Here is a 239,719-nt window from a genome sequence, read left to right on the forward strand (position 1 = left end):
TCAACATGATTAAACTAATCAAAAATTATAAAGTTTCAAAACTTTATTCTTTTACCATTGTTATGAAAGCTTGAAAAAAAATTGTTTTTATCCGAAAACATGGTTTCAAAAATCAGTCTTTTTTGTCCAAAATTTTTAAAATTTTGCAGTTATTAAGCAGGTCAAAAGTTAAAAAGTCTTCAAATTTCAATGATGTAGTCTTAAAACTACCAAAGCTATAGAATTTAATCGAAATTTCAAATTTTTTGCTTTGTTCTATAGATTCAAATTTTTAAAATTTGTTTTCATTGTTTAAAAATTTGATAATTAGTCATAGAGAATAACATTGAAGAAGATAATAAAAAACTTTTATTTTATCTAAAAATATTGTAATTTTACAGAATTATTAAGCATAAAAAATATAATAAAATCCCCAAATTTTATTATTTTAGTATTAAAATTATTATTTTAGTATTAAAATTGTCAAACTTCTGGAATTCAACCGAAATTTTTATTTTTTTGTTTTGGTCTAAATATTAAAATTTCTGAATTTCTTTTTTAAATTGTTTAAAAATTGTTATTTTTTATCATAGTTAATAATCATGTCAAAAAAAATAAATTCTCAAAATTTCATTGTTATAGAGTCAAAACTCTCAGAGTTATAAAAATTTAAAACGTTTAGAAAGTTTTTATCTTCGAAAACAAAAAATTTGTAAAATTGGATTCTCTGCCCCAAATAATTTGCAATTTTGCAGAACCATTAAACCCGTCAATAATTGCAATTTCCTCAAATTTCATCGATGTTGTCTTAAAACTATCGGAGTTTTAAAATTTAACAGAAAAATTTTCATCACTTTTGTGTTTTTGGGTACGTCTCCTACCTTTTGCACCAGCGTTGAAATCTCCAAAATTAAAACAACTTGAAAAAAACTATTTTTTCCAAATTTATTAAAAAATCAAAAATCTAACAATTATCTCCTCGTGCAAAGCTCTTAGATCTGCCTAAAATTAAAAATTAACTAAAATGTCTCCACTAACAATCAAATCTACCTCTTGGACGACAACAACATTCAGTACGCAATTCAGAATCTACCAAGAAAACTTTTTAGAAAAAAAAATTATAGTACCAAGTCGTACCTAAAAGCTCCTCGTTCATCCCAACTCTATAAACAAGAGGTACCGAGCAGTCATAACACCGACAAAATCTCAACTTGGTCGAAGTACCAAACTTCGATTTTGCAGATTCGGACGTTCGAGGTTTCGAAGTTGTCGACAAGCATTTGCAGCAAGAGCACATTTTTGGTCTTTCAGCAGTACTTGGAGTTATGTTCGAGTTGTCTGATGTTGTTTTGGTTTCGATAACTTCTTCTTCTTCTTTACTGGAAGAAGAGCTTTTTCTTGAGTTGTTGTCTTGTGTTAGTTTCTCATTTATTTCCTCTTTCTGGTATACATTGTTTGTACCCAAATCCTCCTCATTCAAACTCTTTCTTTTCGAGTCCAAACTTGAGTTTTTGGTCTCCTCGTTGGTCAAACTTGGTTTTCTGGAGTCGTTTTTGTTCAAACTTGGCCTTTTGGAGTCGTCTTTGTTCAAACTTGGCCTTTTGGAGTCGTCGTTGCTCAAACTTGGCTTCCTGGAGTCGTTGTTAGTCAAACTTGACTTTATGGAGTCGTCCACAGTCATAATTCTTCTATTGAGGTCTACTTTATTCAGACTTTCCTCATTTAAACTCTTCTGGTTTGAGTCTTCCTCGTTGTAACTTCTTCTTCTTGCTTCCTCTTCAATTACAATATCGTTAATTCTTTGATCCAATGGTTCGGACGTCGAAGCTAACTAAAACGATAAAATTACTAACAGAAAAGACTTTTGGAAACGTACGCTAAGTCTTCTGTTCGCTTCTTGTTGAGTTGATTTCATCTAGAAAAAGAAGTAGAAGCTACAAGAAAAAACCTGCAAACTTACGCTGATTCTATCCTGTAAAAAAATTAGTTTTGATTAGTACCACTTAAAGAAGGTACTTACAAGGTCTGAAGACATAGTTTGGATAACTTCCGACACCATCTAGAAGAAAAATTAGAGTTTGTGGTCACATTACCATGGTAGTACCTCTGGTTCCAATCCCATCGTCTGCAAGATCTCTGACACCATCTGGAAACCAGCTTAAGCTTCTCGAAATTAGTACCAAAACTTACATTAATAGCTGAGGTTTGCTCCATTTTGCTAGCAAGCTGAAACTTGGTGTAAGATCAAAGACCACACCCAGAATACTCACCGAAGGATCTTTGTTTAGTAGCTAAATTAACTATTTTAATGAAGAAAACGGAAGGTCGTACTTACCATCTCCATGGACTTCTCGACGACTTGGTTCGCCATCTAAAAAATCAAATTTTGGTCTTATTATCAAACAAACGCACCTTTTCCGGAAGTCCCATGTTTTCCAACGCCTTCGTCACCACCTGAAATGGTACCATGAGAAACCAACTCAAAACGAAGATAGTACTTTCTGAGCCGACTTCATTTCAACCGGTTCCGGCTCTTTTCCATAATCATCTTCATTACCGCACGTCGAAAATTTCCCGAAGATGTCAAAAATCGTGTGGATTCCCCGAAGAAAAGCCTCATCTGCAGTAGGGCCAAGCACTCGGTTGTAGAAGTCAGGGGCGCACTCACAGTTAAATGTCCGTTGCATCAAAGAATTTTTCATTTTCGTGGCGGAAAGTAGATCTGCGATCTAAAATCGACACGTCATTTAAGTTTAATTTTTGGTGGCTCTTACAGTATTTATTGAGGTTGGTGGCGGGTCTTGGAGAGTGACAGATTTGACGGTGTTGCTCGAATCGATGCTGCGTCTGAGCGCCATTGTGGGTTACACATTTAATTTTAAAGGGGTGAATTTTAAAGACGGGAAGTTTGGACGTCAAGATTTGGCAGAGAGTGACTTGATTTGAGTTAGAAATTGAATTTGTCGAGTTTAGTTCAGGTAAAATCGAGGAGTGGAGGACAAGGTTTTAGAATGTGTTCGTTTGCTTGTCTAGTGGAGGTACTAAACAGTTTTCTTAAAGTAGTGAGGGTTTTTTCATCCCTTCTAGTAAGTAAAATGTGCGAGGCGTTCCAAGCGCGTTTTTTACTTTTGTTTGTTCCGGCGAGGCATGCCGAGCGGCGCAATTTTACTTGCATTATGCAGCGAAGCGTGCCGAGCGCTTAGTGCATTGTACATTTGAATACTCTAGCGAGGCGAGGCGAACGTTTATTGCATTATACATTTGAATACTCTAGTGAGGCGAGCCGAGCGTTTTATAGCACTGTACATTTCAATATTCTAACAAGGCGTGCCGAGCGTTTTATGGCTTTAGATATTCTAGAAAGACGTGGCAAATATTTTTTGTCTTATTTTAAGTTTGAATATTCTGTTTATCGCATTTTCTATTTGAATATTCCAGCGAGGCATTCTGAGCGTTTTTTTTATTTTACGTTTGAATAATCTGCTTATCGCTTGTTCTAATTGAATATTCCTGCGAGGCGTGCCGAGCCATAATTGCTTTTCATCTTTAAATATTTTAGTGAGACGTGCCAAACGTTAATCACATTTTCGATTTAAATATTCTAGCGAGGCGTGCCGAGCTGTTAATCGCAATATACTTTTAAATATTCAAGCGAGGCGTGCCGGGCAATTATCGCATTTTAGATTTGAATATTCCTGACAGGTGTGCCGAGTGTTAATTTTTTTTACGTTTGAATATTCTGTCTATTGCATTTCCCATTTGAATATTCCTGCGAGGCGTGCCGAGCTATAATTGCTTTTCATTTTTAAATATTTTAGTGAATCGTGCCGAACGTTAATTACATTAATTAATTAATTAATTACATTTTAGATTTGAATATTTCAGCGAGGCGTGCTGACGTTTATCTAATTTTACGTTTGAATATTCTGTTTATCGCATTTTTCGTTTGAATATTTCTGCGAGGCGTGCTGAACTATAATTGCTTTTCATTTTTAAATATTTTAGTGAATCGTGCCAAACGTTAATCATATTTTAGATTTAAATATTCTAGCGAGGCGTGCCGAGCTGTTAATCGCAATATACTTTTGAATATTCTAGCGAAGCGTGCTGAGCATTTATCGCATTTTAGATTTGAATATTTCTGACACGTGTGCCGAGTGTTAATTTTTTTTACGTTTGAATATTCTGTTTATTGCATTTCCCATTTGAATATTTCTGCGAGGCGTGCCGAGCTATAATTGCTTTTCATTTTTGAATATTTTAGTAAAACGTGCCGAACGTTAATTACATTAATTAATTAATTAACTACATTTTAGATTTGAATATTTCAGCGAGGCGAGCCGAGCTGTTAGTCGCAATATACGTTTGGATATTCTAGCGAGGCGTGCCGAGAGGTTATCGCATTTTAAATTTGAATATTTCAGCGAGGCGAGCCGAACGTTTATCTTATTTCACGTTTGAATATTCTGCTTATCGCATTTTCCATTTGAATATTCCTGCGAGACGTGCCGAGCTGTAATTGCTTTTCATCTTTAAATATTTTAGTGAGACATGCCGAACATTAATCCCATTTTAAATTTGAATATTCTAGCGAGGCGTGCCGAACTTTGGAAATTCTAGTGAAGCATGCCGAGCTATTGCTTTTCATTTTTGAATATTTTAGTGAGAGCCAAACATTAATCGCATTTTGGATTTAAATATTTCAGCGAGGCGTGCCGAGCTGTTAATCGCAATATACGTTTGGATATTCTAGCGAGGCGAAACGAGCGTTTATCTCATTTTACGTTTAAATATTCTGTTTATTGCATTTTTCATTTGAATATTCCTGCGAGGCGTGCCAAGCTATAATTGCGTTTCATTTGAATATTTTAGTGAGACGTGCCGAAGGTTAATCGCATTTTAGATCTGTTAATCGCAATGTACTTTTGCATATTCTAGCGAGGCGTGCCGAGCGTTTATCACATTTTGCTTCATCGAAATATTTGTCATTGAATGCATTAAAATTCAATAATCGCTTGGCACGCCTCGTTAGTACAAAGATAAAATTCGATAAACGCTCGCCATGCCTCGCCAGTTCTAAAGTAAAATGCGATCAACGCTCGGCGTGCCTCGCAAGCTTTTTTTTGTCGGAAAAAGAGTGCAGCACTCGCAACTGCCAGGAAAACTTTACAGTACTTTTTTTAGAAAAGTAAACGAACGCAAATTCCCACCTTTTTTAATATAGAAATAAAACTAAAGAGCTTTCTAGTTCACCTTGTTGAAAGCGCATTTAGCTACAACTTGGCATAAGAATGTGTCAAAGCACAATTTATGAAAATCCTTCTTCTAATTAATAAAACTACAGACTTCTTAAACAGGCGATTTAATATAATACAAGCAAGTTTTAATCAAACGCAATTTACTGTCAAGCTTTATTTCCGAGTTTAATGGATCATTTTGTCTAAGCGAAACACGTAATTGTTGAAAGCTGCCAACTCCTTTTCCCTGTTACGGAATATTGTTGGCGCTTATGTAATGGAGATTACTAGGGAGTTTGTGTTTTATATGCATTTCGGCATGAACACATTTTACACTGAGGAAATACAATTGTAACGTGACGTGCACCAAAATCGGGTGTTATATCGGCGTTTTGTCTTTTATGCGGTCTTTTAAAGACACGCGTTGCTAAAAACCAACGACACAAAAAAAAATGTACAGCACTTCCATCGAAACGTCACAGCGCAAGTCCCACTAATTCGACGCTTGAAGTGAAAATAACTATTTCTCTGCCTCGGAACCAATCAAAATCATAGCCGATGAAAATAAATCGATGTAAACAATGAAGAAAATTGTTAGTGAAAGAAATAAACAGACGCAAGTGTAGGTAATAAAGTCGGTATAAATTATTCACGATTTTATGTTGGCAGTAAAGTTGAACACTGTTGCTTCCGGATAGATTTAGACTCCAGTGGGTGCACAGACTGGAACCGAAGAAAAAAACCAGCGAAGACCACAAATCATTGTCAGAATCCGTCATTTATTTACTCCAAGATGCAAACTCCCGGACTTTTCTCCGCCCCCGTAAATATCCAGTATTCGGCGCTGTTTACTTCAATTTCCTCGATTATCAGCAAAGTTCGTTTAGCAAATCGACACGTTCTCACTTTATATACCGCATTGCGCCTGCATGTCGCGCTTCAGCCTCTCTAGTTTACATGCAGCGGGTGTTTACTGCCGCCAGGTGGCCACAAATGCTGCATATATCCGAGAACTCGCTGGCAATTTAGCTTTGACACAGCCAGTAATATAGTACGTATAACACTGCTTTTGTCATTTTTTTTTCCTTTGCACACACCTTTTTGGACGCGAAGTCAAGAGCGATAATCCAGCCAACAATTAAATGAGGAAAACATGTTTACTACGAAACTGCTTCTTTTGTGCGGATTTTGCGATAGGTGGAGGCGAGCCGTTAAGAAAACAAAGGAAGTTTTTAGAAGGAAACTTGCGATTCACATAAATGCTTTTTTATCTCGACAAGCCACACATAAAACGAAATTATAGAATTTGATAGCGTCGAACTGAGCTGAGCCGAGCCGATCTGGGCAAAACAGGTGTTAATTAAAAGTTTCTAATTCTGCCAATTACCTTAATTAAACATTTTCTGAACTTCTTTTAACCCGTTGATGTAAAACGATGGGGACAAACTTATTTACATTTTAGCAACTGTCGATTTTAAGGCTCTTGCTTGTTACATTTTTCACACAATTTACAGTAAAAGACAGTATATGAAAAAGAGCTTTTGCTGGTCCAGAATAAGAAGAAGAGATGTAAAAGCAAATTTGATGCAAAAGACAATTGGAAAGGTTCTTAAAAACGCATTTGTTAGAAAAATAGTCAGAGGAGTTATTGCCTATACAAGACTTGTTGCAAAAAACTGCATGATTGTTTGTGACAACTTGTAGCTAAAGACAGTAAGAAGAGACAATAAAACGCAAATTTGTTGCAAAAGACAGTTGAAGAAGCATTGCAACAGCTATATTTGTGGCAAAAGACAGTCAAAAGAGATGAGAGGAACACGAATTTGTTGCAAAAGGCAAGAAAGATTCTTAAAAAAGTAGAAATTGTTGTTACAAACGGTCAGAAAACACAATAAGACACAAATTTGTTGCAAAAACATCTTTTGCAAAAAAGACTTGTAGAAGTTGTTGCCTTTGCAAGATTTGTTGCAAAAGAAAGACATATAGTTCTCGACAGTCTAGAAGTTCTTGCTAAAGACAGTTAGAAGAGACAATAAATAGCAAATTTGTTGTAAAAGACAGTTGGGACAGTTCTTGGTGGCGATGAATTGGTCTCCAAAGACAGTCAGAAAGGATGCTTTTGCAAGTGTACATGATTTGTTGCAAAAGACAGTTAAAAATGATGAGGGAAACGCCACTTTGCTGCAAATGACAATTGGAAAGATTCTTAAAAATGTAGAAATTGTTGATAAAGTCAGTCAGAAATAACAATAAAAAAGAAATTTGTTGCAAAAGACAATTGGAAAGATTCTTAAAAACGTAAAAAATTGTTGCTACACACGGTCAGAAAAGACAATTAGACGCAAATTTGTTGCAAATGACAATAAGAGAAAAACATCATTTGCAAAAGAGACTTGTAGAAGTTGTTGCATTTGCAGAATTTGTTGCAAAAGAAAGACAAGTAGTTCTTGACAGTTCTTACTAAAGACAGTCAGAAGAGACAGTAAATAGCAAATTGGTTGCAAATGACAGTCGGGACAGTTCTTGGTGGCGATAAATTGGTTGCCAAAGACAGTCAGAAAAGATGCGTTTGTAAGTGCATGATTTGTGGCAAAAGACAGTCAAAAGAGACGAGGGAAACGCCACTTTGTTGCAAATGACAATCGAAAAGATTCTAAAAAACGTAAAAATTGTTGCTAAATTCAGTCAGAAATAACAATAAAAGAGAAATTTGTTGCAAAAGACAATTGGAAAGATTCTTAAAAACGTAAAAAATTGTTGTTACACACGGTCAGAAAAGACAATTAGACGCAAATTTGTTGCAAATGACAATAAGAGAAAAACATCATTTGCAAAAGAGACTTGTAGAAGTTGTTGCATTTGCAGAATTTGTTGCAAAAGAAAGACAAGTAGTTCTTGACAGTTCTTACTAAAGACAGTCAGAAGAGACAGTAAATAGCAAATTGGTTGCAAATGACAGTCGGGACAGTTCTTGGTGGCGATAAATTGGTTGCCAAAGACAGTCAGAAAAGATGCGTTTGTAAGTGCATGATTTGTGGCAAAAGACAGTCAAAAGAGACGAGGGAAACGCCACTTTGTTGCAAATGACAATCGAAAAGATTCTAAAAAACGTAAAAATTGTTGCTAAATTCAGTCAGAAATAACAATAAAAGAGAAATTTGTTGCAAAAGACAATTGGAAAGATTCTTAAAAACGTAAAAAATTGTTGTTACACACGGTCAGAAAAAACAATTAGACGCAAATTTGTTGCAAATGACAATAAGAGAAAAACATCATTTGCAAAAGAGACTTGTAGAAGTTGTTGCATTTGCAGAATTTGTTGCAAAAGAAAGACAAGTAGTTCTTGACAGTTCTTACTAAAGACAGTCAGAAGAGACAGTAAATAGCAAATTGGTTGCAAATGACAGTCGGGACAGTTCTTGGTGGCGATAAATTGGTTGCCAAAGACAGTCAGAAAAGATGCGTTTGTAAGTGCATGATTTGTGGCAAAAGACAGTCAAAAGAGACGAGGGAAACGCCACTTTGTTGCAAATGACAATCGAAAAGATTCTAAAAAACGTAAAAATTGTTGCTAAATTCAGTCAGAAATAACAATAAAAGAGAAATTTGTTGCAAAAGACAATTGGAAAGATTCTTAAAAACGTAAAAAATTGTTGTTACACACGGTCAGAAAAGACAATTAGACGCAAATTTGTTGCAAATGACAATAAGAGAAAAACATCATTTGCAAAAGAGACTTGTAGAAGTTGTTGCATTTGCAGAATTTGTTGCAAAAGAAAGACAAGTAGTTCTTGACAGTTCTTACTAAAGACAGTCAGAAGAGACAGTAAATAGCAAATTGGTTGCAAATGACAGTCGGGACAGTTCTTGGTGGCGATAAATTGGTTGCCAAAGACAGTCAGAAAAGATGCGTTTGTAAGTGCATGATTTGTGGCAAAAGACAGTCAAAAGAGACGAGGGAAACGCCACTTTGTTGCAAATGACAATCGAAAAGATTCTAAAAAACGTAAAAATTGTTGCTAAATTCAGTCAGAAATAACAATAAAAGAGAAATTTGTTGCAAAAGACAATTGGAAAGATTCTTAAAAACGTAAAAAATTGTTGTTACACACGGTCAGAAAAGACAATTAGACGCAAATTTGTTGCAAATGACAATAAGAGAAAAACATCATTTGCAAAAGAGACTTGTAGAAGTTGTTGCATTTGCAGAATTTGTTGCAAAAGAAAGACAAGTAGTTCTTGACAGTTCTTACTAAAGACAGTCAGAAGAGACAGTAAATAGCAAATTGGTTGCAAATGACAGTCGGGACAGTTCTTGGTGGCGATAAATTGGTTGCCCAAGACAGTCAGAAAAGATGCGTTTGTAAGTGCATGATTTGTGGCAAAAGACAGTCAAAAGAGACGAGGGAAACGCCACTTTGTTGCAAATGACAATCGAAAAGATTCTAAAAAACGTAAAAATTGTTGCTAAATTCAGTCAGAAATAACAATAAAAGAGAAATTTGTTGCAAAAGACAATTGGAAAGATTCTTAAAAACGTAAAAAATTGTTGTTACACACGGTCAGAAAAGACAATTAGACGCAAATTTGTTGCAAATGACAATAAGAGAAAAACATCATTTGCAAAAGAGACTTGTAGAAGTTGTTGCATTTGCAGAATTTGTTGCAAAAGAAAGACAAGTAGTTCTTGACAGTTCTTACTAAAGACAGTCAGAAGAGACAGTAAATAGCAAATTGGTTGCAAATGACAGTCGGGACAGTTCTTGGTGGCGATAAATTGGTTGCCAAAGACAGTCAGAAAAGATGCGTTTGTAAGTGCATGATTTGTGGCAAAAGACAGTCAAAAGAGACGAGGGAAACGCCACTTTGTTGCAAATGACAATCGAAAAGATTCTAAAAAACGTAAAAATTGTTGCTAAAGTCAGTCAGAAATAACAATAAAAGGCAAGTTTGTTGCAAAAGAAAACAATTGGAAAGGTTCTTAGAAACGCATTTGCTAAAAAATAGTCAGAGGAGTTATTGCCCAAACAAGGCTTGTTGCAAAAGACTGCATTATTGTTTGTGACAACTTGTAACTAAAGACAGTTAGAAAAGACAATACAACGCAAATTTGTTGCAAAGGACAGTTGATGAAGCTATTGCAACAGCTATATTTGTGGCAAAAGACAGTCAAAAGAGATGAGAGAAACACGAATTTGTTGCAAAAGACAAGAAAGATTCTCAAAAAAGTAGAAATTGTTGTTACAGACGGTCAGAAAAGACAATAAGACGCAAATTTGTTGCAAAAACATCGTTTGAAAAAGCGACTTGTAGAAGTTGTTGCCTTTGCAGGATTTGTTGCAAAAGAAAGACAAGTAGTTCTTCACAGTCTAGAAGTTCTTGTTAAAGACAGTCAGGAGAGACAATAAATAGCAAATTTGTTGCAAAAGGCAGTCAAAAGAGATGTGGAAAACGCCAATTTGTTGCAAATGACAATCGGAAACATTCTAAAAAAGTAGAAATTGTTGCTAAGGACAGTCAGAAATTGCAATAAACGGCAAAATTGTTGCAAAGACAATAGGAGAAAAGGAGCGTTAGCAAAAGAGACTTGTAGGAGTAGTTGCGTTTGCAGAACTTGTTGTAAAAACTAAACAAATAGTGTTGATAGTCCTGAAGTTTTTGCTAAAAACAGTCAAAAGAGACAATAAATAACAAATTTGTTACTAAAGTCTAAAGTCTAAAGACTAAACAGTCGGAAGAGTTTTTGGTGGTGCCGAATTGGTTGCCTAAGGCAATCAGAAGAAAAGAGACTTTATAAGCACAAAATTAGCTGCAAAAGACAGTTGACGGTTTTGTTGGGGGGCCAAATTTGTTGCAAAAGACAGTCAAAGCAGAGATGTTTTTGTAAGTGCAGGAGTTGTCGCAATTAACAGTTGGAAAGTTTCTTCAAAACGTAGAAATTTTTGCTAAAGACAGTCAGACTCAAATTTGTTACTAAAGACAATAGGAGATTAAGAAATTTTGCAAAAACTTGTTGTAGAAGTTGTTGCAAACAATACAAAAATAGTTTTTAACAGACTAGATTTTGTTGGTAAACACAGTTGGAAGAGACAATGGATAGCAAATTTGTTGCAAAAGACAGTCGGAATGGTTCTTGATGGCGCAGAATTAGTTGCAAAAGACAGTTCGAAGGGAAGAGGTTTCGAAAGCACAAAAGTATTTGCAAAAACAAACAACAAATTTGTTACTAAACACAGTCAGAAAAAGCGATGGAACGCAAAATTATTGCAAAAGACAATTAGAAAATTTTTTAAAAACGCAGAATTTGTTGTAAAAGACAGTGGGAGGAGAATAACTTTTGTAATTGCAAAGTAAATTGCAAAAGACACTCGGAGGAGCATTTGCACGAGCAAGATTTATTTGCAAATGACAGTCGGAATAGTTTTTAGTAGCGCTGAATTGAATGCAAAAGAAAGTCAGAAGCTTGCTTTTGCAGCACAAGATTAGTTACAAAAGACAAACAACAAACGACAAAGAAAGGAGATTTTGCAAGAACAGGATTTGCCATCAGAAGAGATGGGTGATATAGAAACGCAAATTTGTTTAATAATACAATTGAAAAATTTCGTAAAAACAGAATTTGTTGCAAAACAGTCAAATGAGTCGTTTCAGGTGCAAAAAGTTTGTGGCAAAAGACAGCTATGATTGCCCTTGACAGTTCAGAATTTGTTGCTGAAGACAGTCAGAAGAGACAATAGTAGAAACGCAAATTTGTTGCAAAAGACTCTTAAACACTCGTAAAAGCGCAGAATTTGTTGGAAAAACGTGCAAAGGAGTTGTTACAGGGACAAGATTTGTTGCAAAAGGTAGTCATGATAATTATTGACGTCGCAGAAGTCAAGCTAAAGACAGTCAGAAGAGACAATGGATCGCGAATTTGTTGCAAAGACAGTTGGAGAAAAAGAGCGTTTGCTAAAACAGGATGAGGAGTTGTTGCAGTCGCAAAATTTGTTACAAAAGACAATCGAGAAGATTCTTAGTAGCGCAAATTGGTTGCAAAAACCAATCAGAAAAAAGAAACTTTTGCAAGCGCAAGGCAAAACTTGTTGCAAAAGACAGTTAAGATATTTCTTAGTGGCACAGAATTTCATGCAGAAGACAGTCGGCTGAGGATAAAAAATTGCAAATTTGTTGCAAAAGACAATTTAAAAGACATTAAGAAACGCAGAATTTGTTGTAAAAAACAGTCGGAGAAGAAGAACTTTTGTAAGCGCAAGGTTCTTTGCAAAAGTTGAAGAAGTGAAGACAAATGCATTTGCCTCAGGAGGCATTTGCTAAGGAGCTCACACTGCGAAATTTGTAAAAAGGGTAAGAAATTAATATTTATACGATAAATATGAAAACGAAAATTCAAAGGATCGTATTTCAATGTTTTTTGTTTCAACATAAAACTCAAATATAGCTCATCCAAGCTTGCTCCCTGGATACCTCTCTGTTCTTTTTCCACCTTTAGCATTCATTTTCTTCCCGATTACAAGCGGTAGATAACAATTTCTCATGTGTCGAGTTGTCGGTATCAAATTGCTTCGACAAGCCCTCAACTCTCATAAATAATCCTCCCTGAAACAATAACTGCCATCTCCAGTATTGGATTTTCATAATTCGCCTGGTTCTCTAAAGCTGCGACGCTATCGCAAACACAAAGAAACAACAAAATAAACCCTTGCTTTTATCTCCGTGCATTTGATAATGTGAATGCAAGCGGAGGTCGAGCTTTCGCCGAGAAAATCTACCCCTACTTCTTTAACTCGAGAAAATCTCTTTTTTTGTCTCGAACCAAAGTGTAATTAATTATTTGCAGGTTCGTATCGTTCCATTTTTGAGTACGACTTGTTGAACTTTAATTGAAACGAAACATTTGTGTTAAAATAAGCCTCGCTCGCGTTGGCGGTGGTAAATATTTGATGCTCTGTACAACAAGAATCAATTACTGAGGGAAATGGTAACTGCCGAAAAGCTTCTGAATTATTTCAGAGACTTGCTTTAATGTGTTACGCGAAGCAGAAGGAGCTATTAATTATTTGGAAAAACATTCTATTCTTTGTAATTTTATTTATAAACGCACCGTAATTAAATACCGCAAAGTTGCTCTGATTAAAATGTTTTGTTGGATTCCCATCATCCTACGAACAAGAACAGACAGAAATTAGTTGGTTTTAATGGATTTTAGTCGGATATTTTTCTTCCGCGTGGGAAGATACAAGAAAAAGAGACAAGAGACGTGACGTCCACTTTAACATTGGTGCATTCGTTCGGAAAATTTACGAGCATCTGGTATCTGACAAGGTTTAGCCGATTGTTGTGACGTTAAGAGAAAAACAGTTAATTAATCCGGGCAGGGAAATTGTTAAGAAGACGAAAAATTTGAATGCAATTATTAAAACATGTCAAAAAGTTTTTAAAAAATCCTGCGCTTGCTACAACTTCTTCAAATTAGCTAAAGCTGTTTTGCTAGTTTTATTATTATTACAACTGTTTTTAGCAACAAATTTGTTTTCCAATGTTTTTTAACTCTTTTTTGTTTTTAAGCACTGTCTTTTTGTTTGGACTGTCTTTTGCAAAAGTTTGTCCGACTGTCTCTTGCAAACTAATCTTATGCTTGCAAAAGCTAAAAACGAGACTAATCTTGCGCTTGTAAAAGCTCTTTTTATCCGATTGTCTTTTGCAAACAATCTAAAGCTTGCAAAAACTTTTTTCTTTTGACTGTTTAATTTACAAATTTTTCTGACTTTTTTTGCAACTAATTTTACACCACCAAAAACTGTCCCGACTGTCATTTGCAACTAATAATAAATTATGCGTTTTCAACAACTCATGCGAATCTTAAAAACGTAGAAATTCTAGTTAAAGACAGTCAGAAAAGACAATAAAACGCAAACTTGTTGCAAAAGACAATAGGAAAAAAAATTGCAAAAGAGACTTGTAGAAGTTGTTGCGTTTGCAGGATTTGTTGCAAAAGAAACACAAGTAGTTCTTGACAGTCTAGAAGTTCTTGCTAGAGACAATCAGAAGAGACAATAAATAGAAAATTTGTTGCAAAAAGACAGTCGAGACAGTTCTTGGTGGCGAAGAATTGGTTGCCAAAGACGGTCAAAAAAGCTGTTTTTGTAAGTGCATGATTTGTTGCAAAAGACAGTCAAAAGAGATGAGGGAAACGCCACTTTGTTGCAAATGACAATCGAAAAGATTCTAAAAAACGTATAAATTGTTGCTAAAGTCAGTCAGAAATAACAATAAATGGCAAATTTGTTGCAAAAACAATAGGAAAAAAAGTTGTAAGAGTAGTTGCGTTTGGAGAGTTTGTTGCTAAAAATAGACAAATAGCTTCTGACAGACCAAAGTGCTTGCTAATGATAGCCAGAAAATACAATAAATAGCAAATTTGTTGCAAAAGCTAAAAACGTGACTAATCTTGCGCTTGTAAAAGCTCTTTTTATCCGATTGTCTTTTGCAAACAATCTAAAACTGTCTTTTGCAATCAATCTAAAGCTTGCAAAAACTTTTTTCTTTTGACTGTTTATTTTACAATTTTGTCCGACTTTTTTTGCAACTAATTCTGCGCCACCAAAAACTATCCCGACTGTCTTTTGCAACTAATTTTGTTTTTGCACAAGCTTCTTTATTCTGATTGTTTTTTGCAACAGATCTAATGTTTGCAAAAGCTTCTATTTTCTGACTGTATTTTGCAGCAAATTTTAACGCAACTAAGAACCGTTCTGCCTGTCTTTTGCAACAACTCCTTCGAGTCTTACATCTAATTTTGTTCGCCCAAGCAATTCTCATTGTTTATGCAACAAATCTAATGTTTAGACAAGCTCCGATTATCCGACTGTCTTTTGCAACAAATTTTTACCCAACTAAGAATTATTTCGACTGTCTTTTGACTGTCAAATCGTGCAACTTGCAGCAACTCCTCCGTATCTCTTTTGCAACTAATCTAGCACTTGAAAGTTTTGCTTTAATTCTACTGTTTTTCCACCAAAGTTTACGCTATCATGAACTATTCCAACTGTCTTTTCCAACAAATACTGCGTTTTAGGAGTGTTCCCAACTGTCTTTATCCACAAATTTTGTACTACTAATAACTGATCTAACTGTCTTTTGCAACTAATCGTGTGCTTGGAGAAACTTCTCTGCTTCGGCTGTCTTTGGCAATAAACTCTGAACTAAAATATATTCTGCGCTTGCAAAAACCTTTTACCTCCGATTGTCTTTTGCAACAAAATCTGCGCTACAAAAACGATCTTTACTGTCTTTTGAAATAAATAATGCTTATGCAAAAGTTTGTTTGACTGTCTTTTGCAATTAATCTTGCGCTTGCAATAGCTTTTTTTTGTCACTGTCTTTCGCAACCAATTCTGCGCTACCAAGATCTAGATGGACTGTCTTTTGCAAAAATGTGGACGTTACAACAAATTCTCTGAGTGTCTTTTGCTACTAATCTTGCGTTTGCAAAAGCTTCTCTCCTTTGACGGTCTTTTGCAACAAGAACTGAGTCTTTTTAATTGTTTGCAGTGAAAAAATTGCGTGCCTATTATTAATTTGGACTGTCTTTTGCAATTAGCTTAAAAACTACTTGTTTTCTTTGACTGTCTTTTGCAACTAAATAGTGTTTGCACAACCTCTTTTTTCCGACTGTCTTTTGCAACCATTTCTGCGCCAACCAGAACTATCCCGAACTACTGCGTTTTAAGAGTCTTCTCAAATTCTTCAGCAACAAATTTGCTTATCTGTCAGTTTGTACTTCCGACTATTTTTTGCTTTTGCAATTTTTTTTCCGACTGTCATTTACGACAATTTGCCTTCACCGCTTCAAATCTTACCTTCAAAAAACTTCTTTCTTTTCGACTATCTTTTGCGATAAATTCCGCGTCTTTCGTGCATTCGTTCGGAAAATTTACGAGCATCTGGGATCTGACATGGACTAGACGATTATTAAATAATCCCATCCTAAAAATTGTTTAAAAAGGTAACAAAAAAATAATTTGAATTGAATTAAAAGCACGCTGATAATTTACAATTACCCGTTATTTTATTGTTATTCTAAATCAAAATCGATACGGGATTTGTTGATATTTATTGTCATGAAATTAATAAACCAGTACAATCGAATATTTATTAAGCACCTTTGTGATTTGTGTAATGCGACTAAAATTCCACATTTATGTACTTCCAATAAAATAATAAAACCGCGCATTCCAAACATAATTAAAAACCGCGAAGTCCAGCCTCAATTACTATTTAATATTTATCTCCTCTCAAAATAAACACACGAGTAGAGACTTCAGCTGCAGACTTTTCATCTCTGCAAACTTTCATTAAACTTAATATAACAAACTCAATCCATTCATTTTGGTGTAAATACAACCATAACTAATTAGAAGCAAAGGCAAATCTCTGATAAATTTCTCGATGTGGGCACTTTAAGGTCCGACCGAGCACGTTGAGAACTTTGCCTTAAGTACGATTATTAAGCACTGTAATGAAGATGGCGACTAAGGAGAGCTTTTGTGACATCACCGCAAATATTCGAAGAGGTAGTGAGCGGTTGCGTAACATTAGGAGCTCACATAAATTTCACCCAAACCAAACTGTTAATGTTATCTTAATGTAAATTGTGGCCACTTGTTGATGAGATTTATTGGGGAGGGGTGGTGCTAAATAATGCGAATTTTTCACACTTTTATGAGACGGAAGGAACTGGAAACTTCAGAAAATTTGCCTGATTTTTTGGGTTGCATTGGGACTAGGAAGATGATTAAAAGGTCATTGAATGCAGAAATTTATTGGGAAGATTTTTTGTCTCTTGACTTTTTTTGATTTGATAGACGGTTTGGGAGTAAAAGGCAATAAACGCTCGGCGCGCCTCGCTAGTTTGAAAACAGAGTGCGATAAACGCTCGGCGCGCCTCGGTTGTTCGAAAGCAAAATTCGATAAACGCTCAGCACGCCTCGCTACTTTAAAAGCAGAGTGCGATAAACGCTCGCCGCGCCTCGGTTGTTTAAAAGCAAAGTTTTATAAACGCTCGCCACGCCTCGCTTGTTTGAAAACAAAATTCGATAAACGCTCGGCACGCCTCGCTGCTTTAAAATCAGAGTGCGGTAGACGCTCGTCGTGCCTCTTTTGTTTGAAATCAAAATCCGATGAACGCTCACACGCCTCGCTAGAAGATTCAGAGAAACATGTAAAAAACCCTCGGCTCGCCTCGTTGCGTTGTAACCAGAGTACGATAAACGCTCAGCGGGCCTCGGTTGTTCGATAGCAAAATCCGATAAACGCATGGCGGGCCTCGCTTGTTCGAAAATAAACGCCCGGCATGCCACGCTGAAACATTTAGTAAAACATGCGATAAACGCTTGGTACGCCTTGCTTCGTTCTAAGCAAAATGCGATAAACGCTCGGCGCGCCTCGCTTATTTAAAAGATAAATTTAATAAACGCTTGATACGCCTTGCTTGAAGCATCAGAAAAAAATGGCATCAACGCTCGGCACGCCTCGTTACTTTAAAATCAGAGTGCGGTAAACGCTCGACGCGCCTCGTTTGTTTGAAAACAAAATCTGGTAAAAGCTCGACACGCTTCGCTAGAAGATTTAAAAAAACATGCGATAAACGCTCGGCACGCCTCGCTTCGTTCTAAGCATAATGCGATAAACGCTCGGCGCGCCTTGCTTATAGATAAATCTGATAAACGCTTGACACGCCTCGCTAGAAGCATCAGAAAAAAATGGCATCAACGCTCGGCACGCCTCGCTACTTTAAAATCAGAGTGCGGTGAACGCTCAGCGCGCCTCGCTAGAAGATTTAGAAAAAGATACAATAAACGCTCGGCGCGCCTTACTTATTTAAAAGATAAATCTGATAAACGCTTGACAGGTCTCGCTAGAAGCATAAGAAAAAAATTACATCTACGCTCGGCACACGTCGCTGTTTTAAAATCAGAGTGCGGTAAACGCTCGACGAGCCTCGTTTGTTTGAAAACAAAATCTGATAAAAGCTCGACACGCTTCGCTAGAAGATTTAGAAAAACATGCGATAAACGCTCGGCACGCCTCGCTTCGTTCTAAGCAAAATGTGATAAACGCTCGGCGCGCCTTTCATATTTAAAAGATAAATCTGATAAACGCTGGACACGCTTCGCTAGAAACATCAGAAAAAAATGGCATCAACGCTCGGCACGCCTCGCTACTTTAAAATCAGAGTGCAGTAAACGCTCGGCGCGCCTCGCTAGAAGATTCAGAGAAAAATACAATAAACGTTCGGCATGCCTCGCTACGTTGTAAGTAGAGTGCGATAAACGCTCAGCGCGCCTCGCTTATTTAAAAGATAAATCTGATAAACGCTTGACACGCCTCGCAAGAAACATTAAAATAAAATGACATCAACGCTCGGCACGCCTCGCTACTTTAAAATTAAAATGAGGTAAACGCTCGCCGCGCCTCGCCAGAAGATTTAGAGAAAGATACAATAATCGTTTGATATGCCTTATCACGTTGTAAGTAGAGTGCGATAAACGCTCGGCGCGCCTCGCTTATTTAAAAGAAAAATTCGATAAACGCACAGCACGCTCAGAAAAAATTGACTTTAACGCTCGGCACGCCTCGCTACTTGGAAGCTAAAAGACGACAAATGTTCGGCGCGCCTCGCAGCTTTGCACGAAAAGTTTGATAAGCGCTCGGCATGCTTCGCCATTTTTTTTCATAAAAATGGAGAGTAAAATAGTTCCGCACTATCCTTTTTCAATACCAATATAAAAAATTTAAAAAGACGTCAATTAATCGTGGTTATTCGGCGGAACTTCAGCTTCGTTACCACCTTTGAACTTTTGGTGTTTGTCGATTGAAAAGCAAACTTTAATAATTCCATCTGCTGACAAAACGCTAGTTCAGTGCAACTCCGACACAACAGCAATTCCCTCTAGATTATAATAAAATTACATCCACGCAGAATGTGCGATGTTGCACTCGCTGACTCCATCATTTCCATTCTCCAAAGACTTCATTAATTCGCGCATATTTCCCTCTACTCTTTCCTAATTAATTAAAAAAGCTCGTGCTTCGATATAAGCATATTTATGCACAAAAATAGGTTTTCTGAACAGGTAAAGCAACTGAAAATTACCAATTTCTCTAGCGTAGTTGTGGTTTAATTAATGTTGAGGTAAAATTTAACATTTGGTTTTCGAGTATTACGGTGTAATTCAATTAGAAAAAACTTGGACTTGCATTTTTAGCTTGCGTGCGGCTGTGCCTATTTGTTTTAATTAAACATTATGTTAGGTTTGTTAAAAAGGAGATTAATCTTTGTCTCTAGGGCGCAAAACGAGGATGGTTCGTTGTCTATGCTTAATTGCATGTTCCAGACAAGATAAAAGATATTTGCGTGTCGGTTTAATGGAATTAGCCAGATAGCACAAGATATGCTTGCAGGGAATGGTAAACACATTCGTTTCTTTTTATGGAGAGCTACACGTCGGCTTAGTGAATTATTACAAAGGCAACAGCTTTAATCACAATTTGCTAATTAATTATACTTTTCACATTTTGCACAAAAATGCAGAAACTATGTCTTAATGAACAGTACTCTCGCTGAATTCTCATAGCACCGGTCACATATTTTGCAACAAGAAGTTGGATATTTTACAAGAGTGTGACAGTCACAAAGAGTGAAATATTTAATCGACACGTGTTATACACAATACTTTTCCGACGACCACGTCTTTTGCAAATACAATTAAAATACTGCATTTTTATACATCTCGGAGGATCAAAAAGCAAAAATTAAATTAACAAATATTTTCGAATTCAATAATAATTAATTAACCAATATTTACTTCTTTTTGATTAAAGATGAAAGAAACAATCTTCGAATAATTATGACAGTAATTGTAAATCGACTTTCTCGCAAGCCCGTTTGTCTGGAGACGTGTGAGTATTAATTAAAAAAACATAAAAAAAAATAATTTTTATTATCAAAATAATTATTTTTAAATAGAATATGTAAAAACAAAAAGAAACTTAAAACGTAATTTAAAGAAATATCAAATTAGAGATCAGAAAAGAAGACAAAATTTGAGAATATAAAAAATTTAAAATATTTCTGGAATGGAAAATAAATCAACCTCAAAGAACTTAAAAGAAATTGAAAAAAATTTCGTCGCAAATTTAAACTAAACCTAAAATATTTTGAAAATCGGAAATGCACAATAGAAACGAATTCAAAAGATTTAAAGATTCAAAATGAGAAGTTTAAGATTCAGACAATTTCTATACAAATGACGTTAAAAATCCAATTTAAAGATTTTGAAAACTTGAGAATCTGAAAAACTCAATTTTCTCCAAAACTTGAGTAAAGGGAAATCAAAAAAGTTATACAAATCGTGTTAAAACTCACAACTGAAGAATTTTGAAAAATTTGAACTGGAAAACGAAAACTTTTAAATGAACCTAAATAATTTTGAAAGTCTAAAAGATTCAAATAGTAAAAATAAGACGCTTAAAGATTGAAACAATTTCTAAAATCTAATTGATATGAAAAATCTTAAAAATTTGTCAAATTTTGGAAAACTTGATGATTACGAAATTTTTTGAGACTAAAATATTAAAATTTTTCAAAACTTGAGTAATGAAATATAAAAAAATATATAAATGGCTTCAAAATATTCAAACTAAATTAAAATAAGAGTTTTAAGAAATACAAAAAAAATAAAGTTGAACTGTAAAATCCAAAATTTTGAATAAACTGAAAGAATTTTGAATCTGGAGTACTGAAAAATTGAAGTGCATAAAAGGAATAAATTCAAGAAACTCTAAAGAATGCAAAAAATTTTAAAAAAATTAATACAAAATTCTTGAAAATTTAATTCACATTTCTTCAAATTTTGAAAAAAACTAAAAAAATTTATAACTTAAACTGATATAAGGCAAAAAAAAATTCTAAAAAATGTAAAAGGTTACAAAACACTTTGCAATAAATCGAAAAAATTCTGGTAGAGGCTAAAGAAATCAAAGAATTTTGAAACACTTAATCTGAAAAAACTAAAATTTTTGAATAAACTTAGAAAATTTTGAAGCTCTGAAAAAGTGGAATTTTTTAAACGCAGAAAAAGAACGAATTTTACAGATTCCAAGAATCAAAATGAGACTTAAAGATTCAAACAATTGCCAGAAATTCAATTAAATCAAAAATGTTAAAAAATTGACAAATTTTGATGAACTTGAAGAATCTAAAAAAATCAAATTTTTCCTGAACTTGAGTAAAAAAAATAAAAAAATTATATAAATGACTTAAAACCTAACAAACAGAAAAATTGTGAAAAACGAAAACTATAAACTTGAAGAATTTTGAAGATTTAAAAAACTAAAAATTTAGGTTGCACTAAAAACTATTTAAAGAGCTCCAAAGAATCAAAATGAAAGTCTTGAAAATGTCTAGAACATAAATACCTCTGAAAAAAACTGAAGATTTAAAAAATTTAAAAATATTTTTGAATGGAAAAAAATTAGTCAGTGTACAGTGAAAGCTAAAAAAATAAAAAGAGTTTTTAGAAATTTAAACAATTTGGGAAATATAAAAAAAATTAAATTTATCAAAATCAAATCTAAGAAATCTAACAGACTAGAACAGAATTTACAATAAATCAAATCAATAAAACTTTGTAGAGGCTTAGAAAACCGAAAACTTTAAAAACTTAAGAATTTTAAAAATTTGAAATGCAGAAAAATTAAATGAATCGAAATAAAAGACAGAAGCGTTAAGCAATTTCAAAAACCTAAATGAAGCGAATTATAAAAAACTTTGAAAATTTGGGTTTGTAAAAAAATTAAATTTTCCAAAACTTTAGTAATAAAATGTAAAAAAAAAACTTAATTAAAATGAAAGAGTTTGTAAGAACTCAACCAAAAAAATTAAACTGGAATTGTAAAATCTAAAATTTTGAATATACTTTAAGAATTTCAAAAATCTGAACAAACTGAAAAATGTAGGAGCACAAAAGGAATGAATTCAAGAAACTCCAAAAAATGTAATAAATTTAAAAAAATCAATATAATAAACTTGAAAATTCAAACAATTTCTTAGTATTTTGAATAATATCAAAGTTTTTAAAACCTTGGAATAGGAAAAATTTCGGATTGAACCTAAAAAGTTTAAAGATTTGAACAAGTAGAAATTTTTATATGCAGAAAATGAGGGAATTTAAGAGATCCAAAGAATTAAAATATAACTTCAAACAAGCATCAAGCAACTTAATCAAAATGTAAGTAAAAAAATAGAAAAAAATAAATAGCTTAAAGACTTATAAACATAAATTGATCTAAAAGACTTTAATATCCATTCACAAAACATAAAAGTTACTATGGTTGGCGATAAAAAATAACCCTAAACGGAACAGTTGGTGAGATTGGTAACCAAATGGACATTTGACAATTATAATGCCAAAATTTTAAAATAAAATCTTTAATTTCGACTCACTCTGCAAGAAAGCGTACGAAATATTTAATTTCTGCATTGGGAAGTTTCAACAAGACACTAAGAAGTTCTCTAAGGTAAACTAAAATTAAACAAACTAAACTGACATTGACAACAAACTTCAAAGTACAGTCCCATAAAATCATGATTGAAAAGTACACTCTGATTTTACAGAAATCAAAGATAACTTGATTTTTATGTTTTGTGAATGGATATTATAAAAAATTGAAAAAACTGCAAATTTTAATGTTCGGTTTTAGAAAGTCGTACAAATTCTGGAATTTTACATTACAAAGTACAGTTTGGCCTTAAACAGGGTGGAAGTACCGGGGCCTAATTTGTGTAGCTTTACCGTCTCGTCGTCGAAATTAAATTTGAAATTCTTTGAGTAAAAATTCCGGGAGAAAATCCACTTAATCGAATCTACCCGCCGTCGCCCGTGTTTATATTAATTTATGAGGTGAAAAAATCGGAATCTCCTTAATTTAAACTCTCAAAGTTCCGCAATATTCTCACCTTTGAAGTGCACATTTTTAATAAAACCGGGGTCTATTTTATCGAAACTAATGAAAGCCAAACAGTGTTCCATTTTCAGGGCCATTTTGTCACATCGCGTTAACCGTAAAAGACACCCCTTTGTAAAACGGAACGGATACAATAAAAGCCCGTTACTCTGGATTAGTGTTTGATATTTCCTGTCTTCTATATTTTCGGCTTTTATAACCCCATATCACACATACGCGTACCCTGGAACAACAGCCTCCAGAGAATGGAACAAGCTACGTGTCCAGAATCCAGACTCCAGTCCGAGTGTATGAGCTTTGATCTATCAATATCCACCACATCATCATTCATACTTGGAGATTTCACAGAAGATATTTGCAAGCAAAGTACACGGCCACTTTTGCTGGAGGAGCGTGATGTCACGTAACGGAAGGAATTTTATACGAGGGTAGGATTGACGATTTTTATTTTCTACTTGTAAGAGGTCCTTGCAAATACGACAACTACTTTTTTTTATGAAAAGTAAACTGAATCGAAGGGTTTCCATGAAAAATATATTTGCGGGAAGGCTTAAAAATGATGGGGAGGATTCGAATGGCAAACTTGCCAAAGTGTACTGATCAAATACGGAAGACAAGGGAGGAAAATGTAAATAAGTATTTTTGTTTGCTTTGGATCGAATCCGGAAAGTGACGGATAAGACCGCGAATCTATACATCAATAATATCGAAATGTGGGCCGTTGCGATACTAAATAATACTACAAAAAAATATTTATTTTAATTTTCGTTCAATTTTTTTTTTTTTAATTTGACCAATTGTTCGGCACGCCTCGCTAGTTTGAAAATAAACGTAATAAAAACTCGGCACGCTTCTCTAGTTCGAACTTACAATGCGATTAATGCTTGGCACGTATCGGTAGTTCGGAAATACAATTTGACAAACGCTCGGCACGCCTCGCTGGATTGTTCTGAGGCAAAATGTAAAGAAAGCTCAACACGCCTCGCTAGTTCGAATGTATAATCTAAAAAACGCTTGGATCACCTTTCTAGTTCGAATTTATAATGCGATCAACGCTTGGCACGACACGCTAATTCAAAAGTATAATTCAAAAAACTATTGGCACACCACTATAGTTCGAGTTTACTAGACGATCAACGCTCGAAAATTTTGACAGCTCGTAAATACAAGTCGATAAACGCTCGGCACGCCTCGCTGGATAGTTCTGAGGCAAAATATAAAGAAAGTTTGGCACGCCTTGCTAGTTCAAATGTTCATATAATCCAAAAAACCTTCGGCACATTTTTTAGTTTAAACTTACAATGCGATCAACGCTCGGCACGACTCGCTAATACGAAAATTCAATTCTACAAAAGCGCGGCGCGCCTCGCTGGATAGTTTTGAGGAAAAATTTAAAAACATTGCTAGTTCGAATGTATAATCCGAAAACCGGTTGGCACGTCTTTGTACTTCAAATTTACAGTGCGGCACATTGCGATAGTTTAGAAATAGAATTCGATAAACGCTCGGCATGCCTCGCTTGATATTTCTGAGGCAAAACTTACCATGCGATCAACGCTTGACACGCTCCGCTAGATAATTTTGAAGTAAAATGTAAAAAATGCTTGGTACGCTTCGCTAGTTCGGACGTACAATGCGATCAACGCTTCACACGTTTTGCTAGGTTAAAATTACAATTTGATAAACGCTTGGCACGCCTCGCTGGATAGATCCGAGGCAAAATATAAAAACAGCTTGGCACGCCTTGCTAGTTCGAACTTACAATGCGGTGAACGCTTGGAACGACTTGTTAGTTCGGAATTAGAATTCGATAAACGCTCGGCACGCCTCGCTGGATAGTTCTGAGGCAAAATGTAAAGAAAGTTTGGCACGCCTTGCTAGTTCAAATGTTCATATAATCCAAAAAACCTTCGGCACATTTTTTAGTTTAAACTAACAATGCGATCAACGCTCGGCACGACTCGCTAATACGAAAATTCAATTCTACAAAAGCGCGGCGCGCCTCGCTGGATAGTTTTGAGGAAAAATTTAAAAACATTGCTAGTTCGAATGTATAATCCGAAAACCGGTTGGCACGTCTTGTACTTCAAATTTACAGTGCAGCACATTGCGATAGTTTAGAAATAGAATTCGATAAACGCTCGGCATGCCTCGCTTGATATTTCTGAGGCAAAACTTACAATGCGATCAACACTCGACACGCTCCGCTAGATAATTTTGAAGTAAAATGTAAAAAATGCTTGGTACGCCTCGCTAGTTCGGACGTACAAAGCGATCAACGCTTCACACGTTTTGCTAGGTGAAAATTACGATTTGATAGACGCTTGGCACGCCTCGCTGGATAGTTCTGAGACAAAATATAAAGACAGCTTGGCACGCCTTGTTAGTTCGAACTTACAATGCAGTCAACGCTTGGAACGACCCGTTAGTTCGGAATTAGAATTCGATAAACGCTTGGCACGCCTCGCTGGATAGTTCTGAGGCAAAATGTAAAAACAACTCGGCACGCCTCGCTAGTACGAATGTATATACAGGGTGATTTTGAAATAGAGGCGGAAAACAAAAAACATTTCAGCTGATTCTAAATGAAGGAAATTGGCAGATTTCGTTTTTTAAATTGCTGTCTCAGTTTCAAGAAAAAAAATTAAAAATATTGATTCAAATTTTTATGCTACGCCAATGCTTACTAAGGTTACTATGCATAGGTACATTATTAACAAACAAAATTGTTGTTGTTAAGATTGTTTTGTGCATAACAGTGGCGCCGAGTAAGGTCGGGATTTTGGAATTTTTACATTTATCGTTAAATTAATAAAAATCACTGAAAACGTAATATTTTCGTAAAGCCCTTGATTTCAAAATTAACCTGTATATAATCTAAATAACGCTCGACTCGAACATACAATACGATAAACGCTCGACTCACCTCGCTAGAGATTTTCTGATGAAAAATGTGACAAAAGCTCGGTTAATTCGAAAATATAATTCGATAAACGCTATGCCCGCCTCGCTAGTTTGGAAGTCAAATTCGATAAGCGCTCGGCGCGCCTCGCAAGTGTTTTTTGTCGAAAACATCTTAGTACTTATTCTAGGCAAGCAAACGAACATTTTCTATCAATGTTTGTACACCCTATATATAAAAAAAATGTTAAGACGAAATCTTACGATCAATAACTACAAACAATTTAATTCACATTCAGAATTTGTGTGAAATTGTCTGAGCTTCGCCCCGATTTTTAACTTGACGACACAGAATAAACGTCAGTAAGACAGACTTGAAATTAGAGCGAAGCCATTGGATAAATCAAAGGCGTTCGGAAAATGTTTCACCCGGCTGATCACGCCGGTCAACAGAATTTAGGCTTTGTTACGTTTTCTCTTCTTATTTTGCTTCAGATAGAGAATTAACCCGATATTACAAATTAAATAAGAAATTTAAGAATCTGTCTAAAGTCGGAAGTTTCGGTTCTCTTCTTGTTCGGAAACTTTGTAATTTGGGGCAGTTAATCAGCGTGTCGGAAATGGTGACGGCGGCAAATTTGCTGCTCCAAATCTTTTGAAGCTAATTTGTTTGAGATTGTATAAATTGGCGTGCCTCGCTGCCTCGGAACTATACAGTAAGCGCTCGGCGCGCCTCGGGAGCTTTTTTTTGTAAAAAACGGTCGAAAGTAAAACTTCACGCTGCTCAAACAAACAGGTTTGGTAGTACCAACACTTTAATTTATAAATCCGCAGAAATTGTGGCGCGTAAGCCGTTTGGCATGGGGCGAAATAATTTGGCGGTGTACTTTTGATATGAATAACAATTTATTTAAGGTCGCGCATTACTTTAAGTCCATTTTCAGTATACAAAAGCTCAGAGATCCCAGTAAATCTCCCAAGTTGGAACGAAACTCTAAACAAACACAATACGCGCGCCGACCCTTTGGTCCACAATCCTTCCGACCTTTTTAACTCGCTACATATAAAAAAATCGGATAATAAATAACTTTCCTAAGTTCGCCGGGTTTCGTTTCAACCGGTTTTGCTTTCTTATTCCGTAACGATATATTGAATTACAGCAGAAAAACCGTTAAAGTGTCTAATTCCCCTTTCGCATATTTTTTGCTGACTAAATGTTTAAATTTGAGTTTGGGATAAAAAGGAGTTTTATGAAGCGGATAATCGACGACGGTGTCAAGATCTATGACATAAAGAGCGTAAACTGGACATTACATTGTGATCGGCTATCGGATGTCCACTTGAAAAAGACGAGAAAGTGGAGATGGACGAACAAGAGATAAGAGGGAAATTTTTACGCTCTGAATATCGGAGAATCGTTACCTGTTTGAAAATGAAATTAATAGCGCAGGAAGGCACGAAACTCAAACAAATCAATATTCATTTCCGCCTGATACATGCCAAAACAGTCTAAGATTAATGAGATGAAAACAAGGGTGCTACAGATGTCAAGATATGGAAACTTTAAGCCCCATTTGCATGTTAAGCTCTCTTATTATTAGATTCAACAGTAGTTTTAGTTGTCACACTTAATACATTTCTACGGGGACATATTTTCTATTATCGTTTATTAATGGCGGTCATTAATGCACGATTTCATTGTCTTTAATTATATAACCAAACCAATCAATCCTCGAATTTAAACAAATAGTTTATTAATAATATTTGAATCGACAATTATTATCATTAAAATTACGTATGTAATTGTCTAGAAATAATAATAATAATTATGGATACTGTACATAAATATAAATATAAATTCATTGCTAATGTAAAGCGAGCGGCTCTGTAAACTTGAAGAGAGACATAAGGCGCGTAATTCAATTTATTTAGTTGCGGCAACTTGCCAAACGTGGCAAATGGCAATAGCACTGACCTAACTTTTACAGAACAGAAAAAACTTTGCTTGCTTGTACAGTTCACGTAAATTAACATTTCTAGTGTTCTTTCAATTTTTTTCTGACAAAATAAACTTGCGAGGCGTGCCGAGCGTTTATCAAATTTTAATTGCGAGCTTGCGAGGCGTGCCGAGCGTTTATCGAATTTTAATTGCGAGCTTGCGAGGCGTGCCGAGCGTTTATCTAATTTTAATTGCGAGCTTGCGAGGCGTGCCGAGCGTTTATCGCATTTTATTTTAGAATCAGCGAGGCGAAAATCGTCGGAAACATAAATTTTATTATTTAAATGGTGTTGTAGAAATAAAATGCGAATTACGCTCGGCACGGCCTCGCTGATTCTAGGGTAAAATTCGATAAACGCTCGGCATGCCTCGTGTGTTTGTAATTAAAATAGAGACAAATGCCGCCAAATTTAAAACTTGATTTTTAATGTTTAGAAAATTTTAGTTCGTTTTAAAAATGACAATTTGTAAAGGACGTTTCTCATCATAAAATATTGAAATTTGGCACAGTTAATATTTGTGCCTCTAGTAATGCAACCTTTAAATTTCATTATTGCAGCATTAAAACTACGGAGTGATCATTAGCATATAGCAATTTTTATTATCTTAAAAATTTCTAATTTGGCACACTTGATGTGTACATGGAAGATTTCTTCCAAATTTTACGGTTCTAGTGATGAAACTACTAAAGTTACAGAATTAAATTAAATGTGGTTGAAAATTTTAATCTAATCTCAAATCTCTAAAAAAATTTTTGTTCTAAAAATTTGAAATTTGACACAATATATATCTATGTTTTGAGCTATGCGATGTATAAATTCCATTATTACAACATCAAAATTACTAGAGTTGTGAGATTTAATGCATAATTTTGGAAATTTTTACTACGATCCAAAAATTGCATTTCAAAAAACGCATTTTTTATGTATATGTCCACATGATGGACAATATATCCTCGAAATTTTACTCTTTTAGCGATAAAACTAACAAAGTTTCAGAATTAAAAGAAATCTGGACGAAATTTTTATTGAGAGCTAAAAAAGCAAATTAAAACTTGTAATTTTTGTTTAAAAGGTCTGTAATTTGGCACAGTTAATGTCCATGCCTAGAGGAATGTGACTTTTAAATTTCATTATCACAGCATCAAAATTACTAGAATTGCGGAATTTAATGCAAAAATTTTGAAATTTAGTTCCAAAAATCGCAATTAAAAAATAATCTACAAAATTGTAATTACAGAGACATAATGGGCACCTAAATGACAGTATTTTCTCAAAATTTCAGGTTTTTAGCGATAAAACTAACAACGTTACAGAATGAAATGAGAAATAGTCGAAATTTTTATTCAGATCTAAAATAAAAAAAATATAAAATTTATAGTTTTTGTTCAAAAAAATTGGAATTTCGCAAAGTAAATGTTCATGCCTGGAGTAATGCGACCTCCAAATTTTATTGTCACAGCATCAAAATTACTAGAATTGCGAAATTTAATGCAAAAATTTCAAAATTTTTTTTATCGTTCCCTAAATTGCAATTTGAAAAACACATTTTTTATCTAACAAAATAGTAATTTTGAACACTTATGGTATTATGAGGAAGGGCATTTTGTTCACTGCACTCAGGCCGCAATCAACCTATGCTGGTACACCTAATGAGCACATAAAAGACAGTTTTTTCTCCGAATTTTACCCCCTTAGCGATAAAAGTAACAAAGTTGCAGAGTTAAATGAAATATAGTCAAAATTTTCATTCACACATAGAGAAACCAATTTCTAAAATTTGTATTTTTTTTTTTTCAAAAAGCTTGGAATTTGGTACAAAAAATGTCTATGCTTTAATTAATGCGACGTCCAAATTTCGATACATCAAAACTACAAGAGTTATGAAATTAATTACAAAATTTTGGAAATTTTTAGTTTTTGCCAAATATGGCAATTTGAAAAACACATTTTTTATGCTAATGACTTGAAATTTAACACATTTGATAAACACATAGAAGGCAGAATTTACTCCAAATTTCACTATTTTAGCAAGAAAACTAGCAATGTTACAGAATTAAATACAATGTGATCAAAAAAACTTATAAGACCTAATAAGACAAATTTCTAGAAGCTGTAAATTTTGTTTGAAAACTTAATAATTTGGCACAGTTAATGTCCATGGGATTTAATGCAAAAAGTTTGGAAAGTTTTAGATCGTTCTAAAAGTCGCAATTTAAAAAACAATTTTATTTTATTCTACAAAATTGTAATTTGACACACTTAGTGGACAGCATTTCCTCTAAATTTAGCTACTATAGCGATAAAGCTAACAAAGTTGCAAAATTAAATAAATTATGGTTGAAATTTTTATTCAGACCTAAAAAGAAAAAATGCTAAAAATTCTAATTTTTGTTCAAAAAATTTGGAATTTGGCACAGTATATGTTTATGCCTGAAACAATGCGACCTCTAAATCTTATTATCACAGAATTAAAATTACTAGTGTTGTGAGATTGAATGCACAATTTTGTAAATTTTTAGTTTGTTCCAGAAATATCATTTTAAGAAGCGCGTTTTTTATGATATTAACTTGAAATTTGGCACACATGATGGACACATGACGCTCAGTATTTCCTCAAAATTTCACTCTTTTAGCAATAAACCTACAAAAGTTACAGAATTGTATAAAACGGGGCCGAAATTTTTGATCAGACGATAAACGCTCTGCATGCCTCACAAAACCGCAAGTAAAATGCGATAATCGCCTCGGCGGAATATTTGTGTGTAAAATCTCCTAATTTCTCTATATTATTCGATTTTTTGTCTAAATTAAAGCCATTATAAATTTCCTTCCTGATCGATGGCAAACAAAAATGTTTGTTCATTAAATTAGTTTCCACCGCCACCGCCGTTTTCCATTCTCCAAAAAGAAAACCGTTGGCACAGCTGAAATAAACGATTGTGCAGCGGCAATATCGAAAACACTCCTGCAGAAACTCATTACACATTTTTTCGCGGAGTTTATAAATCGTCACGGCGAAGAAAAATGCCTCGGGTCGGCCATAAAAACATCTATTTCCTGCGTTGACCTGCATACATCTGATGATTTAAAGTTCAAGATTTCCGAATCTAAATGCGCGAGTAGAAAGATAAATCTCAGTAACACTATGTTCCGTGTCAAAGTTGTGCTATCTGTTTATGATACGTGTTCTTTCTTTGCAAAATACGGCCAGCATTAGCTTCTGAAGTTATAAGTTGAGCACAAGCAGCACACTTTCTGTAAACTACAACACTCGACCACACATGCGACATAAATCAAGAAAAGTAAAGCACTTGGTGACAACGCCAGATTTCGCCGATACAAACTACCAGTATATTTGATGCGATAAAGCTTGCTGAAAAGGGTGGAATCTGTTTCGATCTATATCTTGTGCCAAATAAGATGAAAAATGGGGATTAGTTCGGGGGCTTAAAAAAGCGCGATAAAAAAGTTTGGGGGGCGGAATAAGTGAACAGATGGGGATTGGAAAAACAAGGATTTACAAAAAAATTCTTTCAATTAGAAGAAGTTAGTAAAATAATTATTTAAAAAAATTAAGTGAAAATGGTGGATGCGCCGGGATAATTTCGCCAAAAATTAAGCCGCATTAAAATTAAAACTTCTTTTTAAAACTATCGGGATAGCTCAGTTGGAAACGGCACAATTTTACAAATTTTAATAAAATAAAAAAATTCTAGAAATTCATCCTAAAGATTTCTGGAAAATCTTGGAAAATTAAACAAAAAATGAAAACGAGTCAAAAGGACTTGATTTGAAAGTTTTGGAGAATCTTAAATAATCCTGCAAAATTTAAAGAAATCTCAGGAAAGTTTTTTAAAAGAGCTTGAAGAAACCTAAAGACTTCAGAAAATTTTATAATGAATAAAAATAATCTTAAAAACCGAATGAATTTTAGCAATTTTAGAGAAATTTGAGTTTTGGAGAATCGTTTTTTGGTGTATGTTGAAAAATGCTCAAGGACTTTAATAACTTTAGTATCCTGAAATTCAAATGGTAGACCTGAAGAGTCCTGGAATATCCTAAATAAATTTGTTGACTGTCTGCCCCAAATCTTAAATTTTTTACAGCAGAGACAGATTTTAGAAATTTTCATTGTCTAGGCGAGCCAAAAAATTCCGATATTTTTAATTCGGACCTGTAACTTTAGTGCTTTTTATACTAACACAATGAAATTCGCGGGTCTAATTTGGCCTAATTTGCTGACTGTCTGCCCTAAATTTCAATTTTTTTTGCAACAGGGACGCACTTTAAAAAATTTATTTTTCAAGATGAACCAAAAATTTCCAATATTTTTAATTCGGATCTGTAACTTTAGTAGTTTTTACACTAGCGCAATAATATTTGAGATAATTACTACCTCTAAACTGTTAACCATCGGCCCTAAATCTCAAATTTTTTTCATAACAAGGACAGATTTTAGAAATTTTCATTTTCTAGAAGAGCCAAAAATTTCCAATATTTTTAATTCGGATCTGTAACTTTAGTAGTTTTTACACTAGCGCAATGAAATTTGGGATGATTACTACCTCTAAGCTGTTGACCATCTGCCTTAAATCTCAGATTTCTTTCACAACAGGGACGGATTTGAGAAAATTTTATTTTTAATACGAGTCAAAAATGTCTAATATTTTTAATTCAGACCTGTAACTCTACTAGTTTGTACACTAGCGCAAAAAAATTTGAGGTAATTACTACCTCTAAACTGTTAACCATTTGCCCTAAATCTCAAATTTCCTTCATAACAAGGACGGATTTGAAAAAAATTCATTTTTAATACGAGTGAAAAATTCCAAATGTTTTAAATTCGGATCTGTAACTTTAGCAGTTTGTACACAAACGCAATGAAATTAGGGGAAGTTGTTTGTTTTGACCTGCCAACTATCAGCCCCAAATCTCAATTTTTTCACAAACGGGACAGATTTTAGAAATTTTCATTGTCTAGGCGAGCCAAAAATTTCCAATATTTTTAAATCGATCTGTAACTTTAGTAGTTTTTACACTAGCGCAATGAAATGTGAGGTGATTACTACCTCTAAACTGTTAACCATCTGCCTTAAATCTCAAATTTCCTTCATAACAAGGACGGATTTGAAAAAAATTCATTTTTAATACGAGTGAAAAATTCCAAATGTTTTAAATTCGGATCTGTAACTTTAGCAGTTTGTACACAAACGCAATGAAATTAGGGGAAGTTACTTGTTTTGACCTGCCAATTATTTACCTCAAATCTCAATTTCTTAACGACAGGGACGGATTTTAGAAATTTTCATTTGCTAGAAGAGCCAAAAATTTCCAATATTTTTAATTCGGATCTGTAACTTTAGTAGTTTTTACTCTAGCGCAATGAAATTTGGAGGTGAATCTTAATTCATGAATTAAATCTCAGATTTTTTTCACAACAGGGACGGATTTTAGAAAATTTTATTTTGAATACGAGTCAAAAATGTCTAATATTTTTAATTCGGACCTGTAACTTTAGTAGTTTTTACACTAGCGCAATAATATTTGAGATAATTACTACCTGTAAACTGTTAACCATCGGCCTTAAATCTCAAATTTTTTTCATAACAGGGACGGATTTGAAAAAAAATCATTTTTAATACCAGTGAAAAATTCCAAATATTTTAAATTTGGATTTGTATCTTTAGCAGTTTGTACACAAACGCAATGAAATTAGGGGAAGTTACTTGTTTTGACCTGCCAATTATTTACCTCAAATCTCAATTTCTTAACAACAGGGACGGATTTTAGAAATTTTCATTTTCTAGAAGAGCCAAAAATTTCCAATATTTTTAATTCGGATCTGTAACTTTAGTAGTTTTTACTCTAGCGCAATGAAATTTGAAGGTGATTACTACCTCTAAACTGTTGAGCATTTGCCTTAAATCTCAGATTTCTTTCACAACAAGGACGGATTTGAGAAAATTTTATTTTTAATACGAGTCAAAAATATCTAATATTTTTAATTCGGACCAGTAACTTTACTATATTTTACACTAGCGCAATAAAATTTGAGGTAATTACTACCTCTAAACTGTTTACCATTTGCCCAAAATCTCAAATTTTTTTCATAACAGGGACAGATTTGAAAAAAAATTGTTTTTAATATGAGTGAAAAATTCCAAATATTTTAAATTCGGATCTGTAGCTTTAGTAGTTTTGATACTGACGCAATAAAACTTGAATTTTTTGATTAGTTGATTGTTTCCCGCAACGCTTACATTTTTTAACAACAGGGACAAATTTTAGAAATTTTCATTTTCAATACGAGTCAAAAATTTCCAATATTTTTAATTAGGATCTGTAACTTTAGTAGTTTTTACACTAGTGCAATAAAATTATGGGAGGTTACTATTTTTGACCTAGTGACTGTTTGCCAAGTTTCAATTTTTTGATGCGGATTTGCGGATGCGGATTTAAAATATATTAAAATATTTTCATTTTTATTACGAGTTTAAAAGTTTTATTTTCTAGACGAGTAAAAAATTTCTGATATTTTTAATTTGGAACTGTAAGTTTAGTAGTTTTGACACCAGCGCAATAAAATTTAGCAAGTTAACTACTTCTAATTTGCTAACACTTTTCCCCAAATTCTGAATTTTCTGAACAACAGGGACGGATTTTAGAAGTTTTTATTTTTAAAACGAGCTGAAAATTTCCAATATCTTCAATTCGGACCTGCAACTTTAATAGTTTTTACACTAGCACAATAAAATTTGGAGGAACTATTATCTCTGACCTGTTAACGGTCTGCCCCAAATTTCAAATTTTTTCCACAACAGAGACAAATTTTACAAATTTTTATTTTCTAGACAAATTTCCGATATTATCAATTCGGGCCTGTAACTTTACCAGTTTTTATACTAGCGCAATAAAATTTGGAGAGTTAATAATTATCCTTGACTTGTTGACCGGTTTTTCCAAATTCAAATCTTTTTGAACAACGGGAATCGATTTTAGAAACTTTCATTTTCTAGACGAGCCAAAAATTTCCGATATTTTTAAGTCGGACCTGTAACTTTAGTAGTTTCAATAATAGCGGAATGAAATTCGATGAGCTAACTATTTCTGACTTGTTGACTGTCTTGTCTAAATATTAAATTTTTTGTAGAACAGGGATAGACTTTAGAAATTCTCATTATTAATTCGACCTAAAAATTTCCAATATATTTAATTCGGACCTGAAACTTTAGTAGCTTTTAGACTAACGCATTGACATTTGGGGACGTTACTACTTCTGATCTGTTGACCTTTTGCCTCAAATTCTAAATTTTTTTCACAGGAGGGACGGGTTTTAGAAATGTTGAAAGTAGAAAAAATTTAAATGAACTAAATTTCAACGAAATATTTCTAGAAATATTTTATTTCTAAAAAATCCTGACAGATTCTTTGAATTATTATTCATCTTTTTTAAACTTATTTATTTATTTGTTTATTTATAGTTCTAGACTTGCTCCAGTTCTGAACATTCTCAAGCTTATTTTGTTAAATTTTTTTTTGAAAAGTGGTGGATGCGCCGGGCGAATTTATTTTTCCTGGAGCATCTCCGCCAGTAAAATCATAAAATAAAAAACTAGAGTAATGCAAACTAGTTGTTAAGTTGTCTAAGTATTCCCATCATGATGTCTGTTTAAATTAGCGGTCGTTCTCCCCTGTTAGTGTTGCTTTGAGAAAATTAACATTCCTAATGTCAGTGAAATAGGCAACATACGTATGTATTAAATTGGTATTGCTCTTTCGCAATGTTCCAATTGAAAGTTTCTTGTTTCTGCTCCGTGCCTGGAATGCGGTATAAGCAATCAAAAGACTGGGCCAACTCCACCAACTCGTATCAACTTCTCTTCAGAGGCGATCTGTTTCTGTATGTTGTGAATAGCGTGAATTGAACTGCTCCACGTTTCATTCTATTTGCGCAGTTTGAGGTATAAACCCACAGAATCACGATATCAACTTTCTTGAAAGGATGTTTGGATCGGTGCCATTGTGAGAGTTTATAAAAGCTCCGGAGGCCGGTCATTTTATTTATTTCGGCCCGGATCCACGCTAAGTGGATTTTTATATATTTGCTCTAATTAAAAAGTTGCGACAATGCCATTTCCGAGTTGAAACTAACTCGAGACTGACGTCATGAATGCGGAGCTTTGAATCTGACCTAATTGATTTTTCATTAAAAAACTTTCGGACTTTCTTACCGATCTATAGAGAATCGCGACGGAAGCTCAGTTCCGAGTTTTATTGCTCTCAAACAGTTACACTCGCTCAGAAGCATTGTGGGTGAAATGAAAAACGTGTTTTTTATACGCTCACAGAGGGAAGTTTACAAATAATTTGATAAATATTATCCTGGGTTCAAGGGAAAGAGATTTTAGGACTAAATAAATCTTCAAACTTCCACATTTTACATCAATTCGTGTTTACAATCAAACAACTTATTAAAACTCCACTTTAGAGGTAATTTCTGCAAATTAGACGATTTTAGAAATGTGCTCCACACTCTAGAGATAATTACATTTATTGTTCTCTGCTCACTGCACTTTAAACTTTTCGAATTTCATGAGAAAATTATGTTGCCAGCATATAAAGAGATCACCTGGCGCGAGCGCAGCGAGCGCGCAAATATAATTATCAAGAAAACAGTTATTTGCAAAAGTTTACCTATGATATACAACAGTTTATCTACGACCGCTTACAACTTAAATATTGCACTTTTATCACTAACTTGTTCTGACTGTAAAATAAGTGGAACACTTAAAAAAAATAGTGATGTAATGAGTATATTATACAACGCTTTTTTTGTATTAAATAACAAGTAGATAATGAGAAATGTTTTTTTTACGAAATATTGTACTTTCGTCTCTTGTAATCAGATTTTAAAGCCGTCCATTACATACACACACAGTAATACCATCGTAACAAAGCAAATAAACTCACCGGTATTAAACCAGATTGTTTTGGTAATAAAACCAAACAGTGTTAAACGTTCACTTGACAAGTTATCCGTCATATGTCTGCTCTCTCTGCCTCTCTACCCCCAATTAGTATGATCCAAAAATGAGAAGAAATTTTCGTTTAATTTAGACTTTTTAGTAGTGACAAAATGAGTGTGAGGTGGACTAAAAAAAGTTTAATTTTTTTATTTTTCTAGGTTTTGTTTTGATTTTTTGAATATTCTCTAAATCTTGTTTATTTTTATTTTTAGAGTGTCTAAATCTTTGGAGTTAGTAGATTTATTTCGTGTATCAAAAAGTAGAAAATATTGAAAAGTTTTTACTCATTTTGAAAATTAAAATTTGTATTAATTATATTTTTAGGCCACTTAAACAGAAAATGGACTTTTTAAGCCGCAAAAGCGGCCTAAAAGTAAGTCTTTTCTGGCCGCAAACATTTTTGGCCGCTCTATAGTGTCGCCATCTATCCATAGTTTTGCATATTACATCAAGATACCGACATTATCTCCAATTTTATAATTATTTGGGTAAAATCAAATCGACAGAGTGCTGTAAAGTGCAACAAAGGAGTGTTGAATTATTGAAAATGAGCTTGTCTAGCAGTGCTGCAGCAACAACATCAAATAGCACATCAAACCTAATTCATACAAATTGTGAAGCTACACATGCCGAAACTGCAAATGTAAATAAAGAAAATATGAACTTTTCTGAAGGATTCATAAATATTTACAATTATTCAGTTGTTATAAATGATTAAATCAATAAATCATAAATAAAAATTAATTAACTTGTATATTTAATAATGTCGCCTAAAAAATCTTGTGTGTATCACGGCCAAAAAGTGCCATTTTGCCCTCGCCTTCTTTCTAGCCTCGGCTATCGCTTCGGCCATTAATAAAAGGCTCGGCCAAAAAAGAAACACTTTTTGACCTTAGTACACAAATAACTATTGTTGTAGACTACTTATAAATTTCTAAAAATTGTTGCTCTAAATTTTTGGAATTTGGGACAGTTAACGAAATTCTCAAAATTAGCAATTTCTTGAAATTTGATTATCTTATTGTAAAACTACTAAAATAACAGACTTAAATAGAAAATTTTGACGTGAAAATTAAAAATTAAGTACTTTGCTTTGAAGTTTTAAGATTTGAGACAGTTAATCAAGTCAAGGTTAGTAATTTCTCAAAATTCTATTGTTTTGCTATCAAAACTAATAAAATTACAGGCTTAAATAGACAATTTTGGAAATTTTTACATTGTCTTGAAAATCAAAATTTCTAAAAATTACTTTTGTTGATCTAAATTTTTGGTTTTTAGGGCGGTCAATAAAAAACTCAAAGTAAGCTTTTTATCCAATTAATTGATCCAAGTATTAAAATCAGTATCAAAACTTCAAAGTTGAATAAATAATTTTGAAAATTTTTCGCTCGTCTTTAAGATGAAATTTTCTAAAAGTTATCTTTGTTGCTCAAATTTTTTGGCTTTTAGAACAGTTAATTAAGAAGACAAAGTTAGCACTCTTTCTAAATTTGATGATCTTAATATTAAAACTATCAAAGTTACAAGTTTGAAAAAGAAATTTTGAAAATTTTCGCTCGTCTTCAAAATATTTTTTTTATTTATTTATGTAGTTCTAAATTTTTAAAATTTGGGACAGTTAATAAACAACCGCAAATTAGCAATCGCTTCAGATTTAAATATCGTACTGAAATTACAAGCTTGAATTAAAAATTTTGAAAAATATTTCTTTGTCTTACAGATACAATTTTCTAAAAGTTATGTTTGTTGCTCTGACTTTTTGGTTTTTAGAAAAATTAACAACTCAAAGTTAGCACTCTCTCTAAATTTGATTATCTTAGTGTTAAAACTACCAACATTACGGGTTTGAATATAAAATTTCGAAAACAGTTTGCTCGTCTTTAAACTTTTTTTTTAATTTAGTTTTTGTTTTTTTAATATTTTTTTTTTGACAATTAGGAACTTATAATAAGCAATCTCTCCAAATTTGATTATTACCTTAAACTGTCAAAATTTCGAAAATTTTTTGCTTAATCTTAATTATTAAATTTTCGAAAAGGCATGTTTATTGCTCAATTTTTGTACAATTTGGAACAATTAATATTAGCAATTTATATAAGTAATCTTTCTAAATTAGGTTATCATAATGTTAACACTAGCAAGATTGCAGGTTTGAACAGAAAATTTCGTAAATTTTTACTTTGTCTTGAAGATAAAAATTTCTATCTTTTTTTATCCCAAATTTTGAGTTTTAAGACATATAATAAACACGTCAAAACTAGTAATCTCTTCAAATTTTATTGGTCTACTATCAAAACTAGCAAAATTACAAGCTTTAATACAATTTTGAAAATTTTTGCTGCCTTTAATAAACAACGCAAAACTAATAACCTCTCTAAATTTCTATGCTGCAGTATTTTTGAAAATTTTTACTTTTTTTTTTACTTTTTTACTTTGTCTGGCAGATAAAACTTCTAAAAAATTAGCTTTTTTTATTTCAATTTTCAATTTTCGAGTCTTCACAGAATTAATAAACAAGTCAAAACTAATTTTGAAGAGATAACTAGTTTTGACTTGTTTATTAATTCTGTGTAATTTCATTGATATAGTATTAAAACTACCAAAATTACAAGCTTGAATAGAAATTTTAATATTTTCAATTTGTCTTAAAGATAAAAATTTCTAAAAATTATTTTATTTGATTTCAATTGTTGAGTTTTAAGACAACTAATTAACAATTTAAAATAAATAATGTCTTCAAATTTTATTGTTATAATATTTTACAGGTTTAATTAAAAAGTTAGATTTTTAGCTTGTCTTAATTATAAAATTTTCTAAAAATTATGTTTATTGCTCTTTTTAATAGCAATTTAGAACAATTGATTGCCAATGTAAAGTTAGCAAACCCTCCAAGTTTGATTATCCTAGTGTTAAAACTAGCAAAATTACAGATTTGAATAGAAAAATTTGAATATTTCTACTTAATTTTGAAGAATTGAAATTTTTAAAAATAATTTTTTTGATTCAAGACAATTAATTGACAAATAAAACTAGTAACCTCTCTAAATTTTATTGGTCTTGTATCAAAACTACGAAAATTACAGGAATAATTAAAAAAAAAAAATTTGCTTGTCTTAAATTAAATTTTCTACAAATTATGTTATTGCTCTGATTTTTTGCAATATTGAATTAATAATTAGCAATCTCTACAAATTTGAGTATTCTAGTGTGAAAACCAACAAAATTACGCTTGAATAGAAAATTTGAAAGAATTTTGTGGTCAAATTATTAATATTTCCAGGATTTGTGAAAACATTTATTAGAGTATTTTGAAACTAAAAAAGGAAACCCTAAGATTTAATTTGAATCGATAATGATCAAAGGACTCAAATTAAATAAAAAAAAATAAAAAAATGATGAAAATTAAAAAAAATTAGCAATTTTTAATGATCCAAATCTAAATATTCAAAAAAATTGATGCTAAGATAATTAATAAAGACTAATTAACTTGATAATGTGCTCACATATCTGTCGAAAGTTTCCCAGTCTTTCAATTAAGCCGTTGCTTTCTATTAGTTCCACGAAATAAAATATCTCCGTCATAAACTTTTATTTCGTCTCGAGTTTAGCTAATCTCGCAATTAATACTTTCCACCATTTCCCGACGCAACAATCGTAATTTGCAGGAACGACAAGCCATCAAATAAAGGGCAGCCTTTAAAAAAGGGCCATTAGAGGAATTTTACGAGACCTTGTTCATTTTAGCGTCAAGACCTCGAAAAAATATGACGGTCTATTAAAACCTCAATTCGACGGCTTATGCTCAATAAATGCAGTAGTAAATCAACACATTCAACTAATCGAGAAAATTTTTGTAAGCTTTCAATTTTTGGATCGATTTATCGTGCGTTTTCCAATAATCGGTTTATCTGGCCAGAGTTGGCCTGATTTACTGAAATTAAAACTTAACTTCGTTACTAGTGCTTTTTTGCAGTAGAAGCGAACTAAATCCGGATTTTAACCCGACTGTCGGATTAGAATAATGCGTTTAAATACGTATATTTAATAGAAACTAAAATCGGATTGCGCGGTACTTGTCTTGTAGCTCTAATCTCTTTAATTATTTCCCAAAAAAATTCATTTTTGGATTAATTAAGCCCGTGATCCTTATCACCGGATTTCCGGGGAATGACCGGATTTTACAACCCATCTGTTCGTAAAAAATGGTGAATGGGGCTTCCACAATAAAAACGAACTGCTCCAAGTTTTAGGTAACAGCTGCGTGAATCACTGAAACTTACATATTGGAAAATTATCTATTACTTTCCAGTCGCCAACTTCGACATATTGTTCTTTCTTTAATTCGTATCTTGTGCCAGAAACTATTTTAATATTATACGAGCAGCATCGATTTCCATTTTTCACGGCGTGTAAATGAGACGTCAAAACTAGTTTAAGACCGCGAAATTCGATAAAGCTCTGTAAAAGCTGACATTTTCGGAAGTTTTTGACCACAAATGTAATAAAAACCTTTTAGCCCAATCCTCAACTTTCGGATCACACATCCCACAGAAGTTTGTAGAGCTGCCTGCAGGAAGTTTACACCGTTCTTTGACTCATTTTAGAGGTGGATTTAAAGTGGGGCTGAGTTGGGGAGCGCTGTCCACAACCACAACTGAAAAACACAAAAATTTATTGGTCATTCACAGTCTCAAATTTTGAAAATTCAAAGCAAAAGAAATATTTTTAAAAACGTTTGTTTTTAAGACTAACTAAAAATTTCAAATATTTGATATTAGGACAATCAAATTTGAGTTTTACCTATACTAAATTTGACTTGTTAATTAACTGTCCCAAATTTCAGAGTTTCAGAGAAACAAATGCAATATATTTGACTAAAATTAATTAGATTTTTTATTTAGGCTTGAAATTTCAGTATTTTTGACTCTAGAGTAATGAAAGTTGGTGAGATTACTATTGTTAAATTGCTAATTAATTGTCTTAATACCTGATCAATTACTTTGCCTTGATCATAATAGATAATTTAAAAAAAAATGTCTTTTAAACAAAGTAAATATTTTCAAAATTTTCTATTTAATCCTGTAAATTAGATAGATTTATTAAATTACTAGCTTTGACTTGTTAATTAATTGTCTTAAATGTTAAAAATTGAGATTAAAAGATATAATTGTCTTCAAGGCAAAATAATAATTTTCAAAAATGTTTGTCAAGACTGTAATCTAGGTAGTTTTAATTCGAAAGCACTGAAATTTGGAGAGATTACTAGTTAATTTACTAAGTCAATTAATTGTCTTAAAACTCAAAAGTTAAAATCAAAAGAAATAATTTTCACAAATTTTTGTCTTCAAGACAAATTAAAATTTTAAAATTCTCTATTTAAGACTGTAATTAAAGCAGTTTTAATACTAGAACAAGAGCAATGAAATTTGGAGAGATTACTAGTTTTACCCTGGTAACTAATAGACCTAAGACTAAAAAATTGAGATCAAAATATATATTTTTTAGAACTTTTAAGTTTTAAGACAAAGAAAAATTTTTTTTTATTGCAGACTGTGATTTTGCTAGTTTTGATACAAGAGTAGTGAAATTTGGAGAGGATACTAGTTTTAATTAGCTAAATTATTGTTTTTAACTCAAAAATTTAAATCAAAAAAATAATTTTTTAGACATTTGTATCTTCAAGACAAAAAAAAATTTGAAAATTATCTGTTCAAGCCTGTAATTTTGGTAGACTTGATACCAAAGCAATAAAATTTTAGGAAATTACATGTTTTGACTTCTTAATTAATGTCATAAAACTCAAAATTTGAGATAAAAAAAGATAAATTTTAGAAATTTTTATCATCAAAACAAAGTAAAAATTTTAAATTTTTATATTCAAGCCTATAAGTTTTGTAGTTTTGATATCACAGCAATCAAATTTGGAGAAATTACAAATTTTGACTTGTTAATTAATTGTCATAAAACTCAAAAGTTAAAATCAAGAGAAATACTTTCTAAAAATTTTTGTTTTCAAGACAAATTAAAATTTTCTATTCAAGACTGTAATTTAAGCAGTTTTGATACTAGAACTAGAGTAATAAAATTTGGAGAGATTACTAGTTTTACCTTGGTAATTAATTGGCATAACACTAAAAAACTGAGTTCATTATTATTCAAGCCTGTGATTTTGCTAGTTTTGATACAAGAGTAATGAAATTTGGAGAGAATACTGCTTTTAATTTGCTAATTTATTGTTTTTAACTCAAAAATTTAGATCCAAAAAAAATATTTTTTAGACATTTGTATCTTTAAGACAAAAAAAAAATTGAAAATTATCTGTTCAAGCCTGCAATTTTGGTAGATTTGATACCAAAGCAATACAATTTTAGGAAATTACATGTTTTGACTTCTTAATTAATGTCATAAAACTCAAAATTTGAGATAAAAAAAGATAAATTTTAGAAATTTTTATCATCAAAACAAAGTAAAAATTTTAAATTTTTATATTCAAGCCTATAATTTTGGTAGTTTTGATATCACAACAATCAAATTTGGAGAAATTACAAATTTTGACTTGTTAATTAATTGTCATAAAACTCAAAAGTTAAAATCAAGAGAAATACTTTCTAAAAATTTTTGTTTTCAAGACAAATTAAAATTTTCTATTCAAGACTGTAATTTAAGCAGTTTTGATACTAGAACTAGAGCAATAAAATTTGGAGAGATTACTAGTTTTACCTTGGTAATTAATTGGCATAACACTAAAAAACTAAGTTCATTATTATTCAAGCCTGTGATTTTGCTAGTTTTGATACAAGAGTAATGAAATTTGGAGAGAATACTGGTTTTAATTTGCTAATTTATTGTTTTTAACTCAAAAATTAAGATTCAAACAAAATATTTTTTAGACATTTGTATCTTTAAGACAAAAAAATTGAAAATTATCTGTTCAAGCCTGTAATTTTGGTAGATTTGATACCAAAGCAATACAATTTTAGGAAATTACATGTTTTAACTTCTTAATTAATGTCATAAAACTTAAAATTTGAGATAAAGAAAGATAAAGACCATTTTCTAGCCTAGTGAAACAAATAACTATTGATGCTACTTGAAAATTTCATAAATTTTCTAATCCGCCTGTAATTCAAGTAGTTTTGACAATTTTTATTTAATATTTTTTAAAAACTTGCTTAAATTTATTTAATTATAATTTTAAGGGACATTAAAAAAACAAAACGAAACACAGTAAAACAATAATAATTTTGAAATTAGGTTGTATTCAATTAGCGCAAAGTTTAAATTTCTAATACGCCATTGTTATCACCATCAACTCTGTTTTAGACATTGTCTAGCCCGAAATGAAATTATACCAAAATAGACTAAACCTAACACTGATGAAAATGGACTAAACTACACCAAATAAATTTTAATTAGTTAGTTCGTTCATTTCAAGCGAATGATTAGTGAAAATGAATAAACAGCCGTCAAGCTTATTGAAATAGTATTCAACGCGTTAAACTGAATGAACATAATTTGCAAACTGCTTAAACTTTGAGGGTGGGCCGCTATTATTTACACAAAATTGACGAAACTTTAAATTTGATTTTTTATACAAAACGAGGTAAAAATCATAAATTCTGTCTGAAGCTTTCAGACTTTTGTAGGTAGAAGTGGAACATTGATTTACTTTTAATTCAATTATCCAATAATTTCAGATTAAAAGGGATTTTTATTGATAGCGCCAAATTAAATTTGCGAATCCAAATGTCTAAAATTGCGTAAAAATTACAAATTCTTCTCACAAGTACCAAAATAAATTTTAATAACCTTCGCGAACATGAAATTAAGTTTTCGATCAGCTCGATAAACTTATCAACGCTCCATCCAGAAAATACGTGTAATAAAAATACATTAACCTCAAAGCACTTTTTGTCAGACAGAATTATTTAAAACCTGAAGATGGAGACTTTATTGAGTTAGAAATTTTCTTTGAAAGCCCATTGAGCTTTTAGCTTTTTGAATTGCACAGACATGACAGTGCGGAAAAGCTCCAGCAGTGCGGCAATAAAGCCAGATTACACTTTACTAAAGTCCGTTTTTTATTAAAAAACCACCAACACCGCACTCTCCCACCACTTTACAACCGGCAACATCGTCGATGGTGACTTTTTGGTGATAAAATCAAATAGGTTAGCTGCCTATTTGAAAATTTGATTACACAAAACGGCCTTTCAGGCTGTGCCGAGTCTTTTCACTATTAAATCATTTGATTTGCAATCCAACAGGCTGTAAAAGAAACGTTTTTAACGGAAACACTGCCTAATTTTCAGAAATGTCAAAAATTTGGCGACTATTTTCTCACCAAAAATCTCCCTAGGCAACGTTGCCGGTTGTAATGCAGGGGAAAATTGCGGTGTTGGTGGTTTTAAAAAAAAAAACGGACTTTACAACAAAATTAATTTCATTGGTGGCGCCATCTGTTGGAAAATTTGAAAAACGCAAATGACGTCGTCAAAGAATTGTCACCTAACTTTCGACTGTCAAAAATTGCAATGTAAACATCAAACCGGCAATTTGGACTTTTTGCGAGATAATTGAGGCTTTAATACTTTTCACTCGAAATCGTGAAAACAAGACGAAAAACTAATAAAATAGGACAGTTTAGTTGAATCTTTGTAGTTAACTGTTCTTGTTGCATTTTTGCATCGTTTTCTCCATGCGCAAAATTCTTCATTTAGCAATTTTATTTTTTTTGATTACATTATTCTGGAAATTTATTTCTTGTTAGTAATTTTTTGTCTCATATCTATTCAAATAAAATTTCTTCTTTCTATGTCACTCTTTCTTTTGCCTTTTTACCACATTTACTGTCCCATTTTTATTAAATTTTCCTCGATTCCATCATTTTATGACATTCCTAATTTTGTAATTTTGTCTATTTCAATTTTTTTTTTATTATTATTCGTCCTATTCTAATTCCACAATTGATTTTGAATGCCGTTTTTTTAGTTATATAGGTGCCTTAACAAATAAACATCTATGACAGTAGGTAATGCACTACAAGTTTTCTTTTGTTTTATGATGACATAAATTCCTTTATGCCGATAAATTGACAAATCGAAGCAATTTTACCATTCTTGAGCTTTCGGGTAGCGAGCGCCCTCTTTCGGGTAGCGAGCGCTCTCTTTCGGCCGCTGCGCCCGAACTCCTAAAACTTCAAGATGGCGCTCTTCCCTCTAACGATCCCTTCGCTTCTCCCTAAAATTTTCCTTCGCAGCACCGAGAGGACGCTCACTTCCCCCTTTCTAGAAAAAAAATTTTCTCTCGTTTAATGACTCTTTTTTCCCCGGAATAATATTAGTATTTTACACCGAAGTTCTGATAGTAAGAAAAAACTTCTCTTTACATTCCCGGATTTATGGTAAGACCAGGTCATAAATTGAGGTATTTGTTGGTCGCAGGAGGCCAAGTTAGCCTGTTATCAGTACGAATTCTGGACTTCCGGAGCGGCAAACTCAGGTGGCACAGCTGCTAATGACGTTGGGTTCGTAGCCACATCCTGTGATAAAATCGCTTGAAATATCTTCAGAAGTGAATGTTTTTATCCGGTTAAACGAGCAATGTTCGCTTAAATCTGTTTAAAGCCGCGTTCGCTTAAATTTGTTGTTTTGGTGTTGACTTATATCAAACAGAAGAGGTCATAGCGAGCGGGGTCTTGGAGTCATTATGCCCGTTTGTAACGCCCGCTAATTTTTACTAATACAGGGTCCGGCAACACTTGTGTCCACCCCAAAATCGTCTTTAATTTTAGAGATAAAATTTTAGAAATTTGCATACGCTCATAGTTGACAAAGCTCTAGAAACTGACGCAAAAGTTTGATTTTTATCACTGATAGTTTTGGCGTCGCGACGCCTTAAAAATGTAATATCAATCCCTAATTTAATTTTTTTTCAATATAAATGTGTTAAAAATTTCTCAGTTGGCATTTTAAATTCAATGCAAATTGTTTTCACAATTTGAGAAAAAAATGTAGTTTCAATTTCATTACGTCAAAATTGGGAACCACGTTTACACCCATCTGTCAACATCTTGTGTCACAAATGACATCTATCCTTTGGCTTGCTTTAGATTGTAACAAAAGTCTTACTTGATAAAATTGTCGTTTTGTCGATGTGAATTAACGATTTCTGGTGTCCATAAAGCGCAACATGCCCGTGTTAACTAAAGTCAACCTTTATAAGAGTGAATAAAGTGGCTTGTGAAATTTTGGTGTAGTTTGTCGCTGCGCTGTCAGGATTTTGAAAACTAACTTGATAAAACAGCGTTTTTTTCGCAAATTTTAAACACAATTTGGATTAGATTTAAAATTAAAACTCAGATATTTGTATCACAGTTATGTTGAAAAAAAATTGAATTCGCGAATATTTCCGCAAAAACTCAAAAATCGCTAAAAATTATACTTCTTAGGCGTCGCGACGCCAACCAAACCGTGGTTAAAAACAAATTTTTGCTTCAGCTTCTAGAGCTTTGTCAACTGTGAGCGTATGCAAATTTTCAAAATTTTATTATTAAAATTAAAAACGATTTTGGGGGTGGACACAAGTGTTGCCGGACACTGTGTGCCATTCTTTATTTTGGACAACTTTTGCATTGTTCTACAACGAGATCTGTTCTATTTACTGGATTTATACGTATTCCAGTTCTATTTAATTTTCCCAATTCATGTTGTCAATTTATTATTGCTTGACCTCAAGACCATTTCTATTGAATAGTCTTTCTTTTCGTGTCGTAAAAATTTGCCTTATGAAACTCGTTGTATTAATATACTAACAAACAAGTTGGGTGATGAAATCGAATATAATACAATAATTCAGATTATTATTGACTCATTAATTATTAGTTATTTTTCAAGCAAAACTTTTTCGTCGAACGTATGTATCTTAAGACAATTAAAGACAACGGAAAATTCGTTTCCTGGCTTTTAGTAAATTCGGAATTTTGAGTTAGATTTTTTTATTCTTTACCAATGGTTTCTTCAAAAAACGTTGTGATGAACCTAGGGTTTTAAAAAGTGTTTTCTTTACGAATAAAACTGAATTGGATTGTCCAATGAAGGCCATTTGATCATTGTTCGTAATAACTTTAGGTAACTTTTTTATTATTTTGTTTCTAATTCAAATTTTAGTTTTATCCACAAAGCGAATCGGAAAAAGTCAAGCGACATAAAGATTGACCCTTCTGATGGCACATTTTATTTAAATTAAATTTAGTTTTCGCCATAAGCAATTTTTTAAAAATATACAGGGTGTTCAAAAAAAAGCAGACCAACTGATAAGAACGTCAAACTCTAAGACACTCTAAGACAAATTTTTTTTTGAAGCTTTGTACGTAAGCAAAATAACTTTAAAAATTGCGAAAAACGGCAACACTGTTTAATTCTTTCGGTAATTATTAAAAGTATAATTTTGTGACCACAGCAACACTTTGGTAGTTACAATTATTAAGAAATTATGTAATTGGTTACTATAGTTTGCATTAACTTTGATAACACCTAACCAGTAAAACTCACAAAGTAGATCAAGAACCACTTGTTTTCGACTGTTTCCTTCACGTGTCGGTATATTCAGCAAAATTATACATCAATAGAGAAATAAACTCCTCTAGTTTGTGACACCCAAAAAATTTTTGACCTTTCTAAAAAAAATGGTTATTGTTAGCTACTAGGCAACAATTAATTACTGAATTCTTGAAGTGAAATGTTGCCAGATTAATTTTGCGCTTTTGAGCTTAATTTTAAATGTACAAAATAACGTTTTGTATCAACATTTAAGGCATTTAAAAACTAAAAAGTATGTAAATGTCACTCAAAACATGAACTGAGTTCATTATAAGGATAAATTTGTGCCATAATTAGGGCCTCTTTAAGTGGCTGTAGATTTCCAACAAAGCACTCAATAATTGAAAAAAAATAATTTAGCTACTAGCTATTATCTGAAGATTTACGTAGTGAATAGTTGGTCCGCAATTTTTTGAACATCCTGTATATTTAAAACCAGTAATTAAGTGAAAGTTAACAAGAGCGAGCGTATTTAGGAAACAGTTTTGTTAATTTCAACGCGTAAGTGTCGAATAACTGTAATCCGAGAGGATTTTGCTTTAATCGAATTTCGATTTTTTTTTCGCAGTATAATTATCTACAATGGGGTTAGAATCATTGCATTTTATTCAGCTATCCCCTGTAAAATTCGCCAATGAAAAAAGAGAAATTTCGGAGGTTTACCGACTTTCCTGGTCCACCTCGCAATAACTCAAATTCCATCGTAAATCAAATTATGTTCTCTCTAGAACGGACCATAGAAATGAGACTTAAGACTTTTGATTACGTCCCCCCATCAATTAATTCCCAAATCTCTGCCTTTAAGGATATAGTCGGCCTTCTTCTCACCACGTGAAGTAGCGACATCTATAAAAACGACGCACAAGCTTTGCACCGAAGTTGCATAGGCAACCAACAATACACTTGCCCATTGTACATGTTACAGTCGAATTTCGATTCGTCGTCTCACATTAGTACTTTTACAAGTTGGACTTTCATCCATAGCTATAATTTTGCACATTTGTTTAAATTTTTGCGCCAAAATAATAACCACAATAAGGCGGGCATAATCCACCAACGAATAAACACGAAGGACAGTTTTTACCGAAGTTTCTTAATGAGTTTATTCCCTCATTTAATCAGTTGAGCGCCGCGACTTGGAAGAGACGGATGTGTTTGTGCATGTGAAGTGAAATAGTGGTGAAATAGAGTTTATTAGTTGATATATAGCTTCACGCGCTAGCTTCTATAGTCTCTTTCATGTTTCTTTTCTTGGCTACGGAATTTAGAAATATTTAATCATATGCAGTGTTCATTCGCTTTTGTGGAATTGAATAGTTGCGAGGTGAGCACTAGCAGCTAGTTTACTTAGAGCTGTTTCAGTTTAGACACTTCGCATTAGTTTCTCTGGATTTTTCGTTTATTAGTTTAAACTTATGGGAAACATTCGTCGCTGTATTCCTTTTAAATTTTCATATTTAGTTTCGGGAATGCAGTGCTCTTGTTTATTTTGCCTGGATTATTTGTTAACATTTGAATTTTAGTTTTCTACTTTCTACTCTGTTATTCTGCCCGAGAGACGACTGTATTAGTTCTTTAGTTTTATCACATTAAAGATCCATAAAAAAGCAATTTTATTTATATATGCACATACAAATATCATTTACGAACAATCTTTTGTATATCCAAATTTGATACAACACAAACTTCATTTAGAGATAAAAACTTTCGAAGAAACATAATTACAAAAAACCGTACGTTTATATCACACATAACAGTTAACAATAAATTAAAGCATTAGCAATTTTCCATACATACAGTATATAAAAAATCAAGTTTTTGAAACTTTGAGGTTAACATATCTCATTTAGAATCATCGTCGAATATTAGTCTATTTAGGCTAATATAAAAATAGTGTGCCTTAGCCACCAGTTGATTTGTAATCGGACGGTCAAAAAAGATGTTTTTGTGTGTCTGCTCACATCAATGCCATCGAAACAAAAGGGAAAAACGAACGAGTACAAAAACCATACAAAATTTACTAATCCAAGTCTTTCCTCGCAGCACAAAGTTACTTAAACGCAACTACTCGAACTTGAGTAAAGTTAAGTAAGGTAAGGGTGGCTCCGAATTTCTATAATGAATAGATTGTACTTGTTAAAATGGAACACTTTGATTATATTTGGTCGGTTTCAAAAATTCAACGATAACGACCGGTTCTAAACCTTACTTGTCTTTACTAATTAAATGGCAAAATTGGCACCTTTGTAATTTCAAAATTTCAAGATATGCGTCGACTAGATATTTTACTTAAGTCTTTGCGTAACGTTAGCTAAAGCCACTGCGAACGCCTGCAGAGCGGAAAATGGATACTGGAAATCTAGAGTGTAGGCGTTGCCGTCAATACGTCCGAATTGCATCACCTAAAACAAAAAAACAGTCACTGAAATATGACATGGAACAATCTCACTTGTTTTCCACGAAACTCGATCTGAAAGTTCTTGGCCGACTCCTGGGTCACCCTTCCTCCGAAATCTAACTGGTAAACTTGGCTGTTTTCGTTCCACATAGGAGCCTTATTGTGCATGACAAACTCTCGTCGTTGAGGTATCGAATGGTTGTTACAGTTGCTACCGTTGGGTTCTATCTTTCCTCTCTTCAACTACAAAAAATTACAATTTTGCCCACACCCTCCAATCCTTACCTTTTGTCTAAGTTGTGCTTTTTGAAACGTCTCCAAGTCTCTATAGTTCGTCCCGTTGAAGACTTCATCACCGGAAGCTGTAACTTCGTCGTCGGAGCTCTCTTGGTGGCGATTCTTCTTATTACGTCGTCCTAAAAGCGGTGACGATAGCAAGTTCTTCCGGATAGGAGACGCGGATTGTGGTCGCTTTCCTTTTTTACTTGGTGCGGGTGACGCAGGCGAGCTTCTCGGAAGTCTTGGTGACGCTGGTGGTGTCGCTTTATCATCTTCACGAAGCCTTGTTATCAACTTTTCCAAGTTCGCCAACGCTTGGGTGTGCAGCGGCATTCCGTTTCTTTGATTTTGATCCACCATCTTCTGCTTGGGGCGCCCGCGCATTTTTTCTTCGTTTTTTTTCCTCCGCATCAGTGGCGACCTGGAGGCGAAGAATCCCAACTTTTCCTTCTTATTAGAATTCTCGTCTACGTTCTCCGGTGATGAACTGCTCGACTTGTTCACTTCGGGGATGACTTCTTCTATAAAGCTCGGCTTGGAAGCAGTCTCCGAAGGGAAGAGATCGCTGGAGTCGAGGCTTTTTGATTTCCCGCAGTTTCGCAGCTTTGGCGACTTATTGCGGTTGTTGTTCTCTTGAAGTCTGTTCTGGCGACTTTGTCGCTTTTTGTGTTTGCGGTTGACGAGGACGAGACGCTTGGGGGCGTCTTTGCGCAACATGAGAAGAGCGACGTCGCTGGGGACGAGTTGGGCGTCGACCATGTCAAGGTAGCCGACGCTGCAACTTCGAACCATGGAGTCGGCGAGACAAAGGGCGGTTGGAGGGCGGACGGGAGTGGAAGGACCAGCAACTGCATCCACATCGTCTATATACGTCATTTTTTTCTTCTCTTCGTCTACTTTCTTCACGATGACGGCTTTCTGGTGATGTTCGTTGAATGAGTTCTTCATTTGTTGGACGTTATTGGCGTAGTCGCTTGAGTAACTGATTAATGTTTGAGCTGGAGGTCTATCGAAGATTATATCACTAGGGGCGACTGCGTTCTTTGGAGACTGTAAAGCGGGAACTGAGCCCTCGCAACAAAGAGGCGAAATCGCGTGTCTCTGCGATCCATTCGTACCACTTCCATTTCTATTAAACTGTCCCACGAAACTGGTACTTTGGCTGCTGCTACCAGTTCGTGACGTCTGTGGACGGATATCACAAAACCCGACATCTCCGCTTTCCACGTCTTCATAGAGCTCAGGTTTGGCTAGCGCTGGTAAGTTTCGTGGTACTTCAGCTAGAGGTTTGGGTCTTCCTAATCTATTCCCTCGGGGTGACATGGGGGCTATGGGCGGACTATTATCAATCGACACCCGCGGGATTCTCTTTCCATCTTGAATCTCTTCTTCATCTTCGGAGAATAAATTCGGGTTAAAATTCGGATCCGGCACGACTGGAAAGTCATCGCGCAGCTCCGTCATTACTAGAGTCATCTGTCGTGGCTGAAGATGCAAAAGCGAAGTCTTATACGTGACCTGTCCCAAATTCGCGGGGACTGAAGTCGCCAAACCGTGGATCTTAAACTTGGTGCCCCAAATATTAGACGTCACCTCGACCAGACGCACGTGCTCGGGAAGAGTATCCACGTAAGCGAGATCCTCAGGTTCTGCATCCCCAGAACTTTGCCCGGACTGTCTGTCATGATTTGGAGCTCTTGTGTGGGACTTGTTTCTTCTTTTTCTTCGTCTTTGCATGCGAGGTGAACTGGTGCAACCTTCTTCACGATCACTGTCTGAAGAATCAGTTAGAAGACCTCCTCCACTGGTGGAGTGGCTAGACGATCCTGAGCTTTTGGATTCCGGGGACCACTGAAGATGAATATCTACAAAAAAAATAGTTAAGAAAGAACGAGTGATAGTGGTGATGATACCTTCAACCTGAGGATCAAAAATAACAAACTCCGGCCGTATCTTACTTGTTCTTTTCCCTTTTAACAGTGGTACCAACCCGCCGAGGTACTCCAAGTATAATGTGTAGCACGTTCCTGATGACAAATTATTGTCTTCGTCGTGTCGGATCATGGTACAATGTAACCGAACAGAGCCGACTGGAGGTCTGGAGACAAACTCTCTCAAGGCGCTGGGTTCGGGGACGCAACACTAAAACGAGAGTACCATCAATGGGCACTTTTAAGATGTGTACTCACTCTGATGGTTTGAGCAAACAAGTTTCCTATCAAATTTCGGATTCTCGCCGGTAGAGGCAGTGCAGGCAGTTGACTTTCTTGTTGAATGCAGTCGTGAATTCTCAAGCGACACAGAAGCTGGAGAGTGGCTATCCGACGGGAGATCCAGGCGATGTGGATTTGGGTGCCCGTGGCCAAAAAGAGCCTCTTGTCGTTGTGTCCCCAGGTTAGAGCGGACACGGGCGACTAAAAATGTAAACAAAATTAATATTTATTAAGCAAACTCAACAAATTTGGGTCTCATTTTACGCAGAATTTCACGCTGAATCCAAAAACATAAAAAAATTTAAATTTTCGTCAACAAATAACTGAGTCATGGCCGTTTGAAATTTTGGATTGTCACCAGAGGGCCAAATTTTTGAAGATTCAAAACAATTTGTGCTCGATATCTCGGAAACTATCTCAGATATTGAGATGCGGTTTGCGCCATCGTTTTTCTCGCGATTTTTTACATAAGAAATAATTCTTTGATTTTTCCACAGTCGAAATTTGCAAATTTTCGCAAAAATTTATGACTAAAAAAACTATGCCAAACTTTTGATATCGATATCTCGCTTATTTTTTAAAGTAAACTTAAGTTATTATACATCAGCGTACGCAGAATTTTCCGCAGATTCCAAATCTGACATTTAAATTTAGATCCGACAACAAATAACTGAGTTATGGCCGATCAAAATTTCGGAAAGTTGATTTTCATTTTTCATAGTTAAATATCTCGGAAACTGTTTGAGATATGAGATGCGGTTTGCGCCATTCTTTTTCTCAGCTCATTTTACGTTAGAAAATGTTCTCAAAAGACCAAAATTCGACAGTCGATTTTTCGCGATAAAAAATTTAGACTCAAACGATTAAAATTTTTAATTTTTTTTGTTTTTGGCTATAACTTGTGAACTATTTGTCCGATAGATTTCAAATTTGGCCAGTAGATAGATTTTGAGCTCCTCTTTCGACTGATGTATAATTCAAAGCTATTAAACGTCGTTTTCATTTTGAAAACATTGATTGAAAATCACCCTAAAATGATGTTTTCAAAACAGTTTTTGGTCAATACCTCGTTTATTTTTCAAGCAAATTCATCAAGTTTTGGTCTCATTTTACGCTGAATCCGAAAACATGACTATTTTTGAATTTTTGTCAACAAATAACTGAGTTATGGCCGTTTGAAATTTTGGGTTGTCGCCAGAAGGCCAAATTTTTGAAGGATCAAAACAATTCGTGCTCGATATCTCGGAAACTATTTCAAATAGTTTTGAATATTTCTTTGATTTTTCTACAGTCGAAATTTGCAAATTTTCGCAAAAATTATAAAAATTTTAGTACCTGGTCCGCAAAACCTAACTTTATAAAATTTTCGCTCAATTTTTGCACTCACCTGGCAGAACGGCACCGTGGCAGCATACAACAGGGCTCCCTTTTCATTGTAAAACTTCAAAAGGTTCGTGTACTCGATGGGCACTCCTGTCATCTTACAATCAAACGCCACCCCCGCCACCGCCAATAGCTCCCTCGAGTTGCTCCATTCCATGCACAAAGGTCCTTGGAGACCCGTGTCAATCTGTATAGGCGACACATCATCGAACGTTTTCAACAAAAAAATAAATCCGTTCTGCAGACAAACCGCCAACACGAATTTTCTCTCTCCCGCATTAGCCACCCCCGGATCGTTATCATCGCCTTCTTCCATCTTGAATTTCTCGCATGACCATGCCATTGAAGTGATACCAACTTCTGAACTAAGTTGAACTTGAGAGACCATGGCGCCATGGACGTCCATGACGATGATTTGACCCGACGTTGTACCGAAGTAGACTTGTTGATCGTCAGGAGTCCAAATTCCGCACGTGATGGTGGCTTCCAAGTTGAGCATCGATGACCAATATCGCTGGCCGGCGACTGAACCAACCAACACGAAGCCATCTTGGTAACAGATGAGGGCCATCCGGCCGTCGTGAGACCACGAGAAATGGGTTACCGGAGTGTTCCGGTCGTTTATTAGTTCGATTGACCAGCGACCCTCGTATTTTATCCAAACGAATATTATGCCGGAGCTGTCGCAAGACGCTAGTTTCTGGTAAGGCTCGTTCCATTTCACGAGAATGACCTGGGGAAAAGGGTAGTTCGAAGTAACGACATTTCGATTCAATGACATTTAAGCTTAAGGCGATCCCACACTGAGAGAAAAGGTAACATTAATAACTAACAAACATAATTTTGAGACAGATTTATTCCAGAGGATTTTAATAAATACAGGGTCCGGCAACACTTGTGTCCACCCCCAAAATCGTCTTTAATTTTATAGAGAAAATTTTGAAAATTTGCATACACTCACAGTTGACAAAGCTCTAGAAGCTGACGCAAAAATTTGTTTTTTAACACTGATAGATTTGGCGTCGCGACGCCTTAAAAATCTAATTTTTAGGTAATTGTGAGGTTTTATGATATCAACCCCTATTTTTTTTTTTTTAATATAAATGTGTTAAAAATATCTCAGTTGTTATTTTAGATTTAATGCAAAATGTCTTCAAAATTTGGGGAAAAGATGCTGTTTTATCAAGTTAGTTTCCAATTTAATTACGTCAAAATTGGGAACCACGTTTACACCCATCTGTCAACATTTTGTGTCACAAATGACATCTATCCTTTGGCTCGCTTTAGATTGTAACAAAAGTTTTACTTGGTGAAATTGTCGCTTTGTCGATGTTAATTAACGATTTGTGGTGTCCATAAAGTGCAACATGCCCGTGTTAATCAAAATTAACCTTTATAAGAGTGAATGAAGTGACTTGTGAAATTTTGGTGTAGACGTAGTTTGCCCCTGCGCTGTCATAATTTTGAAAACTAACTTGATAAAACAACGTTTTTTTCGCAAATTTTAAACACAATTTGCATTTGGTTTAAAATAAAAACTCAGATATTTGTATCACAGTTATGTTGAAAAAAAATTGAATTTGCGAATATTTCCGCAAAAACTCAAAAATCGCTAAAAATTATACTTCTTAGGCGTCGCGACGCCAAAACTATGGTGATAAAAAACAAATTTTTGCGTCAGCTTCTAGAACTTTGTCAACTATGAGCGTATCCAAATTTTTAAAATTGTAACTTTAAAATTAATGACGATTTTGGGGGTGGACACAAGTGTTGCCGGACCCTGTATATTTGGCTGCAATTCGGTTTGTTTCAAATGAGCATCAATTCGAATTTTCTCATTATAATATCTAATAAACGATTACTTAAAAGGAGAATTAGGGGTCAATTTCAAGTCGGTTGCGACGTCGCAAACACCTTTAGCGACGTCGCTAAATAACTTGAAATTGACCCCCATATTGTCTAAAAACAACGCTTGGTAATAATTAAAATATATTTGATGCAATTCACAATGTAAGAGTATATTTTTTACAGAGAAATATTATTTATTAACAGTTAATAAACTTAACTGAACCCCGGAAAAAAGTTTAATCACGTCAAATATAGGTTTGGTATCTTTATGGTATACGTTGGTGTAGCGCAGGCGCATTATAATAATACAGGGTGTCCCAGAACTCGCGCCCCAGAGAGCAAGGGAGGGTGCCAACAGCAATGCAGATGGTAAATTTCAAAACAAAAATTGACTAAGTTTAATAGTATTCGAGAACTGATAAAAAGTTAACAACCAATCCCAAAAGCTTATTCGAGAAGTGGAGTAAATGGCCATCTCAATTTCCTAGGCAACGAGAGTCTAATGCTTAACTGACCAATGGATTATAGTATGTGTCCATAGTTACCAATTTTCAAATTCTGTTCAGCTTCGGGATTGGCTACAGTTGTTTTGTCTTATCTCGGTTATTTTTTGAGTTATAAAATTATGGTTTCAAAATTTTGGTTCAGAATTGTTGCCTCCATAAGCCCTTTCTCTCTGGGGCGCGAGTTCTGGGACACCCTGTATATTTGTGTCGTACTTAAGTCCAGTTGTGGCAACCCGTGGTGCGCGTTATGTTGCGCCATATTATTAATATATAATATTCGAATATTAACTGTTGTATTATAGTGTCATAGTTTTGAGCAAAAAGTTTCCATCGAACGTTATAACCATTCTTAAAGGTAAGTGCAATTCCTCCTTTTCCCAACTGCCTAACTGTAGCTTATACTCTGTAATCTTCTATATCATGGAATAGATATTATATTACATTGTGTGTCTACAGACAGTTTCACATTCTGTGCGTTTTTGATTCTGTATATTACTGTATATTATAGGTACTAATAAAATGAATATTGTATTTGTTTATTAAGTTTTTATGGACTTGATAGCATTTTCAATAAGTTGATTCTAGCTGGTAAAGCTTAACAAAACATTTGCTAACTGTTACCAAATTTTGTTTTGCTGGACTAAATTTAGTTTAATTTTAATAGAATATCAACTAGTTGCTAATAAATGTCAATTATAGTTCATTTTTCAACATAACTATTAATGTAAATATTTTTTAAATAAACATGCGGATGTTAAAATCAAATTTATTTTTTTCTCAGACAAAAAGTATTTATTTTTTTGTGCAGATAACGAACTTTTTAGTCTCGATTTGGTGACTGCTCTCACAGAAGACACCTATGAGTTTAAGGAAATAACCCAAAATTTGGTCACTTCTTTAAACTTATGTGGGTGCCATTAAATTTAACAATTCTTTAGATGTGTCTTATACTTTACATCTTCAATTAGACCTTGCTTTTCAACTATGTGTAGAAGTAATTTAATAATAAATATAAACGTTTTACAAAAGGGTTCATTTTTAAGGAGACTTACTAACGAGGATTTTAAAGAATTATCTATAACTATAGAAAGAACTTTTCCAATGGAAGCCAAAGAAGTCTACTACATAGGACCAGTGAAAAAAAAACTCCCGTGATGGTAAAGCCGGGATTTTAAAAGGGAAACTAGTGGATAAATACAGGAACACGCTTACTTTTATAAAACAAGCGAAAGGAGGAACAGATAATGAAGATCCAGAAGGCCCTAATAGTTCAGAAACGGAGCCTGAATTTACTGAAGGTATAAGGAATTTGAAACAATTGCACGTGTTGGGTCAGGGAGACTAAATATTATTACAATTAATTTCAAATAAAAACTGATCTGATAGTAAGTGCATTCGCGAATGAAAATTCAAAAAAAATAAACTTTTATTTTAGGCACCAAGCGATACATACTACTTGTGTTGATAGTGTCGCTTTTACCAGCGAAAGGATTCAAAAAACGGCCAACACAAGTGGGTGCCAACATTAGCGGAAATACGGGATGGACTTGTCACCTTGACTAAGGTATATACATAGTATTCAAATGTTTCTTGCTCTCTTTAAAATTCAATTACTTTCAGAACGCAGCTTCTGTAGCTATATTAATAGAAAATGGGAAGAAAAGAAATGATAACCATTGTCTCTCCAACTTGCCATTTACTGTTGTGCAGGGTCTAACGTATGAAGAAATAGAAAACATCCATGTGAGTTTTGAAGATATTTTATATCAAGATTTTAAATTTTAGATATAATATATGTTTATTAAATTCTTTTTAATAAATCATGTTAATTTTGAACAATAGTCCTCTCAATTCTACCATACCAATTTCTTATTATTTAATAAATCAAATATTACTATAATTATAAAACGTCTTAAGTAAAAATAAAGGTTTATTTTAATTTACTATATAAGTTATTTATATAAACCAAGTAAAATATTAAATGTTAAAAAACATTTATTTTATGTCTTTTAACAAATGCAATATTTGGATGCATTTTACATTTAATTGGCCATATATCAATAAATAATTTGGTGACATATAACAAATTTCGTTAAATATGAATAAATACTTCTCTCAGTGCAAGTAAAGTATCGTCTAAATATTCTGCTTATTTTTTAATGTATTAGTTTCGTTCTTATTCTCAACTGCTTGTATTCACATTTTCCTCTAAAACTAAGAAACAAACATTGAAATTCGTTAATTTGTGGTAGTTTTACTAATAGAAGTTCAGGTCCGATTTTTGTGAATTTTTAAACTAAATTAGTAATAGAATTAAATCGATATCATTAAAATTGGTTTAGTTATGAGTGAGATAAAATAAAAAAATTTTAATCGAAGCTATGCATTTTTCAGATAATTTACGACTAGGTTGCTTTACAACCGTACCCTCATTTGCGGTTTCTTGATCAGCTTTGGTAGTTGTAAATCAAAAAATTTCGTCTAAAATTTCTACCTGCCTGTTTCGCACAGAGGGCAACTAAATGATTACATTTAGAAGATAATAATTATTAATAATAAATAATAACATTAACACCACAAAGTTTCATAATGCTTGATGTATGAATTTATAGGTACAACTATGAATAAAAATTCATTCAATTTAGTCATGTTTTCAACTAAAGATTTTCAATAACACACAAATTATATACTTTCTCGGCTATTTCACGGTTTCGAACGTAAAATTTAGAAAATGAAATTCAATAATAGTTATTTGTTTCACTAGGCTAGAAAATGGTCTTTTGAAAATGCAAGGAAAGTATTGAAATCCGAGCCCGGAGGGCAAGGATTTCAATTTCCGAGCATTTTCAAAACATTTTTTAGCCGTGTCAAACACGAAATTTTGTGCGCCGACAATTATTAATAGTTATTTATTTTGACTTTTAGTTTGAATCTGAAACGTCATTCCGTCATTTAGGGGAATTTCATCAACTGGAAAATAGGTTGGTAGCACCCCATTCAAATCAAACGATTGCAGATTAATTTAAATTCAAATGTGTTTCAGCAAATTTTTGTGGTGTCTTCACTTAATTAGTTTACCTTTATTATTTTTGGTCATTAGCCTCCAAATCGGCACTCAAATTGACACAATTGACATTTATGCAGCGATGCCAACTTGCAAAATAAAACCAACTATTCGAAATGTCACGTTTGACATTCAAAAGGTGATTTTCTTGCCGCAAATGAGTATCACAAATCTTAAATGAACAATGAAAAGTGACGGAGGCGCACAAAATAAATTAATCAGATATTTTATTAACAAAAAATGGATCAAAATGATTATGCATTGATGCAGGAAGGGTTTACTTTCTGTGTAATTTTCTACGTTTTATGTTTTATTTTTTTCTTATTTCACTCAAATTAAAAGTTTATCAATGAATGAAAAATGTTGAGCGAAAAAATTTGTTTTGATTGGTAAGACTCTATAAAGTAACTGTATATTTGAAGAGAAATATTTATAAATGGCAATAAATTAATTTATAAATTTGAAAGCAAACGGCATTTTAAGGGTTTTCAAAAATAACCAAAGGGCATACAAAAGAAAGAAAGTAGGACAAAAGGCTAACATACAAGATAAAGATTATGGCGTGAGTTGTCTAAAACCGGATATGTAAAAGCAAGTTTTTGAAGAAAAGTCTATAAATTGCTCTGATAAATAACGCTACTAGAAGCAGATAGTACCATTTGGATCAAGGAAAGAAGGAAATTATTAACGGCGTCCAGTTTTGCCACAATTTGTGAACGGAAAAAGAACCCAGACTCACATTATTTTACCCATGAAAAAGTATTTCTACCAGACAGAGGCAAAATAAGCATTTATCATTTTACAATCACTTTACAATAAGGGGTGTTGTAAACAGAGGTACCGCTTGACACCCTTCCCGATCGTGACAGCTCAGCTCGAATTCTGACCAGCGACGAGTCTTTTGATTGGTCCATGCTCGGTAATTCTAAGTACTCGCGACAGACCGCCACACGTGATTGGGTACTTTTTAAAACCAGCGCAAACTGTGCCAAGTACAAAGATTTATAGTATTACTTCGCAGTGCGTGCTTTCGACCATCACGAGTTTAGATTTACATAAAATTCACATAACATTGAGTTTGGATTAAATTCTGCTTTCTGTATCTTTGGAATTCTTTTTGCAGCTTCTGTCCGTAATGTTGCGTAAACTGTTTTAGGGTAATAGACTTGCAAATACAAAATTCAATGAACGTCGCTGTGAGCATATTTGCACCGGTTATAAGAGGCTATAAAATACACTCAAGTAGAACTTTGAGCTGTAGTATAATTGAGAAAAGAGCCAGTGAAAGCTACTTTTTCGATAAAAAATAAAATTTATAGCGAACTTAGCACTTGGTAGATTTTACTACGCCGTAACGAAAAAAAGTGAAAGTGTGTTTGCTGGAGCAGGCGCTTTTGAGAGCACGATATAGCTCGCTTCGCTCGCTCAAAATAAATCAAAGGCGCTCTTAGAAAATTCAAAATTTTTGTGACCATCAAGTTTGGCATTTTGAAAGTTTGTATAGTTTGTATTTTGTGATCCGCAGCCGTAATAAACTTGTTCTTGTTCAGTTATCTGAAATTAGCCAATGAAATTACTTGTCACTTTGGCACGTTGCATGTCGGATCAAACTCTAAAAAAAAATTAAAATCGCATTAGCATTCTACCAGTGCGCTATTATTGCATGTGTGACGTCAAATGTATAAAGTACATGTAAACTTTTGACATAATTTGCATAGCTTGTAAAGAAAATTTTCTTTAATTTTCTACTTTGGTTTGGGAACGATTATAAATGATCCGTCTTTTATTCCTCATCAAAATACAAAACTAGGACTCCCTCGCCCATAAATCATATTTTTAGGTCAAATTATCACTTTCGCATCGATTTTTCGTCCTTAATTTGCATTAGGCTGTATACGACGCCACATCCTCTCTGGAAATGACAGCATGCATGATCTACGATCGCGTGCATAATTCACTCAAACCGATACAAACTATGATTACCATCCGTGCTCTAACTCATTTCGCGAACGTTTGAGGCAACTTTCCAAAAACTCCAACTACTGGGTTTCCGACCCACAAACATACACAAAACCCAACATAACGCGACTGCAGTATACTCATAAATTTGCAATGACGTATTTGGGTCTTCAAGGTTTATGCAGACAAAACAAAGCCAGAACTTTCGTCCAACTACTAAATCATGAGAGATGGGATATTGATGGAGGCTCAGAACAAACGGGATACATTAAATATAATATAAAGGAGAGAAGCGATCAATTTCCTTAATTAAGTACATTGAAAGATGATTTGGCGCCAAAAGCGCGGGTTGTGATTCGTTACGCCCAGCTCTTTTGATGATTGGTTGTGTTTGCGCGCAAAAATTTAAATCTTACGCTTCAAGAGTAACAAAAATGCTTTAAAAAAGGGGAATCATGGAACATCTGAGAGCGATATAGCTCGCTTCGCTCGCTCAACATAGTCGAAAACGCTCATTGTGAATCAAAAGTTGTTCTAAATCGGAGAAAAACAGAAAGACTGTCTAGAGAATTTAAGGCTAAGAGGAAACTGCTCAAAAGGTAAAATAAATCTAAATATAATCAAACTAAAAAAAAATGAGAATACACAAATTTGAATAGAAAGTCTCTGTCTCAGTCTACTGAGACTTATAAGAATTTAAGTTAATCTTATAAGAATCTGAAAAAATCGAAAAAAATAAGATAAATCAAGAAACAGTCTAAAACTTGCCAAAGAAGAAAAAAATTGAGGAAAATCTAAAGAGAATTGAGGTTTATTTGCAGAAACTAAAAAAAGTTTAATTCATTTTAAATGAATCTAAAGAAAATTCAAGAAAAATTTAAAGAAAAGTCGTAAAACAAGCTATGAAATCCAAACAGCACCGAAAGAACAGGTAAAAAAAAAATAAAAATTAATCTAAAAACGACAAAAGTTCGGTAATCTATACAAACTACATAGAAGACATTTACATGATATTTAAATTAAAAAACCCCACAACCTAACAAGAATTCAAAAAAAGTTTTTATACAATTTAAGTGTGTTTAATAAATTTTAAAAAGTCGAGAATCTGGCGGAAATGTATTTTTATTAAGGGGACCTAAAAAAAGTCTAATACACCACTCAACAAATTTTGAAAAAAAATGTACTGGAGGAGAGGATTCTGAATTTAAAGTCCGTTTTGCTCCACATCAGGTAAGGATTCATAGTTATTCTTTAAAAAATATTTTTTTAGATTCAACTGTATAGAAATTAATTTTCTTCACATTTTCTTGGAATCTTGCAAAGTTATGGGATTGCTCGGCAGTGTTTTGAAAAACTAATTTAAAAAACTTTTCAACAAACTAAAAACTTATCGTTGGGTAAGTACTTTCCATGATATTTTTGAAAAAATGTTTTTTATGTCCCAACAAAAAACGCTATTTTTAGTAATTTTTATTTAATTTTGCAAATAAGTAACTCAAAAAATATTACATCGATTTTTTATTGTAATGCATTATTGACGCGCTGTTTATGTTTATGCTGTTTACAAGACAAGTTTATCAGAAAATTTAAACTGGTTTTTATTTTTTGGCAATTTCATTAAAAAATCAACTTTCTTGCTTAAAAAATCCTAAATTTCTAGACACATATTGAGTATTGAAATGACTTTAAGACTAAAACTTTTTGATGATGAAGGGTTCTTAGTTTGCTTATGGACCAAAAAAATTAAAGAGTAAAAATCTTTGAAAAGAAATTTGGAGAATTTTTTTTGGAGAATTCAACTCATATAGATTCGACCAATCAGAGACATTTCTTTTTTCAAATAAACCAATCACAGCAATTTTTTTTGGAAATTTTACGAGTGAAATAACTCATTGAATAACTAACTAAGAAACTCAAATACTCGCCAATCTATTGGAGAGTTTCCACAAAATTTATTATTTGCATCTTTGCTTGATTTTTTTTTCGGGATATCTGGTGACAGTAACCATCAAAATATTATCAATTTTACGAAAATTTTAGAAGAAAAAACAAAAACTAGACCTCGACATTTTAACAGTTGCTGCATGATAACGATTTTCCATTCTGACCAGTCAAATCATTTAGATGCGCAAGGTTTATCGAAAAACTACAATTTTGTGGGTTTCAAATTGAAATTTTTAGAAAATCCTTAAAAGTTATCTTTTGTTTCTGATGGTGTCAAAAAGATTTTAAAAACAGTTGGTTTTACAAAATTTAGAGAAATTAAGATGTATTCAGAAAATTGTTTGCACAATCTAGAGAAAATCAGAAAAAAATCTAATAAATGTATGTGATTCCCTAGAAAATAAAAACAAAATAAAACGAGACTAAAGAGAACCTAAAAGAAATATAGAAAACTTTAGGCAGAAAAGAATCAAAAGATAGTTGAGCAAATATTGAGAATCTAGAGAATTTAAAAAAAATCTAAAGAGTTATAGCAAATATAAAGAGGATCCACATGATTTAAGAACCTAATAAATATCAAAAAATTCAAACTCTACAGAAAAAATAAAAAAGTTTTAAAAACTTTGTAAAAAAATCTGAATTTGAAAATCTGCAGAGAATTTAAGAAAAACGTAAAGTAAATCTAAAAAAGCCAAGAAACATCATATCAAAAGAGAGAATTACCAGTAGAATTTGAAAAAAAGTGAAAAAGGTGAAAAAATAAAAGGATTTTTAGATAATTTAGAGAACTAAAAGAAATTTACGTTTCTAAATATAATTAAGAATTTTAATTAAAAAAATTGAAAATCCGCCAATTTAAAAAAAAAATGTACAATAAAAAAAAACCAAGCCGAATCTAGAAAATGTAAAATAACGAGAATCTGGGAAAAATATACCTACATAAAGAGTATCTAAGAAAGATCTGAATTGAAAGAATTGAATAAAACAAGAAACCAAAAACAAAGGAAAAAAAGGAAACAAAGAAACATAAATAGAATTTACAAAGTTCAAAAAATATAGAGACACTAAATACAATCTAAAAGATATCTAAGAAAATTTAAAGAAGTTTAAATATGGTCAAAAAGATTTTCTATACAATCTAGAGGAAATGAGGAGAAAAACTAAAAAAAAACAAAATATAACGAAACGAACGAGAAGCTAAAGACAATTAAGAAAATTTAGAAAAAAAAAGAAAAGAATGAGAGTTCAGCAAATGTAAAGAATCTAGAACATTTTAACGAAGTTAAAGGACAATTTAAAAGAAATTAAAAAAAATATAGCGTATGTAAAGAAGATCCAAAGGATTTACAAAATCTAACAGTTATTAAAAAAATTGAAACTATACAAACAATATAACAAACATAACAACTTTATAGAATTTTAATAATCAAATAATAATCTGAAGAATAATCTAGAGAATTCAAGAAACATCTAGCCAGCTAAAGAAAATTTAGACAAAAGCCAAAGATAGCCTAGATAGAATATAGAAAATTCAAACACAAACACATCCAAGAAAGTGCTTCAAGAATCTTAAGATATTAGCACACGTACACATCTCTTATTTTTAGGGCTCAATACTTTTACGTTGCCCCGCGGCCTCAATCGACTTTAATTCGTCTTTGCAGTCGTAAGATTTTCCAACCTCCGAAAACTGCTGGATTTGTAACAAAAGAAGGTGATTTATCTAAGCTTAACTGAATCAGATCCAAGGAGGCTTTCACATTTAAAAATGTGTTGGCAAGACTGATGCTTATATGATTCTGTTGACGGATGCATAACAGCTCTGAATTGTGAAATTCAATAAAAACAACAGACTTACCAACAAATAGAAACCAAAGCCTCCTAGATGTCACTTTCTTAAAAAAATTTGCTTTAATTGTGTTACTCTAACGGAATTAGAACCAGAAAATAATATAAAATAACAAACTTCGCGCTAAAACCGCGGACTGTGATTCGTCGGGCCCACCGGCTCCTGTGATTGAGCGTGTTTACGCGCGGAAATTCGAATCTGCGTTTTCCGATTCGTTGATTATAATGTCGCGTCTACTTGAACAAAACACAAAAAGCGCTCTCCAGCCCCGGAAATGAGATCCGATGTCATCCGAATTACTTCCGGCACAATAAATTTTTAAGCTATTTTTACCTCAGATCGATGTCCTCTTAGATTGTAATTCGTTCGCAACGGAAAATCTACATTCTTTTTGCAATGTGAAGTGGTGAATGTCACCCCCACGATGCCCCTAACGTTTCCCGTCGCCAACCAGCCTTCTTGATAGTAATTCGTGCGGTTCAGTTTCCATCCCTCGTCCTGAAAAACGGAGAAAAAAATTGAATAAAATCGATAGGGAAAACAGAGGTTGGATAGATAGACTTATTTATGTTTTATTGTTTAGATATGGGAGATAGATGGCGTGGACGGGGGTTATCTAAAAAACAATTTATTCCAACAATAGAAAATGCAGCAGTCATTCTACTCTATAATGGAAAATAAAAAATCGCATCCGAGTAGGCGATGATAATGAACCATAATTCTAAGCTCGAGCAATTTGTATCGTCACGATGCTTAAAATAGAACAGACGCTTTTTTATTCATACGTCAATTCCAATCATAACATAAATAAAATGGCGGAAACTGATTCAATTAAAATGTCAGTTCGACTACGTAGCAGCAATTATGTGGGTGTGTCTTTTGTTGATTTGTAATTTCCGCAAGTACGTCCCTGCAGTAATGAATTCCGTCACAAATTACTCGCCAATATTAGACACTTCCAGTGAAAAAGTAGTTTTTACTTAGTAAAGGCGACGTGTATCCTTCACTTCGCATCTTGCCAGCAATTTATTAAAGCGGCGTTGAATGTAATAAAGCGAGATGAAAATTTTCTTTGGCACAGTGGGAAAGTTTACTGAAAAGAAACGTTTGATGATAAAAGCAACCTGTTTCTTTTTAGTGGAAAATGGTTTTAAACCACAATTAGAAGAGATATCGGGTGTTGGTTTAATTTTCTCCTTTCGGTATCAATGACAAATATGACAGTTTTGGTTTGACATTTTGCAGGACATTTCTGAATGACCTATCACTGAGCTGCAATACGGTGTCAATTTCATCTTACCAGAGCAACCAGCAATACATTAAGACCGACCCAGATGGTCAGGTCAGATGGTCTGTAATGACCATAATTTAAAATCCCTCATAATGAGAGTCTATGTATGATCTTCCATTGAACTCACATCTTGGAGCTAAACTTTCCCGAAAGTATTCGTTGAAATTGTGGAATTGGCTTTTAATGAGTTTAAAGAGTTCTATTCTAATCCAATTTAGTAATTAATATGGAAGAGTTCTAATGAATACTGAAACGCGTTTGTGCTTCATATGAAGATCGATTGTAGTGGGCATCTGTAATTTTGTATGTGCTATTGTAATGTTTTTTGAAACAATTCCCGCAAAAGAAAATCGAAAAAAAGTTTATCATCAATGTCTAAAATAATGTTAAAAGTGCGCAAATTTCCAAAACGTTGTAAGTCCGTCTACTAATGCGCGTCGAAACATTGTAAGTCCAGCTAAGGTGGACACTTTAAAATCGTCTTTCGACGAAAAATCGAAAAAATATCGAAAAATCGACTTATATTGTGCCCCAGTATTTTTCGACACTTTTTGAAGAGCTTTTCCACACTAGTCTTGGTTTCTAATTCGATTTTTACCTTGATTTTTGCTTGGCTTATATTTAGGACAACGTTTTGACTTTCACACTTGTTTAATTTCAAACGTACAAGATGTTTAGCAAAACCACTTGCAGCAAGACATAGATTTGGCATTATACAACCCAAATCCAAAGAAATTCTGTTTTTGCGTAAATTGGCACTTAAAACGTTTTGGAATGGTAGGTCTCAATTATGTTCTTGCACAAATTAATTTGCAATTTAATGTCCATAATTCCCTTCTCCAGTACAATTTTAACAAAAGTGGAATGAAGTCATGTTATATTTTTACATTATGCTATCAAAACAATTTAAATTATTTGGAAGCTTTGGGAATTACGTAGGTCATTAGGTACCTGCCTAGCAATTTTCAAAACCTTTAATTGACATCCCCCTACATTTGCCCTAATATTATAAATAAGCGAAGGTACGGATTTAGTTCTGTTAAATTTCTGTTTATGACTAGTTCATACTGAATTTACGATTTGCGATTTTTTGTGTTTGGTCAAAATAGCTCTCCATTGCAAAAAAAAATCTGTAGCATTTAATAAATTTTATACCATTTTTAATTTTATTTAAAACTGATTTTTATTCAAATTACAAAAAAATATATCACAACTAAATTTGAATTGATCAGTAATACATATGTAGGTACGCCACAAAAAGTATCTTTTTCAAAGGAAGAAATGTGCTATTCGTCTCAGTAAATTAGGAGTTCATAAAACGATTATAGTTATGGTATTGTGAACCGAAGCAGGTAATATTTTGGAGTCCGCAAACTTCGAAACTTCTCTTGCGCCACCAGCGGTAAAACAGGCGAACTAACAGCTCAAATAACTTTACAAACAATCATTCATAATAAAAAAAGAACAGGTTTATAAGCAAAAAATTTAGGTGGATTCAACGTAGATATTTTTTTTCTATTTATTTACCCAAGATTGCACGCTTTTAGGTATTTCTTTCGAAGATATTATGCATTTTGTAAAATAATTAATATTTAAACTAATGTAAAAAATTACAATGATTTGTCAGGTTAGCGCCCTTTATATTGACATATCAAATATTCATACCAATTTTTGTGACATTCTATGAAGATTTAGAGTATAAATTATGAAAAAAAACAGTTAAAAACCTGTTTTTTTGCTTTAATTGCGATACAAAAAACTGAACCAAGTTATAACATAGCATCCTCCCTACAAAATGAAAAAATACACATTTTGATGTATAACATGTCCTTATTAGTTTAAAATTGATAGCCAAAAAATAAAAAAAAAGCAAAAAACACGTTTTTTTGCTCTTATATTGTTATAAAAAAGTGAATCAAGTTATAACATAGCATCCGCCCTACAAAATGAAAAAATACATAGTTTGATATACATATAAAAAGGATTTTTGTCACTTCCGAGCCACCTTAACGCCTGCACAAAATACACTTTAGAAAAAACAAATTTTAGAAAGGAAATTCTGATGACCACCCGTGATGTAACAATAAATTGTGTCTAATCTTAAATATCCATCAATGTTTCATTTTGAACTTTTCTGTCTATCGATGTCAATGTTTGGAGTCCTGCAATATACTGGAGCTTTATTATGTTCCAAGATTTCATAAACTTTTTTTATTTCCAACTTACAATTTCATAAAAGTCCCTAAATTCAATGCAGATAAGTTCTCAGAGTGAAGCCTATTGAGTTAGTGACACTGCTTTTGTTAGTTATTTTTACATAGTTGGCAGCAATGATGTTGCTATGCAACCAATATCACATGTGCTTGTTTTATACAGTGATGGAGAAAAATAGTGGGACAAAAATTGTAAAACCGGCCGAAGAGAATTCAAGGTTAGATTGAAAAGCAGTAAAGCAGGTTTTAGGTTTTAACTTTAAAGTAGGTACAATTTCAAAGAGAATTCGATTTATGCAGATTGCCAAGTCCACTTCGATTTACTAAAAAACTAAGGTTAGTAATTTGATTTTTATGAGTATTATAGAGAAATGCTAAGTTCTAAGCGAGTGAAATTATTATAGATCACGCATGGCTTTATCTACGACCACCCACGGCTAAAAAATGTTATAATTTGACAAGTGCACTATTTTTTTTGACAATGACATCATATAAGAAAAATTGCGACAAAATAACGTCAAATATTAAGTTTTAATAGTCAAAACTGTTGCTGTTGTTTTTTTTTTTTTTCAAAACCAACTGCAAATAAAACTTTAATGATTCACACGGTATTAAAAACTGAAGTAAATTATTTTAGTTTTTTTATGTTTGCAGTTTGACGATCAATTCTTTCTTTTTGGTTTTCGATTTTATTTTTTTTTTTTAAATTGCATACGTATCTCCAGAATGCCCTCCAAATGTATCAAAGTCTTTAGAATTCGCTTTAATTTTTTAAGACTTAATTTTCGGGAATTATCTAAACGTTAGTTATCCTGCAGAGAATTTTTATAGACGCCAAATTTTTAACACGGCTCTCTGATTGGTGGTTTAGCAAAGCGAGTTACACAGTGCTGATTTTTTAAACTCATCCAATTCCTGCAGAATGTGAAACAAGAACTGTTTCATTTGTCAAATTGTCACCAAATTGCAATAGAGTTTTTTTTGTTATTTTTAGTACATATTAGTACATATTAATATAACTTCATGTTTGTCATTATTATATTTATTATATTTCTTATTATTATTATATTATTTATTATTTTATTATTACTAATTAATCAAAATTGACATAACTACAGGTATCTAACTTATCCCCTTCTCATCAAATTGCTTCTACTTTAAAAATGTACTTAAATTAAACTTTAATCATCGCTCTGATGATGGTAGCCTTGATACCGAAACGAGCGTCCGCATTGTTTGACAACGTTTGGTGTGTGGAGAAAAATTTTTAGTGTTGTGAAGAACACCTAGTATCGATCCAAGAAAATCCTTTAAAATTGATTTTTATAACTTTTGGGACGCGACCAATTATGTTCATTATTATCAATAAAAATTCGTGTCTCTGTAAACTTCTAATAATGTCATAAAAATACTAGTTTTTATCTGAAGATCTGCTAGTTCTTAAATACGATGTATTTAGATTCGTTGCGGGTATTTCTCAAATTGTTTAGATTTCTTTGGTTTTTTTTATTGAATTTTTGAGCTGTTTAGATTATTTGCAATTTTTGGATTTCATTGAGTTTTCGAATGCTTTCCGTACTTTTGAAGCTTTTTGAATTTTCACATTAGATGCTTCAAATTTATCAAATTCCGTTCTTGGATTTTTAAGTTCCGTTCAATCTCGTGAATGATGTTTTTAAAATCGTTTAAAATTTCAAATAATTTTTTAGAAAAATTTTGAGGATGTTTTTTTCAAGTCTTGTGCAACTTTTCGATCTTTTTGGTATTTTGCCTTTATAATAGCTTTCTTTAAGTTTCCTAAAGTGTTTAGTTAAGCATATCTTTTGATTGTTATGATATTATAAATTTTATATGAAAAAACGGGAAAGGAAAATTATTAATAATTTTGAACTGACAAACATGAAATAAAACTGCGAACATTTCGAGAACTTGACAACAGAACAATTAAAAAATCAGAAAAAGAATCAAACGATCTCTGTATCTCAGTATTTTCAGAACTAAAAAAAAATGAGAATTGTGAAAGCGACTGGTTGGCTTAACTATTTCCTAAAAGTTTCCTTTCTTATGATTATTTGAACCTCTGGAATTTGGGGGATTTCATAAAAAAAAGTCTTTTCAATTTTTTTAATTTTGGCTTCAATTAAACTTGTTTACGAAAAGAAACCCTAGTTTATTCTTACGTTCGGAATTTTTCATCTCCTAAATGTCCAATTTTCCAGCGAGAAATTAAACAAGACTTATAAAATAATATTAACAGTATTATTATTATTAAAAAACTTTTCTCTGAAACATTTCTTTTTCAGGTTGCCGCAGAAAATTGACAATAAACAACTTTGAAAGAGTAATAATAAGTATCACGACAGAGGGTACAATACTTTTTTAGTATTTGCTATCAAAAATAGCTATTTTACTTTGCTATAACAACTAATAAAGCATAGTGATTCAACTTTATACGATCTAATATGTACGAGTACGTACACCAATATGAATAAATTATTAGGTTTGTAAGTATGTACAATTTAAATTAATAATAATTGTCTTCGCGTTTTTAGTTTTTTTTTTCAGAATTCAACATTTTATTCAAAAAAAAGGCATTTTATTTTATTATTATTTTTATTATTTATTTAATTTTATATTATTATTATTTTTTGCAATTAATTATACTAAAGTAAGAAGTTTAAATGTATTTTGGGAGTTTTAACTAAAAAATGTTGTTTTTAAAAAATACTTGAAACCAAAATAGCTATAGCAGATTAGATGGAAGCATATTTTTTATTAATGTTAGGTAACATACCGAGTGTTTAAATATGCAAAAAGTCATTAAATAGAGAGCCGATTCTAAAAATAGAATATTATACAATAACGAATGCCACGGTGTGTAAGGGCAAAGTCAAGTCGTAAAAAATGAACAATTTTATCAAAAACGTTTCCCCTAACTTTATTATCTATTTACATTACTTCCACCGTTCCGTTTTCTGTTCATCGAATTAGAAAAATCTGTGGAAACAGAATCGAATTAAGACAGAAGTTTTACAGGCATTTTACACTAAATACCGTTTGAAGTTCACTTTAAATTTGAAGTTGTGGATCCAATTTAGTTGGTTTATCACTTTCAATTGTGCATAGTATAGGTGACAGCGGCGCAAGTGATTTTATTGATTTTTTATTTATTTTCTCCAAAAGAAAAGAACCCCAATATATTTTTAGAAAGCCCTTTCAATTCTCTATGTGAGTACGTTGACATATGGGGAGCTTTTATAGAGAGGTTGTAGTGATTTTTCTAGCTGTTTCTGGATTTCCAAAGAATCTGATTAAATTACACGTCCAGCACTTTCTTTATAGCGGGTGTTCATTTTACGTTGAGGTGAAACTTTGTTTAACGTCATGTTTTTGAAAATATTATTATTTATTAGACTGTTTTAAAAGCTTTAGTTGAATTCAAATGCGTGTTGGAATTTTAGAATTTAAAATTTTGACTCGTTTTCCAGCTGTTAACAAAAAATATGAAGGAAAGAAACTTACGTCAGTTTTCGAATTATTATTTCGAACTAAATGAGTAGTACATTTGAGGCCGGTTTACACAATAATTTAATTGAAATTAAGTTAATCTCGCACCAGATTTGACAATTGCTGACATTTGATTGGCGGAAATGTGATCACATCTCACTTTAACATGATGTTAAGTATTTAATCAAAATTAAAAATTTAATTTAGCTTTTGTAAGCCGGCCCTAGGTATATTATTAAGAGTAGAAATTAAGCGACAAATTCAGCCAAGACGTTTTCTGTTTTTTCTTCAAACATTTTCAATTTGAATTTGGGGCGGCGGTTATGTGGTCCTTATTTAATAAATTCTATTTGAAATACTCTTTGAAAGAGCATTTTTCACTTTTATCAATATTTATACTTAAATTAACACGACACTGATAACTTTAACCACTTTTATTGACATTTAGGTTTGAATTAAAACGACTCTTCATCTTATTGACGGATGAAAATCCCAAATGACGTTAAATAGCTGGCAAATAGGCGGTAACATTATGTTATTAGTAATGTAGGGTCCGGCAACACTTGTGTCCACCCCCAAAATCATCTTTAATTTTAAAGATAAAATTTTGAAAAATTGCATACGCTCACAGTTGACAAAGCTCTAGAAGCTGACGCAAAAAATTGTTTTTTATCACTGGTAGTTTTGGCGTCGCGACGCCTTCAAAATGTTATTTTTAGTTAATTGTGAGAGTTTGTGATATCAACTCCTAATTATTTTTTTTCAATATAAATGTGTTAAAAATATCTCAATTGTCATTTTAGATTCAATGCAAATTGTCTTCAAAATTTGAGAAAAAAATGCTGTTTTATCAAGTTAGTTTCCAATTTCATTACGTCAAAATTGGGAACTACGTTTACACCCATCTGTCAACATCTTGTGTCACAAATGACATCTATCCTTTGGTTAGCTTTAGATTTTAACAAAAGTCTTACTTGGTGAAATTGTCAATTTGTCGATGTTAATTTACGATTTCTGGTGTCCATATAGTGCAACATACCCGTGTTAATCAAAATTAACCTTTATAAGAGAGAATGAAGTGACTTGTGAAATTTTGGTGTAAACGTAGTTTGCCGCTGCGCTGTCATAATTTTGAAAACTAACTTGATAAAACAACGTTTTTTTCGCAAATTTTAAACACAGTTTGCATTAGATTTGAAATAAAAACTCAGATATTTGAATCACAGTTATGTTGAAAAAAATTGAATTCGCGAATATTTCCGCAAAAACTAAAAAATCGCTAAAAATTATACTTTTTAGGCGTCGTGACCCCAACCAAACCGTGATAAAAAAAACAAGTTTTTGCGTCAGCTTCTAGAGCTTTGTCAACTATAAGCGTAGGCAAATTTTCAAAATTGTAACTTTAAAATTAAAGACGATTTTGGGGGTGGACACAAGTGTTGCCGGACCCTATATATCTAAAGTTGTTGCATTCTTGGCTCCGTTTTTGTAGATTTGTTTTATAATAATCTTTTCTTTTTATTTGAATAATAGTCCAATTGTCGAATGTACATATTTACCTTGCAAAAGACAGAGTGGAAGATTCTTTTATGTGACTCATTGATACAGATGAAAAGATTGGAATAACGAGTTTGTCCAAAAGAAAAGTATATTAAACGAATTTTCTGGAGCTTAAAAACTAAGAAATTGTCTTGTATTTTTTTAGTTTTTTGAAATAAGTATTTCATTTCCTAGCTAACAATTTTGTCTAATTTTTATTTGAACGTGCGCAAATTTTCATACAAAAGTCAACCTTCTTCTTCTTCTATTGCCTAACAATAATTCTTTAGTTACTTTTTATTCACAAAAGCTGTGCAATAAACGTTTTTTTTTCAAACGTCATAAAAGTAACACATTATCTAGCTTAATTGTCAGTAAGATTGTAAGTTTCACTTATATGCTTAAGCATAACACAGCACTTTATATGCTTGAGCTCCCCTGTAACCATAGAAATGTTTCCATTGCACTCTGATTCTGCATAAATTTAATTTTTTTTAAACTAAAATAGAGCAATTTTCTATCGTTTGCAAAAAAGTCGTATATGTCATTCAGAACAAAAATGGCTTTTTGTGCTTCGCCTGTTAATGTCTGCCTCACTACGTTTGGCAGACACACGAACAAGCTCAGCACACAAAGCTTCATTTTTACTCATAATGACATAATTATACTATTGTGCTTTGGCTTCTGGGATTGGTTATTTTAAGTAATTTTTCAATTTTAATGCACATCAGGACAAAACAAATTGCATTTTAGGCGTTCTGTATAATTTAACTTCAAATTGATAACATTTCTTAAAAAATCTTAAAATTGGCATTCCTTTTTGCACAAATTTACTCTAAATTGGTGTTATCTTCAAAGATTAAACTTTCCTCTTCCCTTTCACATCTGTAGATAAATTGAAAATAGTAACATTTTTCTCCCTTTTTTCACCCCTCTAGAATCGAACTCAAATACCCGTATCGCGCGACGTTTCGGCTTCAGGGAGTTGAAGCTTCATTAAGGATTAAAGATGATGTCAAACAATATTAGCGAGAGTGTGGGGGTGAAAAGTCACCATCAATACATTTTCACCCCGTCAGTGGATCGTTTGACGCCCTCAATTCCAACTTTAAAGGATTCTGGCATAAATCCGGAATTAAACAAGCGAACTGACGTTGTTTTGTAGTTAGTTTCAAACTACAAGCAGCCCCCAATTTTTCTTAGTATTTCATTTTGAAATCCACAATTAATTCCAATCAATTAACCCCATTTCGCCCGACTTCTTCCCCGGAAACAACCTCATTCGCCCAAGGGCGAAACACAGAAACAAATTCTCGACTAACCCGAAGCAATTATCAGACAAGAAAAGATGTTTCGACCCCCTATTTCCGCAACCACCCTCGATAAATTGATGGTTTATTTTTATCTAACCACGATAAGACCCTTAATCAAACCCTGCTTGCAATCGAAATGGACAAATGCAGGTACCTATTTAGGGGTGAAATTACGTTTTGCGGAACTTGGAAAAGTAAACACGTTACGTTATGCAGCGACAGAGGGTGGAAAATCGATTACCGGAGAGAATGCAGCCCTGTATTAATTAGGGGGTGTATTTAAAGTTTTGTTAGCTTTATGAAAGGCGATGCTGCGTGGGTGCAGACACGTGTTGTTACCTTTTAGAAATTCGAAACATTGTTAGCAAGATTACAAGTTAAAAGCTTAATAATTCAAGAATTTATTTATGTATGAAGACATCCTGAAATTGGAACACTCGCCGGGAATTCAATACAACATGTAAGGGTAACATAGAAAAATTGCGCGTCGCATTTTATTTCCTGATCAAAAATGAATTTTTAAAGGATGCTGAAAATAGATTAGTGACCCAATTTTCACGCTTGATTAATTGGAAACGTTACCTTGGATGATTTGAAAGTACAGTTATTCGAAGGTTGGAGCTTTTAGACATCAAAGAGTGGAAAAACTCTTCATTAAATTAAATGGAAACGGTTTTGTTTAAACTTTTATGTAAGGATAAGAATGCTTCAGACGGCTACAAAATTTCTATTAAATTGAAATTATACGGGGAATAATCTAGCGGTAATTATTTTTATTAGTTTTTCTTGCAAGAGTTTTTATTTTTCATTCAAATAGGAATTTGAACTTTATTTTGCTCTTCCGATTCTTCAAATTAAGTTTGGTTAATGGCGGCTTGTGCTCAAAAGAATTCTTATTATTCTTATCTTTATAACAGGGGTTGGTAAAAATTGTAAAAATATAAAATTTTAAATTTCCCGCTCGAAATTTCTAAGATTGTGTGACGACAAGAGAATTCACTTTTCGAAACATTAAACACCCATATGTTGGGATTTTGAGGCCAGATTTGAAATTTGCGCAAAATTCTGCGTAAAATGAGCCCAAATAACGCAAGTTAACGACCGCAGAAGTTTGAATTTTTTTTTCAAAGAAAATTTTCGACTTTTGGAAAATCTAAAAACGAATTCTCAGCTAAAAAATCGCGAGAAAAACGATGGCGAAAACCGTTTCTTTCCATCTGTCGCAGTTTTTGAAATATTGAGCACCGATACTTTCGAACCAGCCAAAATTTGTCTCTCTAGCGACTATCCACAAATAAGCTATACCTCAATTATTTGTTGACGTACGTTAAAAATTCGCTTGGTTTTGAATTCAGCGTAAAGTTCTGCGTTAAATGAGCACAAATAACTTGAGTTTGTTTCACAAATAAACGAGACATTGACCAAAATTTACTTTCACGGTTTTTTTTTGGGTGATTTTTTTTTCAAGGCGAAAGCGACGTTTAATACCTTTTAGTTTTACATCAATCGAAAGAGCAGCTTAAAAATCTATCAACTGACTATATCTCAGATCGATAATTTACGTGTGGTAACCAAAAAACAAAGAATTTAAAAATTTTCATCGACGAAGTCGGAAATTATTTTCGCGAAAAAATCAACCACTGAATTTTGGGAATTTGAGAACGAATTCTAAAAGAGAAAAGCACGAGAATAACGATGGCGTAAACCATTTCTCTTAATCTGTATAGTAGTTTCAAAGATATCAAACATTAAAAATTTGTAAAATAAAAATCAATTATCCGAAACTTTAAAGGATCATAACTTAGTTATTTGTTGTCGTACATGGATTTTAAGCCCAGATTTGGAACTTGCGTGAAATTAGCCTCAATAATGAAAGCTTGCTCCGAAAATAAGCGATATTTTAAACTTATTTTAAAATTTGAAATTTCACGTTGTTGATTCGATTTTTTGAGAAATGCCGCAATAACATTGAATCCTAAAAATAGCTCTCAAATTAAGAACCTCTTAAAGTATAATCCACATTTCATCCAACTTTATTTGGAGTTATGAGGAGCAGAAAAAATTCAAATTCAAATTCCCCTGTTGTTTCCCTATGTTCAGCAATTCAGGGAACACCCAGTACATTAGTCTACAAACACTAGTCAACAAATTCTGGAGGAAATTTCTACTGAACCAGTGAAAAGATATTCTGATTCTATTACATTATTAATTGTTGACACTTCCTGTATTTTCTACTATACAAGGTGTCCCAGAACTCGTGACCCAGAGAAGACAGGCACATCCAAACAGCCGTACGAAACCAAAATTTGAAAACAAAAAATCTTTAGGGCAAAAGAAAATCGAATTAAGACGAAAATACGGGAGCCAATCACGATCGCTGAACCGACGATGGCCAGAGGTATTGCGATGGGTTTCTTATGATTATTAAGACACCCAAAATAGAGAGTACTGTTGCTGACATTACGGTCCTGTTGCCTAGGAAATTGAAATAGCCTTTTATTTCTCCGCCATTCTACCCATGCAAAAGCTTTCGGGATTGGCAGTTTTTCGTCCTAAGCTAAAGTCCGTTTTTTTATTAAAAAACCACCAACACCGCACTCTCCCACCACTTTACAACCGGCAACGTCGTCGATGGTGACTTTTTGGTTATAAAATCAAATAGGTTAGTTGCCTAATTGACAATTTAGTTACACAAAACGGCCTTTCAGGCCGTGCCGAGTCTTTTCACTATTAAATCATTTGATTTGCAATCCAACAGGCTGTAAAAGAAACGTTTTTAACGGAAACACTGCCTAATTTTCAGAAATGTCAAAAATTTGACAACTATTTTCTCACCAAAAATTACCCTAGGCAACGTTGCCGGTTGTAATGCAGGGGAAAATTGCGGTGTTGGTGGTTTTAAAAAAAAACGGACTTTATTAAGCTTAGACTAATTTGGTTTTTGAATTCGCAGCCTGTATTGATGTCGGCATCTTCTCTTGCCCTCTGGGTCATGAGTTCTGGGACACCTGTAAATATAAGTAATTGGCAAAAAATGGATTTCTCTATAAAATCTAAAACTTATTCTTCCTCCAGAGAGTTATTTGTCGTGTAGTCGCCAATTTTAAAATGCGGCTCTGTGATTGGTTGTTCAGCAGAGCGAGTTATACATACTAATTTTTACGGGGTAAGAATTAAAAAAAACAGGTAGGCAATGATTGACAACTGACGTTTAAACCCATTTAAGATTATGTGTAATCTGCACAAGAAATGTCATAAAAATAGAACGACAATGACATGCCATTCTACTCGTCGATGTCAATTTTCAAATGTTTTTTGAGTGGTACCAAAGTCAAGATTTTTCAACTGACATTTGTAGATAATCTCAGTCATAGAGCAAAGTAAGTTTTGAGAAGAAAACTGTTCTAGTTGTGGTTTGAAACCTGAAAATAAAAATTTGGGCACAAAACCGTAACTGAAAGCCAGAGCCACCCTTGATGCTAGAAACATTTATAAACACTTTGTATAAAGGCAATTTTTCCTGTACTGGTATTGGTCGTTTATCAGAACGAGTTACACAATGCTGACTTGTTCAATATCCTGTAATTTCTGCGGAATGTCAAACAAAACCTGTCACATTTGTCAAATTGTTCCCAAATTGTAAGATCATCAACAATAAACTTATTTTTTATTTTCAGTAAAGATAGCAGATATTTCATTGCAACTTTATGTTTATTATCATTATATTTTGCGATTACTAGAAAACTCAGTTGCTTGTCGGGTCATCTATTAATTAAAATTGACATGTATGCGTTACGGTTATCAAACTCATCTCTTTCAAATCGAGCTAACTTGAAATATTCCTTCTTTTACAATTGGTAAATTCTCTGCAAGAAAAATGACGTATACAGAATTATGAAATAGCTATTTATGTAACAAGAGGCGGAAGTCATTGTTATCCCACGAGACGAAGCCAAAACCGTCGTGGGATAAGAAGAAACGCTGCCTCTCGTTTTATACAAGATATTTGATTATACATGAATTTTCCGTAAAATTATTCATTTTAATCCATTTTTTTTGAAATGCAATGAATAGTTGAAAAACTGTCCCCTTCTACAAGCGGTTAGAAAACTGCTGCAAAATGTTTTTTTTTTACTTTTAGAAAATCGAATTCTAAGCTTCCACAAAAATAAAAAACAACTAGTCAACATTCAACTCCAAAGCCAACTGATGCTGAAATTGAGGTCATGTTTTATTTACTCTTGTCACAGTAAATAATCAATCACTCCCTAAAAGTCCATTTTTATCCATAAAAGGGTTCAAAAAGAAACCACGGATTAAATGAAACCGCAGCGTCAAAATAACAACAACGTCAATGTGATATTAAATTCATAGAATTACCGACGTTCTTCCACCGAGCGTAAAAATTTCATTATACTGAAAGTATCAACTGAGGGAAAAAGGTATTTTTATTCCGAGGAAGTTCGATAAATGCACTTTAAGTAAATGATTTTTCCGAGGTTGTTTATTTATAAGTTTCCATTAATAATTTTACTGTACGATCGAACAAAGGCGGTATTTGGTAGGCTTTGGAATTTAAAATGAGTTGGTAATCCTGACGTTTGACAGATTTAGGTTAAGCTTGAATGTGTCTAAAATGACAGACATGACTGTCAACCCACTTCATACTTTTAATAATAAGAATAACAATAATTGAGGGCTAATTGTTTCACATATTTGTCATCTTTTAAGAAGAAAAAAAAATGGAAAAGACGAACACAAATCAACACTAATTGAAAAAATCCAAAAGTGGATCATTAGAACACGCCCCCTCACTTAACCCCAAACTCCCAAAAATTCTTACCTCTGGCAGCTCATCCGGCACTTTTCCCATCCAAGTGAGTGAAAGAATGGAGCAATCACTTTTGGCATTAACCGTCCTTTCAAAGTGCAGGTGCATGTTCAACCCCTGTTACCCCAACTGGATCCACTCACATGTTTCCCCAAACGAAAAGAAAACTAAAAACTAAAAATCCTCCCTCCCGTGTTTCTCCACCTCCTCACAAACTGCCGTGTTTATGTCCGATTTGCCGATGTAACTCACCGTCTATCGATTTCAGCGTCAATAAACATATGAGTGCAGTCCGTCCACTGAACGTCTACACCTCGACATCTCAAGACTTATATTGATTTGGATTTTCGGGGTAAAATCGCAGGAATAAGCTGCGAGCTTTCAGCGGTGGCGCATTTTACACGAAAACGGGGCGCGTGCGCGAAGTCGCGCTCTCACCATTCGGAGTTTCATCAAAAGGTTATTAAAAACTATTTTCGTGGGAAAATTACTGTTATTAAAGAAAAGAAGTTTTCTTAGTGGGGGTGGTGACGAGGGGGTAAAAGCGGCCATTGTTGTTTCACTGAGTTTTCTAGTTTATCGAAGCGAAATTCGACACCTCGAATAAAATACCTAACATATCACTGAGCTTTTTCGCTTCGTCTACAAATAATCGCCCCCCAAATGCGTATATGATAGCATTAAAGACACTGAGGGACTTCAAAGTGAAGGTCGGTGAATAATAAATGGCGAACTGAGATTATGTAGAATGGAAGAAATCACAGTGAAGAAGCTCAAGGGAGTAATGTTGCCCTTAAAAAAATGTGGATAATCTTTCAGATTGTAATTGAATTACACTTTATATGGTTGGTATGCGTGGTGAATGTCTGAAAACTCACATGTCATCGAACTATCCAATTAAAAATAAACAGAGGGATTTCACCCTTGGTTGTGAATATTTCAGGGGTTTGCAGGCTAAATTTGCTTTGATGTGAGAAATAATAAACGTATATTAACTGTCTGCACATGTGGAAGCAATTACAGGCCGTTTATGGTGGATTTTTGATAGTTCTCTAGAGGTGGGATTTTGGATATGGGGTGGGTAGAAAGCCCTTTATTTTTATACAAATTGGTGGCACTTTCACCTTTATTTTTAGATTTTGCATTCTCCATATTTAAAAATTTTTGCGATTTCAGAATCTAGAATTGGTTGCAAATTGAAATCCTTCAAAATTACCTTTTCTTAAATCTTTGCTTCTATTATATTGTTTTGGTTTTGTCTTTAGTTGTTCTCTGTAAATTTAAATCTTTATTGTACCTACACTCCCAAAAATAGGTATTTTATGGACATATTTAAGTCCCTGAAATGAGTCCCAAAAAGTTGCCATGCTATCTAATAAAGCTTAATAATTCAATACAACAATTAAACAACTTTATTTGATTTAATAAATACATACATCACTATGAATAAATTATTATGCTTACAAGTAAATCTAATACAATTTTTTTTGGCGTTTTCGGTAATTTTTTCAGAATTCTGTATTTTTTACACAAAAAACTGTCAATTTCTGCTCTTAATATAGTGGAATGATATAACTAAAATCCGAAGCGCACTATTCTTGAGAAATAATTAATCATACATACCTACTAAAAGGATTAAGATGTTTTTAGCAGCTTTAACTAAAAAAAAGCTTTTGCGGACCAATCAACAACGATTGGTTTGCAAAAGCTATATTTCAGGTAGATATAAGGTGTTTATAAATGTTTCCAGCATCAAGGGTGGCTATAAAATGCCAAAGAAATTTGATCGTGAATCGTCTAGATATTTGAGACAAAAATTCAGGAGTTACATTTGTATTTGAAAATAACTGTCAATTTTGACAGGTCTGTGCGGATATATTCATATCACACTAGTGACTTTTACTTTCGGAAATGGATGTACGAAAACTTTCGGAGTCATTTAACCGTGTGGAAAATGTCACTTTCATATGGGGTCGTAGGAAAAAAGCTTTTTCAGCTTTTTTTGACCTGACCTGAACTGACCGAAAGTCACAAATTCTAAAATTTTTATCGTGTAATTCGTTCCTGTTGCAAATGTTGCAATGTGATTTAGGTTTTAGGATACAAAAATTTGTTTCTTGCCATTTTTAAACAGCAGTTGTACCTGAGGAAAACTTCACTTTTCTTTTACCATGTTTAATGGTCCTAATTAAAGGCACTAATTAATTACGTAACGTTTATGGACAGCAATTTTTATATCAAAATTGAGAAACGTCAAATTCTGGGGGGACAATGATGTCAGTCTTCTCATTTTAAAATTTTCAAAAAGTTAGGCAAGATGCCAACCAAAAATAAAATAATAACTGTCAATGTGGACACTCGCAACCTAACCGGTTGTCAACCTCAATCTTTCCTGCTGATATTCGACTCTGCCATTGGTCGTGTAGCGGAGCGACTTACAACAATGTTGTTTTTTGCAAACTTCTGCAATTCTATACAGAATATCAAACAGAACTGTTGTATTTGTCTAATTGTGTTGTTTTGTTTTTCATAATGATATTTTTCGAATACTAAAAACTCTTCAGTTGCTTGTGAAGCCATCTAAGTATTAATCAAAATTGGCATGTTTCCACTATAGGTAATGTTTAAAATTGCTTCTTAGTAAATCTGCAGGAAAAATAACCTAAACCTAGAACCTCTTTGTTGCTAAAAAATGTTTTTAATCCATTTAATAATTTTGTTTAATATGTAGCTTTTTCTATACAAGGTGTTATTAAGGTTAGTACGCATTTTTTCACATACTCTTTGGAAAGACGCAAAGATCGGTTTCCAACAAAAAAAATAATTCAGGTAAAATAGATTCTACCCTTTTTTCATCCCAAACTTGACGGCTATGCAATGAAACGGTTGCCGAGTTGAATAGGGAGGCCGCGATAAGAACAGTAAAAAAGATAGTTTTTGTGTATCTAATCCTTGATTTAAAGGTAAACATCCGATGTTGCTTGGGCCCTTTTAAATATCCTTATCTTCTTCGACAATTTGAAAAATCTAGAATTGTCTTTTTGTAGGCTTTCACTCCTTCCGATTTTTTTATCAGAATAGCAATGATTAAAGAACCCACAATCACAAAATGCGATACAAAATTCTTGACGTTCTGGAAACTTTTCATTCTTTTCATCCAGAAAATTACGTGTCCTTCGAATAGCTTCAACATCACAAAACTATCTATGTCGGTGAGAGTCCAACGTTACAGAAAGTCTCCTTATGGAAAGTTAAATGAAAAAGTCTATTGCATCTTCTCTTAAACGTCAAAATTAAAGGCATAGGCCTGAAAATGCTTGTCCTAGATTTTGGATCCTTTATACCGTGCTCTAGTTGTGTAAGAAAGGAACAATGTACAATGTTTGCAATTTCCAAATAAAAACAGCTTGTAATTAATTAATGGTGAAATAAACGTCCTACGGCAACCAATGAGAGAAAGCGGAGAAATTGAAGTAGCCAATAGCGTAACTGAGTTGGATGCAGCACACAGCAGTATTGCTGGTTATCTAATCAAGGGTCTGCAGGGCCAACAAAAAAATTCTTCTATTTGTAATAAAAGCACAATTTGCTATTAATTGCCATAGTTATTTTGCACCTAAACCTTAAAATATTATTCATAAGGTTTACTTTTAAACCAGCTATCCCAAGTATAAGAGTACTTTAAAAGTTCAAGCTTTATGTGACGTCACCACTATTGGATCTTTTTGTAAGGTTGAAAACCTAGAAATCCAAAAATCCAAGAATCTGACAATTTAACAAAGTAAAGATCTAATTGTAAGAATGTAAAAATCTAAGCTATAGAATAAGTGCATGACCTAGAATAAGTGTGGGTACTATAGCTAATTTTTATCATGTTTCTTAAATTTAATCAAATTATTTATCAAGTAGAAAGAAATTATATCACTTAGACCAATGAAATCAAAGAATACAAATTGAAGTTAGTAAACTTACTAATACAAATGCATTTTAACAACTCATTTTTGTTACCTTAAAACATAAAACAATATAAAGTTAATATAAAGCTGTCTACAAACTTTTGTTTTGGAAACGTATGTCGGCTTTTGTTGTCATACCCAATCATATGTGCTTGAATGTTTGATGTCTTCGGCCCTTTGAATTTCTTGTTCTGCCAGAACCATTGCTACGATGCACGCTCCCGATTTCTTCAAATAACTGCACACCAATCCATACCATAATAAAATAATCACCATCCAAAGATGCCATGCCGAGAACTGTCAAATTTTGACGGCTTAGTTTAGACAATCAACGACAAATTCATTTGTTTTTCATGGCCTCCTATTATCTAAAATTTTGTTGCTCATACGGTCAGGATTCTAATTAAAAAATTAGTTGATCAAATGATCTTTTCTTTATAGAACTAACGTTTATTAAAAAACATTTCTTAAATTGTGTTATCTATAGATTATATTTTAATCAGCGCCTGGTTGATAAAAGTGATCTCGTCATGTGTCAAGCAGGCAACAATTTTTACATTTGATGCGTCAGACAAACTCCATATTATATCAATAATGTGCGTTTACCGGTTTTTTAATCATTTATTTGACTTTTCTTTTAAAAGTCCCTTGATTGGAGGGCTTTTTTCCTGCAGAGAATTTTTGTAGGCTCCAAATTCAAAATGTGGCTCCGTGATTGGTCGTTCAGCAAAGCGAGTTATACAATGCTGATTTTTTAAACTGCTGCAATTCCTGCGGGAGGTCAAACATGAACTGTCACATACAGCCGCGGGCACAAAATCTTAGACGTCATTTTTCTGACATTTGAGTGTAGTCTGTGCATTACTGTCATTGTCATTAGTGACGTTTAAAACATCAAAGTATTGACAAGTTGTCAATTCAGAATTGTCACGACTGAAGTATGTAAAGTCGATAAAATTAGAATAATCACTTTAGTACAGAATGGTATGATCTACAGTCAGGTCCTTACAATTTTGGAAATTCTAACCATTTTGAAATAAAAAAATTAAAACTGTCCAAATTGACAATGCAAAAAAGTAAGGTTACAAATTCTAAGTGGGGTTTTACACCATGTGACAATTGGCATATGACAACAGGCTGTATATCAAATTGTCATCAAATTGTAAAGTGTAGCTCATTGTTATCAGTCCACTCTCCTGTGTAAATTTTAGAAAATTTTTGAGTGTAAATCAGGCTTTCAATTCTTTAGGGAGAAAATTGGGGGAAAACTGAATGTAGCGATTTTTGAGGTTAACACGTTGTCAAAGTTGATTGAATTAATCAATAACTAATTAAAAATGTGTTGGAAAAGAAGGATTTTAATAGAGATTTAACAAGTTTTGGCAATGTTGAACAAGACGATTAGCTTCTACGCATGCCATAGTTGCGTCAAGGTCAAACGCTTTTGCTGCCAATTGTTGCTCATAAAAATCGCTAGGGGCTGCTGCCAACTTAACTTTTTAATGAGTGGACTTTGCTTTTGATGATAATCTTTTGCGATTACTAATAAATTTGACATTTGGTTGTGGAGCCATCTATAATCAAAATTAACATGTATCCACCACAGGTATCTATTAATTCTGCTGCTTTCTAAAATTTGTAAATAGTAACGAAGAGTTATCAAGAAAATTATAATTGGAAATACTAACGCACAATTTCTTAATGTCAAACTGTAGTCATTTTCACCCGGTGTGGAGCATCCACCAAAATAAGAAACGATATTTTCTCAAAACCTGGATTAATATAAAAATATTTTAATTAAATGCAGCAAAATTGAACACCAATGAAAAATCAAAAAGAAGTAAATAAAGTCCTTTTTTTTAAAAAAACCACCAACACCGCAATTTTCCCCTGCATTACAACCGGCAACGTTGCCTAGGGAGATTTTTGGTGAGAAAATAGTTGTCAAATTTTTGACATTTCTGAAAATTAGGCAGTGTTTCCGTTAAAAACGTTTCTTTTACAGCCTGTTGGATTGCAAATCAAATGATTTAATAGTGAAAAGACTCGGCACAGCCTGAAAGGCCGTTTTGTGTAATCAAATTGTCAATTAGGCAGCTGACCTATTTGATTTTATCACCAAAAAGTCACCATCGACGACGTTGCCGGTTGTAAAGTGGTGGGAGAGTGCGGTGTTGGTGGTTTTTTAATAAAAAAACGGACTTTAGCTGTTAGGGACACAAAATCCTGGGCAATCTGTTCTTATTATTTTAAAAATGTGTTAACGATTTGTCATTTATAGATTTTAAACATTTTTTTAGTAGTTCTACAGGTTAATTTTTGGCTTAGATTACAATGTCGTTCAAGAACTGTGCCACTTTATTTTGATCGTCTCTGCATATTTTTTTAACCACTTCTTTTCCAAAGCGTCCACCCACAGACGCTCTATGAACTATGCGTACTAAAAAAAAAATGTCCTTAATACACCCTGTATAGATGAAACAGAATCACTCTTTATAGGCGATACAAAGTACAGTTATCTGCAAAAATTACAATTAAAATGTAGCAAACTATAGTAAAATTGTTACAACAACAATACTAAGCTTAAAACAGTGAATAAAATCGATTAGTTTTTAGTAAATTTTCAAAAAATTAAAAAACGCCGCAGGCGCCATCTCTCGTCGTCACCCGTTACTTCGCTTGCTCAACGGCTCTGCATCCGAAGTAGTCCAGCACGCACCGCCTGCCATCACGATTGCGCGTTTGCATTTCTGCCCGAACTGTCACTCCTGCGTACACATTCCAAGTGCCGGGTCACCTCCTCCTCACACTGCTCTGTGGGTACGTCGTCGTATCATTAAGTGAGTAAAAACCCTTGATCATCCGCCCTTCTGTACCTTTGTCAGCCCTAAAAATTGAAATTCTCACAATCAACACACCTTCAGATCACGAAGTTTCTGCTATTTTCTTCATTTGTTTCGTACTTTCCTAGCAACGGCAATTTCATCCCGTCACAAATACCGACATCTTGCGCCATTATTGCAGCAAAGTGTCATTCAGGTTCTAATTATTAGTGTTTTGATTGTTAAATTGCGTTCGGCGCGCTCTTCCCGAAGGTGTGTGCAAAAAAGGGGAGCTAATTATTGTTTAAATTCTGTTTTTTCTCGGTTTTATTTCGATTTGTTGTTACGTAACCATTGCACTCAAGTGACTCCGTAACCTTTGAAGTTTGTGCAGAGAGGAAGATACTAATTGGAATTTGTTTGTTTCAGGTTCTTAAGTCTATTCCAACCGAAAAATTTCTTTCAAAATGTTCGCCTGCGCTAGATTGATTGCCCCCGCCGCCAGGAGCGCGGTAAGTGGATTTTTGAGTTTTGACTTGCAAATGCATACCCAAAAGCTTAAAGAGAAACCCCACAAGGGGGCTATGTGAAAAATCCACAAATATCGCTAGAAAGAACACAAGTTTGGAGATTATGTAACACGACGAACGTCACTGATTTGTGATTTTTTTAGATTTGGGGTTATGTAATTACAGATTATAACACTTACAAATGGGATTTTACATTTTAACGTGAATTACAATGTAGTTAAAGGGTTTAGACAGAAATTTTTTAGTCCAAGATTTGATACGCCCTTTTTTCATTTTTAGATCGAAGTTGTGGCAAAATTAGCTGACAGTTTTTATTCATCTGTTTAGTATTGTTTTATTAAAAAAGATGTCTTTTCTTCTAAAACACAAATGATGAGGTTATGTCATGTCAAAATTGAGTCAAAGGGAACTTGACATATAATTTGACAGTCATTTTAGCTCTCTGTCATGTACTTTAAGGTTATGTAACTTTTAAAAGTTAGACTTTGGTTTTCGTGATCAATACGTTTCTGTTTTCATTTGTTTATCAGGACATTCTGTAATATCTGCTTTATAAAAATGATGAAATTTTTGTGTTTTTTCTCCAAATTCTAACATTGTAATTTGACTTTTTCGCAAGATATAGGCAGCGCCATGACTTTCATTGAGAATTTAGTAGCACCCAATTACTGACGCAACGAAATGCCATTGCCAGTGTTTTTTAATTTTTTTTCCATTGCTACCAAATTACGAAATAAAGTCAGAGCCTTCCTAATCTGTTTTAAAATGATCACATGTTATTGTACAAAATGTTAAAATTGAATTGTCATATCGATTTTTTGTTGTCTAATTTTTGTTTTGGCAGCAAACTCAAAATAAACAAAGTTTCTGTAAGTCTCTTGTACCATGTGACTATAAATAATTGCCGAAAATTTAGTATGTTGGCATTCTAAAACAGTTGCCAGTCTTTAATAATACTTACTGAAAAATAGTATAAACTTGATTTGACAAATGTGGTCATAAATTTTAGCCACTGGTTGCATCGCCTTCTTGTGAAATAAGCAACTGAAAGATCAAATCGGTTATTCTCATTGTGGATTTTTTTTTACATAAGCCCTTTGGGACTGTACGTGATGACAACCTTTGATTCACTGAAATATGTGACGAATTTAACTTCCTTGGATGTCTGAAACTACAACAAATATCTTTAATTTTGCATGTGAGGAGTTCAATTTTAATCGTTTTCGTTGTTTGCAGCTCATTTCAAACTCCAAAGTGTACCTAAGGCCATTGAGCACCGCCCTTAGCCAAAACCAATCGTTAGTACAGAGTCCCGTCGTTCAACAACACAAGCAACCCACACTTCTCCCAGCTGTCAGGAGTTTCCAGACTACTCCAGTCACCAGAGACATTGACTCCGCTGCTAAGTTCATTGGCGCAGGTGCTGCCACAGTCGGAGTAGCTGGATCAGGTGGGCTGATAACAGATAGCTCTAACTTACCCTGCATGTTCTTTTTTGTTTTTTAACACTCAGAGATCCAGAGTCAAAGACTCTAAAAGTGCACGCTTCTAACCTCGAAATTACTTACAGGAATTGGCATTGGCATGGTTTTTGGTTGCTTAATAATCGGATATGCAAGAAACCCGACCTTGAAGCAGCAATTGTTTTCGTACGCCATCTTGGGTTTTGCTTTATCGGAGGCCATGGGACTGTTTTGTCTCATGATTGCATTTTTACTTTTGTTTGCTTTTTAACTAATAAAGTGTTAAGCGTATGGTGTTGGTGGTACGTGTGATGTTCTGTTGGGTTGGTATATCAGGTTTTTACTTTGTTTTTCTGATGTTTAGGAGCCGGTATTGGAACGGTGTTCGGTTCCCTCATCATTGGTTATGCCAGAAACCCCAGCCTCAAACAGCAACTTTTCTCATACGCCATCTTGGGTTTCGCTCTGTCTGAAGCTATGGGTCTCTTCTGTCTTATGATGGCGTTCTTGTTACTGTTCGCCTTCTAAACACTGCCAATGGAGCAAAGAGATTTTACCATCAATTCCAAAATGTTGCATCAACATCATTGTAACTTCACACGTTTTAATTCATTCAGCAATAGGACATTTTTTTATGTAGATGGCTCTTATTAAATATATGACAAAACGTCTGGAAAGTATCCAGTGACTTTGGGCTTACTCGCATTACACTGTTGTCATATGTTTAATAAGTAATATGTAAAGTAAAAGTGACACTATTGCATATTGTACAGCGTTAGAAAATTAATAAATAATTCCTTAGTTGCGATTTTTGTCAATTAAGGCTATATTGGTTCTTTTTTTAAACGACCTTTGTCCTTACAGTCAGTACTATGTTATTAAGTTATTTTAAAATAAATTGTTTTCATTATGTTTTGACTTTTAACGAATCCTTTAGTATTTTTTCTAGAAAAGTTGATGGTATGTCGGTATTTCATGTAAACTTATTTAACGTTAATAAAAAATTGTACTTCGTGTGACTAAATTGAATGACTACACCTCCAGTCAACTAAAAATTTCAGTACTGTCCGCCATTTTGAATTAAGTGGGCTTGGATTTGATAAATTGTGATCCAAACTCGTCTTTAGTCTTGAAATTATGTGCCAACTTGGTAAGCTTTCTTTAAAAGATGTTGGCGGCAACTTAAGAATCTCCATTAAGTTGCCGGCGCCGTTTTCGTAACCACAAAATGTTCATATAAAAATCGATTTTATTTCCATTTTACAGTATTAAATACAAAAACAATCTACAAAATCTAATCGGAGGAACCATCACTGTTGTAATTATTTGGATCAAAGTCTTCATCATCCTCATCATCTAGATCTAGATCATCCAAATCTTGAAACAGCGACTCATCAACTTTAACAGCATCACCGTCGTCAAGAAACTTAAGATCCGATTCATTGAGGGTGTTATCAGTCATGAACAGCTCCCTGCCTGTTAATTTCTTCCCTTCTTTCTCGCTAATTTCGCGTTTTTTCGTGATCCCCGTTTCATCTTCAAATTGAGTTTTCCATTTCATAAAAGTCTCAACGGTGACTCTGGTGCCTTCAAATCGTTTCTAAAACACTAAATTTAGAGAGTGAGCGTGGTGATTAAGTAGTACCATTTCTGCTTCCTCTTCTTCCTTTAGTTTTCGCGCCGTTTCCTCATCCCGTTTCTTCTTCGTTTCTTCAAATGTGACGTTAAGCCACTCTTGCGCCGACGAGACAAGCGTGAATATCATGACCATCCCTAAGTTCTCCTGCACTTGTTCTTTTAGATAATTGAGAAGTTCTGCCTCATATTGCTCCTCAAAGTTCTCACTATTCTCAATGACGATTTCTGGAGGCTCATCTGGGTACTTTGGCGTGTATGTGAAGACAAGATCGCATGATAGGCCGGTGTTTTCAGTTTCAGGGTCGTATTCTTCCGATTTTATAGGAATTGAGAATTTATGCACGGGTTCCACACTTAAAACTGAACAAAAATTAAGTTAAATTAAACAAGTTGGGGGGCACTCACTCTGTAAATCTCCATAGTAAATCGAGTCTAGGGCTTCAATTTCTCCTTTTTGTTCCTCAGCATAGTCCATGTTTTAACAAAATAAATTTGAGTTTGGAGGTTATGGCGCTCACACGTCACCTGTCACTTTTAGTTGTAACCTCACTTTCCTGCAACGATGTCAAAACTTCTCAATAACATCAATTTAGTATTAAAAATCGCCCAAAGATCCGCCAGTAGCCGAAGATACAACTGGCGAGGCGAAGGGATTCAATATCACGGCTTTAAATACTATCCCAAGTAAGTTACACTTTGAGGTTATGTCGCATTGAGTTGTGTTTCCACAGGGACCCCAATTTCAAGGACCCGCCATATGAACCCTCGAAGCTCTTTAAAGTACAGCGAATTAAAGAACTCAAAGGTTGTACTAAACACGAGAAGTTGATTTTGAGACACTTGAATTTGCTTGGAAAAACTCGAGAAGTTGTCATTATTAAAAATATTCCTGAGCTCAATCAGAGGTTGTGGAGGGTGAAGCATTTGGTACAGATACAACCAATTACTTTCCCTGACGGTTTTCCGACTGATACTCGCGGCACTTATCTGAAGGAAAATGGGGAACTGAAAGTGAAGCAGGTGTTGGAAAGTTTTGAAGAAAAACTTAAATTAACTGAAGAATTTGTGAATAAACCAGAGAAATTGGATGGGTCGACGTTGAGGAGGGATTCTAGGATGAAGTGGTTGAGCGGGTGGTTATAGTTGAGTTGTAGAGTAAATAAAGTAAATTGAAATAGATCGAGGATTTTTTATTTTTTATTGTACGCGATGCGTAAAATGCTGCTTTAACGAACGAGTATAGTATGGTGCAAATCAACTTCTCTATGCTAAAATATCCGATAAGAATCCTAATTGCTTCTAATTCTGTTTGGGTAGATTAGCATAAACACTGCAAAGTTTATAAACTTTAAAAACTGATTTTTACTACATATTTGAGGTCTTAAAAGTTTCTTTATCGGACTAGTACCCAATAGCTTCTCGCTTCCCTCGCCTTTATCATAATCAGATTAACGTCGGTTGAGGCTGAAGCGCATGAAAAAGTATTCGGCGCCCTTTAAAAAAGAGAAATAGACACTAATATGTTTAAAATTCATCCTAGTTCCTCTTCATTTAGGGTTTCTAGATGCTTCCTATGTTCTGCTTAAATTTTGTTTTTACATTTATGTACTTTTATTTTTGATTTTACAGTGAAACCTGTGTAAAACGGAAAATTTTGACGGTCCCGGTAGAATTACTTTTTAAAAATACCTGTATATGCCAGAACCTGCTGGAAGCCAAAAAACGGACCATCGAATTTTTAAAACGGAAATTTTTTATTTACTGCTTCAAATTTTCTTAGAAACAATCAGGAATTCTTCGAAAAAATGTCATCCGCGGACTGTTTTGTTTATTTTGTTTACCTCATATTGTATTTCATCTAACATTTTACGTATTTTTTTATGATGACTACCAAGAATTTTGCTTCCGAATAAAAATGTAGATATCGAATACTCAGAGACAATGGACGGATGGGGGAAAAACACATTTAAAAAAATAAAGAGTTAAACCGAGTTCAACAATGTGATAATTTAAGTGTTAAACAATTAATAAATCAATTTAAATATAGAACAACGCAAGTTCATCATCTGTTAAAAATTAAAATCAGATTAACAAAAAATTGGTTAATGGACAGAAAATCTAAGTTGTAAACGAACAATTCGTGTTACCAAGAAGAAAGAAGTAAAGAAACTAGTGTATAAGTATCAGCTTTACTTTTACAATCGCACGCTAAATTTATCGCCGAACATCAAAATTTCAAAGCTTTAAATTGTTGACTGGAAAATTTTCGCGGAAAACATCTCATTTCTTTAAAAAAAAAGTGTGTGGAGAAGACGACAAATAAATAGCATATGATATTAGAATTAAAACTAAAACGGAAACATCGCACGGTCCGTTTTATACAGGTTTCACTGTATTTTCTTGAATTCGCATTTTTTAATTCCGTAAATATGCACTCTAAATATTGTCTCTATAATTATTTTTAGATTTTTCACTTAGAATTCCTTAGTCAACAAAAACTGTGAAATCGACAAAATTACAAAAATTTTGTCAATTGTACAACAAATAAAAACAATAATACGAGTAATAAGTCCCAATTTGCAGCATTTCAAAATTGTAAAACAAAGAATAACAAGACAAAATCCCTGGTTATCTTTAATTTGGTTAAAATTAAGATTTCGAAATTTTCCTGGATGGACTGTGCAATATTATTATTGATTTTTTTTGGATTTCCCAAAATTTTCTTTGAATTTTGTTTGGTTTTTATTCAAATTAATTAAAACAAAATACAGTTTATGTTTAGATCAAGTTTAGATATATCCTAGGATCTCTCTACTTTTTTTAGATTAACTTTAGATTCTTTGTAATGTGTAAATTCTCCGGATTCTCTTTAGATTCAGTCCAAAATTCTTCTTTTCCCCAAATCCTGTTTAAATTTTATTTAATCCTTTTTAGATTTTATATTGATTTTCTATACAGGTGTCCCAGAACTCACGCCCCAGAAAGAAAGGGCTTATGAAGGTAACAATTCTGAACCAAAATTACGAAACTAAAATTTTTAGTTCAAAAAATAATCGAGATAAGACGAAAAAACGGTAGCCAATCCCGAAGCTGAACCGAATTTGAAAATCTGTAATTATGGACACGACATAAGTACCATCATCCGTTGGTCAGATGAACATTACACTCTCGTTGCTTAGGAAATTAAGATGGCTTCTTACTTCACTTATAGAATAAGCTTTCGGGATTTATTGTTAATTTTGTTATCCTTTCTCGAATACTATAAAACTTAGTCAATTTTTGTTTTGTGATTTACCGACTGTTTTGCTGTCGGCACCTTCCCTTGCTCTCTGGGGCTCGAGTTCTGGGACACCTATAGATTGTGCACAAATTTTCTTTGAATTCTTCATAACTTTAGATTGTCTAAAGTTGATTTCAATTTTTTTGTTTATTTTCTATAGATTTTACTTATTGTTATTTTCTGAACTTTGTAGAACCTTTCGATTTTCTTTGAATTGGCCCTCCAATTTTCTTAGCTTCTCTTCATATTTCCTTAAGATTGTCTAGATAATCTCCCGATTCCGTTTGTATTTTCTAGATTCTCCTGGGATTTTATAAATTCTGTTGCTATTTGTGAAGTGTTTTCTTACATCTTCTAGTTCTCTTTAAATTTTGTAGGTCTAATTTAAGCTCGAGATTTTCGATACAAATCTTGGACTCCTTTAATTGCCGGGGTACCGGCGGCATCAAAACAACAAATAGCAATAATAATTATTATTATAAACGTAATACAACGGAGATTAACAAATAAAAACTAGACCGTCATTCCGACTTCCCCTAAAATATCCGATAACCTCTCCAAATGGACCGTGACAGACCCCAAATCTTTATTCGCTTTACTCCTGTTTAACAACTGCAACGCGTTCATATACTCCAACTCCGAAAACTCCGGTCCTTTTTCTACAATCCCATTCAAAATCTCCTCGGGGCTCAAGAAAAACAACTCAAAGTAGTGCCTCGCGTGGTCCAAAGCTAACTCTCTGGTCATAGTGATGTTTGTTAGTGTCTGCTGAAGAGCGAAAATATTGCGACACATTCTTTGAATGCCCGCCTCGTCGATGGTTTGCAAGTATTGGGCTGAACTGATCAAAATTTTTGCGATCAGGTGCCCCAAACCCTCGAAGATATACTGAAAAGTAGAAAGTCAGATAGAAAATACGTCCGTGTCGACTTACTTTGCACTTCCTTGGGTGAAGACTCGACGTCACTGCCTCGTCCACGTTTGCCAAAACTCGACTTAGCTCCAAAACTTTGGGATCCGGCTCATGAGTCTCCTTATTAAAGTGAGTTTGTGCTAACAAGTAGTGGAAACATTGAACTCTGACTTCCAAGTGCAGCAACAAGAGGCACGTGTTGGCTAACTCGTCGAATTCCTGCGCTATGCTCGTCAACTGCTGAAGAATAGCCGCCGAAACCGGAGTCATCACCTCCACGTTCTCAGCATCGGGTTTCGACGGCGACAACGCCGACGGCTCCTGGCGGAACTCGCTCGTATACTGGAGCATTCTCACCGAAAACCATTCCATGCTTTCTTGCAACTGAGCCAACTCCTTCAGAAGCGACATATCTGAAAGAATCTCCGACGCGCTAACGCCGCCTTCGCCAAGATTGCTCGCTAAGATTTCCGCCTCTCTTCTGTTCCGTTGACGGACATCTTCAGGACTTTCTTCTTCGGAAGGTTGGTCGCGGCGGAGGACACGACGGATGCGCTCGGTGCGGGCTTGGTACTCTTGTTGGGCCTTCAAGTTCACCCAGTTTGGTAAGGATCTAGAATGAAAGATGAGAGAAAGAAAAACAAAATGGGTAGTTACTTGAGGAATCTACTGATGTCTTCGTCTTTTAACCACGCGGCGCTGCAGATCCTTCGGTCTTCGGAATGTGGTTGGACGATGCCTTGATAGGCGGCGAAGCAGGTTTCTTTGTACTCTTTCAAGGCTTTGCAGGAATACACTGCGATTTGTTTGCTGTACGATGGGAGGGCTTGGAGGACGGCGCGCCATTCGCGGATGCAGCGTTCAACTGTGACCGTGCTCTAGAAAAGAGTTGCACTTCAAGTATAGCATAAGGAGTGACAGTACAGTTTAACAAACGCTCTAGTGCGGTTATGGCTTTGACTTTTTAAATCGTTTACAGCCACCTTACCGCAAACCCCCATAAACATAACAACGCTCAAATGGTTGGGTCTCATCTAATAAATATATAATAAATATTTTAATAAAATCAACTCCTTACAGGTCTATATTTCGAGGTGATTTTGTTACTCAACTGACCCAAACTTACTCAAGTTGATGATAAACGGAATTATATTAATTGGGGATACTAAAGAAAAAATACGTGTATTGGAACATTTGGAAATTTGTGGAGTTTATAAGTCTTGACTGTCTTATTAATAGTACCAATTTAGAAAAATTTAAACCAAAGAGGAGTATATTTAAAAATTTTTATTTGGACAACTGAAAATGTCAATTTTTTCAACACTGTAATTTCGTTATTTCTAGTGAGAGAGGAACGAAATTTATGCATGTCGTTTCTTTTGTTTGTTTTAGTAATGTCACTAATTTGCAAAAATTTAGATCAAAAAGTCGAATTTTTACAAATTTTCGTTTTAAGACCAAAAAAATGTCACCAATTTTTTTTAATCCTGTAATTTCTTAGTTTTTTAAGTGATTTTAACGAAATTTGTGGAGATTATCACTCTCGACTGTCTTATTAAGTGTGTCGAATTAGAAAAATTTAGACCGAAAGAGAGAATTTTTAGAAATTTTGATTTCGAGAAGTCAAGAAAAATTTTTGTTTTTTGACCAAAAATTTTTAATGACCTGTAAGTTTTTAATGCCACTATAACCAAATTTGTGGAGTTTATAGGTCTTGACTGTCTTATTAAGTGTACCGATTTAGAAAAATTTAGACCAAAACGGAGAATATTTAGAAATTTTTATTTGGACAACACCGTAATTAAATTGCATATTTGAAAAGAGATTGAGAATATTTATTGCGGTTCATTTCAAACCAGATGAGACCCAACCACTTGAGGGTTATTATGTTTATGAGGGTTTGCGGTTAGGTGGCTATAAACGGTTTAAAAAGTCAAAGCCATAACCGCACTAGAGCGTTTGATAAACTGTACAATGGCGGTATTTACAAGAATAAAAACAGTCAATTATATTTACTGAAAATCTACAGAATCTAAGGACAGTATAGCCAAAAATTAAGAGAATCGAGAGGGAAAACCAATAGCATTTGCAAAGGCCAAAGAAAATATTGTCTCTACATACAGGGCGTACCCGAATAAAGTGCAAAGATGTTAACCCCAATATCATACAAAGCAGTTTGACACAATAGCCAAATTTTGCGTTCCGAAACGTCACCGTTTCCGAGAAAAAAATGATTAAAGTTTTCTAGTTTTCTTTCGAGTATTTTTAACATTTTTGGTCGATCTATGGTGGCGTCATCTATCCGTAGTTTTGCATATTACATCAAGATACCGACATTACCCCCGATTTTATAATTATTTAGGTAAAAACAAATCGATAAACTGATGTTAAGTGCAACAAAAACGTGTTCAATTATTGAAAATGAACATGTCTAGCATTGCTGCTGCAACAACATCAAAAAGCACATCAAACCCAATGGGCCCGTTTAGCATATTTCAAATTAATAGAAAAAACTATGTTTCGATAGCAAAAGAGGATCTAAAAACCTCCTGAAATTTTGAAAATCATTCATCAATTAGATCCGGAGTTATACGGGTGGGAATTTTGAAAGTTCTGAATATGTCGTGTGACGTCACACCACGGTTAATTCAGCGCGGGCAGTGGGCAATTCGCATGGTTCTGGGTGAACGAAAATCATAGCACCTAAACGGCTTAAGATAATTGGTTAAAATTTTTAGAGTTAATGTTTTTTAACTTGCTTTATTTAATTATGCAAAAAAAAATTATCTTGAAGTATAAGAACAAAAATAAATAAAAATACAAATACAATTTTTGAAGTTTCTCAATTTGTTATCAAAAATTTTCAAAAAAACATTAAAAAATAGTTTATTTGTATACGGAATGGTTCAACGTGATTTTCTCAAAAACAACAAATGATCGGAATTTGAAATTTTTGGTATAAAAATAAGCCTATAAAACTAATCGAGTGAGAGTATGTATTCATATTTTAGGGATACACGCACAGTAAGGCGGCGGTGGAGCGGAAAAATCTCTTTTCCGAAAGTGACATTTTTGATAGGATGTTCTATGTATTTAACACTTTATGAGTTATAAAATTGCGGTATAATAAATAATAATTTTTGGATTTTCTATGTCTAAAATTGAGAAACTGTAAATCTGTTACTCAATTTTGTCACTCAGGAATTTGTTAATGAAGCACAATAAAGCACAATCCATTCTGCGTCTAATTCACTGGTCATTTGGTAATTTTGAAGATTTTTGTGGGGGGCTGGACGTCAAGTTGGCTCCCAATTCGTGTTTTTTTTTAAATATTTCGGAAGTCGAAAGGGCCTTTAAGCTGTGGAATGAAGCACAATGAAGCCATGCATTCTGCGTCTAATTCATTGGTCACTTGGTAATTTTAAAGATTTTTGTGGGGGGCTGGACGTCAAGTTGGTCCCCCTCAAGAATTTTTCAAATTCGTAAACCGAAAAGGCACAATAAATTTGAGCAGAAGCACAATAAAGCACAATAGAATGGCACTGTTTAAATCAATTTACAAGCCAATGGGGGGCTAACTTGACGTGGGTTTCATCTGGCCACGGCCTTTAAAAAAAAGCTCGGCCAAAAAAGAACACTTTTTGGCCTTGGTACACAAATAACTTTTGTACGTCATCGTCCAATCGGTTGGAATTTCTGTCTTGAGATTACTTTGCATTCTCTATAGGCATCTCGTACTTACAATAAGCAGCGGTTTGTAGTCAGCCGTACAATCCAAAAGCACCGTCGCTTTCCATGCATCCGCAGCTCGCACTGCGCCCTCCATTTGGTCGATAATCTCTTCAGACTTCCGTTTTAGGTATATATCAGATACGTACTTCGTTATAAAGTTGTGCAAAGGGCAGGGACTATACAAAAATCATTATAACCCGCTTTAGAAATCCCCCGAGACACTTACACATTTTGTTCCCCCATTAGATGCTCCACATCTTCAACAAAACACATAAAGGGGATAAACATGACCAGAATATTATTCGAGTGTGGTTTGCAAACCACGATCTTATCTTTCTTCGTCGTTTTTAACGTATTGCTGAGAGTGAGGGCGCTGGAGGAGCTGTCGAACTTGAAGAGCGACTTTTTCTTGGCTTGCGGCTTTCGCCTGCTGAAATACGACGACAAATCGTTCACGTCTGTGGAAGTAATCACTTGGGACTCAGTGGAGTTGTTTTGGACATCCAAATACTCGTTCAAGAAGGCCTCAAACTGTAATTAAATTACATAACTGTGCAGGAACCATCAAAGATACATACGACACATTGAACTTGCGTCCAGTAAAACACCATACTGTAGGGCTCAACTTGAGTTTTGAAAACTTTAGAGGCTTCCTCGACGTTGCGCAGAAACAAAGAGTTCGCTTCTGCGACCTCTTTAAACTGGTCAAAAAGAGTCTGAATTAGTTCCTTCAATGCTTGTTTATAATCCTCGTCAGCTTGAAGGCCGACGAAGTCTTTGATGTGTTGAGTAGTGCGCTGAATGATCCCCAGCAAAAATTTCGGCATTTCTTCTTTGATGCGGTTAACAGCGAAGGGTAGTTTATCCAACAGCGCTAAACATTTTATAAGCACTATGATAAAATGAAAGGAGTTTTCTTCGGGGTTGCTAACGGAAAGATCCTCAATCCCGCTAATGTCGTCAAATCTACAAAAAAAATTCAATTCCTCAAAAAACGAGTCACAATAATTCTACTTTTGCTTCGTGGCCTGGATGTTCCTCCTCACAGCCATCCTATTGCGACTCAGCCTCAACTCGGTGCTCCTCTGCAAAGGCGAGTTACTCGCAAAGTTGTCTCTCCCAGACTCCTGGCGTCTTAGAGCCAGAACCCGCTGAGCCGGTCTTACAAACAAATGTTCTTTTAGCTCCAAGAAGAGTTGGAGGTGTAACTGTTCCTTTTTCTGCTCAAGCTCGCGACTCAGTTCCTTGAGACTTTCAACGCCTTCGAGGGTGTTCTTCCCCAACGTGACGGCTTCCACGAGGAGTTCAGTGGCGTGCAGGTACTGCTTGTGGCTCATATAATTGGATAAGCGGTCAGGCACTTCGCTCATTTTTTCGCTAAAAAAGAAGTTTTTATAATGAAATTAAGTTAAACGCACCTACATTTCCTCGAGGAGTTGGAGCATGTATTTGTACTCTAAACCTTCGAGCCATAGATTGCGGAGTTCGTCGCGGCGGCACCGCAACTTTTTTTTACAGTCGTTCAAGTTCTCTTTAACTTTGGCGATTTTCTGGCGGTTGTCGCTCACGATCTGCGAAATACCCGCAAAAAGTTGCATGACTTTAGATAAGTCGTCTTCATGTTTTGATACTAATTCATCAAGTTTCTTATCACAGTTCTTGTACTCGCTCTCTAGTTTGGATTTCTCTTTATCTCGCTGTTCGTTGGTTTCGCTAGATGAAAGGGTGCGAATTACCGACATTAAAAGACCGCTCTGGAATATTTGGGGTGAATAACAGAATCCGGGGGTTGAAAAACTTACTGTCTCTTTCACTGATTTTACCCCACGGGGAGGCTTTACTGGCGGAGAAACCTCCATGTCTCGGTTTGGGGGTGGACAATTAACGAAATTTGATACTTATTGTTTTTTATCACGTATTTTGATATTTAAAGTTGACATTTAACATAACCTTAAAGGTGACGTTTGACGGGAGTAACAACAAACGTCATCGGGTACAGGCGTAGGCAGAGCTAATGTCGCTGGTACGAGATACGTCACGTTTAATTTTTTTTTTAGGTTGGCCATGTAGAAACTGGCGGACTTCTTTACGAAAAATTGGAAAGGTATGGTAAAGAACAGTATTATAGAATGAAAATTTAACTTTATTCTTGTTATTTTGACAACCAAACGTGAAAACAAGAAGATTTGTGATCACAAGGCAAATTTCACATTTTCACATCGACTTAACCTACGAAAAATTTAGAATGAGCGACGTAGTGTACAGTATTGTACAGGTCATAATAAAATAATTTTTCAAGGCACTACCACTTAGATATATTAGATCTACATACTTTGTATTAATTTCAAGACATACAGAGTGATTCTTTTTAATATTAATCAAAGGCGGCTTTCCATTTTAGGACGTAGGTGTTGGTGAATTTCCGCACTGATTAAAGGATTGACACATGAGCGGAGAATCAAGTAGTATGAGAGGGCATAATTTCATTATCTGTGTGTCGATAACAGGAAACACCAAACGAGTGCCATTTGTTTTTGTCATGAATGAACACTCAAAACAGACAAGCAATATGAATTAAAGCCACATTTTACACAATAAAAACAAATTTGTTTAATAGCAAAATGTTGCTACATGATACGCCAATGCTGTCATGAATCTGTCATTAATCAAATTTAATTTTCATTTCTTATTTGACGGATTGTGTCTATCAGACGAAGTTTTAGCTGTTTTCACAAGAATGATCTTTTATCCTTACGAAAAATGCATTTTCTTCAATTTGTACAATGTAAAAAGAGGCATACCCAAAAATGTCAACGCCGCCTTTGATTAATATAAAAAAAAAACATCCTGTACATAAAATCAAAATTAAATGATGAATCCTAAATATACAAAAAAAACATTCCAAAATAACTAAATTTATAATGTTTTTACAGAGTGCTTTATAAAAACGGCACAAATTACTGCTCTTTAATTTCCTATTTGTTGTAACTGAAGGTCCGTATTTATGTTGCACCCTGTATATAATTATTGAAAATCAAAAAATTATCATAGTTTTGATTGTTCCACGGCTGATTTCAAGTTGACTTCTCCCCTTGCAGATTTAAGTTGCGTTACCAACATGAAATGGGCCCATTAAATACACGCAAAATTACAGTACGAGAGGATGCGAAAGGTTTGAATTCCAATCTCTCTCGAAAACTGCCTGCAGCTCACTTCTCAGAGTCGATTGACTGACATTTCTATCAAAAACCGGATCGTGGAGAACAAAAGCCACGCCTGCAGTATCAATAAAGTAGTCTCCGGACCAATTAGAAGTCCCAATGTAGGCGGTGTTATCTGTCACCATATATTTATTGTGGTTTACTCTTGCGAATGGTATTTTCGCTTGTTCTTGGTCTGCAGGCACTATAAAACGTCGCTAAAACAAAAATTCTTGTTTATAATAACGTAATTAATTAATTAAGGAGGGTTGAAAAAGTATAGTATGTAACACGTGTGATGAATTTTACGCAAATATTTACACAGTATGTTTGCTCCATTAATGCACGATCTCTCAAATAAAATCATGCGTTAATGACTCGAGAACTGATGATAATTCTCCTTACCACTTCCAGCGACACCCTCGGATACGCCAAATTAATGGAAGCAATCGATTTCAAGAAATTATCTTCGGACGGTCGTGAATGGTTCCACCAACTAATCAACATCTTCACTTTAACATTGTGCTCAATCGCCGCTGTTTTTAAAGCATCGTCTATCTTAGGCCAATATTTGATCTTGGGGGTGTATATTGTCAGAGGAAAGTAGTCCATTACGGCGATGTACACATATTTTTCAGCGTGCTGAATTACACTAGTAAGAGCATCTATGTCGTTGGTTCTACCAGAAGGGTTGAAAGACAAAGGTGAACTCTGCAAACTTTTATTATAAAACTGAAAGACTTCAGTTGGAACAGTACCGATATGTACGTCTGGAACGTTTCATTGTTTACGGTTAAGTTCATTGGAGTTTCCATATTGATAGTCGTGGACAAGTTGGAGGCCCAATGATCGGGAACTCTCGCGTTGGGTTCGCCGAGTTTCCAGTACACCTAAAAATTCAAATTTCGCGGTAATTCGTATAATTGTCACGTGGACTCTTTCCGATTGGTGCCTCATTTAAATCATAATATAAAATCGATATTCAATTGGTTATTGTAGAAAAAGCGGCCTTGGCACGAGGAACCACTACGATAATTGATTTTACAATTTTACAACACGAGCAACAGCCAAGAATTTATAAATAGTTTCCGTGTATCAATGTCCAATCATTGTTTATTTATTTTGTTGCATAAATACGCTTAGGCTTTATATACAAGGTGTTTATAAATGTTTCTAGCATCAAGGGTGGCTCTGGAATTCCTGTCATATACTATTTTGCCGCTTTGTTTTCATAGTGAATAAAACTATCCTGAAAATTATTTATTATGTTATTAACGTCAATGACGTTTCAATTACAGTTTTGTGTCCAAGTTTTTGATTTTCAGGTTTTAAACCACAACTAGAACAGTTTATTTCTCAAAACTTACTTTGCGCCATGTTTGAGGTTAACTGCAAATGTCAGTTGAAAAATTGAAACCCACATTTGTAATGAGCGGCAAATTTCTTTGACATTTCATAGCCACCCTTGATGCTAGAAACATTTATAAACACCTTGTATTATTTTATACACTGTAATATATCGGTCAGAGGCATCCCATGCTTTTTGAACGTACGTCGGATTTTTGTTCGAAAACTGTCAAATCTCTAAAACATTTAGTTTTCATACGTCAAAACTACTGCCGTGGTGTTAATTCCAACATTACATTTTTTTTTCCAAAGCTTACTACGAATGTAAATTGAAAGTATCACGATTTTTCTCTTCTCTTAAAGTTTGATGTAGAAAATTGAATCTTGTTCCATAAAAGTCTGTCATTAGAATAATTACAGTCTTTATAAAAACCATAGACGCCGTAATTGCCCCCTTGATTCCCCCAGCAAACACGGCTATTTTCATTATGAATAAAGAATACCCCAAGCGATCGAATAAATTTAGCAAATAAGTTTGACAATCGATAAAAACACGTGACCTCCTGCATTATAAACACTGCACTTACATCGAAAATTTTGCTGAGATCCTCCGCCAAACAACTGCAGTTATTGATCACCAATCCCAGTTCTTTCACCTGCAACAACGACGTATTAGGGCCGGAATATAGGTCGTTATCTTAGAATGCATTTCTGCACAGTTGGTAATACTACTCAGGTCTACCAACAGGTTTGTAAATTTCAAAGCCTACGCTATAGACTGAATGACATAAAATTCGTCCTTGGCCGTGGTACAACCTAAATTTTCCCCAATCCTTGACCTTTCCCCTTCATTACGATTTAACGCGGCCCCACAAACTGTCTCATTATCTTACTTGAGTGAGTGACCTCCAATCCATATTGGCACTTCCAATATAGACATGCTTTTTATCGATGACCCAAAACTTTGTATGTAGGACTCCACCCCCTAGTAACTTGGCAAAGTTCAAACTTCTAACTTGAGCAGCTTTTCTTTTAACTAACAATTCCGTGTCTACGTTCGGGTTATCCTGTGTAGGCGCATTTTGTGCTATTCTTATGGAGATTTTTCGGTCAGTTCCCGCCTTCAGAAGCGACTGAAAAATAATTTCACCCTTGAAAACAAAAAATTAGTACCACCTTTTTCCAATCACTCTATATATACTTTAACGGATGAAGGATCTGGATACACTTCCGATTGTCGCAACGTCCAATAAAAAGAAGCTATATCTATTGTGGTCTCTGCGGAAAGAATCAAATTAAACCACGTTTCAAAAGTTGATTGGTGCGTGACACTGCTGTTAAACACCACGCCTTCGGGAATGCTCTCCACCAATGACAAGCTGTGAAAACCAAAATATACTACCACGTGACTAACAGTGTTACCAACCTGCAAGTGTTAATGCAAGACTGCGGGACCGCATTGTTGATTTCTTCGAAGGCGTGCTCAGTTGCGTGGTCTAACAACGGTAAAAGAACTACAAGGAAGATCAGAAGACAAATTAACGAAATGGGGATGCAGGAAGGCCGACACCATTTGTTTTTCTGGCCCCATCGGCTGCAATAAAAGTGTTGTAATGAAAAAAAATCGTTTTATTACTGTTTACTTTCGGACAGGGCTGCCATCGCACTCGGACTGACTGTACCCGTGGCCCCACAAGTGATTGTCTTCTTCGGGGTTGGCAGCATGGTCTTCAAGGACAGTCTGTTGAAATAAAAAGTACAGTCTTCATACTTTCATGGTTCAGGACAGTTTGTTAATGCAAAACCCACACCACTAGCACTAATTGTCTTACGTTCGCTGGTTTGGATCTGGCTTTCCAAAGACCTAACCTCACTTTCATTTTCTATTGTTTGGGTTCTTATCGCGTACATACGAAATACGTTATTAAGCAGACATTTATAGAAAAAAATGTACGATAAGAATAAAATTATTATCAATTATTATCATTTAACACTGTCTACAAAATCGAGTGATAATGACCTTTGATGAGATTCGTGCCTGTGTGGCACTTTTACTAAAACTTAAATTAAAAAGACAAAGTAAATACAAATTTGCTTTACTTAACAAAAGAATAGACCCCCATCCATTATTGCAGACATATGAAAATCAATTAACTATAAAATAAACGTCAATTTTTGTTGATCGCCGTGTATAATGTGTTGCCTACTAACGTTATATACAGAGTGGTTAAAAAAGAATTCATAAAACCGCGCGTTTTTGCCCACTTCCAATGGTTTGAATTAAAAATTTTGATGTGTTACCTTCATTTTAATGTATGGAATTTCACTTTTACAGCCTAACATTTGCTGAACATAATATTGTAAGTGTAACGCCTCCACTAAACTGGTGTAACACCATCGCCTCACAACACGTGTGGTAAAAGTAATGAATAATGAAATGATCAGATATCTTGTAACAGTTTTTGCTTGTTTGCATATGCACGGAAATGTGCTATGAATACCAAGGGACTTTTTTTCAGGGTTGGAATTAAAATAATTTATAATCGGTTGGGAGATGATTAATTTATAGTTGAAATGTTGGAAATACAGTGGCGGCCAAAATAAAGTAGTACAAGTCTTGAACCACATTTTTTCAAAAATTGAGCTATGTAAAGCTGGCTTTCAAAGTAGGCATAATGATAATTTTTGTAGACTTAACACTGATATTAATAAAACAAAAGAAAGCAATTATATTTATGCACTGGTTTGCTGAAAAAGCTGTACCACTTTATTTTGGCCGTCACTATAAAAACGCGTTCAAAAAAAGTTTGTAATGTCGCGTTGAAGATTTGACCTGAAAATGTTAAATACGTGTAAATTTGTGTTTCTGTGCCACATTTCTTTGTTCTTTGGTGATTAGCGAGTCAAGAAAATGTGTCAGTAGGAGGGGCTTTGAAATTTGAAAACTGTTGGTAGCCCTGCCAGTATCTTTTGATAGTTTGAGGTTAAATACCTATGAATAGACAAGCTAAGTAACAAACCCATTTCAAATTTGATAATTTGCTTCGATGCGGTTTTTCTGATGATATGACATTTCCTGTCTCGCAAATTTACCTATTATAAACTCAACGACGCGTTGCATTAAAGTTCATCAGCAGAACGAGTAGCTTTACGGTTTGTCGATCTGTGCTATTAATACACAATTAATTATGTATTATTAAATTTTTATTACCTAAGTATCCCTACATAATTTAATTAGTTTTCTGAACATCCCTAATTGGAAAGGATTTGTTGTTGCAGGCATTCTACTGGTGACTCGTATTTTCAAATCAATACTAATTATAGGTGGTTGAAATGTTTTGGGAATGTCGTTTCTTATACCACACGATTTTGCTCAACTTTCTATTTATACGGTGCGATCATTTAAACATGCCATTTATTTTAAACCGATAGCTTCAAACTTTTAATTCATCAAAATTTTGGGACTCAGACAGATATGAGAAGATGAAGAAGTATTTTTCTAATTTGCTATGGTAACCGAGCTGTAACGGCACTCGATTTGGGTGCGTTTATAGATTCTAAACGCATTTAAAATCTAGAAACTTTTTTTGGTTGGCAACAAATGTCAATATCAAATCATATCTTTGAAACAAACCGTTAAATTTCTTTCATTTCTGGATTATTTCATAGAATAAGGTTGGCAGCAAATTATGCTACAAAATACACTAAAAACACTAAATTCCTACGCGAACTGAGTTGACAGCACTGGTCGGGTGGTCGGTACTTTATCTCTGACATCCACTGGCTTTGGCTATAATCATAACCTTTTAATTATCAAAATTACAATTTATTCCCAAACACCAAATTTTGTCAAAAAATGCTGACGCGCGTTTCGATAGCAATGCTATCATCATCAGAGCGATGATTAAACTAAAAACTAACAAAGAGCGATGATTAAACTAAAAACTAACAAAGTTTTAGTTGTTAGTTTTTAGTTTTTTAGTTAGCTTTGAGGATAACCTTTTAAGACTATTTTTCCTACAGATAATTTTTTTGTAAGCGCCAACATAGCAAGTAACAAAAAGGAGTACTATTTTTTTTTAATTATCGCTATTTCTGCAGAATGTTAAACAAAAACTGTCATATTTGTCAAATTGTCAATACATCAGCAATATTTCGTATTTCGTTATGCAGTCGGTTTAGGATGCAAATGTCCACTTTGACAGATATTTCTTTATTTGAGGTTGAAAGCTTGATAAATTAACTTTGAAAATTTTAAAATGCCAAGGTTGGCATCATGGTCTCCTCAAAATTTGACGTTTATCCATTTTGACATGAAAGTTGCTGTGTATCAATTTGCTGTGTAGTTAATTAGTGCGAGCTCTTAAAGATATGAAGTGAAGTTAAAATTTCAAAACTGCAATAATGCAATTGAATTTTGACACATTACATTGACAGAATGTTAACGAACGACAACCAAAACCAATTGAAACTTTATGTTTTGCATGATTATATTTTATGATTTATAATAAACTTGATATTTAGTCGTATATATTTATCAAAATTGACATCTGTCCATTACAGGTAACTAATCTCTTTCAAATCCTACTGAGCAAAATTTTATTTCTCTTACATGTTTAAAGACTGGCACTAATTAATTTCGTGACTTTGATACGCAGCAATTGTCATGTCAAAATTCTGAAGAAATGATGCCAACTTTGTCATCTTAAAATTTCAACTTTAAATAAAGAAATAACTGTCAAATCGAGGCCTTACTGTTGTACTGTATGTATCTATGTAATACATAATACCTATGTGTTCTTTGCTTATTTACACTAACTGATGTTAGTTTTATAGTTAATGAAATTACAGAATTCAAAATATATTAAAATACCTATTATTTCATAAGACGTTGCTTGGCGCAACGAATATCAAAGTTAGAAAACGAGTCAAAAACGCGTGTTTTAAACTATTTTTTCTAATTCTATTTTTATCCATTATCCAAAATAATGATGTTCAAAAATGTAGTAACTTTTGTCACAGTTGGTATCATCAGATTGCATGACAAGTGGCGTTGTTGGTGAGTGACATTTCAAATTTTGTAAATTTCCACAATTTTGATTAATACACCGTGATTATTAAGAAAAGCTTCATTACAACAATGTCTGAATCAGATGAAGAAAATATCACTCCCTTGAAATACAGTCAATATGGTTATTAACATTACTGACATTTCAATCCTTGAGTGACCAAACAACCAATCTTGTAACAAAAATTTTTCCAATTCTATTACTATACAACTTGTTTGACTCATTGTCAGCACAATGACAATTATCAAAATTGAGCGGTATTTTTACGTTATTCACTTTTTCACGGCTTCCTTATTTGATTAATGTCATATATTTTGTCAATTTCAACAATGCGATCAATAAAACCACTCAAAGCAATACATTATGTACCAACATTTTGAATATTTATCTATAGGGTGCGGCTACTTGTAGCCACCACCAAAATCGTCGTAAAGCTTTAAAAATTTGTATACGCGTATGGTTGACAAGTCGAAAATCTAACACAAAAATTTGTTTTTTAAACATTTAATTTAAGCGATATGTGATGGTTTGTGGAACAAACCGCAAATTTAATTTTTTTTACAATATACAGTAGAACCTCGATTATCCGGGTGCGGATTATCCGTGCAAGGGTGTGCGTTCGATTATCCGTGCATTACAAAAAGACCAACTACTTCGGAATTTTGCTTCCAAAGTTAGAAAACTTAAAATTTGGAATTTCACGAGTAACAGTTGGTGTAGTTTAATGAGATTTAAGTCAGTGCAGAGAGCAAAATCAAAATTTTTGTCTTTGAATAGTAAGTGTTCGCAAACATTGAGAAAAATGCTTGAAATAAATGATTTTGCAATGACATTCTTCATAATTAAGAAAACTGAAGACTCAAGTGGCAGAGAAAATTTTGGGACCAAAAAAAAAATGAATGTACATATCAGTTTTTTTTACTACAAAATAGTTATTTTTATGTAATATGTCTGATAAGAGTTGATTGTTTCGATTTATTGCAATATTAAAAATTGTTATTGTTAAGATGTTGATAAATTTTGTTGTTGTTTTTTTAATTAAAAAAAACGTTCCAAATAAGTCTGTTGCCTTAAAAAGTATGTTTATTGAATATTTCGATTATCCGTGTTTTTCGATTATTCGTGCAGGCCCCGGTCCCGAGAAGCACGGATAATCGAGGTTGTACTGTAATTGTGTTAAACATAGTTATGCCAGTCGTCATTCTAAATATGCAATTTTTGTCCAAAATTTGAGGAAAATACTGTTTTAGTAAGTTGATTTTCAAATTCAAAACGTCAAAATTGGAGACTACGTTTACACCAAACTGCCAATATTTTGAGTACCAAATTAGTTTGCATAGTTTAGGTTGTAATAAAACTCTTACTTAGTAAAATTGTCACTTTTTTATGTTAATTAACGATTTATAGTGTCCAAAAAGTGAAAATGAAGTGAAAATTTGGTGTAAACGTAGTTTGCAGTCCAGACATAATTTTGAAAACTAATTTGAATTTTTTTGAATTGCGGTTTATTCTCAAATTTTAAACATAATTTATTAAAATAAAATCCGAGATATTTTTATCATAATTATGATAATAAGAATTTGAATTAGCGAGTGTTTCCACAAAAATTCAAAAATCGCTAAAAGACGTAGCGGCGATATTGTGCGTCAGGTCACGTCAGGTCACGTCAGGTCAGTATGAGTGTATGCAAATTTGCAAATTTTAATCTTTGAAATGAAAGGCGATTTTGAGGATGTATGAGTGTTGCCGTACCCTGTATAATTATTATATTATCGGTCAAGTTCAGAGATTAGACTTGAAATACGACTACAATTTGTACGCGTGTCCCGATAAGAAATTTTCTTGATGACCCAATAAAACTTACACAACTCTTAAGATCTAAGAAAAATCGTTAATATACGCACGCTACCTGGAAATTATTGTCGCCAACAAATAATGTCTCCTAGCTCATCAAAACATGTTTATTTAAGCACAATATCGACCACCTCTAACGAGACAAAACCATCGATTGAACATATCAAACAAAGAAAATGCTTTATGAAACCGGATAGGAAAATTTAGCAGGTTTTATCTGGATCTATAAAGTTTGTGAAACTGGCAGTGCTGAATAAAACCAAATAGAAAATCCGAATATGATAAAATTATGGGAATTAATATAACTTTAGTAAACAATACAGGATATTTTACAAATAGACGGGAGTCATTAGGCTTTATAACAAGATTTTAAAGTTAAAGAAAAAAACTAAAAAACTGTATCAGTTACTAAACAAATAACAGTATTTGTAAAATCTGAAGGAAAAGAAAAGAAACATGTCACCAAACTCTTAAGATCTGTAATTCACTATTTTAATGATGAAGGCTTTGATTTGACTTACAATTTGTATACAGACTGACTCACCTAACATGACGACCCTGACGACTACCGAATGCAACCAAAAATACAATTTTCATAAATAACTTGATACCTTTTGTTGACTTTATTTAACATGAAATTTGTACACTCCTGACAGCAATGCCATTATTTGACAAGTTATTTTCGTAAATTTTAAAACCTTTTGCGCACCTTGCAAAATGCTTAATGATGAAAGAGTCGAAAAACATAATAAAAAAAATATAATCTTTTTTCTCAAATTCTAATAAATAATAATTTTTAAAATTTTTTTGAAGAATTGAGTGACTTGATAGATTTGCACGCAAGTGTATGTGCCAATGATATTTGTTATCTGCCCATTAGAATTTGAATTTTATAAATGACTATAGACAATTTTCTATACGGAATTTTCAACCAATAAATAAAATTGTGATTCAAATTCAAATTCGTTCTATAAAACCAGATTGAACCTATAAAACCGTACTGAATTAGATATGGATTCGTATCGATGGGATTTTTATCAGGCATTTTCATTAAAACCCTCATTTAGTACTTTCAAATTACGAATTTCAATCGTTTATAACTTATAAGACATCAATCAAACTCTAAACTTTATACATTATTGGAAAGCCACGTACTCACTCGCATTCATTTTTGAGTAGTAAACACCCTCAACCTTGAACCATTTTACCACCCTCATATACGCTCGCATGCTCTCAATTATATTACCTAGCAAGGTCACGCCATACAACCCATTTCTGCCAACTAAATTAATATTAGAAGTAAAAATTAATACCGATAAACGTTTTCCTAATCCACTGACGTTGAACTTGGACGTCTTATTCCTTGATGGTATTAGAACCAGGAGTTGTTCACTATCCGCCTCATTCTGTAATATGGGTGCTTCAGGCCGCGTGATGGGCACACGGATGTCATTCAAATGGATGTTGGTACTGCCGTTACCATAACTGATATTGTTGGTATTGTTGACTTGGACGAGTAAATTACAAGTTTGGGAAGCTATCTGGAAAAGGCCATCTTGAAGGTTTCGTTGTTTGCAAGGGCTTCTTCCAAAGTAGTCCCAGAAATGCGGCATTTTTCACCCCGGATGCGGCATTTGCACGTGCTCGGTTTACCCGCGCGTGGAGAACTGATGGATTGATTGGGGTTGCTGATGGGGGTAGTTGACTTGCGCCACAATGTGGAGAGATGGACTGGGGGGTAAATGGGGAAGAATTTCTAGAAATTAGAACAATAGTTGGGGGCGTTTTTTGTAAACGGTAAGAAGGGGAACCGGCGCATCCACCATTGTTTCATAAGCAAGCGAACGTTGAGATTTCCGGGCCGATAACGCTTTTCTTCCTTGATTTATAAATAGGTAATTATTACTATCGTTTGATATATGACCTGTTAGACACGAAATCCTTATAGTGGTATAAAGCAAAAACGTATGTCTATATTTGAACATTCTTTGCAAAAAAAGAGAAGGTCATGTTTTTTTCATCTTGTTTTTAGCAGAAAGTTAAAAAAAAACAAAAAGTTCAAAACTTTGGGTAATTTTGAATTGCGGTCGATAATACAGGTCGCTGCTATGTTATGTCACATGTCACCCGTCAAATGTCAGTGCACCGGCCACCTGTCAATGCTCGCGTCAATTTCCAGAATCTCAGGTCAAAAATCGGCAAATTTGTGTAGGTGCAGCGTGGGCAAACAACTCAAAGTCATAAGAAAAGTACTTAAGTATCGAATAATGCTCTAATCTGTGTTTCCACACCATTCACATTCAGGAATCTCGGAAAAACATGAAGCACATTTCAATTTGTCTTCTGGTAAGTGCAAAAAACAGCTTAAAAACTCTTCTCATTTAACTTTTAGATTTTCATCCTCGAATTCAATGTTTATCTCACGAAAGACCCCAAGAATACCATCGTGGACAACGTCTACGACATCAAAGACTTTAAAAAACTGATCAGAACAAAAACTAATGTTTTAGTGTGTTATACCAACTCAATTAAACAAGCGTCTCACGTTATTAAAGTTTTACGTGAGGCTGGAGATGTGATCAAGGGACAGGGCACCATGGTCTTGATGGACTGCTCAGGGTATGTCACCTAACCCTCTACTTTAAATCTTCACGACAATCTTACAGGGAGTCTAAAAAAGTGTGTAAAAAGCTGAAAGTCGCTCCTGACCCGTACATTCTTAAACACTACAAAAACGGCGAGTTTAACCGGGACTATGACCGGAAATTCACCGTGAGTTCCATGGTTAACTTCATGAGAGACCCCACTGGTGACCTGCCATGGGAAGAAGACGTCACAGCTAGTGATGTTGTTCACATACCAGATGCTGAGGTTGGTAGCACTGCCACTTGCACCTGCTTCTAGTGCCTGTTTCAGAGCCTATCCAAATTTATTAAACAAGAGACTAAGCCGCTCATGGTCATGTTTTACGCGCCTTGGTGCGGCTTTTGCAAAAGTCTGAAACCAGAATACGTCGCCGCGGCTAAAGAACTAAAAGGACACTCTATCCTTTCCGCGATTGATGTAAATAAACCCGAAAATGCGATTATACGCACGCAGTATAACATCACAGGATTTCCCACCCTTTTGTATTATAAGTAAGTAGGCTTTGCTTTTTAGTGCTGTCAATTCAACGCGATACCAACTTTATTTAACTAAAAATCTTACAGAAATGGAGCGATGAAATTTCAATACGAAGGCGACAACAAACGCCAAGGTTTGGTAACTTTCATGAAAAACCCCACAAAACCCATCAAAGTTATAGAACAAGAATGGTCAGAAGTCGACAGTGAAGTTGTCCACTTAACCACTACCAACTTCGACCCCGTCGTCAAAGAAGAAGCGTCTCTTCTCGTCATGTTTTACGCCCCGTGGTGTGGACACTGCAAGAAAATTAAACCCGAGTACGAAAAAGCCGCGGCGAAACTAAAAACCGACTCGGTAATTTCCCCATTGAGCCAACTTGTAAAAACTAAAAACCCTGTTTAGATTCCTGGGATGATGGCCGCCGTCGATGCCACCAAAGAAGTAGCAATCGCCGATCGGTTTTCCGTCAAAGGTTACCCGACAATCAAGTACTTCTCGTATGGAGAACACAAGTTCGATATTAATTTACGAGAGGCGGCGAAGATCGTCGAGTTTATGAGGAACCCGAAGGAACCACCGCCGCCGCCGCCACCGGAGAAGCCGTGGGCGGAGGAGGAGAGTCAGGTCGTGCATTTGACTGAAGAAAGTTTTAAAGGGTTCTTAAAGAAGAAGAGGCACGTTTTGGTTATTTTCTACGCGCCGTGTAAGTAAGATGTTGGTTTGTTGGTAGCCTTGAGTTGCTACAGGGATGCCAACGTGAGGAAAATGTAGCGCTGTAGAAATCTAAACGTGGCTTAAAGCCTGTATGTCACTTGTACAATAAATAAATAACAAGTTTCTATATTTCGACAGTAGAAGGACGCTATTGGAAAAATTCGCGAAGGGTGCGACATCTATCGCCCTTCGTCTGAAACGCCGAAACGGTGAACAACAAAAACGGCCTATCTTTGAAAAGTTTTTTTGAACCGTTTTCGTTGTTGAATTTTGCAAATTAACCGTTTGAAATACTTTTACTTTGTGTCTAGGCCCTTTTCTGCGTATGACAAAAGTGATTTGTCGTTTTGTTTAGTATTTCAATGGTCAAATGTGTCACTGTTCAAGAGTAAAATGGCAAGAAATGTTAACATAACTAAACAAATCAGGCACACTGACGCTGTTAAATGTTGGAAGAAGTCTTGTAGTAACAATTTGTTTCATGAGATATTGAAAATTGGCAGAAAACGCAGGCACTAAAAATATAAAATTGAAAAAAGCCAAATACAGCTACGTTGATGTTAGTTTATGGATTTTACTTGCAAAAAAATTGTTGGAAAACATTCAATAGCCACAGGTGTATCATTTCCGTAACTTTCTTTTAAGACCAAAGCCGAATTACAGAATAAAATCGTCAAGAACTATTAATCTGAACCGCAACAGCCTTCTTTTAAATGTCCGAAGAATGCTTGTTTCTTTAAGACAATTATCTGCATCATAGAGCATTTTAAATAAACAAAAATGCAAATTTTTATTGCTTGGTAGATCTGTTCTTCACCGTTAAAACCGCCATTTTGTAGTTTAGTGGCGCCATCTATGGACACCCGAATAGCCGCCAATACTATGTTCAAAAATCATTCTATAGTCAGAATTTTGTAACTTTAGTTTAACTCCGCCTACCTTTTGGGCCAATTGAATTTCAGCTGGAAGTCTGATTCACTCTGCAAAATTTTGATAGTTCGTCGATATTTGCTAAAAGTCGGGGTAGAAATGTCCACACATTAGAAGATGAAACATATCAAAATCGACGAAACTTTCACGATTAATTGAATTCTCGCAAAACCGCAGATCTTCTTGACATGTGTGACACTTGAGCCGTCAAATTTTGGTTATGTTGAGAAAGGATGCTAGCCATTTCTTGATTCGACAAATTGAAGTCGTCATTTGTTCATGTGAGCGGGGTTAAACCAAAGTTATAAAATTCCGACTATAGAATAGCTTAATTTTTAAACGATTTTAGTGACTTTTATGACAACATTAATTGTGCTGGGATGAAAAGTCACTAAAAATCTTTTAAGAATGTTATGTGCCAACTTAGATGCTAGCTTGATTTTTCAAGAAAAGTTCGAAATAAAAGTCTAAATATAGAAAGAAATATCGCCGCAGAGACCAATTCCTTCGTTTGTTCATTTCGAACTCGTGTTGGAACATAAACTGTCTCACAGCTTGTTTTATAATATACCTACTATTCATTCCATTATTGATTGATTAATCTAGCCATTAATGCACGATTTTGTTTGGATATGCATGGAGGCCAAAGTCATACAACAAAACTAAAATGTACTAAAAAACTAAAATCGTAAAATAATACTATGTAACAAGAAAAATAATTGTTATTTTAATAATGTTATTTTTTTTAAATTTGTCGTTAGAGACTAACATGCATTTTGACATTGGTTTTGTCGAAATATCGTTATATTAAGAGAAAAAAAATATATTTTCAAAAATTTCTGTTATCACTGCGAATTAAAAAGTGCCCAAAAAATGACAATGTAAATTATTTGCGGATTTATTTATAATTTATTTATAAAAATTAAATAAGTCAAACTTAAAATAATTTTCGCGCCGAAATTTTGAGAAGCGTATAATAGTTATTTGTGTACCAAGGCCAAAAAGTGTTTCTTTTTTGGCCGATCCTTTTTTTAATGGCCGAAGGCAAAATGGCACTTTTTGGCCGTGATACACACAAAATTTGTTAGGCGACTTCATTAAATTTACAAGTTAATTAATTTTTATTTATGATTTATTGATTTCACCATTTATAACAACTGAATAATTGTAAATATTTCTGCATCCTTCAGAAAAGTTCATATTTTCTTTATTTACATTTGCAGTTTCGGCATGTGTAGCTTCACAATTTGTATGAATTAGATTTGATGTGCTTTTTGATGTTGTTGCAGCAGCATTGCTAGACATGTTCATTTTCAATAATTCAACACGTCTTTGTTTTGCACTTTACAGGAGTTTGTCGATTTGATTTTACCCAAATAATTATAAAATTGGGGGTAATATCGGTATCTTGACGTAATATGCAAAACTATAGATAGATGGCGCCACCATAGATCGACCAAAAATGTTTGCGACCAGAGAAGACTTACTTTTATGCCGCTTTTGAGGCCTAAAAATTCCATTTTCAGTTTAAGTCGCCTAAAAAGTCTATATCGGCATTAAAATCTCCAAATCGGCTATGTCAAGGGTTCAATTTTTTTTCTGGAAATTATTCTTTGTGGAGTCTAATGACATGGTATCGGTGAGTCTTTGAAGTCAATAACATCTACAAATCTTCACTTTCACTAACTGCTATTTTCGGTTGCTGTTATTTTCCATTTGCTAACAAAAAGGAAAAGTACAAAAATTGTATTTTGAATTTTTAACCTAAAACCGCATTTTATTTTCATATTTTATTGGTTTTTTAACACTTTTGACTTATTTTATAAATACAGGGTGGCCCATCTAAGACTTTCGGGCTCAATATCTTTGTTGTTTATGAACGGATTTTTCCAAAATTTAAAATATAATTTCTTGAATAGGCAAGGATGATGTGACATTACCAGCGTCATCCTTGTCTTAAAAATGTTAATTTTACTTGTCTTATTTTAAATTTTAATTAGTTAAAAGTTATGTCATTTTATAAAACAGCAATAATTATACGCGTGTGCCAAAAATCAACCGTCTAGCAAGTCAAGTTGCCGAGAAAAAGACAAAAAAGAACCTCAACATTTCCAAAAGATACTAACTGATAGTCGGCTATGAAACAATTGACTTCTACAGCGAGTTTAGATTTTGGACATCCCTGACTTGTTGATGAATCCGTGACATTCATGACATTTGTGACATTCATTTGAGGTTATGTTTATTTTTGAGCATTATGATGAGGACTATTGATTTAAACATGCACATTCACGATTTTTTATCTCGATCTTTTAGTAACTAATCACAATGCATTGAACCGAGCATCGTTTCTCGACATTTGTGATATTTCTCGTTTGAGGTTATGTTTACTTTTAAGCATGATGATGAATATCATTCATTTAAACTTGCGCAGAACGATTTATCCCGATCTTTTGAAATTGAAAACTAATCACAATGACGTTTTGGTGCAAAAATTTCATAGGCACAAGGAAATGTGAGCGAAAAACTTGTTGAAAGTTGGTCGTCACCAGAAAAATGATTGCAGAATGGTTCGTTATGAGGTGCAACTAGTATTTACGACTTATTTAGCACTGTCACAGGTTTATTGGAAATGGAAATTCAGTGACACGTATGCAGTGAAGCGATTTGACTCATTTATGATTGCATTTGCATTAAAACAGTAGTCTCATTTATGATGAAGACAGAATTAGATGATCACAAGATTTCGTCCTTTTTCAGGAAACTACTTTACTTTGATTAACAAATAATTTGTTACAAGGTATTTTATTGTAAGGTACAAAGTTTTAACAGTGAATAAACTATACCAGTGACAATTATAGCAATGTAACACCATATTTTCTACAATAGTAAAGAACGAATGTACAAAAATTTACAAATGTATCAGATATTTACACTGTTACAACATGTGTCTGTATTTTGAACATTTATAACAAGTGCAAATAATGCTGGAATATTGTAAGCGTTTGGTCACTGTCATTTTGCTTGTTGGCGATGCGATGAGATTTGGCTTTTTTTTACTAGCAACTCATTTCTTGAACTTTCTTGTAACGAAATGGACACAAACAATTAGGGGCAGCATAAGTTTTTGGATATGTTCTGTGATGGCGAAGAATGAATTTGAGGCCCCTTGGTCCGAGCAAATCGCTTGTCGCTTTCAGCTGGAACAATTGCTTCGATGATACTAGTCATTTTTCCTTCGCTGAACACTTACCATGTAATGTTGCGGCGACTCTTCATCGAATTCATCAACAAGCAGGGTTTTGCACTTTTAGCAGCTTGGTTACTGTCCGTCAAACATATCCACCCATGTTAGAAGAATCCAAGTAGCATAGTCGTTCATGGTGGTCAACAACACCGTCCAGAACGTTCTGCAATCGTTCTTAATGCTTACAGCAGGGTACGATAGGGTGTCAATAAGAGTCCTTTACATGTTTGCATCTTTTGGCGGTTCATTGAGAAAAAACAGGTTCAATATTGAAAGTAACAGTCCGTGTTGAAGTACTGCATCATTTTCAGTGTGTTGCTTTCAGTCTTGTTCGTCTTTTTTCACTCGTCCAAGTTATTAATTGGTTGTTTAAAGAATTATCCCATTGAAAGAGTCGACCGACGATACTTTGTTAGAAATATTTTTATCATTTTTTTCTTGCACTACTTCTTTGACTCGTTATTCTTTCTTAGTGAGAAATTGTCTTGATACCGTGTAAGCACATTTTTCATATGATAATAGAGGGGGTTTAGTGGTCCTAGATCGTTAGGTCAGGTCAGGTCAGGGACAAGGTTTGTTGAAGCAACAAATACAACTCGCAACATCATGCACCATATTCGGTTCAAAAGCACAAACCTGAAATATCAGATGTAAACAGTATTTTTCTACAATTTGCAATAACCTTAGAAAATGTAACTCACTATCATGCGTTTTTGGTGATCCAAAACCGCGTAGTTGTAGATAAGTACATGTATCTGATTTCCACATTACTTATACGTCTTGGTATCATTAGTTGGTTTCCTATTCGAAGATTCATTTGCCAATTTGGACTTGAAGAAACTTTCTTGATAACACCTTTTAGCATGGCGGTCTTAAAAGTCTGCAGAATTGAACCTACATTTGTCGATTCAACCTAGTTTCTACAAATCATAATTAAAACATACGAATTTATTAGTTGCATAGCCACTAAATACCATAAAACTCCGTTTTGACATGGGTAAACTTGTCTTTGTCGTTAGTCTTGTAGGTGCTGGGCCACTCAACGATACAGCATTCTTCGTTACTTTTGCATACCAACTTTACCGACATTCACTTGTGAACTAAGTGATTCAAACACTCATGTAGGTACAAGCTAGTGCGCACAAATGGCACATAGCTCAATTCTGCACCAGCATTTTTCGATAGCAGCACTACGTCCTAGATTTCATACGTATTATGAACCAATTTTGACTTCTTGACTACGTCAGTTCACATATTGGAGCTTCGACCTCAAACTACTTTGGATTAATGACATTATAAACAAAAGAAAAATGTTAAAACTATTTAGTACCATACATTTTATAGGCGCAGTAAAGAGGTTTGCTGAAAAAGGATGAAATCATCTAATTCTGTCTCCATCATAACTGAAATAACTGATTTAAAGTAAATGCAATCATAAATGAGTTAAATCGCTTCACTGCATACGTGTCACTGAATTTCCATTTCCAATAAACCAGTGACATTTCTAAAGAAGTCGTGAATTCTAGTGCATAGCGAACCATTCTGCAATCATTTTTCTGGTAATAACCAACTTTCAACAAGTTTTTTACTCACATTTTCTTGTGCCAAGCATTTTTTTGCACCAAAACGTTGCCTGATGCATTGTGATTAGTTTCCAATTTCAAAAGATCGAGATAAATCGTTCTGCGCAAGTTTAAATGAATGATATTCATCATCATGCTCAAAAGTAAACATAACCTCAAATGAGAAATATTACAAATGTCAAGAACGTCACTGACGTCAGCGATTATTGACAGGCCAAACGCAGGGATGTCCAAAATTGGGCGTGGGAAATTATTTTTTTCATAGCCGACTATGATTTTGCATCTTTTGGAAATGTTGAGGGTCTTTTTTCTCTTTTTCTCGGCAACTTGACTAGCTAGACGGTTGAGTTTTGGCACACTCGAATAATTATTGATGTTTTATAAAATGACATAATTCTTAACTAATTAAAAATTAAAATAAGACAAGTAAAATTAACATTTTTAAGACAAGGATGGCGTTGATAATGTCACATCAATCCTTACCTATTCAAGAAATTATATTTTAAATTTTGGAAAAATCCGTTCATAAATGACAAAGATATTGAGCCCGAAAGTCTTAGATGGGCCACCCTGTATAATTTTTAATTTTCCAAAGCGAAAAACAAATGGTGACAACTCACACAAATGATATTTATATTCATTAAAAGAAAGCCAAATTGCAACTATATTAACAAAAAAAAAAACAGATAAATATGACTTTTGTAAAATTTTCTCACACAGTGTAATCGACGCTCGATATCTTAAACCTCGTTATTTCCAATTTGTCTATTGTTTCCGTGGATTTAGAGTTATCGAGAGTCGACTGTAGTATATTCCCCGCCAAGGTTGAGAAGACTATGATTGTAGCTCGAGTGTTAAGATTATGAAGGGTGCGAAGCGGTGGTGAATATACAATTTTTTTCATTATTATTTCCAGGGTGCGGCCACTGCAAGAAGGCGAAACCCGAGTTTACAAAAGCCGCCGACCACTTCAAAGACGACCCCAAAGTGGAATTCGCGGCCGTTGACTGCACTTCTCATCAGTCTCTGTGCTCGGCTCATGAAGTCTCGGGTTACCCCACCATCAAATATTTCAACTACCTCAATAAGAATGTCAAGTCGTATAATTCTGGGCGCACAGTACGTTCTATTTTTTAGGTAAAATTTCGATTACAGACCCCTGTTTTAGGCCAAAGACTTTATCGCGTTTATGTCAGAGATAGAAGGATCAGGTTCCAATCAGCATCAAGTTTCCGATGTCGTCGAATTAACCGACGCGAATTTTAAGAAGGAAATTGCAGCGAAATCGGCGGTTTTGGTGTTTTTCCACGCACCTTGTAAGTATCTAAATACACAGAAGTTTGTATTGGAGAAGTGAGATGGCGCCAAATCCCGATTCTGAAGTCCGTTTTGATCCGAATTCAGACATATTCATATTTGTTGGGGTTCTACTGTACATTTTTACAAATATCTTCAAATCCTGGCTTGATGGAGCTAAACGCTCAATACAAAATGCTTCAATACAAATTTTATTAACAATTTCAAGTCGAGTTGCGTCAACGCAACTTGAAATCTTTTGCCGTTTTTGCGTAATTTTATTCGTTTTTCTTTTCCAAAAGGGTGCAAGCAGTGCCATGAGATAAAGCCAGTATACCAGAACGCCGCCACCCAAATAAAACAAGGAGGATTTGATGTCCAACTGGGGATGATCGACTGCGACAGTCACTATGCAGTCGCCGAGAAGTATAAAGTCTCGAATTTTCCTACTGTCAAATTATTTTTAAACGGACAGTTCTCGGCTGATTACAATGGTCGGTATACTAAAGAAGACATTCAGTTGTTTGTTTCCGAGTCTAAGAAGCGCAAAAAAGACGAATTTTGAATGTGAATTGTGCGTTTTGTACGTGTCATTTATATTTGGAAGTAAAAGAGTTTTTTTTTCTATATTTTATATTCATTTATTAAATACTTTATCTACAGTAGCTAATAAATTAGTTCAAGTGGAAATAATATCAACATCCTACAGTGTTGGCATACATTTAAATTAAATACATCATTAGGCGGTCCTGTAAGAGAACAAAAAGGGGTGAACTTAAATAATTTAAACAACATAAAGCAAAACGCCACAACAAATACTGCAAGACAAAAACGACGTTGGCACTTTATACATACACAATCCTCATGGTGTTGGTGAATCCAGATCCCTGTTTCCAGCCGGTAATGATGATAACTGGATCTCCATTCTTGATAAAACCCTTGGATTTTCCAAATTCCAAGCCAGAAGTAACACGGGCATCAACATCCTTGAGCCAGTCGTCCAACCTGGCGGCTAAAAAACCTATTAGCTATCATTTGATATACAGTGTTACCAACCTTCATAATGCAGAGGCAAAATCGCTCTGTAAATATGAGCCTGTCTGGCCGTCTGCGCATTTCTAGTCACCGCTATAATCGGACAACGAGGTCTATACTTTGAAATCAAATGAGCCGAGCGTCCAGAGGTGGTAACGACAATAATGGCGGCAGCCAGGCACTTGGACGACGCTTCCACGGCTGCTATAGCGACGGTGTGAGCAGCATCCACTGGTGGTACCGCCTTGCTGGCCAAGTCAATAAACAACTGCTTCTGCCAAATAGCAGCCTCGGCCTCCTTACAAATACTGGCCATGGTACGGACACACTCCAATGGGTAGTCTCCTTTCGCTGTTTCTCCAGACAACATGACACAATCAGCGCCATCCAAAACAGCGTTGGCAACATCTGAACTTTCGGCACGGGTGGGACGCGGCTTCTTTACCATGGATTCTAACATTTGGGTCGCGCAGGTTACTGGTTTACCAACTTTGTTGCACTTGGCGATTATGGCTTTTTGAGCGAGGAAGACCTTCTCAGTGGGGATTTCTATGCCGAGATCGCCACGGGCGACCATAATGCCGTCGCTGGCTTCAATGATTTCGTCGAGGTTTTGCATGCCTTGCTGGTTCTCGATTTTCGAGATGATGAGGATGTTTTTGCCTGGAAACGAAGTTTGAAGATCAATTGAAGTTTAAAATAAGTTGGTAGCTCTGCCAGTGACTGGCAGTGACAGTTCTATCGCAACCAACCGTGTAAAGTCCGTTTTTTTTTAAAAACCACCAACACCGCAATTTTCCCCCGCATTACAACCGGCAACGTTGCCTAGGGAGATTTTTGGTGAGAAAAAAGTTGTCAAATTTTTGACATTTCTGAAAATTAGGCAGTGTTTCCGTTAAAAACGTTTCTTTTACAGCCTGTTGGATTGCAAATCAAATGATTTAATAGTGAAAAGACTCGGCACAGCCTGAAAGGCCGTTTTGTGTAATCAAATTGTCAATTAGGCAGCTAAGCTATTTGATTTTATCACCAAAAAGTCACCATCGCCGACGTAGCCAGTTGTAAAGTGGTGGGAGAGTGCGGTGTTGGTGGTTTTTTAATAAAAAAACGAACTTTAGACAAACGCCAATGTTTCTTTTATAAGAAAACTATGAGTTCAAGTACAATTATTCTACAGTTGGTCCAATATGACAAATATTTCTTTATTTAAGGTTGAAATCTTGATGAATTAACTAGCGAAATTTTAAGATGACAAGGTTGGCATCATTGGACCCCCAGAATTTGACATTTGTCAATTTTGACATGAAAATTGCTGTGTATCAAGGTTACGTAAATAATAAGAGCAAGATGTTCCAAGTATAATTCATTCCTGTTGCAAATGTTGCAATGGTAAGTGTTGTTTTGGGGTACAAAAGACGATCGTGTAAATTCTGCCAATGTAATGTGTCGAAATTTAATTTGTTTGTTACCGTTTTAAACATCAATCGCCTTTGATAAAAATTTCACTTCACTTGGAACATGTTCAAGGTTCATAATTAATTACGGAACTTACCATGTATCTTAAAATTTCGAAAATTAATTACTCAAGATTCCAACCTTAAATAAAAAAATTGTAAACTGTAGTGTTGAATACAGTCGGTTTAGGTTGCAAGTGTCCACTTTGACAGTTATTTGTTTATTTAAAATTGGAATCTTGATAAATTAACTTTGGAAATTTTAATATAACAAGGTTTGGCATTGCCCCCAGAATTTGACATTTCTCAATTTTGACATGATAATTGCTGTGTATCAAGCTTACGTAAATAATTAGAGCAAGATGTTCCAAGTCAAGTAAAATTATCATCAGATGTTTAAAAACGGAAACAAATTTAATTCCGACAGATTTACTTAGACAGAATTTACACATTGTCATTTTTACTCCAAAACTCAATTCACTGCAACATTTGCAACAGGAACGTATTACACGATGAAAATTCTAAAATTTGTGACCTTGAATGGACATTTGCAACCTAAACGAACTGCAAATCTGTGATCATCGCCAACTAGATAAACCCAGTTATGAAATCCCTCACACTGGTTATCTCTAGCTCCAATCCAGATAACTTGAAAACCCTCTCAACATTATCACCAATTTACAAGTACCAACCTTCAGGCCCCAAAATGTTCCTGATTTCCGTCAAAGCCCCCCCAGTTCTGATGAAAGATGCGAAGATCATATCCACTCCCTGTTCAACACCGAACCTCAGATCCGATTTGTCCTTCTCAGAAACAGCCGGCAAATCGACGGGGACTCCCGGCAAATTGACTCCTTTACGACTGCCCAACATTCCTCCATTTTCAACAGTACACGTCAACGTGTTACCGGAAATGGAATTACAAACAAGAGACATGAGACCATCGTCCACGTAGACTCTGTTGCCTACTTTGACGACGTTGGTGATATTGTCATAGTCCACGTAAACTGTGTTGGAGTTTCCTTTTTCGGCGAAGGACTTATCGGTGGTCAGTTTGATGGTCTGGCCGCGTTTGAGCTCCACCTCTGCCGAGCCACCCTAAAAATGAAAATGTTTTAAATTTACCGCCAAAAAGGTGTAAACTTCATTTTTCCTGCCGCGGATTTACCGAATAATAAAGGAGATATGTAAAAATGGCATGTGATTATCAAATGTTAACAATCATCAAATGAGTTGCAAGATTAACTTAATCTTAATTAAATTGTTGTGTTAACTGCCTTCATAAAGTTATAATAAAATACCTACTTATCTGACAGAATCAAATTTATTGCTTGCGTTCCTACAATTTGCTAATAATTTGACGAGGATGCATGTTGCAGTTTAAAAAAATATATAAAAATTGACTGCTAAATGACCAATCACAAAGCTTCATTACAAACTGAGGGCCTACTACAAATCCGCTACAGGAAAAATCAAGTCTAGTTGTGTTTTGGACGTTTCAAAGATTCAAGGCTCATTTTTGCCTCGTTTAGTACTTTCTCATTACCAACAGACCGTTTATAATTAACATTTTCATCCAAAGTTTTAATTCAAGGCCTTACATTTCATAAAAAGCGTAAAATTTGCCGTATTTAGCATGATTAGCGAACGCATAATTAAGTCATTCGCGCTGAAGCCTAGTCAGGCAACCACAAAGTGTAAACTCACTCCTTCCAGCAGTCCGGTCCTGATTTCCGGCCCTTTCGTGTCCAGGGCAATAGCCAGAGGGAAGGGCCTGCCAATTTTCTTGCTATAATTCGTCACCGCAATCCTTATATTCACAATGGTCTCTGCGTGATATTCATGTGACCCATGAGAAAAGTTCAATCGTGCGACGTTCATCCCCGTCTCCATCATATTTTCTAATATTGCCGGGTCTCGTGAGGCCGGTCCTGTACAAACCGTTAGAAAAAATTCGTTTTATCAACTTCGTCTCACCAATTGTGCAAATGATGCCAGTTTGGCGTACAAATGGGGCTTTGGACTGGATGTCGAGGGCGCAAATGTGGTCCAAATGCGTGACGGCGGCTGCCGCCTCCATTTGCAGGGGCAGAACTTTGGTGGACGTCATCTAAGGGCAGAAAAATCAGTTAGTGAAGTGCGTGGATTTAAGGAGGAGAAATGTGGTAAAACCTTGCTTTCTTCGTCGTCGTAAATCGTAGTCCAAACCATTTTAATGTCGCGAAATTTCAACGCACAGCTCTCAATCAATATCACGAACGCACTTGATTTGCCCTTGCACACAGTTCTCCCACCACCAAGGAGCAAACTTGGCACTAGCATTTGTAAAAGTGGTGTATTTTTAGACTAACTTAGACAAGGGGGTTTTAGTGGTGGTTTGACGCGAGACAGGAAACCATTCAAGTAATTTTGTCAGAGACAAGTGTAAGGATTTCATGATATTAATAAGATTCCAAAAATAGACCGGTAAACAGACGTAACGGTTAGATAATAGAATGTGAGTTTACACGTGAGCACCCCCTGGATACCTACCTTGGCTTTGGCGGCGGTGGCCCCAGGTTGGCAACAATCCAAAAACTGCTCTTTAAACATTCGAACTGACAGATGTCAAGTCAAGTCTGTTTACATCCGGTCACCTAGCAACGCAACGTCTGTCTTCGTCTAACACGCGGGGTTACCACTTCCTTCTCTTGCCAAGGAACTGTCAGTCAAGTCTACCAACGGTACCAACCGCTAAATTTGACGTTTCATTAATGAATGTCGGCCTTGTGGAAATTAACTGATTCGCGAAATCCCGGTGCAGTAAAATGTGCTGATAACAGCATGTGTACAATTGTGATACAGTATAGTTAATGAAAACAACAGTAACTTACCTTTTAAACGCTTTTTCTACAAGTTGCAGTGACAAATTACGGAGTTTTCACACGGCCGACTAGTCTCCTGCAAATGACAGGTGGAGGTCATGGAAGGTCGTATTATATCAAAATTGGTGGGGGGCTGTCACTGGTCTAGGATCATTGGTACTTTTTTGAATGAAGGTGGAACGTGATTGGACACGGGGAGAAAACGCACTGGAACAAACCGCAGAATTTATTAGAATTCTCATAGACGATAAGAGTGATAAACACGGGATATTATCATGTGGGTGCAAACTGCACACGTGGACGCACGTGACAAGTTATCAATGAAAAAAGATGCAAAAAATCAGCCACCTCAAAACGATGAACAGGAACTTTGGGTTCAGAATCAAAGCCACAGTCGGGGGGCCCAAATTCTCCGCGTATCGTTGAATATTCTTCGCCAGTTTCATTAAAATGTGGAGATAAGAAGAGTGGATGTCTTCTTTGTAGAATCGCTTCCATAAGAGAATAGCAAGGGCTTTGTGGTCGCCCACGGTTTGGTCATATTCGCAAAATCGTTCTTTCATTCCTTGAAGAAACTCTTCGACGTTGATTTCGGCAAGATTTGGATCCTCTTCCTGGAAAAATTGAAAAATTACAAGTCTCTTCTTTGGCGCGACATACTTTTAACTTTTCCATGTTTTTGGTAACGTCTTCCTGGAGAACTTGCGCCATGGAATCCCTCAAAGACTGACCATCGCGGCCTTGCGAACTCGCTCTTGTGGTGTACATCCACACACATAGTAAGAGAGCGTGTTAATAAAGAATCAGAGAGTTGAAGTTCATCTAAAAAATACTGATAATTGACATTCTTAATTACTTCTTGGTAGAGAAGAAATGCCGCGGCTGCAGTGCGCTAAAAATTCGGAATTAGAAAGAGGAAAGTTTGTCTTCAGTCTTACCAATTTGGACTTCAAAGACGAGAATTTTATAAGTTGAAAGTTGTTACCCAGGTTTATATTAATTTGTATGTTGTAAAAAGGTGATTTGAACTCTTTAGTAAACCTTTTTTTCTTTTTCTTTGTTTGTTTGGGGACTTGAACATTGCACATTAATCGCACAGGTTGTGTTGAAGCAAAATTCAGTTTGTTTATGTAGTGACAGTAAAAGGGGGTCTGAAAATAAAGAAAAGTAATTTTAGAGGTAATAAATAAATGTTCACCTTAAAGTTGGTAATCATTAGTTGAAATCCTCCCATTTTGTATTTTTCTGATGTTAATTTGTTGTCAATTCACTGATAAAATGAATGATAAAAACATGTAAACCGTGATTTACCAGATAAGTCTATTTTAAGGGCTCCTTTGTGTGAACTGAAATTAATAGTTTTTCTCATAGCAAAATAAATAGTAAGTTCAAGTTATTTTGTGCTCGATTGAAATCACTGTTTTTATTTTAAAGGTCTGCAAAGATTATTTGTAAACGTACATATTTTTGTAAATGTTTATTTAATTAATTAGGCAACAAACATTACAATTTGCGGTAAATTTGTATAGTATATCCGGTGAGAGAATGGGAGATTTCGACAGATGACATATAGGTTGGCAGCAAATTATGCTACAAAATACACTAAAAACACTAAATTCCTACGAGAAATGGGTTGACAGGGTTGTCAGTAACTGGGGTTATTTTGTGATTTTAAATTTCGCGCGTATGGTACACTTTTTATTGCATAGATTTAGTTACTTTTCTGTCATTCAAACTCACTGTACGAACTATAAAAACTTTGGCGGTGGTTAGATATCCGATAACGGTAAGTAAAATTATTGCCGTGTGTAATTTTTTTCTGCTGGTTTATGTTGTTAATGTCATTGATTCTGCCCTTATTACGAAGGCGAAGTACAATGTGTAAAGCAGGTAGAGCAACAAAAAAAAATAATGAAAAGTTGTAAGCGTGCGGGAATCACATGAAAATTTCAGTTAATTTGTGAAAATTGTGGAGCTCTACGGCAAATTTGAGAAGATTTATCCATTGAATTGAACATAAACGAGTACTGGAACACCCAAAGACCTGTTCGTGATTGTTTTCAATACATAAATCCTCTTAAAGTTGTCGTGGAACTCCACAACTGTCACAAATTATGACCTTGAAATGCGGTATTCAAAATAAATGAGGAGTAGCTACTTGTCACATGTGCATTGAATGTGAGAGAATTAAAAAAAAAGAAACTAAAAATAAATTTAAGATTTTTATCTTCAACTAACACAAAATTTCAGCAGTGTATCTTATGTGTAGTAAATTACATACAACGTTTTAGACCAGGACAAATTTTGTTTTTTGGGACCAAAATATATTTTTATTAAATTTTATATCTAAATATACCAGAGCTCATTACTATTGGTCCACTCATTAAAAAGTTAAGTTGGCAGCAGCCCCTAGCGATTTTTTTCCGCAGCAGTTGACAGCGAAAGCGGTTGACCTTGACGCAACTGTGGATGCGTAGAAGCTAATCGTCTTACGCAAGATTGCCAAAACTTATGAAATCTTGATTGAAACATTTCTTTTGCAGAAAGTTTTTAATTAATTTTTGATTAATACACTCAACTTTGACAACCACCTTCAATTTTCCCCTAATTTTCACCCTAAAGAATTGAAAGCCAGATTTACACCCAAGAATTTTCGAAAATTTACAGGAGAGGGGACTGATAGCAATGAGCTGGACTTTATGTAGTTTTGATAATGAAATAAACCAAACACTATACTTTGCAATGTTTGCTATATTGCAAAATTTGTAAACAAGTCAAAAATAAATTGAATCTTTCTATAAACAAACTAAAAATTCTCGTTGTTTTCTGTCAAAGTCAAAATCTTCGGAAGTTTTACTTCTTAAATAATAAAAAATGTATCAACTTTCAACGATTTTTGAATGAGGTTAGACAATTAGCCACTAAAAATTATTCTTAATTTGTTTGTATTAATGCTACAATACGAACCTTCTTTAATACTTTTATTCCAATTATGTAAAGTTTTTGACAGACGTCAAAATAGGTGATAAATTTACCTACATGTTGGTAACATTTTTTTTGACAGATTAAAGTCAAATTGTTCAAAAATGGAACTCATTGCTATTAGTTCACTCTCCTGGGTAAATTTTCGAAAATTCTTGAATGTAAAATGGGGCTTTCAATTCTTTACGTAGAATATGAGGGGAGTTTAAAATATCAGCATTGTGTAGCTCGCTCTGCTGAACGACCAACCGAAAAAACGCATTTTAAATTTGACATCTAAAGTCCAGCTCATTGCTATCAGTCCACTCCTGTGTAAATCAGGCTTTCAATTCTTAAATTAGGGAAAAAATTAGGAGAAAATTGAAGGTGGCGATTTTTGAGGTTAACACGTTGTCAAAGTCGAGTGTATTAATCAATGATTAATTAAAATTTTGTTTCAATAGAGATTTAACAAGTATTGGTGTTCTTCCGTAAGACGATTAGCTTCTACGCATGCCACAGTTGCGTCAAGGCCAAACGCTTTCGCTGTCAACTGTTACGGATAAAAATCGCTAGGGGCTGCTGCCAACTTAACTTTTTAATGAGTGAACTGATAGTAATGACATAATGGTATACAAAAAATTATTTGTAGAAAAAATGAGTTTTAGATTTAAACTATAATTTAGTGGCTTTTATTATTCTTTAGTTGGCTCATCAAAAATTGTCATGTTGGCAATTGGTATCAAAAGTGTAAATGCAATGCAAAATAAGCGGCGAATCCTTAAAATTATAAAAATCACATTTTGGAATCGTGTTGTAATCGATTCTATTTTTTTTATTATATCAGTCTTACCAACTTAATATCGGAAGCACATATTAGCGATTCACGTTCGGTAGAAGTAACTAACGGATACTTTTGTCTCGCCACATTGGATTTTTTAAATAACTAGGAATTGAACATTGGCATCACTGTCTGTCAAATAAATTTGTCATTCAAATTTGGCAATAAAACGAGATGGAATCAACTATTACAAGACAACCAGTTTCACAAGGTAGAAAACAGAATATTTTCCTGCAGAAATCGGAAGGAAGAAAGTCAGAAATGGTTAAGAAAAAAAGAAAGAAAAAAATGGTTAAAATCAATTTCGCAATGCACATTAAACAACCGGAAAAACTTTGTTTCACACTGCGAAAAATTAATTAGGCAAGACTGGTCAGCATTCATGGGAGACGCAGCTGTAGACAATATTTCCTTCAATCATTGTAACACTATAGTATATCCGGTGAGAGATTGGGAGATTTCGACAGTTGACATATAGGTTGGTAGCAAATTATGCTACAAAATACACTAAAAACACTAAATTCCTACCCGAAATGGGTTGACAGGGTTGTCAGTAACTAGGGTTATTTTGTTATTTTAAATTTCGCGCGTATGGTACACTTTTTATCGCGTAGATTTAGTGACTTTTCTGTCATTCAATCTCTCACCGTACAAACTATAACAGAGTCAAATTCAGAAGATGAAATCGATGAACTAGTTGAATCTGATTCGGAGCTCTGATGATTTTCTTCTTTTTCGTTTGGAAAATAACTAAAGTCCGTTTTTTTATTAAAAAAACCACCAACACCGCACTCTCCCACCACTTTACAACCGGCAACGTCGTCGATGGTGACTTTTTGGTTATAAAATCAAATAGGTTAGTTGCCTAATTGACAATTTGATTACACAAAGCGGCCTTTCAGACTGTGCCGAGTCTTTTCACTATTAAATCCTTTGATTTGCAATCCAACAGGCTGTAAAAGAAACGTTTTTAACGAAAACACTGCCTAATTTTCAGAAATGTCAAAAATTTGACAATTATTTTCTCACCAAAAATCTCCCTAGGCAACGTTGCCGGTTGTAATGCAGGGGAACATTGCGGTGTTGGTGTTTTTTTTTTTTAAAAACGGACTTTATTTACCTTTAATGACAAACTAAAAACTATCATTTTGATGAGATCTGTTCTACAAGGCATTACACTAGAAAAGTTATAACCTTAGTTACACAGCTCAAAAATAAAAGTTACTAAATTTATAGTCAGAATTTTATAACTTTGGTTTAACTCCGCCTACCTTTTGGGCCAATTGAATTTTAGCTGGAAGTCTGATTTACTCTGCAACATTTTGAGAGTTCGTTGATATTTGCCAGAAGCCGGAGTAGAAATGTCTACACATTAGAAGACGAAATAAGATCAAAATCGACGAAGATTCATTAATAATTTTATTATCAAAGTTATTTACAGGGATCATTAAACTATATTTACATCTAGATACGATAATTGCACATTAGTATAGATTTACAGACTACACAAAGTAGTAAATAAAAAAGCACCAACAACTACAAATTAAAAAATGTAAATCACGTTATAAAAGCAGTACGGTCTTAATAAATAGTTAGGAACACATTTAAGAACACAGTTACACGTCTTGTGACTCAATAGTCGTATAATGCACCTTCCTAGTCAAAGCTTCCAAAACAGGCGCAAACCTACTCTTCATTTTATCCTTTTTAACGTAAGCATACGCTGCCAACAGTGTTACCAAAATAAAAGCTGATACCACTACCAAAACAGTAACAGCCTGTGAAATCTTCGCTCGTTTTGCAATGGCTAAGTTTTTCAAATTTAAAATGTACTTGTTTCCATATTTAGCTTGGTGACACTCCAAATGATCCTTGTTTCGAACTTCCACTTTCGTATCAAGCAACCAGTTATACAACTCTCTGATTGCTTGGTCACATCGAAAGGGGTTTCCCCGGATCTCCAGAGTAAACTGTTTTGTTTTCGTGACCAAACTCTCAAAGGAGCTTAAATCGTGTTGGCTTAGTCTGGTGATATTGTTGTTTTCTAGGTCCAAATATCTTAGTTTTTTCAAACAACGCACGTTAAAATTAAGACTGGGGATGTTGTTGTCGCCGAGGTAAATGTCGTGTAAATCGGGGAGATCACAGAAGACGTTCTCGTCTTTAAAATTCTTGATTTCATTCTGTTCCAAGTGGAGTTTATACAGTTTCGTTAGATTACTGTTGACGAAGATGTCATGCAGATCGTTGGCCAGAGCCGCGTCAGTGTTATCAGCAAAAGCGTTCGTTAAATGCAACTCCTTCAGATTATAGAAATTCGAAAAAACTCTCGGATGATGGAAATTCCCTTCATCTTCGTTCGAAATCGAGATGTTATTATGGTTAAGGATCAAACGTTCAACACTTGGAACGTGATGAAACGCCTTCCCTTTAATCTCACGAATTCCATTATTGGTCATATCAATCACCTTCAAGTCACTCAAATAAGCTTCTTCGCCGAAGATATTCATGTCTAGCACCGGGATGTGATTCCCGGTGAAAATCAACATCTGAGTTTGTTCAGGGAGCTGTTGGAGCATGTTGGTATTCTGGAAGGAGAGGTTGGTACAATTGACTGTGAACATTGTCTGGGAGTCGTAGTAGATGTTGCCACAGATGCAGCCTTTGAGGAGTTTGGTGTGGCATTGGTAGACGTTGGCAGCACTGAGGTGGGCGATTGTGAAAAGAACAACTATGGCGGGTAGGGGGCGCATCTGAAACAACGAAAGTTTGGTTAGGTTGAGGCGCCATTTTGAATTTTGACTTGATTGGATTATTATCCAGTAAGCTGGTAGGGCCAGCCCACTAGATTAATATAAACTAACATTCATGACCGTACAATATGTCCTTGCTTGAAAGGTTCGACTGTAACTAACAATAATGACATCATTATAATACAATCAAAGAAACAAAACCAAGTAAGAGATTCTGAATTTCCTAACAATCTTAATTACAAATAAATAAGTAATTAGCTCCACAAGGCCACCTATTCTGTAATTGTTAACAAACAGGTGTCAAATAAGCGCGACCTCAGCAAGAAAATCGTCTCATCGACAATCTTCGTCTTAAAACCACCACAGTCTTCTAAATAAAGTCAATTATCCTCTCCAAAAGCACAATTACCCCACATTACCTTTCTTTGCTTTTCATCCACGCTCTAGCATTGAAATCACCACTGACACTACCAGATCTTATTTCTTCAAAGGGATTTCACGTAAATGGGGAAACCCGTTTCACTCGTCGCGTAATTTCCAAATAAGGCACGTGCAATTATGACTTAATTTAGCAGAATTAATGGGACATGGGCGGAGTTCTTGTGCTCATCAAAGACGAAGAAGTTACTCACCTTTTCGAGGCGAATTGGAGGTGTTTTATGATGTCTGAAGAGTTTGTTTGCTGAGATCACAACAGTTGACAATGCAAAACAAACTACAAAGCATTTTTTGGGCAGGAGACAAGTGGGAGGAAGAGGTAATGTAACAGGTGTGAAGGTTCGCTGGGTTGGTTGTATAACTCGCAAGAGAAAATTCAGTTTTTCGTACCAATGTTGGTAAAATCTTACAATCTAACACAATAGAAACTCGGGCGTTAACTTACGCGGAAAAACTGAGACGCACCAAGAAACGGAAATTCAATTTAATTTGCCAAAGGTGTATTACTGGTTGCATCGTAGGTAGTGAAATGTAACTTCTGGACAGAGATAACATCGAGATCGCCAAGTCTAATGGTAGAATTTGTCCCATTGTAAAGCAATCTTGTGTCTCTGTCTGATGCGCATTTTCTCCACTATATGGTACGCGTTTAGTACCAGCAGATGATAATTACCAATCACTAAACTGTTACAGTGACTTTAATAATAAACCGTTAGAAGTCAGTCAAACAGGAAACTGTCAAATTTTCGCAATTTTCTGGCTTGAATTCGCAAAGAAGAGCTCGAAATCTACAAAACCATCAATTTTTATCAAGAATCATTGGCTGAATTGCAAGGAAACAGCAGAAATCTGCACGAACTCATCAGATTTCTTAAAGAAATTCGCTTATTTCGATGCAAAACGACGATTTTTCGCTGATTTTCGCCGTTTTCTGGCTTGAATTCGCAAAGAAAAGCAAGAAATCTACAAAACCACCAATTTTTATCAAGAATCATTGGCTGAATTGCAAGGAAACAGCAGAAATCTGCACGAATTCATCAGATTTCTTAAAGAAATTTGCTTATTTCGATGCAAAACGACGCTTTTTCGCTGATTTTCGCCGTTTTCTGGCTTGAATTCGCAAAGAAAAGCAAGAAATCTACAAAACCACCAATTTTTATCAAGAATCATTGGCTGAATTGCAAGGAAACAGCAGAAATCTGCACGAATTCATTAGATATTTTAAAGAAATTCGCTTATTTCGATGCAAAACGACGATTTTTCGCTGATTCTCGCCGTTTTCTGGCTTGAAGTTCCAAAGAAGAGCTAGAAATCTACAAAACCATCAATTTTTATCAAGAATCATTGGCTGAATTGCAAGGAAACAGCAGAAATCTGCACGAGCTCATCAGATTTCTTAGAGAAATCCGCTTATTTCGATGTAAAACAATGAGTTCTCGCTGATTTTTGTAGTTTTCTGGCTTGAATTCACAAACAAGAGCTCGAAATCTACAAAACCATCAATTTTTATCAAGAATCATTGGCTGAATTGTAACGAAACAGCAGAAATCTGCACGAATTCATCAAATATCTTAAAGAAATTCGCTTATTTCGATGCAAAACGACGATTTTTTGCTGATTTTCGCCGTTTTCTGGCTTGAATTCGCAAAGAAGAGCTAGAAATCTGCAAAACCACAAATTTTTATCAAGAATCATTGGCTGAATTGCAAGGAAACAGCAGAAATCTGCACGAATTCATCAGATTTCAGAAATTCGCTTATTTCGATGCAAAACGACGATTTTTCGCTGATTCTCGCCGTTTTCTGGCTTGAATTCGCAAAGAAGAGCTAGAAATCTACAAAACCACCAATTTTTATCAAGAATCATTGGCTGAATTGCAAGGAAACAGCAGAAATCTGCACGAATTCATCAGATTTCTTAAAGAAATTCGCTTATTTCGATGCAAAACGACGATTTTTCGCTGATTTTCGCCGTTTTCTGGCTTGAATTCGCAAAGAAGAGGTAGAAATCTACAAAACCATCAATTTTTATCAAGAATCATTGGCTGAATTGCAAGGAAACAGCAGAAATCTGCACGAGCTCATCAGATTTCTTAGAGAAATCCGCTTATTTCGATGTAAAACAATGAGTTCTCGCTGATTTTTGTAGTTTTCTGGCTTGAATTCACAAACAAGAGCTCGAAATCTACAAAACCATCAATTTTTATCAAGAATCATTGGCTGAATTGTAACGAAACAGCAGAAATCTGCACGAATTCATCAGATTTCTTAAAGAAATTCGCTTATTTCGATGCAAAACGACGATTTTTCGCTGATTTTCGCCGTTTTCTGGCTTGAATTCGCAAAGAAGAGCTAGAAATCTACAAAACCACCAATTTTTATCAAGAATCATTGGCTGAATTGCAAGGAAACAGCAGAAATCTGCACGAAATCATCAAAATTCTTAGAGAAATCCGCTTATTTCGATGTAAAACAATGAGTTCTCGCTGATTTTTGTAGTTTTCTGGCTTCAATTCACAAACAAGAGCTCGAAATCTACAAAACCATCAATTTTTATCAAGAATCATTGGCTGAATTGTAACGAAACAGCAGAAATCTGCACGAATTCATCAGATTTCTTAAAGAAATTCGCTTATTTCGATGCAAAACGACGATTTTTCGCTGATTTTCGCCGTTTTCTGGCTTGAATTCGCAAAGAAGAGCTAGAAATCTACAAAACCACCAATTTTTATCAAGAATCATTGGCTGAATTGCAAGGAAACAGCAGAAATCTGCACGAAATCATCAAAATTCTTAGAGAAATCCGCTTATTTCGATGTAAAACAATGAGTTCTCGCTGATTTTTGTAGTTTTCTGGCTTCAATTCACAAACAAGAGCTCGAAATCTACAAAACCATCAATTTTTATCAAGAATCATTGGCTGAATTGTAACGAAACAGCAGAAATCTGCACGAATTCATCAGATTTCTTAAAGAAATTTGCTTATTTCGATGCAAAACGACGATTTTTTGCTGATTTTCGCCGTTTTCTGGCTTGAATTCGCAAAGAAGAGGTAGAAATCTACAAAACCATCAATTTTTATCAAGAATCATTGGCTGAATTGCAAGGAAACAGCAGAAATCTGCACGAATTCATCAAATATCTTAAAGAAATTCGCTTATTTCGATGCAAAACGACGATTTTTTGCTGATTTTCGCCGTTTTCTGGCTTGAATTCGCAAAGAAGAGCTAGAAATCTGCAAAACCACAAATTTTTATCAAGAATCATTGGCTGAATTGCAAGGAAACAGCAGAAATCTGCACGAATTCATCAGATTTCAGAAATTCGCTTATTTCGATGCAAAACGACGATTTTTCGCTGATTCTCGCCGTTTTCTGGCTTGAATTCGCAAAGAAGAGCTAGAAATCTACAAAACCATCAATTTTTATCAAGAATCGTCGGCTGAATTGCAAGGAAACAGCAGAAGTCTGCACGAATTCATCAGATTTCTTAAAGAAATTCGCTTATTTCGATGCAAAACGACGATTTTTCGCTGATTTTCGCCGTTTTCTGGCTTGAATTCGCAAAGAAGAGCTAGAAATCTACAAAACCATCAATTTTTATCAAGAATCGTCGGCTGAATTGCAAGGAAACAGCAGAAATCTGCACGAATTCATCAGATTTCTTAAAGAAATTCGCTTATTTCGATGCAAAACGACGATTTTTCGCTGATTTTCGCCGTTTTCTGGCTTGAATTCGCAAAGAAGAGCTAGAAATCTACAAAACCATCAATTTTTATCAAGAATCGTCGGCTGAATTGCAAGGAAACAGCAGAAATCTGCACGAATTCATCAGATTTCTTAAAGAAATTCGCTTATTTCGATGCAAAACGACGATTTTTCGCTGATTTTCGCCGTTTTCTGGCTTGAATTCGCAAAGACGAGCTAGAAATCTACAAAACCACCAATTTTTATCAAGAATCATTGGCTGAATTGCAAGGAAACAGCAGAAATCTGCACGAAATCATCAAAATTCTTAGAGAAATCCGCTTATTTCGATGTAAAACAATGAGTTCTCGCTGATTTTTGTAGTTTTCTGGCTTCAATTCACAAACAAGAGCTCGAAATCTACAAAACCATCAATTTTTATCAAGAATCATTGGCTGAATTGTAACGAAACAGCAGAAATCTGCACGAATTCATCAGATTTCTTAAAGAAATTTGCTTATTTCGATGCAAAACGACGATTTTTTGCTGATTTTCGCCGTTTTCTGGCTTGAATTCGCAAAGAAGAGGTAGAAATCTACAAAACCATCAATTTTTATCAAGAATCATTGGCTGAATTGCAAGGAAACAGCAGAAATCTGCACGAATTCATCAAATATCTTAAAGAAATTCGCTTATTTCGATGCAAAACGACGATTTTTTGCTGATTTTCGCCGTTTTCTGGCTTGAATTCGCAAAGAAGAGCTAGAAATCTGCAAAACCACAAATTTTTATCAAGAATCATTGGCTGAATTGCAAGGAAACAGCAGAAATCTGCACGAATTCATCAGATTTCAGAAATTCGCTTATTTCGATGCAAAACGACGATTTTTCGCTGATTCTCGCCGTTTTCTGGCTTGAATTCGCAAAGAAGAGCTAGAAATCTACAAAACCATCAATTTTTATCAAGAATCGTCGGCTGAATTGCAAGGAAACAGCAGAAGTCTGCACGAATTCATCAGATTTCTTAAAGAAATTCGCTTATTTCGATGCAAAACGACGATTTTTCGCTGATTTTCGCCGTTTTCTGGCTTGAATTCGCAAAGAAGAGCTAGAAATCTACAAAACCATCAATTTTTATCAAGAATCGTCGGCTGAATTGCAAGGAAACAGCAGAAATCTGCACGAATTCATCAGATTTCTTAAAGAAATTCGCTTATTTCGATGCAAAACGACGATTTTTCGCTGATTTTCGCCGTTTTCTGGCTTGAATTCGCAAAGAAGAGCTAGAAATCTACAAAACCATCAATTTTTATCAAGAATCGTCGGCTGAATTGCAAGGAAACAGCAGAAATCTGCACGAATTCATCAGATTTCTTAAAGAAATTCGCTTATTTCGATGCAAAACGACGATTTTTCGCTGATTTTCGCCGTTTTCTGGCTTGAATTCGCAAAGACGAGCTAGAAATCTACAAAACCACCAATTTTTATCAAGAATCATTGGCTGAATTGCAAGGAAACAGCAGAAATCTGCACGAATTCATCAGATTTCTTAAAGAAATTCGCTTATTTCGATGCAAAACGACGGATTTTCGCTGATTTTCGCCGTTTTCTGGCTTGAATTCGCAAAGAAGAGCTAGAAATCTACAAAACCATCAATTTTTATCAAGAATCATCGGCTGAATTGCAAGGAAACAGCAGAAATCTGCACGAATTCATCAGATTTCTTAAAGAAATTCGCTTATTTCGATGCAAAACGGCGATTTTTCGCTGATTTTCGCCGTTTTCTGGCTTGAATTCGCAAAGAAGAGCTAGAAATCGCTAAAAACTTTGTCCATGATTCACACTTTAAAAAATGTGATTCTCCTAAGTGTTTTCAAGACGTTATGAAAATTCTTATTACATACAAGTGGTTATAAATGTTTCTAGCATCAAGGGTGGCTATGAAATGTCAAAAAAATTTGCCGCTTATCATAAATGTGGGTTTAGATTTTTCAACTGACATTTGTTAACCTCAATCATAGAGCAAAGTCAAACTGAGATGCTGTTGTCTGAATGAAAACGGAGAATGTTTTGCACTTTTTTTTGTTATTAACTCGGGAAATATTGATTTGGTTTTAGATTTTTGGTTTTAGGTTTAGACAAGTTTTAGATAAGTTTTAGATTTTTAGTCGATTCTTATTCATTACACTAAATTGCTTTAGTGCAACTTTGGGTTTTTAATATAGTTTTGAATTTTTTCCTGTTGTTTCATTGCTTTTTTTTGGTTTGTTTTACTATGTTTTTAAAGTGCCTAATTGTACTGGTAATATTAATACTAATATTTTATGTGCCTCGAAAAGCAATAGTAGACCTTAGATCTTTTGAGTTTGCAGCGGTTCCATCCAAGTCCGGACTAAGGGGGGGGGGGGGGGGGGCGGTCTAAGGGTGCTGTAGCACCGGGCCCCACTTTTATAGGGGCCCCTTCTTGATATAGAAATTGAAAAATGTACAGATCTAATACGGAACTTCTTGTAAAGTTCCATAAGTCAGCAAGCATGTTTTCGAAGAAACTACAATAATTAGATTGCCGATTTTATGTTTATGGATTCGATGAAAACGAAAGATAGTTTTCTAGAAATTGTTCGGTCGCTTCGATGAAGTCACATCCGGATTTGCTCTTGAAATAAAAATATCAGATTATGGTCAGATTCATTTTTGCACAGTGCTTGATTGCTTGTGTATTGTAATTTTGTATTGAGCATATTTACTTATTACTGCTAAAAATTTACAATGTCTTTTAGAAAATATGAAAGTGGCGCTGCTAAGCGTAAGGTAAATTCTACTCCTACATAATTTTTATATTTTATTGACCTTTATTACATTTTTCAACAGAAACGACAAGAAAAATTAAAACAAGCCGAAAAAAATCCCAAACTAACCAGTTTCTTTCGTGAATTAGAGAGTCGAGAAACAGCTTTGGAAGAAACATCAAAAAATGCAATGGAATTGACGAATATTTTCAAACCAAAAACTTCCACATCCGAAACCGACAATACTTTTTATAATTTATCTAAAGTTGCTTTACCAATAGATGAAGATAACATGGATAGTTTACCTTGCTCTTCAACAGCTTTGCGATCGTTGGATAACACTGATTTCAAATGCCAAGAAATAAATAAAGATCTAGCTTTATGGCCGTCGGTGATTGACGACGTATTTATCAGTGAATGTGTACAGAAAGGAATAACTTATTTTCATAACCATGGCGACAATTTTGAGAAATCTTTGAGAAAATACAAAACCAAAACAGACTGTTGTCTCTAAAATTATTGTATCATCCCAACGGAGAAGTATTTAAAAGAGACTGGTTGATGTATTCAAGCTCTACCGGAAGTGTGTTCTGTTTTTTGTGCAAACTTTTCAACAACACCAGTGAAAATTCCTTTGTTAAAACAGGATTCTCCAAATGAACATGAAAACAGCTCTGATCATCCGAAATATATGTTAACATGGATTTCCCGACCAAACAATTCGCAACATGTCGATAAAAAAATGGCAAATTTATATAGAACAGAAGTGGAGTATTGGAAAAATGTATTGAAGCGAGTGGTTGAAGTAATTAAACTTCTTTCTGAACGAGGACTAGCTTTTGGAGGTACCAATGAAAAATTTGGATCTCCAGAAAATGGAAACTACTTTGGTATACTCGAGCTCATCGCCAAATTCGACCCATTTCTAAGCAGCCATATTGAAAAATTTTCTGGAAAAGGAACAGGTAATGTTTCCTACTATCTGTGAAGAATTTATCACTGTGTTAAAAAACAAAGTGCTTAATGAAATAATACAACAGTTGCAAACTGCAAAATATTATTCAATAATCGTAGACTCTACTCCTGACATGTCACACGTTGATCAACTGACCGTCATTTTGCGGTATTGCTTTAAAGATACTATTTACGAAAGATTTCTTTGCTTTGTTCCAATTCACAGCCATAAAGGAAAGTCTATTTTTGGTGTGATAAAAAAAGTATTGAAAACAAACAAGATAGAATTATCCAATTGTCGAGGACAGACGTATGACAATGCTAGCAATATGTCAGGCAAATACCATGGTCTACAAGCTGAAATAAAAAAGAAGAATAAGTTAGCACATTATATTCCATGTGCTGCACATTCATTAAACTTGGTCGGCCAATCTAGTGTAGATCAATGCTTAGAAGCAACGAATTTCTTTGGTTTTCTACAAAAAGTATACAGTTTTTTTACTGCGTCAACACACAGATATTATCTGCTAAAACGCAGGATTGAAGCCGTAAAAGGAATATTTGTTGTGAAATCACTTTCAGCAACAAGATGGTCGTCCAGAGAAGATGCCTGTAAATCACTAGCCTTAAATTACAAGGAAATGTATAGTGTACTCTCTTCGATAGCAAGTGACAATGAAGAAAAAAAAGATACTCAAGCGGAAGCAACATCCTTAAAAAAGAAAATGGACAAACTAGAAATTGCCTTTTTGACGATCATCTGGCATACAGTTCTAGAACGTTTTAATGCAACAAGTACATTTTTGCAAAAGCCAACATTAGATGTTGTTGTAGGATGCGAAATGCTCAATTCACTGGTTCAGTTTGTTCAAAGCTTACGTGAACAAATTGATATAATGGAAGAAAAAGCCAAAGAACTTGTAAGAAACTCAACAGGCCAAATTCTTGAATACAGTGATCTCAAAATACGTATGATCATTAGAAAATCTCGTGAAGACGATGGTGGTGAACATACGAAGTTGTGTGGTCGAGATAAATTCCGTATTGAATGTTTTAACGTAATTTTAGACAAACTTACTCAGGAGCTTAGAAGGCGATATGAAGCATACAATTACATTACAGACCTTTTTGGATTTCTCACAAGATTGAGAACTATTTCTGATGAGGAGATTATAGCCTCATCCGAAAAAGTTTTAAAAATTTATCAAAATGATCTTACAGATGGTCTTAAGAATGAATTACTTCATTTTTCAAAATTTTTAAACAGTAGCAAAGATGATCCGCGATCTCCTCAAGACTTTCTCCGACTGGTAGACCTTCACAATTTGGCTCAAGTTTTTCCAAATGTGTTTATTCTTTTGAGAATATACTTATGTATGCCCATAACGAATTGTGAAGGTGAAAGATCTTTTAATAAGTTAGCATATATTAAAAATAAATATCGCTCCTCAATGGGACAAGACAGAATTTTAGCTTTGGCTCTGTTGTCAATTGAGTGTGACTTGGTTCGCTCAATTGATTTTAGCGATGTAATAGATGAATTTGCATCTACTAAATCAAGAAAGAAACCTTTGTAACTTTATCTTATGTAACATTATCCAAAAAAATATACTATGTATGTATCTACAGTTTAGTTTCTTTAACACTATGTTGCTCGGTGGGCGTTTAAAACCTAATCGTCTCTTAAAAGGCTCTGTCCTACCCCGGCCGAAGTGCATAGGAAATAGCGCAAAACGCCATTACTTTTTACGGCCACAAATAAGGAGTTGGAGTTTTGATTTTTTTTGCACCTGTAGATAATATCGAAATGTACACGGGAAACTCTTTGATTTTCAAAATTTTCTTATAAATTTATTTAAAAAAAATAAAAACTGAAAAAACGCCATGTCGTTTTACGGGCACAGTTTTAGGAATTTTTGCTTGAACTACGACTCGATAGATGAGGGATTTTATTCTACATCCGGGAAACTCCTTGGTTTTTTCCCCACATGAATAGTTTCTTTAGAAAAAAATAAAATGTAATGTAAAAATGTTCCCCAATTTTCAAAAAGTCGGCAACCAACACTTCAATGTTGCCATGATTTACAGCCCCTCACAACAGGGGGTCTCTAATCCTAATCACGGTTTGACAATTACAACTCGGCCGGCCGGCGATTGACCATTGGGACGCCAACTTTATACCTACTTCTTACATACCAAGAATTGAAGACTGCCGCATCTGAATATAATAACATTTTAACCCTCATGCAAGATTTCTAAAAATAAATTTTAATACATTTTGTCGACATTTTAATAATTAGATAAACGATTGCAAATGATTTTCAATCGATAGTATAATTAAAAAGTCACTGTTCAGAACCTTTTTTTTTTCTCAGTTGAGTGTAGTATTTTGAGTTTAGATTTAGTGCAATCAAACTCATCTTTGTTGACAAAAAAATCGCTTTTGACTCTTGAAGTAGACTTCAATTAATAACTTGCATTACAACATTGCATTTAAACAATCTATTCTATATAGGACAACGGATTAATTGCATTTCATACATTGATTGTTATGCATTTTATTGCATATTTGGCCATTTGGTCTTTTGCCGCAGGCAGGGTAGAATGTTTTCTCAAGTAGCCATAAGACCAAAAAGGTCAGCACCGAGTTGTCTCTCATACATGACCGTCAGGTTAAAATAAAAAGATTAGACGATTGAAAGCTTTTTAGCGCTCCCGTAACTATTTGATTTTTAGATACCAGCATAGCTCTATATTGTTACTTCTGTGTTATGGTAATTTCCCCAACTTTGTTAAAATAATGATGATAATGATAATGATAATGAAATAAACATGATTTTACATTTTCAATGATTTCTTTATACATATCTCAAATTGTGCTACTGTAGCAACTTTTTAAACTTTTCCAAAATGATGAAAACATTCATTGAGGTGGACATTTGTTCTCAATTTTTGAAATATTTAGTTATGTCAAAATATGTAATTTTTTAATTTTTCGTCATGCGTAGTTTTTTGACGTCCACGTATAAAAAGTAAAAACAAATTAGTGTTAAAATTTAATACACCAGTATTACTTAGAATCCTTCCAGATCAATGGATACCTTTCATAATTTTGAAACTCACGTTAATATAAGTAGCTGATGGCAAAAGTACAACTACACAAATTTTAATAGCTATTTGTGTATTAAGAGCGTAAAAATTTACATTGCCGATTGAAAGAGACAAAAAGTCTAAAGTTGCGCGGCAACCTCTCGAAAACGGCAATTTGAATTTGCGCTCGAAATACACACAATATTTTTTCTACAATCTTGCATTTTCCGCGATTAAAAACAACTTTTACATCTAATTTTTACATTATTAAGACCCCACCGCACACCACCTTCTATGTTGCCATGGTAAAAATACCTTTGACATAAGCGATTTATCGAAAAAAAAAATCGTTATCGAGTGTTTTTCCAATTTTATAAAAAAAATTGTAGCTCTAGAACATATTCTTTACCTACCTGTAATATTTTGTGTTATTCGGAAGTACCCAAATATCCATTTTAAAATTTGGTAGAATTGATTTTATTACATACCCGTGGATTCGTTGAAACACAAGAAATGACAAGATGAACTAATATCTAAATCTAATTTATTTAAATTTATTATCAATTAAAACACTGCGTGACAAAGTTTTAGTAACCAAAAAACTGTTATGTTCTATAGGTAGCCCACCTTTTGATAAAACATATGCCGGTAACAGCAAGTCAACTAAATTTTATATTTAATTTTAAAAGTAAAATTTTATGACTTTGTAAGTTTTAAACATTTTTGTTTCCAAAATAAAAGTCTGTACATTGTCAAATTCGATCAATTTAAAATTATTGTAAAAAAATCGAATTTTGTAATAAAGAGTAAAAAAATTGTATCAAAGTTGGCGGCTAAGCAAGTTATGATTTGCATATATTTTTTTTAATTCTAGTTTTTTATGTGTATTTTAAATATTGATAACCATACATACATTAAAATCATAAGTAAAATAGAAAAAGAATCTATTTTCTATGTTTTTTTTTTTAATTACTTATGTTAATTAATTAATTTGAATTTGTCGCACAGTGTAATTTTGAAAATAAAATTGAGATGATACACATTTTTAACGAAACATTTTTTACTTGAAATATAAAGTTTATTAGATGATGCCATCATTTATTATTTCTCTTTATTATTCATTTATTATTTTCGAGGGACATAATATTTCAAAATCGGGAAAACGTTCGAAACAAACTCCAAGCAAGGCAAATTCATCTGCCTGGTTTATTGCTAAACTGTGGTAGAAAATATGCTAATTTTACAGACGATTTTCACCCTTATGGATGATTGGCATGTGTCAAATGGTTAGTACGTTGGGTTGCATATTTTTCAAAACACGAATTTTAGTTGAGGGGTAGAACAGCCTTAAATCAGCAAAGCGAGTTGTGAATCGACTATATTTTTTTTGAGGGGGCCCCGTTTAACAATTTAGCCCCGGGCCTCAAATTTTCTTAATCCGGGCTTGGTTCCATCTGGCACAGGTGAAATATTCAGCAACAAAACTGTTGACACAGTTTTTTTATTTTACCAGTTATTATCCTAGTCCATCAATGAAAAGCCATTTTAAGGTATCTAAAAATGAGAAATTTTGACTTCTTTTTCAATGATTTTAATACGTTTTGAGACTAATTTCCTTCATTTTTATTGGATTTTTAATGTGCCCAAATGCCATGGCCCAGAAATAAAAAAATCCATCTCGGGTTTGGCAAAATTTCGATAATTTTTAAATGCCCCAATTTGTTTGATTCAGAAATAAAAAGCCATTTTGGGGAATTTAAAAACAAAAACTTTGATCTAATATTTTTACCAGTCGCCATTCCGAGCGGTGAATTTTTTGCATGCGCCAATGGATTGGTCTAGAAGTAAAAATCCAGTTTGGTGTTTCTCAAAACAAGAAATGCTGTAAGGTTTTTTGGGTGCTTTTAACGTAATTATGTTTGGTTTTAGATGATTTTCCACAGTTTTTTTATGTGCCCAAATTCTGATGGGCTATTGATTTATAAACAAGAAAAGAAACTTGCGAGTATTATTTGGTCGCATTAAAAATTATAATTTTTGAAGGATTTTATGTCCTTTTTCGGTTGTTAACTTTTGGGAAAACATAAATTTTTAGGATCCTGCCTTGTTTTGTAAGGCGCCAAATACACCTCTTTGATTTGGTGTTGTTTTTCCTTTTTTTTGCATGCACCAATTGATCTGGTTCAGAAATATAAAGCCATTTTTGGTGAGCAACAGATATTTGGGTACTTTTGGGGTGCATAAAAATTAATGCTCGGTTGTTGACTTTTGGGAAAACAGTTAAATTTGTAAGTTTCTGCCTTGTTTTTCAAGACGCCAAATGTCCTGGTCTTGAAGTAACATTTTACTACCTACTTTGCATAGCTAATAGATGCTCGTGATGATTCTTAAAACAATAAATAATGTATTTGTTGTTCAAGGCTGAGCTGCGGTCATTGGAAAGAAAAACAAAGACACAATGAACCGCCTGCTCGATTTAAAATTGGAGAACCTTTGCGCCCCTTGTGCAATCATCGCGTATTTTCGGGTGACGACGCATCTGACACAATTCTTTCGTAATAACTCGTCGGTTTTACCAACTTTGCCTCTGGCGGTAATGAGGACGAAATGTTTAGTATGCATAGGCGCGCTTCAGGTGAGGAAACAGGTTTTGTAGAGAGGAATTTATTCACCTGCGAGCTAAACGGTTCCGTTACGCCTTTTGCAGAACCATAATAAATGCGTTCGTTAACTGGCAAGGAAAGAGCGGTTTTATCAGGCGGTGTTGCCAGATTCTTGCAGCTTTCAGAGGTTTAAGGGAATTTTGTAAGAGCATAAATTGGATTTTTTTTGTCCATGTAATGTACACTTGAGGCAGTGAATTGTGACAATTCAATGACATTGAAGTCTAAGATTTTTTGTCCGCGGCCGTATATCAATCATAATGATAGTTAGTAAAGTAGGCATTACAGTATTTTTTTGTAGTGTCATACAAATCTTGCCCAAAATTCTGTAACCGTAAGCAAATACAGGTGTTTTTAAAATCCACGTTCAAAAAGAGTGTGCTAATTCCTTGTCACAAGTTGAGCCTATTAAGAGAAAAAAGTTTTATTAAAGCTTTTTGTTTTCGACATAAAATTACACAAGAATTTCAATAAACTTGTTTGTGCGCCACTGGTTTAAAAATTAACAAAGTTTAGTTGTTAGTTGCTTAGGAAACAAGTCGTTTTTTGCCAGTGGTGAAGAAAGTACGTAGATTAGGGTTAATTTTATCTTGGCAGTTTTTAATTTAATTGGTTTTCATACTTCATACTTCTTTTGGAATCGCGCAGAACTGTTTTGTACATGCATTTCAAAAACACTCTGTACACGTAGGTAATACTCGTAAATATTTTACAAATAAAAAACATTAATAAAGGATGAACCCATCATTGATACAGGGTGATTTTTTAAAAACGGCAGGCGTTGTAGAATTTTTATTTATGAACCGATTTCAAAAATTTAAAAAACAAAATAAATGGTTTTTAATTTACTATAAACTAATGATTTTAAAATTTTTCTAAATGTCTTAGTATCTTTAGGCCGATACTCAACTTTCTTATTTTAAATTGGAACCCATATTTTTTTTGTCATAATTTGGAAGATATTAATTTTCTTGATTCAAAAATATGAAATATGTTCTACTTTTACAAAAAATATTTTTAAAAAAATTATCAAAATTGAAAAAAAAGCAATAAAAGTTAATAAAATCTAGGTGCATGGTGTCAAATTAAAGAATGCCGTTATTGTAATGTCAAAAAGCAGCAAATAACAGAAAGGATTGGCATTTTTTTTTAAATTATTATTAACAAAAGACAATAATAATTACAAATCAGAAAAAACATTTACCTAATTTAATTAAAATACTGTTGAAACGCCATCCTGTTTTTTTCATTGCACAATTGAAACCTACGAGAAATGCATTGTGCATTGTAAGGTGTAGCCCCATCTTGTTGAAAGAAAACTTGTTTTTTCTGTTATTTGCTGCTATTTGACATTAGAATAACGGTATTGTGTTATTTGACGCCACGCGCCTAGATTTTATTAACTTTTATTGCCTAAATTTTTTCATTTTTGATATTTTTTTTAAATATTTTTTGTAAAAGTAGAACATATTACACATTTCTGAATCAAGAAAATTAATATCTTCCAAATTATGAAAAAAAATATGGGTGCCAATTTAAAATAAGAAAGTTGAGTATCACCCAAAAGATACTAAGACATTTAGAAAAATTTTAAAATCATCAGTTTATAGGAAATAAAAATCATTTAATTTGCTTTTTAAATTTTTGAATTCGGTTCATAAATAAAAATTCTACAACGCCTGCCGTTTTTAAAAAATCACCCTGTATAAAAAAATAAAGCCCAGAATAGACAAATGTCTAAAGAGACCTTTTCTATCGTTTGTCAATTTACCGAAATTATTTCTCTGAGAAAAAATGAAATTTTCAAAGCGGGAATTCTCCATTACACAATGTCCAAGAAATTTTATGCTAATTAAAAAGTCATTAGTAACTTTTTTCAACTTACATTTGTAGGTGACCTCAAGCCTAAGCTTTATCATCATTTTTCCTGCAGATAATTTTTGTAAGGCGTCAAATTTTCAATTTTTAGTTAAATTATATGGTTTCATCGGCAAAATTCCAGTTTTTATGTGAACATAGTTAGAATCTATAGGCTATTCATTTAAATTTTACTTCTAATTCCGAATGACATAGTTCAGACATTGTTAGTTCTCAAAATCGAGTAGTTTTGCTTTAATTATGTTTCTCGGTTTTCCTAAATGTTTATCATTTTTCCCAACCTTATATTTTATGGATTTTTAATAATTTTAACTGTGACAGCTAGTTTAAACACATTGCGAGCGGCGAAAAAGGAATTGCAACTAATTTGTGTTCATTTTGATTTGTTGTCTAGTCAGCTTTCACTGAAATTGACGTACATCTTTTCTCTACTATAATTTTGAGGTTTGGAACTGCAAATTTTTGTGAATCTGTGGTTTCAATAAACATTCTCGTTGCCGGTTGCTCATTTAAACTTATAGAGCCCTTTAATTAAGTTTTACACTTAAAAAGAAAGTTTCATTATGAGCAAACTGTCATCATGATCATATTTTAATCTCTCAAATCTCAAATCTCTCAAAAAATGACCCAAAATCTCATAGTCTACTAGACAACAATTTGAAAACGGTGTATTAGATCTAGGATAACAAAAAAAAAACGAAAAAATAAAAACAACGTCAGCGCGATTTTATTACAGATGAAGATTTGAATGTTTGGCGCATCCACCATTTTTAATTCAACCTAATCTCTCTAATTTCGTAAACTCGGTGGTTTCTTTGTACAAACAGTTGAATTTTTAGCACCCTCCCTTCACTTGATAAATACCAGTCGAGAGCAAAAAATTCTAGGCACCAGCTAACAAAACGTCTAAAGCGGCTTTAATTTACTTCACATAATCTACATACAGTTGGTAACACAGAATTTTGGGCTGTTTTTCTGCCACATGGAAAAATTTAATGCAATTAAAGCTTTATTGTCATTATAACCGACGTTAGAAATAATAATTTTAATACACTTATGTCTATCTACAGAATGTTTTTGAAATGCATGAACAAAAAGAGTGTGGTAATTCCTTCACAAATTGAGCCTATGAAGAGAAAAAAGTTGTAGTAAAAGTCTTTTGTTTTCGAGATAAAATTACACAAAAATTTCAATAAATTTACTCGTGTGCCACTGATCTAAAGTGAACCAAAAATCGAGTTGCTGGTTGCTTAGGAAACAAGTCATTCCAAGTGCGCTTTTTGCCAGTGGTGTAGAAAGTACGTGGATTGGGGTTAATTATTCCTTGTTAGTTTTGAATTAAACATTAGTTTTTCATACTTCTTTTAGAATTTAGAATGCTAAAGCTTTATAGAAGCTAAATGACTTAAATATTCGAAATTCAGTGTTCGCAACTGTACATACAGGTGTCCCAGAACGCTTGCACTTCCTTTCAATGAGGAATTTTCCATCAAAATCTGCGTTGATTGTCGTATCGCACAATGTGCCCTTACTGTTTTTGAGTTTGAAGCACCTTAAGTTGGCCAATCAGCTTATAAATTGCTGGATAGCATTCTGTTGCTACGTTAGCTGCGAAAATTTTTCCTTAAATTGCAAGAAGATGCGCTGTGAATGGTCAACTTTAACTACTTGTAGTTTGAATACTACAAGGTGTTTATAAATGTTTCTAGCATCAAGCGTGGCTTTGGAATTCCTGTCGTACACTATTTTGCCGCTTTGTTCTCATAGTGAATATAACTATCATGAAAATTATTTATAATGTTACTTACTTCAATGACGTTTTAGTTACGGTTTTGGGTCCAAGTTTTTGATTTTTAAAACCACAACTAGAAAAATTTTCTTTTCAAAACTTACTTTGCTCTATGATTGAGGTTACCTACAACTGTCAGTTGACAAATCTAAAGCCACATTTGTAATGAGCGGCAAAATTCTTTGACATTTCATAGCCACCCTTGATGCTAGAAACATTTATAAACACCTGGTATAAACGCCTGAACATTGTGCGATACGGCAATCAACTTACAATTAGATTTTAATGCAGAATTTCCCATTCAAATTTACCAAAAAAAAACGATTCAAGACGTCGTTTTATGCGTCGCCTTTTTAATATTTTGAAATCAAATTTGATTGCATTTTACTGTTATTTTGTCGTTGTTCATGATTGAAGTTAACAAATTTGAAGGACCAGTTTTCTACTACAAGGTGTTTATAAATGTTTCTAGCATCAAGCGTGGCTTTGGAATTCATGTCGTACATTATTTTGCCGCTTTGTTTTCATAGTGACTATAACTATCAGGAAAATATTTATAATGTTACTTACTTCAGTGACGTTTTAGTGACGGTTTTATGCCCAAGTTTTCGATTTTCAGGTTTTAAACTACAACTGGAACAGTTTATTTCTCAAAACTTACTTTGCTTCATGTTTGAGGTTAACTGCAAATGTCAGTTGACAAATCGAAACCCACATTTGTAATGAGCGGCAAATTTCTTTGACATTTCATAGCCACCCTTGATGCTAGAAACATTTATAAACACGTTGTATATTAATAAAGTGTAAGTACTTTAAATATGGTTAAGTGCACTTTGTAAAAATAACTTTTTTAAGACAATTTCTTAAAAATTTAGCTGTGTAAGTCAGGATTTCAAGGATGTTCAGGATGTCCCGTACCGGTATAAAATAAATAGTTTGGTTTACATTATTTTTTATTAGCGCATTCACCATTTTCATTTAGTAAAGTCTCTAATTAAGCGAATTTTGTTTTTTTTTTGGTATAAAAATTTCCATTTCTATTGTCGCGGGCAAATTATTTGGGACGTCAATAGTATCATGTGAGCCAGAAAATTTTTGTTTAGGGTAGGCCATGAAAGAGAGAGACAAACATAGAAGTCATGTCGGAGTGAAATTTTGTTTTTGATATAGCCTCAATTTTTTGATGAAAATGTGTAACATTACGAAGTGCAAATAAGAGAAAATGTATCCTGTGTCTCTCCAGAATCAATAATGTATTGCGAACTAATTGAAATTAAATCAAGTGACAAATGTCAAACTACTGTCAAATTTTTTCTCGATTTACGTAAATTTTGTCAAAGCCTACCAAAAATAAAAATTTTGTGGATCACACGTTACATTATTACACGTATTTCGTAAGGCGAGTATTGTAGCACGAGTTTCAAATACAATGAGTGCTACAAGTCGTCTTATGAAATGAGTGTAATATACTATTTTTTCTACTTTGCATTGTAAATAAATTTAAAAATTGCATTTGAAAGAAATTATTTTCGATTAGGGATTTTTGACAAGTTACGTTGGTGACAAAAAAGGTAATGACATTTGTCTCACAAAATTTCAATTCAAATAATTACTGACGTTTTCTGTCTAATTTTGCAAAATTAGGTATTAAAACGTTTGCTTTTCTTCTGGTTCATTATTCCTAAATTCATATTTTCGTGATCATGATGATGATCATCAATGAGATTTTGATTCAACGTTCAAGTGTCGGCATAATAACATAGCCAACATAACCAAAAAAAAATTACTGTTTTGCGTGCTATAATAAAAACAATTGTTTTTATTGTGTAACGCGTTTGCGTTTCACAATGAAAGTAGAAAAAGTAATTTTTTATTGTCATAAAGTGTAGACCAAAATTTATTACACTTAAAATTTTAAATGTCAAAAAAATTATCAAGCAATAATACAGTTAAAAGATCATCTAAAGAAGGTTCAGAGAGTTTCTCTCTGCTTTGATTTACCCCCACCCACAATGTTAACCAATAATTTTGAAAATGACAGTAAACTATTGACTACACTTCGATTCAACAATGCAACAAAAATCAAGTAGGTTTAACATAAATTTGAACTTCTTGTTTTTCCCCGAATAATCGCTCATTTGTTTTGGAAACGCGGCAACGCCGCACCTACCCATGTCTACAGCAGAAATGTCACGAACGTCACTGTGCTCTATGAAAATGTAGTGCTTATTAGTCATGACATTTTTCACATTCCTCGCTAGAACATTTTCTTTTTCGACTCGACAACACAACCGTAACGAAATTACATGGTGTCGAATCTAACCTCAAAATGCCTGACACCGTGGAATCCAGTTTAGACCGAGTCCTCCAGTGTTTACCCCTCGAAGGCGAAGAATCCGAAATCTGCGATTTTTCCTTGGAGGAACAGAATGCCGCTTTAGAGAGTCAAGGGGTGCAACCCACAGTAAGCCCCAATTTCAAGCCTGTGGTTGGTGAGACTGTAACTTACGTGGTGGCTGTGGTGCTCATCAACGACAAGAATGAAGTTTTAATGATGCAGGAGGCCAAGGAGTCGTGTGCTGGGAAATGGTAATTTTTCATGGTTTTTAAGTTTTTTTTAAGTGCGTTTTAGGTATTTGCCTGCAGGGCGCATTGAGAAGGGAGAAACCATCACAGGAGCTGGGACGAGGGAAGTTTTGGAGGAAACGGGATTGGAGGTTGACTGTAACACACTTTTAATGGTGGAGTGCGCGAGGGGGTCGTGGATGCGGTATGTCCTAACGGGGGTTGTTACCGGAGGGAAGTTGAAAACTCCCTCAGAAGCAGACAAGGAATCTCTTCAGGCTAAGTGGATTGGAGACTTGAAGGAGCTGACATTGAGAGCTAATGACATTTTGGAACTTATAACAAGGGCTAGGTAAAACAATTGTTGGTTTACTTTTTATTTATAGGCATGGGGGTACAGTGGACACAGCGCAAGGGGTTTTTCCTGGGGAAAAGACAGAAATTTACATTTTAATTGTGGTTTCTTCTAACCCTGCTTGATAGATAACCTACAGTGTGAGTGCAAAGTAGGGTGAAGGGGGTAATATGACCATACTTTTCATGTCACATGATGGTACAGCTGCGGGCAATGAATTTCGTCTTTCTACACAAAAACTATAAACTAGCCCTTTGGAAATTCGTACTATTTGGCCATAATAATTCCCTTCATCCTATCAGACTCCATATAAAGTTGGCATAGGCGTGTTTTGACCACCTCAACTGTATACTTTAGTTACTCTAACAAGCAGTTGCTGTATTAACACAAAATTCTCAGTTGGTAATACTGAAAGACACGATAAATTGCAAGTAGTAGGTTAATTGCGATTAGAAAACAAACTAGGAAATGTACTGAAGCAGAAAGCACAAACGTTTTCATTCTGGTTTAATTAGTTATTGTTACTATTTAATTCTTTCAAGGTCTTTACCACTCCGTATCTTCTGATCTGTGTCAGTTTACTAACTTTTGTTTTTTCGTTCAGTACTGCCAACAGAGACTAGAAAGTCAAGGCACCTACAAACTATAGATAAATTCTCAAAGTTGTCAGTTTTTTTCTTCTTTTAATCATAAATAGTACAATGTGTTTATAAATGTTCCTAGCATCAAGAGTGGCTCTGGAATTCTTGTCATGCATTATTTTGCCGCTTTGTTTTCATAGTCAATATAACTATGTTATGAAGTATTTAAAATGCGACTTCCGTCAACGACGTTTCGGTTAGTTTTGTGTCCAAGTTTTTTATTTTCAAAATTAACTTGGCGCTATGATTGAAGTTACTACAAATGTCAGTTGGAAAAAAAACTATAAACCTACATTTGTAATGAGCGGCAAATTTCTTTGATATTTCATAGCTACCCTTGATTCTAGAAACATTTATAAATCTTATACAAGATGTTTATAAATGTTTCTAGCATCAAGGGTGGCTATGAAAGGTCAGAGAAATTTGCCGCTCATTATAAATGTTGGTTAAGATTTGTCAATTGATATTTGTAGTTATCCTCAATCGTAGAGCAAAGCAAGTCCAGCTCATTGCTATCAGTCCACTCTCCTGTGTAAATCAGGCTTTCAAATCTTAGGGAGAAAATTAGGGGAAAATTGAATGTTGCGATTTTTGAGGTTAACACATTATCAAAGTTGAGTGTATTAAGGGAAGTTTTTAATAGATTTAACAAGTTTTGGCAATGTTGTGCAAGACGATTAGCTTCTACGCATACCATAGATGCGTCAAGTCAGACGGTCTTACTGCCAATTGTTACCGATAAAAATTGCTAGCGGGTGCTGCCAATTTTAATTTTTAATGAGTAATGAGCTCTGGTATAGTTATATTCACTATGATAACAAACCGGCAAAATAGTGTACGACAGGAATTCCAGAGCCACCTTTGATGCCTACTACAAGGTGTTTATAAATGTTTCTAGCATCAAAGGTGGCTCTGGAATTCCTGTCGTACACTATTTTGCCGCTTTGTTTTCATAGTGAATATAACTCTTAAAAATTATTTATAATGTTACTTACTTCAATGACGTTTTAGTTACAGTTTAGTGTCCAAGTATTTGATTTTCAGGTTGTAAACCACAACTAGAACAGTTTATTTCTCAAAACTTACTTTGTTTCATGTTTGAGGTTAACTGCAAATGTTAGTTGACAAATGGAAACCCACATTTGTAATGAGCGGCAAATTTCTTTGACATTTCATAGCCACGAATGATGCTAGAAACTTTTATAAACACCTTGTATTATGGTACAGTGAAACATGGAAAATTGAGAAAAAAGATGAGCGAACTGACAACTTTTTGGAACTAACACGAATATCTTAAATTTCAAAATTTGTCTTTTCGCGATTTTGTCTAAAATGGGGGTTCAGTACCTCCATTATTTTGGTCAGCAGAGGCGGATTTAAAAGGGGGCTCCGACTTTGGAAAGGCCCTACAAAACTCCTAATTTTAAACCTCTTTAGAATAAGTGTGGAAAACCGAAGGAAAATAGATATATTTTTAAAATAATACGACATGGGGCGTAACTTCTAAGAAAAATCTGAGAAAAAAAATGGAGAACGTAAGAAAAATTCAGCGAAAATCTGGTCAATCTATGAATTTATAGAAAATCAAGAAGAGACAGTTATAGAAAATCTAAAGAGAATTTGAGAATAGGCTTTAAAAAGAATGAGAGAAAACACAAAGGGAATCTTCAAAGTTCAAAGAAAATATGTATGGACTTCAATCAGAAAACCAAGAACCAAGAAAAAATATTAACAGACTCAAGAGGATCTAAGAAACATTCATAATGGCAATATGTACAATTTAGATAAAATAATATAAAATTTATGAAAAATCTAGAAAATTTAAACACAATTTGAGGAGCATTAGAAGAAAATCTAAACCATCTAAGGAGAATTGAATTAAATCTAAAAATATTTCAGGAACTAAAAAGACTATAAAGACAATCCAAGAAAAATGTGTCGATAGAGTATTAGAGTATTTATAAACTTAAAAGAGGAAATTTATAAGATATAAAGAGATTCTAAAGAACACCTAGAAATTCAAACAGAACCGAGAAAGCAATCTTAAGATATTAAGGGGGCTAATATTATACCTCAATCCTTCTCTGCTAGCTTTATCGTTCTGAATTAAACGCACGCTTCTACACATTATGTACATACTTTAACAGAGTGCTCATAACTTCATCGAAGTTCTCCTGTCTGTACCCAGAGAGCTCTTCTAACTGTGAACTCCACGCAGAAAGTCCGTTTCCGTATCTGCTGGCGGCGATCACAGCTGCTGCCAAAACTGATGGTGGATAATACTGCATATAGTGTATGTCCTCTAAAATTTGGTCCAGATATTTAATCACAACATCATATACGTCATAAAATAAGGTTCGAAAGTTTCTCTCGTTGTTAACATCATCGAACGAGATTATTTCTGGTGTATAATAGAATACATAATGGACCGCACATGGGAATTTGATATAAAAATCAAAGAATTTGAGAACTAACTGCTCAATGGTGATGTAATCAGCCGCGCCGAATCTCTGATTGACCAGATTCATGAGCTCCGAAATTTTAGGAACTTCCGAGTTGTTTTCTTCGATTTTGGCTGAAATATCACGTGACGTAATCGTTATTAAGTGGTTGAAAATACGTACCAGCCAACAACAGACATACGTTGGCGACTAATTGAAGGCGGTCTGGCATTATGTTGTGGTTGTCCATAAAAATGTCTAAAAGATAGACCGTTAAGTGGAGACAACTTTGGCTCAGCTGTTTCAGGATACAGACTTCCTTCAAGTAGTGGACTAGAAATTTACGAAATGACATCTAAAAAGCAAACAATTTTGATCAGTTAACGCAAACTTTAAGCTCACTTGAGGCGATTGGTGCAGGAATAAAATTCTGCGGTGCTCTCTCTCACGAATGACTTTTTTAAATTCGTCCTTATATTCTTCGTAATCTCCATAGATATCAGCCGGGAGCTAAAAACGCACTGCTACTAAAATATCACACTTCCAACCCTACTTACATAAAATACAGAACTCTTGCTAACTAAATTCCTCATGGTTGCAAGCAAACTGACTATTTTTCACGTTTATCATTTTTTAGGGCATATAAAGAAGCGCGGCAAAACCACGACAAAACCTGGCACCCCGACCAATTACCGTGCCTTCGTCCCCACTCCAAACTCCTCCTCCGCCTTGTTGTTGTTATCAAGAAAAAAGCGACAAACCGCGTCCATATCCTAATAAGCGAACGAACATCTTGGCATTTACCAACATGCGAAATAAATCCAGCGAAAAGTCTTCATTCCACATTAAGGAAATTCATGGTTGACTTATTCGGGGCTGAAGTGGGGGCTCACCGACCACATGGACTTCTTTCGGTGAGTTTCCATTGGTTGGAAGTTTCAAATTAAGTGTTGTTATAGGTGGAGTATGACCCACGTGAACAGAACGATGGAGTTTGTTTGACGATGTTGGTGGCGTTCAGACCCCCATTGGAGGAAGTCCCGATTATAGGAAAGTGTGTCTGGCATGAAACTTCCAAGGAATTGGGAGAGAGGTTATTGGGGAAGATGTCTTCCAAAAATTTGATCATTCCACTACATGTTATTTGCTGAATTGTTATAATGGCACCGCGGCGTTACTAACCTTTCAGTATTTTGGTTAAGGTAAATAAATTGTATTGTATAGTTTTATCTGTCTACGTTATGTTTATCATTGTTTATGTTTTGTATAATAAATTATGTATTATGTGACATTGTTTTTGTTCAAGTGCGTACTTTGGTGGTGCAAGTGACATTAGTTGTGTTATAGGCTGTACACCACTCGACTACCATTTTTGGAAGGATAAGTTTTAATTAATTAATTTTAGATCGCTATGGAACTCTATAATCATGAGGGTGCGTTTAAAAGTTCTTCATGCGGTCATTAGTTTGAAATTGAATTTTTTCGCACATCAGCTGACAGTCAGTGCTGCCACTATTCGCACGTAAAGTAACCATGCCATAAACAAAAACAAATGAATTCGTTTGACAGCTTTCAAACAACTTGAATTGTTGTCTTCGAAGCAAGCAGTTTATTTTTATCATGAACTTTATCAATTCTTTATATTTATGATGTACAAGACGGGACAAAGGTGAGTCTTCCTACTTTTTTGTTTTATCTTTTATACTAATTGGCTATCAGATGGAAAGCAAACTAAGAGGATGGCGAAGTAATCGAAACGTATTAAGGTTGATGCAATGCAGGGAAGTCAATTCTGAAGCCGCCAAAATCTTCAAGCAACGCTCTCAATTCTCTGATACTTTTATAAAGAGGTTAGGGCTTGAAGCAGAACTTGAAGGACACCAAGGATGTGTCAATTGTCTTGAGTGGAGCCCTAATGGATTGTAAGGCTGAAACCCCCATGAGCGTTAATAACCGTCGAGTTTTAGGCACTTGGCGTCGGGTTCGGACGATACAAACGTTATCCTGTGGGACCCCTTTCGTCATAAGCAACTTAAAGTAATCCCAACTCCCCATATTGGGAATATTTTCTCAGTGAAGGTAATTTATACGCGTATTCAGACAGACACGTTTGGTGTAGTTTTTAGCAGATGAACATGTCGTCGCCACAGCGGCTGGAGACTGTCGTGTGGTTGTACAGAGCGTCATGGGGGCTCTGGATAAAAACGCCCCCTTGCTAGACTGTGCCTGTCATATTGGAAGAGTTAAACGTTTAGCTACCGCCCCCGATCAACCGACACTGTTTTGGTCAGCAGGGGAAGATGGCCTGGTTGTGTAAGTCTAAATTTGAGGTTAGAATCGGGAAATTTCGAGATTTTGTGTTCCTATAGAATTGAGATGTTATAAAACGTGACCTTGATTGTTATCTTATCGTTTGTTTATGATTCAGGTTTGCCAATTTAAGATTGATTTTTGAACAGGCAATATGACATGAGGGAACCTCACGAGTGCCCCACGCAAAGTAAAGTTCTGATCGACCTGAGCTTCAAGAATGAAATTAAATGCATCGCTGTGAACCCCACGAAACCTCATTACATAGCCGTCGGAGCCAACGACTGCTTCGTGCGTCTTTACGACAGGAGAATGATCAAAGTGTCTACGGTAATTGCGCTCAAACTGAGGATACTTTTCAAATATCATGTAATCTATTAAATTTTGATTTGCAGTCAGCTTAGAGAAAACAATTCGTGTCGTAACTAACACCGTCAGCAATTTTGCCGTATGACAACTAAATTTTTGAGATTTGACAGTTTTCGATCAAGAATCCTTATACGTTCAAAATGCAGAGCCTACACAGATTGGAAATTTAAAATACCAACGATAAAAACTCTATCACAGTCATCTTTGAAATTTTATGTAGGCAAATAAGTACAGTAAGGCGCTCAAATTAGGGGTAAAAATGCAATCAGGGTACTTTTCAAATATTGTATGACCTACTCAATATCGATTCGCAGTTGGCTTTGAAATAAATTTCATGTTGTAATTAACACCACTGCAGCTCTTTTGATGTATGAAAACTCAATATTTAAGACATGTGATGCTGACAGGTTTCGATCAAGACACGCACGTACGTTTAAAATGCATGGCCTTCCTAAAATGTAGATTTAATGGATCACACAATAAAAACTTATTTTCAATTGCCTTTAAAGTTTCATGTCAGCAAATAATAATAATAAAGCACGCAGATTAAAGGCAAAAATGTTGCCCGGTTAAGTTTTAAATATCGTGTGATCAATTAAATTTAACATGAAAACTAAATTTTTGAGATTTGACAGTTCAAGAATCGTCAAACGTTCGAAATGCAGAACCTACCCAGATTGTAAATTTAACACATCAACAATAAAAACTCAACCAAAGTGGCCTTTGAAATTTCATGTAGGCAAATAAGTACAATAAAGCGCTCAAATTAAGGGTAAAAATGTAGTCAATGTACTTTTCAAATATTCTATGAGTTATTGAATATCGATTTGCAGTTGGCTTTGAAAAAAAAAACCTCTGTAGCACTTTTGACGTATGAAGAATTTCAGAGATTTGGCAGGTTTTTCAGTAACCTTTGTAGTTTCGTGTCAGCAAATAATAATAATAATAAAGGGCTCAAATTAAGGGCAAAAAGGTTGCCAGTACATACAGGGTCCGGCAACACTTGTGTCCACCCCCAAAATCGTCTTTAATTTTAAAGATAAAATTTTGAAAATTTGCATACGCTCAAAGTTGACAAAACTCTAGAAGCTGACGCAAAAATTTGTTTTTTATCACTGATAGTTTTGGTGTCGCGACGCCTTAAAAATGTAATTTTATAAACTTTATAAAAACTTTTTATTAAATTTATAAAAGTGAATGAAGTGACTTGTGAAATTTTGGTGTAAACGTAGTTTGCCGCTGCACTGTCATAATTTTGAAAACTAACTTGATATAACAACGTTTTTTTCGCAAATTTTAAACACAATTTGCATTAGATTTAAAATAAAAACTCAGATATTTGCATCACAGTTATGTTGGAAAAAAATTGAATTCGCGAATATTTCCGCAAAAACTGAAAAATCCCTAAAAATTATACTTCTTAAGCGTCGCGACGCCAACCAAACCGTGATAAAAAACAAATTTTTGCGACAGCTTCTAGAGCTTTGTCAACTATGAGCGTATGCAAATTTTCAAAATTGTAACTTTAAAATTAAAGACGATTTTGGGGGTGGACATAAGTGTTGCCGGACCCTGTATATGTTTCAAATATCGTGTGTTCCATTCAATTTTCAATCGCAGTTGACTTGGAGAAAAAAATCATGTCGCAACTAATACCGTCCCATGAATTTTGACGTGTGTAAACTAAATTTTTGAGATTTGACAGTTCGAATAAGAATCCTCCTACGTTCAATATGCAGAGTCTACCCAGATTCGAAATTTAATACATACACAATTAAAACTCAAGCACAGTCGTCTTTGAAATTAAATGTAGGTAAACATGTAAAATTATTAGTTTTTTTAATATCGTATGACCAAATAAATTTTGATTCGCAGTTGGCTTTGAGAAAAAAATCATGTTGTAATTATTACCATTGCAGGACTTTTGACCTTTAAAAACTCAAAATATCTCAGAAGTGACAGATTTCGATCAAGGCGCAGACATACGTTTAAAATGCACGGCCTGCCTAGAGTGGAGATTTATTGAATCACACGATAAAAACTTATTTTCAGTCGCCTTTGAAGCTTCAAGTTAGCAAATAATAATAATAATAAAGGACTCAGATAAAGGTCAAAAATGTTGCCACAATATGTTGCAAATATGGTGTAATTCATTAAATTTCGAATCGCAGTTGGTTTTGATAAAAAAAATCACGTAACAACTTAACACCACAACAGCACTTTTGATGAATGAAGATTAAACTCAATATTTGAGAAATTTGATAGTGACAGTTCTCGAACAAGAAGCCGACGTACGTTGCCTAGATAAAAAAAAAGTGATCCTCAGTAGCCTTTGAAAATTCAAATCTTGCCGTTGGCGTTGATTGAAGAATCGACATTTACTTCTTAATTTTTCAGGCGAACCTGTCTTTCAACCCGTCGAAGCGATTGCCCCCGCAGCCCCAGAGCAGTGATTGCGTCCAATATTACGCTCCCGGTCACTTGGCTCGTGAAAACGCTGGTATAATAAGCATCAAACTGTCAGTGACGTATATCGCTTTTAATTCCGCCGGTTCGGAAATGTTGGTAAACGTGGGGGGTGAACAAATCTACCTTTTTGATGTAAACAACAATCGCCACATCAACGAATTAAAAATCCCGAAATACTTACCCAAACGCCCCGGGTCGACATATAAAAGCTGTTGCCAACCTAACGGATTATGCGAAGTGAATGGTATCAATGGTGATTTGTTTGAGAAAAACGAAGGCTGTGCTTGTTTTTACATAAAGAGAGCGTTAAAAGCGTATCAACGAAAATGGATGAGTGATCTATATGGAGCTGCCCGTGACTATCTTCACGTGATACAATACTGGCCTGATCATAAGCAGGCCTATATTGGACTTATTAAATGTATGATCGCGTTAAAGTGGGAGGAGGAGGCTAATTCTTGGTTAAAATACTTCATAAAGGTTCATCCCGAAGTGGAGAATAACCCGCAAGTTAAGTTTCTTGTTGAAGAGTTGCAGGCTGTTAAAAGTACCATAAAGCTAGAAGAAGTTGGAATGAAAAAAGTTGAAGAACAAGAGAAGAAGAACCGCTTGAATTCAGTGGATTTCGAAAGGCGATATTTGGGACATTGTAACACCACAACTGATATCAAAGAGGCGAATTTCTTAGGTTCGAAAATGGTGTGAAGTTAGTTGCGTAACTAAGAGGACTGTTGCAGGTGACGACGATAGTTATATTTGCGCAGGGTCAGACGAAGGGATCATTTTTATTTGGGATAAACGGAGTATGGAGATAGTTAGAGCGTTGTTTGGAGATAATTCTATAGTTAATTGCATTCAACCTCACCCCAGTGCCTGTGTTGTAGCTTCTAGTGGCATAGACAGTGCTGTGAAAATATGGTCGCCTTGTCCTGAGGTAATTCATTTGTAATAATACAGGGTGATTCTTATTAATATTAATCAAACGGTGCGTTGACATTTTTTGGACATGTGTTTATCTGTCTTCTACCAACCACAATCCGCAAATCTGACACTTACACTTGACAGATGACAAATCAGTGACAGCGAAGTTGGTGACATTTCGCGGTAAAAGAAATTCATTTTAATGCTCCAAAATGTGCTTTGACTACACTAGATTTGCATCATTTTAGTTCGCATTAATGGTGGATAACAAGTAGCAGTTGTTCAATGTTCAATATTGCCGAAAAATCATTAATTATTACATGCACCCTAACCCCCGTCAATTCTACGCTTATGTGTAACACGTTCAACGAGTAACGAATTGCACTACGCCCTACGTCAAAATTTTCAAACCCGTCTTATGATTAATATTAATAAGAATGACTCTGTATGTAACCATCTATAATTTTTGACATTAGTTGTAATGATCATTTTCTTCATATCATAGTATTGTTTGTAATCGAATAAGCCTTGCAAATTAATTTGTGGGTATGTCTTTGATAGATTTGTACTGACAGCTGTCAAATTGTTGTCAACTGCAAATAACTAATCGACGTTGAGGATGTTCTTCTATTCTGTATATACAGGGTGTCGCAGAACTCGCGCCCCAGAGGGCAAGGGAGGGTGCCAACAGCAATGCAGATGGTAAATTTCAAAACAAAAATGGATGATAGTATGTGTCCATAGTTACCAATTTTCAAATTCTGTTCAGCTTCGGAATTGGCTAGTTTTTTGTCTTATCTCGGTTATTTTTTGAGTTAAAAAATTATGGTTTCAAAATTTTGGTACAGAATTATTGCCTCCATAAGCCGTTTCTCTCTGAGGCGCGAGTTCTGGGACTTCCTGTATGTAGGAGTAGTTATTGATATTATATGTTTATCGCAACTAGTTCTCGTCTCCCATTTGACATTAGTTAAAATGCGCAGCCATGGAGATCAGACTTTTTACATGAGGCCCTCACATTAGTTAATTTGATAGATTTTAGCATCTGCGAATTCTAGTCGTAGCTTTGATATTAGTAAAAATACGCAGTTAGGGAGGTAATACTTTTTTTTCTTTATTTTAGTCCAAGATATTACATAGTTAATTTGACACTTTTGAACGCAACTAGTTGTGGTCCCAAATCTGATATTAGTTAAAACGTGTAATGTCGACAGTGACTAGATCTAGTCGCAACTTTGAACTATGGTAATAATAGACATATTCTTCTTCTTTTTTCATCCTAGGACGGCACGCTAAATAGCCGCATTGTAAAAAGCATCCCAACCGTCGTAGAAACGAACCAACAAAGGATGTGCATGGACCCATTTGAGTCAATGTTGGCAAGCATGGGCTACCATATTGAAGGTGGCGCTCTAGAGGGATCGTCCATCCAAGAAGTACCAACGTGCCGAACTAGTTGAATCTTTTTCTAATCCTTTTTAAAATTTAGCTCTCTTAGATCTTACTGTAAATTCACTGACAAAATCAGATTCAGAATATTGATTTGTTTTGGCAATAACTTTTCGTAGTTTTGTACAACACAGGAGCTCAAAATGTTGGTTGAGAAAAATCAAAAAATCATATGAAAGTCTTTCGCTCATTTCTTCCTATTTATTTGGTAAAATTAGATTTAGTTGTGGTAGGAGAGTTTACAGAGTGTAAATTTACGTTGTTGACTTTTTATTATAAAGTGTACATAGCAAATGTGTTAATTATGTTATTAATTTTAAAGATTTTTTAATTCTTATGTATACAGTAAAAAACTAATAAATATATTTGGGGAACTGAGACTTTCAATTAAACGATATCGTTTAAGTCATAAAGTTTAATGAATTAAAATAAATGATAATTTTTCTATTGAATACCTTAAATTATCGATGGGTACTCTTCGCAATCTGTTCTTTCAAGACCAGTATACTATTTCTTTGCTCGGGTGGCAACATTGCAATCTGTTCATCAGACAATTGCAACACCTGCATTATCAGCGCAGCCTACAACCAAACAGTCAAAACAAATAAAACCAGTAAAGAAAAATACCTTTTCTTGATCAGACGCCCCCGCAGGTCCTATATTCGCCGTAGCACTAACACTTGGGCGCGGCCCTGGTAAAGCCCCCTGGGGTCCGCCCGGTATCTGTAGAGGAGGCCTAACCGGCTGTGGCGGGTTCGCATTTTGCTGAGGAGCTAAACACACTTTACACGTTGACTTCATTTTTTTTTAACTTACGCATGTTCTTTTGTCGCGGGTCAACTCGCTCGTTGCTTCGTTGTCTCGGGTCTGAAGGGAAATTCGGGGGGCCACCTCTTGGATCTCTGCTGAAGCTGGATTAAACACAATCAATAGAGTTTAGTTAAGTGAGGGGAGATTTTTCGACAGTTGGTACTACTTTACCTTTCGATTTTTTGATCCACTTTAGGAAAGCTGTGTTAAGTTTGTTATTATAAGTGATGGGGAGGTGGAGTGGTACTTACTTTTCGACGAGTGGTGGAGGTAATGGGTTGGGGAGTTGTCCTGGAAGAGTGCGCATGTCTTGGTCACCCAGGCGACTCAATCTAGGGTCGGCGCCGGCTCTAGGATCCAGAGAGCGTAAATCGACGTCTTGGGCTACTGGCAAGCACACAAAAGGGGAAAATTAATACATGAAACGTAATTCAAAAATATGCAGCAATAACAGTAATTATAAATCAGTGCTGGGCAATTTATCAAAAATATTATAATAACATAACTTGAATTCATCTTAAAGAAATATAAAAAGATTTTAAGTCAGATCTAAAGAGAATCGAAAGAATCTAAGCAAAAATCCAAAGAGAATCAAAAAGATGTAAAAAAAAATATGTGCAATCTAGAGAAAATCAATATAAAATACAGAAAAACGAGAAAGAAGGAATTTGAGAACCAGATAAACATATATACAGGGTGTTTTTGAAATACACTACCAAACAAAGTTGTCTAATTGGTGAAGACAAGTAGAATCAATTGACAAAAAATACTCTATGTAAGTGTTCGTTTTCAAGAAAAAATTAATTGAATATTTGTTCAAAATTTCCAGTTCGCCACTAGATTAAAAATTATAATCTTGATTGCTTAAAAGAATTTGTAGAAAATTCAATGAGCATTTTGAGTATGTATCTTTAAAAATAGAGAAAATCTGCAGGGAGTCTATAATACAGATTCTAAAGAATATCTAAATCTAAATTTAAGAATGCACAATAAACTAACAATGTAGAAAATTTAAACAAAATCTAGAGAAACGAAGAAGAATCCAAATAGAATTTACATAATCTAAGGAAAAAAACAAAAAGGAATCAAGAGGAAGGATCTAGGATTAATTCAAAGAGAAAATCTAAATTTAGCGCAATATAAAAAATTTAAACAGAATCTGGACAAAATCTCATTAATATTAGAAAGAGTCTAAAATTAATTTAATAAGAAATTTAAGTCTAAACACAATTTAAGAATAGAAAGAATCTAAGGAAGAACTAAAGGGAATCAGGATGATCTAAAAAATAACTAAAAGAAGGTACGTCCAAACTAAAGAAAATGAAGATAAAATCTGAAAAATCCTACAAAAATCTAGAAAATTAAAACAGAATCGAATTTGAAGAGAACCATAAGGACTCTAAAGGCAATGATACATTTTAAACATTTTGAAAATCCAATAAGATTCGAACAAGATTCGAATGACAATTTGAGAAACATAAGAGAGAATCTAAAGTTAATCTAGAAAATCTAGAAATATCAAAAATATTTTCTAGTAAATCTAAAGAAAGGAATAATTTAGACAAAATCTTAATTATTCAATGATCTAATCTATAAAAATCCATAAAAGATCAAGAAAATCCAAGAATTTAGAGTATTCAATAAAAAAAATAGAAAATGTAAATTGAATCTAGAAATTGTCTAAAGAATCTAAATAGGATTTAGAGAATCGAAGAAAAATCTTCTAACAAGATCTAAAATGAGTTAAACGAGATGATCTAGAGAAAATAAAGTTAAAATCTGAGCAAAATCTATTAAGAAAATTTATTCAAAATCTGAGAAATATCTCATTAGAATTAAACAGACTCCAAAGTTAATTAAAAAATAACTATAGAGCTTCGAGGAAGAATTGGACCGAATTTAAAAAGAACCATGCGGACTCACTACTGTCTTGGTTGAAAACATATTTTAAAAATCCAGTAAATTTCGAAAGAATGAAAAGAGCAATCTAGACAACATCTATTTATCTAGATTAGGTATTCAATGAGAATCGAGAGAATTTGTGTAAAATCCAAAATGAATCTAGGAGGAAAATTCAAAAATTTAGAGTATCTAAAAAATTGAAACCTTAAAAAAAATTGAGAGAATCTAGAAGTTAATCTAAAAAGAACTATAAACTAACTAAACACAAGCTAGCTAAGAAAAATCGAAAAAAAATCTTAAAAATTCAATTAGAATAGTTTTCAAGTAACCACTTCTTTTTACCCCCACTTTAAGTACCGAGGGGTGTAGTAGGGGATGGTAATGAGTAAGAAAACTCATCTCAAAGAAGTCAAACTAAGAGGTCCAAAAGGGTCCTATATTTATAAGCATTCGTGTTAAGTCATTTTTATTTAAGAGATTCCAAACAGGGTCTCGCATTCATCAAGTTTATACAGGGTGATTTTTTAAAAACGGCAGGCGTTGTAGAATTTTTATTTACGAACCGATTTCAAAAATTAAAAAAACAAATTAAGTGGTTTTTAATTTACTATAAACTGATGAATTTAGAATTTTTCTAAATGTCTTAGTATCTTTTGGGCGATATTCAACTTTCTTATTTTAAATTGGCACCTATATTTTTTTTTCACAATTTGGTAGACATTAATTTTCTTGATTCAGAAATGTGTAATATGTTCACTTTTACAAAAAAATATTTTTAAAAAAAATAGCAAAATTGAAAAAAATAGGCAATAAAAGTTAAAAAAATCTAAGTGCATGGTGTCAATTGTGCAATGAAAAAAACGGGATGGCGTTTCAACAGTATTTTAATTAAATTAGGTACATGTTTTTTTCTCATTTGTAATTATTACCGTCTTTTGTTATCAATAATTTCAAAAAAGATTGCCAATCCTTTCTGTTATTTGCTGCTTTTTGACATTCCAATAATGGTATTGTGTTATTTGACAGGACGCACCTAGATTTTATTAACTTTTATTGCCTAAATTTTTTCATTTTTGATAATTAATAATTAATGTTAACAGAGCTAAGCAAAAAAAAATTGAAAATTGTCAATAAACGTGTCAGAATAATTAGCAAAAGAACGAAATATCATGCTCGTGGTTTTAAAATTAATAATTTGGTCGAATTATACAGAAAACTATGGAAATTTTGATTCATAGCTTTAAAAATACTTTTCTAAAATCTCTTTCTTGGTCTAAACATTGTACATCGTACATAATGGTGAAGTTTGAAAGTAAAAACAGTTTTAAATTTCATTGTTCTAGCATAATGATTATCAGCCCTAAGCATGAATTTTGGCTTCATCCTTAAAGTAAATATTTTTTAAATTCTTTCTTTTTGCTTTACAATTTTGTACTTTGGTACAGGCAACAAAGGTGTCAAAGGTAGTAAAACTGCGAAATTGCATTCTCGTGACCTTAAAATTACTAAAAAAGTCTAATTATATTTCAGATTATAACTTGACAAATAAAATTTTCTAAAATCCCTTTTTTTACAGCTAAAATTCTGTGCTTTAGTGAAGTTTGCAAGCGCATCGAGAATAGAAATATTTGCAAATATTATTGTTCTAGGCATTAAGGTTATTAAAACTACGTAATTAATTAGAAATTCTGAAAATTTTTTGTTTTTCTTTAAAAGTTTTGCAATTGGGTAAAAACAAGTTTGTAAAAAGTAGTTTTACTTCTAATTTTCATTCTTTTGGCGTTAAAACTGCTAAGATAATCGACAAATAAAAAAAACTATGCAAATCTTGATTAGTTCGATTTTTTTTATAGTTCTTGTTTCAAAATTTTGCCTAAATGTTTTCATTTTTGATAATTTTTTTAAAAATATTTTTTGTAAAAATAGAACATATTGCACATTTTTGAATTACAAAAATTAATATCTTTCAAATTATGAAAAAAAAAATGGGTGCCAATTTAAAATAAGAAAGTTGAATATCACCCAAAAGATACTAAGACATTTTGAAAAATTCTAAAATCATCAGTTTATAATAAATTAAAAACTATTTAATTTGTTTTTTAAATTTTTGAAATCGGTTTATAAATAAAAAAATTACAACGCCTGCCGTTTTTAAAAAATCACCCTGTATGTATTATAAGTTCCATCTTGCGTACGAATAAACATAAACTGAGTTTTTTGAATCTTAACAGGTGAAACAATTGAAACAGAGTTTGGGGCAAATCCAATGAGGATGTAATTGAAATCTAAAAAAGCCCGAAAATTTCATAAAAACAAAAATAATTTGAACAAAAACCAAAGAAAAACCTCGAGAAAAACGATAGGTATCTCCATGAACAAAACAAAAATAAGTTTACAAACTTATAGCTAATGCTCCTACAATTTGGTAATAATTTGACAAATGTAACAGGTCTGTTTTAAGCACTTGATACATAAATTACTATTTTAATGGTATTAAGTGTCGCCAACCCCTCAATAAAAACTCTATCCGAGAAAGTATTAATATGTATCAGTATAATAAACATACTAGACATTCGCTCTCACCTGAGAATCCAGAACTCTGACTATTTCCATGCAAACTGGGGGCCGGCACAGGCTGGAAATCCCTAGGAGGCTGCACTGGCGCCGGATTACTCGCGAAATTGTTATTAATGGGCACAGGCCCACTTGAAGACTTCTCTTTAGGCGTCAGACTTGATGGAACTGGATTCTGAGGATGCAACAGTGTCTAAAAATCTCCCATTAGTCATTCTAATTCAACTAAAAAACAGACTCCTTACACTTGCAGTAAGCGGATCTACGATCCTCATTACAACCTGTGCCTGCAACAGTGCATACGCCAACTGTGGATTCTGCAACAGCATCTGCCTAGCCTCAGTGGGGTTATTCTGAATACACAACTTCATCTGCTTCATCAGCTCAAACATTTGCTCAGGGGGCAACGACGCCACCGCTTTACTTATAGCCTCCGGAGCTTTCTCCGCTTGAATTGGCTCTCCATAAGGATTTTCAACAGGGGGCTGATTCAAAAGGTTCTGCATTTCCATACGCGACTTCTCAGTACACGCGTTGTCAACACGGAGATTGCGCCCCCCGATTTCGTAACCGTTAAGATTCCGCATTGCGCTGAGAGCAGTCTCTTGGTCACGGTATTCACAAAAGCCATAACCTTTAGGTTTGCCGGTTTCTCGGTCAAAAACCAATCTAAAAAGTTAGGTTAGGAAATCCCAGTTGTGTTATCTGAGCTTACTTGAAAGAAAGAACTTGACCAACTTCGCCGAAGATATCTTTGAGCTTCTCCTCGGTGGCCTCGTAGGGGATGTTGCCCACTAAAACGCTATATTTAGAAGAATTCCAGAATATTAAAGAGAACTTACCGAAAACTGATCTCATGGATTTATCCATAATATTTGCTTCTAAGTTATCCATGATTAGTGTTTTGTTTTAAAAAGTGCACCGCGAAATCAACACAGCCGAAGAACAGTGACTGATTGACAGGTGTCACCGATGGTAAGTACCAACATAACCGCGCACAAATCCCCTAAGACAGAATCCGTTCAAGCGATTTTCACCGCAATACACAATTTTTTATTAAATATTTTGCTTTGAGGACGAACTTATAATTGCGGCGTACGTTAAATTACGTCAGAAACGTGATGCGTTTCAATCAACACTACACATTCTAGGTTGGTACTCCTGCAGTTGTCAAACCTAACCTCACAATTTCAAAATTTTCAACGCCGGTTCAATGGCAACAATTCAGGCAATAAAACAACTAGAAGAGCGAAATGTGGCCAGTGAAATTGTCCACATGGTGTGGAGTGACCGGATGGACCTTGTAGCCTTGGCGAACATTAAAGGTTAGAACTCTGAATTTAAGACTTTTTTTATCCTTCGTTTGTAGGTGAGGTTGCTCTCCACCGCCTCACATGGACCAAAGCGTGGAATCTCAACCCCCCAAAGGACGGTCTCAGCGTCAAAGCTGTCGTGTGGCGCCCCGATGGTAAAATCATCGCCATAGCATACAGTTCGGGGCAAATTATTCTAGTGGAAGTTGAAAATAAGAACGTGGTGTTCACTATTGACACCAAAAGCGATATTTCGTGTCTTAGTTGGATTCAAGATAAAATTGTGAAGGATAAGAGCGTGCCAAATGAGGACAGTAAGCAGAACCAGTTTATGAGATTTATTGTAAGTGAGTTGGTAGTATTGTTGCATGACTGAAGTTAAATTCGTAGGATCTGTCGTCAAATTTCTTGCCAGAGCCGGTTTCACAACAATTTGAGACTTCAAATGGAGATGAGAATAAGAAAACGAATCTCTTACAAGAACAGAGTGATTTAAATTTGTTGTTGATTGGCACAGATGATGGTTTCATCCACATCCAAATCTTTGGGTGTTTCCCCAGTGCTGTGGTCGACTTAAACACTTATTTGAATACTCGTTGCTCTGTTCAAAGTATCCACTTAACTGAAGGCTTAAGTCAGATGTTTGTCACAGTTAAAGACTCAACCAACAAAATCAAACTTCTGTCTTTCAATTCCGAAATTTTTTCAAGTCATACAAACGAACTCTTTGCAGTGGCTCTCAAACATATAAAGCTAACTTCGTTACTAAAGTACATATCTAGTACCATTAGCACGATAACAGAGTCCTGGGAAAGCATCCTTCTTGAAATGGACAACAAACTGTCCAACTACGCTAGCAAAGTTCCAGAAGGAGGAGTAACAGCCGATTTTTTGGAACTGCTGATGTTTGGTATTTGTTCCGATGAAATGAAGGCGTTTTTGATACACGATTTGACTAAGAAAGGACTCGAAAAATTCGGACAAACAATTGAAATGAGCTACAGTAATATCCAGAAGTTGATGCTGAAATATGTGATGAAGTTTGGACAAAATATCACCTACCATCTAGCGGAATTGAGGGGGATGGCGCGACTGGAGCATCGATACAAGGTAAGAAAAAAAAAGAGGGCAAGCAGAGGTGGATGTTAAGGAGGGCGCCCGGGCCACAGAATCTAAAGAAATTGCAGAGAAAAAAATCAACGAAAATTTCGACAATATAAGGAAAATTTATGTTGTAAAAGGGCCAGTAGCCAAACAGGATATTATTTAAGAAATATATAAAGAGAATTTAAAGAATGATCTAAAGAAAATCTTTGGGCTCTAAAAAGTATCTACATATGTATAGAGAAAACAAAAAAAAATACCTCAGAAAACCTAGAGACTTTAGATTCTAAGGAAAATTTAATGAGGATACAGAGATTGAAGAGAATCTAAGAATTTATAGACCATCTAGATACAAATTTTGGAAAAAGAAAATCTAGAAAACCCAAAGACAACCTAAAAAATCAGCCCGACCATGAAAGACTTTGAAAATTTAGAGAATGTAAGAAAAATCAAAAGAGAATTAATAGGCAATTTACTAAATCTAGAACATCCTATGATAATTTAGAGAATTTGGGGCAAATCTACAGATAATCTTCAATAAATCTAGAGAGGATTAAAAACACAAGAATTTGTGGAAATTTAGAGATTCTAAGGAAACTTGATAATCTAGAGAAAATCTGAACAGCTAAGGAAAAGTCTAAAGAAATGTCTAGAAACTCTAAACATAACCTAAGGAAAAAGAAATCCCAAAGACACTTGAATAAAGTCTAAAAAGAATCGAAAATTGAGACACTCTAAAACAATCCAAAATAATTAATTGAAAGAGAATCTATGCAGTCTAGAGAAAATCAAAAGTCAGTCCAAGGTGAATCTAGAAATTTAAACAAAACCGCGAGATTGTCTAGAGAATTTAAAGAGAATTGAGGGAATTTTAGGTTAAATTGAAAAAAGGAAATTACAAAGTGCACAGGACACACTAGAGACTGTAAACACAACTTTATTAAAATAAAAAAAAGATTGAAAATGGGGATTCTAAGAACAATTCAAAGAGAATTTATGAACAAAGAAAATGAATCGAGAAAAATCTGGTGTTTTTAGACATAATTAAAACCGAATATAACAAGAATTAAGAGAATATAAAGTTTATCTAAAAATAACTAAAGATTTTAAAGACAATCTAAAAAGAAGTTATAGACAATCTTCAATATCCAATGAAGATCGAGATGGAATTTGAGTAAAATTCAAAGAGAAGTTTATAAAAATTTAAAAAATCCAAAGAAATAATTTTGCACAATTTAGAAAAAATCTAGAAAATTTAAATAGATTTCAAGTATCAGGAAAATATAAAGAAGTTTAAAAATCTACGAAGATATAAAGTAATTTAAAGAATCTAAAATATTTAAAGGATCTGAAAAAATACGTATTCGAAAAAGTTGAAAATTTCATGAATTTATCAGAACAAAATATCAAAAATAATTAAAATTGAAAAAATCAATAAAAAAAAATTGAAAACACAAATTTAAGATTAAAAATTGAAGACATTAATTTAATTTACTAATGTAAGAATCACTAATTTATGACATTTCAAAGATTTAAAAACAGCAAAGAGAATCCAAATTAAATCTGGAAAATCTATGAAGAATTTAGGAGAATTTAGATAGTACCCACGAAGAATTTGAAGAATTTAAAGAAACAGGACAGAATCTAAAGGGAATTTTAATAGTCGACTGAGAATCTGAAGAAAATATCAAAAGAATTTACAGAAAAATAATTTAGAAATTAACGCATAGGATAGAAAATTTAAAAAAATCAAAACAGAAATTATAGACAATCCAAAGAAAATGTAAAAATAATCTAAAGAGAAACATAAAGAGGATCTGGAATAAACACAAAGAGAGTCTAGAAATTCCAAAAAATTCAGATACTTCAAATTTATAGACAATCTAATATAAAAAATCCAAAAAGAAAATTTCAAACTCAAAGAGAGAATCAAAAGTTAAAATAAATCCAGACAATCTAAACAGAATCTAAGAAACCCTAGAAAATTCAAACAAAACTGAGAAAAAAATCTTCACATTAGAGGTTTTGACGGCTAGAATTAAACTCTGCGCGAAGTTGCATTTTTGGAACTCCATGGATTTTCATAATCACAGTAATCCTGCACTTGACGTCGCGTCTTTCTGTGCAAACTTGTCTGGTCTTCTTCTGGGTACTGTTCAATGAATAGGTCGAAAATGATTGACAGGTCTTTTTCCACATGACAACATATTTAGACCCTGTTTGTTTTTCTAATGCGCCCAGAAGCCAAATCCGCCTTTGGAGCAATGAGTACAATGAGTACCCTATGTAACTCCACTATTTTGACGCATTTTTCCTAGATTCTAGGCCTCCAAGAGGCCACCATTACCACCGCCATCTTGTCAAACGGCGCCTTCTTGATAAAAGGCGGCGAAATGCAGCAAGTCATCAATAATTCCATCATCAACTACAAAGCCTTCTTCCGATGGTTGTACACTGCGATAATCCACGTTTTGGAAGAACAGGTCCCAAACGAAATCCCGAAGATGACCCAACAAGATCTAGCCTACATTACGGAATTTCTGCAAAATTTTGACCATATAGGCAAAGATTCCCAAGAGAACGGCTTCAAAATGGAACGGTTAGGTCAATATTTGAATGAGGGTCCATTGACTATTCATTCGAGCATGTCTGGGAACGACTGGAACACTTTTTTGGCTGAGAACCAGTGCATCCAACAACATCCGAGTATTTTGAAGCACTTCCACGATATGTCTCTTATTCAACAGTATAAACACTTGAGCAAAAGTGTGGAGGAGATTTTCATGAGTCCGAAAGAAGCAATCAGTCGGCAGTTCCACCTCCGCCACACGTTCGATTGTTTCCAAAGTGGTGACACCCTCAAAGTCACCCAAATCAACCTTCACAAAGAAGCTCTAGTTTTTGCTTTCCTGCAACCACCAGAAACTGTCTTCTTACTCCAGTTGTACATAGTCGACGGCAATTGTTTCGTGAAGTGCGCACGCATGTTTTTCCAAGACTCTGATCTTCAATACCACGTTCTAGACGTGAAACTGTACTCACCAACAGTGCTATCAGTGCTGCTCCAAGAGAACAGCGTTGCCAAAATAACGATTTTGTCACAAATACCCCTAAATCGCGCACTAGAAATGTTTACAGAGGTGAGAGACCCGAATGTTCCTGTGTTCGCGGGCGGAGAAATCGTTGCTATCAATGGACTGAACTTGGTCTCACGGTTGTCTAAAACAATTGAGGGTATGACGGGGGCGGAGTTCGCAGTGTCTGGCAGTAGGAAAGTCGGGATTGTATTGGCCGAAAATCGGCGGAAGGTGCGGCTATATGAGATGGAAGGGGAAGAAGAGGAGGACGAAGACGCTGATATGACCAGTAGCACGTTCAGGGAGGCGGAGATGAGTGTTCAAGAACTGAATATTTCTGCGTAATTCGTGATTTATTGAGATTCGTTTAAATAATCAGAGACGGAGAACCAGAATTTCGTACTCAGGAGTCGCTATTTCTTCACCCCCATATGGTAAATAACACACCCCGTGACTAGGGTGGACCTGGGATCAACCAATGAACAAATTGAAACGTTTCGTCACTTTCTTACTTTTCCTATGGTTTGGGAACCTTCATGGAACGCCCTACCGACGTATAGAGGCTCGCCGTTGCTAGTGTGCCCCCCTTGAACCGCCCCTGCAGGGATGTGTCCAGCGTGACTTGGCACCCATTCGAAGTTTGGTTTACACAGAATCTAAACAAATAAGTGGAGATACAAGTGACCAACTTACTTGAAATTCGTCAACGACGTGTTCTTCACCGTTGTGGGCCACATAGGCGGAGTTTTTCCCAGGGATCACTTTAGCAGGGATGAGATCGCCTTCGTGGTAGGCCCGACCGACGTATTGGGCGTGGCCATCGGAATCCACGCCTCCTTGGACTGCGGTAGGCGGGACCATGCCGTAAGTGGAGGAGGAGTCAACCCAACGATAGGCTGCTTGGAGAAGGGAAATAAAAGAGGATGAGTACAGAAGATTTTTGTGCAGTGTACATGACATAGATTAAGTAGTCACGGTAAACAATTGAAAGCGAAAACAAAGATCTCATAGTTACCTTGACTTCTGTTTACACTAGTTGGATCATGTTCGTCGTGAAAAGAAGGAGTTGGAAGTGACGTGTCGTTTAATGGGGGATATAAATTACCAGAATTTGGGGGGTAATTGGGGTAACTGAACGCTGGAGGGGGTTGAATTGGAGCAGAGGGTGAAAATTCTGGTTTAAAACCGTAGTGGTCTACAAACACAGTCGGTGTGTTTAATGATATAATTTAAGCAAACTTACCTTCCATTGCTTTGTACGTCTGGTTTTGCACTGTAAAATGTTAAACTATAAATTTATTTTTATCTTATCTTTTTGTTTTGACGAAATGTAAATAAAATCACATGAAGAAAATCATTTTCAACACTTTCAGAATCAGGTGACTAATTCGAAGCGCTAAAACCTTTTCGCGTCATAGTAGGCCACGATAACAGTCGCAGGTCGTAGATAGAATGTCATGATCATAGCGAGTTGTTAATCTGTCGGCTGGCACATTGCGAACGTGTGTGTTTAGAAGCCAAAAAATTGATAGGGTAGATAATGGCAGATATCAAGACATAACGTTCACAGGCTAACAGTAAACTGTCATCTTTCCTGATTTTACTTTACTGATTTGCAAAGGAGCAATTTTAGAAATCATAATTTAAAAGAAATAAGTTAGATACCTGTAATGGATGCATGACAATTTTGATTAATAGATGGCTCCTCAAGCAACTATGAAACTAAAGTCACTAGATGAAAACTTCTCTTCTATAAAAGTGACGTTTTCATCTAGTGACCTTACTATGAAACATCAAACAAAGTTGTTTGACATTCCGCAGAAATTGCAGAAAATTAAAAATTTAGAGCATTGTGCAACTCCCTCTGCTGAACAACCAATCACAGAGCTGCATTTTGGCGCCTCCAACAATTCTCGACAGAAAAAATAAGGTCTAAATAAATTACTTTGTACTCATTTTCATTTCGTTGTTGAATATTTGATGATTGATTACAATCATTGATCACCAACCAATATTATCACGTGCCATAGCATGTGTTCGATTGATGATTTTTAATTGATCACAATCTATAATCTTATGACAACTCAATCTAACAAAAACTGACAAGCTTAAAGTAGTAATATAAGATAATTAATTTTATTTCAATACATGACTCAGTCAGTTTTAACTATCTAACAAATAAATGGACGTCTAAAACAGACTTTAGTTCACAACTGTACAATATGAAAAAAAATTATTTGGCTGTACAAAAGTGTCAATTTGCTTATCGGCTTGTCACATATTAAAACACGTAAGAACCGATATGACTTTGCGGTTTTAAAACATATTCTAGTACAAATTCTGTTATCAGGTAATCAATTAAATGAACACAAAAAACTGCAAAAAATGTTAACCAGATTCTAATCTTTACTTAAGTACTTTGATCTTCTTAAAAATATCATTTCGTCATTGACCTTCAGAAAACGAGTGTTTATTGTGATACAATCTAATACTACTGAAAAATTATATTATTACGAGTACGCCAGTGTCCGTCCAATTTTGCTTCACGGTCTCAAAATCAAAACTTCATATTCCGAAAACCCGAGCTCTTGACCATCAAAAGGTATAAAACACTTTTTGTAACTTTCTTGTACCTAAAAGAGTATTTTTTCAAATAACAAACAATTTGTAAGCACAATTCTGACCTTTCCCACGGTATGCGACCCTTTGTGTTTCACTCTGCCGATGTACAGAACCTCACCAGCAGCCGTGCGCCCCCCTTCGACGGCCCCCGGTGGAATGTATCCGTCGCTGCATTGCACCCAATCAAAACGTTGCTCGCACAAAACCTAACGAAGTCGAGGGATATTTTAGTTTGGGCGCAAACTGCATTCATACCAGAGCTCATTACTATCAGTCCACTCATTAAAAAGTTAAGTTGGCAGCAGCCCTTAGTGATTTTTATCGGTAACAATTGGCAGCAAAAGCGATTGACCTTGACGCAACTGTGGCATGCGTAGAAGCTAATCATCTTTCACAACATTGCCAAAACTTGTTAAATTTTTATTAAAATCATTCTTTTGCAACAAATTTTTAAATAATTATTGATTAATACACTTAACTTTGACAACTTGTTAACCTCAAAAATGGCCACCTTCAATTTTCCCCTAATTTTCTCCCTAAAGAGTTGAAAGCCTGATTTACACCCACAAATTTTCGAAAATTTACGCAGGAGAGTGGACTGATAGCAATGAGCTGCATTTTACGTGGATTTTCCTGTAGCTGATTTACCGATTTACAATGGAAAAATTTTTATAAATACAATCGTCAAAGTTACTGATAACTGCTGATATAAAATAGAAAGTTATAAGGCCGGTTTGCAGAAGCTACGTTAAAACTTTCGATTAAATACTTAGCATGTTAAAGTCACCAATCACCAATCGTCAAATTAGTTGCGAGATTAACTTAATTTTATTTATTGTGTAAACCGGCCTTGAATCAAATAATCCAGTGACCAATCACAGAGTTGCATTTTAATTTGTGGCCTGTAAAAAATTCGCTGTAGGAAAAATGAAGTTTAGATACCTGAAACTTATCAACGGCGTATTCTTTGCCTCTGTACGCCACATAAGCCACGTTTTTGCCTGGGAGGATCTTGGCCGGGATCCAGTCGTTTTGGAAATAAGCTCTGCCGACGTAGATTTGGTGGCCATCGACGTCTTCGCCGCCACTGATGGCGGTCGAGGGGACGCCGCCGTAGGAGAAAGTGTCCACCCAGAAGTAGGCTGAAAATTGTTTATTGTAAGAGTGGAAAAACAACGCTTTACTGATGAGAGGGGATATTAGAGCCGAATTGAATATTCAATGGTCAGAATCGGGCCCCATCAAGTCGCAATTATTTCAGATTCGATCAATTAAAGATAATTACGTTTCGAGTACTACATTATTTGTTTTCGATAATAACGCGGTCACTTTGATTAGCGAACGTGATTCAGGGTTCAGTAATGAAATTACTACTTACTTACCCCGTTTTACTTCATTATTTGGTGGATGTATGGGACGAAACGGTATATGAGGAGAGGACTCTGGAGGCACACAGACAGGATAGGGACGCGGCCGACGGGGATTCACCGAACTAACGTCAGGGTAGACATGTTGAATCACGTGACTTCTTTTTTCGGACTTGAGGGGCGGACGGAAACCGATTTTTTCTAAAAAATGACTAGAGAACTTCCACAAAATTTGTAAACTTACCTGCCATGGCGATTGTAGTTCTACAAACAAAGTACTTACGAGATGAAGTTATCTAATCGGAGGTTAACTCCGCCCAGGAGTAGTCACGTGAAACGGATGTTACGCGTACTATATTGTTTAGGTCTAAAAATGGGGGCTACGTGATGCTAAAATCAGAGTAGATACTTGAATTTATCTGGGGTTATCAAAACATCAAGGATTATTTCAAATTGTAATAGTAGTATAACTGTAGATTAACATTTTATTTTCGGTTATCTAGTTGCATGATGAAAGAGTTCACTTTTTCCGAGAGGCTGGACTGCGAAGGGCATTTACTTTGGACGCATAGTAGGCTCTGAATGTCCTTCTGTTCAAATGCAATCTTAGCCGCTTCTTCTAAACATCTGTAACAGAGGGAATAGTACTGTAATTCAGATTGCGCTATTACTGTATGATTTTGGGATATTTATTTTTTACTTGATTTTTATTCGTGTGGTAAATTTTATTGAATAGACAAGTGGCGAAATACATACATATAAAGGGCCCCACAAACCTCGTTCTTGCACGACGGTTTCGACGGTTGGAACGAAACGGTCGGAAAAACCGAGGTCTGTGGGTAAAACTGTCGGTTCAGGTACAAGAAAATTGACAAACAAGTCGTTATCATGGAGTCTGAACGACTAATAAGGAAATGGCGCTACGAGTATCTGAATGATATAAAAAATTCCGAGAAGAAAACAGACCAATTTTCAACTTGGACGGCTCAACGTGGATGGACCGACAGCTCGAAGAGGTGTTCTTTCGATGTACCAACATCAAGAGGGGAACGTGTTATTATATTGAACGTGGGTTCCGCAGATGGATGGCTGCATGAAGATGCCTTACTGTTGGCTGCGACCAACATTAAGGACGCAAAAGTAAACTGATTCCTCACCTTCCACCAAACAGTATTATTGTGATGGATAATGCTAGCTATCATTCGCTACAGTTACGAAAAATCCCGAATAATTCTAGCCGAAAAGATGAAATCCGGGATTTTTTGCATGAAAACGACGTCTACTTCGAAGAAAATTACAGAAAGTCGGAATTAATCGAAGTTCTTCGCACCAAAACATATAGCAAATCATACCATATTGACGACACATCGTTTTATGGCAGTCTCCATTGTGTGTTCAATCCTATTGAACTGATTTGGTCGGAGTTGAAGGCCCACATCCGGCGAAATAATACAGCGCCCAAATTTAGCAAAGAAGCGATTGATTTAATTTATCGAGAAGTGCACAAAATCAGCGTTTCTAGCTGGAAAAACAGTGTTGCGCATGTAATAAAGATTGAAGATAATTATAGAAAAAATCATCATCAAGAATTAATAACACTAGGCAACATGATTTTTCTAACATTAATAAGTAAACTTTAGTAAAATTTAGTAAACCGTAATTCTATAATTTTGCCCCCTCTTCATATCAAATTGGGATTAATGAAACAATTTGTTAAAGCTCTCAATAAAGAAAACTCGTCATTTCTATATTTAAAAGAAAAATTCAATAAAATCAGCGACGCAAAAGTTCGAGAAGGAATTTTTGTTGGCCCGCAAATCAGGAAACTGATTAAAGATGAAATTTTCGACCAAAAACTTAACCAACAAGAGCGAGCTGCTTGGAATTCATTAAAAAGCGTTATAGCGGGATTTCTTGGGAATGAGAAGCACCCCGAGTACAGAACATTAATTGAAACTTTATTGGAGAATTATAGAAAATTGGGAAGCCGTATGTCACTAAAAGTTCACTTCCTCTATTCCCACCTGGATTTTTTCCCAGAAAACCTCGGAGCTGTTAGTGACGAACAAGGGGAGCGTTTCCACCAAGACATTGGTGCTATGGAGAGGCGCTATCAAGGCAGATGGGATTCTGCAATGCTTGGAGATTTTTGTAGGAGCCTCCAGAGAGAAGATAACAGTCCTCATAAGAGAAAAAAATAGTCTCTACATTAATTTTTCTATGTTCAAATTGTTTGTTTCTTGTTTTTTATGTTGAATAATTGTTGTAATTAGAAATAAATAACTTTTTTTTTAATTTTTAACTGATTTTCTACCATTACAGTGAATTACTTTATTTATACATATCCAATTTTGTTAAGTTCTATAACAAAAAAACTGTACGTGATGAGGAAATTTAGTTGTCATATCTGATCTCTATTAACATTATTTGACTGCGCATAGCTTATTTAGTTAATGTTAGAGACCAAAAATTTCAAAATGTCGGCTAGTGTAATTAGTTTAAATGACGACGACGATTCCAGTGAAATGGAATTTGATTAATTTGTCTATTTGTTAGTTAATAAATTGTATATATTTAATTAGTTAATAAATTATCTCGTAATTTGTTGTTGATTTTTACATATTTTTTTATTGGTACAAAAAATAAAATTAATCTGATATGAATTCTCTTAATTTTGAATTTAGCAAATGCGATCCCAACAATTGAATGTATGTTTGACAACTTAAACCAGTAGAAATAAATACCTAAATTTATGGGCCCCCAACCGCACCGTCGTAAAAACCCTTAAAAGTCAAGTCATCTGAGCAGGTCAGCGCTACATTATCTTGGAGGCTGTTTTTTATACCTACTTACTACTTACCGAGAGCTGAAGATCATGAATCCCATAACATTTTAATCTCATGCTTATCAAGATTATTACATATTACTAAATGGTCTTGCCAGGCTAAAAGCTGGCCCAATTACCAACGAACGAAAATTCTAATTATCAAATAAAATACACTCAATTAAAAAAATAAAGAAAATGATAGAATTATAATATCATCCTATCATGTTATGTCCTTGTAGCCATGTGATAATCACATAGTTAGCCTTGAAGCTAGGACATTTGCATAAGCGTTGGGATTTAGAGCAACAGAATCTAATCAGATTTTTTTTATTCCACTTACAAATCCTTTTTTAAAATATTACGAAGAGGTTCATTTCTGCTCTACCGAGAGTCAATAATCTCTGGAAGCATGGCTTTAAAATAAAACTTCTCGAGATGAGTGATCATATTATTTTCCCAAAAATCATTATTCCGTTCAACCACACAGTATTGTAAATCTATATCCGTCCTACATTACAAAATATTGTTTTTAGTGATGTGGAGTTGACCTTGGACTTGATACATATATGTATCTAATGGCTTTATAGTAACCTCAGTTGACATATACCTAGTAAACATTTTATGGCTTAAGTCAAACCACCCATAGAAATAAAACTGGGTGTTGTAAACTGCAGCCGACAAAGTTCTAGGTAGAGAGTTGACCGATGGTAATAGGCCCGCACTCATTTCGTGCTCATTTATGGTCTCCAATCGCAAGGATTAGTACTGCCCGGCCCTCTCATAATGTGGCCATAAAATTTACTAGGTATATGTCAACTGGGTTTACTATAAAACTATCTTATTGCTGTTCGGATCAATCGTACAAAAAGTGATTGTTTTGTTGCTTATTGCATCTTTGACCATTTGGTTCTTTGCGGTATAAGCACATTTAATTTCTAGAATGCAATCAGAACCAACCAAACTATCAGGAGATGCCCCTAAAAAATTTCTCTCCGAATCAACAAACAATCCACATTGTAATACTGTCATCCCAGTGATAACTTCAAATTGTTTTCGCGCTTCCTCTTCACAATCGATGCCAAACTGAATAGACTTAGGCAGTACCTTTGGTAATGATTTGCATATAATATTTTTCAGTGTTCGCTGTATTAGTGGTATCTCGCATCTTGCGATTGCATGCATTTGTCTTTGTCTCTGTCAATAGCTGGATCCCCTGGCTGAATCTAACGGTTTGTTTTTGTGACGACTGATAAAACAACAAAAAAGGTCTGTTCTTTTCTTGTTAATGTTTTTAGGAAAATGTGTTTTGTCTTTCGAATAGATTAACAACACAATGGTTAGATTAAAACCATCATCGACGATGAGTGTGTTTCAAGGGCTAACTATTGTTGGTGAAGGGCTTGATGTGTGGGTCGCAGTGTTAAAACATGCAATTGCCATTGAGTCCACCGACCCGTATTACGATGGATATTTCTACAAAGATACGGTGAAGATACAAAATCCTGGAGGTTCTGAATTACACCTTCATTAACCTTCCACCGTTTCCTAAAAAAATTCATCGTTAAATTCAGGTCTGAAGTAGTCAAGATGCAATTTTTAAAACTCATGAGTCTCAGGTAAGAAAAATTTCTCTACTAGGTATTTAATTTATAACAGTCATAAGGGTTTAACAAAACACAAGGAAAAATAATTTATTAGGGGATCATTCAAGAAATCTCATTTGCAAACACTTACCGGGATTGCAAGTTGCAATATCCTTACAATTAACTTATCGGGAGATTTGCAATGGAATTCACAAGCCGATTGCAAAGTATAGTGGGCAGATTTTACCATGGCGTACCTGACTAGTAATTCGTGGTCTTCTGGAAGTGCAAACTGGCGAGTTGTAAATAATCAAAATAAAATATCTAGAGTTTTTATAGTTTTTTCTAGAGCTGAACGAAATGATAATTTTACCAAGACAATGATGATCTTTGATAATATGAATTTAGAAAGAATAAATATTAAAATCAATGGTACATACCCAACATTCTACTTATGAATATCTGGTGAATAATGAGGATTTACAACGTTTGTATGCTGCATTCCTTTCATGTAATTATAAAAAAGATTTGGATGAAGGTACGTGTGTTAGCTATAAAGATTTTTGTAACCGATATTTAGTTGTTGCTTTTGATGTAACAAAAGAAAATGATGAAAATTTGTTTAGTAAAACAAAATCTTCTGAACTAGAAGTTAATTGGACATTAAAAGATTATCACAATATTAATTACTATATACAGGGTGTTAGGTAACGTTACGGCCATAGAAAAAGGGGTGATGGAGACAGCCGTGAAAAGTAATGTTTCGAAGTTTTTTTCGGGTTTTCTTGCACCGTTTAAGAGCTGGAAGGCTTTGAATGTGACCAATCAGGGAACAATTTGCATACGGTTACAAAAATTTGAATCAGAGTTACTGAAGGAAATTTTTTGTTTGATGTCAAATTAACAGTTCTTATTTTTTATCAGTGGCGTACTTGTTCCATTTTTGTGGACATCACAAATCAAGTTCGTCAAAACGAAAATGTGTTGGGTACAATACAACAGTACAAATTTTTGAAAAATACATGACGGTTTTGCCAAAATTGGCTAACGAAATTTATATTCAGGCGGGAGCTTAAACACTTTTTCATTGGTTTGACGTCACATCTCAGCTGCACGCTCCGCCCACTGATACAAGGCGTTTATAAATGTTTCTAGCATCAAGGGTGGCTATGAAATGTCAAAGAAATTTGCCGCTCATTACAAATGTGGGTTTCAATTTTTCAACTGACATTTGCAGTTAACCTCAAACATGGAGCAAAGTAAGTTTTGAGAAATAAATTGTTCTAGTTGTGGTTTAAAACCTGAAAATCAAAAACTTGGACACAAAACTGTAATTGAAACGTCATTGACGTTAATAACATAATAAATAATTTTCAGGATAGTTTTATTCACTATGGAAACAAAGCGGCAAAATAGTGTATGACAGGAATTCCAGAGCCACCCTTGATGCTAGAAACATTTATAAACACCTTGTAGAATTCCGTATGCAGAACATTTGTTTAACACCAGCGTTGCAATTTATGGTTGTTTTTGCAAAAGAATGGAAACGGGATTTCAAAAAACCGACACACAAAATTTGAGACACGTAGATGTGCGAATGATATGGGATTTTTTATCAAGAAATCCTAACATTGCGGTGAAAGTGTCGCGGTAATTACATCTTTCTTTAACTTGATATGTCAATTTACAATGAATGGTTGGATTTTAATTATCCAAGAGAAATACAATTATAATTATTATGTTGATGTTTCTTATTCAACCGGTATACTTTCACACGTTTATTCACATTTTGCTTTGCATCATTCTCGGTCGGCGGGCGCATTTATCGCATTTACCGCATTTAACGATAATTTCTAGGAATACACAGTCAGATTTATTATTTCTTTCTCTCTCATGACACCTTTGTAGAAAAAATAAGGTTTTTACATTTTGATCTATTCTGATTTGATTGAATTTTATTTATGTATAATAACCATCTATTTTTTTTCTATATTCGGAAAAGATTCGTATGGAGAATACGCTCTCCGTATTCGCAAGAAAATTTATAATTCAATAATTTGGTAGAAATTGAATAGGTGGTTTACTGTATTGGATTTTTTATAATCAGACCAAATTAATAACAATAACTGATCCAAAGCTTTTGTTGTTTTTTTAATTTTTAATTTCTATACAATCCACTATACAGTATGTCCCCGGATTGAGTTCACAAGAAAGAAAAAAAAAAGTTATTTTACATTGTACAAAAAAATGACAACGGCATAACATTTTTGCTTAATTCAAAACAGATAAATCTGCAATTAAAATTTCAAAATTATTAGTTTGTACTCTTAAAATCAATTTTTTCATATCTTTATTTATTGAATTTTCTAATTGTAAGTACATAATAGTAGGCTGTGAATTCAAAATATCAAATAGTGCATTAAAGATTAAAGAAAAATTTACTCAATAATGGGTAAGTATTCAAAACTCGGATAATAAATGCAGTTGCATCCGATAAAATTCGAAACAGTCGAATTACGAGTTAGAATTATTGAACTATGTGCTGAAAGAGGTGTGGGTATTTAAAATTGGTTTAAATTAAGGAATAAATTTTATTCTTTTGGCATTTGTTGCAAAATTAAGTAAATTAATTAATTAAAAAGTTCTTTGTTAGTATTTGTTTTTTACGATTTTAGAAACACATTCTGATAAATTTTAATTTAAGCAAAAACTATTATTCCGTGATTTATGCGTAAAATTAAAAATTAAGTTTTTTTTTCCTTTTGCAAATTCAATGCGGGGACATACTGTAGACTACTCTATAGAATAAAAGTCGCAACTGAATTGGTAAATTTCTTCGAATAGTTTTTTCGTTAGACCAAAGGATTTTTTTATTAAAACCCCCAACGCTTCAAGTCTTTGAGAAAATGTGCAACTGACAGTTGTTTCGGATATAACAAAAGTCTTCAGTTTAAGCAGAAAATTCATTGTTTTTAAGTTGGTATAAACCACTTAAATAAATAAAGTCAGTGTATGTAGCATGTGGACTAGAGTTAAAGTCAATCAAAAAATGTAATTAATTATGTTACTACCCATGGGTAGTAACATAATTAATTACAATAAATTTAAAATATTACACTTTATAGAAACATCAGACATCGAACATCTCGCGGCCGAAAAGCATTTTTTTTTCTTCTTATTGTCTTAAGAAACTGTTATAAATATTTTTTCGGGTGCATTAATACTAGCTCTTTTACATCCTGGCACAAAACACCATTGTTTTGTAAAGACGGCAATCGAATTAGAGTAACGCACGGCTCCGCTAAGATGTGACGTCACAAAGCTAGCCTCGCTGATAGGTATGTTTTCCAATCTCGCTCGAATCGGACTTTTTAAAACGCTTAAAAAATTATAAACAATTTTTTTGCAATTTTTTCACTAGCGACATCATATTATACGACATGAAAACTATCGATTTTCGTCAAAATTCAAAAATGTGCATTCCCCTATTGTAAAAAGTGAAAACTGTTTTTTTTTTAATGTTCAGATAAGATAGAAGAACTTTTAAGTTGGATTCAGTCGCAGCAAGATCGTATTACCAAAATGGTCACATTTAACGGAAGAATTGAATTGGAGGTAATTCAATATTATTATATATAAATTTATATTTAATCAATTTTAATTTCAGGGTTCTAAATTTTATGCTAAGATATCAGTTACTAAGACTCCAGATGATGAAACGAAAGAGATGTATACATTCTGCAAACGACGTCTCAGAGGTGCACACAAAATACGGGCAAAAGGAATCAACATAAGGCGAAGGTTTAGAAAAACAAGTTTTCGTATTTTTTTAAAATCAGAGAAAGTTCGGAATGCACTTATGAACAAAATTCGTACGTTGATAGGGTAAGAAAATATTCTAATCCGTTTTTTAATTTTTGATCTATACATATAGTTAATGTGTACATATTTCAAATAAAAATTGCATCATTAATATTTGTGTTTTTGCAGGGATGAGTCGACAGATTCCGAATCTCAACCCTCAACGGACAACACAGAGGTATCTGAACCCGCAGAGGTACCTGAAGCCACAGACTGAAGACAATATATTTTTTATACGGATTTGATCAATATACGAGTAGGTATTTAACTATATCGTTTTTTTGCCTAAACTCTAAATCTATAAGGACAAAACTGCTTAAAAAGCAAAGTGTTCTAAAGGTGTTAAAAGTGTTACTAAAGACAGTTATATACAAATAACTAAATTAGTGCGCAACAGCTAGGCCGACAAACGACGAACTTCTCCGGCCCGTGAAGGGTTAGACTCCCGGAACAACAAGATAGAGTGGGTCTGACCTTTTTCCGTCGCTGGGAGGTGGCGGCTATTCCCTTGGCTGGAAGGCCTGATCCGGCTCCACTGTCGAGTGCCGGAAAGGACCGTCCCAACACTCCTAACGTCTCTCAACCCCGCTCCCTGAGGAGTTCCTGCGAGGAGAAAATCCACGAAGATACTAATCGTCGGGAAGAAAAGAGCCGAGTAGCGTAGAGGAGAGTAGAATAGAGGCGAGGGAGGCCCTAAAGATACCTCGAAATTAGTTGGATTCTTCCAGACACGTGGTACTCATTCAAGGTGTTCTGTCTCGCCAATTTAACACAAATCCCGGGACAACCGGACTGGGTTCCGACAAACTACCCTATCTTTTATTTTCCACCACTGCGAATTTACTTAATTTGCCTAAAAGAACGTAACGGCACAATTTTCGCGTGGCGATGGTCGAGACGGAAAGGAAGTTCGAATCGCCAAGATGGACTAAGAGACCAGGAGGGGCGAAAGCGCGAAATTCAGTCAATCTTTCCCTAAATGAAAAACCTCAACAATTTCAAATGTGAGAAACAACGCCTTCGGCGGCCCGCATAAGAACATTGAAGAATCGCTCCGTCGGTACCACTTGGTTGACAGGTGACAGGTCAGAGGTTATGTGGTGTTTGTTTACATTCGAAGGTGTGCCCCACAAAGAAAGATTGACTGCCCCTCGATTTCACAGATGGAAGAATCCTTCGGGATCAGCTACAAAAAGGAAAACCAAAAGAAATGAACCAAAGAAGAAGAACAACAGAAAAAAAACAAGACTGAAGAGAATCGTTTCTGCACCAACAATTAATCATACTCTTTTGAGACCTAACTTAACGCTGTGTTTTAGGTCACTGCGAAGTTTACGTGGCACGTGAAATCCGCACGACAGAAATTCCAAAGCCACGCTTGATGATAGAAACATTTATAAACACCTTGTACATAAAGTCACCTTTAATTTTGACGTAGAAAATGTAATAATATATGGGGTGCCCCATTTTAAATAAGCAAGTTGACTATTGCTTTCGGCATAACCGAATACGTAAATATTGTCATTCGATTTGTCTTAATCGCTTATTTTTGTTCCCAAAATTTCAAATTCTCATCTTTTGTAGTTTATGAGAAGAATGTCAAAACGTACATAAAGTCCGTTTTTTTTTTAAAAACCACCAACACCGCAATCTTCCCCTGCATTACAACCGGCAACGTTGCCTAGGGAGATTTTTGGTGAGAAAATAGTTGTCAAATTTTTGACATTTCTTTTTTGAAATTTGTTTTTTATCACTGATAGTTTTGGCGTCGCGACGCCTTAAAAATGTAATTTTTAGTTAATTGTGAGGGTTTGTGATATCAAATTAAATTAATTTTTTTTCAACATAAATGTGTTAAAAATATTTCAGCTGTTAATTTAGATTCAATGCAAATTGTCTTCAAAATTTGAGAAAAAAATGATGTTTTATCAAGTTAGTTTCCAATTTCATTACGTCAAAATTGGGAACTACGTTTACACCCATCTGTCCACATCTTGTGTCACAAATGACATCTATTCTTTGGCTCGCTTTAGATTGTAACAAAAGTCTTAATTGGTGAAATTGTCACTTTGTGGATGTAAATTAACGATTTCTGGTGTCCATAAAGTGCAACATGCCCGTGTTAATCAAAATTAACCTTTGTAAGATAGAATGAAGTGACTTGTGAAATTTTGGTGTAAACGTAGTTTGCCACTGCGCTGTCATAATTTTGAAAACTAACTTGATAAAACAGCGTTTTTTTCGCAAATTTTAAACAGAATTTGCATTAGATTTAAAATAAAAACTCAGATATTTGTATCACAGTTATGTTGAAAAAAAATTGAATTTGCGAATATTTCCGCAAAAACTCAAAAATTGCTAAAAATTATACTTTTTAGGCGTCGCGACGCCAACCAAACCGTGATAAAAAAACAAATGTTTGCGTCAGCTTTTAGAGCTTTGTCAACTATGAGCGTATGCAAATTTCTAAAATTTTATATTTAAAATTAAAGACTATTTTAGGGGTGGACACAAGTGTTGCCGGACCCTGTACAAAACAAAAATTTTTAAATTGTTTGTTTCATAAAAATTTGACTCCTTGTTTCTTTGAAATAAATTTGACATTTTCAATTGTCAGTTTGATCGGTTGCTTACAGTTCCTTAGAATTAAGTAAAAATGAGTAAAGTGTATCGTCGTTTTCTTGCCAGTGGTGTAGAAAGTTCGTGGATTGGGGTTAATTTTCGCTTCATTCATTTCATTTTTAAAAATTGGTTTGGTTCATACTTCATACTCCTCCTGGAATAGTGCGAAACTGTTTTGTACATGCATTTCAAAAACACCCTGTATTGGAAAATTTCAACTTTAAATAAACAATTTGCAACGGTCGGCTTAACCAAATCGCGACCAAATTATTTGGACGTAATTTTTTTGACATTTTCAATTGAAGTGTAGTCTATAGTTTGTAATTTCGACATTTTTGAAAATTTAACTTATCATGAAACCCAATCAACTTTATTAAAGTGGCAACAGTGAAAATGAGATTTTTGACAATCAAGCAAATATACAGGGTCCGGCAACACTTGTGTCCACCCCCAAAATCGTCTTTAATTTTAAAGTTACAATTTTGAAAATTTGCATACGCTTATAGTTGACAAAGCTCTAGAAGCTGACGGAAAAATTTGTTTTTTATCACAGTTTGTTTGGCGTCGCGACGACTAAGAAGTATAATTTTTAGCGATTTTTGAGTTCTTGCGGAAATATTCGCGATTTAATATTTTTTTCAACATAACTATGATACAAATATTTGAGTTTTTATTTTAAATCTAATGCAAATTGTGTTTAAAATTTGCGAAAAAAACGCTGTTTTATCAAGTTAGTTTTCAAAATTCTGACAGCGCAGTGGCAAACTACGTTCACACCAAAATTTCACAAGTCACTTCATTCTATCTTACAAAGGTTAATTTTGATTAACACGGGCATGTTGCACTTTATGGACACCAGAAATCGTTAATTTACATCCACAAAGTGACAATTTCACCAATTAAGACTTTTGTTACAATCTAAAGCGAGCCAAAGAATAGATGTCATTTGTGACACAAGATGTTGACAGATGGGTGTAAACGTAGTTCCCAATTTTGACGTAATGAAATTGGAAACTAACTTGATAAAACCGCATTTTTTTCTCAAATTTTGAAGACAATTTGCATTGAATCTAAAATAACAGTTGACATATTTTTTACACATTTATATTGAAAAAAAATTAAATTAGGGGTTGATATCACAAACTCTCAGAATTAACTAAAGATTACATTTTTAAGGCGTCGCGACGCCAAAACTATCAGTGATACAAAACAAATTTTTGCGTCAGCTTCTAGAGCTTTGTCAACTGTGAGCGTATGCAAATTTTCAAAATTTTATCTTTAAAATTAAAGACGATTTGGGGGGTGGACACAAGTGTTGCCGGACCCTGTATACATTACAACTGTATCTACTTATCTACTAATATTTTTGATATCTTTGCGCAATCAAATGACGTCTAGAATAATTTTGCTGCCACTGTAGTACAGTTATAAAAGCATAGGCTTCAACTGACCTTGCATGTAAAAGAATCAGCCTATAACAACGAAAACCTAGTGGTTCAGTTCTACATTGTAATTTTAATCGGCCAAAACTCAGTTATTTGTGATCGTTTCTGGGTTTTTAACTCGAATTTTAAAACTGCATAAAATTCTGCGTTGAATGAGTACCCATAGCTTTAGTTTGCTAGAAAAGTAAGCGAGATGTCGATCGACTTGTAAGCGCGGATTTGGATTCAGCGCGAAATTCTGCGAAGTTGCTTCACAAGTAAACCACAAGGAACATTAATAAACACCTTGTATAACTATGTTCACAATTATTTCAAATGTCACTTAAGCCAACGACTTTTCAGTTACGGTTTTGTGTCAAAATTTTAGATTTTCAGTCTTCAAACCACAACTTGAACAGTTTGTTTTCAAAACTAACGTTGTTTAATGATTGAGGTTAAGGTTTTAACTACAAATGTCTAAACCCAGGAGATATGTATACAGGTGGTCAATCTTGTATGCCGCGCGTCGAAAAACGCGAGTCAGAAATCGTCGCGAGCTTGCCGGGCTCTGCGCGGTAGCGTCTGCGCATCTTTGGTATTGGCTACTGGGCATCACATGGTCAACTCATGACGTGCTCATCTTTGCTGTTTAATAAATTGCAAAAGCAAAGCTTCTGCTGATTAAAAATTCTCGAGCCATTTGAACATGCCATTCGATACATTTCTTACATTATGTGTACAAGTTGTGCGCTTTGGGATGGCGAGAGCAGGAGATGCGCAGTAAAAGCGCGCTCACATTTTTTGATTGACGATGAATTCGAAACGTTTAGTTGCGAACGGTGACTAAAGCACAATTCATTACTATTCGGCTGCAACAACTCTTGCCATCCTAAAACGCGTGAGCCTCGGTGTAAGCTGTACTTCTGTACACAACAAAAAATAATTAATTTAAAAAATTACCAACATAGTTTTTCATTAATGGCGGAATTAACCATAAAATAATCGGAATATTTAGACAAATATTCACTTATAACGTAGATAAAGTAAAGAAACACTTTTCTGTCATCAACAAAATGTGACCATAATCAACAAAACAAAAAGTCATCATTGACAGTATCGACAGATTCCCTGGTGGGCTTTCGACCTGAGTGTTTTTATTGGCTCGCTGTGGCGCGCAGTTTTAAAAGCTGCGCAGTAGCTACGGCGCAGCGGCCCATCAGCTCGCGACGCTTTTTGCCACCAATCACGTGACCTAGATTACTCTCCTATTTCCAGGCTTCATAGTCTAAACCCACATTTGTAACGAGCGACAAATTTATCTGACATTTCATAGCCACTCTTGATGCTAGAAACATTTATAAACAGCTTGTAGATATTGACCGAAATTTTGAGCAATTTTACAAAAATTCAACTGACTTTACTTACTCAGCCTTGATGTAATACTTCACTTTGAGGTCTTCACTGACTCTTGGTAGGTACTTTAGTGCTTCCTGCTTGTTCCCATTGTCCAAACAAATGTCAACAAACGGGGCATACCCTATCGGTGATTTTTTCGCTTTAGAAAACTTCTCCAACTCGATCCAGTCCTTCAACTGCGCCAAACTTTGTATTCTCATCCACCAAAACCTCTTATCTGGTATTTTAAAATCATTTTTAAACTTCTCAGCCAACTTTACGTCGTTACTGTTCAAAAGTAACAAACAAGTCTCATGCATAGACTTCCCAGCGTACTTCGGTTGTCCAAGCTTCTCATCAAGTTGTCTTTGGAAACGCAACAACTTCAAGTAGTCTTCACACAGAGACGCGTTCAAGTCCTTGCGGCCTTTTTTGTAAGCTTCCGCTGCTGAAGTTAGCAACGAGTCTTTCATGTGTGACTTCTACAAACAGTTGTACCAACTTTGAGATGTTAAAATTGGACTTACCTTATCATCGAGACTCTCCATGATGAAAGTCTGTGCCTGTGCGCTAAAGTCGTCTTCCTGGATGTAAATTTCAGTCAAAGCTTGAGCGTTGTGTTCTTTACAGTATTTTATATACAGCGATTGTGCAACAGGGAAACTTCGAATCGTCATTTTGAAATCACCAAGCGCCATCTTCTCGCGTAGTTTTAGGATCACAGTGTATACAAGATCAGTGTCACCACTCTCGATCGCTTTGACTAAAGCTGGAGTATTTTCAGTTAGTTCTAACAACAATTTTACTTGTTCGCTCGCTTTGGATTCGTAGTCTAGTAACTTTATCGCGAGTTTTTTTCTCCCGAATTGGGAAGCAGTGCTGGCAATCTCACTATATGAAATCCCAGGGGTGTATCCTAGTTTTTCCGCGATTTCGCGAGCGACTGTTTCTTCCTCTAAATGCGATTGGCTGACTTTGTACTTCGCCCAGTGGACTAGAATATGACTAGTGCCATCCCATTCAGGCATTTTCAAGTATTTAGCAATTTGGAGCGCCAAATAGTATTCTTTCCTCGTGATGAGGCGGTTGAGCAACACCTTTTGCCCTAAATGTTGCAATCTGAGTAGTTAAGAAAAAACAACAGGTCTACCTACTATCAAAAGCAACAGGTCTGCCATCTGTCAAAAACAACAGGTCTACCAACTGTCACAAACTACAAGTATATCAACTGTCAAAAGAAACAGGTCTACCAACTCTTAAAAGCAACAGGTCTACAAACTATCAAAAGTGATTTTTTTTTGTACAACCACTAGGAATTTTTTGGAATTGTTGGAATTTTGTGAATTGTTTGAATTTTTTATTTATTTTCTGTGATTTAATGGAATTTGATGGAATTCGTTTTGCTTTTTACTCAAATTTTGACAGATATAGATGTCGCTTCAGTCATCCACTTAGTGTCCAGTTTATAAAAAGTTCAAATTTCTAGGGATTTATTCCTAAGCAGTTGAAAGAAATGTCTTTTATTAATTTTAAACTAAGCCGGAAATTATTTTGACATGAAATGTATTGTTCAAAATTCAACTCTTAAGTGAAATAAAAGTATACCGGTGCAATTGAACGAACGACCAAAATGTCACCAAATATCAAATTTTCTATAACCAGATTTTCATTAAATAAGATCGAAAAGATTGCTTTGTGCATGCGACAAAAATGGAATTTTGTGGACATATTGGAATTATTTTGAATTTTCTGGAGTTAATTGCATTTTTGGTAAATTTTAAGGAAATGAAATTTTTTGTACACACAGACCCCAAGTGCACAGCCACCCAATCAAAACAACAGGTATACCAACTGTGAAAAGCAACAGGTCTACCAACCGTCAAAACCAAATTTAAGGATACTGAGTGAATGTCAGTGGAATTCCGATTCTGGTGTCCCTGACGGCGTTTAGTACACGTAACAATCGAATCATATTCACGTAGTTTGTCGAGCTCATGTTGGCAATGAAACATTTGCCAAACTGCGCCGCCTAGATCAGACTATTAGAAGTGTTTCTTTTACAAAAAACGCGACTTACCCTGATCAACATTTTTTGGACTTCTGTGTCAAACTCGTAGCCTACTGCGTCTATGCATTGTTCCACAGCCTTCGCCAAGTCAGGTTTTACTAAACTAATGTACTCGTTAGCACGATGACTTCGTTTCTGTAAGTTGAAATTTTAGTTTTGTCACGTTGGTACAATTGGACTTACTTGGTAATGTTTCGACGCTTCTAAAAGGAAACTCCCAGGATCTGTACTATTAATTCTGAAGATCTTTTGAACAACATCTGGTACTTTTTGTAACAATTCATGTTGGGTGTTTGATAGGATGCGCACTCCGTCAATCTCAGGCGTCAAATGTACCGAACCATCGTAAGTGTACATCATTTTTTGTCCATGTTTGCCAACTATTAATAAAGTGTTGTCGCGTTCCCAGTAGGCGACGACGGACTCGTTTCCGCACCTGTGCCCTCTACTGTTTAAACATCACATTCTTGTGGTGCAACTTACCACTCTAATTGTTTGGGTTTGTGGATTATGTTGGTATCAATTTCGCAATATTTTGTTCTCAGGTTGGAAGAACCTAACCAGAGATAACCGGAGTCGGTGAAGAGAGCCACGTGACGTGCGTTGAAAGACACCGCCATTTCCAAGATGGAGGAGTAGTTGTTGGTGATGTCGGGTTCCAACTATACCAGAGCTCATTACTATTGGTCCACTCATTAAAAAGTTAAGTTTGCAGCAGCCCTTAGTGATTTTAATCAACAACAATTGGCAGCAAATGTGTTTGACCTTGACGCAACTGTGGCATGCGTAGAAGCTAATCGTTTTTCACAACATTGCCAAAACTTGTTAAGTCTCTATTAAAATCATTCTTTTGCAACAAATTGATTAATACACCCAACGTTTGACAACGTGTTAACCTCAAAAATCGCTTCATTCAATTTTCCCCTAATTTTCTCCCTAAGGAATTGAAAGCCTGATTTACACCCAAAAATTTTCGAAAATTTACACTAGAGAGTGGACTGATACCAATGAGCTGCACTTTATAATGTAACATTTTTGTCAAGTTAATATGTCGAGAGGGAGTTACCATAATGCTGGTGTGGTGTTCGTCCTGTTTTAGGCGGAAGAGTTCTTTTTCTCGGGCGATTAAGACTTCCGTGTGGGGGTCTTCGGAAATCACCACCCAACTGGTAGGGTGCAGATGGGACCCTGCAAGATTACAAAAATAACGATAAAAAATAATTAGATTCAGAAGGTGTTTGTGGTTCTAGGAGTCATTGAATTTCCATTCTAGGCAGGCCACGTATGTCGGTTTCTTGCTCAAAAACTATCAAATCTTTGAAAATTTAGTTTTAATACATCAAAACTGTTGCGGTGCAGTGGAAATTTAGTCTAATTTAACAAATCAGGCCATCATTTTCAATGAGATTTTAGTAAAACTGAATGTCAATTGACTGACGTTGAAAGTACAGCGAAATGCCATTTTTCAGTTGTTTTGTCAGTTTTGCCACATCGTGAAACGACGTCATGGCCTGCTTAATTTACATTTTAAATGATCGCATGGTATTACAACTAGCAGTGCTACCAACATTTAAGAAAATTGTGAGCCACCCATTGTTTTTTCAATAATGAAAAACGGAAAACTTACGAATCAACTCAGACAATTGCCTCGTTTTGGGCTCCTGTATATTATTTATCAAGAAAATCTTAAAATTTGAGGTCATCACGGCAATTCCGGTCCAATTTTGCGGGCTTGTAAAAATCCTCGCGTCAATTACTTTGGCGTCTTGAATCTTTTGGATGATCCCAAAAGTGTGTAAATATTTCCCAAACATATCATGTAACACGACCATTCCATCTTCTTGAATACAAATTAGTTTTTCATCATTGGACCACCCCATGCAAACAATTGGTCTTTTAGTCCACTGCAAAACTATAATCATTGAAAAAGTCTTTGATATCAAAACTAAAACCTTAAACGAAGTTATCTGCTTGCCAGATCCCGAGAAAATCGAAATTATAGGCTGACCAGAACCTTGCACTTTTATAAATTTCTGCTCGTCGCGCCGTATAGCTATAGGGCCCCCATTTTGGGCTGACGTGGCGATAAAGTTCTCTAGACTTATGTCTTGGTGCCACCCCATGGTGTAGATCTCGAATTTCCTGTCAAATTAAAATGAAAAAGGGGCGAACATGAACATAACCTCAAATACCTGAAGTATAAATCTCGACCGAGGAGAAACCAGTCTGCAGTGAGCATCGCTGCAGACATTTTGAGGCGTTTTCTGTGATCCCTAACACTGATTTACTTGTTTAATGGTTACGAATGCAAAATAGAAAATAAAGGTCTGTTGACATTATTTAGGGTCTTTATTGACACGGTTGGTAACGCGATAACACTGGCAGCGCAATTTATTTAATTTTGTAATACAGTCGTGGAAATCGATCATTTTATTTACAAAAGACTCTAAAATTAAGTAGTCTATTTGTATATGTATAAAAAAAATGTGGACAACCACTGATTGACAACTGACACTTCATTTTGATGAGGTTGGTAGAATTGAGGTCAGTCAGTGCTTCCCCCGAACAATCAAAAGCAGCAACTAATGTAATAGGTACCTGAAATAATTTATTTAACAGAAAACTTCATTATAAATATACATTAAAATAATCAAAAAAAACTACTCATAAAGAATACTGTCTATTTACTCAAACTTTTCTTCATTTTCTTATTCTTAGTGGAATCATTGATCTTCAGTGCTTTACCCAGATCATAGATAAAGTCGTTTTGCACAGTTTTCACACTCTTGGTTCGATTTCTTATCGGTCTGCTACTAACACTAGAAGGTCCCGCCATAGTTTCCTTCTTCTTCTCATTCATCATGTTCTCTTTCTTTTCGTCATCAGAAACAACCATAGGGTCAGAAAAAGTTCCATTTTCTGTACAAATATCAGGCATTTCATCGTCCTCTAGGATTATAGTCTCTCGTGCGTCAACACCATTTTCTTGTATTTTCACTTCCGTGACGTCAACCGCTTCCAATCGCGGCATTATCTCATTATTATCATTAGGAGGATCATAATTATTCTCAGTCAACGCTTTAAACGCGTGGGAAGTACACAGTACCTTCCATTTAGGAATCGGCAAAACTGTACTTTCAATGAGATTGTTAGGAGTACAATGTTGGCTAACCGCATGCGAGGTGCAATCGTACTTTTGAAACGACATAAAATTGCATTTGCTACATTGGAATCTGAACCACGAAAAATGCAAAGACATGTGACGCAACAACATGTACGACGACATAAAGTTGGTTTCACACGGAATGCATTTCAAGTCGTTTTTATCAACGCAAGGAGCCATCTCTGATAAGAAGTGATGATCTTCTTCGTCATTAACATATTCTTTGTATTCATCGGGGATTTCAGGGGGTTCGGAACTCGCACTTTTTCGTTTATTCTCGTTGGAATCATCGTCGTTCGATTCGTCCGAAATAGTGAAGATTTCAACTTCAGGTACGAACGCCAGAGGATCAACTTCGGGCTCTAAAGTAGATTCGTTATGTTTCGTAATCGTCACCTCCGGATCCAACGAAACCTCTTCGGTTTTCCCATCACTTTCGCGTTTTTCTACGATGGTGACACTGTGCATAACAACGGGGACGTGTTGTTTCCGCTTTGCCGCCCCTTTCGCTTTAACTTCGACTTCTTCAACTTTTTCCTTCTTCTCGGCTTTTGTTACTTTCACATTCTTAATGCTATTCCGGATAGCGATTCGTTTTGTGCACATCTGAGAATGTGAATGTAACGCGGCTTTGCGCTCGAACCTTTTCCCGCATCCACCGCACATCTGGAAATCTTTATCGCCTTCAATGTTGTTCATCCATTGGTTTTCTTCATTTTCGTCTTCCGTGTTGAGTTTTCTCTTCTTTTTCTCCGGTTCTTGGTCTTTTCTGATCCGGCTCGAATGGACCAGATGTCGCATTCGCCGAACTTGGGACGTTGTGCGTCTGTGGACTTTGTAAAGATGACGGTAGACGCTCCAGGCGTTGGAAAATGTTTCTTTGCAGTCCGGACATGGGTAAACGATACAACTCTTGTTATGCTTGTATTTGATATGGTGAGTTAGAGTCTTTTCGGTTGAGAATGTAAAGTTGCATTCAGTGCAAGTGAGATTTTGTTTGGGAATGTTGGGGTTTGAAAGTTTGTTGGTGGAGAACGTGCAGACTTTGCCGTTGGCGCCCAACACAGCCTGGCGATCGAGTATGCCGTGGATTTCCAGAATCTGGAATGAAGAAAGAGCCGTAAAAAAAAGTGTTTTGATTGACAAAATTTAATAAAAGTCACTTATCCGAGTCTGGTTGACAATGAAAAATACGTATGAAGTGATCTTGGACATACGTCGACCATTTCAAAAACTGTATAAGACATACACTGGTCTGGGAACACTAAAAAAGCGCAGCCTAAAATTAAAATACACTGAATAATACACAAAAGTTGATTTAACAACGCCCAGTAAGCTACGTTATAAAAAAACTACGATTTTGAGTGGACAACTTAATGCCAGCTGAATTGAAGATTAGATAAAGATAAGATTACACTAAAAATGGGATTAGATTGGAAGAATGTTCAGGTTGCCTATGTCCATTTTGACGTTATTTCTTATTTTAAGGTTGGAATCTTGATACAGTGACGGCCAAAATAAAATGAACCGCACTTTTCCAAAAATTGAGCTGTGTAAAAAAGACGTTCAAAGTACAGTTGGTTTAGGTTGCAAATGTCCACCAAAAGTCACAAATTTTGAACTTTTCATCGTGTAATTCGTTCCTGTTGCAACGGATGCAATGGAGGTGTTATATTACGATCGCTTTAGGTTGCACGTGTCGACAGTTATTTTTTTATTGAAGGTTGGAAACTTAATGAATTAACTTTGGAAATGTTAAGATTGACAAGGTTGGCATCTTTTTCCCCCAGAATTTTACATTTGTCAGTTTTGACATGACAATGCTGTGTATAAAGGTTGCGTAATTAATTAGTGCGAGCAAAATTAAGAGAATTTTCCCTCAGATGCAACTGTTAAAAAACGGTAAAAAACAAAATAAATTTCGACACACACATTACATTGACAGGACTTAAGCGATCGTCTTTTGTACCCCAAAATCTAATTCACATAACATCGCCTTTGCAACAGGAACGAATTACACGATGAAAATTTTAAAATGTGTGACCTTGGGTGGGCATTTGCAACCTAAACCAACTGTATTTGAATTGACTTTCTAGGGTGCAAAAAGACAATCGTGAAAGTTTTATCAATGTAATATGTCGAAATAGAATTTGTTTATTACCGTTTTTAAAGAGTAGTCGCTTTTTAGAAGAATTTCACTTTACTTGGAACATCTTTAAGGACTTGCACCAATTAATTATGTAATCTTAATAACATATAAATACAAATTTAAATTTAAATATACATATAAAATTATAAATACATGGTCGAATGTCAAATTTTGGAGGATAATGAAATTTTAAAATTTCCTAAGCTAATTCTTCTAGGTTCAAACTTTAAATACAAAAATTACTGTCAAAGTGGACATTTGCAACCTAAACCAACTGTACGTACAGTGACGGTCAAGAGTGGTACAGCTTTTGAACGATATTTTAGTAATCCAGGCCAAAAATTAAACTGTTGAACTACTAAAAGGACGTTATCATAACTACCTGAATGATTATTAACCTACAAGCCTGTTTTACACAACTCAAGTTTTAAAAAAATGTGGTTCAAGATTTGTACCACTTTATTTTGGCCGCCACCGTATAATAGCAATAATGATTGTAGATTTAACAATTACATTAATAAAACAAAAGACAAAATTTTTATGTGTGTAGGATTGCTAGTTATGATAACGTTCTATAAATAGATCAAGAGTTTAATTTTACAGGATTACAGTGTCGTTCAAGAGCTGTATCACTTTATTTTGACCGTCACTGTATCAGGAGCCAGTTTACACAATAATTTAATTGACATTAAGTCGGTTCAGGTTGCCCTTCGCCAGTTATTTACACATTTGTACGGGAAAACCCGATTTACCAACACCGCCTTGTCAAAATTTTTGGAATAGTCACAATTACACGATAAAAAGCTTAGAATGTTTGACCTTCGGGTCGTGGATATTTGCAACATGAACCGATTGTAAAAACAAAATAATAAAAAACGTGTAAACTTGAGACAGAAACGTCAAATAAGTGAAAAGTATCGAAACATACTTCGTGCTCAAAAAAATCCAACAGACAAGATGTTCCTCTCAAATGTTTATGCAGAAACCATTTTTTGCAGGTTGAACCGGTCTTGTCCATATGTACCATCTGTTAGATTAATTGTGTGTTAATTGTGTGTACACAAAAAAATAGCATCCGAGTTACTTTTGGCCGTCCTGTACTAAACAAGAGTTGGAAAATTAACCAACTTTTGTATAATTGGCCTAGGTTAAACTTACAGTCGCGGGCGAAACATTTTGGTCATCCAAAAAATATGTTGTGACAGCCAATTTAACCTCTTGACCAGTATTTTTGTTCGCGACTGTAATAGCAATGTTAATTTTCTAAAGTTGGTACGTTATGTCACTCCGTCGCCTACGCCATCGTTCGTTATCACTTATCAATTTAACAAAAATTAATGCAACTACAATTTCACCTCAGCTTTCATCAACCCCTCCGCCTTTTTTTCCAGCTTCTTGTCTTTGATTGAAGTCTGAAAGACCGCAGCTTCAGATCCGTCAATTTTCTGCAAAGCAACACTATTGTCGTCTGAGACAAAAATGACATCATCATCCGAGTTCTCCGCTTTTTGGGACAGATCTTCGTTGAGAGTTTTCTTGGCCAAAATCTGGACCTTCTGTTTCTTGAGCAACTTATCAATAATCGGCAAAATCCCTTTCTTCTCATTTTTACCAACATCATCTCTCGCATCGTTTTCAGCAGAAGTAGATACAGGGGTAACGCACCGCGACTCTTCATCTGACGTCTTAAGATCATCCATAATAAAACCACCCTGTGGGTGATTTCCGCCTCCAAATTGGCATTTTTCTCGACAAAATTTCCTCTTGTGGAGAATGAAATTGGCCAGGCTGCGGAAAATTGTCCGGCAGATGCGACATTCGTAGAGGACGTCGCATTCGTAGGTTATATAATCTTGAACCTAAAACAGCCCTCTTTAGAGAAAGAAATGTCATTGCGAGGTGTTACTTCAGCTGTGGCTGTCTGGAACAACGCGATGATTTGCTTGAGGCCGTGGATGCTGGTCGCGATGGGTTTGCGTAAATGGGAGACGTCTGGGGTGTCTTCGGGGTTTTTTGGGGCTTTACCGAGGGAAGTCTCGACGACTTTCTTCGGTTTCGCCTTCCACTTGCCTGTCATGCTCTGTAAAGATAAAGGAGATTTGAAAGAAGTGTGGGGTTACCCTTCGAGCATGTTGACATGTTGGAATGGGGACAAGGGGGCCTTCCAACAGTGAATAACAAACTCCTCTTTCTTATTTATTATAAAAGTTTAAAGTACGATTTCTTAGTAAAGTGGAAACAGATTAGAAGACTTACCTACTTCTAAATTTACCAATCCTTGTTGAAATAGTTCGCCGACACCCTACCGGGGGTGAGTTGAGGTCCCTCACGTGACAAAGATAAAAAGTAGGGTTGTTAAGACCTCAACTTGAGCATGCCTGAGTAGCCTCAACCCCTCTTCCGGGGGCTGCTTTTGTGGCTCAAAATGAGTCTCTCGGTGCTTCCGGAGACAAAACCATGCGACGTTTGTCGCTATCTACGTGGTAAAAGTGGTTTGAAAGCTAATCTAAAGGTCACTGAAGTGACAATCTCTCCCTTGATTTTCGCAATAAGTGAACATTTTTCTGACCAACCTTCAGTGGGTTTTTGTACAATAAGGCTTAATTTCGTAGTTTCAAACACTTACGTGAATATATGGACGGTTTTGGGGCTGTAAAAGCGATTTTACACACCTTTTATGGATCTTCTATCATAACAGTAATGCGAGTGCCAAGAGATGGCGATAAAGTCATTCTAACCTCAAATTCAGCGGGTGCTGCATTTGGGCCCCTTTTCCAACTGGACAAGACAGGAATTTAGAAACGCAACGAAAGACAGGAAAATGGGGCCCATGTTGTTTTATGTAACACCTCTGTGTGTACTCAATATTTGAGGTTACCTCAAATTTTTGCGAGTACGGAGGGCGTTCGATGACACTAATTTCGCACAAAAAAGGTCGCAAAAGTTCAAAAATACATGAACGGAATAAGCCTTGTTGTATTTATTTGTTCTGAATGATAGATTTCATATTTACAAACTCAAAATGTTAAAGCAGCTAGAAGTTCTGTCTTCTCTTTAATTTAACAGTGAAGGTTTTCAAAGATGAATCTGATCAAAACATTGCTTACATGGAATTGTTCTGTATTTTGGGATTCGATTTCAAATTCTTGTCTTCATCATTGCCAGGTTCTTGTCTTCTGTTACAGAAACGTTACAGAAACTTAACAGCTTAAGTAGTAAATATTTTGTGTTATTAGAGGGAATTTGGACAAGTTAGATGCATCAAATGTGGACAACCATAATCTAGATTACTAAATTTTGGTAAACTTGGCGTTGTCCGTTCCTCGTGGGTCTTAATTCCAAATACAACAATCAGATGCAATGGTTTCCACTTGCAGTAGAATTTAATCAATATTAAACGTTCTTCTTTAAATTTAGCAAGGAAAATGAAGAAAGGGCGCTCAAGCTTCGTAATATTCAGATATTTTGTAGTAGATAGAATAGATAACACATCATAATCTTTGGAATCGCTGATTGCCTATACGTCAACTAGTCAACTTTTGTCCCTTTTTTTATTTCTTGTGCAACTAGTGTGGAAAACTATAAACTTCAAACGCCTACGACTCATGCTGCAAACTGCCGCACCTCAAAGTGATTTCCACATGTGTTGCACACAATACTTTATCTAGGAGAGGACAACACAAAGCAAGGTGTCAAATAAAAAAAAAACATCTTTTAAAGAGGTAATTAATCTAAAATTTATAAGTTACCTTTGCAAATAAAATTTTGTTATCTTCTAACACTTAGAGGAAAAGCGCTAGCACGACCTTTTTTGTGATAAATTTGAAATAAATGTGATTTTCTAGAAATTTACGAAAGTCTACAAATATTGAAGAACAAAAATTTAATAATGAACTCCGACAACGATCCCATCCCCTCCTCCTCCCCCCTTTATTCTCTCCTACCTCCCTCTACCAATAGGAAACGCCCGGCAAACATTAATTAGTAAACAGGGTGATGAGTAAAAGGCGCCGGTTAATTTAGTAGTTATATTAAAATACAAGTGTCATAAGACTTTATTTAGAGCACAAACTCTAAAACCATGTAACGAGTCGAAGACGAGTTTTCCAAAGAATGAGTGCGCCAAAACAACTTATGAAACGCGTGTTGTATATATTTTTTTTTATTTTGGCCTATTTGTATCAATTTTTTAACAAAGAGAATGATAAGAGCACCCAATTTTGGTGCTTTCGTTAGTCGGTTAACAACCCGAAGGAGAAAATTTGTTATTTAAGTTATAGTCTTTATTGCACGGTTCTAAAGACCATAAGGTAACTTTTTAAACGTGTATCGTACATTATATTATCTATGATTGTTTTCCCATTTTAATTTATAACAGATATGTAATTAGAAACCATCTGTCATCAAATGTCAGTGGTCTGGATTGACATTAGAAGTGGAACTGGCCTACCCCAACAATTCAGTGGCGCACAGCGGTTTTTGAAGAAAACTTAATTAAATTAAATAATTTTTTCTCGAAAACGGTTACATTTTGGAACGCGAAATTTAGTCATTGTGTCAAACTGCGTGTTGTCTGATATTGGGGTTATTCGAATACACCCTGTATATAAGAAATTGTAGTAAAACGGCGTAAATACAGTATGTCCCCGGATTGAGTTCACAAGACGAAAAAAAACGTAATTTTTCATTTTACAAAAAAAATGACAAAGGAACAATATTTTTTGCTTAATTTAAAATAAATAAATCTTTAATTAAAACTTTAATATTATCAAGCTGTGTTCTTAAAATTGAAAAAAACAAAAAATAATGAAGAACTTTTTTATTTTAAGTTTTGCAAAAAACGCCAAAGGAATGAAATTTGTTCCTTAACTCAAACCAATTTCCATTATTTGATTGACCCATTACCTGTTTTAACACATATAGTTCAATTCTAACTCGTAATTCTTTAAGACTGTTTCGAATTTTCTCAATTATTGTTAAGGATGCAACTGCATTTCTTTTCCAATTTTTTAATACTTACACATTCATTATTGGGTAAATTTTCCTTTAATTTTTAACGCACTATTTGATATTTCGAATCCACAGCCTGCTATTATTTATACGATTACAAAATTTAATAAATAAAAATAATGAAAAAATTAATTTTAACAATACAAACTAATAATTTTGAAATTTTAATTGCAGATATATCTGTTTTGATTGAAATAAGAAAAAGTGAGTGAAATAAGAAAAAATATAATTTCTTTGTAAAATGGAAAATAAACTTTTTTTCCCTCTTGTGAACTCAATCCGGAGACATACTGTATAATGAAAAGTTTTAACTCTAGCTATGAGTTTTATAGGTCGTTCCAAAGCTTTGCAAGTTTCTCTTAAAACTTGTAGAAAATAAATGTTGGTACAGCAAAACTTGAAAAAATCATTTTGCAAGAATATTTCTGAATCCGCTGAAGCAAACAGATTTCGGATTCGGAATTAGATCATTCGAGTTTAGAAATGACTTCCAACTTCTCCAGTACAATTTGTTCATTCTGCTAGGCCAGTAAAAACTGAAGTTAAAAAATACACAGAATCTTGGGATCATAATTATTTATTCTGAACTTTCAACAAGAATAAGTCATTCCGTTCAGCAGTCGTGCGGTCATTGTGTTCAAGACCATTCATACCTACGATCCTCTTATTTAAAATGACTGTTACATGCTGTAAACGATCTCAACACTTAAAATACTAAGGCAAAAGATGTTTACAAAAGACAACAAAGGTGTAACCTTGCCAAAACATTGACTGCATAGAATTATACATAACAAACTAAATGCGTGTTTCATTTTCTCAAAATGAAATCGTAATATCTCATCTTTATGAATACAAAAGCTCTTGGTGAAGCCAATACTGGAAAATTTAACTTCGCAAAGAACGCTTAATCTAAGGTCACTCTTATCTGTACAAGTTTATAGTCAACTTAAAAGTATTGCCAATTAAATTCTCGCAGTAATAACATAAGAGACTTGAACGTATCACAAACATTAGGAAAATCTACATTTCTAATATAAAATATAAACTTTGTGAGAGGTACGTAACAATTAAGCAATCTTATCTTCCTTGAAGGGAATTGTACCGTCTCCCTTTAGGCTCGTCCTTCAGTTCCGAGACAAATTTGCAGATTTTTAGTGCGGGGCCCAACTTCAGATCCATGTGCTTCATCATCATTTCAAGGTTCAAGAGGAGGAGCGCCTTGCCGTCGATTTCCTACAACGGAAAGTTTTTTATTTTTCATTGTCTCTTCGCTATTTAAAACCATCTTACGTGAGTCCTGAAGAGATCCGCATAGACTCCCATACTCGAATCCTTAGATTCAATAAATTGAATGACCTCTTCAATGTCCCACTCTTGAGTTGGGGTTTTTAGACGACTAGCTAGGGGAGACTCGGACAAATTGGAGGTATCACCGGGGGTTGTAGAGGTCGCTGCTTCTTGCTCCGGAGGCGGCTTACGCTTCGGGGGCGTGGGCTTCACATCACAGGCTGAACATTCCTTTTTCATAGTGTCTAAACCTGAAATTAGCAGCGTTAAAAGCTTGAAAGTTGAAAATGGGTTGGTAGCCCTGTCTCTCTGACAGTTATGACGTTTCTGAAGTGTCAAAGTGACGGAACTGCCAACATTAAAATCACGTCAATACGTACAGAACAAATTCTGGCAACATTCCAACGCCGGCGCCACCGCCGCGAAGACGCCCTCCAAATCCGCCGCCTTCACCACTTGCGGCAACTTGATAGTGTAAGTCGTCCCTAAATGCGTAATGACCATCTCCTCTCCCCTCAAAGCCCCCAGCCTCGCCAAAATCGTCTCTGATTTATGCGACGCCGCCAAAATCTTCCCAATCAAACTCTTCGCCGCTCCTTTCGCCGTCGCCTCCTCCACTTTGAGTGGTAACTGTCCAACATCAAACAGCGGTCCACCCAAACAACTCTTCTTGATATGTACCACGACGGGTGGCGGTGGTGGCGCTGAGGTGTCCGCTTCTGGGGCTTCCGCCACCGTTGAGGTGATTGGCGGTACGGGGGCTGTCAATGCCGGTTTGATTTTGTATCGACTATGACCAGTGTTGTTTTTTTGTCCAGGGGGTTGCATCGGATGACCTGATTTAGCGCACCACCCGACGGGGAAGATGTCTCTACTGTCATATTTGCACCAGTAATCGAAAGCTCCGCGCCAACCGTCGAAAGTGACGTGGATTTGGTCGTTTTTGACGGCGCCGACCGTGGCGCAGCAGATGAGTTGAGGGTTCTTCTTGTCGACAGCTTCGAGTTTTTGTCCGATTTGGAACAGGTTGCATTTGGGGCTGGGGGGCTCTTTTTGGAAAATGTTGGCGGGGGCCATCAAGGCGCCGTTGAGGGTCTTGGTGAGGAACATCGGCCAGGAACTGGCGTTCATTCGGAAACCTGGAAGACGAGAGATCGTCATTTAGGAAAATAAAAGTCATGTCGTAACTCATACATACAAGGTGTTTATAAATGTTTCTAGCATCAAGCGTAGCTATGGAATTCCTGTCGTACACTATTTTGCCGCTTTGTTTACTTAATGAATATAACTATCTTGAAAATTATTTATAATGTTACTTACTTCAATGACGTTTTAGTTATGGTTTTGTGCCCAAGTTTTTAATTTTCAGGTTTTAAACCACAACTGGAATAGTTTATTTCTCAAAATTTACTTTGCTTCATGTTTGAGGTTAACTGCAAATGTCAGTTGACAAATCTAAACTCACATTTGTAATGAGCGGCAAATTTCTTTGACATTTCATAGCCACCCTTGATGCTAGAAACATTTATAAACACCTTGTATTTTTTTATATGCATTATTTTTAACGTTTGATGAATTACACTATGTAACAACAAAAATAATTATGTTATTTTTTTCATATTTATCGTTAAAGACTGACGAACTTTCTGACATGTTATCTTTGGTTTTGTCGAAATGTCGTTATATTAAGAGAAAAAAAATATTTTCAAAAATTTCTGTTTTCCTCACTGCGAATTAAAAAGTGATCACAAGATGACAATGTAAATTATTTGCGGGTCTATTTATTTATATAGGGGGGTGTTATATAACAATTATATAAGTGAAACTCAAAGTAATTTCCGCGACGAAATTTTTGGGAAGCGTATAAAGACTATTTCGGCTTTAAAATCTCCAAATTGACTATGTCAAGGGTTCAATTTTTTTGTGAAAATTACCCCTCGAGTCTAAAGGCATGGTATCCGTGTGTCAATGACATTTACAAATCCCAGTATGTGAAGAACTTTAAGACCATTTCAGTAACTGCTATTTTGGGTTGTTGTTATTTTCCATTTGCTAACAAAAAGGAAAAGAACAAAAATTGTATTTTGAATTTTTAAGGTGAAACCGCATTTTATTTTAATAGTTTATTGTATTTATACAGGGTCCGGCAACACTTGTGTCCACCCCCAAAATCGTCTTTAATTTTAAAGATAAAATTTTGAAAATTTGCATTCGCTCACAGTTGACAAAGCTCTAAAATATGACGCAAAAATTTGTTTTTTATCACTAATAGTTTTGGCGTCGCGACGCCTTAAAAATGTAATTTTTAGTTAATTGTGAGGGTTTGTGATATCAACCCCTAATTTATTAAATTGACTTCAAAATTTGAGAAAAAAATGCTGTTTTATCAAGTTAGTTTCCAATTTCATTACGTCAAAATTGGGAACTACGTTTACACCCATCTGTCAACATCTTGTGTCACAAATGACATCTATCTTTTGGCTCGCTTTAGATTGTAACAAAAGTCTTAATTGGTGAAATTGTCGCTTTGTCGATGTAAATTAACGATTTCTGGTGTCCATAAAGTACAACATGCCCGTGTAAATCAAAATTAACCTTTATAAGAGTGAATGAAGTGACTTGTAAAATTTTGGTGTAAACGTAGTTTCCCGCTGCGCCGTCAGAATTTTGAAAACTAACTTGATAAAACTGCGTTTTTTTCGCAAATTTTATACACAATTTGCATTAGATTCAAAATAAAAACTCAGATATTTGTATCACAGTTATGTTGAAAAAAAAAATGAATTCGCGAATATTTCCGCAAAAACTCAAAAATCGCTAAAAATTATATTTCTTAGGCGTCGCGACGCCAACCAAACCGTGAAAAAAAAAACAAATTTTTGCGCAAGCTTCTAGAGCTTTGTCAACTATGAGCGTATGCAAATTTACAAAATTGTAACTTTAAAATTAAAGACGATTTTGGGGGTGGACACAAGTGTTGCCGGACCCTGTATATTGTTTTATTTTATGAATATAATTGTTAATTTTCCAAAGCGAGAAACAAATGAATTTATAATTTGTCTTAGGAACAACTCACACAATAGTTATTCGTTTCACTAGGCTAGAAAATAGTCTTTTGGAAATGCAAGGAAAGTATTGAAATCCTCGCCCTCCGAACATTTCCAAAACATTTTCTAGCCGAGTCAAACACGAAATTTTGTTCGCCGACAATTATTTATAGTTATTAATTTTGACTTTTGGTTTGAATTTGAAACGTCATACCCTCATTTAGGGGAATTTCATCAGCTGGGAAATAGTTTGGTAACACCCCAGTCAAATCAAACGAATGCAGATTAATTTAAATTCAATTGTGTTTCAGCAAATTTTTTTTTTACTTAATTATTTTCGAAGGTTATTGGCCTCCAAATCGGTACACAAAGTGACACAATCGACATTTATGCAGCGATGCCAACTTGCAAATAAAACCAACTATTCGAAATGTCACGTTTGGCTGCCTAGACATTCAAAAGGTGATTTTCTTGCCGCAAATGAGGATCACGAATGCCATGAAAAATGACGGATGCGCACAAATAATATTTATATTCTTTAAAAGAAAGCCAAATTGCAACTATATTAACAAAAAAACAGATAAATATGACTTTTCTAAAATTTTGTTTCAGTGTTATTATTCTTGTAGCCATCTCGCACCGTAGAAACGTATGTCTGAACTTGACAAAGAAACGTCAAATAATGGACAAATATGAAGTGACAGCCAACTAGATAAATGTACTGTTGGGATCGAAATTTTCGGGCACATCAAGTATCAAAAATTACTACACCGTTGCAATTCAACAATCATAATGTATGTACAGGTGTCCGGAAAGTCGCGCACCACCGTGAAACTGTATCATCTTATAATGTCATAGATCACCGGAAATAGTATATTAAAGAACATGTTTTATACTATTTTTTCGAATTTGCACCCTTTTTTTAAGAAAAAATTTAAATTTTCCAATTCTAAGACTTTTCGTTTTACACGATTGGTAATGGTTTTGTAACCACGACTTGCCACTTGATTTTCAAATTCAATTTAAAATTTGACATTTATTGAGTTTCACTATCACTGAATTTTGACTTAACGTAACCTAACCTCACAGCCAGTATTCCATCTATTATATTTAGGTACAATTATTGTTGGCCGCAAAAGAACAATTCAATTATATTGATACATTTTTTTGTTCACGCAGCAATTTATTAAACACGAATCGTAAAATCCAAATTGATCAAGAACTTGACAGGAAACAGGTGACAGCCAGACTAATTAGTTCTGCCAATTCTTAAAAAACAGAATTTCCTACTTTGAGTTCTTTTATAGATACCTATAAACGACTCCAAATTGAGTACTTTAATAGACCTATTAAAGTGGCAAATTCGAAAAAATGTTAAAAAAAAATCCATGTCTTCAATTTTTCGAGGTATGATGGATTGAAGAGGCAAAGTTTGATGCGAAAATGAACGGTTTCTGTGCAATAATTTTACGTTTAAATGAATTTGTTACCCAAAGGACATTTTGCGCAAAGGCATGGTGCAAAAAAAATCGGAAAAATCTTGCAAGAAATGCCTGAAAACTGAAGTTTTTGAATCAACAATCTCCATCAGTGTGGCATCGTTCACTTGAAACCATAGTTACATTACTCGTTCATGAGCCGACCTGACTAACGCCAACAATACAACAGCAACGTTACTATGGCTTTGAATACTAAAAATTTCAATTATTGGAGGAAAAGTTCAGCAATGTTGCCATTTTCCTAATTTTCTTTTGGTCTTCCTGTGAAAACAGAGAGCCTGGAATTTTTTTTAACATTTTTTTTGTACTCTGGAGGACCACCCAATTACCCCCTTTCAAGGTGGTGCGCCACTTTCCGGAGACCCTGTATAATTTTGCTCTATCTGGATTACTATAGAGTAAACACAGTTCGCAGACAATAATTGGATTCCGATGGTGTGGTGGTCTACCAATGTGGTGACAACCTAAGCAATAAAAGACCATGAGAATGGTCGGTTAGTGAATTCAACCCGGTCCAGGATGGTTGAATTTGCTATCAAAGACCTTGGAAAACGGCCAGGCGGGTGCACGTTGCAGAAATATGCACTTCATGAAGGAAATCGATGTTAAGGACTTGCAAGAAATAAGACAATGTCACTAGTTGGACCCACAATTGAAGGAATAAGGGGTGGAAAGTGAATCCGATATCTATGATAATAACAAGCCAACAAATTTTGGGCCTATCAGGTCAGGACTCAGAGATATTTGAACTATTTGTAAAATAAGTTTTTTCTTGGACATCCCTTGAAAAAGTCAGATAATATGATTATTATTATCGACGGCTTCAATAACCATAATTTCGTTTTTGGAATTCGTGGTCGAGTTTTGTTCTCTAATCGTTAACAAATTTTGTCAATAAGATGGGATAACAGCATCGGTACAACACACCCGCCGCTGCTGAATTCTTCTTGCATTTAACATAAATCAAAATCATATCGACTCTTTCATGATGAGAAAGCATTTTGCAAGGTGCGCAAAAGGTTTTAAAACATTGCAAAATGACATTGCAGTCAGGTGTGTACAAATTTCATGCTAAATAAAGTTAACGAAAGGTATCAAGTTATTCATGAAAATTGTATTTTTGTTTGCATTCGGTAGTCGTCAGGGTCGTCATGTTAGGTGAATCAGTCTGTATAACACAGGTGTTTTTGAAATACCAAACAAAACACAACAACTGGTGAAAACAAGTAGAAATAATTGACAAAAAATGTTGTAGGTAAAAGTCTTTTCGTTTTCGGTATAAAATTAATAGAATATTTGATCAAAATCTTTAGTTCGCCATTGGATTAAAGAAAATCTTGATTGCTTAACAACAATTTAAGATTTGTTCTTTAGGTGGAAATTTTCATCAGTGGTTTTCCAAGTAAGTAGTAAAAGGTTTTATTGCCGTTAGAAAAAAATAAAAAAGTCAATTCGATTCCTTAAGACTGCCAAAGAACGTGTTTAATTTTTGGCAGTGTTTTTAGAAAGAACCCTGTATGTACATCATTAACCATAATAAAATAAACTTCAGAACAAACTATGTATAGAAGTCGCCGAGAGAGTTAGTTGTTGTCAAGATATTTGCGAAGAGCTGATGAACATTACGAAAAACGACCAATTGTTGTAAACTTTAATACTTTTTTGTATGGAATTTCTGTCGAGCACTTCTGTAACTTTCCAAGATTTTAGGAAAAACCAAAGAAAAACCTAAAAAAAACCATTTTTCAAGAATACGTATCTCTGAATCCGAACCCTTGCTCACATTCGGAATCAGGAGAAAATTTAACTTTAGAAATGACTTTCCACTTCTCCAGTACATTTTTTTTTCCTAAATTTGCTAGCTAGTGTCATTTTTTTAAATGCCGATAAAACACACGAGCAGAAGTAGGAATAATAAAAACTTTAAAAACACAAGCCAAAAAAGAAACAGAAGAACAAAAAATATAAAATGCAAATTCTTAACGGACTGCGCCGCTAAATTAACGCAAAATTTGAATATTTTTTTTTAATAATTATAAAAATGTCTGGTTATTAAAGCAAATTAGACACTTCAGAAACAAATTTTTTACAAAGAATTGCAAACAACAAAAGTGGCAAAGTGGTATTATTCGTGATATACCCGATTAAATTCCTGACTTCTTACTTAGAGATATTTTGCCACATTAATGTTAAATCAGTCAATGAAATTGTTAGTTCTGAAAGAATTACAGAATGCTGATGTGTTTAATTTGCATTTTCGGATTGTCCTATAAAGGCTCTATTAAATTTCAATGACCGCCGGTGTTTAATAAGAACGTAATTGGTAAATGTTTTAATTCAAATTAAGTTAATAAAAATCCCAATAAATATTTCAAATTAACCAAAATCGCAAGTGATTTAAAATCATTTTACAGTAGACCCTCGATTATCTGAGTAACGTCTGGTTTTGAATTCCTCCGCGTTATCCGATCTAATCCGGAATTTTATCCGATTTTTCCAGAAAATAAATAATTTACACAAAAAATGCCGTATTTGGTCCGGCGTCTTGATTGTTCTTGAAGTTGCAATTCTGTGTATGTATACAAATCTATTATAACTGCGATAAAACTCGTAACCCAGTCAACAAAGACAATGAAATCGACATAATTCCAGAAGTTTCGAAATTTTTGTCAATTGTACAACAAATAAAAAGAATATAAGTTGATTTTTCATTTTTTACATTTTTACATGTTTACATTTTTTATTTTAAACAGTCTTCGTATTATCTGAGTTTTTTCTTATCCGAGCCGGGGCTAGTCCACATTAGCTCGGTTAATCGGGACTCTACTGTACAGGGTCCGCCAACACTAGTGTCCCGGGCCAAAATCGCTATTAATTATGAAGCAATAAAATTAATTTTTTTTGTACATGAAGAGGAAACGGAGCGCTACAAACTGATGTAATCAGTTTTACTCTTGTGTGAACCATATGTGAAATAAACGCAAAAAACCACGTTTTTCAAAAATCAAAATGAAGAAAATGGTAGGGCACCCAACCAGTCTATTTTTCACCAAAAAGATGAAAATGATATTAAAATGTGAATTAAAATATGTGGTACCGAGATATTAAATGATTCTTAAAAATCGTTTTAACTCCCTTATAAGATTTATGATCTTGCATCCAAGCCGCAAACTGGCCCCTAAGTACCTAGGAGATTACCATGGACCTGATAAAGGGCCCCACAAACCTCGTTCGTGCACGACGTTTTTGAACGTCGGGTCAAACTGTTGGAACGAAGAACGAAGCCGGACGGCGCCACACACCTTCGGTAATTTTTGGTCGGTTTTGAAGCGATAAACAAAATCATAGTGTTGTCAGTGGCGGCCCGGTGGCTTCCTACATGTTTTTAAAAAATTCCAGAAAATATCAATTGTTATAATTTCAGAATGCGTTGATTTCTTTTACTTCAGATTAACAAGATTTATTTATTAAATTAAATAAAGTGAAATGTAACCAAATTATAAAAAAAAATGAATCAATAAATTTCGCAAAATATAAAATGAGCTAGTAGTAAGAGAATCCATTTGTGATTAATCAAGGTTAATCAAAGATTTAGCAAATTAATTAATTAGTCGGTTAATTAGCCTAATAACCTATTAATTGCTTTTTAATGGGGTATTAATTAGTTGCTAAAAGTGAAAGTGTAAATTAATTAGATAAAGTAAATCGATTAAACAATTAATTATTTGTTTAATTAATTAAATAATCAATTAATTGTTTTTTAATTAGATGTCAAAGTAAAAGTGTTAATAATAACTGATTACAAATTTGATATAAAAGTAAATGTTTCAATTAATGAAACATTCTAATTACATATAATGACGTGATAATTACACTGTGCTCGAATTGCAATCTTTTTTTCCTCAACAGGTTGGGCATCCCTGGGGTAAATCTTAATTAAGTATGTTAAATACAACAGTGCTTACCGTGTTTAAATGTTAGCTCGCGTTTTCGAAATTTTGCAATTTTAAAATTTTCCGTTTTAAAATTTTTGCTTTTTAATTTTGACTTTTTGGAATCTTTTAGAGCTTTCCAAAACCTTGCATAGACGATGCGTGAACGTTCTAGAAGTTTTCAGCCAACCTCCTACTCCGTGGTCAGGTCAGGTGGTCAAAATTATAGAATGACCATAAGTGGAAAATGTGTGTCGAGTTAAAAGTAGTGGCGTTTTTAAAAGGTATACAAACGGGTTATACCAAAAATATGTGCTATATGTGCTGGCCTTTAAGGAAGGAATTTAGATTGCGTCAAAACAATATAATAAAAGTGCCTATCGAAAAAATTTGATTACCACAGCTTTACATCAAACTAGGAATAGTAAAAAAAAATATTAAAAATGCTTAAAAAGCATTAAACCCAGAAGGAAATGTATTTAATGAATTGCAAATGTTAAAAAAAAAAACAAAAACTAAGAGAAATTTGTTTTCTGCAAAAACTTTTAGTAAAACCGATTTACCTCCTTGAATCTAGTTGTGTGCTAACAATTTTGTTAGTTTATGTGTGTGGCATTGATTTTCTATTATTTAAGTTCAATAAATAGTCAATAAATTTTAAAAATTGCGTTTTGATTGGGTCTAGTGTTAAAAATTGTCAAACTTAAATTATTCGCAAATGCGAGCTAACTTTTAAATAAAATTCATATTATTGGATTCAGCGTATGCGGCTGTTTGACCCACCAAGTGCCCAGCTTGTTGCATTTTGCAGCTAGCAGTGTTAGTGATCAAATGAAAAAATTTAATTTATTCGATTAGAAATTAATTAGGGCTTTCTAATTTGATGTCAAATTAATTTATCATTATTCGTTCATTAATTTGTCGTTAAATAAAGTGATGATGAGTCTGATTAAATTTCTAATCAAATTAATTAAAACTTTCCCTTTGATCACTAATTATTACGTCATTAAGATGTAATTAATAATGGGCCTTTCTTACTACTAAGCTTCCGAAATTAGCGCTTATAAATTAATATTCTAGGTATAAGTATAAATGTAGTAAATTAATTTCCTACCACAGTTGCAATACGAAGGAAAATATGTGCAAATTAAATGTGCAATCAAATCTTTTTCAAAAATTAAAGTAGTTAATTTGAATCACAGCTGATGATTTCCGAAATCAAATTAAATAATGAGTACATATTCAATTAATAGGCTTGACATTTTCTGAAACGCACTCGGATTATTCCAAATTATGGACGAAAGAGTTAATAAAACGAGTGACTGTTGGCCAGTTAAACTATTATTATAGAAGAGTTGAGATAGGCAGCAGCTGAAGACTGTTGAAAGCAAAATAGCACGAACGACACTGAAAAAGCACGACGGTTTTTGCCCACACACCTCGTGTTTGCCCGAACCGATGGAACGAAGACGGACGGATTTCAAAGTTTTCTGATATTTTGAAACGACGGTTTTTGCCCATAGACCTCGGTTTTTCCGACCGTTCGTTCCAACCGTCGAAACCGTCGTTCAAAACCGTCGTGCAAGAACGAGGTTTGTGGGGCCCTTAACAAACAGTCGGTCCGTCCGATGGAAGACTCAGCCCATTGTGGGTAAAAATATTGCCCATCATAAATCGCTTAGTAGGGACTAGTTTGCGAGGAAGAGTCAATTGTCGTAAACCTGTCTAAATTTTAAGAATTATTTAATATCTCGTTACCAGATATTTTAATTCAAATTTTAATATCATTTTCATCCTTTTGACAAAAAATAGGGCAGGTTGAGGTTTCCACTATTTTCTCCATTTTGATTTTTGAAAAACGTAGTTTTTTGCGTTTATTTCACATATAGTCAACACAAGTGGGGGCTATTCGGGTGTCAATAGATGGCGCTACTAAACTACAAAATGGCGGTTTTAACGGTGAACAACAGTATCTAACAAGCAAAAAAATTTGCATTTTTGTTTATTTAAAATGCCCTATGATGCAGATAATTGTCTTAAAGATACAAGCATTCTTCGGACATTTAAAAGAAGGCTGTTGTGGACTTATGCCGGTTCAGATTAATAGTTCTTGACGATTTTTTTCTGTAATTCGGCTCTGGTTTTAAAAGAAAGTTACATGCAGGGCTAGTCACGAGAAGATTACTTCTGAAAATGATTTTTTCGCAACCCAAAATACTAATTTCTTAAGTCACTTGATACAACTCGAATCAGAAATGAAATGCTGAATCCACGATTGCTTAGGCTTTGACAGTGCCACTTTGACAATTACGGAAAAGAAGGTTACGTGAGTGTCCATGGACAACCCAGTTCAGTTTCGATGTGGATATCTTTATCATCATGTCACTTTTCTCATCATTTGTATAAGACATTGTGACGGGTTTCTCAACTCAACCTAACAATTATTGGTCGAGCAGCTACAGCTTCGGTATAGGACAGATTAATAGAGGTACTTTGAAGAAATAGGGCTCTAAGGAAGCAAAATTAATAACAAAGACGAAATTTAAATTAACAATGTCAAAGTGACATTCACCACCCCAAAGCAATCGTGGATTCAGCATTTTATTTCTAATTCTGGGAGTATCGAGTAGTACAGGATTTTAGTATTTTGGGTTGCGGAAATATAATTTTCAGAAGTAATCTTCTAGTGACTAGCCCTGTATTTATATAATAGTCACGGAAATGATACATCTATGGCTATTGAATGTTTTCCAACATTTTTTTTGCAAGTAAAATCCATAAACTAACACCAACGTAGCTGTATTTGGCTTTTTTCAATTTTATATTTTTAGTGCCTGCGTTTCTACCAATTTTCAATATCTCATGAAACAAATTGTTACTACAAGACTTCTTCGAACATTTAACAGCGTCAGTGAGCCTGATTTGTTTAGTTAAGTTAACATTTCTTGCCATTTTACTCTTGAACAATGACACATTTGACCATTGAAATACTGAACAAAACGACAAATCACTTTAGTCATACGCAGGAAAGGGCCTAGACACAAAGTAAAAGTATTTCAAACTGTTAATTTGCAAAATTCAACAACGAAAACGGTTCAAAAAAACTTTTCAAAGACAGGCCGTTTTTGTTGTTCACCGTTTCGGCGTTTCAGACGAACGACGATAGATGTCGCACTCTTCGCCAATTTTTCCAAGAGTAAAAATGATCACATCAGTTTGTAGCGCTCTGTTTCCTCTTCATGTACAAAAAAAAAAAAAATATTTTTATAGCTTCATAATTAATAGCGATTTTGGCCCGGGACACTAGTGTTGGCGGACCCTGTACATACATATTTTAAACCTCGTTTTAAACTGACGTTTATACGTTTTAATAAAGATACAGTAAAACCTGCAAACGTGATAAAATTTAGATTTCTAAATTTGTTTTATAAAAAATAGATGTTACAATTAAAACAGACTAAGAAATAGATACGTAAAAGAAAAAAAAAGAAATAAATTATAGCAATTGTCTTCGCGACGGAAGATAGTACATAATAAGAGGAATCGTCTGCACGAAACATAAAATATTCACACGCGTTGTATTCAATAAATTTCCCCCAAGTATTCCACATTAATAATTCACTTTGATTTGAATCAATAATTATCGAAATAAAATAGTAAAGTTTTCAATTAGCTACACTATCCTTTTATAATGAGACAACAATTAACATCATTAGAAGCAACATCGAGTTGATTAATGTTGGGCACGTAAAAATCGAAAACTTAAGACAATGAATATCTAACTTTCCATTAAAAGTAATAGTTACATATTTTATTAGTACACCCCAGCTAATATTATATGCGTCATCCATTTTAATAGGAACGTACAGTCGAATCCCTCTATAACCTATAACCCGGTTATAGCGAGGTGGGATTTTAAAGCAAAATCGTAAATCGTAAATACTCGTTATAACAAAAAATCATACAAAGTTTACGACTTTTTTGAGAAGTACTCATTTCTGGGAAGTGCAACGAGTGTTATTCTTCCTTTCGAGTTTATTCGATCCACGTGCGATTCGATGAAAACATTACAATACGAAACGTTACCAAGAAGTCTTACTGTCTTAATAAAAAAAGATGTGCGCTATTTTTATGTTCTTTATACACTGTGGTCCGTGAGCTATGAAAATGTATTGTGGGTTGCAGTTTGCAATGGTGCATGTACAGATGTTCCAAAATTGCCGCAAAGAATGAGATATAGGTCCGGCAACACTTGGGTCCACCCCAAATTTCAAAAATTTGCCTACGCTCCTAGTTATACAAGGTGTTTATAAATGTTTCTAGCATCAAGGGTGGCTATGAAATGCCAAAGAAATTTGCCGCTTATTACAAATGTGGATTTCGATTTTTCAACTGACATTTGTAGTTAACCTTAATCATTGAGCACAGTAAGTTTTGAGAAGAAAACTGTTCTAGTTGTGATTTGAAACCCAAAAATCAAAAATTTTGATACAAAACCGTAACAGAAACGTCGTTGACGTAAGTGACATTATAAATAATTTTCAAGATAGTTATATTCAGCATGAAAACAAAGCGGCAAAATGGTGCACGGCAGGAATTCCAAAGCCACCCTTGATACTAGAAACATTTATAATCACCTTGTACAAAACTCTAGAAGTCAACTCATTTTTTTATCACCGATAGTTTTGGCGTCGAGACTCCTTAAAAATTTAATTATTGGTTAATCGTAAGGGTTTGGAAAATCAACCCCTAATTTAATTTTTTTTCAATATAAATGTGTTAAAAATATTTCAGTGAGCATTTTAGATTCAAAATTTGAGAAAAAAAATGCTGTTTTATCAAGTTCGTTTCAAAAAACTATGTTTACACCCAACTGTCAACATGTCATCAATTCTTTCGTTTGCTTTAGATTTTAACCAAAGTCCTACATGGTAAAATTGTCGCTTTGTCGATGTTAATTAACGACTTCTGCGTCCAGAAAGTGCAACATGCCCGAGTTAATCAAAATTGGCCATCATACGAGTAAATGAAGTGACTTGTAAAAATTTGGTGTAAACGTATAAAATAAAAACTCAAATATTTGTATCACAGTTATGTTGAAAAAAAAATTGAAATTGCGAGTATTTCCGCAAACTCAAAAATTGCTAAAAATTATACTTCTGAAAACCGTAAGTGTTGCCGGACCCTGTATAATTAAAATTTTATTTTGTTGTGCCAGTTCTAAGAAATTTTAACATTTATCAAAGATAATTTGACAACATTGTAACAATAATTCTTTAATATTTGTTGCCAAATTGAAATAAATCAAAAAATCATAAAAATTTATAATTCAGTCTAAAAATCATAAAAAGAATTGTGGAAATCGTGTAATTTAACATAGTGCATCAATTTTAAAGCGGTATAACCTTCTTTAGGGGCCAAAAATTAAAACATTATTGTTCATATTAATGAGTTCTATCTTGTTGTATGTTTTTTTGCAGCAATTTTAGATCGCCTGTATTTGGTTTTGTTTGTACTCACAATATTATTTATGATATTCGTTTTATTAAAAATGATATGTAGAGTCCGGCAACACACCCAAAAAATGTCTATAATTACAAAGATGAAAAGTTTGTAGTTTGAGTTTTTATGAAACTTGAGTTTTGAGTTTTTGGGGACCCTGTATACAGGGTCCGGCAACACTTGTGTCCACCCCTAAAATTGTCTTTAATTTTAAAAATAAAATTTTGAAAATTTGCGTACGCTCATAATTGACAAAGCTCTAGAAACTGACGCAAAAATTTGTTTTTTATCACCGATAATTTTGGCGTCGCGACGCCTTAAAAATGTAATTTTCAGCTAATTGTGAGGGTTTGTGAAATCTACACTTAATTTAAATTTTTTTCAATATAAATGTGTTAAAAATATCTCAGTTGTCATTTTAGATTTAATGCAAATTGTATTCAATATTTGAGGAAAAAAATGCAGTTTTATCAAGTTAGTTTCCAATTTTATTACGTCAAAATTGGAAACTACGTTTACACCCATCTGTCAACATCTTGTGTCACAATTGACATCTTCGCTTTAGATTGAAAAAAAACTGTTTTACTTGGTCAAATTGTGACTTTGTCGATGTTAATTAACGATTTCTGGTGTTCAAAAAGTGCAACATGCCCTAGTTAACAAATTTGACTTTCATACGAGTAAATGAAGTGACATGTGAAATTTTGGTGTAAACGTAGCTTGCCACTGCGCCGTCATAATTTTGAAAAGTAACTTGATAAAACAGCGTTTTTTTCGCAATTTTTAAACACAATTTCCATTAGATTTAAAATAAAAACTCAAATGTTTGTATCACAGGTATGTTGAAAAAAATTTGAGTTTGCGAGTAAACCGCTAAAAATTATACTTCTTAGGCGTCGCGACGCTAAACAAACCGTAATAAAAAACAAGTTTTGCGTCAGCTTTTAGAGCTTTATCAACTATGAGCGTACGCAAATTTTCAAAATTTTGTCTCTAAAATTAATAACGATTTTGGGGGTGGACACAAGTGTTACCGGACCCTGTATAGTGTGTCCCAGAACGCTCGCACTTTCTTTTAAAGGGACGTTTTCCAACAAAATCCGATATCATTTTTGTATCGTACAATGTTCAGGGACTTAAGTTTCTGAGTTACAAAGACTTTAATTTGGCCAATCACAGTCCATAAATCGCTAGATAGTGTTCTGTTGCCAAGTTACCAATAATTTTTCCTTGTACTACACGTCGATGCGCTGTGATTAATCAACTTAAAATGTTTGTGTTTGACTTGAATACTACAAATGCCTTGACATTGGGTGGTTCAAAAATCATCTCAGATTTCGATAGAGAATTTCCCATCAAAATAAAGTGCGATAGTTCTGGAACACTGTATAATTACACAATATTTTATTATACCCAATATAAAGAAAACCCGATTATAACGAGCCATTTTAGTGTGCTTATCGCGAGATTTCACTGTAACACCATGTGATCCAACTGCATACCGAGGCTGCAAAAACTGAAATGGGTTGGTAACCATTCTCTGTTGATTAAATTGAACATTTCTGAATAGTTACGGCGTTTTAACATAACATCAAGGCTACCAACAGATTTCACATTCCAAAACCGCTTGGACGCTGTTTTTATTCCCTCATACAGTATAACCCGTTGTGTACAGTAGGATGCAAAAAAATTGCTGTGAAATATACAAGTGGCCACCTACGACTTTGCAGTCCAATATCTTTGTTGTTTATAAACGCATTTTATTGAAATTTAAAACCAAGATAACTGAAGAGGGTAAGGAAATTATTGCAATGCATTGAGACATAAAGCGTTATGAGAATGTGTGAAAAATTGTCAAAAAGCAGAGTCAGCAAGGGTGCACAAAATCTAAATCGTTTTAAGAAAATGACTCTTAATTTTTTGCGCTAGTAAACATTCTGAATCTATACATTTATCCATTAAAAAAGTTGCTAAAATTGCAATTTTATCTGCATCTAGGCAGGCCATGCGTTTTGAACGTATGTCGGCTTGTTACTCGAAAACTGTCAAATTACTCGAATATTTAGATTTCATACGTCAGCTCCGGTGGTGTTAGTTACGCGATATCTTTTTTTCTCAGAGCTAACTGCCAATGAAAGTTTAATGGGTCATAAGATATTTTATTCATTAGGTGAAATGACTAGACTACGCGGATTAATGAAAGTGTTTAAAGGTTAACCCTGTTTAAATAAATACGACTTCAATTTTTGTCAATTACCCATAATGAATGTTCAATCCAAGACATACGTTTTATGTGTTTTGCATAGCAGACCTGATCAAAAACCTTTCCTATCATCTAATCGCTATGAGACTAAAACTGAATCATTCTGTTAGTTAAAGAAAGCTATTGGATCACAAAGTTGAAAAAAATAGTTAATAGGACTGTAACAATCAGATAAAATAGCGATTTCGCGCCAATTTTTCAACAAGTGATTTTACCTAACGGGGGCTGCAGCATTCCTCCAGACTTCTCACAGTGGCCTACAGGGTTGATCTCCCTTGAATCCACCAATCTCCAGAAGTCATTCTTGTTGTCACTTCCATCGAGCCTTAATCTTAACCTAGACCCAAGTACTGTAATCACTGTTGCAATACACGTCGATGTCACATTTCTAGGATCCAAAGCTTCCAACTTCATCGAAACTTTAAACTCATTTAATGGGGGCTCCAAAGCCTGTTTAAAACAATTCGCTGGGGCCGCTATCGAGTTCGTTTCTTTGAGGTATTCATCCCAGTCAAACGGTTGATATGTCTCATACTGAAAAGGTCCTGGAGATCCATCTAACGGTGTCGTGGGGGCGACAGCCCCCACACGATTCTGCACTTCTGTTTTCTTCTGATATTTATTCATGCAATACGTCGAGCAGAAATCTTTCGAAGGTGTGTTCGTCCCTCTGATTACATTATCGCATTGAAGACAGGCCCCTTTAACGTAGGCTTTGCGGAACTCGGCGAGACATGTCTCGGAACAGAACTCTTTTTTTCCGTTCGTTGTGGGGAGCACGTATTTTAAAGGGAGTTTACCCTCGTTGCACCATGTACAAGAAACCGTCTTTTTCGGGGGGCGACCGCGAGCTTTGACGGGTTGAGGGTTGCTTGACATGGTTAAATTTGAAATGCCATCAGTTTACCTCCAAAATACGGGAAGTTCAGAGTGCCGGTTTTGGGGGTTTGATGCACTTTTTACACTATTTACATGTCACAGGCGCGGGGGCTCACATTGGAAAAAACAGGCTTTAGACACTTAATTCGTGTAATGACGGAAATTTCGAGAGAAGCTGGAAAAACATTAACATGTCAACGACGTCAAAGAAAATGTCAACAACGCGTTGCTGTTTGCGGCAGAGGTACCAACTGCGCCGACCGAGTCTCTAGAATGACGCTTTGATCGGTCCAGTGGCGTATCAAACGGACGATAATCATTTTATGTTCGAGAATGATTTATTAAACAGTCCTGTAATTAATGCATTTTTAACGAATTTCTGTTCGATAACGCATTTCATACCAAATTGCATTGTGCATTGTACCTCCCCAAAAATAAAATATTGTAAAACACAATGAACAACAAAAGGGGGCGCCTTTGGAGAATCGACTTTTGGGCGGGTAATTTGAATTATTATAAGTTCATCCTCCAGTAAATATACGAAAATGAAGTCATAAATTGACTAATTCATTTATTTTCACAAATTATAAGCTATAGAAAACTTGTCCCAACGCTTTGTAGAGCTCATGGGTACTATACTTATACCGGCTGTACCCGAAAATCAGGTATTCCCTTTAAATTTTTGAAATAACAATACAGTAGAACCTCGATTATTACTTTTGCTTCCAATGTTAGAAAACATAAAATTTAGAATTTTACCAGTAACGGTTGGTGTGAGATTTAAGTCAGTGCAGAGAGGTAAAACAAAATTACGAGTTAAAATTTTTGGAAAAGTTGCTTCGTTTTTGCTCTCTACGTTAAAAACTGGATTTGCCAGGCGGTTGATTTTCAGCGAACACCTGGTATTATTATTGGCGCTTTATAAAATGAGATTTAAACTTAAATACATACAAATGTGCAATACCATATCTATCTTTGGCTCTTCAGTTATCTCGGTATTAAATTTAATTAAAATCCACTCCTAAGCCACAAACATATCGATTTCTAAAATTTCACGTTTTTTATATGCAGATTAATTCTTTTTTCAGTTTTTATAACATTATAAATAATCTTTCAATTGACATTTAGACTTGTATACACTCTTATAACTTATTTTTTCAAATTCGACACAATTTATAGACTGATAAATTCACTGAAGACAAATTAATATTGGAGAAATCGGCTGAAAAGTGCTTAAAATCTGCAAAATTCGTCGATAAATCAACTAAATATGAAGCTAAACGACGATTTTCTTTATGAACAGATGGTTTATGAGGCTGTATCTGCAAAGAAAAGATCGAAATGCATAAAATAATGCAGTTTTATCAAGATGCAACGGTTAAATCTGCTGAAATGTTCTTGAAATCCGCAAAATTTGTCGAAAAATCAACTAAAATTGAAGCTAAACGTCAAATTTCTCCATAAAGAAACGGTTTTTGAAGCTGTATCTGCAAAGTAGGGATCTAAATGCATGAAATAATGAAGTTTTATCAAGATCCAATGGTTATATCTGGAGAAATCGGCTTAAATTTGCAAAATATAACAACTTATTAGGAAAAATCTTCATGATCATAAATTTAGCTTTATTTGGCCTCTGAAGTTCGTGTTTATGCCAGACACTATTGAAAATTGAAACAATCCACTTGAAATAGAATTTGAAAAATCAACAAGAGTCAAACTTCCTCTTTTAAAATGACTACCAACCCAACAAAACACGAAAATTACTTAAAAAAATGTATCCTTAAATAAAAATAAATCATACACTTAATAATATCTTATATCTAAAAGTGAAACGATTTATACACAATATAAAACAAAATTGCAACAAGACTGCTTCATCCCGTCTTCTGCTTCTTCATTTTCTTGACAGTACTGTCTAACGCTGCTCTTTTTGCCGCTCTTTTCCCTTTGAGTTCGCTGGCTGTCTTTTTGAGACCTTTCATTTTCCTTGTTTGAATTCTGTTGATCTCTTGCTTGCCGACGTGAATGCGGCCGTGTTTTGTACCCAAGGCATCTACACTGATGTTCTTCTTCTTGGTTTCTTTAAGTTCTTTAGGTTTGCGGAGGGCTTCTTTCATTAGGTCTTCAGTGGGAAGTTTGCTGCGTCGGAGAGAGAGATCTATTCTAGGACCTGCAAATGAAATTCAAGGTTTAAGACGGCAAAACAAATATTATTAACTTATTTCTAGTGACACGACGTCGCAGTTTACAACATGTTGTGCAACAAAATATTTATTTTTGCAAATTTTTAATGAAATTAATATAAAACGTACATTAGTTAATTAAATGAACAGAAATTTCGTTTCCAGATTTTTTTGTCTACGCCTTTAACTTATCTATAACTAAGTAAATAAAAAATAAAAACGTTATTTTAAGTATCTTTTCTCTGTCAACTTTACGTGTCGATCTGTCAAATTTACACAAATGTTTTTTTCCAATTTCTGGAAAAATTTAATACAACTCAGCAGTAATCAGTAAATTGTTTTACTTGATTCGGAGCTTTAAAATACTCGCCACAAAATGCCACGTATTTCAACTAACTCCTCTTTGGTTATCTGAATGCCAACAATACGTAACAATTTCTTTATTCAATTAAAAAGTCAGAATAATAGAATGTCTTATTTTGATATTTCTGAGAGTGCTACTATTTCAACTTAACAAAAATGAAGTCGGGTTTTTATTTCTTTACATCAGTAAATTCATAATAATGATGATTTTTAGGCTTCTGAGCTTTGATATAATTTCACCCACTTTTTAAATACATAAAAGAATTTTACTTGAACGGTTAAGAACACTAAACTTCACAGTTTTAGCCTTAAAACTTTGAGACCCGATTTATTTATAAAAGAATTTTGAGTTTTGAATTCATCCAACAAATTCTTATTATAACTTTCTTATTTTTTATTTAGTTTCTGGTGAAATTAGTACACCAAATTTTATTGATTTAGCTTTAAAATTGTCAGACCAATCGACTTTTGGATTAAAAATTCATCGTATAAAAATAGATATTTACATAACAAGTACGGAAAGTGACTAATTTCGCACGAGTGCAAAAAAGACACTTTCCGACGAGTTATGTACACTATTTTTCCTACGACCTTTCATCATCAGGAAGAAACCATAAGTTTCGACAATAGTTCATTTCTTATCTATTGTAAATGCCATTTTTCTACAACTTCATAAAAAAGTGACGTATTTCACATATTTAGATGGTTCATGTTTTTGTACATCCATTTCCGAAAGTAAAAGTCACTAGTGTGATATGAATATATCCGCACAGACCTGTCAAAAACGACCAAACCAACTAATTTTTACCATTATGCATGTTGTTTTAGAGTGAATCGTCTAGATATTTGATACAAAAATTCAGGAGTTACATTTGTATTTGAAAATAACTGTCAATTTTGACAGGACTGTGCGGATATATTCATATCACACTAGTGACTTTTACTTTCGGAAATGGATGTATGAAAACATCAACTTTCGGAGTCATTTAACCGTGTGGAAAATGTCACTTTCATATGGGGTCGTAGGAAAATGAAATTTTTTAAGTATTTTTGTATAAAAACTGACAGAATTACAAAATTTATTAAATTTTAGATTTTGAACTCATTTAACAAATAAAAACTCTCAAAATTTTGCTTCTTATTCTTACACTTCCTTATAAGTACATTCTATAAACGATTTTAAAGTAAATAAGTAGACTAAGTTTCTATTTAAAAAAATCAAGTTCTGGCCATTTGTCAATCCTAAAAATTAAAATCGTCAATTTTTTACATTTAAGCATAAAATTAATTTCTGGTCAAATCAAAAGAAAAAGCATACTTTAGTTATTGAACGTGTCAAGTTTTATCTTCATATCTCGAAAGGCAATGGTGCTGTCATTTTTTAAAACAGACACTAACTTCAAGAATTTTCGGAAATAAAATTATAACTTGACAACGCTACGACCAAAAATTTAAAAGTTGATAGTTTTGAATAGCTTTCTAAATAATTCATTAAAATCCTCCACTAAAAGTGGTAGGTTGCATTTAAAGGAAAAAAGTTGAATATGGCCCTGCAAAAATGGTGCACTTCTGACAACTGAAATTAATTTTAAGATATGCATTTTATTCAAACATACATTCATCTTTTTAAAAATATAAAATAATTATTTATAAAAGCGTCACAGAAGGGCCTACGCAAGCTTGACTCACCCTGTATACCTCTGAGACAATTAAAACAGACAGACTTCCTGAATTTCTGAGAATATTTTGCATTTTGAGTTTGATATACGATAATTGAAAAAATCTAAATCCATGAAGTTAAAAAACCGAGTAGATTGAAATATTTTTTTCAAAGCCCATTATGATCCCATTTTCTCCATTTTACTCACCCATTTCTTCCAGTTCCACCCGCGGTACTCTCGTCCCCGACTTCTTCATCATGACCTTAAACGACCTAATTAAAATCTTCCCTTCTGCAGTAACAGTGAAGCTAATAGTGTGTTCTAGGCCTTGTAACCTAACCGAGTCCACCTCCTCTCTATGGAAAAAATCAATGAACAAACTTTTGAGGTGCTTCAGTTCTTCAGTCTCTTCCCACGTGGGTCCATTGAACACCAAACAGGGTTTCGTTCCCAAGACAATCTTAGGACCCGTGAATTCCTTCATACAGTCAACATTTTCCACATAAAGTTCTATCATATCTAACAAGTTATAATTATACATCCTACCAATGACTAGATTATCTGGTCGTTTTTTACTATGTGAACTCATAACGAAAAGCGGAGTCTCAAATTTTTTACAGAACCCTTCAACGGGGGACGCATTTTCAAAGACGGTTATGTCGTTTTTCTTGGTAAGAATCTGAGCGTCTGGCTTCTTCAAATCAAACAGATCTTTCACTAACTTTCTTAGCTTGTCAGAAGAGCGCCGGCCTTGAAAAAACAAAGCACGTTTGGGGCCCTCGATTACTTGAGGTTCCTTCTTGAGGAGCACTTTCTTGCCTTTACGTGTGGTTGCTTTACTGTAAAGTGGGGGCTAAAATATCTCCAAATCGAAAGATTAAAGGGTTATACTCACACCACACGTTGTATGACGACCATTTTCGCCGCTTTTCACTGGATTTTTCACGGAATTTTGGTAGTAAACTTGTCTACACGTGTTGAAAGAAACTAACCTGTTCGACGAACTGACCGGATTCGTACCAACCTCACGGGAAGAAAAACACTAGCTTTAATGAAGATTTTGAGCATTTTATTAACAAAGCGCCGTTTAAAAACAATAAAAGAGAAAACTTCATCAGGCTTTGTTCTTCTAGTCAATATTCTCGTATCTTTACAGTTAAATGGGGCTGCAAATTAATCAGTTGACAGATCTCGCGTTGGTTGGTAGATCTGTGACTAATAAGCGGGAGTTTCAAACTTGTGTCAATTAAAAAGCGTTTTATTAATAAGGTTTTCGACAATAAAAAGTAATTTATAGTTAAAAATATTTCTTAAAAATAACGCGGATAACTGAATCTTTACGACTGAAGAATAAGAAATGTTGCCACATTTTTTTATATGTATAAGGTGTTGCCTACTTTACAGGCTCATAAATTCGAGCGCATTTGCATAAGAATTACATTTATTTATAGTCGTTTATTTAGTGCCATTGTTCAAATAAAACGAATGGAAAGTTAAAGAAACCAAAAAATTCTCTGATAAACGCAACGTATTTATAATCCATAAATACAAAGTTAAGCTTTGACGAATTGTGTAAGTTTTTTCTTATTTGTTTTACTTTGAGAAAAGAATTAGATTTCGGTCATAGTTCAAGTAAGTAGCACAATCAAGTTTCGTTATGGAAGAAAAAAGTGTAAATTGTGAAGAAAAGACAAATTTTCTTGAAGGTGAGTGTGATTTGTTTTTTTTTAATTTATTTTATTTTTTTTTGTACTATTTGTTGGGCTATGAACTACATGAAAAAACTTAAAAATTAAATTTACTTTCTCTTTTTTCCATTAATGTCATTCTTACACGTCTTGTGTGTCCGTTGTTTATTTAAAAGTTAACACAGTTTTTAAATTATTTGTAGTGACAGCAATGACATTTTAATTAAAGCGGGAAATTTAAAAATTTGTTTTTGTGGCAAAATTTCTTTGAATTTTAAATTCTTATCAGTAAAAAAATAATTTGAACTTTATTAAGGTTCTAAAACGATAAGATACCTGAAATCTAAGAAGGACAAAAAAGTCTTTCCGTTAACATATTTGAAAAAGTTTCACAAAATTATCGATAAATTAATGTTTACAACAGACAGATTTTAAAACAAAATGAGAGCCAAGTTCTTCGAAAAAAAAAAGACTGTCATGTTCATGTCCTGTAATTTATGAGCGCGTTTTAAACCTAAATCAAAATAACAAAGATAAAATCGTTTATGAATCTCCAAGTAACGACATCGACATGACATTGGCATTCCTATTCCATCCTAACAATAGAAATATAAAATAAACGTTGCCATCAAAGTTATTTCGTTATTACTGTTATTCTCAAGACAATTCGATCAAGATTTTTTCATACACAACATTTAAAATATACAGGTAGCCCCAAATAACCTGGTAACTGAGTACAGTAAAGAGCCACAAATCTGGGCGCCTCATAAATATTGCATGCAACACTTTTTTCTATGATGTAACGACACGACTTGAATTTTATTCGCATTGATTTCGTTTGATTAAATTCCAGTGCGAGTATTTATACGCATTTCTGTTAAACTTACTCTCAGTATAGTTTAACTGAGCGGTGATCTATTTATCAAGTAAGTCTTACCTGAAGTTGGCGTTAATTTTGTAAAATTTCCAGTGCCGAAGCCAGACGAAGAAGACATTATCGAAAAAACTATCAAAGATCTGGGCCGATGGCAGATCTTCGTCTCTTTCATTAGTTGTCTTGTTAAAATCCCCATAGCGTGGATTCAACTGAGCATCGTTTTTATTGCTCCACCTGCGATTTTCTCCTGTGAAGACAGAACTAATCAGTGCTCCGATAACTGCACTCGACATGAATTTGATAGGTAAGTCCACCTAACAGACCTGATTTGATCCTATTGAAATTGCTTGTAGGTCACTTTTCACCGAGACTATTGTTACGGAATGGGACTTGGTTTGTGACCGCGCCTACTTGACCAATTTGGTACAAACAGTTACCATGTTGGGCATTCTTTCTGGTAATATGATTTTCGGGTACTTGTCGGATCGTTTCGGACGAAGAAATCCTCTCATTGCTGCTGTGGTGTTACAAATTGTGTGTGGAGTTACCGCTGCGGTTTCACCGTGGTACTTCTTGTTCTTGGTAATGAGGTACCTAGTGGCTGTGGCTACTGGTGGTACCATGATTATGAGCTTCGTATTGACCATGGAAGTCGTCGGAGCAAAATGGAGGACTCCTTTTGGGATAATTTATCAGATACCTTTCAGTTTAGGTCATTTATCTCTTCCTCTGTTTGCTTACTTTATAAGAGATTGGAGGTTTTTCCATGTCGCCATCAGTCTTCCATCGGTGCTCCTCTTGGCGTACTACTGGGTCCTTCCGGAGTCACCAAGATGGCTCATGACTGTGGGAAGAAAAGAAGAAGCAATCAGAGTCTTGGAGAAAGCAGCTCGTCATAATAAACTTCCAGTTGACACCATAAAGGAAGAAGTGGACAACCACATGTTGAAGAAAGAAGAGTCCACTGAGAAACGCGGAGGTATTTAGATACCACTATTGATAAAGAGTAGCTCTTTTTTTTTAGGCAACATCGTTGATTTGATCCGCACTCCCACCATACGCACCTACACCTTTGCGATCGGTTTTAACTGGTTCGCTTCAGGTCTTTGTTTCTTTGGGGGCGCCCAATATATCGGTCAACTTGGTGGAAACATCTTCATCAACGTCGCTCTTTCCGCCATCATCCAAATACCTGGAACTCTCTTCTCGATCTGGGCTCTTCAATCCTGGGGGCGCAGAAACACGCTTATCTTTAGTAACGTCCTATCTGCCTTATCCTGTCTTCTCATTGGAGCCGTTCCTGCCGACCCATCATGGATTAGGAGTGTTCTCAGCTGTATAGATATGCTTGGAATGGCTATATCGTTTCCAACAGCTTATATCTACTCCGGAGAGTTGTTCCCTACAGTTGTCCGAAATATTGGAGTTGGTACTAGCTCCATGTTTGCAAGAGTAGGGTCTATGGTGGCACCCTTCATCGCAGGTTTGGTACTAGTGAAGGAGTGGCTTCCCATGGTTGTTTTTGGAATCGTACCTTTGATTGCAGCAATGTTGTGTTTGTTGTTGCCGGAAACTTTGGATTGGAAGTTGCCGGATACTGTGGAGGAAATGGAGGAGATGGCGGGAGTTAAAAGGAAAGATATTGAATAATCTTGTAAAATCAAATTTTAATAAACAGGGTAAAATTAAATATTTTTTAACTCCTCTAAAATTTGGAGAATTCTCTACAATTCTCTGAGGCCCTCCAGGGAATTTCTACGTTATTTTGTATTTTTTTAATAATATTATTATTCTCAAGGATTTTTTGTCAATTATACATATAGTTTCTTCCCGTTTTCTAATTTTTTTTGAAGATCATAGCAGTTGTCAACGACATAATTAAGAGAAGTTTAAATGAATCATGGAATTTTTTGATAATATCTAAAAGTCAATTAAAATTCTATGAAGTTTTTTATAATTCTATTCTATTTTCCAGAATTTTCTGATCCTGTCCAGAATCTTCTAACATTTTTTATTTTCTTCTTGCATTGTATCGTTTGCAATTTTTCTGTTTTCTGTTACAATTGCTTTTTTTAGAATTGTCTGAAATTTTGTAGATTTCTCTGGAATTCTTTAAATTTTAAGCTCTTTATATTTTTTTGTACGACCATAACCTAAAATGACATTTTTGACACTCCTTACGAACGTCAAAAGTATGGCTTTTTCGAGGAGCGTTAAAAATTTTTTTTTTCACGGCGTGATAAAAACTTGAACAATAGATTAGAACATATAATTGTAAATAATTCAAGCTGCACTTAATAATTTAACCATTTTTAATAAGATTTTATTCAACATTCAAGTACAAATATTTAAAATTCTTAATAAAAAACATAAAAACTTGTTAACGAAAAGTAATGTGGATTGTACTATTTTGAACATTATTAATGTTTATTCCTGGAAGTAAAGCTTCCGAGGAGCATGTAATATTAGGGCCACGTATCTCACACTGAGCTGAAGGTTCTGGATCAGGAATATTAACTTCATTTTTCTCAGCATCAACAGAACTTTTTCCACCTTTACTAGCAAAAATTTTTTTTGCTGTATCCACTTTCGTATGGACACTTTCTTCCACGTATCCTTCAGCAACACTTGACGACTTCCACCCTCCTAGTCGTTTTAATGTTGGATGTCTGTCCCAGAACTTGCCAGCAACGATGCCAAAGATCTTCTAAAACTGTGCCCCCGGGTACCGTTCGGGATTAGGTAACTTTAGGTAATGAGCTATTAAACTTGGTATTTTGAAAACTGGTTAATCCCAACACATTGTACGGTACATTTTCCTTTCTGATACTGTAGGAAAAACCGTCTGTGTTTCACATGAACCGGACGTAAGGCAGCGTATTTTTCGTAAACATCGAGTAGATTTATTCCGTTAACTTCCTCACCTATGACAGTAAATGTCCGTTCAGTATGTGTTTTAGAATCCGGTATCTTGACGAGAAGAATTGACTCTTTTTTGACAATGTCATCAATAGTCATGTTGCAAAGTTCTTCCCGACGACAAGCCCCTGCTAGTCCCATTATTAACGTCACTTTGTAGGGGAGAGCGGGGCATACTGGACATAGTTCCCGAAAAATGCATATTTGCGAACATATGTACGTTGCATTAACGGGATAACTCTTTATGTGTACGCGTTAGACATTTAGCTGCATTAACCATTTCTGGCATGTTATCCTGTTTAATTTTTTGATGACTTATTTCTATTAACTCTAATGCTGCAACTGGTCCACTTTACCTCATACGGGTGGGGAAAAGTGGTCCTCCTGGTTGGATAAAGTGGGCATGTTTATACAAACTATATTAGAAGTTTCATTGGAACACAATAACTTTTGAAAAAACAAAAAACATTATATTTTGTTATAAGAATATAAAATACAGATTTTTCAATAAAATTAACATGAATAAATTAACAATGATATCAACTTTAATTACAGATATCACAAACAAACATTTCCATTCTTTTATTATACCCTGAACAAGCTTCATGGGCCCATTTTTTGCAATTGGTGCACTGCACCCACCTCTCTTTGGCTTTAGAAACACTAAATAGTGAGCTACAATAAATGCATTCAGCGTCATCTTGTTCATTTTCAACAAATATTTTCTTTTTTGGTATGTTCTTCGGTCGTGTGGGAGTCTTTTCTTGTAGTTCTTTTACATAGGGGCTTGAAGTCAATACAGCTGTTTTACCCTTCTTATTATTAACTTTTCTAACTTTGGTTTTATACTGCGCCTTCGGCAAAGGCATAATATTGTTGGGTGAGTAATACTTTGATGTGCTTGGTTCTACATCAAAATTGTCTCGCGGCTCATCATTTTCTGGTAAGACTAGAACATCAAGAATTTCGATTGTGGCAGGAATTTCTACAAAATTAGAAGGGATTTCCTCAAACGGTGTTATGACTGCAGTCATTTCTTCATCTAAACTTTGCACTTCTAATAAGTCTTTATTTATCTGTTCATGTTCAATTTGTCGTTTTTCTTTTTTTGATAGAATTTCAGAAGATTTGTTGGGAACTGTGGTTATTGACGCTTCATCAACGTTGAAGATTCTGCTGGATGGAAAATTATAGGAATCCGTAAGTTCTGTTAGCAAATCAAAAAACTTATTTACATTCACTTGATTAAACCCCGATGCCCTCTGGCAAAAGATGTATTTTTCTGGAGTTCTAAGTGACAACTCGGGGTTTCTTAACATGAATCCCACGCATCCAATCTTTTCCAGCTAATCCCTTGAAATTATTAAACGGATGTTTGATATTATTTTTCGTGCGCTAGTCGAATACTATGCGTCAAAATTCTTTTTGTGTTAGGCCAAAAAACCATCGTTCCATGTCAAGTAAATGTTCTTTTAATTCCTGTTCTTGCTGCTGTGTAGGAACAAATTTTCCAAGTTTGACGTTGTCAGTGTTTCTAGTTTTATATTTTTTCATTAGTGTAGTTCTTGGTATACCGTATTGTTCAGCTGCCTGCCTAAAGGACATTTTATTGTTTCGAACTCTTTGCAACGCTATTAACAACCTTTCTTTATTTCATGCCTGCTGCATAGTTTTTCTCCTATATGTGCGTACTATTTTTCTGTTAAACTTGAAAAGAAACAAAACTATTTGTAGGAAAACAAATCAAAGGGTAAAGTGGACAGAGGTTCATTTTGCCCCAACACATAGTGGACCAGTTTACCCCGAAGTGTTGTAAAATGATAATGTAAGTTATATTTTGCAAAATATAAAAATATGGAGTTAATAGGTGAGACGAAAAGGAAAAAGAATATCAACTTTACACATGAATAAAAAGGCTTGTTTAAAATAACAAATACTTTTTTAAATAAAGCTTGCGAAAAGTACATAAAAACTTACCGTTTGAACATGTCCAACATACGTACTCCTACTAATGACCAAACCATTAGCATCAGGCACTACATTTTTACGTCAACGCCATCTCAGAACGATAGATATGCATTAACAAAAAATAGACAATTTTTTCGTATGAAGAAATCGTTAAAATAGCATATGTTCACTTTGCCCGACATGACTATTTTGCCCCGCTCTCCCCTACAGCAAGTACGTGTCATCTGGAGCATTCAACAGAAAATTTTCCACATCTTCCCTAAAAAACACTTTAGATTTCTTCGGTCGATATCCGACAGACTGTCTCTTCAAAAATGCCTTCAGTTTATAGTATTTAGTCACATCAACATAATCCTTGACGTATAATACTGACTTTAGCATTGAGAATTTGGACCACAATGTTGAAGATTTGCAGGTTCTCGACTTCTCACTCAAGTACGCTAGAAGAACAGATTCCGATATTTTGCTTGCGGTCTTCTGTTCGCACCACTGCTTAAATCCTTCATACTCCTTTTCGTATAAAATACGTGACTTTCTTGGTAATAAATCGAGGGATGCATCATTTGCTTCTTGTCTAATTTCAGGAGGAGTACAAGAAAAATCTGTTTCGCCATCACTCATCGTGTTTTGTGCACGTTTTGTGTTGCAAATTTAGGTTATTGACAATTTTTCCTTAGTAACATCAACAATGACGACTGGATTAAATTTAGAAAATTTTGATCAAAAATTCCTGTCCGTTTTCAGAAAGATGCCGACATGGAGGACCATTCTTCGCATTTAGAACAAGCTTTGGATACGAGATTCTTCATTTTTATTTAAAGTAGCTTACTTTCCATTCATAGTTATAAATTACTTTGACTTAAATAAAAATCATTAGATTTCTTAAGAAATATTATGTTAAATTATGGTCGTACAAAAAGTATTGTATACAACACATGGCTAAATAGTGCTTTTTTTTACTTGTGGGCTTTATATTTATATAGTAAAAAAAGCACTATTTTAGCCACTTGTTGTATAAAATACTATTTATAACTTGGTTATTAAAAGGGTGCAAAAAAAACTTTTTGCGGTGCATGAGAGTGCATCATAGGTGCCTTCTATTGGTGTATTAATTTTTAATCAAATTAAAAAATAATATTTTCGTAATGGATAAAAACAATAAGGGTTGAAGAAAAATCCAAAATTTTGGTGGTACATGATGGTGCATTACATGCTGAAGACAACGAACCTATTATTTTTTCTAAATGAGTATAGTGGGGTGCTGGTATCACGTGACAGCAGCACCCCAAGATAAAAACCTCGAAAACTTGGTTATTAAAGGGGTGCAAAAAAAATTTTTTTTGTGCATGAGAGTTCATCACGGATGCATTGATTTCGCAACGTTCAAACCCATTTTTTCTTTCGTCGGGGTGCTAATGTCACGGACCCCCCAGCACTACAGATTTTGATGCCTTCTTAGACTAGTCTAAGGATGCCTTCCTATTGCATCCTTCGGTGCAGTCCTCTTTACTCTTCAATGGAATGCAGATTGCAAGATTTTGATAACGTTTTGACGCGTTGACTCGTTTTCATATCTTTTAGTCAAACAAAATTGAAAAAAATGTACTGGAGAAGTAGAATAGTCTTCTAAGTCCGAATCTAAAGTTTGGTTTGCTCCATCAGATCCGTTCTACTGTACAAAAATTTATTGTCTTCAATTTTTCTTGAAAAGGTGCAACGTTATGGAATTGCTAAACAGTACTCTGGAAAGTCAATTTAAAAAGCTTTCTAACGACCTAAAAAACTCAGCGCTAGGGTTAGTAGAGTTTTTAATGATATCCCATATTTAACATTTAATTTATAACATTTAATTGTAATGCATCATCGAAAAGACTGAAATCTTGTTTTTTTTGATGCGTTGATAAATGCATTGTTATCAGTTATCATCACTTATGGTTTAGAAGTTACGGGATAAAAAACACTGAGTTATTTTACGAAAAAATTAAAACTTTTTGTTACTTTTTGTCAATTTTGTTAAATAAATTCTAGACACATCAAATTTTAAATTGACTTTATGATCATGGCAGTCCAGAATTATATACACACAGGGTGTCTGGAACGTGGCGCACCACCTTGATAGGGGGTAATTGGGTGGTCCCCCAGAGTACCAAAAAAATGTTAAAAAAAAATCCAGACACTGTGTTTTCGCAGGAGAAGCAAAAGAAAATTAGAAAACATAGTTTACGAAATGTAATGAATTAAAAAATGGAAAAAAGATTAGAAAATTTTAGAGAATCCAACGGGAATTACAGAGAATCAACCAGAGAATCTATAAAATTCGCACCGTCACTTACAGGAAATGAAGAAAAGCGAGATGAAGAGGTTCGTCCACAGATGCCACCACCAACTTAATTTCATTCGGTTTGAATCTTCGATAATTTATTATTATCTACGGCCATAAATTATACGACAGTCGAAGGTTAATTTAGCTGATATGGTGACTGCTTTATTGCCATATCTTGGCGAAAAAATGACATTTCTACGTTTTCCGTGAAACTCACTTATACTCATCTCCAGTCACACTTCTGCAATTGAATTTATTTCAGTTTTCCTTCCGGCGCGATTTTATTACACGTTTCCCTTGAAAAATTGATATTCGTCTGTCGTAAATGAAATTTTGTCTCATTTGCATTTTCATTTTTTTATGTGAATTCAGCTTGTGGAGGTGCGTGATTTGGGCTGCGTGGGATGTAACTTTTAAAAGGAAAATTGGGTCTTAAGTGGGGGAAAATTTTAATTTTGATGTGTCTATTTTAAAGTGTGTTTTTTACGTAGGTAGTAACAGTATTGACATTTCAGAGGTGTTAAAAATTAAATATCTATTCTTAATTTTTTTTTTTGTGAAATTATTATCATTAGTTAGAACTCCATCTAGAACTTGTGACAAAAAACTGAGTACAAAAGAATACAAAAAACAAAAATTTTGAATGCCTAATATAAAAATGCAAAGATTTTGAAAGATTCTAGAAAATGTGAAAGACTCAGAAATTTGATAATAGAAGAGTTAAAATGATTGCCAGACTCAGAAAAATCTAAAAAGTTGATTCTAATTCAAAAAATCAAACAAATCGTAAACGCTTTAAAAACTTGGAGAATCATCGAATCGAAAGAAGATGAATTCAGTAGAAGTAAGTAAGATTTTTTTAAAGTTTTTTACTATTCGTTTAGAGTTTCTTGAATTTTTTGAGATTTTCAAATAGTGTGTTTTCAATAATTTCTCATGTTTTTTAAAGATTTTAAACATTCTCCGAGATTTTTTAATATATAATTCTTAGAATTCTTTACATTCTTAGATACCTAGGTTTAAATCTAAAGAATTAAAGAAAATCCTATAGAACCCCACAGAATTCCAAAGAATTCTACAAATTAAATTTAAACCTAAAAGAACTAAGTAGGTAGAATAACATGAAAAAATATTCATTAGACCATGATGAATAATTTCAGAAAACCCCAGAAAACAAAAATTATTCTTGAATAAACGAGTTATAAAAAACGCACACTGTAGAAAAATCAAAAAACTGGAAAACATCTTAGAAATCCTTAGAGAATTTAAAAGAATCTAGAAAAATGTAAATGTAATCATAGAGAATTGAACCAAATCTCAGAAAACCTTAAATAATCTCAGAAAGTCTACAAATCTTAGAGAAATCTAGGAAATTGTAAAAATTTAAAAAAGAATTTGAGTAAATTCTACAGTTCAGAAAACTTTAAAGAATCCTAAAATAGTATTGGATTATAAAGAGTCTACAAACAATTTGGGAAATCAGATCACGTTCATAAGATCTAAAGAATCAAAAAATATAAAGAATATTATTAAAAACAAATAGAAAATCTGGGTAATCTCGGAAAATGAGGTTGAATCTCATAAAATATTAAAAAATTCTAAAGAATTATAAAAACTCTTTATAAAAATTAGAAAAAATTTGGAGAATCTATAAAACTAAAAGGCAGGCTTAACCTAAAGAATCTTAAAATATTAAGAATCGAAAAATGCAAATATGAAGATTTTAGAGAATTTTGGATAATCTTAAAGAAGAGACTTCTGGAGAATATAATCTGATTTTTTAGAGAATGCCAACAATTTTTACAAAATCATCAAGAATCTTAAGAATTTAAGGAATCCAAAAAGAAGTATCCACTTCTTTATAATGAGAAATTCTCTATCCAAATTTTACATTTTTCCCATGTATCGACTAAAACAAAATAAATTCTAGAAACTTTTACAAGACTACTCGAAATTTTGAAGTTCGACATCTCGGTTATTGTTGGAGCAAACTTGCGTTATTAGGGCTCATTTTACGCAGAATCCTGCGCAGATTCCAAATTCAAACTCAAAATCCATGTACGGTAACAAATAACATAGTTATAGATTTTTAAATTTTTAAAACTACGTTTGCTTCATCGTTTTTTTCGCGC

The 239,719-nt window shown here is 34.4% G+C and overlaps 22 protein-coding genes, 1 long non-coding RNA gene and 1 pseudogene across 48 annotated transcripts; 8 read left to right on the forward strand and 16 right to left on the reverse strand.

Annotated features, from left to right (window-relative positions):
• Positions 1-50,369: 50,369 nt before the first annotated feature.
• Positions 50,370-81,271, reverse strand: Tusp (WD40 superfamily protein Tusp). Of its 3 annotated transcripts, none has more exons than XM_088034324.1 (8): positions 80,924-81,271; positions 66,551-66,715; positions 55,052-55,780; positions 53,641-53,865; positions 53,365-53,593; positions 51,458-53,316; positions 51,224-51,409; positions 50,370-51,176 (listed from the first exon to the last, which is right to left on the reverse strand). In XM_088034324.1, the coding sequence occupies exons 1-8, from the start codon at positions 81,017-81,019 to the stop codon at positions 51,060-51,062; spliced, it is 3,606 nt and encodes a 1,201-aa protein (XP_087890450.1). In that variant the 5' UTR covers positions 81,020-81,271; the 3' UTR covers positions 50,370-51,059. The 3 variants fall into 3 exon arrangements, with proteins under 3 accessions (XP_087890450.1, XP_087890449.1, XP_087890447.1); XM_088034323.1 differs by having other exon boundaries at positions 51,224-51,415; XM_088034321.1 differs by having other exon boundaries at positions 51,224-51,415; positions 51,458-53,593.
• Positions 81,272-87,597: 6,326 nt separating this feature from the next.
• On the forward strand, positions 87,598-90,509 carry ATPsynC (ATP synthase, subunit C). 3 transcript variants are annotated; one of them, XM_088034394.1, is made up of 4 exons: positions 87,598-87,707; positions 88,119-88,201; positions 89,456-89,669; positions 90,047-90,509. In XM_088034394.1, exons 2-4 carry the CDS (start codon positions 88,157-88,159, stop codon positions 90,208-90,210), a joined length of 423 nt encoding a protein of 140 aa, XP_087890520.1. In that variant the 5' UTR covers positions 87,598-87,707; positions 88,119-88,156; the 3' UTR covers positions 90,211-90,509. The 3 variants fall into 3 exon arrangements, with proteins under 3 accessions (XP_087890520.1, XP_087890521.1, XP_087890522.1); XM_088034395.1 differs by having other exon boundaries at positions 87,598-87,687; XM_088034396.1 differs by lacking the exon at positions 87,598-87,707 and adding an exon at positions 87,866-87,962.
• Positions 90,510-90,913: 404 nt separating this feature from the next.
• On the reverse strand, positions 90,914-91,817 carry LOC148176195 (RWD domain-containing protein 1). Its single transcript, XM_088033864.1, has 3 exons — positions 91,726-91,817; positions 91,328-91,680; positions 90,914-91,282 (listed from the first exon to the last, which is right to left on the reverse strand). Exons 1-3 carry the CDS (start codon positions 91,793-91,795, stop codon positions 90,977-90,979), a joined length of 729 nt encoding a protein of 242 aa, XP_087889990.1. The 5' UTR covers positions 91,796-91,817; the 3' UTR covers positions 90,914-90,976.
• Positions 91,818-91,882: 65 nt separating this feature from the next.
• Positions 91,883-92,499, forward strand: mRpL30 (mitochondrial ribosomal protein L30). The gene is made up of 2 exons (XM_088033865.1): positions 91,883-92,004; positions 92,052-92,499. Exons 1-2 carry the CDS (start codon positions 91,883-91,885, stop codon positions 92,461-92,463), a joined length of 534 nt encoding a protein of 177 aa, XP_087889991.1. The 3' UTR covers positions 92,464-92,499.
• A 2,559-nt stretch (positions 92,500-95,058) lies between these two features.
• Sec8 (exocyst complex component secretory 8) lies at positions 95,059-101,258 on the reverse strand. Its single transcript, XM_088034560.1, has 9 exons — positions 101,048-101,258; positions 100,668-100,999; positions 100,260-100,622; positions 99,824-100,211; positions 99,472-99,776; positions 99,256-99,421; positions 96,171-96,391; positions 95,535-96,126; positions 95,059-95,488 (listed from the first exon to the last, which is right to left on the reverse strand). Exons 1-9 carry the CDS (start codon positions 101,102-101,104, stop codon positions 95,114-95,116), a joined length of 2,799 nt encoding a protein of 932 aa, XP_087890686.1. The 5' UTR covers positions 101,105-101,258; the 3' UTR covers positions 95,059-95,113.
• Positions 101,259-102,197: 939 nt separating this feature from the next.
• Positions 102,198-112,379, reverse strand: LOC148176198 (5'-3' exonuclease PLD3-like). Of its 4 annotated transcripts, none has more exons than XM_088034279.1 (10): positions 105,893-105,998; positions 105,813-105,846; positions 105,436-105,533; positions 105,219-105,386; positions 104,994-105,171; positions 104,686-104,943; positions 104,380-104,448; positions 103,204-103,335; positions 102,851-103,156; positions 102,200-102,663 (listed from the first exon to the last, which is right to left on the reverse strand). In XM_088034279.1, the coding sequence occupies exons 1-10, from the start codon at positions 105,913-105,915 to the stop codon at positions 102,394-102,396; spliced, it is 1,536 nt and encodes a 511-aa protein (XP_087890405.1). In that variant the 5' UTR covers positions 105,916-105,998; the 3' UTR covers positions 102,200-102,393. The 4 variants fall into 4 exon arrangements, with proteins under 4 accessions (XP_087890404.1, XP_087890405.1, XP_087890407.1 ...); XM_088034281.1 differs by having other exon boundaries at positions 102,201-102,663; positions 105,625-105,846; positions 105,893-105,994; XM_088034278.1 differs by lacking the exons at positions 105,813-105,846; positions 105,893-105,998 and adding an exon at positions 112,029-112,379 and having other exon boundaries at positions 102,198-102,663.
• A 435-nt stretch (positions 112,380-112,814) lies between these two features.
• Positions 112,815-122,234, forward strand: LOC148176199 (protein disulfide-isomerase A5). Its single transcript, XM_088035168.1, has 9 exons — positions 112,815-113,061; positions 113,108-113,334; positions 113,382-113,586; positions 113,632-113,852; positions 113,925-114,195; positions 114,244-114,544; positions 121,232-121,434; positions 121,484-121,631; positions 121,914-122,234. The coding sequence occupies exons 1-9, from the start codon at positions 113,035-113,037 to the stop codon at positions 122,174-122,176; spliced, it is 1,866 nt and encodes a 621-aa protein (XP_087891294.1). The 5' UTR covers positions 112,815-113,034; the 3' UTR covers positions 122,177-122,234.
• Positions 118,529-120,252, reverse strand: LOC148176200 (uncharacterized). 2 transcript variants are annotated; one of them, XR_015769965.1, is made up of 5 exons: positions 120,068-120,252; positions 119,707-120,006; positions 119,434-119,652; positions 118,739-119,368; positions 118,529-118,685 (listed from the first exon to the last, which is right to left on the reverse strand). It is a non-coding gene; the product is annotated as an uncharacterized LOC148176200 (long non-coding RNA). The 2 variants fall into 2 exon arrangements; XR_015769966.1 differs by having other exon boundaries at positions 119,415-119,652.
• LOC148176201 (pyruvate kinase-like) lies at positions 122,227-127,076 on the reverse strand. 4 transcript variants are annotated; one of them, XM_088035172.1, is made up of 8 exons: positions 126,974-127,076; positions 126,633-126,912; positions 126,078-126,210; positions 125,808-126,031; positions 124,793-125,198; positions 122,668-123,309; positions 122,467-122,623; positions 122,227-122,360 (listed from the first exon to the last, which is right to left on the reverse strand). In XM_088035172.1, exons 2-8 carry the CDS (start codon positions 126,690-126,692, stop codon positions 122,351-122,353), a joined length of 1,632 nt encoding a protein of 543 aa, XP_087891298.1. In that variant the 5' UTR covers positions 126,693-126,912; positions 126,974-127,076; the 3' UTR covers positions 122,227-122,350. The 4 variants fall into 4 exon arrangements, with proteins under 4 accessions (XP_087891298.1, XP_087891299.1, XP_087891295.1 ...); XM_088035173.1 differs by lacking the exon at positions 126,633-126,912; XM_088035169.1 differs by lacking the exons at positions 126,633-126,912; positions 126,974-127,076 and adding an exon at positions 126,273-126,437.
• Positions 127,077-127,078: 2 nt separating this feature from the next.
• Positions 127,079-128,463, reverse strand: LOC148176202 (uncharacterized; annotated as a pseudogene). Its single transcript, XR_015770089.1, has 4 exons — positions 128,163-128,463; positions 127,903-128,115; positions 127,625-127,856; positions 127,079-127,578 (listed from the first exon to the last, which is right to left on the reverse strand). The product of XR_015770089.1 is annotated as an uncharacterized LOC148176202 (transcript).
• Positions 128,464-132,170: 3,707 nt separating this feature from the next.
• LOC148176203 (trophoblast glycoprotein) lies at positions 132,171-134,437 on the reverse strand. 2 transcript variants are annotated; one of them, XM_088034683.1, is made up of 2 exons: positions 134,152-134,437; positions 132,171-133,519 (listed from the first exon to the last, which is right to left on the reverse strand). In XM_088034683.1, the coding sequence occupies exon 2, from the start codon at positions 133,517-133,519 to the stop codon at positions 132,383-132,385; it is 1,137 nt and encodes a 378-aa protein (XP_087890809.1). In that variant the 5' UTR covers positions 134,152-134,437; the 3' UTR covers positions 132,171-132,382. The 2 variants fall into 2 exon arrangements, with proteins under 2 accessions (XP_087890809.1, XP_087890810.1); XM_088034684.1 differs by lacking the exon at positions 134,152-134,437 and adding an exon at positions 133,939-134,145.
• Positions 134,438-140,222: 5,785 nt separating this feature from the next.
• LOC148176204 (zinc finger MYM-type protein 1-like) lies at positions 140,223-142,925 on the forward strand. The gene is made up of 7 exons (XM_088035027.1): positions 140,223-140,261; positions 140,318-140,364; positions 140,423-140,453; positions 140,514-140,934; positions 141,004-141,396; positions 141,449-142,880; positions 142,922-142,925. Exons 1-7 carry the CDS (start codon positions 140,223-140,225, stop codon positions 142,923-142,925), a joined length of 2,367 nt encoding a protein of 788 aa, XP_087891153.1.
• Positions 142,926-152,947: 10,022 nt separating this feature from the next.
• LOC148176205 (8-oxo-dGDP phosphatase NUDT18) lies at positions 152,948-158,096 on the forward strand. The gene is made up of 4 exons (XM_088034380.1): positions 152,948-153,394; positions 153,438-153,722; positions 157,445-157,721; positions 157,767-158,096. Exons 1-4 carry the CDS (start codon positions 153,135-153,137, stop codon positions 157,956-157,958), a joined length of 1,014 nt encoding a protein of 337 aa, XP_087890506.1. The 5' UTR covers positions 152,948-153,134; the 3' UTR covers positions 157,959-158,096.
• Positions 156,485-157,400, reverse strand: CycJ (Cyclin J). The gene is made up of 4 exons (XM_088034495.1): positions 157,365-157,400; positions 157,210-157,317; positions 156,991-157,162; positions 156,485-156,941 (listed from the first exon to the last, which is right to left on the reverse strand). The coding sequence occupies exons 1-4, from the start codon at positions 157,398-157,400 to the stop codon at positions 156,487-156,489; spliced, it is 771 nt and encodes a 256-aa protein (XP_087890621.1). The 3' UTR covers positions 156,485-156,486.
• Positions 158,097-158,306: 210 nt separating the features above from the next.
• LOC148176207 (WD and tetratricopeptide repeats protein 1-like) lies at positions 158,307-164,699 on the forward strand. Its single transcript, XM_088034022.1, has 8 exons — positions 158,307-158,476; positions 158,527-158,729; positions 158,775-158,886; positions 158,927-159,120; positions 159,267-159,447; positions 161,884-162,643; positions 162,693-162,889; positions 164,160-164,699. Exons 2-8 carry the CDS (start codon positions 158,527-158,529, stop codon positions 164,334-164,336), a joined length of 1,824 nt encoding a protein of 607 aa, XP_087890148.1. The 5' UTR covers positions 158,307-158,476; the 3' UTR covers positions 164,337-164,699.
• A 26-nt stretch (positions 164,700-164,725) lies between these two features.
• On the reverse strand, positions 164,726-170,588 carry CstF64 (cleavage stimulation factor subunit 2 CstF64). 4 transcript variants are annotated; one of them, XM_088034024.1, is made up of 9 exons: positions 170,454-170,588; positions 170,327-170,405; positions 169,857-170,280; positions 169,621-169,804; positions 165,387-165,519; positions 165,307-165,336; positions 165,142-165,236; positions 164,953-165,098; positions 164,726-164,906 (listed from the first exon to the last, which is right to left on the reverse strand). In XM_088034024.1, exons 1-9 carry the CDS (start codon positions 170,503-170,505, stop codon positions 164,787-164,789), a joined length of 1,263 nt encoding a protein of 420 aa, XP_087890150.1. In that variant the 5' UTR covers positions 170,506-170,588; the 3' UTR covers positions 164,726-164,786. The 4 variants fall into 4 exon arrangements, with proteins under 4 accessions (XP_087890150.1, XP_087890149.1, XP_087890152.1 ...); XM_088034023.1 differs by having other exon boundaries at positions 165,387-165,522; XM_088034026.1 differs by lacking the exon at positions 165,307-165,336.
• A 134-nt stretch (positions 170,589-170,722) lies between these two features.
• APC4 (anaphase-promoting complex subunit 4) lies at positions 170,723-175,450 on the forward strand. Its single transcript, XM_088034021.1, has 4 exons — positions 170,723-170,936; positions 170,981-171,267; positions 171,315-172,034; positions 174,347-175,450. Exons 1-4 carry the CDS (start codon positions 170,825-170,827, stop codon positions 175,448-175,450), a joined length of 2,223 nt encoding a protein of 740 aa, XP_087890147.1. The 5' UTR covers positions 170,723-170,824.
• Positions 175,451-175,480: 30 nt separating this feature from the next.
• LOC148176210 (pfs47 receptor-like) lies at positions 175,481-177,136 on the reverse strand. Of its 4 annotated transcripts, none has more exons than XM_088034031.1 (5): positions 176,349-177,136; positions 176,121-176,300; positions 175,799-176,001; positions 175,618-175,761; positions 175,481-175,570 (listed from the first exon to the last, which is right to left on the reverse strand). In XM_088034031.1, exons 1-5 carry the CDS (start codon positions 176,353-176,355, stop codon positions 175,481-175,483), a joined length of 624 nt encoding a protein of 207 aa, XP_087890157.1. In that variant the 5' UTR covers positions 176,356-177,136. The 4 variants fall into 4 exon arrangements, with proteins under 4 accessions (XP_087890157.1, XP_087890156.1, XP_087890159.1 ...); XM_088034030.1 differs by having other exon boundaries at positions 175,799-176,004; XM_088034033.1 differs by lacking the exon at positions 176,121-176,300.
• A 77-nt stretch (positions 177,137-177,213) lies between these two features.
• LOC148176211 (pfs47 receptor-like) lies at positions 177,214-179,446 on the reverse strand. 2 transcript variants are annotated; one of them, XM_088034028.1, is made up of 5 exons: positions 179,339-179,446; positions 179,110-179,295; positions 178,670-178,869; positions 177,790-177,933; positions 177,214-177,738 (listed from the first exon to the last, which is right to left on the reverse strand). In XM_088034028.1, exons 1-5 carry the CDS (start codon positions 179,343-179,345, stop codon positions 177,649-177,651), a joined length of 627 nt encoding a protein of 208 aa, XP_087890154.1. In that variant the 5' UTR covers positions 179,346-179,446; the 3' UTR covers positions 177,214-177,648. The 2 variants fall into 2 exon arrangements, with proteins under 2 accessions (XP_087890154.1, XP_087890155.1); XM_088034029.1 differs by lacking the exon at positions 179,110-179,295.
• Positions 179,447-179,535: 89 nt separating this feature from the next.
• Positions 179,536-197,260, reverse strand: LOC148176212 (vacuolar protein sorting-associated protein 16 homolog). 2 transcript variants are annotated; one of them, XM_088034014.1, is made up of 11 exons: positions 197,067-197,260; positions 196,827-197,016; positions 196,502-196,778; positions 195,941-196,062; positions 195,358-195,536; positions 195,058-195,310; positions 194,884-195,009; positions 194,708-194,835; positions 193,334-193,925; positions 192,837-193,288; positions 179,536-179,721 (listed from the first exon to the last, which is right to left on the reverse strand). In XM_088034014.1, exons 1-11 carry the CDS (start codon positions 197,123-197,125, stop codon positions 179,580-179,582), a joined length of 2,520 nt encoding a protein of 839 aa, XP_087890140.1. In that variant the 5' UTR covers positions 197,126-197,260; the 3' UTR covers positions 179,536-179,579. The 2 variants fall into 2 exon arrangements, with proteins under 2 accessions (XP_087890140.1, XP_087890141.1); XM_088034015.1 differs by lacking the exon at positions 179,536-179,721 and adding an exon at positions 183,682-183,783.
• Positions 197,261-197,462: 202 nt separating this feature from the next.
• Positions 197,463-203,148, reverse strand: LOC148176213 (uncharacterized). 5 transcript variants are annotated; one of them, XM_088034018.1, is made up of 5 exons: positions 202,813-202,916; positions 202,447-202,759; positions 202,093-202,266; positions 201,542-202,045; positions 197,463-199,138 (listed from the first exon to the last, which is right to left on the reverse strand). In XM_088034018.1, the coding sequence occupies exons 3-5, from the start codon at positions 202,261-202,263 to the stop codon at positions 197,555-197,557; spliced, it is 2,259 nt and encodes a 752-aa protein (XP_087890144.1). In that variant the 5' UTR covers positions 202,264-202,266; positions 202,447-202,759; positions 202,813-202,916; the 3' UTR covers positions 197,463-197,554. The 5 variants fall into 5 exon arrangements, with proteins under 5 accessions (XP_087890144.1, XP_087890143.1, XP_087890146.1 ...); XM_088034017.1 differs by having other exon boundaries at positions 202,443-202,759; XM_088034020.1 differs by lacking the exons at positions 202,447-202,759; positions 202,813-202,916 and adding an exon at positions 202,925-203,148.
• Positions 203,149-205,757: 2,609 nt separating this feature from the next.
• On the reverse strand, positions 205,758-223,857 carry Scm (Polycomb protein Scm). Its single transcript, XM_088034520.1, has 4 exons — positions 222,942-223,857; positions 206,864-207,622; positions 206,487-206,734; positions 205,758-206,429 (listed from the first exon to the last, which is right to left on the reverse strand). Exons 1-4 carry the CDS (start codon positions 223,603-223,605, stop codon positions 206,274-206,276), a joined length of 1,827 nt encoding a protein of 608 aa, XP_087890646.1. The 5' UTR covers positions 223,606-223,857; the 3' UTR covers positions 205,758-206,273.
• A 1,508-nt stretch (positions 223,858-225,365) lies between these two features.
• Non3 (Ribosome production factor 2-like protein Non3) lies at positions 225,366-228,858 on the reverse strand. The gene is made up of 3 exons (XM_088033930.1): positions 228,708-228,858; positions 228,020-228,651; positions 225,366-225,775 (listed from the first exon to the last, which is right to left on the reverse strand). The coding sequence occupies exons 1-3, from the start codon at positions 228,728-228,730 to the stop codon at positions 225,480-225,482; spliced, it is 951 nt and encodes a 316-aa protein (XP_087890056.1). The 5' UTR covers positions 228,731-228,858; the 3' UTR covers positions 225,366-225,479.
• A 421-nt stretch (positions 228,859-229,279) lies between these two features.
• On the forward strand, positions 229,280-232,119 carry LOC148176216 (organic cation transporter protein-like). The gene is made up of 4 exons (XM_088033932.1): positions 229,280-229,518; positions 230,471-230,681; positions 230,731-231,356; positions 231,402-232,119. Exons 1-4 carry the CDS (start codon positions 229,470-229,472, stop codon positions 232,025-232,027), a joined length of 1,512 nt encoding a protein of 503 aa, XP_087890058.1. The 5' UTR covers positions 229,280-229,469; the 3' UTR covers positions 232,028-232,119.
• The last annotated feature ends 7,600 nt before the right edge of the window (positions 232,120-239,719 follow it).

Source organism: Gnatocerus cornutus, chromosome 4 (genome assembly GCF_029298725.1).
Source record: "Gnatocerus cornutus isolate USDA-ARS CGAHR chromosome 4, icGnaCorn1.1, whole genome shotgun sequence".
NCBI lineage: Eukaryota > Metazoa > Arthropoda > Insecta > Coleoptera > Tenebrionidae > Gnatocerus > Gnatocerus cornutus.

Excerpts from the sequence above, each read along its gene's own strand:
- LOC148176207 (XM_088034022.1), top strand. The coding sequence starts at position 158,527 with ATGGAAAGCAAACTAAGAGGATGGCGAAGTAATCGAAACGTATTAAGG. Across the intron at positions 158,730-158,774 it reads GAGTGGAGCCCTAATGGATT|GCACTTGGCGTCGGGTTCGG; the intron begins GTAAGGCTGAAA and ends GTCGAGTTTTAG. Across the intron at positions 162,644-162,692 it reads CAAAGAGGCGAATTTCTTAG|GTGACGACGATAGTTATATT; the intron begins GTTCGAAAATGG and ends GGACTGTTGCAG.
- LOC148176203 (XM_088034683.1), bottom strand. The coding sequence starts at position 133,519 with ATGCGCCCCCTACCCGCCATAGTTGTTCTTTTCACAATCGCCCACCTC.
- LOC148176195 (XM_088033864.1), bottom strand. The coding sequence starts at position 91,795 with ATGGACTATGCTGAGGAACAAAAAGGAGAAATTGAAGCCCTAGACTCG. Across the intron at positions 91,681-91,725 it reads TTACTATGGAGATTTACAGA|TTTTAAGTGTGGAACCCGTG; the intron begins GTGAGTGCCCCC and ends ATTTTTGTTCAG. Across the intron at positions 91,283-91,327 it reads AAGAAGAGGAAGCAGAAATG|AAACGATTTGAAGGCACCAG; the intron begins GTACTACTTAAT and ends TTAGTGTTTTAG.
- LOC148176210 (XM_088034030.1), bottom strand. Across the intron at positions 175,762-175,798 it reads ACGTCGTTGACGAATTTCAA|ATTCTGTGTAAACCAAACTT; the intron begins GTAAGTTGGTCA and ends TTATTTGTTTAG. Across the intron at positions 175,571-175,617 it reads GTTCCCAAACCATAGGAAAA|GTCCACCCTAGTCACGGGGT; the intron begins GTAAGAAAGTGA and ends GGTTGATCCCAG.
- LOC148176201 (XM_088035169.1), bottom strand. The coding sequence starts at position 126,422 with ATGCTAGTGCCAAGTTTGCTCCTTGGTGGTGGGAGAACTGTGTGCAAG. Across the intron at positions 126,032-126,077 it reads TGGCATCATTTGCACAATTG|GACCGGCCTCACGAGACCCG; the intron begins GTGAGACGAAGT and ends CGGTTTGTACAG. Across the intron at positions 125,199-125,807 it reads GGACCGGACTGCTGGAAGGA|GGTGGCTCGGCAGAGGTGGA; the intron begins GTGAGTTTACAC and ends TTTCATTTTTAG.
- Tusp (XM_088034321.1), bottom strand. The coding sequence starts at position 81,019 with ATGCACCTGCACTTTGAAAGGACGGTTAATGCCAAAAGTGATTGCTCC. Across the intron at positions 66,716-80,923 it reads TGCCGGATGAGCTGCCAGAG|GACGAGGGATGGAAACTGAA; the intron begins GTAAGAATTTTT and ends TCCGTTTTTCAG. Across the intron at positions 53,866-55,051 it reads CCACGGTGCCGTTCTGCCAG|TCGCCCGTGTCCGCTCTAAC; the intron begins GTGAGTGCAAAA and ends TTACATTTTTAG.
- APC4 (XM_088034021.1), top strand. The coding sequence starts at position 170,825 with ATGGCAACAATTCAGGCAATAAAACAACTAGAAGAGCGAAATGTGGCC. Across the intron at positions 170,937-170,980 it reads AGCCTTGGCGAACATTAAAG|GTGAGGTTGCTCTCCACCGC; the intron begins GTTAGAACTCTG and ends CTTCGTTTGTAG. Across the intron at positions 171,268-171,314 it reads ACCAGTTTATGAGATTTATT|GATCTGTCGTCAAATTTCTT; the intron begins GTAAGTGAGTTG and ends TTAAATTCGTAG.
- CstF64 (XM_088034023.1), bottom strand. The coding sequence starts at position 170,505 with ATGGATAACTTAGAAGCAAATATTATGGATAAATCCATGAGATCAGTT. Across the intron at positions 169,805-169,856 it reads TAGATCCGCTTACTGCAAGT|ACACTGTTGCATCCTCAGAA; the intron begins GTAAGGAGTCTG and ends GGAGATTTTTAG. Across the intron at positions 165,523-169,620 it reads TCAGAGTTCTGGATTCTCAG|TAGCCCAAGACGTCGATTTA; the intron begins GTGAGAGCGAAT and ends TGTGCTTGCCAG.
- Non3 (XM_088033930.1), bottom strand. The coding sequence starts at position 228,730 with ATGGTCGTCATACAACGTGTGGT. Across the intron at positions 228,652-228,707 it reads GTCGTCATACAACGTGTGGT|TAAAGCAACCACACGTAAAG; the intron begins GTGAGTATAACC and ends CCCACTTTACAG. Across the intron at positions 225,776-228,019 it reads GGTGGAACTGGAAGAAATGG|GTCCTAGAATAGATCTCTCT; the intron begins GTGAGTAAAATG and ends TTTCATTTGCAG.
- LOC148176216 (XM_088033932.1), top strand. The coding sequence starts at position 229,470 with ATGGAAGAAAAAAGTGTAAATTGTGAAGAAAAGACAAATTTTCTTGAA. Across the intron at positions 230,682-230,730 it reads ACTCGACATGAATTTGATAG|GTCACTTTTCACCGAGACTA; the intron begins GTAAGTCCACCT and ends AATTGCTTGTAG. Across the intron at positions 231,357-231,401 it reads GTCCACTGAGAAACGCGGAG|GCAACATCGTTGATTTGATC; the intron begins GTATTTAGATAC and ends CTTTTTTTTTAG.
- LOC148176204 (XM_088035027.1), top strand. The coding sequence starts at position 140,223 with ATGGATTCGATGAAAACGAAAGATAGTTTTCTAGAAATT. Across the intron at positions 140,454-140,513 it reads GTGGCGCTGCTAAGCGTAAG|AAACGACAAGAAAAATTAAA; the intron begins GTAAATTCTACT and ends ATTTTTCAACAG. Across the intron at positions 141,397-141,448 it reads ATTTTCTGGAAAAGGAACAG|TGCTTAATGAAATAATACAA; the intron begins GTAATGTTTCCT and ends TAAAAAACAAAG.
- LOC148176198 (XM_088034278.1), bottom strand. The coding sequence starts at position 112,328 with ATGCCGCATTTCTGGGACTACTTTGGAAGAAGCCCTTGCAAACAACGA. Across the intron at positions 104,944-104,993 it reads CAGATCCTTCATCCGTTAAA|GGTGAAATTATTTTTCAGTC; the intron begins GTATATATAGAG and ends TTTGTTTTCAAG. Across the intron at positions 103,336-104,379 it reads ATCTCAGCAAAATTTTCGAT|GTGTACTGGAAACTCGGCGA; the intron begins GTAAGTGCAGTG and ends TTGAATTTTTAG.
- LOC148176199 (XM_088035168.1), top strand. The coding sequence starts at position 113,035 with ATGAAGCACATTTCAATTTGTCTTCTG. Across the intron at positions 113,062-113,107 it reads ACATTTCAATTTGTCTTCTG|ATTTTCATCCTCGAATTCAA; the intron begins GTAAGTGCAAAA and ends TTTAACTTTTAG. Across the intron at positions 121,435-121,483 it reads CGTATAATTCTGGGCGCACA|GCCAAAGACTTTATCGCGTT; the intron begins GTACGTTCTATT and ends CCCCTGTTTTAG.
- LOC148176205 (XM_088034380.1), top strand. The coding sequence starts at position 153,135 with ATGCCTGACACCGTGGAATCCAGTTTAGACCGAGTCCTCCAGTGTTTA. Across the intron at positions 153,723-157,444 it reads GAACTTATAACAAGGGCTAG|GGCATATAAAGAAGCGCGGC; the intron begins GTAAAACAATTG and ends ATCATTTTTTAG. Across the intron at positions 157,722-157,766 it reads GACCACATGGACTTCTTTCG|GTGGAGTATGACCCACGTGA; the intron begins GTGAGTTTCCAT and ends GTGTTGTTATAG.
- mRpL30 (XM_088033865.1), top strand. The coding sequence starts at position 91,883 with ATGTCAAAACTTCTCAATAACATCAATTTAGTATTAAAAATCGCCCAA. Across the intron at positions 92,005-92,051 it reads GGCTTTAAATACTATCCCAA|GGACCCCAATTTCAAGGACC; the intron begins GTAAGTTACACT and ends GTGTTTCCACAG.
- Scm (XM_088034520.1), bottom strand. The coding sequence starts at position 223,605 with ATGTCAAGCAACCCTCAACCCGTCAAAGCTCGCGGTCGCCCCCCGAAA. Across the intron at positions 206,735-206,863 it reads ATGTTGCCAGAATTTGTTCT|GTTTAGACACTATGAAAAAG; the intron begins GTACGTATTGAC and ends TGCTAATTTCAG. Across the intron at positions 206,430-206,486 it reads CGGATCTCTTCAGGACTCAC|GAAATCGACGGCAAGGCGCT; the intron begins GTAAGATGGTTT and ends TTTCCGTTGTAG.
- ATPsynC (XM_088034394.1), top strand. The coding sequence starts at position 88,157 with ATGTTCGCCTGCGCTAGATTGATTGCCCCCGCCGCCAGGAGCGCG. Across the intron at positions 88,202-89,455 it reads CCCCCGCCGCCAGGAGCGCG|CTCATTTCAAACTCCAAAGT; the intron begins GTAAGTGGATTT and ends CGTTGTTTGCAG. Across the intron at positions 89,670-90,046 it reads AGTCGGAGTAGCTGGATCAG|GAGCCGGTATTGGAACGGTG; the intron begins GTGGGCTGATAA and ends TCTGATGTTTAG.
- LOC148176213 (XM_088034020.1), bottom strand. The coding sequence starts at position 202,263 with ATGACAGGCAAGTGGAAGGCGAAACCGAAGAAAGTCGTCGAGACTTCC. Across the intron at positions 202,046-202,092 it reads TCCAGACAGCCACAGCTGAA|GTTCAAGATTATATAACCTA; the intron begins GTAACACCTCGC and ends GGGCTGTTTTAG. Across the intron at positions 199,139-201,541 it reads AGGGGTTGATGAAAGCTGAG|ATTCTGGAAATCCACGGCAT; the intron begins GTGAAATTGTAG and ends TCTTCATTCCAG.
- Sec8 (XM_088034560.1), bottom strand. The coding sequence starts at position 101,104 with ATGGAGGTTTCTCCGCCAGTAAAGCCTCCCCGTGGGGTAAAATCAGTG. Across the intron at positions 101,000-101,047 it reads TAAAATCAGTGAAAGAGACA|AGCGGTCTTTTAATGTCGGT; the intron begins GTAAGTTTTTCA and ends CAAATATTCCAG. Across the intron at positions 100,623-100,667 it reads CTCCAACTCCTCGAGGAAAT|CGAAAAAATGAGCGAAGTGC; the intron begins GTAGGTGCGTTT and ends CTTCTTTTTTAG.
- LOC148176211 (XM_088034028.1), bottom strand. Across the intron at positions 177,934-178,669 it reads ACGCCGTTGATAAGTTTCAG|GTTTTGTGCGAGCAACGTTT; the intron begins GTATCTAAACTT and ends CGACTTCGTTAG. Across the intron at positions 177,739-177,789 it reads GGTCGCATACCGTGGGAAAG|GTACAAGAAAGTTACAAAAA; the intron begins GTCAGAATTGTG and ends ATACTCTTTTAG.
- CycJ (XM_088034495.1), bottom strand. The coding sequence starts at position 157,400 with ATGAGGAATTTAGTTAGCAAGAGTTCTGTATTTTAT. Across the intron at positions 157,163-157,209 it reads TCCTGCACCAATCGCCTCAA|ATGTCATTTCGTAAATTTCT; the intron begins GTGAGCTTAAAG and ends TTTGCTTTTTAG. Across the intron at positions 156,942-156,990 it reads CGTATGTCTGTTGTTGGCTG|CCAAAATCGAAGAAAACAAC; the intron begins GTACGTATTTTC and ends GTGATATTTCAG.
- LOC148176212 (XM_088034014.1), bottom strand. The coding sequence starts at position 197,125 with ATGTCTGCAGCGATGCTCACTGCAGACTGGTTTCTCCTCGGTCGAGAT. Across the intron at positions 197,017-197,066 it reads GGTCGAGATTTATACTTCAG|GAAATTCGAGATCTACACCA; the intron begins GTATTTGAGGTT and ends TTAATTTGACAG. Across the intron at positions 196,779-196,826 it reads AGCAGATAACTTCGTTTAAG|TGGACTAAAAGACCAATTGT; the intron begins GTTTTAGTTTTG and ends ATAGTTTTGCAG.